The 278,963-nt window shown below is 38.3% G+C and overlaps 19 protein-coding genes, 4 non-coding genes and 2 pseudogenes across 29 annotated transcripts; 10 read left to right on the forward strand and 15 right to left on the reverse strand.

Moving 5' to 3' along the window:
• Positions 1-13,596: 13,596 nt before the first annotated feature.
• LOC143849817 (auxin response factor 19-like) lies at positions 13,597-25,333 on the forward strand. The gene is made up of 14 exons (XM_077359021.1): positions 13,597-14,552; positions 14,811-14,923; positions 16,853-16,951; positions 17,122-17,178; positions 18,416-18,571; positions 18,667-18,751; positions 19,157-19,247; positions 19,418-19,582; positions 19,728-19,850; positions 20,430-20,505; positions 20,602-20,740; positions 21,774-23,557; positions 24,185-24,375; positions 24,622-25,333. The coding sequence occupies exons 1-14, from the start codon at positions 14,510-14,512 to the stop codon at positions 24,815-24,817; spliced, it is 3,318 nt and encodes a 1,105-aa protein (XP_077215136.1). The 5' UTR covers positions 13,597-14,509; the 3' UTR covers positions 24,818-25,333.
• Positions 25,334-26,639: 1,306 nt separating this feature from the next.
• LOC143849818 (AIG2-like protein D) lies at positions 26,640-32,529 on the reverse strand (annotated as a pseudogene). Its single transcript, XR_013235881.1, has 5 exons — positions 32,335-32,529; positions 31,467-31,539; positions 29,363-29,455; positions 28,354-28,437; positions 26,640-26,868 (listed from the first exon to the last, which is right to left on the reverse strand). The product of XR_013235881.1 is annotated as an AIG2-like protein D (transcript).
• A 2,103-nt stretch (positions 32,530-34,632) lies between these two features.
• Positions 34,633-48,207, reverse strand: PBA1 (N-terminal nucleophile aminohydrolases (Ntn hydrolases) superfamily protein). The gene is made up of 8 exons (XM_077360051.1): positions 47,970-48,207; positions 47,500-47,576; positions 43,350-43,405; positions 41,158-41,230; positions 40,280-40,391; positions 40,109-40,182; positions 35,414-35,488; positions 34,633-35,024 (listed from the first exon to the last, which is right to left on the reverse strand). The coding sequence occupies exons 1-8, from the start codon at positions 48,070-48,072 to the stop codon at positions 34,902-34,904; spliced, it is 693 nt and encodes a 230-aa protein (XP_077216166.1). The 5' UTR covers positions 48,073-48,207; the 3' UTR covers positions 34,633-34,901.
• Positions 44,808-44,906, reverse strand: LOC143852103 (small nucleolar RNA snoR103). Its single transcript, XR_013236682.1, has one exon. It is a non-coding gene; the product is annotated as a small nucleolar RNA snoR103 (small nucleolar RNA).
• LOC143852101 (small nucleolar RNA snoR103) lies at positions 45,584-45,686 on the reverse strand. The gene has a single exon (XR_013236680.1). It is a non-coding gene; the product is annotated as a small nucleolar RNA snoR103 (small nucleolar RNA).
• Positions 46,186-46,288, reverse strand: LOC143852102 (small nucleolar RNA snoR103). The gene has a single exon (XR_013236681.1). It is a non-coding gene; the product is annotated as a small nucleolar RNA snoR103 (small nucleolar RNA).
• On the reverse strand, positions 46,537-46,639 carry LOC143852100 (small nucleolar RNA snoR103). Its single transcript, XR_013236679.1, has one exon. It is a non-coding gene; the product is annotated as a small nucleolar RNA snoR103 (small nucleolar RNA).
• A 2,099-nt stretch (positions 48,208-50,306) lies between the features above and the next one.
• On the forward strand, positions 50,307-67,476 carry LOC143849730 (DExH-box ATP-dependent RNA helicase DExH10-like). Its single transcript, XM_077358895.1, has 17 exons — positions 50,307-51,631; positions 54,771-55,085; positions 55,213-55,317; positions 55,426-55,494; positions 60,078-60,245; positions 60,342-60,413; positions 60,490-60,606; positions 60,857-61,081; positions 61,231-61,389; positions 61,918-62,007; positions 62,116-62,211; positions 62,690-62,843; positions 62,921-63,069; positions 63,170-63,265; positions 65,412-65,504; positions 66,347-66,503; positions 67,126-67,476. Exons 1-16 carry the CDS (start codon positions 50,651-50,653, stop codon positions 66,455-66,457), a joined length of 3,000 nt encoding a protein of 999 aa, XP_077215010.1. The 5' UTR covers positions 50,307-50,650; the 3' UTR covers positions 66,458-66,503; positions 67,126-67,476.
• A 2,034-nt stretch (positions 67,477-69,510) lies between these two features.
• Positions 69,511-80,814, forward strand: LOC143851470 (biotin carboxylase 2, chloroplastic-like). 2 transcript variants are annotated; one of them, XM_077360923.1, is made up of 18 exons: positions 69,511-69,722; positions 69,839-69,895; positions 70,794-71,113; positions 71,978-72,119; positions 73,611-73,709; positions 73,816-73,872; positions 74,014-74,085; positions 75,526-75,615; positions 75,836-75,895; positions 77,404-77,589; positions 77,682-77,774; positions 77,866-77,947; positions 78,452-78,558; positions 78,732-78,807; positions 79,470-79,516; positions 79,810-79,872; positions 80,544-80,649; positions 80,774-80,814. In XM_077360923.1, exons 2-17 carry the CDS (start codon positions 69,854-69,856, stop codon positions 80,598-80,600), a joined length of 1,593 nt encoding a protein of 530 aa, XP_077217038.1. In that variant the 5' UTR covers positions 69,511-69,722; positions 69,839-69,853; the 3' UTR covers positions 80,601-80,649; positions 80,774-80,814. The 2 variants fall into 2 exon arrangements, with proteins under 2 accessions (XP_077217038.1, XP_077217037.1); XM_077360922.1 differs by having other exon boundaries at positions 69,512-69,722; positions 80,544-80,814.
• Positions 80,815-83,086: 2,272 nt separating this feature from the next.
• On the forward strand, positions 83,087-93,588 carry LOC143850004 (oligouridylate-binding protein 1-like). The gene is made up of 12 exons (XM_077359343.1): positions 83,087-83,672; positions 85,471-85,532; positions 85,885-85,987; positions 87,891-87,967; positions 88,088-88,149; positions 88,283-88,370; positions 88,624-88,699; positions 88,832-88,862; positions 88,984-89,103; positions 92,086-92,171; positions 92,301-92,474; positions 92,980-93,588. Exons 1-12 carry the CDS (start codon positions 83,562-83,564, stop codon positions 93,292-93,294), a joined length of 1,305 nt encoding a protein of 434 aa, XP_077215458.1. The 5' UTR covers positions 83,087-83,561; the 3' UTR covers positions 93,295-93,588.
• A 2,153-nt stretch (positions 93,589-95,741) lies between these two features.
• On the reverse strand, positions 95,742-100,876 carry LOC143849482 (FCS-Like Zinc finger 14-like). The gene is made up of 2 exons (XM_077358501.1): positions 100,168-100,876; positions 95,742-96,158 (listed from the first exon to the last, which is right to left on the reverse strand). Exons 1-2 carry the CDS (start codon positions 100,734-100,736, stop codon positions 95,999-96,001), a joined length of 729 nt encoding a protein of 242 aa, XP_077214616.1. The 5' UTR covers positions 100,737-100,876; the 3' UTR covers positions 95,742-95,998.
• Positions 100,877-118,089: 17,213 nt separating this feature from the next.
• Positions 118,090-124,425, forward strand: LOC143851432 (Pentatricopeptide repeat (PPR) superfamily protein). Its single transcript, XM_077360860.1, has 2 exons — positions 118,090-118,329; positions 122,457-124,425. The coding sequence occupies exons 1-2, from the start codon at positions 118,099-118,101 to the stop codon at positions 123,612-123,614; spliced, it is 1,389 nt and encodes a 462-aa protein (XP_077216975.1). The 5' UTR covers positions 118,090-118,098; the 3' UTR covers positions 123,615-124,425.
• Positions 124,426-125,746: 1,321 nt separating this feature from the next.
• On the reverse strand, positions 125,747-130,312 carry LOC143850734 (putative nucleoredoxin 3). Its single transcript, XM_077359968.1, has 3 exons — positions 129,836-130,312; positions 128,147-128,626; positions 125,747-126,773 (listed from the first exon to the last, which is right to left on the reverse strand). Exons 1-3 carry the CDS (start codon positions 129,938-129,940, stop codon positions 126,171-126,173), a joined length of 1,188 nt encoding a protein of 395 aa, XP_077216083.1. The 5' UTR covers positions 129,941-130,312; the 3' UTR covers positions 125,747-126,170.
• Positions 130,313-132,589: 2,277 nt separating this feature from the next.
• Positions 132,590-147,041, reverse strand: APEM9 (3-phosphoinositide-dependent protein kinase-1). The gene is made up of 6 exons (XM_077359240.1): positions 146,882-147,041; positions 138,174-138,338; positions 137,022-137,099; positions 136,590-136,878; positions 134,045-134,436; positions 132,590-133,146 (listed from the first exon to the last, which is right to left on the reverse strand). Exons 1-6 carry the CDS (start codon positions 146,980-146,982, stop codon positions 133,017-133,019), a joined length of 1,155 nt encoding a protein of 384 aa, XP_077215355.1. The 5' UTR covers positions 146,983-147,041; the 3' UTR covers positions 132,590-133,016.
• A 1,472-nt stretch (positions 147,042-148,513) lies between these two features.
• LOC143851207 (26S proteasome regulatory subunit RPN13-like) lies at positions 148,514-155,752 on the forward strand. 2 transcript variants are annotated; one of them, XM_077360552.1, is made up of 14 exons: positions 148,514-148,583; positions 148,950-149,003; positions 150,135-150,227; positions 150,351-150,410; positions 150,935-150,973; positions 151,072-151,146; positions 151,247-151,313; positions 151,399-151,480; positions 151,557-151,675; positions 151,789-151,812; positions 151,895-151,989; positions 152,077-152,154; positions 152,239-152,293; positions 155,313-155,752. In XM_077360552.1, the coding sequence occupies exons 2-14, from the start codon at positions 148,965-148,967 to the stop codon at positions 155,453-155,455; spliced, it is 969 nt and encodes a 322-aa protein (XP_077216667.1). In that variant the 5' UTR covers positions 148,514-148,583; positions 148,950-148,964; the 3' UTR covers positions 155,456-155,752. The 2 variants fall into 2 exon arrangements, with proteins under 2 accessions (XP_077216667.1, XP_077216666.1); XM_077360551.1 differs by lacking the exon at positions 148,514-148,583 and having other exon boundaries at positions 150,123-150,227.
• A 2,234-nt stretch (positions 155,753-157,986) lies between these two features.
• On the reverse strand, positions 157,987-159,984 carry LOC143849581 (uncharacterized; annotated as a pseudogene).
• A 1,630-nt stretch (positions 159,985-161,614) lies between these two features.
• On the forward strand, positions 161,615-165,371 carry LOC143850846 (uncharacterized). The gene is made up of 2 exons (XM_077360114.1): positions 161,615-161,997; positions 165,044-165,371. Exons 1-2 carry the CDS (start codon positions 161,818-161,820, stop codon positions 165,215-165,217), a joined length of 354 nt encoding a protein of 117 aa, XP_077216229.1. The 5' UTR covers positions 161,615-161,817; the 3' UTR covers positions 165,218-165,371.
• Positions 165,372-166,640: 1,269 nt separating this feature from the next.
• Positions 166,641-176,145, reverse strand: LOC143849371 (putative serine/threonine-protein kinase PBL17). The gene is made up of 6 exons (XM_077358377.1): positions 175,896-176,145; positions 173,387-173,724; positions 172,808-172,943; positions 169,454-169,590; positions 168,922-169,045; positions 166,641-167,411 (listed from the first exon to the last, which is right to left on the reverse strand). Exons 1-6 carry the CDS (start codon positions 175,978-175,980, stop codon positions 166,789-166,791), a joined length of 1,443 nt encoding a protein of 480 aa, XP_077214492.1. The 5' UTR covers positions 175,981-176,145; the 3' UTR covers positions 166,641-166,788.
• A 1,726-nt stretch (positions 176,146-177,871) lies between these two features.
• Positions 177,872-188,867, reverse strand: LOC143851293 (aspartate--tRNA ligase 1, cytoplasmic-like). The gene is made up of 10 exons (XM_077360671.1): positions 188,060-188,867; positions 187,309-187,419; positions 186,935-187,048; positions 184,620-184,910; positions 184,435-184,545; positions 184,178-184,231; positions 181,682-181,761; positions 181,466-181,581; positions 179,795-179,909; positions 177,872-178,338 (listed from the first exon to the last, which is right to left on the reverse strand). The coding sequence occupies exons 1-10, from the start codon at positions 188,720-188,722 to the stop codon at positions 178,212-178,214; spliced, it is 1,782 nt and encodes a 593-aa protein (XP_077216786.1). The 5' UTR covers positions 188,723-188,867; the 3' UTR covers positions 177,872-178,211.
• A 7,299-nt stretch (positions 188,868-196,166) lies between these two features.
• Positions 196,167-205,804, forward strand: LOC143849419 (serine/threonine-protein kinase STY13-like). Its single transcript, XM_077358423.1, has 4 exons — positions 196,167-196,356; positions 196,749-196,779; positions 196,880-197,950; positions 205,193-205,804. The coding sequence occupies exons 3-4, from the start codon at positions 197,049-197,051 to the stop codon at positions 205,530-205,532; spliced, it is 1,242 nt and encodes a 413-aa protein (XP_077214538.1). The 5' UTR covers positions 196,167-196,356; positions 196,749-196,779; positions 196,880-197,048; the 3' UTR covers positions 205,533-205,804.
• Positions 205,805-206,857: 1,053 nt separating this feature from the next.
• Positions 206,858-222,497, reverse strand: LOC143851075 (YTH domain-containing protein ECT4-like). Of its 2 annotated transcripts, none has more exons than XM_077360396.1 (8): positions 222,340-222,497; positions 215,085-215,164; positions 214,813-214,996; positions 214,441-214,517; positions 213,775-214,119; positions 213,039-213,560; positions 211,103-211,315; positions 206,858-207,484 (listed from the first exon to the last, which is right to left on the reverse strand). In XM_077360396.1, exons 1-8 carry the CDS (start codon positions 222,380-222,382, stop codon positions 207,158-207,160), a joined length of 1,791 nt encoding a protein of 596 aa, XP_077216511.1. In that variant the 5' UTR covers positions 222,383-222,497; the 3' UTR covers positions 206,858-207,157. The 2 variants fall into 2 exon arrangements, with proteins under 2 accessions (XP_077216511.1, XP_077216510.1); XM_077360395.1 differs by having other exon boundaries at positions 213,775-214,341.
• A 226-nt stretch (positions 222,498-222,723) lies between these two features.
• Positions 222,724-231,563, forward strand: LOC143851076 (ranBP2-type zinc finger protein At1g67325-like). Of its 2 annotated transcripts, none has more exons than XM_077360397.1 (10): positions 222,724-222,835; positions 225,725-225,770; positions 227,257-227,372; positions 228,573-228,846; positions 229,044-229,114; positions 229,338-229,389; positions 229,513-229,622; positions 230,657-230,687; positions 230,769-230,920; positions 231,150-231,563. In XM_077360397.1, the coding sequence occupies exons 1-10, from the start codon at positions 222,827-222,829 to the stop codon at positions 231,150-231,152; spliced, it is 864 nt and encodes a 287-aa protein (XP_077216512.1). In that variant the 5' UTR covers positions 222,724-222,826; the 3' UTR covers positions 231,153-231,563. The 2 variants fall into 2 exon arrangements, with proteins under 2 accessions (XP_077216512.1, XP_077216513.1); XM_077360398.1 differs by having other exon boundaries at positions 229,519-229,622.
• Positions 231,564-236,662: 5,099 nt separating this feature from the next.
• On the reverse strand, positions 236,663-247,058 carry LOC143849717 (squamosa promoter-binding-like protein 3). 2 transcript variants are annotated; one of them, XM_077358875.1, is made up of 6 exons: positions 247,012-247,058; positions 243,748-246,250; positions 243,287-243,423; positions 241,737-242,000; positions 239,394-239,791; positions 236,663-236,977 (listed from the first exon to the last, which is right to left on the reverse strand). In XM_077358875.1, exons 2-5 carry the CDS (start codon positions 244,413-244,415, stop codon positions 239,448-239,450), a joined length of 1,413 nt encoding a protein of 470 aa, XP_077214990.1. In that variant the 5' UTR covers positions 244,416-246,250; positions 247,012-247,058; the 3' UTR covers positions 236,663-236,977; positions 239,394-239,447. The 2 variants fall into 2 exon arrangements, with proteins under 2 accessions (XP_077214990.1, XP_077214991.1); XM_077358876.1 differs by lacking the exon at positions 247,012-247,058 and adding an exon at positions 246,391-246,514.
• Positions 247,059-251,320: 4,262 nt separating this feature from the next.
• LOC143851784 (uncharacterized) lies at positions 251,321-257,543 on the forward strand. Its single transcript, XM_077361264.1, has 2 exons — positions 251,321-251,650; positions 257,150-257,543. The coding sequence occupies exons 1-2, from the start codon at positions 251,489-251,491 to the stop codon at positions 257,312-257,314; spliced, it is 327 nt and encodes a 108-aa protein (XP_077217379.1). The 5' UTR covers positions 251,321-251,488; the 3' UTR covers positions 257,315-257,543.
• A 4,321-nt stretch (positions 257,544-261,864) lies between these two features.
• Positions 261,865-271,105, reverse strand: LOC143850014 (uncharacterized). Its single transcript, XM_077359352.1, has 4 exons — positions 269,908-271,105; positions 269,549-269,814; positions 262,422-262,547; positions 261,865-262,338 (listed from the first exon to the last, which is right to left on the reverse strand). Exons 1-4 carry the CDS (start codon positions 271,103-271,105, stop codon positions 261,865-261,867), a joined length of 2,064 nt encoding a protein of 687 aa, XP_077215467.1.
• Between the last annotated feature and the right edge of the window lie 7,858 nt (positions 271,106-278,963).

Here is a 278,963-nt window from a genome sequence, read left to right on the forward strand (position 1 = left end):
TATATCTAGGTGGGAGTCTGGACAATGAATTTTGTCACTTTGCATTTGCAAGGCGGGCAAGGCGCTAGACTATTTTTAACGCTCGTGAATTGTCTTCAGGCTGCTAAATCACGCATATATCCACCATGTGTGATGCTTCAACAAGTTGTTTATGCAGAATGTAAATTTTGAGTCCAATAATCAGCTTTGGACTCTCAATCGATTCTAAAAATCCAAAACGAATGGGGTCATAAATTTGAGTGCGATAATCAGTAGGGAGATGATATTTTCACCCCCTTTACAGTACGCGTTCGCCCCCCTTATAACGTGAACAGTGGTCAACTTTAACACTTTTTTTATTTGAGATGATAACACACACCCCCCCCCCCCCCCAATAACTTTTTCAAGAGAGAGAGGGCCGTGGGCAACATGGCCCTTTCTGACGTCAAATAACTTTAGAGAGAGAGAGAGAGAGGGAGGGGGGGTTGAATATCATCGCCCCAATTAGTATTGGACTCACAATTGGTTCTCCAACTAAAAAACAAACAGGCCCTTAATAGAAACAATGAAATTAATATTTATAGGGAGTAAATAGTGCCTTTTTTTTAATGGGGAAACGTTTTTTGCGTGATACCTCAGATAAGTTATCCGAACAAGAGCTCAAAAAATCATGTAGGCCCACATTGTTTGGATGATCCAAAGCATTCATTTGATAGGCCCTTACATAAATAGGGTGTGCCCAAAAAATCAACTCCATAGGATCATCCTAACCCTTCGATTTTTGGAGGTTAAAAATGGATAGATTTGTGGAGGTTTATACCCATCCACTTTAACCTCCACAAATCGAAAGGTTAGGATAATCCTGTGGAGCAGATTTTTTGTGCACACTCTATCTATCTTTGGACTATCCAAATGAATGCTTCGGATCATCCAAACATTGTGGACCCATATTATATTTTGAGCTCTTACTCAGATAACTTATCCGTGGTATCGAGCAAAAAACGTTTCCCCTTTTTTAATAAAGGACAAACCAAAGGGGGTCAAAATGCCATCAAAGGGAACAGAAATATCAACTCCCTCAATATAGTACTTTGTAATTGTTGGGCAATGCCTGAGGAATCTCTGTGTAAATATTTAAATATTAATTAAGCTATCTTCTTCAAAAATGGTATATCTAAAATCTTTTTTTTTTTCATCTTTTAAGTATTATCAAAATGATCACAGTCATGACAAATCATGAAAACACATTTTACAGGTAGAATGAGTTGGATTTCATTCAATGATGTAACATGAATTTAGGTAAGCAAGATTGTGACTCAGTAGCTGATGATTGTGGATCATGAGCCCTTAATGACTTGAGAGAGTGCCAATATCACTCTCTATTCTCCAATTCAACATACGACAGTAAGCAATCTCCATCAAAGAACAGCTATGTATCATCCACATTGCCACTCATAACAGATTATGTCATACAATAACCAAAGACTATATATAAGTTAAGAGGTCAACCACAAGCTTGGAGTTTTATACCGTGGCACCCCTTCGATCATCAGATTTGTCCTCCGCATGACTATGTACGGTCCGATCCAACATGATTTTGAACTTGAGACACGGATCTTAAATGTGATGGATCAAATTAAGTTCAGACCCTTTGGATCCATCGGACCATTTGGATCCATTGACGCGGATCCATTGACGCCCTTAAACACAAATGTCTCTTCTTATAGGATTGTAAAGTTTATTAAAAGTAAAGGAAAATAATATTATAGTTTTTCAATCTTCATGAGTAAAAAACCATGTAAAACTGCGTGTGCCCTATTCCCAAACAGCCGTCCCAATATCGTCTGTGTAGCTAAAAAGATTTTAAATTTCGGTTTCGGGTATAATTTTGGTCCTCACCGTAACCGAATTTTGGCAAAAGTGCTCGAAGTGTCGGTTTTTTGGTCCTAAATTTTGTTAATTTCAGCCGAAATTCTTTAGAGAAATAAAAAATTAATATTTTATCGAAAATTCCCCTGAAATTGACGAAATTTCTACTGGAATTTTGTTAATTTCGGCAATTTCAGTTCCGGTCCCGACGGAAATTTATCCAAAATTTCGGATTTAGGCCGAAATTTAAAACTATGTTAGCTGAGTGGGGAGTACTTGTCGTTTGTCATAGACACATGAACCGGAACAAATGAGACTATGTATGACTCGTTCAGATCATGAGCTGGAACAAATGAGACTACTTTTTCAGTGTCAATGACCAATACCAATTAGATGAAAAAACCATGCAAATCCAATCACCTCGATTTGGGATGAAAATCGATTCCACTTTGGTAGCAAATGGTTATCCATAATTACACTACTAGGTGTAAAAGTATTTAAAAAATTAAAAAGATTATGCTTCTTCTAGGTGTAAAAGACTAATCATAATTACACTAGAGGGGGCATTCTCAAATAAAAAAGGGGCTAATATATAAGTTCCCTTTTATCATGAAAATTGCCATAAATGATAAGTTTCCTTTTAGTGCCTGGTCAGGGATTTTGAATGTCGTGTGGTCTCTTGGGAAATGTGAATGACTGTTTAGAGACCTGGACTTTGTATGCATGGACAATTATAGTAAGATAATAGGGGCAGCTCTTAGAATGTTTGGATATGCGGATTTTAGAATTCGGGGATTCTTCAAATTTGTAGCTGAGAGAAGAGAAGAAGCGGACCAGCCGTCGTTTTTTACCCGTTTTTTTACTTCTCGCCCTTCTTTCCGTCAGCAAGAGAGTAACAGATTCTCCTATATTTTCAGGTTTGAAAAATTTTAAGAAACATGAGAGATTTTTAAAACCTGATTTTCTCACTTAAAATCCAAGAAACGATGCCAGAACAGTGGCAGCAGCTTGATCACGAACCATCTTTTAGACAGTATTCAAACTAAAAACCTGGATTCTAAACTCCCCGTGTCCAAACGGCCCGGATTTCATTTCTCATTTAAGAAAAGAAGGGGTAACATCGTAAAAGAAGAAACCTAGGCGGCAACAGTTGGCGGTTGGGTGTAACTCTGATCCCAAAAAAATTGAAACGTTGATAGCGATACGAGATAATGGAGGGCGTCAAATCACTCTTGGAAAACGTTAATTCCACGTGTCGCGATTTGACACCTTTACGTCGGAACTCGTAGCCCAGCCCGTCAAAAGACTAAAAGAGGCGGAACATTTGCTGCTGCTACTTTGACCCTCCGCCGCTTCAAATATTTTTAACCTGCAACCGCCCATTTTCAATGAAGGATTTTTCAAAAACAGTACTACACGGAATGCATCATAGGATGATCCAAACCATCCATATGAAGGAACCCAAAAATCATTTACATTTGATGATCATAGCCCTAAGATCTATAGAAGTTTTTATGATACGCAGTTCCCCTATGGATCCGAGGGTATGAATCGTCCTATAAAAATGAATTTATAGGCACAACCTATTTACGTTGTGGCCCATCATATGGACGGTTTGGATCATCCTACAGTGTGTTCCGTACAGTACTTTTTGAATAATAAGTGACTGTAAGAGCTTACACCATATAAAACCTCTAACAATCAACTAGAGAAATTAGAGGAGTAAAATGAACCAAAATACTAAAGACCTGTGAGCAAATCGATGGCGAAGAAGCAGATTTCAAGCTCACAGATTGTCTTTGGATCAAGGAGCCAAGTAGGCCCCGTTCTACATGGCTATAGTTAGCATCGAAAGCATTCCTTGTCTAGCATAAAGAGCTACGAAAATCAACGGTTAGATTTTTCTTGATTGAATCAATAATGGATTTATTGCATCAAGGACCTAGGATCATCTGATCGCGTTGTTCTCAACGGCATTAATGTTGAGTTATGGTTGCCATTCGGATCAACGGATCTGATCACCTATACGAAGCAGAAGTGGGGCCCAATAAGTCGCAGGTGGAATTTACCAAAACAAGGGGTGTGTGTCATCTACTCATCTTCCACTCCTCGTTTTAATCGGGGTTTCGGCGATCTGACCGAGAAACGCGTGGGAAACTAAATCATCGCTTGTATCGCCCGATACGGCACACGAATTCAGATAAGCCAAGCCGTTACCGGACTTCTTAACCACGGTTAACGAAATTCACATGGAATGGGCACGCGTGGTACTCACGAAGCACGAGACCCGTTAATCGAGGGCTAGTATTCTCTGACTCCAAGATCCTTCCCATCGGAACCGTAGAATTTCCCACGTCAGCAAGCATCTAGATCCAATGGCTTTAACCATGGTCAAACATGCGGGCCCCATCTCACAAACTTTCCTGGAAAGTGGAAACACGGCCCGGGCCCACAAGATCGTGCTTCTTAGAAAATATTATAATATAAAATAAAAGGCGATTGACAAAATAATTAGATAAGAAGGAGTCCCGTCAACATCAAATGGGTCCCACAGGAGCTGACATTGGAAGCTCCGTAAGCATGGAATTGTTAGATCCATAAACCGGATTTTATTAATCCTCTATTTAAATGGGAATTAGCGTATCCTGCCCTTTAAGTAGCCTATCCGTACCGCGTGCACGTGATGGTACCCGGTTTTCCGCCCCGATAAACGGGAGATTTATCGTTTGAAGCTTTCTTTAATGCTCTGGGCATTCGGTGAATCGGCAGCACAACAACTGCACTTTCGTCGTGACTAAAATACCCTTGCGTCAGTCGAGGGAAACGTATATTTTCTTGGGACTATGGAAAATCTCGTCTCAGTAAATACTAAGACGGGAAATTTTCCCAGGACAAAAAAACCACAGCCCACAACATGGCTCTCTACTCTCTACACATGATGCTCTTTCTAATTTTCTTCCCCGCAACCTCTTTTTACCTCATAAAAGTTGTTTACCAAACCTAGGAAAATTCGTTTTGCGTGGAAAAAAAATTCATTCTACGATGAGCCAATCGAAGGGCCAGCATTACTTTGGTGTGGGATCATCCTAGCCTCGTTTAGGGTTCTACAAACAATCGATTTTTATAATTAATCATTTATCTTACCCACATGGGATGAAGACCGTGTGAGTTGCCTCATGATGTTCTACAAGATTAAAGGTTTCAATTTTATGAACATGCCCAGCAGACATGGGACCCTCTCCATGTGCCACGGATGTCTCACAACTGGACCCACAGATACTCCATGGAAGAACAGTCGAGATTAATAAGTAAAAGTGATATAGTTGAAGCCAACCTTGTGTTTTGAGGCAACAGATATTGATTTGCTTAGGCCCATATCTTAAATATTATATCAGGTCAAGTGAAAAAACTAAACTATTTGTTTTAAGCTTTGCGAGAGAATGTCTCATTTAATTTACTTGCCCCGAATAAAGGGCTTTTACCCTCTTAATCCTAATTTCCAATCTATTCGTTAAATTATTTATAACTTGCACATACTAGAACGTTATATAAAACGTTAATTATATATAGGGAAGTGATATATTCACCCCTTTTTTACTTGGACAGCCCCCTCTAGTGTATTTATGACTACTCTTTTACACTAAAGGAGGCTGTACCGAGTATAAAATGGGGCAAACATATCATTTCCCTGTTTATACGACGTACGTACATTAATTGATAGTATTTTTTATTTACAGTATCATTAGTTGAGTTATTAGAATCAATTTGGTAGTGGAAGGGTGGACCCACAATCAATTGGCTAGTGGAAGGGCTGACCCACCTCCGCCCAAACTCTCTCACTCTCTCTCTCTCTCTCTCTCTCTCAATATGTATCTCAAGTATTCAGCCAAAATATTTTCAAAAACTGTTAAATACTATACCGGTTTTTTTTTATCCAGAATGCCCTTTGAAAAATCTAAAATCATGATTTCTTAAGAAGCGATAATATTTTCAACCCCCTGCAGTACGCATTCCCCGTTAACGTGATTTGACGTCAAAAAGGGTTAAAGTTGTCCACTGTTCACCAGGACGGAGGCACATATAGCATGAAGGGGCCATGACTTGCAAAACCCCTTTTATATTTGCATTGATTTACATGCATGCTTAGCTAGTTTAGTGGCCATGGCCCCCAATGACCAATGCAGCCAGGTGTAAATTAGTCCCGTCCCCCCACCCCCAAGTGTAAATTCCTAGCTCTGCCTCTGCTGTTCACGTTATAAGGGGGCGAATGCTTACTGCATGGGGTGAAAATATCATCGCCCTTTCTTAAGTGATATCTTTTATCTTAATATTTTCTCGTATTAAAAAACAATTGAAGTTTTCCTGTTTTGGGGGAGAAAGCAAATGGTACTTTCAGAGTCAGGTGTTATTTTTGTCCTAAAAAAGAGAAATGTTTAATATTCAATATGTATCCACATAAGTAGTATTTAAGGAATTGCTGGCAACTTTTCATAGAGAAAATAAGTTTTTAAATAAAGATAAATGACACGAAGAAGGGACGCTTATGGCAAGTTGGTCCAAACAAAAAAACTCATCACTAGTCTACCATGAGCGCCTCTGGTGTTTTTTTTATTTTTTTTTGGTACCTCTAGTGTATTTATGAGTGCCCTTAACACTACAAGGTGGTTGCCCAAGGAAGAAAAGGGGGTGAATATATCATTTTCTTTATTGAATATATAGGGCTCTTTTGTAGTAAAAAGTGGCATTACTAAAAACTAAGCTTATCTCAGTGGCACAATAAAGACTGGTGCTTGAAAGTGCCCTGTTCTCTTAAAAGTTCATGAGAGCTATTGGGAGTCCCCTAGAGCCCTCCCCTATACTGTCATTTTACGTGTTTTTATGACAAAAGGTACCCATATCTTATTTATGGAATGGAAAGATTGTTCCATCACCGGGGCGTCCTATGTCGTCCCCAGACTTTTAGAAAAAAAAAAAAACGAGAATATTTTATCGACTATTAATCTGTTCTGCTGTTTATTCATTTGAATCAGTCCTTTGTTTGTGACTAATTTATACTTTAAATAAGGAAAATAATAGCTGTAAATAAATGAATTAATCTAAGTCCATATAAGCACTGCCTAGGATTGAGAGAGAGAGAGAGCTGGAACAATTTTGGACTAGGGGTTCTTAGGCTAAATTTCGATGGTTCTAGCTTGGAAAATCCTGGTAATGCCTTTGTTGGTGTTCTTCATAATGTGCAAATTACAAGGCCTACTCAGATTCAATTAGTCATAAATTTCAAGATGTAAGCCATGTTCAACTGGATCATACTTGTTTATTGGAGTTTTTTAGATTCACTTATCGTTGAGAGAGATTCTTTCAATGTGATCATCTGGATCAGACATAACTTTCCTCATCCTGGGAGACTTTTTTTTTTTATTTTTATTTTTATGGGTAAATTGGGGTTTGTCTCATCGTTAGTTGCTTTTACTCCCTATTTAATTATCACCATTCAAAAAATTAAATAACTTATAGATGTAATTATTTTATGCCTACCAATAACTTACTTTTTAAAGTTGTTGATTTAATTTTAGCTCCAATTTAGTAATTAATGTAATTATGTTTCACATGAATAACTTTCGTATAGATTGAATTGTTCTTCAATTAATTCTAAATGCCTGATTTGTTTGCCCATTTTCCCCCTTTCTTAACACAGCTTTAATCACTTGCAACCTACGTAGGACTTTGGACGCTCCTATTCAAAATGGATTGTGATCTAGACTCATAAATTAAGATGCATAAAGCAATGGATTGTGATCTAGACTCATAAATTAAGTTGCATAAAGTACTCCAAAAAGGATCTGACCATGACATAGGTGTAACTGATCAGAAGTAGGGTTGGCAACGGCGCGGGTCGGGGCTGGATGTTGGGGTCCCCTACTCCTTCCCCTCTGCGGGGAATTTTCCCCCTCCCCTTCCCCTCCCCACTGCGGGGATGGTGGGGAATCCCCCTCCCCTCCCCACGGGGAATATCTAATCCCCTTCCTCGCCCCGCATCCTTCGGGGACAATCACTTTACTTTGTTAAATGTTAGGTTTAAAACTAAAGATTTGCTAGGGACAATCACTTCAGGCATGTTGCGGCTTGGCTGTTGCATCTGAGAGTAGCCACACAACCCACATAGCCTAATATTTTGTCTTATTCATTTTATTAACATGGGGACAAAGGTGGTTGCTCTCAGATTCATTTAATTGATCAATAGTCCCTAGCAGATCCCTAATTCCCAATCCCACTTGCCAAAAAGTACTGTACGTGCCACACCATAGGAAGATCCAAACCGTCCATTTGATGGGCACACCATACTACCATAGGCATAGGATGATCCAAATCTTCCACTTGATTGGCACATTGTAGGATAATCCAAACTGTCCATTTGATGGGCCACAACATAAATAGGTTGTGGCCCAAAAATCATTTCCATAGGATGATTGCAACCCTCCGATCTAGGGCTGCAACTCGGGTCGGGCGGGTCGGGTTTTGGAGAACCCAACCCTACCCGAGAAATATCTCGGGTCGGGTCGGGTCGGGTTTTTTCCCGGAAAACCCATGATTCCCAAACCCGGCCCTACCCATGATAAATCTCGGGTCGGTTCGGGTCGGGTCGGGTTTTTTCACGTTGACGCAAATTTTTAAGGAAAATTCTTGTTTGGCAAGGCAACTCAACTCATAGAAGCAGAAATTACACTCACATTACACTTGAATCAAACAATGATGTAATTACACTTGAATCAAACAATGCTGTAATCAAACAATGTTGTAATTACAATCAAACACTTGAATCAACTCAACTCATAGAAGCAGAAATTACACTCACATACAGTAACAGTGGGTGCGTGGGTTTTCACTTTTAACTTTGGGATAATTACATTTACACCCCCTCTAGTTTCTGACACATCCACTTCCACCCCTATAGTTTAAAACGTGACAAATACACCCCTGTAGTTTCAATTTGTTTAAGGTTTGCCCCCTCAGCTGAAGGTTCGACCATAGATTGAAGGGTTAGGATGATCCGATGGAGCTGATTTTTTGGGCACACCCTAACTATGTCAGGACCCATCAAATGAACGCTTTGGATCATCCAAATAATGTGGGCCCCTACCCGAATCCAAACACTACCAAAAAATCATCCAAATAATGTGGGCCCACATTTTTTGGATGATCCAAAGCGTTCATTTGATGGGTCCTGACATAGTTAGGGTGTGCCCAAAAAATCAGCTCCATCGGATCATCCTAACCCTTCAATCTATGGACGAACCTTCAGCTAAGGGGGCCTCCCTTAAACAAATTGAAACTACAAGGGTGTATTTGTCACGTTTTAAACTATAGGGGTGGAAGTGGATGTGTCAGAAACTAGAGGGGGTGTAAATGTAATTATCCCTTTAACTTTTAACTAACAATAGAAAAAAAATATACATACTATAACTTATGTAACTCGGGTCGGGTCGGGTCGGGCCCCTTCAAACCCGGCTCGACCCGAGATTCATGCGGGCTTTTGAATGCTGAACCCGGCTCGACCCGAAACCCATGAAACCTGAACCCGACCCAGGCTATTTTCGGGTCGGGTCGATGCGGGTCGGGTTTTACCCGGCTCGAGTTGCAGCCCTACTCCGATCTATAGAAGGTACCATAATATGCAATTCCTCTATACCATAATATCCCAACCCTGATCTATAGAGGAATTGCATATTATGGTACCTTCTATAGATCGGAGGGTTGCAATCATCCTATGGGAATGATTTTTGGGCCGCAATCTATTTACGTTGTGGCCCATCAAATGGACGGTTTAGATGATCTATGGTGTGGCCTGTAAAGTACTTTTAAATTGTAGCCTATCAAATGGACGGTTTGGATCATCCTATGGTGTAGCCCATACACTACTTTTTGAAAAATAATGGACTATACGAGCGCACACCATATAAAATCTCATCACTCATGAGAGAGATGTTACCTTTATTTGGGGGAGGGAGATTTTCAAAGAATTTAATGTTGCCTTACAGTGATGGTTCGATGGAGAGATTTTAGGGATTTCTAAGGGTAATATACTAATATAATGAGGGACAATGCCCAATGGATTATGAGTAAAAGAAAACATAAAAAGCTATTTCAGGGACAAAACTGTACTAATGGAAATTATGAAAATTTTGGGGGAATCTTGTAGATATGTTTTGATCCAACAGATTTCTAGTAGTTTTCCCAAAAAAAAGAAAACACTTAAAAAAATACAAGAAGAAAATGGCATTAATGCGGGGCGGGGCCAACTCCATCCCTCTCTCCTCCCCTTCCCCGCACCGGGGAATTTTTTAAATCCCCTTCCCCTTCCCCTTTCCCTTCCCCACTCAAATCGGGGAATCCCCTCCCCAAGCGGGGCGGGGCGGGGCGGATCCCCGCTTTTCCGGGTGAATTTGCCAGCCCTAATCAGAAGTGGATCCATTTACAGCCCTAGTTGATTGCTACAGCCTTCCTCCTCATGCAATCACCTTTCTATAGATTAAAACTCCTTAATCTTTTGATAAAATGACAAACATATCCTAACTTTTGCACGCAGGGGCGACGGCACTTGTAAGGGAAGGGGGGCAATTGCCCCCCTTAATTTTTTGGGAAAGAACAAATATACCTTTATTGGTGAATGTCACCGAATGCAGAAAACAGATGAAAGGGCGCCCCACTGGTGAATGTCACGGAATCCATTTATTGTTCTTTGACTTATACAAGTTATAAATGCACATTGGTCTCGTTCCACCAGTGGGGTTTGCAAGAGAATTTAACATTCCACTTTTTGACGAATGATAGACTGAAGGCGCCCTTGCAAAAACCAGCTCCAAGGGCGCCCCCATTGGTCCAATCTTAAGAAAGTGCTCCACTTTCTCACTTTCTTAAGATTGGACCAATGGAGACGCCCTTGTAGCTGGTTTTTGTATGCCGCACTTCATTCTATCATTCCTCACTTGACTATGTTTTGTTCTCCGGAACAAGATTGAAATATATAGCCAAGGTATAGAGGGTTTTTTTTGGAAACTATAATATTACTTTCATTTGTTTGGAGAAAAAAAATTACTATAATTTTTGCCCCCCTTGTGCAAAATTTCTGGCATCGCCCCTGTTTGCACGCATGAAAAACATCTAGAGGTTTGTTTGGGACAACCTTTTTATTTTGGGACAACCTCGACACAAGCATGTCTTCGTGTCTTTTACTAAACTTATTACTGGCTTATAAGTTACAAGTACAAATCAAATAATAGAATTTATGCTTCTTCATTTTTTATATGGTGTGCCCGTGAAGTCCAATTTTTTTCAAAAAATACAATTGGGCCCACTTCATAGGATGATCCAAACCTTTCATTTCTCAAGCCACAACATAAATAGGTCTCCATGAGATGATCTTGACCCTCCTATCTATTTTTTAAAAATACTAAAGGCTATTGATGTTGGCACTACTATTTTAGTATTTTTAATAATTGCACAAACTCAGCTTGTCTTCTTTTCTTTTTAAAATGACTAGTGAGAGTTTTGTTTTGTGTGGGGGGGGGGGGGGGGGAGTGTCACAACCTGTGACAGCTGCTTAAACAAGAAAAGACGAGTTTGTGCGATTATTAAAATATGCCTTGCTAAAATAGAATCGATTACATTATTTTCATTTAGAAGCATAATTTTGTGACTTTAGGTTAAATTAGAATCTTATACGCCCGATTGAGGCCCGTCTCATCGTTCTGTCTCGTCGAAAGAGTATATACGACAAAAGTGACCTCCCTTCTTCTCTGGCCAAAAGGCAAACCACCCTTTTTTTTTCTCATTGGTCAAACAAAAGAAAAGCAAAAATACTTTCTAAAGGATTCAGAGCTCTTTTCAAATATAAGCAGAAAGACAAAAGTGCCCTTTATCAAATGAATATGAATATGATAACGTGCAAGGGAAGCGAATTGGACTGTTTGTTACGTGGATAACTTCTTTCATTTAATTTTGACGATGAAATGTTTGTAATTTTTTTTTACCTTTTGATTGGATGTTAGTAGAGTAATATAAGGATTACTATATTTACTATGATTAATCTAGTGTTTGTTGATATCATGCGAGAGTATGGCCTACCATTTGGATTATCGATCTGAACCGTTCATTCCTGACTCCAAGATAGATGGGTCATGAACTCAAGATCCCCCCTGAAAGGAAAATTCTAGCTACTTAATTTAGCTAGACATGAAATTCTTAAAAGTCTTGTAGTAATAATTTTTATTGGCTTATCTTTCTTCATTTATCATAAATGCTTAGTATGTGAAGGTACAAAATGTTGGATATATAGTATAACCCTAATTATGTTCTAATATAAGCCCAATATGATAATGGACCGATGTAGTGGGTCTACATGGGCTAGAGTTCATTAACCAGTCAATAACCCTAGTGTATTTCTATATATAGGGGCTGGAGTCAGCAAACTAGGTATTCCAAACTAGATACCTGAGGTGTAATGCTTCAAGCAACCTTCCTTGATCTAACACAAAAGAGGATTATTGTTTAGTGCAGTTTAGTTTTTAACAAAATTCGGCCCCTTTCTTTTTTACTTGGGACAACCAACTACAGTATATCTATGACTGCAGAGGAGCTGATTGACTTCACCGGAGAAGGATTCAACGATCTTGATTGCAACATACACTGTAGATGGCTGTCCCATGTAATCCTTGTATTTTGTTTCTCATAGTGTAAGAGTGTGTTTTCACTCATAGACGTATGCATTTTAAAAAATTAATCGGAGAATATTTAAACTATGCCCTAATCGGCACCATAGTTAGCAAAATAATGTTTTAATAGGCTTTTTCTTTTGAAAAATATGTGTCTTATTGGTTTTCCGTTTAATACTCCGTTTAAAACTTTTACAGTGAAAAAAAAAAAAAACTCCATTTTTTGTGGAAAACATTTTAAAAATGTTTAAAACGCATTTTAGACTTACTATATGAGTATTTAGGCCAAATTTCCAACTTTGCCCCACTATATTTTGTAAATGAATTTTTTTTTGTAATTTTAAATGAGAATAGTGTTTCTGAGCTAGAGCTCGGATAGCTCAGAAAAGGCCATATCTTGGATAGGGTGTGCACCAAAAACTCATGTGTGCCCATTTTTTTGGGGGATCCAAAGCATTCATTTAAAAAGCCATATCTTGGACAGGGTGCGTACAAAAAATCAGGTCCATTGGATCATCCTAACCCTTCTATTTGTTGAGGGAAAAAAAAATCTTTCATAGGATGATCCAATGAAGCTGATTTTTTCTGGACACCTTATCTATAATAGGGGCCTTCCAAATGAATGCTTTGGATCTCCCAACATTGTGGGCCCACACCTGTTTCTGAGCTCTAGCTCAGGAACACTTTCCTCAATTCATTTTTTTGTGTTTCCATTTTTTACGATGTTTTTTTTTTTTTGAACCATTATCATATTAAACTCGAATTATTCCTGCCCGATATTTTTCAAAAAGAAAAAATTGAGAAGTTTAAAATAAAGTAAGAGAGCTGGCAATACCAAACCATGGAAGTGAGGATATCATTATCCTTTGGGAAATAAGTAGTCTTTCAAAAAGGAAAAGGGTATTTTGGAAATAAGAACAATTAAAAGATGGTTTATGATTTAGATTTTTTTTAGACGTTAAGGAGATTAGATTAACCATGGTTAAGTATTAACCCACGTTGGTTAAAATGGGGTGAACTTGATAAAAAAGAGAGGCAAATGTCTGATTGTAGCCTTGTAGGGCGAGTTTAGGGGGCAGAGCGAGGTTCTGGTCTGAGGCGAAGCTAACAGGCTCTTCTTTTTAGCCTCGCCGGTCTTTCCCTTGTCGGGCACCTTTTCCCGGCGAATTTTCCGGTACCTCGATCTCCGAAATATCGGCCGAAACGTATAGGCACCCGTCGCTACGAGCTCTCCGGCTACGGCTTAAGCCCGAAAATATCGTTTACCGGCACCGATTTTTGGATTCCGTTCGGAAAGTCGCCGGAAGTTACAGATGATGACCTTTTTCAAGTTTTTCTCAAAAATCTAGGTTACGCTGGCCTGTGTAGCTTATGAAGCTCGAATTCCGACTGAGAGCGATTTGATTTCTGTGGAAAATCTTACGTTCTCGTGCTCTTCTCAACATCGAGCTCTGTTTTAGGTTTTGTGATTTTTGGAAATCGACCGCAAATTTGACGCCCGATTTTTTCAAGCTCTCTGTTTTTTTTTTCTTCTCTCTCTCTCTCTCTCTCTCTCTCTCTCTCTCTCTCATCTACCGTGAGAGTTAGGGTTTCAGCTCTATTGAAGGACTAATTCGCGGTTTCTTGGCCGGAACCCGATCAATTTTTCGGCGAGTCGAGGCTCCGAACCTGCGCCGTGAATCTGACACGGAGTGACATTTTCCGATTTCTAGATCTCTATTTTCATTTCTTCTCTATCGTCTGCCGTGAGAGCTAGGGTTTAAGCTCTATTGAAGGACTAGTTCGAGGTTTCCTGGCCGGAATCCGATCCATTTTCCGGCGATTTGACTCTGCGAACCTGCACCGTGAATCTTACACGGTATCTCTGCTTATCTCGGCTGATAAACGGGCCATTGGACATTTTCCGATCGTTTTCCGGCGAATTCCGGCAGTGAAGTTGCCGGATCCGTACGATGAAGGTTCACGCGAACGGAGCGGCATCAAATCCCGGGGACGGTAAAAAAGAAAATTCCTAAAATCCATTTTTCTTTTCGGAAATTCATTTTCCTCGATTTTCCTTTGTTTTGCTCTTTTTTCTGCTGTATTTTTTAAAAAAAAATAAAAAATTCTGTGATGTTTCTGCTTTTCCCCGTTATTTTTAATATGTGCTTTTTTCGGTGTCTTTTTGTTGCCGGGAAGAAGAAAAAGCTAGAAAACTACATCGGTTATTTTTTTGGATAATTCTCCAATGACTTGTTGACACGTGTTTCTCAGGAGAGAGGAAGAGCATTAACCCGGAGCTATGGCACGCGTGTGCCGGACCACTTGTGACGTTACCGCCCGTTGGAACTTACGTTGTCTATTTTCCTCAAGGCCACAGCGAACAGGTAAATTAGGTTTTCTTGGAAAATTTTGTTATTGTGAAAATGACCAACGTACCCTTTGCCCAATAGCTGTAAATTATATATTGGAAAATTTTCCATAACCAGTAAAAGAAAATGCAATTAAGTTTTTGGTTTTTACTGTTGGTTATTTTACCAGAATTTGGTGTAGAGTTTTTTTCTAGGGAATTTGTTGTTTAGAATTAGCCTTTGTGGAAATTGTCACATAATTGAATTACGTTATGTTATTTATTTTTTTAAAGATTACGAGGTGTATTAAAAAGGTTGACATTATGTTAAGGTAAATGGAAAATTTTTAAGAATTATTGGGATTTTGATATTGTGCACCATAGTGGTGTCATAAAAAAAAATTAAATTACACTGTTGCCCTTCGCTCGAGGTTTTGTTGGATTTTCTTTGCATGTTATGAACCTAGGTTTGGATCTTTTCATTTTCGCTGTATTTTTAAAATATTTTACTCATTTTATTTTGTAATTAGGGGTATCTTTAGTCATTGGTAATTTTTTTGCCTTTCTCCTGTTTTTTGTTTTCTTTGTTGACTTTCTACCACATGGAAGGATCATCATTGCTTGTTTATTTAAAATTCTAGCTAATAATGGGTTGGGGCTCTGTTTTGCTTTTGCTACCCCCCCCCCCCCCCACCCTTTAACGGTTTCTGTGAGAATGGTTCACTGATGGAGGATAAATTCACCCTCTTTAACGATTTTCTTTACCTTTAAAACTTAACGAATAACATTTGTGCGCGGCGGGGGGGGGGGGGGGGTTAATTCCTCTTTCTTTTTAGTTAGTCAAATGTTGGTCTATCGGGTGCTCTTTTAATATTTTTACTCATTTAATTTTCTTTTGTTATTTCTTTTTATTACCTTTTGATTTTATACTCTTTCCTCCAAAATCATTTTTTTATTTTATTATTTCTTATTATATGTTGCAACGGCCGACCCCAACTAGTTTGGGACAAAGGCTTAGCTGAGTTGTATATGTTGGAACAAGAAGGAAAGAAAAGAGGATAGACATTGCCATTTTTTGCTGTTTTCCATTTTTAGGGTTGATTTATTGTCACAATGGTTTTAATCATCATGTCTGCTTCATCATATTTTTATCTGAGTTTGATTGTGTCGCTGCCATGATCAGTTAAAATGGATTAGGAATTGTTATGAATATCTTTGACCGGTCATCCAGCCTATGGAATTTTTTGTTGTGACCCATCCCAAAGGTGGGAGATGATTAGAAGGTTCATACCGATGAAAACAATTCAATTTGTTATGACTGTTCATTGCTTTGTATCTCTTAAGCATTTGATGCATCCCAATTTCAGCATCGAGACACTGCCCTTGTCATTTCTCTTCAATATATTTTGTTTTACATTTTTTTAGCTGCCATTTTTACTTGAAATGAGTTGGAAAGTTGGAATACTCAGAGCCTTACATTAAATTTCTAAATTATTAATTTATTATTATGCATCTGCATTTCTCATTCTCATAGAGATAATAAGAAGAAATAAATTCTTACTTTAAATTTAATAAATTTAGCATTTTTTTTTAAATTTTTGATTAAAAGGTTAATTTATTTTCACCATGATCTAGTAAATGGGTTTTGATCATCTTATTTTCTTCACCATATTTTGTTTTGAGTTTCATTTTTGCATTTATGAACAGTTTGAATGCATGTCTTTCATCTCATGATAGGAAAAGTTTTTCCATGGCTTGGGGTGCTAACTATTGTTTTTGGCAAAATTTTAATAAATTAAGATAAAAAATGTAGATACATATTAGCCAAATGAGCCATGAAATGTATCCCATCCTTTTCTTTTTCCCCCTCATGAGGTCTGATGAACAAGTAAATGGGTTGGTGACACCAGTTATTTATTTAATTCATATTACCTTTTTTACAATTGCTTTATGGGACTGTCCCCAGGTTGCAGCTTCTATGCAGAAGGATGCCGATGCACACATCCCGAGCTACCCCAATCTGAATTCAAAGTTGATTTGCCTCCTTCACAATGTCACACTGCATGTATAGCTCTGTTTTCTTTAGCTCTTTGTTTTCTTTGTAAACAAATATAATTTATATCGTGATGGAAATGGGTTTTTGTTGGTTCTACTTTTTTTGCCCAGCTAGGTGGGTGTTCGCTAATCAATAGTCTCATTATTATCTTATGTTATTTCATTGTATTTAATTTCTAGGCGGATGCGGAGACGGATGAAGTGTATGCTCAGATGACACTTCAACCAGTAAATACTGTAAGTATACATATAGATATTTTCATTTGTGTTCTTATTGTTGGCTGAATGGCTAACTGTCTATATCTTCTCCTGACACTTATAGAGCTAAACCATTTCCTGGAATTATAGAACTGACCTATTTTATTTGTGTGAATTTGTTCTTTTTTATGTGTTCTTTAAATGTTTGATCGCTGCAAAGGTGCAGTGCAGCATTTTTCCTGACCAGTGGTAGTGAATAAAACTATACAATTTAAGATCAATTGATGCACATTGTAGGCCCAATAAGAGTCATATTTGCCCATTAGGACTTTTAGGAACTTATTTCCATGTTATTTAGTTTCTAGGATTTTATTTCCATGTTTTTAGTTTTTAGGGCTTTTTATTTTCCATCACCAATACGGTAGAAAATGCAAAGGAGGGAGCTGTCCCAAGCAGAAAACAGAAAAAAATCGATAAACCATAAATGCAACAAAGTCCGTCCTAGCAGCTAGTCATAATTGAAAAGTATTGCGGATGATAAGCTCCGCTCTTTTTACTCCCCCTATTGAAAGCTCATCCACCTTGTTGTTTGCCGTTCTTGGCGTTTGCTGGACAGAAGGTGCAATCTTCCTTCATAAGACTAGCACTTCCAAGATAACAGCCACTAACCTCCTCCCTGGCCCCAGCAACTGCCAATATACGCATAAAATTATATTTCTTGAATCACACTCTTATATAGGTGTAGAGCTCAACTTCTAAACTCCATGTTTTTTCCTTCTCTATCTTTTATTTTTTCTAAAAAAATGTCACAGCCACTTGCCCTAGTTGTACTGGATTTGGAATGTAAACGTAGAGCTGAGGCAGCGCCTTGTAGTTTGACATTGAAGTTTTAATTCCTTGGTGTCCATGCCAGGGGCATTGAGAGAAGCCTATGCATTTTCTGATTTCATTTATCAGTTTACTATAAAGACATTGTCCATTCTGTCAATGGCTGGCCTGGATAATCATAAAAAGCCTTCGAGGCAGGTGATTATTTGATCAAAATATTCCTTGGCCAACCAAAATTGTTATACCTAGTGGATAATGTCATTGCATGGACAATTTTGATCTGCTAAAGCTTTATAGCTCACAGAAGATTTGGTTGTCGCAGTACATACATGGGTTAGATTCATTTGATACAATCGCATTCACAAACATGAATGTACCACATATGTACCTTAATGCTCAACTTCTAATTAACATTTCTGGCTTTCTGAATTTACCATTTCCTATGTAGTACGACAAGGACGCATTACTGGCATCAGATCTTGCACTCAAGTCAAATAAGCCACAGACGGAGTTCTTCTGCAAAACATTGACAGCCAGTGATACAAGTACACATGGAGGTTTCTCTGTACCCCGCCGTGCAGCAGAGAAGATCTTCCCTCCTCTTGTAATTGAATTTTCCATACCCAAAAGTTTGTTTCGCTAATTACACAGCTCTATAACCATCAGTTGCTGATTTGTTTCCCTCGGCTGTTTATGTAGGATTTTTCATTGCAGCCACCCGCCCAAGAACTCGTGGCCAGAGACTTGCATGATAATGCATGGACCTTCCGCCATATCTATAGAGGTAAGCCAATTTAAGAGCCATTCAAATTGTCTAGGGTTTATAAATTCGATGCTTGACTAGGAGTTTTGATGTTGGGTTGATTCTAAATATACTTGAAACTCCGATGAGTGCTCAATCAAGTTGTCTGAGTTTAAACTATAATCAGAGTTTGACTTTTCAGGTAAGTGACTGTGTTTTTCAAAGTTACTGCCTTGACCTATGTCTTGATGAGTTGAGTCATCTCGGCATGTTTCTCCACCCAAACTAGTTATTAAACGCTGAAATGATATTCTGCTGAATATGTCATATAGATCGCTGCCTTTTTTTTCTTTTGTTTTTGAATAATTACTAGCTAATTTCTTTCACCCATATATAATATGGTGCCTCAAATATTGGAAGTCAATGCTATTCTTCTCATAACTGCAGGACAGCCAAAGCGGCATTTACTTACAACTGGTTGGAGCCTATTTGTTAGTGGAAAGAGGCTCTTTGCTGGTGATTCTGTCTTATTTATTAGGTATATTGTAATTACATTAAAATACAAATGGATCAAATGTCAGTCTTATTTCTCCTTGTATATATCCGCTGATTCATCTAACGGCATTGTTCCATCTTTCTATTAATCTCCATTTCAGGGTCTGCTAATTCTTTTGTGGTTTGATTTTCATTTCTTGTGTTTATGAACAGAGATGAGAAATCACAGCTTCTTCTAGGTATTAGGCGGGCTAACAGACAACCTGCAAATATATCATCATCGGTCCTGTCGAGCGATAGTATGCATATAGGGATTTTAGCAGCTGCTGCCCATGCTGCCGCAAACCACAGCCCCTTCACCATATATTACAACCCTAGGTCAGTTGCATCTCTTTTTTTTTCTTTAGTTTTTCACAATGTTTCACATGCTCTGAAATCTGTGTCAGTTCTGGAATCAATTGGATCCAGGTTTGTCTTCTTTGGGCTTTCACGGGCTATCTGAACAACCTTCTTGTTTCTGCAGGGCTAGTCCTTCAGAATTTGTTATTCCTTTGGCTAAGCATAACAAGGCAGTTTACAGCAACCAGATATCCCTGGGCATGCGGTTTAGGATGATGTTTGAAACTGAAGAATCCGGAACAAGAAGGTGCTTTTATTTGGTTTTCTATTATCTCAAAATTAGTTTGATTGTTGTGACAGTAGCTGTCCAAATGAATTTGGACAGCCAGCCACGGTGCACTCTACATGTGGCACACAGGTTTGAGGATGAGAATAGTTGATCCGATGGGTTACCATCAAGCAACATGATAGTCTAAGTCTCATTCTTAGCGAAGGTCCCATCCATTAGATGATGGGCTGAAAAAGTCAACGGTTAAACTCTTCTAGGAATGCCAGAAATGTCGCCATTAGATCAATGGGCTATGATCATCTGATCATGACAGGATTGGCATAACATATTTATATTGTTGGCCATCCACCTATATTGATGGTTTGTAAGGGACAACGGGAAGGTTTAAAAACTTGAAACTTGATTAGGCCCATGTCCAAGGGAACTTAAAACGTGGTGCTCACTTATCTTGCGGGGTGCTGTAGTTTGAGTTCTCATGTTTTTTCTTCAAGATTTATTATCTCAATTATATTCTTGATTGAGTCACGTTTGCAACTTTTTGTGTCCTTGGTTGAGTTACTAACCACTAAATGTTTATTGTATGTCCTTGTCCTACAGGTATATGGGTACAATTACAGGCATCAGTGATCTAGATCCTGTAAGGTGGAAAAATTCGCATTGGCGTAATCTTCAGGTAGAATTTATGGTCTATGCTTCACGTTTCCTGCAGTATTAAACTCTTCTTTTTTAATACTAATTCATGGTTCTGTCAACCTACGTTCTTAAACAGGTTGGTTGGGATGAGTCCACTGCAGGAGAAAGGCGTAACCGGGTTTCAATCTGGGAGATAGAACCCGTGGCAGCACCATTTTTCATCTGCCCCCCACCATTTTTCAGATCAAAGCGCCTTAGACAACCTGGAATGCCAGGTACCTACATGCACCAAATCCCAAGTTTCACTTGGCTCAGCTGATAAAGAATATCAGTTCAAAAATATAAACAACGAAAAAAGAAAGGTTCATCCTATGTTGCTTGAATTTAGATTTTTGATAGTGGATGTGTCTGTTTTTGTTAAGAGTTAGAGCTTTGTAAGCAAATCTGAGGGTCCAGTACAGTGTTTCACTGTCATGGTTTAGGGTTCAGAAGAATCATCGGTTCACCAAAAGAATAAGGATTCCTAGAACTGATGAGGATTAGACTAGGTTTGGAGGGAATAGTAAAAGAGATATGGAGAATGAAGTGATTTTTTGTTGCCTGGGTTTGGTAAAGGTATTTTTTGAAATGGAAAGGGATTCCGAAGGGACTCCCCTTGAAAAGAACATGGAAAACAAGGAAAGTCGCTAGGTTTCCACCTCATCTACTTAACTATAAAATTATTAAACCCATCTACTTAGCTATAAAATTATTAAACAAGTCTGCAAGTTTGTCGTCAACTTGGCTGACTCTTACAAACTACTGCCCCAATTTTTCAACACTCACTGCTCTGAAGTAACTGTTGATAATGAACACTTAAAAAATGGTACAAATTCTCAGTTAACTATTGGTACTGAAACTGAAAAAATGGTATATACAAATACACAGTTCTGATTTTTGAATCATTTGACAAGAAAGCTCAAGAAAATGAAAGCTTTTTCTTATGCTTTTTCTGATGAAAAAACGTATACTGTGAGGCTAGTTTAGTAACTTGAACCCTTTCTGGACCTTTAACCAATTCCAGTTTCATGGCAGCCGAGAATCAACCAAATCTTGAAAATACTCGAATCCAATTATTGAGTTCCAGTTTCTTTCTAGCTGAAAACCAACTGTAACTGATGTGCAAGGGCACAAAACTGATTATTTAAATAGGATCACAGTGGTCTATTTGAATCACAACTCTTCTCTGATAATTAAATTTCTGTAAACTGTACTTTACAGTTCCAATGGAGGAAGTACTAACTAACCATATTTAGGATCAAATTGCAGATGACGAGTCATCAGATATAGAGAACCTTTTCAAAAGGACAATGCCTTGGCTTGGCGAGGAAATATGCATAAAAGACCCTGAGTCTCAGAATGCTGTCATCCCTGGGCTGAGCTTAGTTCAGTGGATGAACATGCAGCAAAATCCTCCACTCACTAACTCAACAATCCAGCCTGATTACTTGCGGTCACTAACTGGACCTGTTCTACAAAATCTCGCCACAACAGATCTGTCCCGTCAGTTGAGTTTGCAGGCTCAGATCTTGCAACAAAACAACTTACAGTTCAATTCCCCAAGACCATCTCAGCAACCACAACAACAACTTGATCAGCTTCCAAAGCTACCTCCCACATTGAACCAGTTAGTTTCTGTTAATCGCACACAGCAGCAGCCGCTGGATGACATTAATCAGCAACAGCGACATCATTTGGTTAGTCAGACACTACCCCAGAACCAAAGTCAGAACCAATTCACACAGCCTCAGATTCTAGTCCAGACCCATCAAGCCAATCTCCCTCAAAATCAGCAACAACAAAATATTGTCTTAAATCAACAACAAAACCGAATGCCAGGTCAGCTGTCGCACCAATCAAATCATCAATTACAGATCTCTGAACATCAAATCCAGTTGCAACTATTACAGAAACTTCAGCAGCAACAGCAGTCGCTCTTGGCCCCACCGGGGCTGCAACAGCAGTCGCTCTTGGCCCCACCTGGGCTGCAACAGCATCAACTGGCCCAACTCCAAGAGCAGCAGAGACAACTCTTGGAAGTGTCACAACAGTTACCAAACCCTAACCTACTTTCTCAGCAGAATGTTCTACCACAGAATATGGCAAAGAATACTCAAATGAGTGTCCGGTTTTCTCAACCCATGCAGCATCCGCCACCGCAAAGGGTTCAGCAGCAATCGGCCATTCTGTCCGAGTTGCCCGGATCGGTGGTTCCTCCTCCTCCATCAACCAATATGCTCTCAACTCCTTCCAACTGTTTATTGGCAGCTGGAGGAGCACAGTCAGGGATTACTGACGATATGCCATGCTGTTCCACATCGCCTTCCACAAACAACTGTTCTGTCATTCCTCAATCGATTTTAAGTAAGACCCATCGTGGAATAGTTATGGCAGAGGAGATGTCTAAGTCGGCATCAACGATTTTAAGTCCTGGTACTTTGGAAGCGATGACTGTTACCCCAAATATGGCCAAGGAATTGCAGAAAACCAACAGCCATGGCAAGCCTTCATTGCCCATCTCAAAGACTCATAATCAAGGGGCTGCACCACAAACATACCTAAGCACCCCACAAATGGAATACTTAGACACATCGTCTTCAGGGACCTCTGTCTGCCTCTCTCAGACCGATGGGCCTTTGCAACAAAACCTTCCGCTATCATCTTTCAATCCATTGGCAATGTTGTTCGGAGACAGTGCGCAAGATGGTGAAGTTCAGGATGACCCTCGGAATAATGTTCTATTTGGAGTCAACATTGACGGGCCACTTGGCATACCATTGACTCCCGATCCTTTGCTGGCAAAGAACATTGGATCAGGCAAGGATTTCCAGAATCATCTCTCTTCGGGGAATATGCTGACCAACTATGGCAGCTCCAAAGAAGTTCAACAAGAATTATCATCCTCAATCGTTTCTCAATCATTTGGGGTCCCAGATATGACATTCAATCCCGGAGTCTCAATAGATTCTACCATAAATGATGGCAGCTTCTTGAACGGTGGTTCGTGGGCACCTCCACCATCTCAGCTTCCACGAATGCGGACGTTCACCAAGGTTAGATGTTTCAGTACTAAGCATTGTTCTTACTATGTAACTATGTTCTGCATTTTCAAAGAACTGCTGTGTTGGGTGTTTTAAACTCATGTTGAGCCTGTGTTGGACACACTCAAGACGCTCGGTGACATGGCAATTAAGACAAAGCTTATCTTTTCATTTTTCTGATTTATAGGTGTTATTATTTTAATATTTAAGTCCAAGCTATACTCAGTTTCTCGTCTTTGAGCAATAACAGTATTAAAAGAAAGAAAGATTATAAAATAATAAAATATGTACTCAGACCTCCAATGAGGAAAGAAGGGAATATCCAGAGAAAAAAATTGAAAATTCTAATATTGCTTCTAGATAATCAGTTCCTTTGGGAATCAAGGACTTAGTCCCGTAAAAGAAAGAAATAATAGTTGTTTGGTTTTGCTTAGTTTATGTCACCTTTTGCACATTTTCTTTAAATCCAAATACTTCTGAAATCTTCACTTCATCCGCTTAAAAAAGGCATTAGATATGAGAAAACTTCTTTTCTTTTTCTTTCTCTTCATTGGTGGTAAACTTAGACACTCTTGCAAGTACATGTTCTTCCTTTTCATTTGGAAGGAGTGGAACTGAATTATCCTCCCATGTATGAAGGTATACAAGCGTGGGGCCGTTGGCAGATCCGTAGATATAACCCGTTATTCGGGATATGACGAGCTCAAACAAGATCTTGCACGTAAATTTGGAATAGAGGGACAACTCGAGGATCGACAGAGGATAGGCTGGAAACTGGTCTATGTGGATCATGAGAACGATGACTTGCTTGTTGGCGACGACCCTTGGGAGTAAGTTGAACTATATCTTTCTCTTCAGTTCTTATTCAAGTATTATTTTCAACTCTTTATTGCATGCTACTAGATTTTATATGTTGAAGTGCTCAATATGCTGCATGAATTTTGGAGGAGCTGGTGTTCAGTCTCTAATTTTAGTGACCAAAAAACAGTTGGGATGTCTAAATTAGGCATAATTGTCCCTTTACTTATGTTGGTTAGATTCGATTATCATTTATGGGTTCCTTGTTAACTGCGCAGGGAGTTTGTCAGCTGTGTTCGCTGCATCAAGATATTGTCCCCTCAAGAGGTTGAGCAAATGAGTAGAGACGGCGATCTTGGGAATAATATCCTTCCAAATCAGGCATCTAGCAGTTCAGATGGGGGGAATGTATGGAGGGGTGGTCAGTTTGACCATAATTCTGGCAACCCTTCTGTTGGGTCATATGATCACTGAAAGAAATGGGCGAAAGATCCTTCTAGAATTTAGAGAACAGATCGATGTAGAACCGACGTTACTGGCCACGTGATTTTTTTGTTTGGGTACTTGTTGGATATTCATCTATTTGTCATATCTAGGCCTTGGTGATTTATGGCGATCCTTGAAAAACAAAGAGGAATATAAGCAGCCTCCATGGGTAGCCAGAGCTTGGTATTTAACTACATCAGATCTAAAGATCGATACCGAATTTATCAACACGGAAAGGAACAGAAAAGCTGAGATTCTGAAAGATGAAGACAACTTTTTGATCAATCGATTCGAGTTTGTGGAGAAAAACAGCTTGTGAATTTATGGCTTTTGGAGGGTGAAGGAATCCCAATTGGGAAGGGAGAAAGGTACCTTCATGATATTTAATACTATGCCTGTTGTAATATTTTTTCTTATTTTTCTCTTTACTCAACTGTCTTGTAGAAAGATAAGGCCATAATTTGTAAGGATGGTTTTAAATCTGTAAAGCTTCTTTTTTGCTTCTCTTGTTGTACTGTTTTGGTGAATTACAGGCTACTGAATTAGAAATAGCTGTAGGGCTTGTTTGGCTGTGCAAACAAAATGATTTGCAGTTTTGCACTTTCATATACCAAATTAAATAATTTTCTCAGTACTCTATTCTTCATTTTGGGTATTAATTTTTGTCTTTCTATGATCGATAATGGTAAGTTGGTAATTTTAGAAAAATGCTTGTGATCAGTTCTACGTGACTGCACAAGCCCCACCTATTGGTGTTGACCCCACCTTGATCGGATGATCAAGACCCCTGATCTATCAATCCTTGTTTAAGGTTCCACGAAGAAAAGCTAAACTGTTGATTTTTGTGGGCCTTAATCTTATGGACGGAATGTTTGTTCCCTGTGAGACTAAGACCACGTTGTTCCTCTTATGATGGCCTACAAGATCAATGGCCTTGATTACACACGTCCCGTCCGGGACCCAGAAGACCGTAAGATCATTTTAACTTCGTTAAGAAGCTGATACAGAACTTAAATGGGACACATAGATATCACCCAATTGATCAATTCCAGCTTCATAACACTCCAATTTTACACGAGAATTTTAAGTTTCAAGTACACCATGTAGAAGTATTTCAAGTTTTGAATACACTCCTTTGGCAATAACAAAGGAGGAAAAAAAACCCTTTGGTGAAAATCTTTGGCAGCTTCCAATAACTGTCGTATTGGGTTATTCGACAGTTGCTTAGATGGCTTTGCTTAAAAAGAAGATGAAGATTTAAGATATGAATCCTCCATTTTATAAAGACTTTCTCTTCTATTGACATCCCCCTTCCTTGATCTTCATGGAGGAAACTTCTTTTTTATGGGAAACTATAGCTTCTCCCCTTTTAGGACTATTGATGTACATAATTGGAAGTAACCAATTATGTTACAACGAAACCTAGAAATCGATCACTGATCAAATTTGAGTACCTCTACGGGATAGACCTCAATAGAGTACCTCTACGGGATAGACCTCAACAGAAAACTTGAAGAGTAATGGCAGCAAGTGATCGAGTTCAGTAGATCCTCATATAAAATTATTGACTCTAGAGACGTGATAATATGGAGAAGACAAAATTGTTTCAATCACGGACCGAACCGGAAGTGCCCCTCCTAAGATAAGCATAGTCTTCTCCAAAAAGAATTTAATCTCCGAAATCGGCTTCTCAATTTGTGTCTTTTGATCTTCAATTTGATTGATTCGTGTCGGTCATCACTCCCTTAATGTTCTATTTTTTCAAGTAATGAAAAATGAAATAATGGAAAATACGAGAAAATGATAGGGGTGGTGCAAGATGAATTTAATTAATCACTTGCCAAATAATGATATGGTGATATTTTAAAAGAAAATTATACAAACAAGAGAGTTCCCTAGTGGTATTTGAGATTTCTTAGTCCTGCTGATAGAAGGATTCATAGGTGGCCACCCCTTGGTTTAGATTCAGGCAGCTCAAGCTCAGCCACAAAACCCATGGTCATCTCAAGAAAATCTTTCATGTGCACTTGCTTCCATTCCTGAAAGAAGCAGAGACACAAGGAAGAAAATGGAAAGAAAAATGATCAAAGAGCAACAATTTCGAACAATATTTGAAAATATAATCGGGCTTTTGTTATGCGTTTTGACGTCAAATCACATTAAAAGGGGGGCGCATTATCCAATTATTCATTTTTCATCCAAATTCATTAATTCAAACAGAAACTACTATGATTAACATTCAATATTGTAATATGAATGGTTTGCTGACAAACTTGACACATACTAATCATCTAATTCTCATCCAAACCCATGCATCTTAGTTAATAATCTTTAAAAAAAGACACAAGATCATATCAATTCTCAAAGTCTCAAACATCAAATGACAAATATCAATCATAAAAGATGGGAATCAATGTTGTCCTTATGATGGTAGTCGACCTCGACTCCCACCTCGATGTGAGTAATGCCCTCAACAAATGCTTTGCGCTCTACTGGTTTGATTCGTTTGAAGTCCTACTCCTCTGTCTTCTTCCTTCTAATGAGAGGGATTTCAGAGGCTTCTTGTAATATAAAAAGGAAATGAGGTCTTTTGAAAGAAAGACACATTTTCTTTTTATACAGAAACTTTTTTTTTTTGAATGGTAATAGAAAGAACTTAATTTGGATAAATCGCATTAATCATACGATTTACGATCGAATCGTAAGATTCAATAAAAAATCGTAAGATTCATACAAATTAAGATTCAATCATGGGATTCAAATCGTTTTGCCTCAGAATCGTAAATCGAACCATAAATCGTAAGATTTTCAAAACAATGACTGTGGATTTAAATTTCGGTTTCGGTCCCATTTTCGGCCTCAGCCGAAATCCGGAAAAAGAAAAAAATAATTAATTAATCATTTCGGAAATATCGGCCAAAATTTGGAAAAAAAATATTAGTTTTTTTTCTCTTGCCTAAATTTCGTGAATCCGAAATCCGAATTTCGCGAATTTTGGACTAAATTTAAAACTATGGCTATGACAAGTGGTACATCCCACCCAACTGTAGAGTGAGTTAGAGACAGATCTAATGAATGTAAAGTGATTTAGGGTTGAACCCATTGAGCCACAGCAAAATAATAAGGCCTAGTGTCCTTGAGTTTGGCTCAAGACACCCATCACCGAAGAAACACATAGCAATGTTCCAATCATTGTTACCTGGTATGTGGATTAGTTCAATAAGATACAGTTTGCAGTTTGCTGCATTAGTGAATGGGTTAGTTAAATTAGGGTGGGCTGGCTGGGATGCATTTTCAATCAATCTCTGGCCGGAAAGACAGATGCGCTATTGGAGCGAGTTGTAAGGAGTCTTGCTCTCGAGTCGAAGGGCGTCATTTCATTTTTGCATTTGTGGAGGAATAAACTCGGGACTTCTTCTAGAATAAACTTGAACTTTTAACTGATTAAACGAAACTTAAATTTTGATTTCACACAACTATGATATGTACATTGAAAGAGAAGCGCAAAAGGAGAGAATGGTTACCTCAAAATCCCAATCTCCATACAAATTTGGATCATTTCTGTTTCCCCAGACGTAGGTGTAGGCATGTAATTTCTCAGAACTATCCTGAAACGCCACATCATTTCCTTTCAGTAACCATAGAAGACGCAAAAACCAAAGACATTGATAAGATTCCTCATAGTATTATTATGAATCAGAAGTCATAGCTGATTTATATTGAACAGCTTTTCTATTCTCATTTCTTATTACAAATCTATATATTTCTGACTGGATTTGGCCAGACACGGTCAGTGCTAGATGAATGGAGACAGGAATAACTCACTGTAAATGGTACATGTGCATGGTCAGTGGGACCCTTGATCTGATGGGCCTACAGGCCCATGTCACACACTGAATGGAAATATCATATGCAAGATCAAAGCATGCAAACTAGCAATGGATTGGTAAACCCCTAAAAAGAAACCTTTTTCATCACAGTTGATCAAGGGACTCGGATTATTTGATGGCAATGCAAGCACAATGGGCCAGACTCACGATGGTTGATAAGATTAACGGACCAGATAACCACACACACATGGCGATGGGCCATGTACATGAATGCCTGTCCAAATTAAACTAGAAGGTACTCATCATTTTATCATTTTTCATTCTGATATTGATACAAAACTCTCTTCAAACAAAAAAACCGTACATTCTTGCATCCATGAAAAAGTTGTTCCACCCAATTTACAAAGGACATTTAAAAAAAAAAATCCGTTGTGCCCCTACAAGACAGGAATTAGTAGCTACCCTTCTTCTCCGTGGACAAGTTTATCTACGATGAGATGACCATTCAAAGCAGGTCTTGAGCAATTTAGAAAAAATAGGGCCTTTCTAATCAATAGGAAGACTTCTAAAGGCTTTTGAATTTCCTCCTTACTCGTATTTTTGTGCACATCATGCCACAATCTGGAGATCTGTGGAGTATTACTTGTTGAGCAGTATAAGTAATAACATGCAGTTGATATAAGATCATGTTTCAAATACTTACAATCAAGGAAATCTCGACGGAATCCCTTGCATACTCAACATCCTCAAATGTATCTAAAACATCTAATTCAAGATCTGTAATACCCACAAGAACCTGTAGAAAAGGAAACATCAAGTGATGAATAAATGCCTCGTATTGAAAGGAATAAAAGGAAATATATAGAAATCATTATACCGATTAAACTGCAAGGTCAAAATGCGAACAAATGCAAGAATTGGAAGTAGTAAATTGAGAGAGGCACTATTGACAGACGAGAAAATGAGCACACAAAATCATTCAGGCCAGCTTTTTGAGATTGAAGATTGATAGCTGGAAATATACAAAGGTATCATGTGCTTCAAAGAGAAATCTGGCTGGAAACTAATCAGCTCTGAACTATACAAACATTTTATTTGTAAAAGTGACATTGGCATAAGCATCACAAAAAAAAGCTTGAGAATGTGTGATGGGAAGGGTTTGATTTTTGTTTCTGGGGTATTTTGGCCATGAAGTAATTGCACAATTATGGAGAACTTCCCCTGCCATTATTTTTTATAAATGAGTTTTGTTTGAATTCCTACAGAGTAATATTATTGAACAATTTTCCTGTAGGTGAGCCAACCCACTAAAGTTTAACCAAATTCATATCCCAGCTCAGCCCTTGCCCTTTTGGGGTCAACAAAATGATGATATCTTGCTCTATAGGACCAAGCATAGCATCATAGCCATAGCTGACTTAAAAGTTAAAACAACCATGTGCCACTGAAGATGTTATTCCACCTCCTTAGGCCCTGTTCGTTTGAGATTGTGACAACCGATTGTAAGCTCTAAACTGATTATTTGACTCAAAAATTCATTTAACTTTGAGTTCAATAATAGGTTTGGGTCTTACAATCAGTTGGCACGAGCTCAAACGAACAGGGCCTTACTGAAGGGTGTTGAAATAGAAAAAATCGCAGCTGGAAACTCCCTCTAACTCGCAATCACCCAGATTATAAAATACAAAGAGAAATACCAACAACAATAAAAAAAAATTACCTGAACCATCGGATCCATCTCATATTAAAGTGCTAGAAATTCTCGTGACAGGAAAATAATGAAACATAAGTACTACTCCTGAAGGAAAATTATGCTGAAAATAAAAAAGAACAACAGAAATTGTGGTAAAAACTTGAGAAGCTGAAGGGAAGTACAACCATCCCCAAGCCAGACTACGCTTTGCTTTGATAAAGATGATGTAAAGAATAATCATTGATTTTTTATGTTTCAGAAAATTTAGCTATTATAGCAAAAAAATCGTAAGATGGGCAGATTAAACCAAATCGTAAGATCAGATAATGAAGTTTTAAGTTCTTTTAATGTTAAAATTAGAAAAAATATAGATGGAAAATAAAAAATTTCTAAAGGATTCATTAGCCGACCCCAACTAGTTTGGGACAAAGGCTTAGTTGAGTTGAGTTGAGTATAGATGGAAAATAAAAAGATAGGGCCAAATCAACCATATTCTGACATCAGATCAAGTATTAATCAATTGCTCGTCTCACTTTTTATGTATTAATGATTGGATATAAAGCATCCAGACCAACAAGACAGTTGAGGGAAATCATAATATGCCCAATTACATCTCATCTCTTTCAATGAACAACATCAAATTAATTTTTAAAACATTAAAACATGAATCATAAGGTACTCCAATTTTTGAGTGAGTAGCGCATCATGTACTATGTAATATTCAAGTTGAATGGTGCATGGTTTCCTATGAGATTCAAATTGATCTAAACGACTAAAATAATAAGCATAGTATTTTAAGTTTTTAACAATACTTAGAAATGTTGAAGCACCATTCTCCAAAAATCATATCTGCTTTTTGAAAGCATTGTAAAAATAAATACAGATAAATCTCCTTATAGAAGTAATTGTTTCACAAAGAGCCATTAAAAACTCCAAGATTCACAAGTTTTCAAGGAAGAAACCGCGAACTATAAAAAGCTAAAACATGACTGCAATTATTCAGAAGGAAATAAATACAAATCTGTGCCATTTATTCTTATTGGTATAGGAAATGAGAGTATTACCAAAACAAACAGTTATTATGATTGGAAATGAGAGCATTGCCAAAACAAACCTTTCCAGTAACTTTCTTATCCTCTACAGGCAGAATTGCTGGATAAACGCGTCCTTTAATGCTAAATCTATGGCTGCAAAATGAAAATTCATGTAAATAAGATATATCACATTTATAAAACATTATCTAATCTATGCAAAAAAGCATTAACCACCAAAATATTGTAGGTAACAAACTAATAAGTTAATGTGGTATCAGAAATATTCTATAGTCTCTATGACTCCATAGTCCAGAGATCCCAAAAATACTCCTTTTCCTATGTTTTTAAGGATGTTCATCAACGCGGTCCGAGAATTTACACATTTGTATGGAATAATCAAGGGTGTACCTATCTCCGAGATCAAAAGTTCCCAATTTCATATACTCCATCCCAGACCAGACTCACAGATTTACATATATAGCTCCAGCAAGAAAATTCAACATGATTAAACACCAAGCATACAAGTTAAAATCTTCATGTATCTAAAGTTCTAAACCCATCAAACCCAATGTGACACCAACAGATAGAGCATAATTGTGGAAGGAAACTTTCAGTTTATAAAGGGCCCTCATTTTCCAACACCGAGGCCATGAATCAACAAAGTAAACAATGAACTGAATTGATGATTATATGAATATCACACACACAAATGACAGTAAAAAATCATACACAAGAAGTAATGCATGCATTTCCTTAACAAATGAAGATCAAAACTCCAACAATTCCATGGAATTCTAAATGAACTTCAAATAGTAGTACCATTCACAACACATGCTAATTAGTGGGTTGTGGAGAAATAAGGAAAAATAGAAAAGATGTAAGTTCCCAATTTCCAACTAAAAAAGTAACCCCCACAAAGTGATTTTTTGATGGGTCATGAAATCATACTAGGCGTTGAGGAGGGCGGGAGAAGAATCGGGGACACGCTTCAATAGCACGTGCACAACCTCATCGGCCAATAGGCTTCCGTACACAAATACGTTGTGGAGGGATTTGGAAGAAGCACTCTTCATCTTTTTGCACCTTCTCTCTCTCTCTCTCCTCCTCCTGACTCGGCCCACTCACTCGCCTTCTATTCTATGACGAGGTAAAACATAAATAGATTTTGTGGGGTGAGTGCGCGTTTGGTCCAGTATTTGCCAGAAAGTACTGTAGGGCCTATTATCTAAACCGTTTATTTGTTGCATAGGATAATCCTAGCCATACCATATTTACAAATTTCCATAATGCGGGCCCTACAGTACTTTCTGAAAAATACTAGACTTCACGTGTATAATCTGTGCATAGGATGATGCAGTCCCACTTCAGATAGGAGGGTTAGGAATTTAGGATCATCCTGTGAGCCTATTTACGTTGTGGTTGTGGCCAAACTAATGAAGAGATGAGCCTGTGAAGTGGGCCCGCAGTACTTTCTTAAAAACACTGACCATGTATATCAAACAAAGTCACTTTTACTCTTCTTCATAAAAGACACTAATTGGGGCCCGCTTCTGATTGGATTGCTTGATCAGATGATCCTAGACCTACTTGAACAACTATCATTTTGGGTTCTTCCAAGAAAATCTAAACCGTTGATTTTTTTAGTCCTTTATCAAATTTACGGAGGATGAAATCCATGTGGGTCCTCTCGCGATGTTCTACAAGATCAATGGTCTTAATCTCACAAACATGCATTGATGGTGAAAGTGGCTTTCTGCCTAAGTCCTCATACCAACAAATGCGAAATGCTAAGAAGAAAGTCACTTTTACGTGATCAGATCCGCTGATTCGAACAAAGAAAGAAAGTCCAGCGAAATGATCCTGGGCCCTTGATCTATCAAGCTCCATTTAATGAATCAAGAAAGCTCTCTCTCTCTCTCTACAATTTTTCACTTATGCCCTGTTTGTTTTGGATTTTGAGAACCCATGGTGAGACCAAAACTGATTATTGGACTCAAAAATATGATTAATTTCGGGTCCAATAATCGGTTTTTAACAGCTGTCAAAGATTTTCACCATTCCCAAAAAAGCTCTGGTTAAAAGAGAAAAGACAGAGCAGTTTTTCACTTATGCCCTGTTTGTTTTGGATTTTGAGAACCCATGGTGAGACCAAAACTGATTATTGGACTCAAAAATATGATTAATTTCGGGTCCAATAATCGGTTTTTAACAGCTGTCAAAGATTTTCACCATTCCCAAAAAAGGTCTGGTTAAAAGAGAAAAGACAGAGCAGAGGTAGTACAATTACCAAAACATGATAGCGCCAATATCAATATCCTTTTATATATGCAAATAGCCTGAATTGCTTATAATCTCGTATGCATAGTTTTGAATCTATTTTCGCTAATGCATTCCACACCGGCCTTAAAATCTCATTTGCAAATAAGATTAACTTTAAATAATCATATTTGTAAATAAGCACAGATTTTGTTGGGTATTCAAAGAGAGGCTTGGGCCATGTGCCAAGTGTAATGCTGTCTAGCTTTACCCCCGAGCAGTACAGCCCAAGCTGCATTGAGAGGTCGCTCATGATGTCGGTCTCCACTCAAACATTAGATCACTTATTCTAATCTAGATCATGGTCTATTAGAGGTAGAAAGCACTCTACGTATAAAAGTTACTCAAGGAATAATATGCCGATCTAACTCTTAAGAGTTTACACCGACAGAATGGTTCGTTTGGCACATCCATGTAGCTAACAAAAAGAAGTAGTAGCTCCAAGGACCAGGATGGTCCATAGATCCAACAAATCAAACACTAATAGATGGGATTTGGGGCACAATAACAGGATCTAAACCATCGTTTCGATCTAAAAATTATTTCAGATCGTGACCCAGATGTAGCCACAAATTCGAGGACACCAATGTTTTTTTTCCTCTATATTTTCATTCGTTTATGCCTAATCATAAGTTATATTTTTGTAACAATTTACAATTTCTCAATTTTGTTCAGATAACATTCTTCTCATCTAGAATTTCTTCCCTCTTCCCTCAGACAATGGACAGTCCAATTCGAAATGGATCATTACCCAAACACCAAAAGTAGGATCCCAAAAGCCCTCCAACAAGAATCCTACCGATAAGAGATTTGAACGGATTGTGTCCGAGACATAGTTGGATCCAATCCGAAATGGATCTGTTGACACCCTAGTAGCAATTGCACTATTAAATACTAATACATACATAAATATAAAGAAGCAAATAGGTATCTGTCACAACAGGGTAACATGAAATTCATGCAATTTCTGTACTACAACTAGATCACAAGTCCTCTGACTGGAAATACTGAAATATGAATGACCCCCAGATCATTTAAAATGAAAACATGAGAAACAATAATATACCGGTGTTTTTGGAGTGCCAGAGTTGTATATCGCGCATATGCCGATCCAATGGAGGGGTGCCGATATCACTTGAACAAAGGGATCATATTAATGTCAAATAAACCAGAAAGTGGCAAATACAATTTCCAGAAGTTCATGAGCTCATTGGCTCGGGACTGCTCATATCGAGCAATGAATTCACGGGCTCCAATTCTTCGTGCCACAGTGGAAGAGTATCTCCAGCGTAGAAGTTTCTTGTGACACCATCAGAGTTTATCTGCATTGGGGGAAGCACAAAACTGGTTGTAAGCAGCTAAAGCTAGTTTCAAAACAGCCAGAACTGGCAAATTCAAAGGCATTTAGTCCCTAATATGACCAAATTGGGATAGTGAATTTGTTGAACACCACCCCCGCTTGGTGGACAACCATTTACTTCCAAAAGTTGATCACAGGGGGCATGAGAGGTATATAATTTTTATTTTTATTTTTTTTATAGAAGTGGAGCAGTATATAGTGAGGCAAGAATATCAGCTCCCAAAGAATCCAAAAGAAAATTTCAAATTGCTGTCCATATTCAAACTGTGGGGCAGTTTCATTATGTTTTGCCAGAAAGGATGCAGGTTGAAATACTTGAATACTTAGTAAAGCCTGCAAAACAAGACTCACAATCACAGTTCGAACTACACCCCCGCTTGCACCATCTCGGGCAATGGCAAGAGAGACTGCTTTCACCACTAATTTCTGCATTACAAGAAGAAAGTTAGAGAACCTCAGACATGCTATTCCACAGGAGAAACAAAAAAACAGCAATTGAGATAATAACAGCAGCAGCAACAAGGAGAATAATTGTGAACAATAGGAATTGATAAAAAAAAAAACAGAAAAGATAAGGACAAGAATCGGTCAGCAAGTATTCAACATACGGCTGGGGACTTGTACAGCCAAGTTAATCGATTTGGCCGGAATCCCAGCATGAAGCCAAAAAACCACCATTATTTTCCGGGCTATCATTAGTTGTGCTAAGGTGGAGTCGAAAGCTCATTTTCAGTTTCTTGCTTCTTAACTTATTTCATTTAACTAGCTCCGCCCTTCTTCACCCCAGTTTCGCAAAATCCTAATTATGTCCCACCTCAAACAACCATTTTTTTCTTTTGGTTGGTACGTCTAATGATTCACCTGATTGTTCTTATAAATTTTTTCCCTTAACCTATTTTGTTTTGGTTTCGTATTTTCCTTATTTTTTTGTCAATGTTTTATAAAATAAATTTAGTTCTCAGAAGTCCGAATATCAATTTCCAAGTTTAATAAGTTAAACACCAAAACTAGCATGGCACAGAGACAGCTCTACTCTTCTGCGGGTTGAACTTCGTTAGCTCCTGGTTTATCCAGAAACCAGACTCAAAGTCTTTATAAGGTTCATCGCAAGGTCTGGTTCCTTTATTCAACTTCAAACATATGCATGCTTTTTGAAGTTGGTGAGTAAAAAATAAAAATTGGCCTTGAAGTCAATTTGAAGTGTCAGAAATTTAAAGGTGTGAAATAAAGATGTCAAGGGCCTTGCTAGATAATAAGTGAACAAATAAAGTTCGGCAAGCTGGAATACATGGGGGAGTTCCCACGCACTTGAAACAATAAGGCCACAACCTAATTTGTTATCTCGAGAAGTTCAAGGGAAAAGAACAAATTGATGATACTTTCAACACAAAGGCAAGGGTATAACATTGTTGATGAATATAGAAGAGAGGAAAGGGGATTAAGGGCTTTTTAGGGTTTAGGTGGAGGTGAGGTTGAAAAGAGGAAGATGGGGTTTTAAAGGGGGTTTGATTTTGATGGAGGCTTCAAAAGGTGGGTTTTGATAAAATAGTGACAAGGTTTGGGAAAGTAGGGAGAGATGGAGAAGGTGATGGTTTTACTGAGCCTAGTTCCTGACTAAGGCGAAGGTGAATACAAACTTAAGAAGCTCAGGTGTGCTTGATCAGCAGACCAAAAAAAAGCAGGAGAGTAGCATCTCTGTACAGACAAAGAGCCCCTTTTTCTTCTACGAAGCCAGGATTATTGTCACAGGAACCAGCTGACTCTTTGTTAACCCATCCATTCAAAATTCCCATGTAGCTGCAAAACTCGACCAGCAAAAATGGCCCACATCATCTACAGTTCCTTTCTCTGTTCTCGGCACTATGGCAAAAATGGCCTGCAACAGATAGAGACAAGACCCTCAGCACGTCAATCCAACCCCCATCACATCCAATCACCCCCACGGTACAATGCCCTCCGCGAAAGAAAATATCAGCTCTAGCATCGTCTTAAAAGACCAATCATTGCTTGCATGTGCATCATCTCTGCCGTTTACCTGTGCATCAGCAGCACAACCATCTGCGCGAACACACCGCCACCCCCATCCGGACACACCAAGTCGTCACGGCTCATCGACTGTTCAACATCTTCTGATGAAACCGACCTTAGTTTGTCTGCAGATCCACCACCCTGCAGCGAAAAATCCCCATTCATCTCTCTTTCTGTTTATTAACCCTAGTATTACTTATGGGGTGTAGCTGAGCAATCGGGGAATGAGAACAGGTTATACACTATACATCATCAGACTAGGTCTCACCAGTATCAACAAAAAAACGCTATAAATCATATCCGGTGGTGAATCAAAGGTAGGAAGTTCTCCAAGGAATTCCTATCAATTTGCAAAGGATTACGCATTTAATGTAGGCTGAGAAGAGAAATTGAAGAAGAAGAAAGAAGAATTAGAAAAAGAAGAGAAGAATTTAGAGAGGAGAAGAAGAAATTAGGGAGGAAGAAGCACTCAAAGCTTAACTCAATTCAATTAATCATCAAAGGTAATAATAAAAGCAAGCAAGGCCTATATATAGGCTTTTACAATCCCTAAAAGAAAGAAACTTGCTTAATTAAGAGTTTCTAAGGGTGCGTTTGAATCACCGGAATCAGGAATCGGTATCGGTATCATATTCCAATGCAATTCCAATTCCCCCCCGTAAACGGATAATGATTCCAATTCTAGTGTTTGTGTAAGCGCTGGAATTTATATAAGGAATCAATCGTGATTCCCATTCTAGCGTTTGGTACCGTCCAGACCAACGCTGGAATGGAATCAATTTTTCAATAATTACATCAATAAATAATACTTGTATCTTTCTAATAAAATCTTGATAATCTATCTACATATTTTACATCCTTCACTGTACAACATAATAAACATTTAATTTTTGTGATCCGGACAATTCCCTGGGAAATATTTAAACTTGCATGAAGAACCCAACAATAGCTATCTTTCTCCAGAGACAGATGCAAACTTTCAAGAAGTTTCTAGAGAGAGAGAGAGTAGGGCTTTGGGGGCTTTATTAACATGCCATATACTCATATGAGAGTTTACACAATTTGCCAATCGAATGAACGGTTTGGATCATCCTATGGTGTGATGTATACAGTACTTTTTTGAAAAACAATGGACTATCCGGTACAGATAAGCTCATGTCGACATAATAGTATCTCATCTTGGAAAAACAACAAACACAAAGACCAGTGGAGAGAGAGAGAGAGAGAGAGAGAGAGAGAGAGAGAGAGAGAGAGACCCTGTTCCTTGTTATTGTTTTGTAGAGTTGCAGAGAGAATATTGTTAATTTGCAGAGCCGAATGGAGAGGAAGAGGAGATGAGACGAGAGAGGTAACTTTAGTTTTTCATCAATATCTAATAATAGAAGCAAAAATCTAGCGAGATATGACGCCTATTTTTTCTCTTGATTCCGGGAATCACAATACCACCCCATTGGGCGGGTATCATAATGAGCTTAATATTCCCGTGTTTATTCCGCTGGGATTCAAAAATCGTTTCCAATTCCATTTGGCAAATGCAACCAAACGCGGGAATCGCCTAAACCGGTATCAAATACCAATACCAATTCCCAATTCCAGCGATCCAAACACACCATAAAAGACTAAAACAGCCTAAAGACTAAAATAACCCTATTCGTGATGCATCATCAGACGTTCTATGTCTTACTCTCATCTATTGAGTAAAAGAAAAAAACTAGTTTCCTTGAAAAAATGATGCCAAGAGTAACCGGCTGGGGCAATTACCATCACCCCAACCTGTAGGATTCTCATTAAAATACAAATAAGGTCATGCGCTTATTGTCTAGTGGGCATGGGAATATCAAGCCCGCCCGCCCGCCCGCCCGCCGTCACGCACACTGTGTGTGCATTGGTGGTGGGATGATGCTGGTATAGAGGTACTCAATATTAAGGATGCCACCCAATTCAGTTTGTCCCACATGTAGAAACGTCAAAGCAAATCAAACAAGACAAACTGACATGGTACGATTGCAAAACGAATAAATTATATGGTTGTGAACACCAATTCCGTATACACTGCACATGCATATACATATATAGAGAGAGTGAGAGAATTCAACATTTAATAGAGGTATTTGCAATGGGAATCATGTGTGAGTGGTATATTGTATTATTGTACAACAAGACAGTATCTTTAAGCACCTAGCTTATTTGGACAGATGTGGCAGTGCTGGGAACCACGAAGAGTAATAGAGATGGGCGAAAACATGACAAAAATACATACACAGTGGTGTGATAGAACTGAAGAAATACAAAGAAAAAGGGAAAGGAAGAAATAGAGATAAATATAGAACTGGAAATTCTTTTCCACATTACTTGTAAAAAATCTAACTTCCACAAAAAATTCACCTCACATCTCCAATACTATGTAGAACCACTGGCTTTATTATATAGAAGAATGGACTTCAAGCCAAATAATAGTGCCGTAATCGATGATTCGCCAAAAATAAAACCGTGAATCATCCAATATTATAATTATTACAACTAACAGAACACCGACCTCGTCACATCAGATAAATTAGTATCTACATAATGAAGCAAATGTAAAGAGAGAACATTTAAATTGTCATCAGTCCAAAAAGAACAGAATGAGAAGATTAATGAAATAAGCATGAAACGTAGGGACATCACCCTATCTTGTGCGTGCAGACTAAAAACGAGAAGACAACTGACAAACAAACCAAGGTTACTGCCTTTAAAAAAAATATTGCTTTATATAACAAAATCGCTAATAAAGTTAAGATGCAAAGAATGGATTCCATTTTGAATATTCAACCAAAAACTCATGATCTAAGCAATTATATTACCAACAAAAGGAGTTGAGCCAGATGTAGGCGCAGTGTTTGCCATCAATTTTCATGATTTGTGCTTAATGAAAATTTTAATAATTGCTTTGTGCAAATGTATAGTACACAATTCTAACAAATTGACAGAAGGATCTGAAACGAAATCAAATTAAATCCATAATGGAAATCTACATACCTCAGCTTCATCTTTGCTCATCCCTTTCTTCCATTCTTGATCAAAAAACCCATACAGGTAACTTGACCCAGACCCTTTAAAATGCAAATTGTACAAGTCAAGACATATACCTAGATACTTATACAAATCCAACATAAAATCCGGACACAGCTCCAATGTGCAGGGACATACCTCCAATCGCAAACGGTTGCTCCAAAAGTGTACCCCCAAGAGGCACAGAATATATCTGACCTCCTTCATACTTGTCCCAACCACCAACAATCATGCCAGTCTCTAGCATCCTCTGACAAGTTCAACAACTAATAAGAAACTAAGGTAGAATCAAATATAATGGAAGTATGGATGAACTCCAGTGAACTTTTTTAGGATGACAACTAGGAGCTTCTTTAACTTCTTTAAACTATTTTCGTTTACTCAAATATCGTGCTATGTGCTAAGGAGAAGGAAGTAAAATAGTAGGTCGAAACATTTTCATGGGATAACAAAAATACCGCTGCTTTAGGGGCTAATTTCCAACTAGGAGTTTCTTTAAACTATTTTCGTTTACTCAAATATAAAAATATGAAAATGCGTATGTACATCGTCTTTAAAGCAAAATTCATCCCAAATATAAGCTCTATATGATGATTTTCAGAATTTACAATCTATAATATAAGGGAAGCAAACAATATGTGAACACCCTATAACTCCTGCATTGTAAACTAGTTCAGAATTCAGGTGTATGTGTGTGGTGACTGTGAGTGACTGTTATGGATTAGAAAACCTACATAAAGAAAGTTTCTTGAAAAAAAACTACTTACAAAACTAATTCATTTTGAATTAGAGGAGAAAACCTACAAACTATCTTGTTTACCTAATCGGTAAGCTCATTCAATGATGAGGCACTATCAGCAAAGCAAAACATACACTAAAACTGGATTCTGTCAGAAGAAAATTACCTTTAAAAAGAACTTCAAAATTAATTTCACCAATCTTAAGTGTCAATGTCATTTTTTCAATAAGTCATGCTTAAATGTAAAAATTTCTGAGAATGGGCAGTTTGGGCATACCTTGTTATTATATGACAATAACCTAATCAAGTTGGAAGCAACTTTGACAGTTGCAGGCTGTCCAAGTTGGATTCTGCATTCAAAAGGGTGGACAGTGTATAAAATTATGTAATGTACTAAACAAAATCCTGCATGCATAGCTAACACCACAAAAGTTACAATAACAACTGAATTAAAAATAAATAAAGTACAACCTTCCTCAAACTAAACATCCAGAGATATGGTCATTAAAAAAATCCAGGGAAATATGTGGAAAAAAAGCAATACATTAGTAATGGGTAGCTCCACTATAAGGACATACACTAGCAATGAATGATTAAAGTACGCACGATATGTGAGAATTGAGAACCGTGCCCAAGCTTATGGAACAAGCCCTGAATAGTCTAATTGTGTTCATTACTAGTGCAGCATCTACATTTAGGATCCATTCAGAATCGATAAACCACAAAATTTGACACAGCGTCAACAGAGACAAAATATCATGTGGTATCCTCGTATATATCATTATCTACTCATTATCTCTACAGATGAATAGTAAAATGAAATGAGCATAGGATCTAGTTTTATTATAGATGAACAGTAAAATGAAACGAACACAATATCTAATTGTATTATAATGTGGTGACATTTTGGTGAGAACACGAAGATATTACATACATCTATTTAACTGGTTTCGTTTTTGCAATTTCTTGTCAAGCTGTATTATAATCTAGTGACATTTTGGTGAGAACACTTTGAAATTTAATCTGCAATTTCTTGTCAAGATATTACATACATCCATTTCACTTTTTGATAGGCAAGCATAATGATTGACTCGGACGCAACATTCATACGCTTGAAACTATCACCACAGGCGAAAAGGCCCAACATCTGCAATCCCACACCAATCTCACAAGCATTTTCTGAAAAATTTCAGGAAATCTGCTTCCTAAATTCTAAACCTCATTTCAGAGAACTAAGAAACCATTTTCTGAGAGTTTTCTTGTTTTTCTCTATATTTGTATTATCTCTTGTATTCTTTGGTGGGGTCCATCTCGGCCCTCTCCTTTCTTAATGAATTCAATTTGCCATTTAAAAAAAAAAATCATTTTCTGCTTTATAGAAAATCAGCATGGCTTTTAGATTCCAACACTCCATTCCATAATAATACACTATAGAATTAGTAAATGTTTTAAAACTTTCGTTTTTGTTATAAATTTCCATAACATCTTGATTCTTACATCTTAATTTAACCTTTCACAATAATATTTTACAGCCGAACATATTGGTTTTCCCCCCAAAGCTGACATCGAATATTAGAATATGGTATTAAGGATTTCAAAGTGTTTGTATCAGAAACTAACAGACTAAGAATTTATGACTAATCAAGAGGCCAAGAAGCCAAAGATACTAGATAGAGAACCAATAATAATACATGCAGAAATGTTCTTATGCATGTACTTTGTCATTTGATGAGTATTGTGCATGTAATTACGGCTTGTGGGGAGTTACATTTCTCATGAAAACATAAACAACCACAAATTGCTGATAAGAAGATTCTGCCTAATAACTTAAGAACCTAGAACAAGGTTGACAACTACAAAAACCAGTGGAAATCAGTTACATATTTTGAAAATCCAAAAACATTTAAACTGGTTTAAGTGTATAAAGTAATGCAATAATGACCCATAAGGAATTAAGCACACTTTGACAACAGTGCTTTTTTGCATTTTTTATTCAATTTTTCGTGTTGCTAGTTGTCACAAAGAGCACCATCTAATTCGGGGAGCTCAACTAATCTTTAAAAGCTCAATAGTGGCCCTACCAAGTCAATCAAAAATTCATTCAAACCGGTTGAGTCCATCAAAACTCACCGAGTCAACTAATGACTTGCCCAGGTAGACCCATCTTGCCTTGAGCAAGTTATTGACAGAGAATGAGTCTTTAAACATTGGTCTCGGTCCCAATTCAAGCCAGTTCACATTAATAGAAGCATATAAAAAAAGAGAGAAAGAAAAAAACATATAAAAATGTGCCATCCACATTGATCAAATTGGATAACCATAAATCATCAAATCGGTCAATCATAAAGTTATGGATAACACATAGTCACTTAATCAGTCAAAAGAAAAGATGTGATGACAAAAATAAACTAGGCAAACCACCAGGAACATGGTACACGGGGCCGTTAGAAGCAACATAAATTAACTCACGTATGCTGATGGAGGAAATAACGAACATAATCAGATACAACTTGGGAATCTGCAGCCTGCAAAAAAAAAGTTGCAACCATGTAAAGAAAACACAAAAACATAACAAAGGGAAAAAAGAAGACGACTGTTCATAACCAACACTGTAACTTACATGCTTAAAGGGAAAAGGGAAGAAGACTGTTCATAACCAACACTGTAACTTACATGCTTAAAGGGAAAAGTGAAAGAAATGGACGAAGTAACACAAATGAAAAAAGGATTTTGTTCAAAGTAAGTGTATAGGCAGTGACTTGATGATTACAGAACTGAAAGAAATGGAAAAAAAAAACACAAAAAGAAGTGGGAAAGTGACAACACTGGTTGTTTCTTGGCGTATCAAAACAGGTCAGAAATTGCGGCAGGTCTTCTATCCAGAGACACTAAAATGGCAAAGAAGTCACAAATCTTTGTCGATATAAATTCAAGTTGGCACACCAGTACTATTTTGTATCAAAATGTCACTTTCGATCACAAATGCTGAGGATAAAGTCGTGTTGCATTCTGTTCTTCAAGCTTCAAGCTTCTACTTATTTTTACTTTGTTTCCGTCAATAACAAATTGGAGCAAGACATTTAACATACCAAGAACTCAATATCATTATTTTATTTTTATTCTTTGAATGATAAGAACTCAATACCATTATAGGACCACGGCTGCTATTTGGAACAAACGAATCAAGTTAATCAACAAACCTAAATGCATCTAAATTATTAACAGACTGCATTGATGAGCTTTTCAAGTTGAATCTAGATAGGCTGTGACATAGACACACAACTAAAATCGACCAAGTTTCCTACAAACCATGCATCTGTGTGTGCATGCACATAAAGGTATGCAAGCGTGCATTCAACTAACAGACCCAATTTGGATTGGATCCAACAGCGTCAGTATCACAATCCATTTGAACCCTTCTCAGTAGGATCCACAGATCATAATTTCAGTGTCATGTGCTACAGTCCCATGAAGAATCAGAACATAATTCGGAGTGTCTAGGTCCTATCGTTTTACAAAGTACAATTTTTGTGCAAAGAAATTAAGTGTGTTTTCACTTTTCAATCTCCTACAAAGATAATATAGTGTGTGTGTGTGCGCGCGCACGCGGGCGCGCGTGTGGTGTGTGTGTGTGTGTGTGTGTGTGCGCGCGCGTGCGTGTGAATTTCATCTTTGGACCAAAAAAAAGCAAGAGGTGCGTGTGCGTGCACGCACGCGTGTGTTTTGAATGGCAATTTCATTAAAATCAAAAGAGACCGAGCAGGTCTCACAACAAAAGACTTAATAACCAAAGGAAATTCATGTCCACTATGGCCGTCTTATGGAAGGAATTCGAATGGTTATTAAGGCATTGAACCAGGTCATTGAAGCAAAAGAGGGAGAGGGGGAGGGGGAGCAGGACATTCCCAAGTTACCACTTTGTTTACATCATGTATGGTGGTCCTTTATGAGCATCCAATACTCAAAGAATGTCAACTTAAAGCCCTCGATCATTCTTTGTAATTACAGCAGGCACACATATTAAGTGCCCCACCAAGAATTAGGACATTTTTTCAGCTTCATCTAACTCCAATAAGCAGCAGCAATGTGTACCTCTTAGCCCTAATTCAATGTAACAGTTAGCTAGTCAAAATGTAGCTTTGCTCAAGGGGGTTTTTTGGATTTAGGCTAAAAGGTTCCACGGAAAAAAATCCAAGGTTGTGTGGGGGTTAAAATTTTCATGGAAAAAGAGGAAATTTTTATCATGTAAAAAATACCATGGAAATTAAGCTAATCAAGCGCTAAAAAAATCATTGTCCAACAAAAAAAATTTCTTGAAATTTTTTTTACCCAGGACTCAAGCAGCCCCCGAGTAACTAACAGGCCAGATCAATTACCAATATTTTGGTGACCTGACCCAAATTTCTCAAAGTACCTCAGTGAGAAAGAAAATAAAAAAGAAATTCCATGACCCACTAAGGCCATATTATGGAAGGATTCTCAATAGTTATAAGCCAAATGAGCCAGGTTATTGCAGTCGTAGGGAGTCAAGAAAGTAGGGCCAGGAGCAAAATGAAAACTCAACTCAACTCAACTAAGCCTTTGTCCCAAACTAGTTGGGATCGCAGGAGTAAAATGAATCAAAGAAAGAAAAAAGAGAGAGAAATAACATAGAACAAAATAAGCCTGAAGAATCCCTTCATTAGCTCCCCCTTTTGTTTACATTATGTACGGAAGTCCTTTATGAGCATCCAACAGTCACGGTATACCCACCTAAAGTCTCCAATCACTTTTTGTCCATATTTACAGCAGGTACGCATACTAAGCACCCCACCAAGAATTAGGACAGTTTTTCAACATTATCATAACTACAAAAACCAAACCCATTTGAAATCAGAACATGGGAAGAAAATTAATAATCAATTGTAAGAAAATACCAAAACTATACCGCTTAAAAACCATCAATCGAGATAATGATTTAACTAGCAAAATTTTAATCGCATTCACAGACCATAAACATCCAAAGAAGACCAAAATCATTTCATAATGGAAGTAGGCCAGATCAGTCACCAATATTTTGGTGCCCTGAGCCAAATTTCTTTAAGTACCTCAGTGAGAAAGAAGAAGAAAATCCATGACCCACTAAGGCCATATTATGGAAGGAATTCGAATAGTTATAAGCCCAACGAACCAGGTTATTGCAGTCGTAGGGAATCAAAAAAGTAAAGCTAGGATCAAAATGAATCAAAGAAAGAAAAGAAAAGTGAAAGAACTTAGAAAAAAGATGCCTGAAGAAGCCCTTCCTAAGATCCTCCTTTTGTTTACATTATGTAAGGAAGTCCTTTATGAGTATCCAACGCTCACGGTATGCCCACCTAAAGTCTCCTATCACTGTTTGTCCATATTTACAGCAGGTACGCATATTAAGCACCCCACCAAGAATTAGGACAGTTTTTCAAGACGAGCATAAGTGCATAACAACAAATAACAAATCCATTTGAAATCAGACCTTGGGATGAAAATTAAAAAGGAATTATAAGAAAATAGCAAACTGATACAGCTTAAACACCATCAATCAAGATAATGATTTAACTAGCAAAATTTTAATCACATTCACCAACCATAAACATCTAAAGAACAGATAAAACATTCGTACTGAGCTCCCTTTTTGTTCACATTATGTATGGAGGTCCTATATGAGTATCCAACACTCGTAGCATACCCGCCTAAAGCCCCCTATTGCTGTTTGTCCATATTTACAGCAGGCACGCATATTAAGCGCCCCACCAAGAATTAGGACACTTTTTAAACTGGATCATCAAAACCGCAAAAGGTAGGCACTTAAAAACATGCCCTAGGAAGGAAAATAAGAAAAACAATTTGCATGAGAATAATAAATCTATACAGCTTATGGGCCTTGAACACTGTCACTCAAAAAAAAAAAAAAATGATTTAACTGTAAAAATTCAATCGCAGTCACCAACCATAAACACGTAAAGAAAAGTAAAATCATTTGAAACTCCCATCTCTCATCTCCAGGCCAATGTGAGGAGAAAGAAATTTTCCCTTGTTTATGTCAAACTTTCTACAAACTAGTTCAAATGGCAAATAGTGATCAATGAACTTGCAGTGCTAATGCTTGAAACACGTATACATGATCTGTAAGGCCACGTTTGGATACCCACGAGATTTAGATTTGGATTTCTCACATTTGCAGTTGAGATTGGGAACTGGATCAGATCCTTAGATTTCCAAATCAGCTACAACTGTGGAAAAAAAATCCGATTTTCAAATCTGTTCTGCAAGACATTATTTGGAAATCAATATTTGTGGCAATTTCCTTCAACCTCGCTGCTCCTCGACCTTGCTGCAGCAAGCCCTCTCTCTCTCTCTCTCTCTCTCTCTCTCTCTCTCTCTCTCTCTCAACATGAGCATGACAGTGATTGATGCATTTTGTATCCAAAACTCAAATCCAAATCCAAATACAAAAACATGAGGTGTCCAAACGTGGCCTAAAGGAATGACGAATAAAATTCAGAAAAACAAAGCAATCGGCCTCCTTTCATGAGATTATATAAACTAATGGATACAAAACTGACAACAAAGAACAGTGAGTGGGGGGAAGGGAAAAAGTCATTACCGATCCGGAACGACAAAGGTAGACATTATCCGTCAGCTGTGTTATCTTGTCCGAAGCCCGATTAGCAACATACATTCCTGAAAGCATAAATCAAAAAGTGATCTTTCATGCTTCTATTGAAATTTCTCTTGCAAAGGGGAGAACAACTTTACACAGACCCTGTTTGGATTGCAAGAAAAACATTTCTGATGGAGGAATTTTTTTCCTTTCCATGATTTAGTGAGGAATGTTATTACTATGGTTAATTTAGATGGATATATCATAAATCAAACTTCCCTATACATAAAAATTAAATACGGTTGGTTCAAATTATCTTTTTTCATGCATGAAAAAATAGTAGGAGATTTCAGAACATGAAAAAAAAATCTCTACACAAGGAAACTTCAGAATCCAACTGTTCAAGGAAAAACGAAGAACTAAAATATAGGAAAAAAAAGAAAAAAAAAGATCCAGTGAAAGGATAAACTTACCAGTGCTTGTTCTTGAATCGGCACCGAGGACTACGCCACCATCGTAGGTTACTCCGATGATTGTAGTTCCCATGGAATGAGGAGCGTTGAGATCGAGATCCATTTTGTATACGAGAGAGGAAAAGAGAAAACTCGGAACCCTAGAAATAGAGTTTTTGCAGATGCTATGGAAGCAAAATGAGTTTTCTTACTCTGAATGCGATGTGGAGACTGATTGGGAGAACAAGGACGGATTTATAGGGAGGATTTGGAGGCCCCTTCCTCAAGCAATGTACATTTTTCTTTGCAAAGTACCGTAACACCATCTGTTTTTTAATAAATTGACGAATATGTCCGGGCCCGGAAAAAACTTGGTAGAAATAATGAGTAAAGACTCGAGCTAGCAACGTAACAGTGTCGTCAGAATTAGACTTAGTCAATTTGAGGCGGGTAGTCTCTTTCACCTTCTTCATGAAAGTTTCCTAAAGGATTCATTAAGCGACCTCACCTAGTTTGATAGAAAGGCTTAGTTGAGTTGAGTTGAGTTGAGTTGATGTTCGTGCCCAGTGGTAGAAACTCTGAGGTGATCTTTCATTCTTGAACGTAGATAACAATCTATGGATATCAAAACACGGTTGCGCTGATAGCATTTTAATAGGCCTCACTATATAGAAGGGGAAATCGCGAGACCAATATGTCCATCAATAATTTTCTCCTATAATTTGGTTATGGGCATAGATAAGCTTATCTATAGATTGTCTTATTTGTTGTTTTGTAAGTGACGAAGATACAAATATTATAACATGAAAATTTATATGCTAGACGGTTACCAGCCCAAAAATACAGTGGGGCCCACATTTGTTTGAGTGATCCAAACCATTCATTTGTTGCATTTTGATATGGATGTGCAAAAAGTCTTCTCAATAAGATATCTAACACTTAGAACCATGAAGGTTTCCACCTATTGAGACTCAAATATGACTCTCAGACTCAGGTGGGCCCCACCCTTGGTCTCGTCAGGTAGAAGCGTGGTCCAGCGAAGAGTAGTCGACTAGTCTTGTGTCCTACGCTCACAGACAGGACAAAGGTTAGGGATGTCCGGAATTGGAACTCCAGGAAAACCCTTTGACACACTAAGTCAAAGGAGGCAACGGAATAAGAATTGAATACGAAAGGATGAGAGGTTCTAGGGAATCTGAGACGAGTGTCGGGTGTGCATGCCTCAGTGGCATGGCACTGCCTTGTGAATGGAGTGGATGGTTCCCTTTTATAGATGATGGTTTCGAGTCTCACAGGTCAACAATGTGACGGCGGTGTGGCACCAGTATGATCGCTAACAGTAACGAACCGGTAGTTTGTGGCGAAGGGACGTTGTAGAGTCCCCTGGAGTGGTGAGGCGATGTACAATTGTTGAGGGCTCCTACTTGGCCGAGGGTATGGGACTTGAGTGCATCGACTCTGCGTCCCACTGTGTGGTGGCTCTCGGTCGTGACTTCCCAGGTATCAGTGAGTTGAGGACTCTACCCTCTGCTTGGGTCTTGGGGTCATCGGATCTTTGGCTCTGAGTAACATAGTGGTTCGCGGTTCTCAGCTCCCAACCGACCAAGGGGCCTTTGTCTCGGTAGGAGCCACGATGCACTCTTGCTTCTACATGTCTCCGTGGACCCCTTGTCACGTGTCCTCGAGTTAATGTTACCCTGATTTTGACCCAACACGGTCCATTTTAAACCTCCATAAATTGGAGAATCATATTATCACATGGAGAAGAATTTCTCGGTAAACCCTATCTACATTAGGGCCTAACAAATGAATGGATCCCACTGTATTTTTTGGCTGGATGTGCATTCTTCCTAGCCATGCTATCTCAACTACGGGTGCAACTTGGGTTGGGCTCAACCCGAAACCGATGGGTTCAACCCAGTTTGGCTCGGGTTGGGTTGGCATTTTCTCAGGCTGGGCTGGGCTGGGCTGGGGTTGGGAAAAGCCAACCCAATTTAATTTTGGGTTGGGTTAGGGTTGAGGCCCCGACCTCCATCCTCTAATTTTCTCATAATTTTTTTAGATTATATTGTTTTTCCTTGTATTTTTCTATTTGACCCTAGATGAACCCGAACCCGACCTGATTTGGAGGCGGGTTGGATTAGGGTTGACCATCCTCAACCCGAGACTTGGGTTGGGCTAGGGTTGAGAGAATGTTATCTTGGGTTGGGCTAAGCCTCAACCCTGACCCAACCCGACCCGAGTTTCTAGCCCTTTCTCACCCCTTGATAAACTTTCCATGGAAAGAAAATTCGGTTGCCAAACATGGCAAGTTTCAGGACATAACTGTAATAATGATAATTAAAAAACAAAAATGAAAATCTAGCCCCTCGGCGCCACCATTTCTCGTACGAGGCCTAGGGTTTATTTTCTGTCTCTCTTCCGCAAATCTCAGCAGTCTTCACCCGCCAACTTTTGCCATTTCAGGTAAGCAAAATCTTCAAAACCCTACAAATCGTCTCTCCCTTCACTCATCTTCATAAAAGCCCACCTGAAATCGCATAAAAAAAAAAAAAACCTAACATACTGTCGTAGTTGTTCCTCGTAAACGTTTTTTTAGCCGCTCAGAAACCCTAGCAGAGCTCAATACAATCGATTCCAAAAACTAGATCAAAGAAACTCCACCTGCATTCCTCCTTCACCCGTAAAATATCTCGTAAAAAATGGAAGAATCCCCAACCCTAGGAAAACGAAAATCCCCAGAACCAGAAACTCCAGAAATTAAACCCCAACCATCTGAAGAACCCCAGAAACCCGAATCATCGTCAAAACGACGAAGTCTTGCGCGTACATGTGTCCACGAAGTGGCAGTCCCCAAAGATTACACACCTTCAGAAGACGAATCAATCCATGGAACCCTGTCAAACCCTATTTACAATGGAGAAATGGCCAAAAAATATCCTTTCAAACTCGACCCATTTCAACAAATATCCATATCCTGCCTTGAACGCCACGAGTCGGTTTTGGTATCGGCACACACGTCGGCAGGCAAAACCGCCGTGGCCGAATACGCCATTGCTATGTCTTTTAGAGACAAGCAGAGGGTTATTTACACATCCCCTTTGAAAGCTTTGAGTAATCAGAAGTATAGAGAGCTTAGTCAGGAGTTTTCAGATGTTGGGTTAATGACGGGTGATGTTACTATATCGCCCAATGCAAGTTGTTTGGTTATGACTACTGAGATTCTTAGAGGAATGCTTTATAGAGGGTCTGAGGTTTTAAAAGAGGTTGCTTGGGTCATCTTTGATGAAATTCACTATATGAAGGATCGAGAACGCGGGGTCGTTTGGGAGGAAAGTATTATATTTTTGCCCCCAGAGATTAAAATGGTGTTTTTGTCGGCAACAATGGCGAATGCCACGGAATTTGCTGAATGGATATGTAATTTGCATAAACAGCCTTGTCATGTGGTGTACACGGATTTTCGTCCTACTCCACTCCAACATTATGTGTTCCCTATTGGTGGTTCAGGGATGTATCTTGTTGTGGATGAGAATGAGCAGTTTAAGGAGGATAATTTTATGAAGCTACAGGATACGTTTGCGAATCAGAAGAAGGAGAAGGATGCTAAAGCAAAAGCAAATGGGAGGATTGCAAATCGTGGGTCCGCTCCCCCGAGTTCTTATACTTTCAAGATTGTTAAGGTATCAAATCTTATTTTATGGATGTTTTCCATATTATTTCATTGACTGTATCTCTCAGAAGCAATTGCTTACTCTGAGCCATCCTATTATAGTTGGTGTTCTTCATTCTAACAGTTAAAGTATGAAAGATTAAATAACGCCTTGTCCAACAGCTTAAGCTTTTGGAGTAATTGGTTGTTTCACATGGTTTTAGAGCAAATTGCCTGGGCTCAAAACTCCTTGATGTTAAAAATCCACATCTAATGGCCAACCCAAAAGAGGGGCTACATGTGCCACATGTAGGCCAACCTTAAAAAGAGGGGCCACGTGTGAAACGCCTTTTCCAACAGCTTAAGCTTTTGGAATAATTGGTTGTTTCACACTAACCATCATTATTCCCATGGCTGTGCACTAAAATTGTGTTTAATCAATTGATTCAATGCTCATAGTTTTTGTCTTGCCATGCTTTCAATTTTGAAAAAGCAGGCAATACTTAAAGTGCCCTTATGGTTTTTTCTGGAACCACAGACTTGACTAACATGGGTAAATCCTGTTCTTCAGGCACAGACATACTTTTTTCCTCATCAATAGCACTAATTGATTTTTCACTTGTAATGGTTCCTTTCATGCATCTTGTCGTTGTTTGCTCCCATCATGTCATATGATAGGTAAATCATCAGTAGATTTTGGCGGCGATTGCTTGCACATAGACTGATGATATGTTCTGAAGTTACAACCTTGTAGCTTAATTCCTATTTTAATATGGATGTCTTTGTATCATATCACTTTGGAAAGCAAAAGCAAATCTTGTAATTTTAATTAATAACAGTGAGGTTTTTGTGACTGGTTGTGATTCTCTTGTTCCTTAAAAGTAAAATATGCTTTCAGAAATGTTTCTTGTAAAATTATGGATGAACTTGGTCTGGAGAAATATCAGAATGATCTGTTCCATTTTTCCTGAGGAGATTCGGTTTAATAGTGGGCAATGGGAAGCAAATAAGGTTTTGGAAGGATTAATAGTGTGGTGGCTATCCCTTGATTGTGTACTTCCCCGAGCTTTATAGGATGACCCCAGTTAAAGATGCCAGTGTGGCTGACTCCTTTAGGAGAATCAACAAGAGAGTAGAATGGATTGAGAGGTTTCAGAGGAATTTTTTCGATTGGGAGGTGGATTTGGTGGTTACTCTAATTATCAGAATTAATGCAGTCTATATAATAGTTTAAAAACTCCTCCATGTCATCGTAGACTCCCCCGAATCGACTCCCTTTTACTGCGGCTGCATTCTTTTCTTTTTTTTGATAGGTAGCGGCTGCATTCTTGTCCAAGTCCGCGTTATGTCCTACAAAATCAATCAAAACTCATGTTGACTCTCCTGAGTTATGACTGTGTCAACCGACTACTCGGCCGGTTTAACCGAGCCAGTCGACCATGTCATGCCAAGTCAACTAGGGTTTGCTTTGGCCGCGGTCTGACCGGCATCTGCGTTTTAAAACGCTGGTCAATATAAGAAGACTTTGTATGGATCAGAGAATTTGGAAAGAAGACCCATCTGGGATTTTCTCTGTTTGCTTTTTTTACAACCTTCTGATCAGTCATGCTAGCCCATCCCCCTCTAGGAAAGTTTGGAATTCCATGGCCCCTTCAAAATTTAATGCTTTTTTGTTCGATAGGTTGTCTTAAAATGATTCTTAACGTCGATCATCTCCATAATAGAAAGAAAATCACAGTTAATCACAATGCCCTGTGCACTGCTGATGTGAAGTTTGCTGGCCATCTTCTTATTCATTGTAGGTTCACTAGTGCGATTTGAAGCTTTGTTTTTAATCTTTTTGGGGCTGATTGAGTTTTTTTGGGTCAGACAATTCATTCTTTTGAGGCGTGATATTTCCCCCCAGCCATCTAGCGGTAAATACTCCGAAACCTCACTCTTGCTGCTGTAATCTGGTTCATCTGGAAGGAAAGGAATAAAGGAGTCTTTAAAGGAGTATCTAGTAGTAGGCACAATGTCCAAAGGCAAGTTCTTGCAGTAGTGGTCATTTGGGCCAATTGCCTCCCTTTGTTTAGACACTATCTGGTGACTTCCTTATATTGGGATGATATTTTGTTGAGCAGTGATGGGCAGGAGCGCCACTATCCAGGTGGGATCTCCTTCGGGATATCTTTAGTTGAACTTTGGCGGCTTGAGCCTTGGGAATTCGGGTCCAACTAGAGTCGAAGGTCTTCTAAGGTCCTCATCGAGAGTGAATAGGCGGGCCTTCTTGGGGCCCATCAACGAGATAGATTCCAACGAAGTGGATTTCAGCCCCTTCATTTGGGCATACGTCTTTTGAACCAGTTCTTGCTTGATCACCTCATCATCGAGGGCGATTCCCTCAATGTTGTTAGATGACTAAAAGCAGGATCCACTTACCTGTGGAGAGTTGCAGACGTGACCGAGGTGTATCCATGACTTGATCGAGGGTCATGACATTGAGGTCAGGCATGTCTGGCGATCCGCCAATAGCGATGTACAGAGGGGTGCTTGATCCTGAGTTGTCATGATATGATATCAACTTTTGGCTTCCACCCTTGTTTTTTTCTCATCCTTTTATTCTTGTTTACTTGTTCCTGTAATTGTTGTTGTGGCTTTATGTTGTATTGAGACTTTCTCTGTCCTCCTTTTTTATTTTAATACAATTGCCATTAAAAAAATTATGGATGACCTAACCTCAACGATCATTTATTATCTCGGCTATTGTTTTCCTGTTTATTTGCTTTGAGTATCAAACAATTAGTTTTTAAAGCAAAAAGTAAAAACATTTCTTTTCAAGCATTTTACATATCAGGTTCCTCAATGGGTTCTTTTTTTCAACCATTTTTCTACTTTTCCTGCTGGTTATTATATGCCCTTGTTCTTTCACACCTTTTATAATCTCACCTTGCATTCATTTTTTTATTCATCACTCTAATTATTGTTACCGATGAAGAAAAATAGCATATAATATTTTTTAATTTCCATATTTGCCAACTAGGATTTCTTGCCAGTAACTGACTGTATCATTTACATTATGTTTGGTCACTCTTCTTCTCATTCCGGGCTCCTGGCAATCTCGTAGTAAAAACATTTCTGTCGATTATTTTTGTTCAAGTGTTGATTTGTTAACATGTTTCGTATTTCAGATGATTATGGAACGGAAATTTCAACCGGTTATCATTTTCAGCTTCAGTAGAAGAGAGTGTGAACAGCATGCTATGTCCATGACCAAGCTCGACTTTAATACCAAAGACGAGAAGGATATTGTGGAACACGTTTTTAGGAATGCAATAGTATGCTTGAATGAAGAGGACAGAACTTTACCTGCTATTGAATTAATGCTGCCACTTCTAAAACGAGGCATTGCTGTGCATCATTCAGGCCTTCTGCCAATAATTAAGGAATTAGTGGAGCTTCTTTTCCAAGAAGGCCTCATAAAGGCCCTTTTTGCTACAGAAACAGTAAGATGATCATCAATTACCTGTCCGCTTTCAAGTGGTCAGCTTTGTTCTTTTCCCATATTATATTATTCAAAATCAAGTGACATATTCAATTTTGTTTTCTGTGCTCTTGTATGTAATGGGGAAGTTTGCTATGGGCTTAAATATGCCAGCAAAAACTGTTGTTTTTGCATCTGTTAAGAAATTTGATGGTGACAGTCATCGTTACATTAGCTCTGGAGAATATATCCAGGTAAGTGAAGATTTCTAGAACCGCACTAGGGTCAATATTTCTCATATCTTATTCTCATGCGTATTCCTTGGTTGCTAAAAGATGTTTTCCTAAATTTATTACGTGTAGATGAGTGGAAGAGCTGGGCGGCGTGGCAAAGATGAACGCGGCATTTGTATCATAATGATTGATGAGCAGGTACATTAGTGCTCGATACTTTGTATTAAAGAATTCCTAGTTGGGCATAAATAATGTAATTTATGAGCAGATAAACAGAAACGTATTTTTAAATAGAACTTGTTCATGCTTTCAGCTTTTATCATTTCATATTATCCTCACATTTTCTCTCAGTGGTATCTATTTATTTCAGCTAGTGTACAGTGTTTACAGAATTCCATATGAAGGTTAATCCATCACAGTGTTGGGTAACCAAAGCTCCTCTTTTCATGCTCCAAAACCAAAAAGCATGTTCCCAGTTCTTATTCTGGTTTGCTGTATCGCTATTGAAAGACTTGGGGACAGTTCCTTCCATAGTTGTAAATTCCGTTTCGGTCGCCATTTCGTTTTGGCCACCGAAACGGAATTTCGGTGGGATTTAGGTCATTTCGGTGCATTTCGGTCGAAACTTTTCGTTCACACAAAAAATATATTAAAAAATATGAGAAAAACAAAAAAATAAAAAATCAATAGAAAAAGATGAAAAACTAATAAATAGTCCAAAATATGTGTCCCAAAAGGCATATTCATTACTTAAACACATAAAGTCTTGCACAAGTCCAACTGATAGTCTGATACATAGAAAAACATAAAAAAAAAGATACATGAAAGTGAAACATAGACAATAGCTAGTAGCAACAACTCTCAGTCATCATAACCCGGATGATCATACTCAATGTCTTCTTCGTCGTCGCCGCTGTGATCACCACCTGGACCACCAGTAGGGACATCTTCTTCAAGAGGCATGAGAAAGTCGTCGTCGTCGTTCCCGGCCCCGACCACAGCAGTAGGTGCTTCAAGATTTTCCCACCCAATGTCTTCCGGCGTGAATATGACATCTTCTTCTTCTGCAACCCAATCCATCATGACATCCAGATGGCCTATGCTCAAAGGGTTACTAGTGGTAGATGATTTCCTCAACAAGTCCCTGAAAAGGAAAACATTAAGTTTAATGTCAAAGGTTAAACTTAAAAGCTTAAAGTGATGAAGTGAGAGTTGAAAACATTATATTACGTTGTATACCTTTTTAGAAACTTAAGATTGTAATGGACAAACACCAAGTCATCTAATATCTGGTGCTCCAACCTATTTCTCTTTGCAGAGTGAATGTGTTCGAAGGTGCTCCAATTCCTTTCACACCCAGTCGCACTGCAGGTCTGACTGAGGATTCTGATCGCAAAGGTCTGTAATTCTTCCACGTCACCTCCGAATTGATTCCACCATGCAACTGTAAAGTAACAAATAGTAAAGCATTATTTGTTGAGAAACTGAAAGTTAAAATGAATTATACTTAATTAAACAAAAAACTCAAATATATCTGGTCCCAACTTCGTTCGGTTGCGGATTGCAAGCTTCATTCCAAACATACCCTTAGCCTCTCGATAATCCTCAATCTGATTGGTGATGAGGTCTTGTGTACCTTCATCAGGTACCAGTCGAGTGATGCATGCCAACAAGCCTCTGGTTACTTCACTGTGCTTAGAGAAGGTAGGAGTGAAAAAGAGAGCAGGGTTAAGAAAATATCCTCCTGCATGGAGGGGACTGTGGAGTTGCCTATCCCATCTTTGGTCGATGATCCTCTAGATGGGATTGTAATATGATTTTTTCTTCAACCTCTCCTTGATGTTCTCTTTGGCCTTATCCATGGCCTCATATAGGTAACCCATCGCCGGTTTGTCCTGCTGATCTACCAAGTGCAACACTCTCACTAAAGGCTCGCTGATGTTTAGAATGTACTTGCATTGGTCCAAAAAAGATTTATCCAACACAGTACTAACTACCCCTTCACTCAGTGGGTGTTGGACAAACCTACTAGTACTATACTCATCAGATACAAACATCTGCTGAAGTGCTTTCCGATTCAACACCAGACTTTGTATGCTTATGAAATTTGTAGCAAATCTGGTTGCAGCAGGGCGGCACAACTCCTTCCCACCTGTGAACTTCTTCCTCATCAAATTCAAGAGGCTTCCATGGTTGTAGATAAACTTTGTAATCGTTCGAGCCCTCTCAATTGTGGTTGCTATGTGAGGAAATACAGTCGGTTTGCACAGATGCTCCAAGATGAGATCTAAGCAATGAGCTTCGCACGGAGTCCAGAAGGATGTACCAAACGCGGCTTCTAGTCTTTTCCCAGCAGCTTTGTAACTTGGCTCACTGTCAGTTACAAATTGCACCACATATTCCTGATTCACCTCTCCGACAATCTTTGCAAAGATATTGTATAATTCATCGGCATTCTTCACTATGCCAGATGCATCAACGGATTTGAGGAATATGACTCCTTTAGGACAGTACACCAAAAAATTGATTAGGGAACGTTGTTTGGTGTCTGTCCATCCATCTGCCATAATGCTACAGCCAGTGTATCTCCATGACATTTTAATCTCCTCCAAGTAGTTGTTTACCTCATCCACTGTATTCTTCAAAATGGGACCCCTTAAAGCATGATAAGTAGGTGCCTTATAACCCGAACCCACGTCATTCACAGCATCAAACATAGGTTGCCAGAAAGGTGAATTGGCAACTTTGAAAGGGAGATTGGCATCGTAGCAAAGCATGCCGACCGCCGTGTCTGCTCTATCCATTGTTTCTTTAGTAGCCAAAGCACTTTTAATGCTTGGCTGGGCTCCAGGGGTTGTTCGTGCTACAAAGAAATTCCTGATCCCTCCTGTGATTCCCTTCTTCCTTTTTGTACCACTCGGTTCTACAAGAACTTCCTTACCTCTTCGTTGAGGGACTTGAGGCAATTGTGTGCCAATATCTTCCTCATCCCGCTCTTCTTCTTCATCTGGTGTGCCATAAAAATCTCCAACCTCTGCTCTGGATAGGCTCATCCTAGCCCTTTCTTTTCTCTTTGCATCTAAAAGTTGTTCCATTCGATATTTTACATCTTCAGTCACTTTTTTGCATGATGCTACTTCACCAGGAACAGCCGCTAAATGTTCTTTCAAGCGGGTTATACCTCCACCCGATATGACTTTGCCACAGAATATGCAAGTTACTTTTTTTTTTTTTTTTGACCCGGAACCAATGTACCGTAAGCCCATGCCGGGTCATCCGATCTAGCGGGTGCCGAACCAATAGAGGATGCTCCTGCAGAAGGTCCCGAGCCCGACCCACTCATTCTGAAATGAAGTAGAAGAAGGGGAAAAATGAATTGGAAGAAAGAAAATTAGAAAATTGAAACAAATTACAAAAAAAATGAAGTAGAAGGGGACAAATGAAGTAAGAAATAAAAGAAAAGAAATGGAAATAAATAAAGAGAACCTTGAGGTTGAACTTGAGTTGAAGAGAAGAAGAAAAAATTAGCCTTCACTCACTTGAAATAAGCCTTTGGAAATAGTTCTTGACTTCTTGTAGTGGTAAGTTGAATGTAGGCCTTGATTGCCTTCCCTTTGCTCCAAAATAGACTTGGATTGAGATGAAGAAGAGGGTAGACTTGTAGGAAATTTAGTAGAATATATAATGTAACTTGTAAGTGAAAGTAGAGAAAGAAGGAGAGAAAGAAAGAAAATCACTTATGTGAAGGTGGAGGATAAGAAGATAGGGAAAAGGCTATTTATAGAGTTTTTAATTGATTGTGCATTTAAAAATGACTAAAATACCCTTCCCAACAGCTATAAACGGTCACATTTTGAGGTTAAAATGGTCAAAAACCAAAAAGAGCCGTTCCAGGGGCATTGTCGTAAATTCTGCAAAATCCAGTCAAACTAGCCGTTATTTTGAATTTCGGACGAAATTCAAAATTTCGTCCATTTCGTCCGAAATCTCGAATTTCGGTCAATTTCGAACGAAATGACCAAAATTGACCGAAATTTCGGACGAAACGAAATTTTGCAGATTTCGTTCCGAAAACGAAATGTTTCGTCCATTTCGGACGAAACGAAACGAAATTTATAACTATGGTACTTCCTTCTAATGGGGTTATAATAATCTTTTCCTGTAATTATTGTCCGAGTCACGGAAACAGCCTCTCTGCAAAGCAGGCGTAAGGCTGTGTACATCTAGCCCTCCCCAGACCCCGCAATGGCAGGGGGCTGGAGCCTCGTGCACTGGGTCGCCTTTTTTATTGTTTGTAGTCCAAATTTCTATGTTGACAGGAAGGATACAACTGTTATTTGTTTTGGGTTGCAGCAGGCTGGCATCAGAAAACACAATAACTTGGCTTGCTTATGAAAATCTCTTAATCTTGGGCTATGCTATATGTAATTATGTTTTAGGTGATAAGCTCATTTTCTTTTTTTCCAATCACTTGTTATTGCCTGCTTTCTTCATTGTCATATTACACTTCTTTTACTAGCTAGTAACCAGTAAAAAAAACATTTGATTTTTTTGGGGAATGGCTAAAACAAGCATTTAATACACTCTATTCTTCCATTATGTTATTCTTTTGCATGCCATCTTCACGTATCTTGAATTTTGTACTGAATTTTCCATGAAAATAATTGATGGCAACTTGCAGTTGATTTATCTGTATCTTCAAAGATTATCTTGCTCGTGGAATTGTTTGATTATGCATTTCTACATATAAACGAATGAATCCTCTTTTATTTTGCTTTCAGATGGAGATGAATACTCTCAAGGACATGGTTTTTGGTAAACCTGCTCCTTTAGTCAGTACTTTTAGATTGAGTTATTACACAATTTTGAATTTAATGAGCCGTGCTGAGGGTCAGTTTACTGCTGAACACGTCATCAGGAATTCTTTTCACCAGTTCCAGTATGAGAAGGTTTTTGTTTGACCCTTTTCTCGAATTGTTTGGTAGCAACTTCTCATCTACTATGGAATATTGGAAATTGACATTAACTTGTTTTACTCTGTTTAGGCATTACCGGACATTGGTAACAAGGTTTCTAAGCTTGAAAAGGAAGCCGCCATGCTTGATGCCTCAGGGGAGGTGAGTTTTGCCCCTTTGATCTTGCTGAATATTTAAATTGCATATTGAGCTTCTGTGTGTTTTGTTGTATACATAGGTTGAAGTTGCCGAATATCATAAACTGAGACTCGATATCGCCCAACTTGAGAAGCGGATGATGTCAGAAATTACCAGACCTGAAAGGGTTCTGTATTTTCTTCTACCCGGTAGGCTGGTATGTATAGTAGTCCTTTTGATATTCTATGATGTTATCAGCAAAAGTATAATTGTTGCTTTTCTTTTGGGAAGAGATAGTTTACCAAATCTAATATTCTCTGTATATTACTCTGCCTTTTAATGTTAGTTTTGTTCATGTTTGTATGCTACACTTATCTGAGCTTCTCGATTGCTTTCTTAAACTGGTGCTTCTGATCCTGTTGCTCTTTTCAGTTCTAAGTAAAAGTAATGCTTTCAAGTAATCACAGGTTAAGGTACGGGATGGCGGAACTGATTGGGGTTGGGGGGTGGTAGTTAATGTGGTGAAAAAGCCCTCAGCAGCATCGGGCACTTTGCCTTCTGCGTTGGCTTCTGTGCGCAGCAGTGGTTATATAGTGGACACCTTGCTTCATTGCTGTCCTGGTTTAAGTGAGAATGGTTCTCGCCCAAAGCCATGCCCACCCCGTCCAGGGGAAAAGGGTGAAATGCATGTGGTGAGTTGATGTTAATTGAAAACAACAAATTTAACAGGGTCAGTCCATATTTCTTATCAGAAAGGCAGTTCAAGTTCAAATATATAGTTTTAAGTACTATGGATCTATGGAGCGACTGATAGAAAATTCATGTTTTTGATCTGCCGTAGGTTCCTGTTCAGCTGCCTTTAATTTGTGCTCTTAGCACTATAAGAGTATCTATTCCTTCTGACCTCCGACCAGCAGAAGCACGGCAAAGCATACTCCTGGCTGTACAGGAGCTGGGAACACGTTTCCCCCAAGGTCTTCCAAAACTAAATCCTGTAAAGGTATCCTCTAGTTTTCTTTTGCAGATATGAAATAAGAGCCACCAATTATTATGTGTGAACAAGATTATGCATTTCATGCCGAAATCCATGTACATATTATGTATGAATTAATTGTCACCAATTCGTGGTTGCTTTTCAATTCGTGTATTGTTTTAGGTTACAGCAAATTTTGATTAAAAGCTTTTATATAAAGCGAAATGAATAATTTAAAGCCTCAAAATAATGAAATGAGCTTAGTACACAGAGAATAAGCTGAATCATTTATATTCCATTGGTCTCCACAATTTTTTTGTTAATTGTAGAGTATTCAATTATAGATTTGGTTTTCACCAACTAAAGAACACAAACATGACTTCTATGTTGCCCAGTTACTAGGACAGTCTTGTTAGACTTTAGTATTGTAGCACGATTGCATGAAGAAAAGATGCCTTTGTCTATTCCCATCCTCTATTGGAGTGAGGTGGTTGATAGAGTTAATTTAGAATATTCTAATTTAGAATTTTTCTTATAATTTCCCCTTTTTGACAGGATATGGGGATTGAAGACCCAGAGTTTGTTGAGTTGGTCAATCAAATTGAGGAACTTGAGCAGAAATTATTTGCTCATCCACTACATAAGGTTTGCATCATTTGTTATTCTTATATATCTCTCTAATTCATGATTTCTCAACATATTATATAAAAAATTGTGCACTTATTTTATGTATTCCATTTTACGTTGTTATAGTCCTTCCAAAATGAGCAACAATTCAAATGTTTCCAAAGGAAAGCGGAGCTGAATCATGAAATTCAACAGCTCAAATCAAAGATGCGGGACTCTCAGGTATTACGATTTTTGTTGAATGCTTAGCACGAAGCCTGTTACATTTTATATGACACACTTCACTACAAAGTACAATATTCAAATTCACTGGTCACGAATACACACACACACACACACACACACACACACACACACACACAAAAAAAAAAACACACAAAATGTCGGTTTTGACTTTACTTTCTGATATAGTCGTTGTCACTACTAACCGACATCTATTATGCCTTTTAGCTTCCCCATGGTTTTTTTTCCTGTAATTATGCTTGAGGTTTTTATCGTTACTGATTCTCTCTAGTTTTATTTTTTATTTATTTTATTTTATTAAAAGAGATTTGCATATAATACTGATTGGACTTCTTAAGATACAAATTAAGGTTTGTAGACACAGGCTACGTCGCTGATGCCATGTGATTTGGTAGAAATTACACTGTTAACTGTTTCCATACTTTTAGAGGTTTAATTGCTTATTTTATTTGTGCAGCTTCAAAAATTTCGTGATGAATTGAAAAATCGTGCACGTGTTTTAAAGAGGCTTGGCCATATTGATTCTGATGGTGTTGTCCAGTTAAAGGGAAGGGCTGCATGCTTCATAGACACTGGTGATGAACTCCTTGTTACTGAGCTGATGTTCAATGGTGATTTACTTTAAATGTCGAATGTTTTGTTTATTATCAACTGTGTTAAAACAAAATCTAATTAAGTGATTGATTAGGTACGTTTAATGATCTTGATCATCATCAAGTCACTGCTCTTGCAAGCTGCTTTGTTCCTGGAGATAAATCACATGAGCATATAAATTTGAGGCTTGAGCTTGCAAAACCATTACAACATCTTCAAGACACTGCGAGAAGAATTGCAGAGGTTAGCCAACTTTTTTCACGCGGCACTTTATTCATTTCTAATAATTTGCTTATGGAAAAAAAGTTCCAATTTGTAAATTGGTTCTACATGTGAAATGCAGATACAGCGTGAATGCAAGTTGGAGATAAATGTGGATGAGTATGTGGAAGAAACTGCTAAGCCATACTTGATGGATGTCATTTATTGTTGGTCAAGGGTTAGTGTAGCCTTTACCTTGCTCATTTCTCCAAACTTGGTTTTGACACGTTTATCCTAGAACTGTTCACATTTTTGTTGGCTACATTCATTTTATCTTAATTAGTTCAAGCTTTACTAATGAAATATATGCATCATGATATAATCATGTACATAAAGCAGGGTACATCTTAAATTTATATCATAGCATTGTTGCTCTGATTCATCTTTTTTGTCTTTTTCCTAAAAGGCAAAATAAAAATTTATTAAGAATGAGAAGGATGAACCATTAAAAAAAAAGGAATGAGAAGAATGTATAATAATTACAAAGGGGCAGAGATGGCCCCACAATAAGTGTATCTCTTTGAGTGCTGCTCTTAACTGGAGAATTGGCCAACAAATTTGCTCCATGGCTGTTGCCCTTGGATTTCAGGGTAAATTAGATACGTACAAGGACTGTTGGGTTCAAGGATGGGGTTTGGGATGATTTTCAGTCAAGGAGGATGGACTGTAAAAGGTTATAGGGTAGTAGAAAGGTTGCTAGTTTAAATAAAAAAGTTTCAAAAATTTATATTGGTTCGATAATGTGTTCTAATTGGCTAGAGGTGACTGGTTGCAGGGTTTAATGCCTGGACAGTTCGCAGAGATGGACTGCGCGGGTTTATGTTGTCACAGTTGGGGTAATGAATGGTATTCATGATGGGAAAGTGAGGTGCTCTGGGTTCAAGTTGGCTCTTGAACTTGAGAAAGTTCCCATTGGGAAAATTGTTTAGATTCAGGCTGTGAAACAGGCTTTAAGGTAAGGGGAAGGTGGCTGCATGGTTTCAGATGGGGGAACCGAGGATCATAGGTCTCAGATGTATGAAGAACTGGTTGTGGGTTAAGAGGGCAATAGGATTTAGATGGTTTCTTGGTTGTTCGATAGTAAGGACGGGATTTTTTGGGCAGTCCTAGGAGATGGGTTCTAATGGAACACTATGGCTGTGCGAAAGGGTAAAAGAACGTCAACAAGCGAAGGGGGCTGGTGGTGCTCGTAGGAATGGGGTGAGGGCTAAGTGCAGTTGAGAGGTTGAAGGAGAAGGTGATATTCGTAGGTAGCAGGTCGTAAGAACCAAAGAAACAAAAAAAGGAAAAAAAAAAAGATTGTTTGGGTGGTTGGGGGCAGAAAGTAGAGAAAAGATGGCTTACCTGGAATCACACCAGGTTTCCAAGCATCATACATGGAGTAGGGTTTCACACCCTACGGGGAAAGAGGCATCAACCCAATTAAAGCAATTGTAAAATTTTATTCCTTAATATCATATACATATTTATCATGAAAATTTTCTAAAGGATTCATTAGCCGACCCCAACTAGTTTGGGTCAATGGCTTAGTTGAGTCACCCATCAAAAAAAAAAAAGGCTTAGTTGAGTTGAGTTAAGTTGAGCAGAATATCATATACGTATTTATAACCATACCCACGAAAATCTAAAGGAGTAGCTTTATCCTCACAATGGATTTCCTATGGAGCCGTAGGATGATCATATTTATCATTGTGCCTTATTTCTCAAGGTGGGTGAGATCATCAACCACCTTTTCATTTATTTCATGCTGGCCAGTGCCATTTGAGCTTTCATGATGCACCGTACCTTGACACATGCATATCTCCGCGTGGGCCCCAAAAATTGATTGTTAACATTAATCTCGATGATGACTGTCTGCTCTGCTTAGTCGGTCTCCTTAACTAGAAACGTGTTGCATGTGTATGTGATTTTTTAAACATGAGACATACACCACCAAATAGCCTTGGTAGGTATCACATCATGCCTAAACATGTACTAGTTTGATCACGCCAAATTATACATCAGTGGAAGCAGTGGATTTTAATTTTATATATCTTTTTTGTCTTGGACAATTTTTCCTTCTACCCGTTTAATGTTATGTTTAATTTGATTATAGAAGTTGTTATGAGCCTCAAAACTTTATTAGGGAACAGATTATTTAGATATATGACATGGATGCATATGTCTGTCTTGCTCTGACTTTTACTGTTGGAACTTCATTGTCATTTGCATACATATGTCTGTCTTGCTCTGACTTTTACTGTTGGAACTTCATTGTCATTTGCATAAACAAAACTGTTCTTGATCTTAGTTTCCAGATTTACTAAGTAAAACCTTTTTCCCAGGGGGCAACTTTCGCGGAGGTTATTGAAATGACTGATATTTTTGAGGGGAGCGTTATACGTCTTGCAAGAAGGCTGGATGAATTTTTGAACCAGGTAATTATATAATAACAGTTAGGGGCTTAGAGCCACATTGTTTGGGTGATCCAAAGCATTCATTTGATGGGCCCTCACATAGATAGGGTGTGCCCAAAAAATCAGCTCGATATGATCATCCTAACCCTATGAATTGTGGAGGCAAAAATGGATGTATATAAACTTGCACAAATCTGTCCATTTTTTTGCCTCCACAGTTCATAAGGTTAGGATGATCCTATCTAGCTGATTTTTTGGGCACACCCTATCTATGCGAGGGCCCATCAAATTAATGCTTGGGATCACCCAAAAAATGTGGCCCCAACTGTTATTTTAAGATAGGGAGTAGATAAGTTATCTACTCCAGGGAGTACCTTCTCTCTTCTCTCTCTCTCTCTCTCTCTTCATTTCATATTCACAAGAGGTTCCTTTTTCTAGCTCCTATATGTAATAGATGTAATGAATAGCACCCAAGGGTATCTATTTCAAATAAGGGCATTTAATACTAAAGCCATTTTCCATCAACACGCGGTCTTCTATGGAACGCATAAACTCAGACTGCTGAGAAACATTTACACATGATAATAAACTAGATAAACAATGGGTTCCTAGCTGTTCTTAACTGTCAGATTTCCCACCCCCTTTGAGAGACTTGAAAACCCCTTCGATAGACTTTGAATTTTGAAACCCCCTTTAGAGAAAGTAACTTTGAGATTTTATTGTTGCACGCTGAATCTGTATTTCTCTGCCATTGTTTTCGTTAGTGATAAGAGTAGAAAAGAGACTGTAAAATGCATATATTTATGTATCTATATGTATGTAATTTATCTTGACATTTAACCTGGTCGCTATGGCTTTCCCAGTTGCGTGCTGCTGCTCATGCTGTGGGAGAGGTTGATTTGGAGAACAAGTTTGCTGCAGGTAGTGAGAGCCTCCGGCGAGGTATAATGTTTGCCAACTCCTTATACTTGTGAGACGGGTTGCAAGATTACTGGATTTTTGTACCGTGCTCAGCCATTGGTAAGTTTTTTTTTTAAAGGTTTAGGTGGAGTCCGATCTATTATTATTTTTTGTCTCGTTTCTCTTAATCTTGCCTTCGTAACATGCGTATTCAAGTTTATTGTTCAGGTAACAACTGGTAAGTATGAAAATGGATTTTTAGGAATCTAAAAGATATAGTTATATAGGAAACTTGGGTGGAGATTTTTGGGAATAAACGCTTAAATGACTCCATGAAAAATATATACATGCACTCTCAATTTCTCATCAATCTGCAGAGGTTCTCTCTTTTGCTCCATTTGGGCTTCAGAGTTGTAGATAAGATGGGGGTCGTCTCTATGGTTGATGGATTTATATATTTGTTTGGGATTTGAACTTACACCTTACAATGCTAAGGAACTCAACATCCCAAAACCAGAAACTCATTGTCCCAACCAGCAAATAATTTCTGAATACAGCAGTCTACGTTCTTAAAATCTCCAATCATTTTCTACCAACTAGATTCCTCAAGAGAAGAGTGTTAGTGCCAAAAGAAGGGGTGCCAGTCTTGCAGATATGAGCTTTCTTTGCAAATATAAAAAGAGGACAAAATATTGCAAATATATATATTCTCACATGTAATTGGTTACTGTGATTTTCCCAGCTGCATGCCACCAATGTTGGAGATATCGATTTGCAGAAGAAATTTGCGGCACTCGGTTTGAGCCTTCAATGAGGTATAATGTTTGCCAGCTCTCTGTACCGTTTCAGCTTTCACAATGCTTGGTAAATATCGAGTTTTTACTATGTACATGTATTTTAAGGAATGTAGTTTTACAGGGGAAACTGCTTCTGTAGTTCTCAGAAGCTATTTCATTTTGTTGCTGGTTGGAATGATGAGCTACTAGTTTTTGAGTTTTAAGTGCAATATTTCTTTACCCCATCTATCTAGAATTTTAATGCCTATCGAGGCAAGCTAAGCAGAGATTTCTCAATGGAAAGGTATTTATTAAAATAGGAGTGTCATTATTAGTGAGATCCATGCTAGTAGGACAGAATTAGGAGTTACATTAATCAGCCAGCCAGACGACCCCCAACCCCCTCTTGTGTTAGTATATCTTCCCTTCCCTTCACACTACAACCGGGTGGCCCGAGGAAGAAAAATGGGTGAATATATCATTTTCAAAATATAAGGTTGCATATATCATTTCCCAAAAAAGGGTGAATATTGTAAAAGTGAGATCATCTCCTTCCCAAATTTAACATTAACGTTCTTGAAAGATGAACTTTTAAATAGTTTGCTAGGGACCGCCGCAGAAGGCATTTCGCGGGCTGTCTATTGCATGTGAGCAGCCACCTCACGAATAAAGACAAAATCTGTTTAAAGAAGACCCGTGAAATGAATGATCCCTAGCAAATCCGTTGTTTTTAAAGTGGTGTAATCCAGACTCTTTATTTCTGGGTAAAATGGGTCCCGTAGAATTTGTTCACACTTTAGGGAAATAATAAATTTGCCCCCTCCCCCATTTTTACTTGGGACAGCCACCTCTACCTCTAGTGTATAAGAGTGGTCATAATACACTGGAAGGGGCTGTCCCAAGTAAAAAAGGGGCGAATATATCACCTCTCCCCCTTAAAAAGGATATAAAAGGGTATTTTCGAAATGAAAATGATATTGAAGTAGGGAAAAACGAGGATTAAAATATAGAATTCAGAACAAATCACAGAACAAAAAAGATGTTCATCGAGCTGACTAGATTTGCATGGTTGCTGTGATGGATGGAACGGGCACAGTAGATATTAAGGATTGAATGAATGGTGTGAATTTTGGGCCATAAGAGACCCAAAGCAAGGCCTTCACCTTCAAGTCGACCTTTCTTATCAATTATTATATTACAATGAACTCGAACTACTGAAGCATTCCCAATTTCCTATACTGGGTATATTCAGGGGAAATTCTAACTTCTAGTCTTTCCTAATCATTAAACCCTAGAATTTAAATTTGGAACTGCATCGGATCCTTCGATTTCCAAATCAACTACAACAGTGAAAAAAAAATAAAAAATCTGAGTTTCAAATCTTTCTGCGAGCCATTATTCGGAAATCCATATTTGTGGCAATTACCTTCAGTCTCGCTACTCCTTGACCTTGCTGGAGCAACAACAAGACGTCCCTCCTTCCGTCTTGTTGTACAACATGAGCATGAGGATGATTGATGTATTTTGTATCAAAAAACGTGAGGTATCCAAAAGGAACCGTAGTTTTTTGATACGGAGAAGCTTTGAATTGGGATGATTTGATCAACCAACTTCCTACCATTCCCTAGCAAGTCCTATATAATAAATTTCCACAATAAAGTGTGAGAACCTTATATAGGGTGAAATTATATGATGCACCCAACATAGGTGTCACTCTTGACATTTTATATGGTCGATAGATTTTGGATCCTACACGATTGCAAGATCCAAGCACCATATAACTTCCATGTGTACAGTTAATGGTTTTTACTGTTCCACATCCATGGTGGGCCCGGTAAGATGGGTTGTGCAGATGACCAACTTTGGTATTCCGAGGACTAATAACAGAAGGTCTCATTAAACAAACAAAACCAAGGAAATGATATATTCCCCCCTTTCATTCCCCCGCCCACCCCCTTGTAGTGGAAATGATATAAATTTACCCACCGAGGCATTGGCTCTTCGGCATAAAGTCACGGGTTTGATCCCTGTTGAAAAGGCGGATGCTTCAGTTCGAGAACTATAGCCAGTTCTAGTTGTGAAACCCGTCGATCCAGTTGGTTTCAGAAACAAGGGTAGCATCCCGGCCTCCTTGCAGCAGCGCATTCATTGATTAACTAGTCCAGTGTGCAGTCGGTGCAACAACCATTTCAGAGTGTTCGAATCCTGCCCCCGACTTACCTGATACACGTGGTGAGTGGGTCGTTGTGTGTATCCGTAGGGACTAGTCCTACTCTCGAAGGGCGTGCGGACATCCTATGTCATAAAAAAAATAGACCCATAATTCATAAATACATAGAAGGGGGTGGCCCAGGGAAGAAACAGGGGCGAATTATAACTTCCAATAGCAAAAAACACAAACTCCAGCTCAAAGCTTCTAATTCTCTCGGCGGAGCATTCAATCTGCAACTGTCCTCGATTACATCGACTCTCAATTTAATGTGCTTTTGCTCCTCTTCGAAACTCACAACTCCCTTTTCCCCAAAATTCTAAAAATCTCAACTTTCTCTCCTCTCATTTTTAGGTACTTATACATACATTTTCAGATCCGAGAAGTATTCTTATGTAGCTTCAATCACCCTTTCTGGTTTTCTGATTCTGGAATTGAAATGGGTCTCCTTTTTTGTCTTATGGATTTAGGGTTTCATTCCAAGCATGGAGACAATGTTTGTCTGCAAGTCTGTATGCATGCCTCCTGTAAGTAATTGCCCAATTCTGAGTTATTGTTATTTTGTGTTTTCCTGATTTTGTAGAATTGATGTTTACTTAAGTTCTATGGTTAGATGGATATAGTGGGTTACATTTTTGTCTAATCTGTTGTAGTAATGAAAAAGAACCTATTCTGTTTTTTTTTAATGGTAAAAAGAGCCTATTCTTACCAAAAAGAATTGGGTCTACTTTTATGAGCATTTTTTTAATATGGGTATTTTGCTAAAATTGATTACATGCAATTTGCTTCTTTATTTCCATTTTTTTCACTGTCAAGAGGCACTTTTGAAATTGATATGGAAATCTTTAAGAAGGTTTGGTATTGAATTTTCATGAGGAATTTTTATGAGTATTTTGCTAACTTGATTACATCCAAGATAATTCATTTGTCATTTTTATTTACTGTGAGGAGCATTGATCAAAGTTGATTTAGATATATTTAATAAGGCCGTTTTTAGATTTTATGAGGGTTTTGATATGGGTATCCTGCCACTTTGATTATGTGCAATTTGCTTCTTCTTTTAATTTTCATGAGGATTTGTTGTAGTTGGTCGTACTGGCAGTCTGTTTATTCTTTCGATTTTCAATAGTTAGATTCATTGTTCGAAATTTATTTAATCCCAATGTTGGGGGATACTACCATTTTTTGCTAGTTTTACTCTGCAGACGCTTTGTCTTTTGTTTTTCTTCTTTTTATTTATTTTTAATTGGAAGGTACATTGATTGAAATTGACTTAGATGTATTTAAGAAGGTACAATGTCTGATTCAGATGTATCTAAGCACTTAAATTGGTTCTGATGTTGCATTTGGTCTATTTCTTTTGTTTTTTGATCGGTATTTGGTCTATTTCTGATTTGCTTAAGTGTTGGTATTTCTGATTTCAAGGGTTTGTTTGTGGGACAAGCCAGAGGAATAAAGAGCTCGCAATGTAGCTTTGTTGTTGGAAATGGTGTGAATTTTCTTAGCCAAAAAACTGCTAATGTAAGCCAAAAGTCCAAGAAACTCGGAGGAGCGCTCACTGCGACATGCAAGGTTGAGAAGATTCTTGTCGCAAATAGAGGGGAAATTGCTGTACGCGTGATACGAACTGCCCATGAGATGGGAATACCGTGTGTTGCTGTTCACTCAACAATAGATCGGGATGCCCTTCATGTGCGGCTTGCAGATGAGGCTGTCTGTATCGGGGAAGCACCAAGTAATCAGTCGTAAGTGACCTCAGTTTCATTCTTTTTTCCAATTAGGTATTATCATTTTTTCAATCGTTATTCAAATAGTTGCATATGTCAAATGTCAGAGGTTCTAATCTTCTACTTTTGGGTTTCGTTGATGACGTGGCATGAACATATGCTCTTTACTGTTTTGATCTATTGTCGGCTCGGTAAGTTAGACTGTTCAATGAATTAATAGCTTATAATTAATGGACATAGCCTTTATAGTGATGTGGTAATGTGGTCCATTTGGCTGGAAAGGAACCGATTTATATTCGAAGATAAAGAAGAAATATGTAGCAGGATTATGCTTGGATTAGCTTATATTGCACATATGAAGTTGGTTGTGACATTGTTAGGAATTGATCTTTTAATTGATGGCCAAATAATAGGAAAAGATAAAGAACACACCGCAGTTTTTCTCATCACTTCCCAATTTCGTTTGCCTTGTGGAGATTTTCTTCAAAGAACATTGAAACTAGAGTAAAGTCTCAATTTGAAATATTGGCATAGGATGCAATCCCTCATGTGTGTCGAGATTCAAGAGCCATGGTCGTACAAATTTTTTTACTACTTGATCCAGTAAAACTGCAACATTCGTTCATTTATTATAATTATTCTTTTATTTTTGTTGCAGAAGTGCAAGAATCTCTTATAAAATTATAGACCATGAGAACTCTCATCCCTCTAGTTGTAAAAATGCGACTTTTGTTGCCTATATAGAAGGCACTTAATCAAGTTGCATACCCATCTTCTCTACTTTTTGTAGTTCATCTTCCCTATTAATATGGAATTGGTAATTATATCCGACTTTCTTCATCGATCATTTTTTGGGCTTGGACTGATTGCCTGTCTTGACAGGTATTTGTTCATTCGACATGTTCTACTTGCGGCTGTTAGCCATAAATGTACCATGTTGCATCCTGGATATGGTTTCCTTGCTGAGAATGCTACTTTTGTTGATATATGCCGAGACCATGGGATCAATTTTATTGGGCCCAATGTAAGTTCCCTACGTCAAAATATGAAATGATAATAAACCACTTGTATATTCATGATTAGGCCTTTCATTGGGAGAATGCATTTGAAGTGTCCACTTATTCTTTTGACTACTTCATCCAGGTTGTTAACAATGACACAAGTATTTTGGTTGTTACTAGTAATATTGCGTTGGCTATGAAATTTCCAATGATGATTATATTTGGACCCTTGGGTTTGATCACTATGATATGGTTTTGGTGGTGTAGAAATTCATTGGATTGATTATTTTCACTTAGCACTTTACATCTGGATAATGTTAGCATTGTTAGGTGCTTTGATTCCTAGATACTTCTAAATGATGCTGCATCCGTGTCTTACATGTTTCCTTTTCCTTGTTGGATAACCAAGTTGGTGCTCTACACAGTCTTCTACACTCAGAATTTTGACTATAGATTTTGAACGGAACTATAGATTCCATAATATCTAAAGCACGAAGAATTATTTGCTTTGACCTTGAATATTCTATCAATGAACTTGGCTCACAATCCTGTCCCTTCCATTGTGAAGCCCAAAATTCAATTTCAATTTAGCTGACAACCTTCTATTTTTTACTTTAGCAATTCTAATACTTTCCAATCATGCATTTCTAGTGGATTTCATAGCTTCCAATCTGTTGCCATTGTAAGGATGGGAGTGTTTAAAATATGCTTTATGTTTCCAAACATACGCATTCAGCACAAAGGCCTCTTCCCAGAGGTGCTCTTTAGGAGTTCAATCCTCAAATAGGTATTTTAGTATGGAGTCACTGATATTCAAATGCCACAGATTAGTTTTTTACCCCTTAACATATTGAGAAACTTCTTTCTAAAATCCCTTGTTAAGATGGTGATCTTTACCTATTTTTTTCCTGATATTCGAGCTAGTCAGCAAAAGAATCATTGTAAGATGGGCCCAACCTGAAGTCCCTCATTTAACCAAGAGATTATTTTCATATAGTTATTCTGTTGGAAGGATATGAAAGTACTCCTAAATTGGATGTGAATTCTATTTATGATTCTTGTGGTTACAGTGTTTAGAAACTCAACTGAGTCCTGGAAACAATCTTACCAGTGTAGCTCAAGTCAATCAAGATTTTAGCTGAGTTAAAGGGGTTAGCTTGGTCTCTTTAAAACTTGAAAAAATTGATTAGGTATTCAATAAATAAAGAAATCTGAGTCTATAGCATTAGCCTTTTAAAATGAAAAACTGGATCAATTGCTTAAAAGGATTGCAGGTTAACTTTGACCCAGTGTCTGATTGCATCATATCAAGTTTTAGATTTTTAGATCTTCTATGAAAAGTTGAACAAGATCAATTTTACACCTTTACTTGTTTGCAGCGGGAGTAAAAGCTGGTCTTCTTCCCTTTCAACACTCGTGACGAAGAATTCTTTAAGCTTCCTTTTTTTACCATGACTTATTGTGTCCATAAGTGGGTCCATTGATAGTTGCTACTTTTCTTTATGTTCTTGCAGCCAGACAGTATTCGCACCATGGGTGATAAAGCTACTGCGAGGGAAACAATGAAAAAAGCTGGTGTCCCGACTGTACCTGGAAGTGATGGATTGTTAGAGGTAATAGAGCTAATGCAATTTGTACAGTTGGTTTGAGAGCATATACTTCTTTATTCCCAAATTAGGAAAGGTTTTTTTTTATCTCTATCTTTGTTGAAATTTTCAGTCCACAGAAGAAGCTGTCAGGCTTGCTCATGAGATTGGTTTTCCTGTTATGATCAAGGTATACTATCTTTTTTCTCCTAACTTGAGTTGATTTAAACTATAAACTGTATCATCATGTTCCTTACTTTCCATACCATTTCTCAGTAGTTTTTTTTTTTACCATTTTTCAGTACTTAGATTACATTTTCATTTTTTTAAGGCAACTGCTGGTGGTGGAGGACGTGGGATGCGTCTAGCTAATGAACCTGATGAATTTGTGAAGCTGTTACAGGTACTTCATGGTTTAAAATTCTTTCATTTCTAAACGTTAAAGTTGCATACAAAATAGAATGTATGTCACGATTGTTCAATTTGAGATTTATGCTTGTCTTCATAACTTTGTTGTGTTATTGCAACTGCTTTACACCCCATATGCATTCATGTTATATATTGTACTTCACAGCTGTTGCTTATTGTTGCAAAACCTGAACTAGACTTGGAAATTGGCCTCCAATTTTCAAAGTTTGACTTGGTCAAGTCGTTGAAAAACTTGCTGAAATCTTAAATTATTGGCTGAATGGACCATCAACAAGCCATGCTTTATTAAACCAGAATTTGGAAGTGATATGTAGAGCTAAGTCCGTGCACCTAATCAATCAGCAAGTTTTTGAAGACGAGCATATTTAACTTGCACATTGACAGTGCATTTATAGAACTTATATAGATGAAAATAACCCTAGAGGAAAATAACCCGCATGTATTGTTCACAGCCTGTCCCAAGCCAGGATAAAGGAGGAGGGTTGGCATCAGGTTGGTAGCCGGCCGTAAACTTTGCCACTTTTCTATGAAATGAATCATATAGAAAATTCGTTGGGGTGTAACCCTCTTAGCGACGCGCTGCATCGGCGCCCAGATGTAGTGTTAAATGAGCAAGGGTCCTTGCACCTTCATGTGCAGTTGCGGGGGGGGGGGGGTTCACTCTCTTCATGAAAATTTTCTAAAGGATTCATTAGCCGACCTCAACTAGTTTGGGACAAAGGCTTAGTTAAGTTGAGTACATAGATGAAAATGGCCAGTTGATGTTCAGGTATCTGTTGTGATGAATTTGATGGTTGAATATATTTAGCAATTAGTTGGACCCTTTGAAATATGATAATGACAAACTTTACAATGTGGAAATGACCCTAAATTATTATTTAATTTTTTTTATGTTATTGTGACAAGTATGATGGATGAATATTCCATGCTTGGTATTTTTTCCTCAAATATCAGGAGATTAAGCATATTATATCTCCACAATTGGGTGCATTTTTTATATGGCACGTGCAAAGAAAATTCACTAGTTAATAGACTGAGAAACTATGGTGTGGATTGTATTACTTGGAATTTTATGCGTGAGTTACAATTTGTAAATTTCCAGAAATTTGTCATTAATGCTAGAAGTTTGGAAAGGAGAAATGATGCATATGGAATCTAATGCCGAATGAACCTAAGATAAGGCACTTTTCTAAGTGATTCATACTGTTTTTCTGGAATTTATTACAATGTCAGACTTTATTAAGCAACGGATCCTATTGATCCAATTTAATCGTCACTCCGATAGGCTCTGGTTGTGTTAAGTGTTAACTGTTAACAACTCACTGACCATGAATTTTATCTGATGAGTTCCAAGCTATGGGAACTTCACGTGTGTCTCAGTTATGTGCTGAATTAGATCTTTTCATTTTAACAGCAAGCAAAGAGTGAGGCTGCAGCTGCATTTGGAAATGATGGGGTTTATTTGGAAAAGTATGTAAAGAATCCAAGGCACATTGAGTTCCAGGTAAATATTCTGATTGGACTTTCGGGCATTTTTATTGCATCCAATATCTTTATATGCTTAGTCTTAATTTAGCATCTTTTTTAACTTGGCCAATTGTGCTAATGACTTAAACTGAATAGGATGGAGAGTTGCAATTTGCATATTTACAGTCAAAGAAGAATCATTGGATAATATTATGTAGGCATGTGATTCACCTATAAAATGCTACTTGTCTTAACAGGTTCTCGCAGATAAGTATGGAAACGTTGTTCACTTTGGAGAGCGTGATTGCAGCATTCAGGTACTTATGACAAACATCTCTCTCTCTCTCTCTCTCTCTCTACATATCTATCTATCTATCTATCTAAGGCTTCAATGGCTACCTGTCACAATGCAAATCCTGCAATGACACTTATATCTGTTTTGGATTTGGGCAGCTACTCATGAAGAAATGTATCTGACTTAGCACTATTAGTGTGTCTTGATTTAAATGGTTTGCTACACATAACTTGAATGGAAATGCTTGGTCAGTGTTGGGCATGTGTACGGATTTTCAGACCTGTCTGACTTTAGGACATCTGGTATAATGACACACAAAGTGTATTCCTTCATTCAAAACACATTCATTTCTATTTTCCCTTTCTCAAATCCTTCAGGGCTTTGTCCATCACCCCCTCATTCTCCTTTCTTCCTCTCTGTAACAAAGTGTATACAAAAAGCATTTGAGTTTCAAATGATGACATAATCAATCACTTAAGAGATTGCGGGCTCCACTGAAAGGGAGATGCAGTTGGAGTTAGGAGGGGAGTTGGGATCACCTTTTAGAATAAGTTTGACATCACAAAACTCCATCAAAAGGTACCCTTACCTCATGTTTCTTTTGCGACAAGGGGTTTCAAATTGACAAAGATGATGGTGACTAGGATTTTGGTCTCGGGATTTGCAGAGAAATAGGCTGATTTAGGTTATCTGTTTGGTCTCTGAATAGTAAAAGATTGAATGTGGCGGTAGAGTTTTGTGTTGCTGCAATGAGGGCTTCACTGAAAAAGATGGGTTTTGGTTATAAAAGGGTGGAAAATGATTGGACTTAAAAATTTTGGTGTTTACTTGCTAAAATCAACACTTAAGTTTCTCTTTTTTAGATGAGAAGAGGATATTCGAAGATTCTTAGAAGTTATTGTGTTTGCTTCTTTGAGTATTTCTCCTCTCTATCCCCTTCATCCAAGAGAGAATGAGAGAGGAGAATCATAACTGAATGGGTATTCTTGTCCTGAGCATTTAGTGTCACTTTTGATATTCTTGATAATCTAAGGTAAGAAGTTCAACTACAAGAAAACGACATCAATTATGACAGCTTTACCATTAAACAAAGCTAATCCAGGTCGAATGATTTTTTGCTCGCTTGTTAATGTGAGCTATGCTGCAAAACTATATAAAAAAGTCTAGAGGGGTGTCCCTGTGTTTTTATTAATCAACATGACTAAATGCCTAAAATTGTTACGCCCTAATTATGGTGGTAGCTTCTTCACCTTGTCCATATGGAATGGTTCTGACTGGCCCAATGCCATTTTGCCAGATGAAATTATTGATTTAGCTCTTGGATCGTTTATTTAAAATTTAGAAGACAAGAAACCCCATTGATTCTGATTTTCAGACAACAGTTACCACAAAGTTCTGTGATGCTCTTAATATCTGTCAATCTTTTTGACCCCTATTCTGAACTAAATTAAATTTAAGCATAATAATTTATTCCAGACACTGCTTAAATTTCTTGCGTAAAAACTATATTGACTCTGTTTTCTTTCACAGCGAAGGAATCAGAAGCTTCTAGAAGAAGCTCCTTCCCCTGCATTAACCCCAGAATTGCGAAAAGCTATGGGTGATGCAGCTGTTGCAGCAGCTGTGTCTATAGGTTACATCGGTGTTGGGACGGTTGAATTTCTTTTGGATGAAAGAGGTTCCTTCTACTTTATGGAAATGAATACTAGAATCCAGGCAAGGACAGCCTTACTAAAAGTTTTTAAAGTATCCATTTGTTTATCATAAATTTATGAGTGATAAATCATATTGTTTCTGATGAAACTCAGGTGGAGCATCCTGTGACGGAAATGATCTCTTCAACTGATTTGATTGAGGAACAAATTCGTGTGGCCCTTGGAGAGAGACTCCAGTTCAAGCAGGTAATGACTAATGATCAGTATTTTCAAGTTGCACTTTCTTAATTTCTTGAAGACTAGGATGATCAGATTCCATGGCTAATATCATCTGCAGGAAGATATTGTGCTCAGAGGACATTCAATTGAATGCCGTATTAATGCAGAAGATGCTTTCAAGGGATTTCGCCCGGGGCCTGGTATACCTTTCCTTACTTTTCTTTCTTATCTTTTAACCATTAATTGCATCAGCTATTTCCATTGTCTGACAATCATTTAAGTGTCTATATTTATCTACAAAATAGAAAACGTGCTGACATCTATGTTCATAACATGTTGTGTTTAGGTAATCTTCTGTTTTAGTTGCTCACTATTGCTTTCCCCATATACCAACCTCAGATTTTTATCCATCAGTTGCCAGTTTTTTTTTCCCTTGATCTGTTTCCCATTGAAAGATTACTGTGGACTTTTATTTTATTTAGTAAATTGATTGCTGTGTTGTTTCTTCCTATCATCTTTATGTAATCTTCATGCAGGCAAGGAATGCAATTGCTGTTTTTCCTATCATGGTTTTTTTGTCTTTTTTGTACCCATGTTTGTTGTTATTGTCTATTAGTTGAATTGTTGGACTAAAATTTTAAAATTATGATGCACAAGGATTATTTAATTAGATTTTTATAACTTAATTTACTTTTAAATGACAGGGAGGATAACAGAGTACGTACCATCCGGAGGTCCATTTGTGAGAATGGACAGTCATATTTATCCAGGTTACGTGGTTCCCCCCACCTATGACTCCCTACTAGGAAAGGTGCGCTTGTCTTTTGATGAATATGCATACATGAATGTATATACACATTTATGGTCTTATTTGCGCAGACATGTATTTGTGTTGAGTCCCCTTTTTCAGCGGGTTTTGCTGAATCACGTTATCACTGTCTTGGTTCGAGCTACAGTGCTAACTTTTATGCACCATCTTTCCAGCTAATTGTTTGGGCTCCAACCAGAGAGAAAGCAATTGAACGCATGAAGAGGGCTCTTAATGACACTGTCATCACAGGTTAGTAACTAATTCATTGATTACAACCATACTGAGGATTATATTTCACCGTCAACATCCCTTTAATGCCCACTTAAATGTTGGACATTTTGCTTCATCTAATATGAATGTCTCAATGGACTCATCCAGTAAAAGAGATATCCATGCTTCTGTGATCCATTTAATACTAATTTAGAAAGTTTCTCCCTTTTGTTTATTCTTGTTGTTCTTTATGTATATTTAGCAGTTTTACTGTATTACTACTTAACTGGATTCACATAAAGAAGTCGATCTTTGGAAACCTGACATACGGACAAGTTTCTCCCCTTCTTTCTTTTTTTTACTGTTTTAATTTTCTTGTTTCGGGGTTTCAAGATTTATGCAAATTTCTCCCTTTCTTTCCCTGGATCTTTAAACTAGAATGAAATGTACTTTGTAATACATATCTAACTTCTGATGCATCACTATTGGAAGGTAGCTTATGTAATACATACAAACTGTATTTTGAACTTTGGTGCTATAACAGTTGCAACCATAAATTCTCTACTAATGTAGATAGAGATGGCTTCAATGATTTACAATCGCAAGAAAGCAGTGAATGCAACCCACCCTTAAATTCTATTATTTATACTCCTTGTAAGGTATGTATCAGCTTAAATGACGCTAAATACTTATTTTGGCAGGAGTTCCTACAACCATTGAATACCATAAACTCATCCTTGATATCGAGGTGCGGAGATTCTCATCTTCATATGTTTCTGGACTTTCTTAACTCTGACTCACTAGACCTAAAATGGCTGGGAGAGTGCCCCTGGCAAGCCATTGCTATGCCAGATAGCTTTGCTAACTGAACCGTTTAGCCATCCAATTTCTGCGTGGGGTTTGGTCTTCCCTTAACAAGCCCTTGGGATGCTAATTATTCTCTCTTTAAATCAATAAATTTTGAGAATTATCAACCGTTAGACTCTTGAAGCTATCAATCTATTTAACCTTGCCATCTGGTTGTTCCCTATTGTATTGCAGGACTTCAAAAATGGCATAGTTGATACAGCATTCATACCAAAGCACGAAAAGGATTTAGTTGCGGTAAGAATCTTTAATAAGTCTGTGTGTGACATGCTTTTCATTGATCGGTTGCTATTGCTGCACGATATAATAATGACCCTCTATTTCTAAAAGTCGTTGTGTAAAACACATGTTAGGGGAAAACCTTTTCATTTTTATTTGTTGGTACCATTTACATACTATTTGCGTGGTTCGACAGTATTTCTTCGTTGTTCTTTCTTATACTCATATAAACTGCACAATGCAGCTACCTCTAATTAGCTCCTTTCAACAGGGCCCATGTGGGATCCATTCACATCATGTCAACTGTTTTGGTTTCTTGTGGGTGGACACCACTGCGGGGCCAATCAGACCACCACCCTTTTATTTTTCAAACACCATGTACCCCATTATCATCCCCCACAACTCCTACAATCATATATCTTCAGTATTTCCATATATAAGTTATAACTGTCCAGCCCAGAAACTTCTCTTCCTTTTTTTTTTTTTTTTTTCTGTAGATGTTTTTGTAAATCTGGATACTGGTTCCCACATCCCAAGTTCCATTTAAATTAAACTTACAGTGCCATACTTTAGAAATTGGGAAATTGTTACCAGATTCATATAGACCTAAGAACATAAGTGAATATGACTTGTGGTTCTGTTTTTATTTACAAGTGAACTGAATGTAACTGTTTGGTTTGTGTTTACAGCCTCAAAAACTGGTGCTATCGACAACCGCCAAAGAACTGGCTGGCGTGAGCACGTAGAAAGATCTCCTGTGTTGTTCTTCAACAGCAACCAAATCACTTTTTAAGGGTTGATCTTGTTTTCTAGCAACAATTTTTGACATGAGGACAATCCTTTATTTAGTTAATTTATCTTCAATTTTTCCATAATTATTTTAGCTAATAAAACAGTGACTTTTGTTGTAAAATTGTAGGAATCAAGATCTTTATTTATTCTGAGAAATGGATTGGAGGAGGTTTTAGATTTCTCATATAAGGAGAACTCCTGGATTAGTAGAAATATTTGTTATTGTTAGTCTTGGCCACGTTTGGCAACCATGAATATTTTTTTTATGGAATATTAGCTCACCAAGTGTGTTGAGATGTTTCCACCCTCCTTGCTTGTCTTCCGTGCCTTGATAAACCAATATTCCATGGAAAAAACTTTCACGTCTGCCAAACATGACAGCTTCATTGTTGTTTCCTGTTTTTTAGCCGCTTCACCCGCCCTACCCCTCTTTCACCACTTGGAGACACTAATTTATCATGAAAAAAAAATCAGGTAGCCAAACATGACCTTAATAATTGGCAAAAGCAATTTTTTTTTTTTCGATGGGTAAAAGCAAATTTTTTAACAAAATAAAAGAGGAAAAGAATAGGGCGATGATAGCCTCCCCGGAGGAAGCATTCGCCCCCCTTTTAACGTGATTTGACGTCAAAAAATGTTAAAGTTGCCCACTGTTCACGTTATAAGGGGGCATTCGGGGCGAATGCGTACTGAAGAGGGGGGTGAAAATATCATCTCCCAAAGAATATCTCTATGTTTTCAGGTATTCAGCAGTTCATTTTAGTTACTATGTCAGTGATTTTCCCATGCCCTAGTCAATGCTACCATTTTGATTGAAAATAGTTCTTGTCATTGTAGTTAGGGTTGCAACTGGGGTCGAGCGGTCGGGACTTGGGACACTACCCTGAGAACCCGAGAAACTATCTAGGGTCGGGTCGAGTTTAATTTTGAGAAACCCACACATTCTTAAACCCGGCTCCACTCGAGATAGTTTCTCGGGTAGGGTTGGGTCAGGTTTTTCAACACTGTCGCCTTAGCTACGTTTATTTTTTCTTTGGAATTAGCAAACCCTAAAATGGAATATTAAATCTGTCACAAGAACAACCAAACATTAGCCCTAGCTACACTCAATTCATATAATAAATTCTTATTTTTTTTATCACTAAGATAAATTAGAAAATAGACTGAGGTCATGTCCTTTTACAAACAGGGGAGATGATATTTTCACGCCCACTGCAGTACGCATGCGCCCTTATAACATGATTTGACGTGAGCAGTGGGCAACTTTAACGCTTTTTAGCGTCAAATCACGTTTGGGGGGGTTGAAAATATCATCGCCCATGTTAAAGTACGAAAATATTCTTCCGAATAACCCAAACAACAAAGTTGTAAATGTGCCCCAAAAAAGACACATTAGTCATCCAGTCAGTTACTTAGATCAACATTAGCAGTTGATGTTTATGTGAAACATTTACATGCCTCAAACTAATATAGAACATGAAATCAGTAGAAGCAGATTAATAATAAGTGGTTTATAAATTAGAACATCAACAGCACCTAGAGTCCAATAAACTAATAAACATCATCAAAATTTAATCACCCTATATTTTTATATTAGGCATCACTCCACTTATTAGGATTACAAAATCTAGAGTTGCAACTTGGGTCGGGCTTTCCAAAAACCTACCCTATCTCGGGTTGGGTCCGGTTATTTTTTAAAAACCAAACCCGGCCCATGTGTTTTTTCGGCTCGGGTTGAAGCGGGTCGCGTAAAACCTAATCCAAGTTGCAACCCCAATTGTATTGTGTTGCTACTGGAATTGTGCTTGTCAATGATACAATTTTCCCTTCCCTAGAAAGTGGTGGGCTGTCATGTACTGCCCATTCTAGTTTATTGGTTTCAAGGAGTAATAACATTTGGGTTTCCTCCCAAATCAAGAAAAAGTAAATAGTATTTTTAACTCGAATTTATTTTTACTTGAAAATTTGATATCATTTTACTTTCCTTCTACCTCTTACTTAAAGCTGCATCTTGAAGAAAACCAACTTGATATGGGCAAAAGGATCCTCTTAAATTAATTTTTCAGTTAAGGTCATGGGTGTGGCTCTTTGGCGTAAAGTCATGGGTTTGCTCCCAGTGACGAGCGTTCGAATCCCCCCTTGCTTACCCAATGCGCGTGGTTTCCGGGTGATTGCGTGCATCTGTAGGGAAATAGTCCTATCCCCCTCCCCCGAAGGGGGGTGGGGGACACCCTTCGTTACCCAAAAAAAAATAAAAATAGAGCATTTCGCGTGGCTTTCTCCTATTATATAGCCTCTCTATAATTCTGGTGTGTGGTCGTATAGTCCACCATACGAGTGCATCCTGAAATCGAATTTAGTCTCAAACCAACCACCGAATAAAAATACGTGTGCAGGTCACGTGCGATTCCTCGCCGCACTTGTTTTTTCTCACTCCTTTCGTTCTACTCTTTTTATGTCTTTGAGATACCTAAAAAATACGTCGATTTTAGGGTTTTTGCCCTAAAATTTCAGCATCTGGTGTCTTCTTCCTCTTTTTATGTATCTCGGTTGAGGAATTTCTTCCATTTCTCTGATCTTCATCGGATCTGTAGAAATCTCATTTTCCTTTTTTTATTCTTTTGTTCTAGGGTTTCCGTCCAAGATTACTTTTCTCTTCGTGCTTTGATCTTCAATCTTAAAGATAGAGTTGGAATCTTTTTTCATCAGCCATTCTACCTTTGTTTTTTTCGTTTTTTTTTCCTTTTTTCTTTTGTTCTAGGGTTTCTGCCCTAGATTACCTTTTGTACATCGATCTCTAAAATTGTGCTGGACTCTTGTTTTATCTTTTTTGCCCTACGTCTCCTTTGATCTTCATTCTCTGGAGAGGATTTTCCTCTCGGTTTATTGAAAAAAAGTTCTGAAAGGTTGAGAAGATGCAACAGAGAATGAAGCAACAGCAGCAGCAGGCCCTAATGCAGCAGGCTTTGCTCCAGCAGCAGCAACAGCAGCTGTACAATCCCGTTGTAGCGGCCGCAATGTCTCAGGTTCAATTCTCATAACTTTTCAGTTTCTTCAGTTTTTGAACACTGTTTGTTACATAAGATTTGGTTATTATTGTTGTTTTTGCTTCATTGTGTTGCTTACTTTTTATTTTTAATTACCTTAGGCTTTGATTATAATGTATTCATTTTCAGTTTCTTCAGTTTATAACACTGTTTGTTACATAAGATTTGGTTATTATTGTTGTTTTTGCTCCATTGTGTTGCTTACTTTTTATTTTTAATTACCATATGGTTTGATTATAGTGTATTCATTTTCAGTTTCTTCACTTCAGTTTTATAGCACTGTTTGTTACATAAGATTTGGTTGTTTTTGTTGTTTTTGATGGATTGTGTTAATTGTTATTTCTAATTATCATATGATTTGATAATAATATATTCATTTTCAGTTTCTTCAGTTGTAGAGTGCTGTTTGTTACCTAAGATTTGAGTATTGTTTTTTTTGTTTTTGTTTTTTGATGGATTGTGAAACTTAGTTTTTATTTTTAATTTGATTGTAACGTATTCGTTTTCAGTTTCTTCAGTTTTGGAGCACTCTTTGTTATGCGGGGTTTGATTACTGTTGTTGTTTCTCTTGGATTGTCTAACTTAGTATTTTTAATTACCATATGCTTTGATTGTAATGTATTCATTTTCAGTTTCTTCAGTAAAGAGCACTGTTTGTTTGGTAGGATTTGTTAATTATTGTTTTTTTTTGCTTGATTGTGTAATTAGATTTATTATTTTTAATTACCAAAGTAAACCTGAAAACGTCTTCAATGAGATACTTCTTTGTATTGTTATTTCTCTTTTAGATAAGATTACCACTGAAGATGACAATAGTTGGTTGGTTGGGGTTTTTTTTATCTCGAAGTGTTTCTGAAATTTTCCCTTTTAGTTTTTGTCCGAGTGTATTAAAATGCTCAAGTTTTGAACGTCGATCCTTCACTCCTATTAGTATCGGATTTGCAAAGAGGTTTATTCATAATTCTATTTGTTTTTCCATCTCTTCAGTACATAATCATAGCAACCTGTGTTTGGTTTTTAGATTTTCATTTATCCGATTCTTTTGCGTACTCATTTTTCTTGTTCTATAGTTAATTGTCGTAAAGTTTCTTTGTTTCTTTTTATTTTCAAATATTCTGGCCATCATATACTCCTATACGATTCCGTTGTGTTTGTTTTCTGGTTGAAATGGCATTATTGTTGTTAGAACTGTTTGTTTGATCTGATATTTGGTTTATCACTTTCCTCTCCAAATTTTATGCCTTGTACAAGGGAAAAGATATCCACACTCCCTTGTTCTAGTGCTGGTGACCCTCTATTCATTTTACTCTTTTCTAAGTAGCTGTTAGAGGCTGTTACAATTCCCAAAAAATATCGGCATCCATTAAAAAAATTAACTATTTGGAATGTCATATTAAAACAAGGCATACGAATATGATTTCCCTTTCTATTAGCTGTTTCATCTTGGTTAGTATTTTTTTTTTCTTTGAAACACATTTGCAACTTTCTATTAGCCCTTGCCATCTTGAGCTGTTCATAGAGTGGTGAATTTGGTCATTTCTTTTTTATACTTGGGAATGCGTTAGTTGTCTATTTTATTTAGCATTGATCAACATCTGGTCATTTTTTTATCTCTTTGTTATTTTATAGGGTAGGTTCGCTAGAATTTTATGTAGGTATTATTAGATTTTTTCTTTTCCTTTTGAATCCTTAAAATACCCAATTTTTAGGGAGGACTTCTAGATTCTTTAGGAACTATTTTCTTTATTTTCTTCCTTTTTACATTTATATTTTGCAGATGGAGCCGGTTCCAAGTGGAAATCTGCCTCCTGGGTTTGATTCATCTTCATGCCGCAGTGTGTGAGTTCTATTGTAACAGTTTTGTCTTTTTTCTTTCTTTTGTTTTTGCAATTTCTTTTCTTTTATTTATTTTTATGCGTTGTGGAATGTGTTCTGAACAGGTTATTATAAGTTATTCTCACTTGAGAATTTTTTTTGCGCTCCTCACTTTTAAGATTCCACGACTGGAACAAGATCACTTGTTTTGTGCAACAGTTGTCCCCTTTTCCTTTCTTTTCCTTTTGTGGCTCATTAAATTCTTTGATATTAATATGCAGCAATTGGAATTGGTCAATGATATAGCAAGCAATTGGTTTTTCCACTAGGTATTAGCTTTCTCTGGATTTCTTTGATGGTTTAATGCTTCATTCAGGTATGTCGGCAACATCCATGTCAATGTCACTGAGAGCCTTCTTGCCGAAGTTTTCCAAAGTACTGGGCCACTTGAAGGATGCAAACTCATTAGAAAGGAGAAGGTTTGATCCTGAAAACATATTTATTGCCATTCATCTATTAGGATGCATAATTAGCTTTGCTTCATTGGACATATTATCTAAATCATATTACATTGGATCGAGTTTTATATTTAGAGATTAGCTCATGACACTTTTTTTAAAGTAATATGGGTATCCTTCTACACTATGGGTTGTTTATGTTGTATTTTTCTTTTTGCAACTAGCTAGGCAGTAGTATTAGAAATAAACAGAAGTGTAGCATTGCTGGTTGTGATGGTTGCTTACCGGAAGACTCTTCTAGCAACAAATAGAACATTTATTTATGAGGAATGGTGTGATCTCATTGCCTGCCGGGCTGGGGGCTCGATGGATAAAACTGGTGTCGTGAAAAGTGAGCCAGAGAGATATTGAGAGATGGGAATCAAGGGACTAGCGACACCATAAATGACGCTAGAGCTTGTAAAGATGAGATCAGGCATATGGTCACAAGGGTAGGGACTTGCAACAATATGCCATTGAAGAGGGACTCAACTGAGGTTGTTTTCTTTGTTTCAATTTCGAAGAAATCATCCTCGGAATTTTTTTCCTAATCATTAATGTTCTGACATGTTGTCATGGGGGCTGACAAGGAGAGGTCACACTGTGAGCATGGAGCAAGGGGCGAGGAGGCAGAACCCATTGGACCGAGGTGGTCTCTTCTCTCTCAGATCTTTTCCCTCCACTGATCACCATATTTGAGCGCTAAACCCCAACTCCTCCCTTATCCACCTTTTCCTTGTTTCTTTCACTCTGTCATCTTTTTTATCGCTGTTTTTCATTTGATTTCTTTTTCGAAACAAATCCAAGTCATCTTCATCATTTATTAGACGATAGTTGCATTCTCATGCATTTTTCCCTCCTCATCACAAATATCTTCTTCCCACCCATGCTCTCAAAATTGAGTCCTGACAAGTAATAGTCAGGCCCCAGAATCCTCAAAGTGATTAACTAAATGATTACTTTGGTAGCCATCTTCCCCACTGTCTCTTCCTCTTTGCCCTGTAATCTCAACTTCAGCAACAACTCTAATTTGTATTTGTACTCTTTTGTGATGAAGTTTCATATTTGCCCCTTGCCTCTCCTTCCCCTTCCTCCACCACTTCTGGTTCTACAAATGCTTCATGACCATTCAAAAAAAAGGAAGAAAAAAAATGCTTCATGGCTTCCTATACTTATGGGATTTGGCTTCTCTTCGGAAGATTTAGCGCTTGTCTATAACTCATGTCTGGTTTTAAGCCTGCGTGGTAGCATACATAGTTTCAACACACTTGTTGTATCCTTGATTTGATCGGTGATCTACTCAAGCTGGACAGTAGGTGATTTGATGAGAAACTGTCTAAGCAACGGAATTTTACTGACCCCCTTAATCTCATTTACATACCACTGGAAGAAATTCTTGTATAACTAAAATCAAATTCTGGTGATTGTGAACGAGGAGAGAGGAGAGGGAGGAAGATAGATGAAAGAGAAAACATGTAGCCTATGTTCAGGATCTGTTAAACCTTCTTAATTCTCTTTCATCACTTTTGTGTCGAATTAGAAATCCATTCCACTACTGTGTGTTTGCTCATATCATTTTTGTGTTACATAGCTACTCATTGTCTGTCTTTAGTCTTGACCATTCAAGGCACATAAAAGATAGAGGTGCTTCTGAGTTTGAGTTCTGAAAACACCAGGCACTATTCTAGGATTGCCGGAACGGGGCGATAAATTTCGTAAAAGCAATGACTTATTTAGTGATTGCTGGGGCAATTGATTTCTTAAATTGAAGAAAATCAGCTCTCATTCAGTCCAAACATGAGTAGTCATTGAATCGATCTTCAGCTTGTTTACCTGTTAGTGCAAGTCGCCTGACAATCTTGTTATTCTTCTGTTACTTTTGCAGTCGTCTTTTGGTTTTGTGGACTATCATGACAGGCGGTCAGCGGCTCTTGCGATTATGACACTGCATGGACGGCAGCTGTAAGGAATCTCATTCTTAAAGCTATTCATGATATCATTTGAGTCTTGAGTTTGGCTGTCAGCTGGTGATATCAGTTTGTTTTGTCTTAAACAATTTTTTTGAATCAATTTTCTTTGCAGGTATGGTCAGGCAATTAAGGTGAATTGGGCATATGCCAGTGGACAGAGGGAGGATACTTCAGGTTACGGTTTGCTTTTGCATCTTACTTTCCTTTTCCTGCCTTTTTATTCATTAGTTGTACTCTTTTCTACTTGGTTTGTTACTATTATCTTTTTTTGAAAATGTTTTTTTACTATTATCTCTATGTTCTTCAGGTCACTTCAATATTTTTGTTGGGGACCTGAGCCCTGAGGTTACTGATGCAACTCTGTATGCATGCTTCTCGGTGTATCCCAGCTGTTCGTAAGTTCCCGCTCTTCTTTGTGAATTTATGCTATTGGTGTTTTTTTTTCAGCGAGGATACCTTGAGTCTTCATGTTTTGGCTCAATATGTATGGAATCTTCTCTTAGTGTAAAATGTGGTTATCAATGGAATCTTCTCTTCGTGTAAAATGTGGTTATCAATGCCGGTTTGCTCAAGTAAATGCTGTTTTGAGTGTATTTAATTCTGGCTTATCAGCTTCTATGAACATAATTAGCATTATAATATTTGCAGTGATGCAAGGGTCATGTGGGACCATAAAACTGGTCGCTCAAGAGGATTCGGCTTTGTTTCTTTCCGAAACCAGCAGGTTAGTTTTATCCTTCAAATATATTGGTGACTGAATTGGAATAATGTAGCTTTTAATTTTAATACTCTCAGGCCTAGTTAGAAACATTGTGTGAACCTTGATATATATAATTTTTGCTTGGATGTTTTGCAGGATGCTCAGAGTGCCATAAATGATTTGACCGGTAAGGCTTCCATTTTTTCATCTCCAATTTTTAGTTTTTGTCATTTCTAAAATGATGTCGCCTGGCTTTTGTACCTTTTTCCTTTTTGTATCCCTGAATTTAAAGATGGTTCTTCTTCCAGGAAAATGGCTTGGTAATCGACAAATAAGGTGCAATTGGGCAGCTAAGGGCGCTGGTTTTACCGAGGACAAGCAGAACTTTGACAACCAAAACATGGTCGTATTGACAAGCGGAACTTCAGGTATCTGCATCTTCTCTCAACTCAAAAATTGTGGCCAAAAATGTTTAAAAAGCTTGTTCTTTGAAGGACAACAGCATTTTTGTAAGGACTGTCCCAAATATTCACTCAAATTTTGCCGAGTGTACCAAAGTAGGGGTCTTTGTCATTATGTAAGAACCAAGGGCATTCTTTTTTTTGAATGGTGGCAAACTTGCAATTTCATTCATAAAAAAAAGGAGAAGACCGAAGTGGTCAACCCTAGATTACAAAGAAACAGAAAGTAAATACATAGCTTAATAAAAAAAACTATGATAATCACGGCGGGAGGAAGTCAAACATCTCCAATCCCTGCATTCCCACGCCTTGACGAGCTAGACCATCTACCGCACTATTGGCGGATCTCCGTACATGCATAAATGATATTGAGGAATCCCCTATCCTATTCTGAATCTCGTTGAACAAATGTGCAAATCTCCAAGGAGGGACCGTTGACCCTCTAAGCCAACGGATCACATTCATGGAGTCATCTTCCACGATTGTCTTTTCCATAGTGTCTTCATTTAGATGCTTAATACCTTGGTGTACTGCCCTTATTTAGATCCTAACAACCAAGGGCATTCTTGTCATAAAAACTGTTATTAGTGTGCTGTTTCCCTTGTGGTGCAATAGGGAGGGCTGTTAGGATCTCCCCAAAATGGTCATGTCCTCTTCGTAACACTCTTTTTTGAAAATTCAAATGTTTTCGTAATACAAGTCACACATGTGAATCAAATCCCACCCTTTGCGGTCCTTCACACCACCTACCTACATTTGTACTGTGTATACATCTAAATGTTTGTGGACAACAACGTGGTTTGTAGGTTCAAACCTCAAAACTATCATATGGTGCTTGGAGGCGGCACTGGAATTTTTAAGTTTTAAAATTTTGTTTTGGTATGTGTTTCAATCGCCATAGAAATGGGAACATGTGGGTTTCGGTTAGAAATCTTGGTGGAAATCAAGCACAAATACACATTTAGACACGATCACTTGAGACAGTCAAACGTTGAACTCCAGTGGGAGTTCAACGCTGTTGTGCATATCTGGATCGTAGGGTTCATTCTGAAATCAAGTGTGCACAATCATGTAAATGTACATGATGTAAGAACTACTTAATTTAGTAAATGTACATGATGTAAGAACTACTTAATTTATTAATTCTACAAAGAAAGTAGAATAAAATGCCTAGTGCATCATTAAGAAGGTATATGATGTAACCACCACCACCCCCCCCCCCCCCCCCCCGGGGCCCAACACACACCCACCGCCACTGCCTCCACCCAGGCCCTAATCCTATGCCAATACAACAGAGTCATGGTTTTAAATTTCCCTGAAATGACCGAAATGTTTCCGTTTCCATCCCCACCAACATGAAATCTACATGATTTCCTTTCATGTTTTATTTTCCCGAAATTCTCAAAATTGGCATTTTTGAAATTCGAAATAATATCCCGAAATTCATCTGAAATGGTCGAACGACAAAAAAATGGAAGTATGTTATTATTTTCATTTCATTAATGCAGAGAAATTTTTGGTAGGCAACATCATTAAACTGCACAGTAAAGTAACTATATATTATGCATGGGATGTTAGAATGGCATGAGACCAATAATACCTCGTTAACTCTATGTGGTATTAACATGGAGTTGGAGTCCTTAGAGGAGGGAACTGGTCATTGTACTCACTTATACTTCATTACATTGCACATCTTTATTGACTTTACTGTTTAAGAAATGTGCGACAACACATCACTAGGTGTTCAATGTGATTAAGTCATTATGGATTGCTATCTTGCTCATGTGATGGTTTCTAAGTATGTATTTGTGCTTATTCTAGAGTTTCCCAAAGTTTCATCTTAAAATTTCATCATTTGAATATGTTTTCTAAAGGATTAAAAAATTTCATCATTTGGATATGTTTCAATACGTCTCCATGATTTTACAAGATTTCCACCGAAAGTTCCTCCGAAACCAAAATGTTTTTGTCTCCGTGACGACTGAAACTGGAATTTAAAACCTTGGACGTATGCACAATGCCGAATCACGTAAATCTTGTGTTTTCTTGTGTGATTGTGTTAATCATTTCTTGACATTTGCTGCATATTGTGTTTGATCCTTGTTGTTGAGAAGATATTTCTAGGTTTCTACACGCACACTAAAATAACCTTCTGTTAGAACGTTAGTCCTTGAATATTTAGAGACTCCATCTCTTCCCTAGTCTATCTTTACAGCACCCTATAAGCAAGCTTTCAAAAATCCCTTCCTTTACTTTGCAAATTTTTCCCCTCTGCTACCACCGACTGGAGCTGGTTGTTTTTATAGTTCTGGCCAGCTCCTGTTTTGGGACACCCCTCTGTCTCTCGCTGTGGAATTCCTGTATTGCCTCATCTATCTCATTTCTTGTCCACAGAGGTTCTTTCCTCTCACAGGCCCTAAATCCATCCTATGCTATCGTGCCTCGGATGTTTGGGTTTTTTTCCCTTGGTTCCCAGCAGCATCTACATTTCCATTTCAGCTTGAAATTCTAATACGTGATACTGGGATACTGTATTGGCAGAGTACCTTTATCAATACGATACAACACGGTTATGGGATACAGCTCGTTGAATCTGTTTACTCATCCCTTCTATCTCCATATTTAAAATTCCAAAACCATAGTAAACGTTGAAGCTTTTTATATTTTCTAATGCAACTTTTACATCAAAGAAACTTCTTTTTATTAGTATTATAATATTCGTATCTGTGTCCTTGATTTACAAAAATGTCAAATCGCCATATCCATATCTGTGCCTGGATGTCATAGCTGCCAATAAGCATAGACCTTGCAGTACCAATAAGCACGGTATCATCATTCCCGTGCCCGCCTATTTGTGCCTGTCTGTAGTTTCGACTCTTGTCATGCACATGGTTTGCTTAACGAACATGTCTTATATCCTCTGATCATTGTTCATTTTCCCATTTGCAGATGGAGGTCAGGAGAATTTAAACGATGAGTCTCCTGAGAATAACCAAGCATATACTACAGTCTACGTTGGCAACCTTGCTCACGAGGTAGATACTGTTAAAATGTTGTGGGTATCATTTTCATTAGATTCTATGACCGAGAAAGTCTGAAATCCGTAACTCTGCTTGCTCTTTTGAAATTGTCTCTCCAACTCATCTTGTTTATGGTAATGTCAGGTTACTCAAGTTGAACTCCATCGTCAGTTTCATGCTCTTGGAGCGGGTATCATTGAAGAAGTGCGCATACAGAGAGACAAAGGATTTGGATTTGTAAGGTACCATTCTCATGATGAAGCGGCGCTAGCCATTCAATTGGCTAATGGGAGGATGGTCTTCGGCAAGTCTATGAAAGTAAGTGCTCCTTTTCTTTGTACAATATATTAAGAGAAATGATATCTACGCAACCTGTTTTAATAATTGCACAACTCGTCTTTTCTTTTCTAAGAGCTTTTTGCGAACTTTAATGACCTTGACAAGAAGAGTTACTGCAATTATTAAAACATGGTTGTGCTGATATCATCTCCCTATATTTATTCCCTTCCTCAAGCCGAACCATTAATGCATTAGCTTATGTTACAAACCCATATCAGTTCACAACATGATTGATCTTAGAGGGAAGATCAGCCTCTTGGCCTGCTTCGAGGGAAGTGCCATTACTTTGTGCGCAAAGACACTTCCTCTACACTCCTACCCAAGCCAATCTGGATAACCCGTATCTCTAAGACTCCTACCCATACCAAACAACTAGAGAGAAAATTCTAATGAAAAAACAAAATAATTTATTCTACCTTATGTGGGACCCATCTAGGCACGTAACAGTCTAAAGAAATAATTCCTATGGATTGTGTGGTTGCAGTGCTCATGGGGTAGCAAGCCGACACCTTCTGGAACAACATCAAACCCGCTGCCACCGCCTGTTCCTCCCTTCCAAATGCTCCCAACACATGGCCTGAATCAGGGTTACTCAGCACCAGATCTGTTGGCTTATCAGCGCCAGCTAGCCTTAAGCCATGCTGCGGGGTCCGCTCTCTCCGGCCAAGCTCTTCTTCAGATGGCCGGACAGCATGGCCAACCATCAGTTGGCCACCTCAACTCCGGCGGCTCCCAAGCTCTGTATGATGGTTATCCCAGCAACTCGTCTTCCCAGCAGCTGCCCATGTACTACCAGTGATGGGGAATCAGAGCTTTTTTTTTCTTCCTTTACCCAGGTTGATGACAATGGGCTTGGTGGTATATAGATTTCTGTATCCTCTTTTAAAAGAATTATTTTGCTTTTAGGGTTAGCTGTTTTTTTTGTTTTTTTATTCTCTAGTGGTTTAGATCCGTAGAATTCATGTGGATTTATGTTGTTTTTTCGGCTTTAAATGATACGTTGTATGCCCTTTCTGTGTTTGAATGGCTGGGTTATGTAATATGATCATTGGATAGTTATTATTAATATACATGTATGAGCTGTGTTGGAATTTGGTGGTGGGTTCTGCCATCCTATCTTTCACTATTGTTCTATCCACCCATTTGCTTAGTTTTACGGATGGTCCGAGATATTTAAGGCATGTTTGCAACCATAAAAAATAATAATTCATGCAATGTTTGTTTAAAAGTTAAGTGTAGGCTAGAGAAGGCTGGTGGGAGAGAGACTGGAGAGGGCCATAATAAGTGAGTAGAGCATGTGATGGGGTTAGTAAATAAAGAAGAAAAAAAACCCTTTTTTTAACATAGGATTTTTGGCTTCCATGTTTTACAATTCCTTGCCTAGCTTCCTCTGTCTCATACTAGTAAACGAATTTTCAGTGATTTATTTTTCATGGTTGCCAAACATGCCCTTAAGAGTAATATAAAATCTCCTTGGGCATTTCGTCTTTTTTTCGAAAGCATAGTTATGGGGTGGTATTCTGGTGAGTAAACTCTGTTCTGCGTATGGTTATGGACTATATCCCCTCCAGTTTGTGGCCGGAAATAAAAACTAAACATAGCTTCAAATTGGAGGGTTAGAATTGAATAGAGAGCAAAAAGTAATGGCTCCTTTCCAGGTAGTTACTTTGATGTGTTTAATTAACCTTTCACTCTCAAGAAAAGGGAGACAGTCTTAAGAAAGAAGAGAGGCAGTAGCAGCAGCTGCTGTGTCTCGGCCGGATTGACTAACCTTACAAGTATTACAATTAAGGAGTTGTTGGGTGCTTTGCTTTGGTCTGTTTGGTTGCACATTTTGACCCGTTTTGGGGATGCCATGTCATCAAAATCTAGTGTTATCAGAATCTTGTGTTTTATTGCATGTAGAGTTTCAAATTACTAGAAGACTATTCGGCTTGTCTCCTCCCTTTTTGCCAACGGGGCATACTGGGCTCTTCCTATCTTTCTGTTTTCTCTCTATATTGGTAATACATCCCCTATTGTCCCTTCTTTGAATAATGACACTCCACATCAGGAAACAACTTCAATTGACAACCAAACACTACTGCACTACTATGAGGTAACTACTGAGAGACTACTTGGCTCGTGTCCTCTGTGTTGATTAAAGTTCTAATTCATCACTACTCTACAAAGTAACTACGTGCAATTCTTTGATTGCACTATTTTTGTGATTTACTGGTATTTTGACCCGTTTTGAGGTGCCTCGTCATCTGCTAGTGGTGTTGGTTGCACGTTTTGATTCAAACTACCTCTCTCTGTATACACTCAAGGTTTTAAATTTTGGTTTCGGTACCGATTTCGGACCCCACAAAAATCCGAAATTTCAGGCTGAAATTAGGTATTTTGACTCGAAATTTTGTAACATTTTTTTTTAATAAAAAAAGGCAGTTGATCGAAATTTCGGCTTTCGGTCCCCACCAAAATCTGAAATTTCGGATTTCGGTCGAAATTTAAAACCATGTATACACTGGTAATGACCCCTACTGTCCATGTTTTGATAATGACACTGCACCAGAAAACTACTTTAGTCGACAACGAGACACGATCTACCACTACTCTACGAGAAGACTGCCTCGATATTACACCAGTTGATCACTTCAGCTCTAGTTCACTGCCACCCTACAAGGCAACTACATGCATCCAAACTTACTGTGATTAAGTTACAAATGGGAAATTTATTAAAAATAGAATCTCCACCACAAACGCAACTATCGAGACTTTGGACTATCGATACATATTTTGCAAAAGGTTTCATGCATGTGTTTGGACTATCTATACATATTTTGCAAAAGGTTTCATGCATGTGTTGTTGCCTGTGCAGAAACCGAGCCAGGGGAGAGGCTTATTCTAGTTTGATAGTTGACGGCCGTAGAATGCAGTCATGGTGAGGATAAAGAATGGATTTCCCAGTATATCTGTCAAAAACAATAGCCAACTTCAAATCCCCCCAAGCCTTCTTATTTCCTTCAAGAACCATAGCCAACCTTCTTTCTTTTTGTTTTCATCAAATATGCAAAATGCTATGAGGAACATTCCACTATTTGAATCTATCGAGGAAGCAACTAACAATGTTCTTAATTATTATTTTTTCTTAAAAAATGTATCTTCTGTGGAATTGCCCAGCAAATCCCTTAATATATGGTGTTTTAATCCAATTGCACTCCAAAACTGTTTCATCCTCGCGGAACAAAAAAGAGCCTGAAATCATATATAAAATGCTATTGATTATGATATTGAATATATGAAGAAAATTCAGATCATTTATGTTTCTCTGGTTCTGGGAGTGAACAAATTCCATCTTTACTTGATCTAAACTTAAAAGGGCCTTGGCTTGCAGGATGAGACATACAAGCAATTGCTCAACTCCTCTTAATTTCTCTCCACATTATATATATGCCGGAAATACAAAATTTATTTATTTATATGGGTACCTTTTTTCACTCATTCTATTTTGCTTTATAGATTTAAGCTGCTGCAACACCAGTTGAGAAGAGTCTTGGATCTGAACATGGAGAAACAGAGCAATCAAAAGGCTTTCGAGCTTCAGAACCACATTTCTCTTTGTATTCATCTCTCATAATTTGCTGGCATCTGCACTCCACACTACAGAAGGCCATATCTCCTCTGCAAGACAGAAACCAGAAAAAACTTTATCAATACCCAAGACAAGAAAAAAAGAATCCTCCATGATAAATCTCCTCTGCAAGACCCGTAAGGAATTTTCAAATTTTCCAGACTGAACATTATCGCAAAAGAATCATTAAATTTGGAGGCAATATGACCAAATTAGAAGAAATCAACTGTCACTATCCATATAATCACTAAAATCCGAGCAACACAGTCAAGAAAGGAATAAAAGGAAACTTTAATTTCAGAACCCCACAACTATCCTTAGTTGCAGAGGTCACTAAACCAAATCAAGGTGAAAAATGATAGTAGAAACAATCAAGACTTCAGTGATAGACCCGGAACTCAACGAACCCAACTCAGTTTGGCGAGTCTGGAACTCCAAGGTATAAAGAATTAGTCAAGTCAATGAACAAGTTTTTTCACTAACTTGGTGCTTCGAACTTCATAATGGAAAGACCAACCTCGACAATACGTCCAAGTTTTTGAACATTTATCAGTGCTTTAATCAATTTTTCCATTACGCATAAAGCCTAAGAAAAAAGGACATTAGTGGATAGCATTAGAAACAGTGCTTCAATAGCATACCAGAACATTACATCGACAGAGAGAGTGTGGCATCATGAATCTAGTTATAAAATAAGATATTGATACAAATGATCACAAAAAATAAAAATTCATTAAAAAGGGAGAAACAGAAGGATATTTATGTATCTGCACATACAACAAGGTATTAAATGCGTTACTCTGGCATGCTTGCCCATTTATAGACAATGATGAGAACCCAGATACGGGGAATTAAAGCAAATTATGCATTCAAAACTGTCCATGAAATGCCACCGATATGGAGATTCGAAACAGAAACAAACAAGAAAAAAACTTACTAAATCCAAAGTCACAAGAGAAGCCAGCACGATTACAATCCGAATTTAAAAATTTGCAACCCCAACGGACAGAAAGAAATGACAACAAGCTTGTCGCAACAAATCTACCATGAAGATCCCAATTACAGAGAGACAACCAATCCTCATGTCCAGAGGAAAATGAGGAGGCCAAACTATTTTACAAATCATTGTATTTTACGGCTGTGAATGCACATTCCGGACTAGAGCTGTGATAGCAGTGGTACCACAAATTAAATCTATCTAGAAATACATTTTAGAAGGGGTAAGAATGGAAAATAAGCATTTAAAGTTCAAAATCATAAAAGAATTTAGTAATTAAAGACTGCCTTTTTATTTTTGCAGCAACTAATTCCATTGTCAACCGAATAGAAGAGTATAATGCGAGCTATATTTATTTTCAGCTTCCTTTATATTTACAATAGAGACCCTTTTTTCCTTACCATCAAATGTTGGAATAGTAAAAGGATCGAATAACTGGAATCAACTATTTATCTTATTATGGTTGATATCCTATGTTAATTAGTCCATTGTAAACCCTTCTTCACATTGTAGATTTATATGAACTAGAATTGATGTAGGACCGGGAAGGGAAATGGACCTACAATCTGCATCAAGAATAAATAATAACAAGTCTTCAAGTATCATCACACAACCATTTGAATGAGCCACATATCAGGATTTCAAGGTTTCCATGTGTGATGCCTCGTATTTGTGTCTGACAACAACAATGGAGATGGACCGAAAGGCTGGGAGGATTCCCAGAAGTTTTACGGTTTTATCTGTAAAGCTCAATACTAATGGTGTCCAGATGATCATATCAGATCTATACTTAAAACATACAAGAAGTCATTAAGCTTGTCCGAATCCACTTGAATTCCAGGACAGGTTTTGGCTTTGAATTTTTGTTCAACTTATCAAAAAGAATCTTTGCAGCTTACATTAAAATTGGTGGACAGATTTAGAAATTAAAATCGATAAAATTATTCGAACATAGATTTTAACATGAGTTGTAAATTTGGCAGCAACCACAAATTCGACTGTAAGATTGTGACTATGTAGTTATCTGATTCAGTATTTAAGAAATTAAAAAGGGAAATGATATCAACACTGCAACGATTTTATAAGATGCGCGAAGCATCTTGTCGGGTAGTATTTAAAGGGTTTTTAAGAGCTTTTTGGAAAATGTAATATCCTACTGACAGCCCTTTAAATACTACACGACCAAATGCTTTCGCGCATCTGATTAAAGAGTTGGAGTGTTGATATCATTTCCCATTAAAAATGGCTGTTTATTAGAAATATCTGCTTCAGCAAAATACGATAAATGACACAAAAAACCAAATTCGATCAAAACAAGTCAATAAGTTCTGCCGATCCTTTAGAAGTATCTGCATCAGCAAATACAACCAATGACATCAAAACCAAATTAAATCCAAAAAAAGACAGACAAGTAAATAAGTTCTGCTGATCCTTTAAGAAACATTTGTAGAAAAATCTAATTAACAAATTGATCCTTCGGTTAACAGAAGAGTTCACTTGGGTGGAGTTCTTCGCTTGACATATTTCTTTTTTATATGATCAAAACATCAGATCCCATGTGAAAAGATTCCATATGTATGAGGAAGTTAAAAACCGGGCTACTTTTCTCTGAAAAGCTATTCATGTGTTTTGGATCACATTATTTCAGTTACACAAACTTGTAATGACATATCTTCAGCAAACTTGTAATGAAATATATATATATATATATATATAGGCTGAAAATCGAAATTGCAACTAAATCGCATGATCAGAAGTTCAGAACCCCAAGAACCCATATAATAGCAGGAAATAAGAAAAATGAGGAATCTAGTAACCCCATTCAAAATCCATGTTTGTTTAATAAAAGAACAGAGAGAAAATATCATCAGCTTCCTTTCATGAACATCCAAAGTAAAAAAGAAAAATAAAGATAATTTGAACATAACAGCCACAAAAATGAACCAAAACCTATCACCCAGTCAGACACATCCTTTGTTTAAAAAGAAAAACCAGATCAAAATCATAAGAAACTCTACATCCATTCACAAACTAATAAAGATAAGAAAATGAAGGAATAAAAAAATCAATTAATTGATCAGAAATCCCATCTGCATGAAATATATAAAAAATCTTCTATTAATTAATTCAATCATAGTCCACAAAAATAATAAACTAAATCAACAAAAGAATCTAGATCCATTAACCCTCAATCATGATTAAAAAACCCAAAAGGCAGCTAATTTATCCCAACCATCTACCCAAACTTTCAATCAACAACAAGGATGTCAAAAATATCAGGACCTAAAAATGAATCCAGGACTTCAATTCTCACAGTACCACAACAAAAAACACCATGATCAGATCTTAAGTGGGCTGCTAAATTGATCCCAAACGTAAAACCTAAAGATCCAAACTTCCAATCCCCAAACAACCCAAAAGTCAAAACAGCCCCACAAATGTAAAGGAAATATCACAATTTTAATTCTCCAAGGGCTGATACATTTATTAAAACTTCTAATTCTACCCAAACATTCAAATTTGCAGATTATTCACAAGTTCAAAAAAAAAATCTCAAAAATCCAAAAATAAAAAGAGCTGCCAAATTGATCAAAATCCCTAAATCTATCAAATAAATAAATTCATAAACAACCCAAAAACCAAAACAACAACAGAAACCCAAATAAGATAGAAGGGATGATGAATTAATCAAAAACCAACAAAAAAAATTCGAATTTCAAAGTGAAAACTACCCAGAAACTAAAAAAACTCTACAAACCTAAATACAACAATTCAATAAACTAATTCCTTATCAAAAAAGAGAGAGAGAGAGAGAGAGAGAGAGAGAGAGAGAGAGAGAGAGAGAGAGAGAGTATTTAACTAGAAGGGCTGCTGAATTAATAAAAAACCAACAAAACAAAATCGAATTTCAAAGCCAAAAGTACCGAGAAAAAAACTCTACAAAAATTTAAATACAAAAATTCAATAAATTAATTCATTACAAAAAAGATCACAGAGAGAGAGAGAGAGAGAGAGAGAGAGAGAGAGAGAGAGAGAGAGAGAGAGAGAGAGTATAAAATTACCTATACATGAAAATATCCAATCCATGAAGCTTCTTCCTACAAAGATAACAAAAATTCAAGAAATCCTCCGTCCTGAAAATCCAGCCAAAATCCGAATACTTAGGTGGCGATGCAAAAAACACCCCCGGATTTTCCCAATAATTACTATCATTGCCATCAGGTTTCTCAAAATACTCCCGTTTTCTGATCGATTCATTCCCAACGTGCGAAATCACACGTGTATAAGTCTCAGAGAGCTCAATCTCATCGTGATCACTCTCCAAAACCGATTCCCTCATTTTCACTCCCCCTTTTCCCAAAACAATCGGTATCGGATCCGATTTGGGCGATATCGGAGCTTTCACGGCCCGAGTCCGATCCGAGTCCGAATTGATATCGGTCATGGCGGCCACGATTCCGAGTCCGACTACATCTGGTTCGAAATTGCGTGGGGATTTTGAGAGATAGGGTTTGAAATCGAGTGGAGATTTTGGGGATTTTGAGGTTTCTGAGGGAGGAGGGTTTGAGTCTGTGAAATTGGTGAAGAGAGAGAGCTTGATTGAACGCTGCTTCTTGTTTGATTCCGACATTATTGAGGTTTTGCTGAGAATTTTTACTTCGAATGTTTAGATTTTAGGGATTTTTTTCTGAATTCGAAGTAGTTTGAGAGAGAGAGAGAGAGAGAGAGAGAGCAGAGGCCACTCTTTCTGCTCTTCTGAGGAGTCCTTGAGAGGGATGAAAGTTATATAAACACGTCTGAAAATGGTTTTCTTTTCAAGAAATAATAAAGGTGATTTATTCACCCCCCTTTAGGATTATGCGCCCTATTGGTAAATTGATTTGACATAAAAAAGCGTTAAAGTTAGCCCACTGTTCACGTCAAATCACGTCATCAGTGGGGCGCATGCGTACTGCAGGGGGGTGAAAATATCATCTCCCTTAACAAATTCGATTTTGCTCAATTTATTATTGCCTATTTAATATCTTAAATACGTGGGTAATTTCTGTGAAAGGATTAAATGAGCAAAAGTTCTCGTAGAGAGGATTTTGCTAGGCAATTTCGAGGAAGGTTATTTTGTGTTATTCATTTATTATTATTATTCTTGCCTTTTTCTTTCATTTTTTGGCTGATTTTTTACACTTGATTTAATTTATGTAGTTCCATTTTGACAAATTCAATTGTGTAAAACTTCACTTTCTTCTTCTTAGTTCTACAGGCTCTGTTCACTTCTTTCTCCTGGTACTGTTTTTCTTGGAAAACATCCTTTTTTTCCCTGACAAAATCTTGACAAGACAGAATTTCTGTGGGAAAATTTTTTATCATATGCGGAATTTTTTATTTAAAAGCTGAAAATGACGTGGAAATTGACTTTTTCTCTGTTACTCGAGATTTGGCTTCCGATTAAATATATCGGAAAGAGGCTTTCCAAGGAAAACGAATCATTTTCCTTGACACTTTCCCTTGATTCATTTTCCTTCTGCCACGTCACCTGGAAGGAAAAGGAAAATGAAATCCTTTCCTTTCCTTTCCGGGGAAAAGAAGTGAACAGAGCCATAGTTAGTCATTTGATCCAAGGTTAAGATCGTCCTCCTAGTGGCCTAGTCATGATGGGTCCAAGGGAAGGGATATACTAACACCCTTTCTTTTCTTGGCCACCCCGTTTAGTGAATTTATGACTACTCCTTTTACATTAGAAGGGGGTGGCCCATACAAGAAAAGGGCGGGCGAACATATCATTTCCCACATCTAGGTCACATACACTTGCCCCTAGCAGAGTGGTTAAGAGTAATAGATAGGGCCCAATATATTTATGTTTAGGTATCTACTCTTGGCTCCAAAAATTTTGGCCCTATCATCTCGATCGTATTCGTGCCCATTTTTTATTTTTTTAAATGGGGAGTCCCCTATAGTGTAAAAGAGCAGTCGTAGATACACTAGAAGGGGTTGTCCCAAGTGAAACAAAGGGGCAAATATATCACTTCCCATCATTTTTCATTTATGCAACTTGTTTCAATAATAACACTCCACTATTTATTCAAAATTTTTCTAATTATTTGCTACTAAAGGCTGTTACGATTCTCAAAAAGCCATATACTCTGTTTGGATGCTGGTAGATGTTGGGGGGATTTAGAGAAGAAGAAGTCAAAGGGAAATCAAAAGGAAATCAGTCAACGGGGAGATTGAGAGCAAATCTCCCAAACGTTGTTTGGTTGCATCCGGAGATGTGAAGGAGGTTTTTTTCCGTATTTTTTAAGATTTTTTTGGGAAAATGTTATCAGCACTACTGCTTTTCGATGAGGGCACTCCTCACTTTATTAAAAGTACGGTATGGCCCGCACCATAGGATGATCCAAACCGTCCATTAGATGGGCCATAGCCTAAATAGGTTATGCCCCAAAATTATTTCCATAGGTTGATTCTAACCCTTCGATCTATAGAGGGTTAGGATCAACCCTCTAACATTCAGATTGGAGGGTTAGGATCAGCCTAGGGAAATGATTTTTGGGGCATAACCTATTTAGGCTATGGCCCTTCTAATGGACGGTTTGGATCATCTCTAACATTCAGATTTGAGGGTTAGGATCAGCCCATGGAAATGATTTTTGGGGCATAACCTATTTAGGCTATGGCCCTTCTAATGGACGGTTTGGATCATCCTATGGTGTGGGCCATACTGTACTTTTAATAAAGTGAGAGTGCCCTCATCAAAAACAGTAGTGTTGATAATATTTTCCTTTTTTTTCTGTAAAGGAATTTGCTAGCCAACTTCTCCGAGGCCACTTTTCTTCTTGCGCCCCATCCTTTGTGCAAAGATGGCACATGGGCAATGGTTGCTAGCAAAAACATAAAAAATGAAAAATAGTAATAGTAAAATACCATAAGTCATAAGTCATAACTTATAAAGTTTTAAATGAAAAATTACGGAGAAATTATTACAAAGTTGGAAAATTACGAAAAAATACAATGAAAACTATAAAGTTATGACAATTACGGAAAAAAAGAATTTGCCTGAGAAATTCTCCCATTTTTTCTTCGATTCAGAGAAATTCATCGGGCGAATTTTGAGGGTTCCACGTCACCAACAAGCGCCTGACATCCTCGGTGGTAAAACTCCCCAATATCTTTAAATTCCCAACCAAACACCCTTCTGAGAATTAGTAGAATTACATTCCCTGTTATTTTTCTCAAAACAAGAGAACCAAACAGAGCAATACTGTTTGAATAAAGTTAGAAGTGTCATTATTATAAAATAAAGCGACTGATGATATCATTTTCCTTTATACTTGTATTTTAAACGTTGTAGAGTGCGGATATCATCTCTTTACTTATTGGCAAGTGGCAACTATGGAAAATTATATCCATTCTTGTTTTGGTAATGGCACCCATCTCTTTATTAAATACTCTTCTGATTAGCATTTAATACTGTTCTATAATTGTACTAGCATTTAACAACTAATTAAACATGTGTAAATAAAGAAGGGAGTGACATTACTAAGACAAGGGAGTGTCAATATCATTTCCCTTTTAGATTTGGATTAGGAATGGTAGAATGGAGGGTGCCATTGCAAAAACCAGCCACAAGGGCACATCATTGGTCCTTTTCGGCAAAGTCCATATTGGATGGCACAGAAAAATATTGAAATTGTTGGGACCCGAGTAGAACTCACCCCTAAAAGCTAGCCATCCGAGGGAGGGTGCCCATTTCCTTATTACCCATCCCCATCCACTTTTTTTTTAAAATAGGTCCCCATAGACTTCACTTATCCAATGTGGGACTATTTGCTTTTGCGTGGAACCCCAACAGTCTCCCCCTTCATGCGGAAACAACGTGGACAATCTCACCCCTCCATGTGGCGGCAACGTGAGAACCATGAGATATAATATTAGGATTTTCGAGATCTTCCCTGAGGGACATTCCCACCCTCGGAAGCAAACCGGGGTTACCACGCCCTGAGCTCTGATACCAATTGTAGTAGGAAAAACCCACTGCTAATAACATCCGCCAGTCTACCACCAGCGAACACAAGGAAATGCCCAAGATCTTGTGTCTCTTGCTCTCTTGTTTTCTTCCTTTATTTCACTACATGCTGTGATTTGTTGCACACACTTGTTTAGGCTAATCTTGTAGTTTTCGGTACTGAATTTCCGGCAGCGGGTTCTTGCCGCAACAGAAATGACTTTGCTATAAATGCGCTTTGTTGAAACTGACCAATAGGAATGCGCTTGTAGCTAGTGTCTGCAAGGGCACCCTTCAATTTATCATTTCTGATTTGGATACACCTCCTCTACAGTTTCAAGAGTTTTGAGACTTGGAATATGAAGTCTTTCTTCTTCGTTTTTCCAGAACAGTTATTATTTGATTAGTTCTATCTTCAATGGAAATTACAATATGCGAATTGATATGGGTACCTATAAAGTCATGGAGGAGGGTCTTTCCAATAACAAGTCATTGCAAAGTCCAAGACATTAATGGTTTAATTTACTAAATTGATGGGCCCCGCCTGTACGTTTTTCAAATATGCTCCTTAGAAAAAGCCGAATAAGTCCCAATCAAAATTATGGGCAATGCCGTTGCATTAGAGTTATTATTGGGGGCTTGGGCCCCTATAACAAATACAAGACACGTACGTGGGTCCCATCATTCTTAAAACATATACCTAACCCATTTCCATTAAAAAATTAAAACAAAAAATGAAAGGGACTTTGAGCAAGTTGATGTTATTCGTTTCAGTTACCAGACAAATGGGTGATTTGGTTACTTGAATAGGGTACTTTGGTCATTTCGGGGGTGACTCAGTGCAAATAACCAAGTTGGGAATCTTTAGTAATTACACCACCTTCTACCGGTTTCCCGGATTCCGACACGGGAGGTAGTCGATACTATCGGCAGCGTGTCAGATCCCGGCGAGGGTTTCACCATCGGAAACACACCTTCTAGCTTTTCCTGAATCCTGACAGAATATAGAAGCCGTTAGAAAGCCGGGCCATAACGCGGATCACGTGACTTTTGAACTATAAAGGCAACGAATGATACCATACGAAAAAACGTCGGTTTTACGGAGTTCCAAACACCCATACATATCGCGCCACGTTTCCAAAACAATCAATAACTGTTGCCCATGAAAAGAGTACTCCTACTACTTTGATAAAATGACAAACGTATCCTACTTTTTTGGTAGAAACATCATATGGGATAGGGATTCAAAGGTTAATGGAAAAATTTGAATGGAGGGTGTCAATGGACGAAAATGACTTTCATATTTTATGACTTAATCACTAATCATGAGGGGCATTTTCATAAAATCTGAAAGCCTTCTCTAAACTACTTTCATCACCTTCCCTCTTTTTCTTTCTCTATACGTAATTTTGGTGCAATAATGGATTTGGGGCCTCACCATCTGCTGTCACACTCTGAAACGAACAAGGCCTAAGTAAGACAGTCGGATTAAAAATTGTTTCTCAACCCAGGCTCAGGTCCGTTTGGATGCCAGAATTATTTTGGTTCTTGGGACTTTTGTGGAACAAAAAACTTCCCCTGGGAGATTGGTGGGAAAAAAAAACTCCCTGGATGTATCCCGGTCAAATAAAAATCCCATGTTTGGTTGACCGGACTATGGTGGGAAAAAAATAATCCCGGAAAAATAAAAATCCCGGCTTTGTTTGGTTGCTCGAACTGTTGAGAAGAAAAAAGTTCTTCTTTTGGTTATTTTGGTTCCTCGGATTTCGTGCAGGATTATTTTGGTTCCTGGGATTTTTTTCCAGCTTTGGGTTTCGTGCAGGGTTATTTTGGTTTGTAGGATTCTTTTTTGCCTACTATATAACTAGCAACCAAACGTGGGTTTCCTGCGGAAATTCCACAAAAGTCCCAAGAACCAAAAAATTATGGCGTCATCACCGTTTGGTTGCTGGGTTTTTTTTTTGTTAGGATTTATGTGGGAGAATATTTAGTGGTCACATCAGCTTTTTCTTGTTGACATCAGCAAAATCTTGTCTTGAAAATGGTGGTCTCTCTTTCTCTCTCTACCCTCTCCCTCCACTCATCATAATATCTTTCTCTAATTAATGCTTATCCCCTCTTTTGTCTCCTACCTTTACCCACATAAGTCCCAGGAAAAGAAAAAAACCCAGCAACCAAAAGGACTCTCAATTGATAAAAAAAGCCCTCGTAAGGGATCCGATTGATAAGAAAGTACGGTATGCAGACAAGACAAAAGCAGATCCAATTTGAAGTGGATTTATTGAATCTCCAACAGCTAAATTACCTCAACAAAAAACCACAATGTGTTTATAATCATTCAGTCTTCAGTCTTCTTGCCTAGTTGATCAACAGTCTATTTGGTTGCACAAAAGCTGTGATGGCTTAGGGGTTTCACTTAGCATTTGGGTGTCATCAATAAAAACCCTTGCTTGGTTGGCAATATACATTGAAATCCCTGGAGATTATCAGAGATGTCTCTTGGTTATTCATTGTTTGTCTGCTTAATTTGTTTCTCTTGTTTTCTCCCAGAGAAATTCAAGCCAAAACCACAAAAAAGGTTGGTTTTTTGCTTAGATTTTTTCTTAGCAATGATGTTTCTCTCTCTCTCTTTGCTGTCTATATTGGTCATGACACTCCCTACAACTACGAGTTTGACAACTTGTATTCTATGGGGGCTCCAACTAGGGTACACGCGTCCTTCTCTTTATTAGCGGTCCAGATCTAACGCTGAGCGTCGCGTCAAGTGGCAGATGTATTCCAAAACTGTCCGTTGATGATTATGGAGGTGGGGCCCACCACTAGAATGTCCCATCTGGGCACACCACTAAAATGTCCTCTTCGAGTCCCCACCACGTACAGTGTTTGATTTATTTGGTCCCTTTTATCTCCTTTATTCCAAAGAAAGAATGATACAAAAGAAACGAAGCTAAAAAGAAGGAAAGAGGAAGTGTCGCTTTCCCTCTTTTTTCCGGAATCTTTTATTACTCTTTAATTTTTCCCAGTTCTTTGTTATTATCCGTTGCTATTTTATTACTGCTTTATTGCATTTTCATTTAAGACCTGAGAGGGAGGAAACTAATGTGCGCCGGGGAACTATTGTCTGTCACAGAACTAATTGTATTGCAATATTGTTTCTCATTTATACATCATTTTCTCATCTATATATTGCCTGTCAAACGGTTTTTTTAGAATGGAATTTTATAGCCAGCTTTTGGTGTTTAAAATTTGGGATTCGCTAGGGACCATTGCAGACGGCATTTTGCGGAAGGGCTGTTGCATGAGAGCGCAGCCACCTCAGATGAATTTAATGCACAATATAATATCTGAGCATATGTGGCTGCACTCAATGCCTTCTGCGATGGTCCATGGCAAATCCCTTCAATTTTTTAAAGATAAAAATCATAATATTTTAATCACAGTGCACTTTTTTATTAATGACTTTTATGGAAAAGACCAACCAATTACAGAAAGACCCTTAATTTAATGATGGATGTTTCAACTCTATTGAACCATAGAGGGGCACTATACGGTCCAAAAGAACATTTTGCCATTTTCTCTTTATCTATTTTTTTTATGCCTTCCCATCTCTACCATATTTATTACACCCCAGCTTCATATGAAAAGAAGAGGAAGAGGAAGAAAATAAATGGTAAGAAGATGAGGGCAAAATAGTCTTTTGGACTACCATGGTTAATAGAGTTCACACTACCATCCATCCATACTTTCAGACTCTTTTTGTAACTACTCGGTCATGATCTTTTTCTCATGACATCCTTTATTGGATATGGAAAGCATATTGCTAATTATAAAGGCCTTTAAAGCAAATTACAAAAGACCTAGTTATTGATATGAGTGCCATTATTAAAACAATGTAGTGCAGATATAGATTTCTTTTATTTTATAGAAAATACTAGAGAAATAGAGAAATGATATTTGCCCTCCCTTGTATCAGGAAAAGTTAGGCCAGGTCGTGGAAAAGTGAGGTCTAATCATGGAAAAGTCGGGTTGTATTGGGAAAAATCAGGTCGAGTCACGGAAAAGTCGGGGGGAAGTTGAGGCTCACTTTTCAGCAGATTTTGTCTTCATTTACAAGGTGGCTGCTCTTACATGCAACACACTATTTACGAAATGCATTTTGTGATGGACACTAGCACCCATCTTGGAATATTGAATTCAAACGGAATTTTTTCAATAGGGAAGTGTATAGGGTTGCTTGAATTGGCTCGGAAATTAGTAGAAGAAGAAGTCATAGGGAAGAGCACAAGCATGGAAGATGAGGAGAAGAATAGTGGAAGGTTGGCAAGTAGTGTTTGGTTGCGTGACAATCTGTCAAGCCTTTCTACCTCTACCTTGCTTCGTGCTCTTCTCCTTCGTAGCTATATAAAGTTTAGCCCATTCCACCTTCTCCTCGAGTGCGGGCTTTTGGATGGTCCGCTTGCCGACATCGGATCTAGACCATAGATCACCTTCGTCATTATCGAATGCCTGCAATTGACCATTGTGACCTGTGTGTTGGGGCAAGGAAGATAGTAGACCATTTGTTTATTCACTATAGGAACGCTAGAGAAGTATGAGCCAAAGTTTTGGAATTGTTTGGGATTTCGTGGATTTTCTTGGCTCATGTCACGAAGCTCCTTCATGGTTGGTTCTTTGTGTCGTGGCCTAGCAAGAGAAGGATCATTTAGAAGCTTGTCCCGATGGGCTTTTATTTGAGTGCTTTGGAAAGAAAGAAATGCTCGAACGTTCAAAAATGTTGTCAGAAGGGCATCCTCTTCCTTTGCAAGGATCCTTACTTCAGCATATAATTTCCTGAGCTAAAGTCCTTCCTAGCTTCGGGGTTTTTTTTATGAGATCTTTGATTGTGTGGAGGGTCGTTCGGTCCATTTTACCCATGTTAGGAGATCAATGAATGGAGAGGCGTATAGACCAGGCTAGGCTGGCGTGTCTAGACCGGCTTTAGAGATTTTTGACTTCTCTCACCTTGAGATTCGTATTTTTAGTTTTGTTCATCCTCTCCTTCCCTTTGTAATCTTTGATGCCTCGATTATCTCAGTCGCGTGCTCTTTAATAAATCTTACAATTTCAAAAAAAAAAAAACTTCACACTACAAAACGATTCCCTAAGTTTTCTCTTAGAAACAACTATGAAAATAATTATCTGCTGCAAAAAAATTCCAGTGATAGTAATTATCTATTTCAGCATATAATTTCCTGAGCTAAAGTCCTTCCTAGCTTCGGGGTTTTTTTTATGAGATCTTTGATTGTGTGGAGGGTCGTTCGGTCCATTTTACCCATGTTAGGAGATGGAGAGGCGTATAGACCAGGCTAGGCTGGAGTGTCTAGATCGGCTTTAGAGATTTTTAACTTCTCCCACCTTGAGATGCGTATTTTTAGTTTTGTTCGTCCTCTCCTTCCCTTTGTAATCTTTGATGCTTCGATTATCTCGGTCGAGTGCTCTTTAATAAATCTTACCATTTCAAAAAAAAAAAAAAACTTCACACTACAAAACGATTCCTTGAGTTTTCACTTAGAAACAACTACGAAAATAATTATCTGCTGCAAAAAAATTCCAGTGATAATAATGAATGGGAGATGATATTTTCAACCCCCCCTCTCTTATAAGGTGAACAGTGGGCAACTTTAACGCGCTTTTTGAATTACAGCAAAAGATGGTTAAGTTTTCTTAAAAACACTTAGAAGTATTAAAGTACCTGTAAAGGAAACATAGGTCGAACCGATAAAATCTCAGGTCGAGCGGGCAAAGTTTGGTTCGAATCGGCAAAATCTCAAATCAAACAAGGAAAATTTGACAGGAGGAAGAAGATGCAAGGTTAAAAGGTAAAATAAGTAAGTATTCTTGTCTTTTACTTTGTACGAATCTCGAACGTGATATCAATCAAAGCTACCCGTTCTCCGGCATTTCTAATTTAGAAAGTAATAAATTCATCCATTTTCCAAAGAACCATAAGATAAAGAAAGGGGTGCCGATATCAACTATCAATAATATACTAACTATATGCAAAACAGTCTATTTATAAGATGTAGATGCCTAAGTACAGTGAATTGTAAATTTGTAATGTAGTCTAGGTAGATGCCTGAGAGCTCGGTGGGAATTGTAATAACTTTTCACAGCTGGTTAAATAATCAAAGACAGTGAATTCGTCCCGTATAACGTGAACAATGGGCAACTTTAACACTTTTTTACGTCAAATCACGTTAAAAGGGGGCGAATGCGTACTGCATAGGGGTGAAAATATCATCTCCCTTTCTCGTGTCAAGTCGCGACGTGTTAGCGTCAAATCAATCTTTTTCTTTGCTGACGCGCTTTGTCGGGTCAAAAATGAACGGCCTCAAGAACCCTTGGATTAATAGTTGTGTTGATGTCGAGAGAGAGGGATTTTTAGAACTTTACAGCCGTGTGTGAGAGCGATTTTAGGATTTTATTACTAACCTCAAACTTAGTATATTGATTTTAATTCGCTCCTATAAATAGTAGGGCTTAGCATTATAATATGGGATTTGCTAGGCAATTTCGCAGGAATGCTAATTAGCAGCTGACTTTTGCACCAGAGAACTGCCACACAGGCTCACTTTTCCGACGCGGCTATTCTCTCGTGCAAATGTCGGTTGCCAAATAGCTTTTTCACAGAATTGCCTAACAAAATAACAAATCCCTCAACAATTTTCTCGTTGATTTCTCATCTCATTTTATTACTATAGTTGAGAGCCGATTGTGAGCTCAAAACTGATTCTCGGACTCAAACTTACTCTGACCTGTCCGTTCAAGATTATGACAACCAATTGTTAGTCCAAAACCAATTATTGTACTCTAAAATTGAGTCCAATAATTAATTTTGGACTCCGACTGTGAGTCCAAAACGAATTATTGGACACATGTGAGTCGGTTAGAATAATCTCAAACGAACAGGACCTTAGTTTCTCAAATTACGTTTAATTTTGAGTCCAATAATCAGTTTTTGGACTCATAATTGATTCACAAAATCCAAAACAAACATAGCCTAATTATTGTGCCACAAATTTCTCTTAATTTTCTTGCTCATTTCTCATGAGAAGGGGTGTCAATATCATATCAGCTTCCCCACACGAAAAGGTTTTAGAGAAGAGGGAAATTCAAAGAAAAACATGAACTTGACCAGCATCTCCTTTTCAACTAAATTTCGAGGGGGTTCTTGATGCATTCTTGGAAAAGGGTTACTTTAGTATTGGGGTTTACTGATCATCAATTTGAAAATCTGTGTTTGGTGATGAAAGCTGTTGATTTAGTGGGCCACCACCACTTTCATTTCTCTCCAGCCCACTGAAAAAGTTATCACTGCTCCTCCTTTGGGGAAAAATTAAGTGTTTAAGGTGTTTGTATAAACCTTTTGACCATTGATTATTGAGCAGGTGATATCTCCATTAACTCAGGCCCACTAAATGGCATAATGGTGGTCCTCCTATTCAACGCTCCCTGTCAATTCTACTTTATAATGATTCCAATTGGAGTCTTTATGGAATCGGTATCTGATTCAGATTCGCCCAATTCCAGTGTTTGGTCCAAAAAATAACGGAATCAAGGGGGCAGAATTTAAGAGGCAAATTTCAGAATCTGCTTCCTGGTCCTGCCACCACGAGAGGTGGTATTCTGATTTCTCCTCGGATGGAAAGGAATTGTTATTAGAATTGTTATAAATTATTTTTTTTCTCATTCTGTTTAAGGGAGAATCGGAATTGGAATAATAATGTCAATTCGGTTTCGGGTACCAAGAAGAGGTTTCTTTATACCTTCTTGGAAAAGGGTTGCCTGATTGAGTCTTGAGGAGATGATTTCTTTTCGAACTCCCACACATATTATGTTACCCCAGAAGAACCCAAATTACAGAGTATTATTACCTAAGTGTTAGGGTTTAATGATCATCAATTTGAAACTCTGTGTTTGATGATAAAAGCTGTTGATTTAGTGGGCTACCATCACTTTCACGTGTCTTCGTAGTCCCACTGCACAAGTTATCATTGTCACTCTTACGGGGAAATTTAGGGAGACGATATTTTCACCCCCCCCCCCCCCCCCCCCCTTACGCATGCGTTCCCCTTATAACAGATTTGACGTGAAAAGTGGGCAACTTTAAGGCTTTTCTTTATGTCAAATCACGTGATAAGGGGGGCGCATGCGTAATGTAGGGGGGGTGAAAATATCATCGCCCATTTATGGCCTGATTGTTTTGGATTTCGAGAAATGATATTGAGCCTAAAACAGATTATTGGACTCAAAATTAAACACAATTTTAAGTCCAATGGGCGTTTAATAGTTAAAAGGAAATTTTACATTTATATTGTTTTCATCTAACCTTGGGTGCCACCCAAATTTTTCGTTATACATACTATATAGCTAATATGGTGCATGCTTTCCATTAAAAAAAGGGCAATGAGGATTATGCGCAACCCTTTTAACGTGATTTGACGTCAAAAAGCGATAAAGTCTGCCCACAATTCACGTTACAAGAGGGGCAAAAAAAGTAGGAAGAAGAAGAAGAGGGACAGACGGAGAGGGGAGCAAGCAAAAAAAAATTAGAAAACTCAGGTTCAGTTCGTTTTGAGTCCAAAAGCACATATTGGACGAAAAATGGGATGTAATTATGAGTCTAATAATCAATTTTGGAATCAATATCGATTCTTAAAATCCAAAACAAACAGGGGCTTGTATGTTTAAGGTGTTTGCATGAACCTTTTGACCGTTGATTATTTGTAAGGGCTTCAGGCCCACTAAACGGCATAGTAGTGGTCCTCCTATTCAACGGTCGAAATCAATTCTTCTTTAAAAATGATTCAACAATTCGAGAGCCTATAGGAAATTATTGAATTCCCAAGATCAACTCCAACTACGTTGACTGATAAGCAAAAAACCATACGAGCCAAGCTGATAAGCCATGAAAACAACAACTAACTTGATAAAAAAAAAAGAGAATTTATATGCGGTGTGCTCGTGAAGTTCATTATTTTTTAAAAAGTATAGTGGGGCCTACTTCATAGGACGATCTAAACCGTTCATTTGTTGGGCCACAACAAACAGGATGCATCCAGCAAATCAACTCCTTAGGATCGATGATCCTAACCCTCCGATCTGCAGAGGGACTGTACATTATAGAAACCTCTTCAGATTGGAGGGATAGGACCATCCTATAGAGATGATCTATGGGGTTCAGCCTATTTGATGTGGCCCAACAAATGAATGGTTTGGATCATCCTATGAAGTGGGCCCACTGTACCTTTATAAAATACTGGACTTCACGCCCACACACCATCTAAAAAAATAATTTTCAGGAGGAATGCCATAAACTTCATGTAAAGATCTCACTTTGCTTTCTCTCGGTAAGTCTTGGTTGAGAGAGGGAAAGGGTTGCGGAGTTGCGAGTTTTGTATGTTAATCCGTTGTAATTCTTGTTTATTGTTTTATCATAGTGAAGATTGTTAGTGATTTTGGATTTTCAAAATCTTATATTTTGCTTGTTTTAGTATTTTGGAAAATATTTTATCAAAAGCGTTTGGGAAAAAGAAAATATTTTCTTAGAAAGATTTACTTTTTACAAAAGGATGTAGAAGTGTAATTGATATTTTCTTGGAAAGATTTGCTTTTTACAAAAGGATGTAGAAATGTAGTCGAAAAGATAGTCCCGTACCGAATGAGAGAAAGGAAAGAGAAGGGCTTATAAAGCACTACACTTCTCTATTACTTGTTTGATTGCACTTGAACCCATGGTTGGACCCACGGGACGGTGCACTCGCACATGCACACGCGCACGCGCGGCGTGGGCAATGGGCTATAGGGTGCATAGTGTCGCTTTATTAGGCGCACTTTGCACTTTGATCAAATGGGTTGTGTCCCTTCCCCCAACTAGGGCTGGCAATTTCACCCGGAAAAGCGGGGATCCACCCCGCCCCGTCCTGCTTGGGGAGGGGATTCCCCGATTTGAGTGGGGAAGGGGAAGGGGAAGGGGAAGGGGATTTTAAAAATTCCTCGGTGCGGGGAAGGGGATGGAGTTGGCCCCGCCCCGCCCCGCATTAATGCCATTTTTTTCTTGTATTTTTTTAAGTGTTTTTTTTTTTTGAAAAACTACTAGAAACCCCTTGGATTAATAAATATCTACAAGATTCTCCCAAAATTTTCATAATTTCAATTAGTACAGTTTTGTCCCTGACATAGCTTTTATGTTTTCTTTTACCCATAATCCATTGGGCATTGTCCCTCATTATATTAGTATATTACCCTTAGAAAGTCCTAAAATCTCTCTCTCGAACCATCACTGTAAGGCAACATTAAATTCTTTGAAAATCTCCCTCCCCCAAATAAAGGCAACATCTCTCTGATGAGTGATGAGATTTTATATGGTGTGCGCTCGTATAGTCTATTATTTTTCAAAAAGTAATGTATGGGCTACGCCATAGGATGATCCAAACTGTCCATTTAATAGGCCACAATTTAAAAGTACTTTACAGGCCACACCATAGATCATCCAAACCGTCCATTTGATGGGCCACAACGTAAATAGATTGCTGCCCAAAAATCATTTCCATAGGATGATTGCAACCTTCTGATCTATAGAAAGTACCATAATATGCAATTCCTCTATAGATCAGAGGGTTGGGATTAACCTATGGAAATGATTTTTGGGCCACAACCTATTTACGTTGTGGCCCATCAAATGGACAGTTTGGATCATCCCACAATGTGCCCATCAAGTGGAAGGTTTGGATCATCCTATGCCTATGGTAGTATGGTGTGCCCATCAAATGGACGGTTTGGATCTTCCTATGGTGTAGCACGTACAGTACTTTTTGGCAAGTGGGATTGGGAATTAAGGATCTGCTAGGGACTAGTGATCAATTAAATGAATCTGAGAGCAACCACCTTTGTCCCCAGGTTAATAAAATGAATTAGACAAAATCTTAGCCTATGTGGGTTGTGTGGCTACTCTCACATGCAACAGCCAAGCCGCAACATGCCTGAAGTGATTGTCCCTAGCAAATCTTTAGTTTTAAACCTAACATTTAACAAAGTAAAGTGATTGTCCCCGAGGGATGCGGGACGGGGAAGGGGAGGGGATGGGGAATAGATATTCCCCGTGGGGAGGGGAGGGGGATTCCCCACCATCCCCGTAGTGGGGAGGGGGAAAATTCCCCGCAGAGGGGAATGAGTAGGGGACCCCAACATCCGGCCCCAACCCGCCCCTTTGCCAGCCCTACCCCCAACGGTCAAGAGCCAAGGGGGTGCGATCCGCACCATAGATAGTTGATCTAACGATGACGAGGTTGAAGAGAGGTTTTACTCAAACCAACAGTTACCTCTAAGATCGATCATGACCGCTCAATATTAAATTGGTGCGATCTAACGGTCAGATTTCAAACATTCTGGAAAGGTGCCCTGTAGAGGTGTTTTTCACACAGAAAAGACACCAGGTGGTCTATGAAATTTGTAGAATTAGGTCATTTCAATACAGAAAAACGAATTGGCAATTTTGTACAATTCTGACAAACTTTAAACACTCTTCTACATTCTTTCAAAATCCTCAAGGATTTCTTCTTACTGTTTTTCTTTTGTTTACTGTTCTAGATACTGTTCTTCTGCAGAAACAGTATCTGAAAATTTCTCTAAGGCTTGAAAGGGCATTTCAGGTTTGATTCTGCTAGTGCGAGGCATCATCAAACATTAGTAAGTCTTCCCTACTAGGCTTCATTGTATCTTGGAGGCAATTCGCGGATCCCCTTTACACACTACTGGTGGGGGCAAATCTTGTCTTAAGGAAAGTGATATCATGCCTTGAAGCAATAAGTTTCTGTTTTCTATCACCAACAATATCCTCAATTCTCCAACAATCGTGTTCTCACCCATGGATGTTGGCATCTTGGCCGAATTTTTGTTTTTTTTCATTCGCGAGATGATGCAAAACTTCAAATCATGTACCATCTCTCATATTTGGAGGGAGGCAAACAGGGCCGCGGATTTCATCTCTAAAGCAGATTGTATGGGGAGAGGGGTGAATATTCCCATCACCTCTCTCCCCTCTTCTCTGCTCTCTATTCTTGATGAAGATTCCTATGGCACCCTTTACCTTCGACTGTAGCTCTGCTATATGTAAATGTTCTAATCAAAAGGAACACTTTACAATGGATCTTGGGCGATTAGCTTTGAGAAAACACATGAAATTGTCATGGTTGAGTTTCAAATAAACCCAAAACACATACCTCTCTCCATAGCTTGTTATTTGGTATGCTCGCCGTTTGTTCACTGCTGCTACTCCTCCCATTGACGGTTCCGGAACACAAAGAAGAGCGTTACACCATTGGTCTTCTCCTCACTTCACGTCCTATATATGGCGATGGGGGGAGCACGGTCATTAATTGGCCGTGGATTACAAACACCAATTGCTCTTATACCTTATGGACGTGTATGAGCAGGGACCTGGGTTTTTCAAATATATAGCCCTTATAGGAGAAAGAGAAAGAGAAAGAGACTCCCATCATACTCAACTTCCCTTCTCCCCACAATCCCACTTGCCCACGTTTCTTTTTGGCAGTTAACAACTTTGGATTCTCATACGAAGAGCCTACTAATCCTGGCCGTTGATCTTTGCCCAGGCCACCTAAGCGTTGGGATTTATCCTAACACTATGAGAAAACGGTTTCTACACACAAGTGTTGATAACTTATCTACACACTAGCTTAAAATACAGTGGGGCCCACATTTTTTGGGTGATCCAAAGCATTCATTTGATGGGCCCTCACATAGATAGGGTGTCTCCAAAAAATCAGCTTCATAGGATCATTCTAATCCTTCTAACTTTGGAGGCAAAAAATAGACAGATTTGTGAAGGTTTATACACGTTCATTTTACCTCCAGAAATCGTAGAGTTGGGATGATCCTGTGGAGCTGATTTTTTGTGGACACCCTATGTATGTGAGAGCCAATCAAATGAATGGTTTGGATCACCCAAACAATTCCCTCCACCGTATTTTAAGCTAGTGTGTAGATAATTTATCTACACTAGTGTATAGAAACCGTTCTCTCTAACACTCTAGACAAATTAATAAATCAAGATACACATTTATGATTCACATTGAAATTAGATCATAGGATGCATGTCACTATACGCTATTTCTCTATTTCTTTTCCTTCTTGTTAGCCCCCAGCTTGTTGGAGGGTCCTCTCTAATGTTTTTTGTATATTTTTCAGATCTTTTGCAACATATCTGGTAGGGGTCTTGCCTAACCCCAAATTACCTATCCAAAAAAAAAAAAGTGTACTTGTTTTTACTTTTCTGTTTGTTTGTGTGCGATGGCATCAGATTTGCCCGAAGGATTTTCTCAACAAATCGGATGTCGCAACTGATTTTTCATCCGCATGTGGATTCCGGCCCTCAGCTATCCAAGCCCATATCACATAGCATTGTTTCTCTGGAACTTAGTAATAGGAGGTGCTTACGGATTTAGACACCCGGTTGAACAAATCAAGCACTCCACTCAAGGCTGAAGACAAACTCACTAGAGAGAGGTTCATTCTATCTGAGTAGTGGCCATTCACTTTAAAAACTAAAGGAAAACCACTTTGGAAGTAAATAGCCTCCTGTAATATTTGTTTATTCTTCATGTTTTTTTTTCTTACGGTAAATTGTTATATTTTTCGGATTTCAATGGAAGAACTGTAGAAGTTGTTTTGTTCTTTGTGTATCTCTTACTACATACGTGTCACATCATAGCATTTGCACGGAACCCTGAAATATTATTTTCAAAATGGGAACTGCCACATCAGATGAATAAAATCAATAAGACAAATGTTGCTAAAAGTAGAGCCTGTGTGGCCATCTCTCCTGCAAAATTGAGCCGCGAAATTGCTTTCCACGAAATTATTGCCTAGCAAATCCTTTTCAAAATATTATTTCCCATATTGGGACATGATTTTTTCGCCCCACTGTAAGATAATGCGCCCCACTGTTAACGCGTTTTTTCCCCCAATTTTTCCATTGATCCATCCAAACAGGCTCATCTCTCTCTCTCTCTCTCTCTCGGAAGAGCTTCCGATGGAAAGCTTAACTATTCTCTCTCCTCTATTTCTGAGCTCCCCTTCTTCGCTTATTGGAGGATTTAAACCGCCACGTTCTAGGGTTTTTCTTCAACAAACCGATTCAGAAGATCGTGTTTCAGCTCGAAAGGTGTGCCTTTTTCAAAACTCCGATTCCTTTATCTTCATTTATTATTCCTGTTTCTTCTTCACTTACATTCCAATTCTCTGTTTTTCAGTCTCATGGAATTGTATGATTGAATTTCATTCCTATTCTGGTTTTTTATCTTCACTTTCTTTCCTTTAGAGAAAGAGCCCTAATTCCTTCTTTAGAATAAAATCTACCAACTGAAGATAAAAAGCTCTCTTTAGTTAACTTATAAAAAACACATTCCAAGAATGCCCTTCACTAAGGAGTTAATTCCAAGTGATTTTGTATCACTAATCCAATAGAAATATGGGCTATACTGCCGTGCCTACAAGTCTTTTGAACTCTCATTTTCTCATTTGCATTGATTATTTTGTTCAGTTAAGAAGATTCTTGGAACTTCAATGCCTATGAATCTGATAGTCAATTGATAAATAAATGTTGTTATGATGAATTGGAATTGAAATTCCTCCACATTGCATCATGTTTGTAAATTTCTTGGTAGTGTAACTGCAATCTTGACCCCTCAAGAAGAGATTTTGTTGCATTTTGATAAGAATTAAGTGATGGGTAATGGAGATTGGTCTGGTGTTTATGGTTCTATTGCATTGTTGTTTCTATATCAAGTCTAAAATTTGCTATAAATAGAACCCTCTCTTCAGCTCAAGCTGCAAATCTATCCTGGCATGTCACTAGGGAAGAAATTGAAGAGAACATTCGTTGCACAGAAGGCAGCAAGGCCCCTGGGCCTGATGGTTTTAACGGAAATTTTTACAAGACTTTCTGGTACCTGATAGGAGACGAAGTTTCTGATGCTATCTCTTATTTCTTCCGAAGTGGGAAAATGCCGTATGGTCTGAATTCAACGTTCATCTCCTTAATTCCAAAGTCCCATGAAGCGTCCTCCCCAGATATGTTTCGCCCGATATCCCTCTGCAACTACCTTTACAAAATTATCACAAAGATTCTTGCTTCTAGGCTCAAAGGAGTAATGGATGACATAATTAGCCCCCATCCATCCGCTTTTATAAAGAACCGATCCATTCAAGACAATATCCTCCTGGCTCAGGACCTGGTTCACAATTTTCATCTAAAATCAAAAAACCCGGTCATGTGCCTTAAAATGGATATCAAAAAAGCTTTTGATAATGTCAATCACCAAACTCTTATTCTGTTCATGAGAAAGATAGGTTTCAATCAAACGTGGTGCAAGTGGATCGAGCAATGCATTGAAACTGCTTCTTTTTCGGTTCTTCTAAATGGATCTCCATGTGGGTATTTTAATTCTACAAACGGCATCAGGCAAGGGGACCCCTTATCTCCTCTTTTATTTTGCGTTTGTATGGAAATGCTATCGGTCATTATTGATGAAGCTGCCTCCTTGAATAAGATTATCACTCCCTTCTCTAAAGGAAGTTTATCCATCACCCATCTGCTTTTTTTAGATGATGTGCTTTTATTTGCTGAAGCTTCTGTTCTCTCGGCAAAGGGTATCAATGATTGTTTCATCCTGTTTATGCAGTGGTCGGGTCTAGAAGTAAATTTAAACAATAGTGAGGTTTTCTTCTCTGAAGGTGATTCCAGATGTAAGGGGCCATCAAAGACACTCTTAACATTCCTCAAGGAAGCCTTCCCATAAAATATTTGGGTCTCCCTCTCATAACATCAAGGCTCTCAGCAGCAGACTGTGCTCCACTCATAAGCAAGATCCACAAGAGAATTGCATCTTGGTCCAACATGCTACTGTCTAGGGCTGGAAGGGTGGAACTCACCAAGTCATCGGGCGGCTTCTTTTCACCTTCCAGCTGGCATTTTGGACAAAATAGAAAAAATATTCAGGGATTTCATTTGGGCAGGCCCCTCTCTTCAGAAATCCTATCATCCTATTGCTTGGGATACAATTTGCACCCCAAAGGCCGAAGGAGGTCTAGGTTTACGAAAGCTAAAGGACCTGAACAAGGCAGCCGACATGAAACAGATTTGGAGCATTATCAAGAAGAAGAACTCCCTCTGGGTCTCCTGGTTTCATCACAAATATGTAAGGAAGAGGAACTTCTGGATCATAAAAAATCCTAGCAAAATGTCGTGGGGAGCAAGAACAATTTTTAATTGTCGAGAAGAAGTTAAGAAATCCATATGCTATATCCTTGGAGAAGGAAAAGATATTGATTTCTGGACTCAGCCTTGGCACCCGAATAGGCCTATTGTAGAACAATATCCTCCTGATGGAGAATATCTAAATGCAATTCGTCCTAAAATTTCTGTCCATCAAGTCCTCCGGGAAGGAATCTGGGACCCGATCATGCTACAAAGGCTTCCCTCCATTAACCTGATACTTGAGAAGGCTTTGGTTATCTCAAGTGCTGAAGATGAAGCAATATGGAAAGATACTATTGATGGGTCTTTTTCACTGAAAAGCACTTGGAACGGCATTAGAGAGCATCATTCAAAAATAGCTTGGGCTTCCTCTGTATGGTTCAAAGGTCACATACCCAAAATGAGCTTTACGGCTTGGTTAGCCCTTCACCAAAAACTCAGCACTAAGGACAGGCTGATTTTTCTAGGCCAAAATAGGGAGATCAGATGCCCATTATGCTCAGCTGCATCTGAAAGTATTGATCATTTATTCTTTCAGTGTTCGTATTCGGCCTGGATCTGGAGATCTGTTCTATGACGATTCAATATTAGAAGGAAACAAAAAAGAAAGCTTATGGAGGAAGAAGAATGGATGAGAACTACTTTTCCTGGTTCAAATCAACAGCCCGCCGCTATCCGTATAGCATTTACATCCTCAATTTATCTCATCTGGCAGGAAAGAAATAATAGGTTACACGGAGCAGACAAGTCTCACAAGCAAGTGATCCTGAGAAATATCCTCCACACTATCAGAAGCAGATGTATATTTCTTAGATTAGATAGCCAAACCGGTAGCAGAGATCTGGCTTTTTCGAAGGCCTTCGATTTACCCATGTTTAGGTCTCAGAAACCCACCAAAAGCTGTAAATGGGTCTGTCCAGAACCTGGATGTGTCAAGCTAAACTGTGATGCGTCTTTGGCAAGCTCATCAGCCTCCATTGGGGGTCTTTTGCGTACCAATGATAGTTCAGTTCTAGCCATGTATTCCCAGGACAAGATTCAAATGAGCATCCAGGAATTGGAGCTTGAAGCGATTTGTCATGGAGCCTCCCTGGCCTCCTCCCTTGATATTGATCGCCTTTGGATTGAGTCGGACTCTTTATTGGCAGTGAATGTAATCGAAGGTTCTGTCCCATGCCCGTGGAAGAAAAGACTATCATTAGCTCACCTGAAGAACACTCTCTTAAAATTCGCTTCTTGGAAGGTGTCTCACATCTGGAAGGAAGCAAATCGACCTGCTGATTTTCTGTCAAAAGCTGATTGCCCTTTAAAAGGTTCTTGTATTCAAGGGGTGTCCCTCCCTCATCCTCTTTATGACTATGTCAAAGAGGATGATGAAGGAACCCTCTATTATAGATTGTAATATCTTTTTCTTTTCTTTTTTCTGTTCTCTGGTCTTGCGGTCTGCCTATCCCCGATTACTAATCAAAAAAAAAACGCTCACCAATCTTCTTGGAATTCAGCTGATTGGTTAGGTTCTCTGTATTTATTTTGGACTAAAAATTTATGAGATAATGGATTGGCGAACTTTTCAAAAACTCCACAAAGATTTTATTGACTCAGTCAATTCATACCCAAAGTTAAAAGGCTTCTTTCTGAGGCAAGTGTGAGTTTTTGAATGTGGGATAGAAAAAGACATTGTTGAGTATCAATGATACGAACTTCAATAATTCTATTTGCAACACTTTGATACACGTTATGCAATCCGAATATTTATCCAGTATGCTAATGATTTTGTGAATTATTGACTAATCTTGGTTGCATGGCCACATCATTCTGGATTTACATGAGAGTTTCCTGAATGTTTGAGCATCACTGAAAGGCCATGGCCATTGTTGCACGTTGTTGACTGCATATTGCTACCGCACTAAATATTCATGTAATGAGCCGGAATGTATGATGATTTGTCAAACTAATCCATAGTAGTTGCCTTTCCATCGAGGATATACTCAAACATGGTGATGATTTTTTTTATCTTTTCACATTGAAAACAGATTTTCCGGCATTGGAACCAGTTCGATAGTGGCAAGGGAAAGCATATGGATGTGGACTATGCTCCATTAATACGCATGTTAGGTAAAAATAAGATGCCTGACACCGCTCTGCAACTCTTCCTTGAGATTAAATCTGAAGGTTTTGTACCTAGTTGTGCTACCTTGTCAGCTTTGATGTTATGTTATGCGGATAATGGCCTTTTCTCAAAAGCCCAGGCCATTTGGTATGAGATTATAAATAGCTCATTTGTGCCTGATATTGGGGTAGTTTCAGATCTAATGGATGCATATGGGAAGATGGGACACTTTGATGAGGTGACAAGAATCCTGCATGAGGTGACTTCCAGGGATTTCAACTTGGGCCATGAGGTTTATTCGTTGGCTATCTCATGCTTTGGAAAGGGAGGGCAGCTTGAGATGATGGAAACTGCCATGAAGGAAATGGCTTCAAGTGGTTTCAAAGTTGATTCTGTTACTGGGAATGAATTTGTCAGATATTATAGTATTTTTGGCTCTCTAACAGAGATGGAAAGTGCCTATGGTCGCCTGAAAAGATCCAGAATCCTTGTAGAGAGAGAAGCAATCAGGGCAATGGCATTTGCATATATAAGCAAAAGGAAGTTTTATAAATTAGGTGAATTTTTAAGAGATGTAGGTCTTGGTAGGCGTAATACAGGAAATCTTTTGTGGAACCTCCTTTTGCTCTCCTATGCTGCCAACTTCAAAATGAAAAGTCTGCAGAGAGAATTTTTGAACATGTTGGAGGCTGGATTTTCACCTGATCTTACGACATTCAATATTCGAGCTTTGGCTTTTTCAAGAATGTGCATGTTCTGGGATCTCCATTTAAGCATTGAACACATGAGACACGAGAAAGTCATCCCTGACCTTGTGACATATGGTTGTATCATTGATGCATACTTGAACAGAAGGCTTGGGAGAAACTTATCTTTTGTTTTAAAGAACACGAACATAGATAGTTTCCCACAGATTTTGACAGATCCAATAGTTTTTGAGGTTTTGGGGAAAGGAGATTTCCATTCGTCTTCAGAGGCACTTTTAGAGTCTAAGAGGAATAAGGATTGGACATACTCAAAGCTAATCCGTGTATATCTCAAGAAACAATACAGGTCTAACCAAATATTTTGGAATTACTGAAAAGTCACATGACGAAGCGACATTTTGGCTTTTAGTTAACTGCTGGTATGATTACATTAGAAGACAGCAACGACACATGCAAAGTGGCATCAAAGTTGTCTTGAATACTCCCACAGGAAGAATATAAAAATATCAACTCAACATTTTGGTTGCGAAGGCTTTGTCTGGTGAAGAAGCTGAGCTTGCATTGTAAAGCATTTGCGGAAAAATTGAGTGCCTTTTTATGAAGAAGAAAAATTAAGTTAATGAATACTAACTAGATTTCATACTTGGGCAAGGCATTATGTTCAGTTTGTAGAACTTGGTATCAAACATCTGCAACTCGATCATAGGATTCAAGTACCATGCCTTTACATCCTTGGAAAGGCTAAGGAAATGCTAAGGTTTCTGTAATTGAAGTGTGTTCTGCTGCGTGGCTGTATTTTTTCTTTGGAGTGCAGCACTATTCATCTTGATGGAAGGATATAGAAACAAAGCCATTTGAGATATTGACCTCATGTGACTATCCATTTGCTGGAAGGAACAGGAAGTCCCTGATAAGGTTAAGTGACAACTACTTGTTCAGTTACTGAATTAGATTTACTACTGGAACTTTTGAGATGTTATGAAAATGCCCTTTTTTTCAGAAATGAAGAAACACATAAGATGTACTTGATATCCTTAAAATGTGTTCCTTAATAAAAACAGTGAATATCTTTTCTTGTTTTTTGAAAGCAGCACTGTTGCTGAGAAGCACTGTTTCTCAAGATGAATACTAATGTGATGCTGGATTATAATATTGTGTAATTGAAGTGGGCCTCTTTTATTCTAATTCAGTTAAGTGACATAAGTGAAACTTAAGTGAAATACCTATTATACTGCTATGACTTAAAACTATCTAAAATATGTATTTAGAACCATATAACTAAAATAATTCACTTTATTATTGAGTATGGACCCCATCTGCGTCGAAACTTGTCTCGCGAATAGGAGCTTTTTCCTTATCCTTTTGCTCATGTCCTGGGTCACAAGCAATCCCCGCCTTAGCTCCCCTTGCATGGTTCTTAATGACCTTTGGATGCTTCATTCTTCGCACATGCTGATTCACTTCATCTGCCAACTCAACATGAGGTTGTCCTACGTTACATTGGCAAGGCAGCTTGGTAGAAGAAAAAGGGTTCAGCTTCAACACCTAGTCATGTGGATCGAGTAAGGCAGAGGAGTTCTTTAATAAAGAATGCAAAATCAGGTTCTAATTTTCTTTGGATCGGATTGGTATGGAAGCTTGTTGGAAACACATTGCATTTTGAAGTGCCTTGAGAATGTGAAAGACGATGCACAATTCAATGTTCAGAACGTAGGTGAAGCACTAGAGAAAATTCAGAGAATAAGATCGGGTGGAATTCAGTTAACAGAAAACTTTCTGAGATCGAAATGGAGATGACAAGTTCGAGAAAGCATTATGTGCAGAAACCGAACTCAGTGACAAAGCTCAGAAATTTTCTATTTGAAAAAACGGTTCCAGCTGAGTCTCGGTTAATAGGAAGGTCTGGAATTAATGTGAACTTCAAGCTGTATAGTTTTCATAAAAGAAAACACAACAGTGCCAACCTATTCAAGTATTCAGTACAGGAAACAAGGATGAGATAAGTGGTTAACACAGTAACCTTTCTGCCACACTCAATTATTCCATGCAGATTTGAAACATGAATTGAGCTTAAACTCAGATTTGTTAGATTTTGATTTTCAAAATCTTATTTTTTGGTCAAAAGATAGTGTTTTAAAAATATTTTCTAAGTGTGTTTTGGAAAAGGAAAAACTTTTATTTAGAAAGAGTTGCTTTTTGCATGAGAAAGAGAAGAGTGCAAAAGTAGTGTGAAAAGATAGTTCCGTACCGACTCATAAGAAAGAAAGAGTTGGGCTTTTAAAGCTTTACTCTTTTTTTGAGCGCATAGTGACGCTTTATTGGCGCTTTTTTAGGCGCACTTTGTACTTGATCTGAGCCGTAGAGTCGCGATTAAACACGATCTAATGGTCAGAATTCAAACCCGCTGAAAGGGTGTCCAGAAAGGGTGTTTTCCAACGAGAAAAGCCAGCAGAAGCTCTATAAAAAGAGTAGAAAATACTCATTCTATACAGAATTCGGATTTCTACTTTGGCATACCCAAAATTGCTATTTCCAGCACAATTCTCTCTCTCTAAACCCTATAAAGTTACTGTATTTTACAATTTAGAAATACTATCAAGTATTCTGTTTTCTGTAGAAACAGAACACTTGGGTCTCAAATACTTACAAAATTCAAAGGTGATTCAGGCTTGTTTCCGTTCAGTGTAGAACGTCATCAAACAATCGGTTTGGAACAAGGTTTCATTGTATCTTGGAGGTGAGTTCGTGGTCCGCTGTGCACACTACTGGTGGGGGCGAATATCGTCTTAAAGAAAGCATTTACACGCCTTGAAGCATCTTCCTATCTTCTTATCTTTTCTTAGATTGAACCAGTACACAAATTTTTCTCCAACAAGATCTGTATTTCCAACTCACCGAACTTAAGTAAAGGGTTAAAATTACATTAAAGATTATAAATCTATATCCAAATCCCCTTGAGCGTCTTCAACACACGTTGGGTGAAGATCAAAATTGCATTCGTTGCATGAGAAGACCCAAAATCTACCTCCCCTTTGACAAGAATCACATATATAAGCTTTAGCCGTCTCCAACTTAAGTACATGATTGTGTTTCAAATCATGCACTTGGCGGGGAAGGCCTTCCCCTTCTTTATGTAAGGACACCTCCAACTCGGTGAGTCTCGACTCAGTGAAGGGGAAGGCCTTAGAACCATAGGAGGATATGGTGGCCCTACCATTAGTGGTTAGAATTTTTCCGTCTGGTCCAAGAATTACTAATGCCGGAATTCCCTTAATGGTGAAGATTCGACTGAGTTCATGGCGAGTCCGGTCACGGTAAGGAATCGCTAACCATGGCATGCCGCTAAAATTTCGGTAGAATTCTTCTTCATCTCTATCCATTGATATAAAAATGACTTGGAAGGTTTCATTTACAGTGATCTTGAGTTCATTGTAAGCTTCTGTGAGTTGGAGGGTGAAGGCGCGGCATGGGGGACACCAAAGGCCTCCAAAGTAGAGGCCAATAGTTTTTCCGGTGAGATCGGAGATGGGTACCTGTAGAATAAGAGAAGGGTCTAAAATTGTAGTTAAATGTAGAACAAAACAAGATTAACAAGTCCAAGGATAGAGAATGGAAATGGTTTTAAATTTTGTGTAAGGCCTCTTTGATGCCCTCTAAAAATTATTTGCATTTAAGGTTGTTAATCACTATTTGCAAATGAGATTAGTTCTCGGATGAGAGATTATCTCATTTACAAATAGTAGTTATAATGGCTTTCTATGAAAAATGCTAAAAATACACCTTTAAAAGGCACTTATTGGGATTCATTCCTGCCTCATTTACGTGATCAGATCCATTGATCCGAATGGAAACCATAAGGCTAGCTAAAATGCCTCTGAGAACACCTTGATCGGATGATCCTAGACATTTGATTCCTCAAGTCTGGTTTAGGGTCCCATCAAGAAAAGTTAAAAACTGTTAATTTTTGTAGACCTATTATGTCCATTCTAAATGGGATCAAGATCATGAGAGTTGCCTCGTGACGTTTTACAACATCAAAGGTCTTCCCATCATATGAATTTGGATTTTCGGAATCAAGCACTGAAATCAACATCCTATTCTGACTCCGGCATTTGGTTCAAAAAAATGAGCGGATTCAAGGGTACCCCAAGAGGTGGTATTCTGATTCGTCTTGGTTGGAATGAAATTTGGAAAATTCGCCAATGGGGAACATCAAAATCCGACAGGGGACACTTTTGAAAAATTGTTAGGGAGGGACGAAATGGGGGTTATCAAGTCTCTAAAAGGGGGTTATCAACCCTCTAAATGTGGTTATCAACCCTCTTTAACAATTTTTCAAAAAAGTGTGTCCCCTGTTGGGAATTCTTGTATTTTGGATGTTCCCCATTGGCAATTTTTCCATGAAATTTTTTTCCAGTCCATTTACAGGGTAAGTGGAATAAGAATCTGGGTAGGATGCCAATTCCGATTCCTGATTTCGGTAACCCAAACACGAGCAACTTTTGAGTATAATTAGCCGTGCAGTTTCAAAATAATAGCAATAGGCTACTGATATTGGCACTCCCATGTTTTGAAAATCAATGAGTTGCTAGTCGTAGATTATTATTCCCGTAGACTTGAACCTAACTAAAATAACAAAGTTTGTCTCTCCTCATTTAATTTGCATGTAATAACTTTCGACAACCGGTTAAATTATAAAACACAAGGTGAGTTTGCACAATTATCAAAACATGGTAGTGCCAATATCAGTGCCTAACAATAACAGTAACGAGGGATTTGCTAGGGCTGCTCTCTCATGCAACAGCCGCTCCGGGAAATGCCTTCTGCGATGGTCCCTAACAAATCCCCAGTAACAATAATAATTTTGGAAAAAAAAAGAAAAAAAGAAAATGGAAAATTAAATAACCTTTGTTCCAACTCGGGCAACGACGTAATCTCGGTCTCTAGACGCCAAAAGATCCTCTAATTTTCCCCCTCGCCGCTTAATGTCATCAATAATCTTCAGCTGCGCTCTTCTCTCACCAGTGAAGGGAAATGCTTCAATACCATAGTCATCAACCATAGGAATTGCATCTTCGCCGGCGGACATTCCGTCAGAGCATAGCGAAATGAAGAATGGAATGTGGTTGACGCGGTATAGATTGGACAATTGTCTCCTTAGGTCTACATCGAAAGGCGCCGCGAGCCATGGCATGCACTTAAAATGTTCTATAAAGCCATTTTCATCTCTGTCAAAGGAAATAAAAATTATTTCTATTTCCCTCCCTGTGCCTCTGAGGTTATTGTAGAGTTGCACTAGTTGAGGGGTAAAAATTTTACAGGGCCTGCACCAATTTGCTGAAAAGAAAAGGCAGGTGGTCTTTTGATCAAGGGATGATAAAGGTACCTGTTTTAATATACAAGAGAAGAGTTAGATTTTCTTTTGAATGCATAAAGAAATATTCATCCTTTTCTTCCCACTCTTTTAACTCATCCAGAATGTCTTAAAAATGATTTTTTTTTTTGGATTCTTAATTAATATTTTATTTTACTTTTCTTATTTTAAATTTTTTGTTTCCAAGGGAATTAGAATAAGAATCAGAATAAGATGCTGATTCTTATTCCTGATTCTGGTAATCCAAAAGCGACCAATAGGTAAGTCTTTCAATTTTCATATCAAGGGGGGTGTAGATTAGTCTCCACTAACACCATCTAAGATAATATTATCCTCTTCGGAGATATTTGTCAACCACCTTACGAGTAATCCATATTAAGCTGACTCATCAGCTGATGTGGATTGACATCCTCTCCCATTTGATAAAGACACATTTTTTAAAATAATTCTTAAATAAAATATTAATTTGAAATCCTCATGTAAGTTTTGTTTTGTAATGACTGCCGGTGACTATCATCTCATCATACTATATCTCAATCTAACATCTAGATCAACGAATCTGATCGCAAGGAGAGAGAGAGAGAGATGTTTTTATACATGTATTAGGCTACTGATATTCGCACTACCATGTTTTGATAATTGCACTTAACTCTCCTTGTCTTTTATTATTTAACCAGCCGTGAAAGGTTGAATAACTCAGAAAGAGAGTAGCTCCTAGCCGTTAAGAGCGTCTGTTGTCTTTGTAGAGGAAAGATACGATCTTGGACTGGCAAGGAGAGTTAAGTGCAATTAACAAAACATGGTAGTGCTAATAACAGTAGCCATTTTTTATTTTGTTATTGTATTGAATAGACCTACACTCTAACTCCTGGGTACTTCAAGTGGAACACGTAATTTCATATTATTTCCCAACCTCTATAGAGAACTGTATTTGTTCTTTTAAAATCATATACTTATATATAAATAGATAAATAAGTAAATCTATATTCAATTCATTCTTCCCATTCCCAGCCAATAGAAAAATTGGAGCCTCTTTCACAAATAGATAAAATTGGAAAAAAAAAAAGTAAGAAGAAAAGCAGAGACCCCACCATATAAATCAATCATGATTCAAGATAAATAATATCTTCAAAAAAAAAAAAAAAAATCAAACATGAAAAATGGAAAATAGAAAAGGCATATAGAAAACCCTGAGAAAATAGAGGTGAAGAGCTTATATACCTTTCCTTGAGGGGAGAGGAGGAAGTCAATTCCTTTTGAAACTAAGACTGATCTGAATGTGTTTTCGTCTTTAACATCTCTCTCTTTGGATTCAAATTCTGCCATTAAGAAGAGTAAACCAGATTTTTCTTCTTTTTTTTTACCAGCAAGGAGCAAGGAGAAAGGGGGGCTGAGATTTTCTTTTTCTTTTTCTTTTTCCTCCTCTTTCTATTGTTGGGTTTTTAAAGGACAGAGGTGGAATCTTATCGAGAGAGGAAATGAAATTATATAAGCATGTGGTTGTCAAGTTGGAGATGTTCTTATACCATATTCTCTCCTGCTCCGTTGCAAAAGACAGAATTATAGATAGAAGAACAAAGAACAAAACCTCAACCGTATTCTTTCCACTCTTTGGAGAATTCCAATTCCTTTGGACTTCGCTCTCTCTCACTCTCTCTCTACTCCTAAATACTATTTAAAACTTTTGTTGACAAAAACACCCTTCAAGTGCTACTATGATTGTTGGGTCCAGCCTCCGTCGGTTAAGGCTTGTTCTCGAACCTTCAGGTCAGACCCAGCTTACCTACCAAAAAACATCATAATAAATGATATTAACACAAGCGGAGCTACTTGTAGCATAAGGGTGCAGCTGCCCCTGTTGAGTTGGGCCAAACTCCTTAATTGGCCCAGCCCCCCTTATGTATAATGCCCACCTTAGGTATAACCTTCCCCCCTTCCCCCCTTATGTATTCCTGGCTCCCCCCACTGAACACCACCATGTTCTCATGTTCTAATAATTGTAGGGTCCTAGCTTATATCCTCTTTTTTAAATGGCTTAGATCTTTTTGGGAACTGTCAGCTCTTTAAATACTACAATACAAGATGCATTATTAGGGGGTGGTTGCGTGCATCCATAGGTAATAGTCCCGCCCTAAATGGGGTGGGGATACCCTAGGTCATCAAAAAAATATATATATATATATATATATATATATATATATATATAGAGGAAAGTGTTGGTGAGCTTAAGCTCACCAAACTTATGGTGAGCTTAAGCACCCTAATCACATGTGTCCCACATTTTCTGTGGTGATCCAAACCATTCATTTGCAAGGCCCTTACATAGATAGGGTGTGTACCAAAAATCAGCTCCATAGGATCATCCTAACCCCTCCATTTGTGGAGGACAAAATGGGCAGATTTGTGGAAAAATAATGTCTGTCCATTTTGACCTCCACAAATGGATGGGTTAGGATGATCCTATGGAGCTGATTTTTGGTACACACCCCATCTATGTAAGGGCCTTTCAAATGAATGCTTTGGATCATCCTAACAAAGTAGGCCCCAATGTGATTGGGCGCTTAAGCTCACCAACACTTTCCTCATATATATATATATATATATATATATATATATATATATATATATAGAGAGAGAGAGAGAGAGAGAGAGAGAGAGAGAGAGAGAGAGAGAGAGAGAGACGCATCAGTGCAAGTAACAAAAAATGGCTGTGCTGAAATGATTTTCCTTGTAATAAGACATTTTTTATGGAAAGTTTCGTAGAAATCTTGATTTTAATCATCGCCTTTTCTTTGACTCTTGCCCTTTCTTTACTTTATCTGGGAAATGTTCCCAAATGCACAGGTGTGGAAGCTATAATTGTAAACCACGATCCAATCCATGGAAGCATTGGTTTATAAATATTTTTCCTCCTCAAACTTAAAATAAATTTAAGCCTAGGCCCTGTTTGTTTTGGATTCCTAAAATAAATATTACTCAAATTTACCTTTACTTTTGAGTCCAATCATCAGTTTAGGACTCACACTCGGTTCTCAAAATCCAAAGAAAGTTTTCTCATATTTAAAATTGTTGCAGTTTCAAAGGGGTGCCAAAAGAAAAGATACTAAAACCATGTTATTACTGCTACTCGAAGGGCATTTTGGTCAAAATGTTTGGTTCTAATGTACTAGAAAACTGGCAAGAGATCATGCACGTGCGCCCAGAGAGAAAGAGAGAGAGAGAGAGTTAAATAGCTATTGCTCGAGGTTTTAAACAGTTAAAAGGTACATTTACTTCTATTAGGCCTTGAATATCCTAAGTATCCAAGTTTTCTAATTTTATAGATTATCCGGGACCTTAGATTGCTCCATTATGATCTGGTGGTCACAGGTTCGAGTCAGAAACAGCCTCTCTGTAAAGCAGGGGTAAGGCTGCGTACATCTAGCCTTCCCAGACCCCCCACAATGGTGAAAACCTCATGCACTGGGCTGTCCTTTTTTTATCCGAGACCTTAGATCGTTTGAATTGCCCCCCTTAAGGCCCTTTTTTTGTTTTGGATTTTGAGAATTAAGCTCGAGTCCAATATCACTTCTAGACTCAAAATCAATTCTCAAAATCCAAAACCAACAGACCTAAAAATAGGAGGGGGCTTTGCCTTATATCCAGTATAAGTGTAGATAGACTAGGGCCAAGTTAGATTAAGCAGTTTTACATGATGAACAAGAAATAATCATGATAATAACAATATTTTGCAGCAGCAGTAGTAGTAATAACGTAGTAGCAGTAGTAGTAGTAATAATAATAATCCTTTACTTTTACATTATTCAGTGCTAGGGCGCCCTTGCAAAAAATAGCCACAAGGGTGCCCTCATTGGAACCACGTCATTTATATTTTTGGTTTTTTAATAAATTAGGTTTTTTAGCTAATAAAAATTCAATAAACAATAAACATGCCATTCAAAAAAAATAAAATAAAAAAATTCAATAAACAGATCAACAGGAGAACTAGAACATTTTGATATAATGACAAACAGTACTGTAAATTAAAAGTGCTCAACATATGAGTAAAATTGAATAGCTTCTTTCTGTAATGACTGAAGTTCTCAAAAGGTGATATCACAGTCTCATATCTGTTTAACAAAACAAGAACCAACAGAAATTTTCTCACCAGATGCAAATACTTGGCATTTGAGCCAGTTATTATTCTAAAAAAGGGGTTATTTGGTGATTTGGAAGCCTTTTGAGTTACAACTTTCTTGCAAACTCAAAGATATTTACAACAGCTTATGGGAATTGCAAAATTTGCATAAATCATTAAGACGAAGATTTATGCATCTTTTTCCGCAATGAAAACTACTGTTGCGTGGCTACATTTATGAACAGTCAATAGGTAACATAAGAAGAAGCAAGACATGGCATAACATCACCTGGCTCCATGGGTGGCAACGGTTAGTGATTGGACAGCTGCCAAAGGGTTCACTTGAACGGAAAATGCAAGTTGCCACATGTCAATAAGAGCTTTCCTTATCAATAAAGCTTGTTTGGAAGCCGCTCTGAAAAAAGAAGACAAAAATTGAAAAAATTTCCATCCAAATCAAAATAAATCCATGACACCAATGTGAAAGAAATATGAAGAAGCTGGTCTTTCTTTCTCTATTATGTTCCTTTTCTTTTTTGTTATTTAAATAAAAGAGACAGAGTAGATGACAATGGTCGCTCATTGCTCGACTGTTCACTACTCATATTATGGCCAGATCGACAAGAATAACATTTACTTGTTTTATAAAGTGAATTAATAAAGAGAACACTCAGAGAAGATCTAAAACTGTCCCAGAAGGGATAAAATAAAAAATCATGAATATAATGCAATTCAGTTTCCCTAGAACTAAACTCCTATATATGTCAGATAATAAGATACTATTTTAAAAAGGGAATTGCTAGCGTCCATCGCAAAAGGCTTTTCGCGGCTGGTCTGTCGCATGTCAGACCAGCCACCTCTTGAATGGAGACAAAAAGCTGTTGTCTTCATTCACAAGGTGGCTGGTCTGACATGCGACAGACCAGCTGTGAAATGCCTTTTGCAATGAACCCTAGCAAATCCCTTTTAAAAATCACAAACTTCCTGCAGGTATTCAGTTTGCCATCATGCACATGTTTGTACACAACATAGAGCACATGGTTATTTTTGTGAGAAGGCAACCCACCTTTTTAAAAGCCTGTTTAAAAAAGAGGGAAGAAACTCAAACAAAAAAGAAAAAAACATTCCTTTCTTACTGAAACAGACATTGATAGCTTTTTTCTAAAAAGGCCTAAAAAGACATACTGATTCAACAAATAGAATATCAAGTGCTTCAACCATATATACAGTCTCTAGTCTTTCATCTCAATTTCTTTGTAATGCTTTAATATTGGAAAGGAAACAAATAGACTATCAAGAAGAGAAAATCTCACCGCTTTAAAGCAGTCCCTTTCCTTCGAAGAACGTAGTAACTCAAAAGGAACAATGAGCCCCAGAGCACAACCCTTCCTTGAGAAATGATAATTCGAGCACTGTCAATTTTCAAAGTGACAGTAGGGAACCACCATAACCATGAGCGTATCAGCTTAGAGAAACTCCCAAGAGATGGATGTGTGGACTTTAAAGCAGCTGGTTTTGTATCAACTCCTTGAAGTGGGCGTCTAGCATCAACAGCTTTCGAAAATCTTTCTACTTCAGATATAGCAGAATTAGTATAAAGATTTGCTTGGGCCCCACTTCTCTCCCATGGTTGTAATGTCCCAGGACCTAATGATGAGTTGGATTCTTTACTAGAATACAATGAGTGTAACTTCCTCAACATTTCCTGTTGAATCGAAGAAAACAATCAAATGTCATGGAATAATATATGGGAACAGAAGCAATTTAAATTCATCATCTTAAGGGTAAATTAGAGAAGAACCAAAACGTAAGCAATTTATGTTTGGAAGTAACATGTATATATATGTACCAAAGTTAAATAGTGGCATCCATTGTAGGGATATGCACTAGAAAAAGAAACAAAAGGTGAGCAGGGCATCCATGTGACTAATATGTAACTTATAGATAGACCAAAACAAAAAATTTAATGTAATGACTATCGCTGATCCTCTGTGTAACTTAAAAGCCCGCAAGAACAATAGATTTGAAATAGAAATTTGGCACTACAGCCTAATGAAGATGACCCTTCTCAATTCAGAAACTTGGTAAAAGAGGTAAACAAGAAAATAATGGAAAAGGATATCCAAGGGTGAACATCTGTGATCAATTTGTGATTTTTTTTTTCCTGCAGGTTTTTTTGTATTGCCATCAGAACCAAGAAAATTGTGCACATTCGTGGACAGTGTGTCTGTTTGAGTAGCTTGGGTTGTACAGGAAACACAGTAACTGCTGTCAACCCCCCACTTAATAAATTTCCAAATGTTTAGTTAAAACCCCACAATCTTATAAATTCAAGATATAAGAACTTACATTAAAGGCTGAGATGGATATCCATATGTTCTGAATAAGTCTTGTGCCATGTATGTGTGTGAATGTGATAAAGGAGATGACAGTTTTTTTTTTTTTTTGGTGGTTGGTAGGAGATGACACTTAAGAGCCCCAATTTTAGTATCTGTATACAGTTAAACCGAAGGATGTGGCATATGAGGGCAACACCACAAATCGGAATTGCAACGTCACAAATCGGAAGCTGAAGACACAAGGATTAATGAACACTTGAAAAAAGTAGAAATCTTATGAAAAAGATTTACAAATTTAAACTTGGGAACAAATTATTTTCACGAAGAAGTGATTGGTGCAGCACATTAATCAAGTGTGCATTGTGGGCCACACATATTAGTCCAAATCGATGAAGGAAGCATGGGAAACCGTAGCGTTGGAAATAAAAGTATTTAATAAGAAGGAATTTTCAAGGCATTGGAAAAGTAGGTTGGTGGGATCTAGTAAGTCATATACAAACATTTACAAATTGGTGGATTTGCAAGATTCTTGGAGTCCTTATGCAAACTCGAAAAGGCACGAGTGGTTTTCCGAAGTGGCATGTCAATTTAGGGTGGTAAATATAGTGCAAACATATGTAGTGCAAACAAAAATAGCACCACTAAGTTCACGGGCACTGTGCTATTTTATTTTTGTGCTTGGGTACTTCCAGTTATGCAAACGAAGAACTAGCAAGTCATACAAGTCTAGGAAGTAGCAAGCATGTTAGATGCCTGACACGGGATAATTGTGAGTCTCATGCAATATGTAAGGAACAGTACGCACGATGGCTACTTTCAAGTCAAGATCAAGGTACCCATCAAGAATTGAATGAAGAGGGCCTTCTTAAGCCACTGACTGTAAGATGACTCTAAAGGAGTGGTCCCCCCCCCCCCCCCCCCGGGAGCTTGGTTCAGTGAAGCTAAATTTTGATGGTTCAGGTATAGGAAATCCTGGCCGTCTGGCATGGGGGGTCTCCTTAGGGATGATCATGGTGCAATTATTTGGGCTTTTTCCTGACCAATTGGTTTTGCGGATTCCAATGAGAAGGAGTTGCGAGCAGTGCTACAAGGAATACGGAAGTTGGAATCACATAATCTAGATAAGGTCGTAGTGGAAGGCGATTCTCTAAACGTGGTCCATTGGTTAAAAAGATCCTCTAGACCTCCTTACAGATTTGCTCATTGGGTGGATGAGATTTTTGACCATATAGGAGAATCATCAATGACTTTTTTGCATGTGAGAAGATCCGACAATGGAGAGGCCAATAGGCTTGCCAGAGATGGAGTAGATAGGGCTGCTTTGGAGTTTTTATTTTCTCCCTCCCTGAGACATACTCTTAGTCTTTGTATCTTCTTTTGTTTCCTTTCTCTTTGTTTTGACCATCTCAGTCGTGGCGTTCGCCCCTTTTTATTAATATAATTTTTACCATTCAAAAAACAAAAAAAAAAAAAAAAAGATAAGCCCAAAAACAAACAAGATGCAAAATATAACTCTTACCTGACGCCTTTCTTCTGGCAATTCAGCTTTCTCTACCCAAGAAATAGCAAGGTCAGTATCCTTCATAACCATTCCAAGAAGCCTTACAGCATAAACCTCAGCAACCTCCATGTACCTTTCTATTCCCAAGAAAGAACATCTGGCACGTCCTTCGGACGATGAGCTCTCTGGATCCACATTTTCACAAACATAAAAGGACTTCCCATCTACATATTTCCACTTGCCAAGGAATTCCTCAAAGATTGACCGAAGACCAGATGGACGTCCTTCTGCTATCTGAAAGCAAGCCCTGCCAAAACATCCTTGAACATTAACATACTCTCCTCCTCATGTCTTTGGACTTTGTCCCTGCAATACCCTATCTAAATATGGAAAAAGAGACCTAAAATGGAAAGGTACTGCATGATCTATCCCACACAAAATTTACAATACCCAGTGAGAAGAACTTGAACAGGAATGGCAGTTGCTGAACCAAACAAAGCCTTGAGCTCATTCAATATTTCCGATGTCCTGCATGATTCACAAAAAAGGGAAAAATCGAACAATGGAATAAGCTTGTACATATTCATGACACCCACAAGTACATATAGATCCAAACAAGAATATCTATCTCATACTCACTCTTACGGCAACAAAAATCATGGTGTCTTTATTATATTTAAATACACATATGTGGTGATAAACGGTGATTAGTGCTTGAGATTTCACTAAATTAGACATGATTCCTGGCATGTGACATTTCTTTTCGGAAACTACATGGGACAAATATTACAAAACACATAACTTTCCAAAAAAATCTTCATCTCCCGAATTTTTCTTTGGAACCAATCACAATTTTTTCGATAATTTCTGAATCATTTGCAAACTATTGCTTGAAATTGATGTTAGTATGAATATATAATCTTTTATATTTTTCTTACATTTTCCTGCCTTTATATCTTTGTTCCTATTTTTAATCTTCCCAGTTCCCAAATTTCCCCCCTTTCCCCTGAATCACAAATGATGGTTTCATCCAACCTTTTTCTGAATCCAAACCTTATAAGTATATTACATGCCATAACCATTAGCGATGAGTTATCAAAATCTCATAAATATGGTCACCTATTTAGGCGTTATGAATAGCATAAAAGCAATAGCAAATATCTAATTATGTATCTATGAATCATATAATAAATCCATGGCGTCTGGGTTATTCAAAACAAAATGGGATCTGTTAATTTGCCACTAAACCCATGTATTATCAACCAAATGCATCTCAGCATTTTGATATTGAAATTACAAGTATGAGAAGCTGTCCCATTTTATCAATTGCCATTCAGCCATGTAGTATATCATGGCGATGGATTACCATTTTTTTCTATTGTTCGTGCCTTCGTGGTAACCTGGGATGGAACCCATGACTATGACGCAACATTGGGTCATTAAGTCATAGGTCGCTCACAAAGTGCTAGTGAGTGAGGCATGGCAAACGACAGGTGCTAGTGAGTTGCAACACGATCAAGCAATGACGAGAAAGATCCATCTGTCTTGGATAAAGAATTACGGAAAGCGTAAAGTAAAATCTAGAAGAGAAATATAAGATACCTTCCCAGTTCTTTTAAGGCCTGAACTAACACCATACCAGCAGATTCCATCATGTCATCCCATTGAACATCCTCATTTGGGTTAGTTGAACTAATTTTACATAGATGCCGCAGAATCGAAGAGGCCAGGGATGTGGCCTCCTCAAACATGCAACAGACTAGATAGCTGCACCAGAAAAATAAAAAAAAGGTTAATTACTAACAAATGAAATGACACTTTGGTGTATGATAAAATGAACAATGATCTGATATAGGAGGAAGACAATTTAAGAGAAAATGGTAATTTTTGCAGCATTTGATTTGGAGTTTGAATGGGAACAGTAATGAGGCTTTGTACAAGGGGGATTTTACATGACAGGCCACCAGTCAGATGGTTAGGGTCATCCATTTGGTCAGATTTCTGGATTTTGGCCAATCTATATTGGAGTTGGCCGGATGGTTCCAGTTACCAGCGCATGGGCAACATGTATGGCAAGATGCAGGTCACAATTTGGGTAGGTCAGATAGCTCACCTGTCCTTTATTCTTCAATGAGTTTAACAGTTATAAATTGTAAGGAATTATGAAAGGTAAACCACAGTTTAAGGACAAGGAACATAATTTAGCATGAGCTTACAGGGAAAAGAAAAAATCCGAAATTATAGGGGCATAATCTGTCGGAGAAAATCGTTGATGAGGTAGATGATGGATGATGGAAATTGAGATGCTTCAAGGCGCGTAGTCGCTTTCCTTAAGACGAAATTTGCCCCCACCAAATGTGTGCAAGGGAAACCACGAATTCGCCTCCAAGATACAATGAAGCCCGGTGAATTATTCGTCAAATGTTTGTCGACGTTTTGCACTAGAGACAAACCCTGAATTACTGTTGGCTTTAACAAGTACGCAATATACTAGTGAATGTTTCTCGAGAATAACAATACACTAGAGAGAAAACTTCGAAAAGAGGGAAAAATGAATTTTAGAAAGGCTTCAAGAGAGTGAAAATTGCTTTGGAATTTCTCAATCCAAAGTCCCCACATGTATTTTCAGATTCCTTGTCAAATGGTGAGTTTCTGGTCATTTTATAGACCCTTTGGTGCCTTCTCACATTGAATTGCACCCTTACCGGTGAGCTTTTTTCCAAGGGTCCGAGCTTTTATAAGATGAAAAAATGCTTTTTGGTGCGCTGTGCACTTCGCACGATGCATCGTCGCGAGAGATAGGGCTAAGCTTGGAGCTTGGACATGGAAGCCTTCTTTTGTTTCTCGAAGGTGAAAACAACTTGGGAAATGTTACAGGATTGTGTCTTCTGCTATGGAAAGGTGTGACTAACGTTCATCTTATAATACAATGCCCTTGGTCAGAACTTCTATTTTTTCTTCAGGTGAGTATAATGATGGTCATTCAATTAAGTATTTGTCTAGTTTCAAAACATTTGCTCACAGCCAGTTGGAGAGAGAGAGAGTGTTAGAGAAATAATTATGTATCTGTTGGAAAGAAAAAGCAGTAACCAGTTTGCTTCAAGGCGCGAAATCGCTTTCCTTAAGACAGATTTCGCCCCCACTAGAAGTATGCAAAGGGGATCCGCGAACTGCCTCCAAGATACAATGAAGCCAGTAGGAATGTCCTACTAATTTGACGACGCTATGCACACGCGGAGTCAAATCCGAAATGCCCTTAGAATCTTACAAGCCTGAGAGAATCAGTCTAATTTCTGTTACTGCAGTATAACAGTAATTAGATAAACAATAAGAAAATAGTTTAGTAAAACGAATTTTGGTGGGAGCAAGAAAGAGAGTATAATGCACTAGAAGTCTTAAGAATTTATCCAGAAATGGGTAAATTCGATTGTCCTTTGAAATGGTTGGGTTCTGCAACTTTTATAGAGCATCTGGTGTCTTTTCAGTGTGAAAAGCACCCCTGTATAGAGTCTTTCCAGATCGGTTTGAATTCTGGCCGTTAGATCGCGCCCATACGCGATTCAACGAACCAGATCAATCCTAGAGAGTCTGTTGGGATATTTAAATTCCCGTCCTCCCATCTAACCGTTAGATGCGCCTAAAAAAGCGCCAATAAAGCGCCACTATGCGCCCTATAGCCCATTGCCCACGCCGCGCGTGCGTGTGCGCGTGCGCGTGCGCGAACGGTGCGTTGCACCGTCCCGCAGGTCCAACCATGGGTTCAACCCAATGTGCAATCAAACAAGTAATAGAAAAGTGTAGTGCTTTATAAGCCCTTCTCTTTCTTTTCTCTCATCCGATTTGGGACTATCTTTTCAACTACATTACACTATTCTCTTTCTCTTGCAAAAAGCAACTATTTCCAAAGAAAAGTTTTTCTTTTTCCAAAACACACTTAAAGAAAATATTTTCCAAAAATTGTTTTGACCAAAAACACTTGATTTTGAAAAATCTTTAACAATCCTCCACCATTTTCAAAATCAAAAAAGATTTTCTCATCAGGCTTGGAATTTTTATGCATAAATAAAGGTATCTTTCGATTTGAACCTTTACTTAGTGAAAACACATCAAAGTTAACCAGAATTGCATAGTAGACATGTCTTTGAACTAGCGATTCTATTTGGTTAGCCGGACACATCTCACACATAAGAATTTATCTCTTTAGGCAATTTCTAAAAAACCGACACATGAATTGGCCTTGTGTCTATATCTTGGTTTCATGAGTGCTCTAGAAACTAGCCAGGTCTCATAGGAAGCGGCACCACTCCCACACTCACATAGGTAGACTTATCAAGAGTGCCCCTGTAACTATAACACTCCAACACTTTGTTATAAGTCTATTAAGAGCTCAAATGCTCAGCCTTTCCCTTTTATACATTACAGGTACCAAGCACTTTACCTTGGGATGGAAATATAATATATATTATAGTGCTTGCAATCACTCCATATGATGTACTTTGACTCATTGAACTCAAGACTTGATATTTATTCAAGTGTTGAGTCGAGGTTCCATCATTGGTGACTATTTGGTAATGGCTTTAACCCCATCCCTAATGATGTTTTACACACCATATCTCTCGCAAGAGCTTTAGTAAATGGATCAGCCAAATTTTGGCTTGATCTCACAAAATCAATAGTTACTACTCCATTAGTAAGTAACTCTCTCACAGTACTGTGTCTAAGTCCTATATGCCTGGACTTACCATTATAAACATGATTATATGCCCTTGATAGTGTGGCCTGACTATCACAGTGGACATAAATCGATGGCATAGGATTAGGCCATAACGGAATTTCCAATAACAAATTCCGAAGCCATTCCGCCTCTTTACAACATGCTGCCAGAGCTATAAACTCTGCTTCCATAGTGGATGTTGAAATGCATGTTTGTTTCTTAGAGGCCCAGGAGACTGCTCCCCCACCAAGGGTGAAAATCCACCCACTGGTTGATGTATGATCTATACGCTCAGTTATCCAACTAGCGTCAGTGTATCCTTCTATTACAGTTGGATACCCACCATAACATAAACCATAGTCTATAGTTTTCTTTAAATATTTTAATACTCTATAGACTGCATTCCAATGAGAGAAATTTGGATTACTGGTAAACCTACTAAGCTTACCCACAGCAAATGCTATGTCTGGCCTAGTACAGGTCATAGCATACATAAGGCTACCAATCACACTAGCATACCCTAGTTGAGAAATAGTCCTTCCAGAATAAGATATAACTTCCCACTAGGATCAAAAGGAGTTGAAGCAGGTGAACAATCAAAATGATTAAACTTTTTAAGAACTTTTTCAATATAATGTGACTGGGTTAGAATCAAATTACTGTTATGTCTTATGATTCTTATACCCAAGATCACATCTGCTTCACCCATATCTTTCATATCAAAGTTTTGAGATAAAAATAATTTAGTACTTTGAATACATTCAAAATCTGTACTAAATATTAACATATCATCAACATATAAACATATAATAACACCACTACCACCTTTAAAGTTACTATATACACATTTATCTGACTCATGAATTCTATAACCATTAGAGACTAACACCTTATCAAATCTTTCATGCCATTGCTTAGGAGCTTGCTTTAGGCCATATAAAGATTTGACTAATTTACAGACTTTATGCTCTTGACCAGGTAAAATGAAACCTTCAGGTTGTTCCATATACACTTCTTCATCAAGTTCACCATTTAAGAATGCTGTTTTAACATCCATTTGGTGAATGTGAAGTTTGTATATGGAAGCAAGAGCAATCAAGACTCTAATGGTAGAAATCCTAGCAACGGGTGCATAAGTATCAAAATAATCAATTCCGGGTTTTTGAGTAAACCCTTTGGCAACTAACCTAGCTTTAAACTTTTCTATAGTTCCATCTACTTTGATCTTCTTTTTGAAGATCCACTTACACCCAATAGGTTTAGATCCAGGTGGTAGATCAACTAAATACCAAGTCTTATTACCCATAATAGAATCCATTTCGTCATTAATTGCTTCTTTCCAAAAAGCGACATCCTGTGACTTTATGGCTTCCGTATAGGTTTGAGGGTCACTTTCTACATTTAAATCTAACATTATAGAAGATTTGAGTTTTTCTCTTGTCCCTTCTACTAGGTAAGTAACAAAGTCAGGACCAAAACTCTTTTCACTTCTATCTCTTTTACTTCTTCTTATTTCACTAGGTTCACCATCTTTTGTTTGTGGTTCTAAAGAAAGTTCCACAGTATTACTAGGCTGAACTTCTTTTGGAATTGAAGTGAACCTATTCTCATAGAAGAAGGCATCTCTAGATTCAATTATTGTATTAATTTGTAGAAAATCATTAGGTTCTATAACTAGAAACCTATATGCCTTACTATGGCTAGCATATCCTAAAAAAATACACTCTATACCCTTCTCACCTAATTTTCTTAATTTAGGTTTAGGAACTTTAACAATGGCTCTACAACCCCAAACTTTAAGATAATTCAAGTTTGGTTTTCTTTTCTTCCAAAGCTCATAAGGGGTTACATTATTCTTTTTACTTGGTACCCTATTCAATATGTAACAAGCAGTAAGTAATGCTTCACCCCAAAAACTTTTATTCAAACCAGAATTAACAAGCATAGCATTAACCATTTCAGTTAAAGTTCTATTTTTTCTTTCTGCTACACCATTTTGCTGTGGTGTATAAGGGGCAGAAGTTTCATGAACTATGCCCACTGATTCACAGAAAAGAGGGAAATGGTATTCACCACCCCTATCAGATCTAAGGCATTTAATGCATGTTTCACATTGGTTTTCTACTTCTGTTTTATAAACCTTAAACTTTTCCAACACTTCATCTTTATGACTAAGTAAATATACATAGCAAAATTTAGTAAAATCATCTATAAAAGTAACAAAATACTTTTTACCTCCCTTGGTAGGAACACTATGTATATCGCATACATCGCTATGTACAAGGTCTAACAAATTAGAAGTTCTATCTACTGAGGGAAATGGTTTAGTTATTAATTTAGTTTGCATACATATTTTGCATTTATCTACTAAATCAATTTCACATTTTGGAATTAAATCTAACTTAACCATATCATGCATTTTTCTAGTATTAACATGTCCTAAACGATTATGCCATAAAGATAAAGAGTCAACAACATAAGCAAAGACATTCACTTTATTGATATTGAGTTTAAACATCCCTTCATACATATATCCCTTTCCAACAAAGGTACCCCCCTTAGAAAGAATGAATTTGTCAGATTCAAATACGAGCTTGAAGCCATTCTTGTTAAGAATGCTTCCAGAAACTAAATTCTTTCGCACTTCAGGTACATGAAAGACATCGGTAAGAGTGAGGTGCTTGCCGGATGTAAATTCCAGTTCTACTTTGCCTCTTCCTTTGACTTCTGCCGTCGACGAATTGCCCATGTAAAGGACACTTCCATCTTCAACCGTTTCATAGGTCGAAAACAGATTCCTGTCTTTGCAGACATGCCTCGTCGCACCCGAGTCAATCCACCAATCATTGCCATCTTCAAGAATATTTGCTTCTGAAATCATGGCCACAAACTTGTTGTTGTCTGTTGGTGTTCCCGACTTCTTATCTTTAAGAAGTCGACATTCACTCTTGTAGTGGCCTGGTTTGCCACAATTGAAACAAGCACCCTTCCTTTTCTTATTCTTATTATTCTTCTTGTCAGGGTGTTTGTTTCTCTTCCGATTGCCTTTCCCTTGTTGGTTTGGTTTATTGACATTTTCCACCAAGTGTATCTTAGAGGAAGAATTCTCATGATCATCTTTATGATCTCTAATCCTTGACTCTTCCTCAATCCTGAGGCATAGAGCTAAGTCATCAAGAGAAATCTCCTCTTTCTTGTGTTTAAGACTTTTTCTAAATTCTTTCCAACTTGGAGTAAGTTTGTCAATAATCGACGGAATTATAAAGGAATCATCAAGTAAAATGCCTTGCAAATGAATTTGACTCACCATGTGTTGGATTTCATGCAGTTGATCAATAACAGGTCTATCATCTACCATGCGATAATTCAGGAAACGACTCACAGAGAATTTTTTGCTGCTAGCATCCTCCGCCATGTACTTCGCTTCGAGTGCGTTCCAAATCTCACTTGCCGATCCCATTCCCTGATATATGTCGAACAAAGTATCCGACATAGCATTGAGGATGTGCCCTTTGCAGATGTAATCATCTTGTTCCCATTTCATTCTTGCACGAGCCTGCGCTAATGTCTCATTTTCAACTGTTGTCGGCCTTGGGGATGTGAGAACTCGAACTACTTTGAGCGACGTAAGGATGAAGTGCAACTTCTTCTGCCATCGCTTGAAATTCCCTTTGTCAAATCGCTCAAGTTTGACAAAGTCTTGGGACATTTGACGGATTGAGTACAACGCCATTGAAGCAAAGATAAACTCTGTCTTAAGATTGTTAGAGAAATAATTATGTATCTGTTGGAAAGAAAAAGCAGTAACCAGTTTGCTTCAAGGCGCGAAATCGCTTTCCTTAAGACAGATTTCGCCCCCACTAGAAGTATGCAAAGGGGATCCGCGAACTGCCTCCAAGATACAATGAAGCCAGTAGGAATGTCCTACTAATTTGACGACGCTATGCACACGCGGAGTCAAATCCGAAATGCCCTTAGAATCTTACAAGCCTGAGAGAATCAGTCTAATTTCTGTTACTGCAGTATAACAGTAATTAGATAAACAATAAGAAAATAGTTTAGTAAAACGAATTTTGGTGGGAGCAAGAAAGAGAGTATAATGCACTAGAAGTCTTAAGAATTTATCCAGAAATGGGTAAATTCGATTGTCCTTTGAAATGGTTGGGTTCTGCAACTTTTATAGAGCATCTGGTGTCTTTTCAGTGTGAAAAGCACCCCTGTATAGAGTCTTTCCAGATCGGTTTGAATTCTGGCCGTTAGATCGCGCCCATACGCGATTCAACGAACCAGATCAATCTTAGAGAGTCTGTTGGGATATTTAAATTCCCGTCCTCCCATCTAACCGTTAGATGCGCCTAAAAAAGCGCCAATAAAGCGCCACTATGCGCCCTATAGCCCATTGCCCACGCCGCGCGTGCGTGTGCGCGTGCGCGTGCGCGAACGGTGCGTTGCACCGTCCCGCAGGTCCAACCATGGGTTCAACCCAATGTGCAATCAAACAAGTAATAGAAAAGTGTAGTGCTTTATAAGCCCTTCTCTTTCTTTTCTCTCATCCGATTTGGGACTATCTTTTCAACTACATTACACTATTCTCTTTCTCTTGCAAAAAGCAACTATTTCCAAAGAAAAGTTTTTCTTTTTCCAAAACACACTTAAAGAAAATATTTTCCAAAAATTGTTTTGACCAAAAACACTTGATTTTGAAAAATCTTTAACAGAGAGAACACATAATGTCTCTTTGCAGAACATGTCCATTAAATCTGTCTAGTTTTCAGAACGTGTACTCGCGATCCAGTCGGGAGCAAGAGTGCGATCTCTCTTTGTATAACAGATTATGTCGCTTTGAAAAACAGCGATCTCTCTTTGTATAACAGATTATGTCGCTTTGAAAAACATGTTTCTGTTAGCTCATTATATAGTTTTCAGAACATGTGATATCTCTTTAACTTGATCAATATAATAAACCAACTCTTTTCCTTGAAAACATACAATTATTCTTTTCAACCGTTTCTGATAGCGTCTAGGGTGATCAAAATAAAACATTTTTTTTTTCAAATTATTGACAAGGGCTCACTACACAGAAACAGTAAAATAGGAAGAAAAAAAAAAGAACGGTAATATGTAAAAAAGAGGGAAAAAGATTAAATGGGTCTGTAAATAAAATTATTAGAAAGAGGGAAAAAGATTAAAAGGGTCTATAAATAAAATTATTAGAAATGGGAGCATAACGGAAAAAGATTAAAAGGGTCTATAAAATAGAATTATTAGAAATGCTGGGCATAACCTAAATAGATTAAAAGGGTCTATAAAATAAAATTATTAGAAACAGGAACCACTAAATCATTTTATGATTTATCATCTTATTCTTCTATCCTGAATCCTGACTGATGTGGGGATTAAAACAGACCCAAAAGATTAAAAGGTGTATAATCAACTTGACACATAATTAAGCAATAAAAGTACAATTAGCTGCAGAATTGTGAAACCTAACATTCATGATAGAGAGATAGTTGGAAAATCTGCTCGAATATGAAGAACTTTAAATGACGAAAATTGAAGGAGAAGATTAGAGGGTCTACTTTTTTTTAAATTGTACCTTTCGGAGAGTTCAATCTCTTCCCACGTTGTAGAGTTGGAGGGAGAAACACCCATCTTCTCATAGAGAGGTAGAACAGGGTTTGAGAGAGAAACAGCCATCTGAGACAGAGAGAGAGAGAGAGAGACCTTTGATCGAGAATTACAGAGAGTTATACCTTGGATCGAGAATTACGAAAATATGCCTGAGTTTTATTGAACTACAATGGACTCTCTTTTCTTTTACAATTGCCAAATTACCACAATTTCCTTCGGGTTTAACATGAAAACGGCCTTATGGGTAAATTTTTTATGTGAAATTATATATTCGCCCCTTTTTCCTCCCTAGGCCACCCGCTTGTAGTTTAAAAGCGTAGTCATAAATACACTAGGCGGGGATGGCCCGGGGAAGAAACGGGGGACGAATATATCTCTTTCAGTGGGTGAAAATAGAGCTAGGGCTCTAAAAAGTAGCTATAAAGAAAACAACATGTATGCTGAGTTATTTAATAGTTGTTTTAATAAGGTATTAAAAAAAACTTGGCGTGGGGAGGTCCAAAAATTCCCAACATGCGATAGTATAGACAAGAAAAGAGTCATGTATAGTATAGAAAATAATTTTGATGGGAATTTTGGTGGGGTGGGTCGGCCTAACCGCACCTTATCAACCAAAAAAAAAGTATAGAAAAGAACACGGTAATGCTAGGAAGACACATCTGGAATGACCCTTGCATGTTTGGTTTCACAAGAGTTTGGATGGATTGCAGTTCCTGGAGACTCCCGTAACTGTCTCCTGGTTAATCATTACATGTCTGTTGATGTCAATCTTATCTCTTTCCTATGAATTCAAGCCCAAAATTACAGAAGAAAAAAAAATGCGAAATTTTGATTGGATCTCTTCTCTCTCACCTCTATATTAGCAGTGACACCCTCTGCCACTGCTCTACGATACTGACAACCACACACTACTCACCATTATTCTCCGAGGTAAGTTCCAGGCAAATCCAATGCTTGTCTCATCATTGACTACTTATTCCACTACACTTCCAGTCTATGTCGTCTTTTCATGAATACATTCTCAGGATAAAAAAAATACCCATATCTTTTAATAAAATGACAAATATATTCTAACTCTAGTATATTTTTTTGTTGTAAAATGGGCGTAAACCATATCCATTTATCCACTTAAAAAAGTCTCACTCTGCATCTCCAAAAAACTAAAAAATGAGACCCTTAGATCAAGGGCTAAGATCATTTAATCACTGAGGGGATTTACCTCTATTATGTGCTACAGTATATTGTTCATTTTGGATTTTGAGAATAGATTTGAGTTTAAAACTGATTATCAGACTCCAAAATAAAACACACTTTCGAGTCCAATAATCAGTATTATTGGACACAAAAAAAAATCCAAATCGATCAGCAATCAATCGATTGATGTACATAATAAGTTACAGCTAAGTCATGGTAGGACCCACACCGGTCTTGATCAGCGTTTAGATGATAATGGTCCGTACATTACTTTTTGAAAAATAAGGGACCATAAGGGCTTACACCATATAAAATACTGAGGATATTTTAGTAATTACACATCGTTGTTTTTTGTCTTTTCCAACTCTATAAAACCCTCGAAGCTTCACCACTGGTCCAAAGACTCTCTCTCTCTCTCTGTGATTTTAGGATCTTAATCTTAAACGTTTCCGGTTTTCAGCTTCTCGGATAAGGTATTAATCACTGGTTATTGAATTTAATCGCTTTCGCGATCATTAAGATTCTTTATCGACCAGTATAAACTTTTAGGGTTTTGTCTTTTTATTTCTTTTGTTCTACTAGGGTTTATTCCTATTCGTTTTCTTCGATTGCGACTTATATGTATGTATGTTTCAGTATTATGTACGTATACGTTTCTTTAATTCACGTATTTATGTCTATAATTGCTTAGTTTAATACATGGTTAGACAGATAACTAGAAATTTTGTTGGGATAATTGTGAGTGTAATTTCATAATGGGTTATTTGATACTTTATCAATGGAATTCCACTCAAATCTGATGTTCTTTTGTTCTTTTGTTCTACTTCCGAATTCATAAGACCAAGTTCGTAGGTATGGGATCTTCCGCGACAGAAACCTTCCCCCCGATGCAGGTATTCTATTAAATTGATATGTATACTTGCATTGGAGAATGCTGTTTTTCATTGATTTTGTCATTTTAAAGTGCAATCTGTTGAATTGTTTGCTTGCTTTGAGCACTTGCAAGTTGAATAAAGTTATTTTATTATGTGGGCAACTCTTCTTTTTTGTGTATATGTTATTTAAGAAGCAATTGTATCATATGTATTTGCAACTATAAATCAGAATATCTAAATAGGTTCCTTTTTTCCTTCTATCTGATTTGATAATTTATTTCTTACTCAATTGGTAAGTACAAGGATGAACTTTACACATAAACAATGATTCACTACATGCATTTAAGTGGCATTAGAGACTCTGGGAAGCTTGACTCTAGGTGCTTGATACCTACCCTCATCATAAATGCTGTTCTCTCTCTCTCTCTCTTTGATAAGTTGGAAATTTATTTCAAATCAATAGGGTACAAAGATTGATAAAGTGAGCCCTTGCGATGGGCTTGTGTCTCACTTACAGAATTGGGGACCCTTGGTTCTTCAGCCCCTGAATTTCAGTCCTATCATCCTTTGATCCTTTAGAAGGATCAATGACTTTTGCAATGAGTTGGCTTCTCTTTTTTTTCTTTCAAAATTGTCATCATTATTGCCATCGTAATCATTATCATTGTTGCTGGTAAAACTAAGTGATGTACTGACATGGAGAAAAGATTAAATAAGTTGTGAAGGCATGCAAAAATAATTGAACAACATCATATACTCACAATGTCACATGCATGAGAACGACACGATTATAATGATTATACATCGAGTATTCCACGATTGTGTAGAGTCGGATATATTCCTGTCATAAATACTCCGGACATGAACCCACTATTCTAAAGTGTTAATTGCCTTAGCGGCACAAAACATGGATCTTGGCCAATAGTTTGGCAACACAAGTCGTTGAATTCCCCACTTTTGTGATCATAGTGTTGGGTATTGGATGGTCTGCATTTTTGGGTTTTGAGTGACAGTTGTGTATTGTCAGAAGAAATGTGGATATTATATTCTGGATGTTTTCCATTGTTTGAATATCACTATATCCAACTTGTCTTTTTCAACGTCCTGGACTTGTTCATCTTCTTTCTTATCTTACAGCTATGTCTGCAGGAAATTTTATTGGAGTTCCGTGCGGGTAAGATGTTCACCGAGGGAACACGGGTGATTCCAGATACCCGGAAAGGGTTATTTCGCATAGGAAGGGTATGAGACCTATGTGCAAGCTATAGCATGTTTTAGCTTGTCTTCAAGATTGTTGGTCTTTGTCTTCACTTAATAACCAAAGCTAAATCTTTTCTTTTCCCTCTTGAAACTTTTATCTATTAGGGTGAGGAGGGATTGGTTCATATTCAGTGGCTTGATCGGATTCAGAACGTAGTTGAAGATGTATCCTATGTTAGCCAATAGAAGATATTGTTTATTCTAATGCAATGTTTGGATACTTATGAGTTATGAATTTGGTTTCCTGATTCTTAATTTCTTTCTATACTCATGTTCAAGTATGATAATTCTGGTACCATCATAGCAGCCAAAGAACATAATAGCAGCCAAAGAACATATTGTTTCTCTTTAAAGGAGTTATTTTTCTTTTTCTTTTTCTTTTTCTTTTCACCTTTTCATTTTCAAAACATTGGAGAAAGTGTTTTATGGCATTAAACATGTTTTATATGATCTTTTGTTCTTTTATTTTGTTTCATATTTCAAGGAAAAAATGACCATTCATTTTTTCTATAATTATTTCTTCCTGTCCTTTTCTCTTACCCTTGTTGGTTCTGGAACATTGGCTATCTGGCCCTCTGTTGAACTTTTCGTACTGCCTTTTTGTCACCGCAATTGTTGCTCTTCACTTGTTATCAATTCTTATGCCAAAACTGTGAAATTATGATACCCCTTGACCCATGATATCACAGGATCAGATTGTCTTTCCTGAGGAGGCAGTTTTTGAGAAGGTATCATCGTGTTAAATTGTTGAACTTTTGTTTTGAGATCTGCGAATACTCATCCATTTTTATTTTTATTTTTCTTATTTTGGTTCTGGCTCATTCAGGTCGATCAATCAACTGGAAGAGTATATCTTCTGAAGTTCAACACTGACAGTAGGAGGCTTTTCTTTTGGATGCAGGTTAGCTGGTTTGTTGATTTTTCCATTCCGAAGAAATTCCGATCCGTTCATGATTTCTTTTTATGATTTTGACCTTTCTTTTCTGATGAATTGGATTCAGGAGCCAAAATCTGATGGTGACTCAGAAATATGCAGCTCAGTCAACTACCACATCAATCAGCCTTTAGGTATAGGAACTTTTTTGGGTGTCAATCTGCAACATGTAGTTCTTCATTGCACTAATATGGATATACTTCTCTTTAACAAAACTAGCGAGTGAAGAATTGGAGGCTTCGGTACCTCTACAGATGTCCGAAATGTCAGAAGACATGGCTGAGGATGACATCTCATCACGGTATGGCACCGTTTTGAATTCTTCGTAGCATCTGCTTGTAACTATTAATCTGTGCTTCTCCCTTCCTGCTATACAGAGCTGGTAACTTGGTTGTCCCAAACTTAGCTGCTGAATTAACTAGTGACGTTACCTCTTCATCCGGGCCTGTACAATTGGCAGATTTACAGAGAATATTGAGTAGCATTAACCCAACAGGTATCATTTATTGCGCTCTTTTGTGGAAAAGCCCTTATTTCCTGAGTGGCCTCTCCACTTGTGCATGCTCTAATCCACTGACTCATGCAATTGCCATCTGCTTGGTATTGCAGATGCATCCGGTGATCCAGACGAAGGTAAAACTAACCTTGACTGTAACATTTGACATAATTTCATGGACTTGCCTTGAACTTCTCATCCAAATCTTTTTTTCTCTAGGGTTGGGATTGGGTGATATTTTGAAACCTGATTTGGTCTTGCCACTGATTGAAACTTTGCCGTTAGAACAACGGTTGGGATCATACTTACCTGAGGTATCCAGTTGTCAGAATTTGTCTGAATCTGACTGATGAGTGATGATACTACATTGTTGCAGTTTGTTGATTTTTATGTGGTTGCAGGGTCCATGGATGACTCATGATTTTATGGAGTTACTGCAGAGCCCACCATTTCGCCAACAAGTAGAGGCATTTACTCATGTAAGAAGATCATTCTTTTGTTGCTATAGGACCTTCTTCTTAAGCTCTTACCTGTTTTAAGTTATGATACTGTCTGTTTTATAGGTGCTTCGATCGGGACAGATAGATTTAACTCAGTTTGGAATCGACCCAAGTAAATGTAAGTAGCCAGCCGTCTTTTAAACATGTTGTACCCATGAACAGGTCAAATTAGGGGTGCAACTCGGGTCGGGTTGGGTCGGGTTGAGGCCAACCGGACCCAACCCGAGGAACCCATTTTTTCAACCCGACCCGACCCAACCCGATTTCACCATTTGTTTTATTTCTCCATTTTATTCTTGTATTTCCATCTCATCCTAGTCATTAGATGTTCCCCAACAAGAGGGTTAATTAGGACAACTTTCACCAACTTTTTTATTTCTTTCTAAATTTGAGTTATATAATGACAAAACAAACATAGAAGTAAAAATTTTATACATATTGGAATTGGAAATTGGAAATCGGGTTTCGGGTCAGGTCGGGTTGCCCGACACCCCAACCCGACCCAACCCGATTTCCAATTCGGGTTGATTTTTCCCAACCCAACCCAACCCGATTTAAAAAAAAACCCAACCCAACCCAACCCAAATTCGGGTTGAACCCGATCCAAGTTGCACCCCTAGGTCAAATATCAAGTACGTATATTTTGGTTTAACTCTCTCTCTCTCTCTCTCTCTCTCTCTCTCTCTCTCTCTCTCATAGTTGTCAACCCGTGACTCGACTCGTGACTTGATGTCTTAATTTTATGACTCATGACTCGACTCGTGACTCGTTAGAGTTTTTGACAAGAACGAAATTTAGTTGAAAAAAAATATAGTTATATATATCAAAAGATGATGCATGTAAAAAAATAACCCAATAGCACATAGATAAAGCAATAAGCCAAAAATATAAATAACTATATGCTTATAACTTGCACGCACAAAAAGATAAATCCCAGGCCCAGCGACTCGCTCGACTCGTAAGAGTCTTGTTTTTTCGATTCGACTCACAACGATTTGTTCGAGTCACCAGACGACTCCTAAGAGTCTTCAACAGTGGCGAGCCACCCTTGCGACTCACCTCGAAAGCCCAATGACTCGATTCAACTCGGGAGTTGACTCATTTGAGTTGTAAGAGTTTGATAACTATGATCTAAATATGTTTTAAAGCTGTAACGTGCGAATGTATGCATGGCTGTCTACTGGCTCGACCATAGCTGCTTCAATGGTGCAGATTTGGCCCTTTGATAGTTTTTTTGTCTTATTGGTTAAACCTAGAGTTGAAGCCATTAAGCTTGGCAGTGCCCTTAACATCTGTCGCGGGGTTCCTCTCACGGCATTCATCAGCTAGTCCTATGCCATGGGGATTGTGCATCCAGATCAGTTGTTCTTGGGATGGTTTTTTATATGCCTAAGTTCAAATCGGGTACTCGTGCAGTCGTGCTCAAGAACTATGTTCTCTCTTTTTACACCATTAATGTAAAATAGGAATTTGATCCTTCCCAATTTTATCCCATGATGTGCTATAATATTTAAGGGCCCAAGTACCTTTTCCTTTTAGATTTCAAGGATTTAGGACCTTAGCAATTGTTGCTTAGGTTTAGGATCAGATACTGTTTTTATAAGGTTTAGTTAAATTTTGGTTTTATGGTCTGATTTGTGGTTCGTGTATAAATGCATATGCATATTTTAGTGTCCATTTACTCCAGGTTCTAGAAGACATGACTGGCAGCAATTTAAATTGCAGTGTAGCTCTCATAGCTGCATAATGTTGAACTTGGTTAGGTCTTCTATTTTACATTTATGAGAACTTTGTTTAAACATTTATGGATTTGCTAGAAAGTCGGTTGTTTTCCTTCCAAATATGTCACATGGGTTACAACTCCTTGGTCTTTTGTTGGCATTTTTGGTGTTCGACAAGACCAATGTTTCAAAACTCAGACGAGAACTCTGCCATGGTAAAAGGGTGTCGACTTGGGTGATTCAATAATTGATGCAATTGATTTTTCACTAACTCGAGTGAGTCAAAGGAGTTTTGATTGACTTGGAAGGGCAAAACTCAGACTCTTCTGATAAGAACTTGGCCAAGGTAAAAGGAAGTCACTCGAGCAGGTAGATGATTGACGCGAGTTGTTTTGAACAGTGAACAAGATTGTTGCACAGTGCTCGAAAGTTGGCTGTTTTCGTCCCAAATATGTCACATGATAGTTTTTAGAAGTGAGGGTCCTAATTAATGTTACTTGCTCACACTTAACCATACTATCTATGAAAAGTTGTTCCAGTTTGAAATCATGTTTTATGCCCGCACCCCAAGTTGTGCAAAAACCCATGCTTGAGAAGGGATTGCAATTTCTCCATACAGTGAAGGACAAACACCTCTAACCGGATGTATTGATTGTTTAAAGATGGGGGAAGAATCTTGTCACCTTAGCTAACCAGTGGTACTTAATGCATTTAGGGGCCATGATTGGGTTTGAGAATAGGCCTGAATGTGTGAGCTTAGCCACTTCGGTCCCATACAACTCTGATGAAATTCCCCCAATTTGAACACTGTCATAGAAACTTTCATTCATTCTTTTATCATTTATATTTGGATCATTTAATGCAGGGTAAATTCTTGTATACATGCCATATAAAGGGGGGGGGGGGGGGGAAGACTTGTTCTATTGTAACAAACTATAGGAGTGACATTGTTTAGCAGAAGATAGTAGTTGTTAGCTACTCAACTTAGGATGCAAGGCACCTCTTGTTTGGGCTTCTTTCTCATTATTGGTTAGTTTCTGGGGCTCTTGATCATGATGGTCAGTATCCAATGCTCAAAGGAAATCTTGCGGGCTAGTAATCTCCCTATGTGCAAGAATTTTGGTCATGATGGTTTCCTCTTGGATGTGTATAGAGTTTATTGGGGCTAGGTTGCCATGAATTTTAGAAACTGAATTTTGACTGAACTGATATAAGATTCAGTCAGAAGATGAATCCATCAAGGGTTTTGTGATTATGGGCAGTTACAAAGATCTTCTTTTTTCCTAGATTTTTCAACTCTTGAGTTTTCAGTTGTGTTTTTTCAGGTTTTCCATGTTTTCCGTCAATTTAGTTGAGTCGCTTCTTTGCCAAGTTGAGTTTGTGACTGCTTAAAATTTTTTCTTTTCCTATATGCAGATAAATTCACTGTTCTCTCATTCCTCGAGGCATTAGAAGACTCTGTCACGAAAGCATCAGCATCCAGTGATGTGGAATCAAAGCAAGATGAGAGCCAATCTCAAAGATGTAAGGGGAATGATGCAATGGATGAAGGCCAATAGCACAAAGTTATTGAGACTCAATTCATCTTTTTCCCCCTCGAAAGGGGAAAGCATAGTTGGGGGAGGTAAATTTCATACCCGTCTCCTGAATTTCTCTGTTTCTTGATCATCGTCAAAGAAAACGTAAGGAAAGAGAAAAAATAAAGTTTTTTTAGTCATAAATATTTGGTGCAATGATTAATACATTGACATTATTATTTATGTTTTTGTTTTTAGTTGTTAATATTTGGTGAGAATAAGATTTTTGTAACTTAATTTTATTTGCTAATAGGGGACATTAAGGCCTCTCTGGAGTCATTAACTGTATCTTTTTTAAAACTATTATAACCATTATTTGCAAATAATCAAATTTAACTTTAGAACCCTTTGCAGAGAAATTATACGGAGCCCCCCCGCCCCCGACCGTCAAGTCCTGTGTGGGCTGTACATCGAAAGTACCGCCCTTGATATTTGATCCAACAGCAGCCTCTTACAAACTCCCATTTGCATATGAGATTTTGGAAAACGCTTGGAAATAAAGACAATGTTATATAATGACTAAAAGGCCTCCTTAAAAGGACTGAGTTTTCATATTGGATTTTAAGTGAGAAATCTAGGTTTTAGAAATCTCACTCCCATCCCGAGATTTCTAAAAGCTGGAAGTATTGGATGATCTACTCTCTTGCTGATGGAAAGAAGGGAGGGAAATCAGAAAAAGACCTGTGTGGTCTTTTTCTCTCGTCTTCCGACTACGATTTTGAGGAAATCCAAGATTCTAAAATCCGCATATCCAAACATAAGCATGTTTGCCATCTACTAAAATCTGCTGCAATCTTGACTTCAATTCTTTAGTGTTCTTAATATTCCATTTTCAGGCCATAGACTGGAATGGTTAATCATCTAATTTAATTGGTACTTGGTGATGAATGGTTTAAGGTCTTCATGCGTGCTGATATCATGTTCGGTTGAACTTAAATTTCTATTCTTCATATCATCCAAGGTATAAACAAAATCTATGGAAAGAAAATAGCCAAAATCTAAGGCACTACTAGTGATTTGTAGAATTTCCAAACCCTTTTCACCTTTTTTCCGGCTCCAAAGCCCACACAGCCTTTCATAGAATGATCCTAATTCTTTGATATTGGAGGGTACGGGTCATCCAATAGAGAGATTTTTGGGCACAATCTTTTTACACCAAACAACCGGATGATCTGGATCTCGTAACAAGGTAAGCTATATTGGATGACCATTCAGATATAATGGGTGGACCCGATGTATATTATGGCGTCTCCAAATAGGGTGTGCATATATTTTAAAAATACACTACAGCTCACATTGTTTGAAACCATTCAGATATTGGGCCTCAATGTAAATAGACTGTGCCCAAAAAATCATCTCCTTATGATGATCCTAGCCGTCTAATATGTAGAAAAACCTACACCATATTGAAATCTCTATAGATCAGAAGCGTAGGATGATCTTATGGAGATGATTTTCACTGTACGTCCTGTAACAAGGTTAGTTAGGACCGACAACTGAATGGTTTAGATCTTTGAACAAGGTGGGCCTCACTCGATTTAAAAAAAAAACAAAAATAGGTGCAACTCCACAGGCACAATATAACACATTTATTAGACAATTAATTGAGGCCCAACATGTTCAAAGATCCAAACCATTCATTTGTTGGGCGACAACGTAAGTGGGGTTTCCCCCTAAAAGCATCTCCATTGGATGATCTAAATCTCTGATCTGTAGATCGGAGGGTTAGAATCATCCCATGGAGATGATTTTATGGGCTAAGTCTATTTGCGTTGAGGCCCAACAAATGAACAATTGATCAAAATCAATGTGCAGAAACCAAATGGCACAATAGATGGTACTTCTCTGATCAATAGATAGTATTTCTCTGTAATCCTTGGAAGAAAAGAAGCAACCGATTTTGGCATTCTTCCAAAGTACTAAAGCTCAAATGCTCATTAGCATTATTAATATTACTAAGGATCTGACGACATGTTTTGTGGGTCTTAGCAATGCAGATTTTCTCCTTCTGAGGCTATTGGCTTAATCAGGGCATGTCTTTACCTCGGAATTGGGATGTGTTCAAGTCAGGTCCAATTCATTTTTCAACAGAAGTTCAAAGAAAACCGATTAGAAAAATGAAAACAATTGCCCATGTAATAGACAAATAAACACAATGAAGTCAGTCTGATAAAAAGAAATGGAAATAGAACATATCAAATACCAAATCAGAAAAATGATACATTGTAAACGGTTTGATAATCAATCAAGAAACTACAAGGTTTCTTCACAAATATAATTTAAAATTTCAAAAATTATCTAACAATTGTAACACTCAATGAATGGAGAGAGAGATAGAGGGTAGGACAAGTGATCATGCAAACAGAGAGTAATACAAGACATCATGCACACAAATGGACCTTTTAATACTCATTCTCCTTTCTCAAGCAAAACTCTCCCAATGAAACAACATCAACATCTTAATCCCCATCTCAGTCTCCTGATTCTAATAGCACAATTATAGCTCATGGAAATCATTCATCGAGAAATCCAAGAAATCTATTTATGAGCTTCGCAACCGGTGTGGCATCTGCTGGCGGGTAAGGAATAATAGACTTCAAATCCATTGTCTTGATAGTCTAGTAAAACGTCTCTGGGCGAGCGCAAAGGAGATGATTTCTCTCGGCTAATTCTTCAGCTAACTCACTTTGGTGATTATTATTAGTATAAATTCATAAGGGCACAATGAAATAGAAAGATTTTGAACAACTCAAACGCAGACGAGTAAGCATTTGGAGGGTGGTTACGCCAGGTCAAACATATCTGGCTTCGATAAAACCAGTAAAAGGAGCAATTTCCAAGCCAAATCCAAGGTTTTGAACATTTTTCGTAAAGAGAGAAAATCAGAACTGAATCAAGATATTACCAGCATGACTAATTATAAGCGATGACGATCTCAAGTAGTTTGCGATGCTTGAGGAGAAAGTGAAGTATTCTACAGTCAAAGACCCATCTTCTCCTGATGACTGCATTGTGAGTAAGACTCTTAGAAGCTTCACTTGACAATAAGGGGGATTATTTGTTTCCTTATCATATTAGGAAACAAACAGCTCTTTGGTCGAGAAAGGTATATCTTAATGTGATTTAGAATAATGCAATGACTGTCAAAGATTACCCTTTCTAAATGACAAAAAATTCCTAACATTTTGTACCAATTTACTTAAATGATTGACGGCTCTTAGGGGAAGAAAGGCATATCTTCATGTCATTTAGAATAATCCGATGAATGTCAAAGATTACGCTTTCTAAATGACAAATAGTCCCTTAGGTTTTATACCAATTAACTCAAATGAGAGAGAGAGAGAGAGAGAGAGAGAGAGTCATATCCCACCATGGCTTCATCACACAACTTTCTCTCAATTAATCATATCATACTTGTGAGTTTTTCCATTTTCAAATCTAGATGTTCTAAGTTTCTACAAATTCAACCACTTCAAAACACCAAATATATTTCTATTTAGAGTTCCTTAATAATGTTTTACATTGCGTTCCCACTTCTCAAGTTTTTCTGAGAACCATTGTTTCTTATAGATCCCACTGGCAGGCTTCCTTCTTGCAACTATGGTAATTGTTCAAACAATGTGCATAGACTTAAATGCATACGTGAAAATCAGTGAAACTTGAATTTGAATCACAAACAATGAGGCAGTAAATCTAATTAAGGAAATTCTAACACCCAAAGACCACCATGGTAACAATAAACCAAACACTGATTTATCATCATTCCAAGGTTGCCATTCCAAAAAAAAAAAATCACCATTCCAAGGATGTTCAATTACGGGCCATGAGAATGTGAGGCACAGACAAAAGCTTTGATCCCCTACTCATGTTTACAATATTAGAAACCTACTTGATATTATTATTACCTGAACTGATTCAACGAACCACCCACACGAGAAAAGGTACTTAGCCTGAATTAACTAGAACTCAAACTCAAAGGTACTTTTTATGGGCTCACAGTAGGAACCTTATTATGACTGTTCTATTGAATTATCCATAATTACATTCCTTTTAATCTCAACCTTGCAAAATCACAATTGGTGTCAACTGTAAACACCATACAGACGAAATATGAACCATGTCAAATATGCCACCAGATATGCCACTAGCTTACTACCATTTCACAGGTATGAAGATATATTGCCCTTTATGAAAAGCTATGTCAGCAATGTGAAGTCTACCATTCTAGAAAAAATTGAAAAGAAAAGAACAATGCTAAGGTGTAATAAGAAAATGTGTGCGATGCTGCTAAAGAAAAGGACCAAGGAATTCAGAAGAAGTAGAATAGAGACCTTCGAAGGGATATATGCTCCACGACCCATTTGAATTCGAAGATCGGTGTAGCCTTTCCTTGCCAATTCTTCTTTTACTTGCTTGGAATCGACCGCGCTAACAAGAGCATCAAAACAAGTGGTACCTACAGTCATGAATACAGTTTTTTTCGATCTTCCGCCGTCGTCACCTTTCCCCATCGCTTGTTGACTATGTTATCCCAATTTGAAAACACTGGCAATGTTTTACATGTACCAACACAATCAAAAACCGATATTCAAATGAAGATAACCATGTATATCTAATTATCTATGGTACAGAAGAGAGAACTACCAAAAAAAAAAAAAAACTGTGAGTTTTATTGATCTTTTGCTTTGAATTCGATACCATATAGGCTCATCGTGCATATGGTAAATGTTTTAAGTAGTAAAATATCTTTAAAAAAAATAAAAATCGCTCGTAATGTCTTTCAAAATCGGAACAGTGAAACAAACGAAACACAGAAACATTCCATTCCAAGGAGCAAAACAAAATGCCCACCGGAATGAAATTAATAAGATTGCGATAGAAAGAAAACAAAGAAAGCGAAGACAAAACCATGGAAGTTACAATGGCCTAAGTTTATTTTTCAAAAAAAAAAAAGAAGGGGCTTAAATGTAATAAACCTGAAAGCTTTCCATTTCCATATTGAGTAGCTACAAAAGCCAATGATCCTTCATTAAAAAAATATGAAAACAAGCATATGAGAAACAATGTACATGAGCTATCAAGCATCCAATAACCAATGCTTCAAGGGGAAGCATCTCCACCAATTGAACTTGTACACTACAATTTTAATACCCCCTCCCCAGAAATCAACAACATAAACAAATATAAAAAATACATTCTTGGCCTCTTAAAAACATTCAAGTGATCTAAGGGACTGTTTGGATATGTGGATTTTAGAATCAAGCAGTGTAGAATTCTGGATTTTACAATCCATTATCCTCAATTTTAAGTAAGAAATCCAGGTTTTAGAAATCTCTCCCCCATCCTGAGATTTCTAAAACCTGGAAACATAGGAAGATCTCCTACTCTCTCTCTCTCTCTTTGTAAAAAGACTGATGGTCTCCTTCTTCTCTATTTTCCCATCCACGATTTTGAGGAAATCCAAGATTCTAAAATCCGCATATCCAAACAGCCCCTAAGTGGGTCAAGAACCATAAAATCACTATACATCCAAGGAAATATAACTAATGAAAAGAATTGGAACTTGGAGCAACAAACCAAAAAAATAATGTATGCGAGAAAAGTTAAATCTTGATTTTCATTAGGAGGCATCCTGTTTTATATCATCAAACCAAAGAAAAAAGAAAAAAGAAAAACAAAGCTCAAAGCTCGAAGCTAAGTAAAAACAAAAGAAAAGAGGAAACAATAAAAACATCCAGGACATAAAATTTCCCAAGCAACCTAAATTTAACAAACAAATAAAAAGGAGATAGAAGGAGAAGATTTTGTATAGACAAAATTAGCCCTTAAAACAAACAGAATGCCCTTGCTTTCCAAATGCCCAATAACCATAACAAATTGTGTTTTATTGAGTAAAGATTAAAGAGTTTATGAGGTCGGTCCCGTCAGTCTCCTTAAAGCTAAGGATGTTTTGGTAAATCATTCCCATAAGATGATCCCAACCCTCGCATCTATAGAGGAGAGGTTTCCATAATATGGAGGGCTAGGATCATCCTATGGAAACGATTTTTTTTTTTTTTGTGACGGTTTGGATCATCTAATCTAATGGTAATTTAACAGAAACATTAGGGCACTTTTATACTTCATTCCAAACTTTTCCCTCTTTTTCCAACAAAAACCAAAATCCCAATTCCTCTCTCTCTCTCCGAGGTACTTTCACTTGCAGAAAAACCCTAGCCGGTAAACATGGCGGTTCTCCAAATTTCTCATCGTAAATTACAGATCTGCAGCAATAAGAAAACGATCGGAATCGAAGCGTTGTATCGTGTAATCCGGTGATTTTATCTCCAATTTCTACTTGAGTGATGTCTCTAAGGATCAAATCCGTTGTAGATAAGTTCGTGAAAGAACTGAAGGAAGCTCTGGATGCAGATATTCAAGACAGGATCATGAAGGAGAGAGAGATGCAGAGTTACATAGAAGAGAGGGAGAGAGAGGTCGCAGAACGAGAGGCCGCTTGGAAGGCCGAGCTTTCTCGTCGCGAGGTAAAATTCATACACGAATCTGCTAATACGATTTATAAAAACTCAGATCTGATTCTTCTTTCGCTTCTATTTTGATTTGATATTCTTTAGTCTTGTGTTTGTTTATTTTATCTGTGTTTCTGATCTCATTATCTGCTAGATGTTTTACTAGGATTTTTATCCAACCTTCAAATTTAAATTTAAGTTCTCAGAAATTCAGATTTGATATTCTGAGATTTTATATGGTGTGTGGTCGTATAGTAATAGTACTGTATTTTTTTCATAAAGGAATGTATTTCTCACTCCATATGATGATCCAAACCATCCATTTGATGGATCACATCGTAAATAGGTTGTGCTCAAAAAATCATTTCAATTGGACCGATTTATCTGGATTGCTTTTCTCATTATCTGCTATCCACTTTATTTGGAATTTAATACAACCTCCAAATTTGAATTTAGCAATACATCATAGAAGTTCTGAGAAATTCGGATTTCATTTTCTTTCGCTTACATGTTAATATTCTTATTCGTCTTTTTCTTATTACATCTGGATTAATTATCTCATTATCTGCTAGGCTTTTTTTTTTTCCTTTTTTTTTTGGGAGGGGGGGGAGGAATTTAATGCAACCTCCAAATTTGAATTTAGTAATAAGTCATAGAAGTTCACAGAATTTCAGATGTGATTCTCTTTTGCTTTCATGTTGGTATTCTTCTTCTTCTTTTTTTTTTTTTTGAATGGTAATTTCGTGTTGGTATTCTAAGTCGCTTGTTTGTTTATTTTATCTGGATTGCTTATCTCAGTATCATGTAACAGCTCTGAACATACAGGCTAGAGGCTAGTGTGTAAATGTTGCAGTTCAATTGAGAGATTGTAGACAACAATGGCTTAGAATCAAAGAAACAATGAAACATATGGTGCTGGGTTATTTGTTCTACATTTTTACGCCATTTGTGTCGACAAGTATGTTCAATATATTTGTCAGGTCTTTGAGAAATCTAAAAGCACAGTAAATCTGTGGAGTTGTTTCTATACAGGGAAACTGTAATGCTCGTTTTAAATAATAAGTAATGTAAATGGATAGGTTAAGTATTCCCAAGGTAATGAATCACGAATAGGTCAAGTAATCCTAAGGCAATGTCATAGTAACGGGTTTGATTGTTAGTCAAGAAAGACTGAAGCTACATGAAGCCAGGTGAACTTGCACGGACAAAATAAAGTTAGATATTCTGTATTTTTAGAAATAATCCCAACTAAACATGCAGATGATTCCTCCGCTGTAATTGCTTCTAGTTTGGATAAACTTTTCTCCTTTGATCAGCAAGTGATTAAATATTTTAACAATGAATAAGACCTACTAAATAAGTGATGCTTCACTTCAGGAATGATGGGCTACTTTATTGCATGCGGTTGGTTGTTAATCTAATTAGGGTGATTGCTATCTTTTTTGAATGCACAGAGGTTTATCTTCCCTGACAGGGCTGTTACCTAGCTGATGTAAGCTTTCTATGAGTTAACTACTAATAATGGATATGTTACTCCGTAAATAAGTTTCTAGGTTTGTATCGTGAAGTTGTGTGAAAATCTAGTGTGATGTAGATGAGAGCTACATTGTGCTGTTGTGAAGCCCAATTGGATAATAATGTATTGGGTTCCTTTTGTCTATCATATAACAAGTATCAGTTCAGTAGTTCATAACTTCACCGAAGTGATTGGTTGATTTATTGACCTTTGTAAATTTCATTATCTTCAGATTAAATTACAACGTTAAAACTTTTGCCCCGATACTCTTACATATGTTTTTTGTTGTTTCTTATCATTCAATATATATTTTGTTTTTTTCGGCTAGAGCATGTACAACTGAGCTACCCTAGGATGCAGCTAGGAAGCTCATTCTCTTGCATGCCTATTATCATATGGGCATGCGTGTCTGTTGCAGGCAGTGATATGAGGTAAGACATGTCAACAATGAAAAGCCCAATATACCAACATGTTGATACAATTATTTTTAACAATGAAAAAACTAAGTTTGTTAGTGAAAGCATACTATATTGAGACTTGGAGATTAAAGAAACATAACTGAATGTAAAGCCTTTTTTAGAAATTACTGCATGAGATTCTACTGCAAAACTGTGTTTTTAAACAGTAGGGTGATATTGCATACGCAGATTGTAGAAATTCATAATTAGTTTCACATATTCTCTTGTTTTTATCCAGAAATTATTCTATGAGTGATATGTTGTTTTAATGGAAAAACCAAGGGTTTTTGCTACTCCTCGTCTTTACTTCTCTTTTTCTTTCCCATTTTTTAATTATATTGGGTACCTTTCTTAAGGTGCGTGCCTGGCATATTCTTGCCTATTGAGGCATTGGTCCATTAGTGACCCATTTTTAAAAAGATCAATATCCAAAACCAGTGTATGAAAACATGCTCATCGATGCTTGAATATCATCCGATCCCGTTGAGACCATGATATGTTAAGATCCATTGGCTTTTATAAGCCCTCTTCGCGACACATCAACAAGCAATGTCTTCTTCGGCAATCAGAAACAGCAATCGTCAGCTGACATTTGGCAACAACATCAAGGGATATTTATCGTCAAACTTTGACAGTGCTCTTCAAATCAAAAAATTCTATTTTCTTATGGGGAATTCTAGTGGAAAATTTTATTTTCATATTTGGGAATTCTATTGTAATATCAAACGTATGTTGATTGTTCAATCCACATACGTTTGAGTAGGCATGTTAGAATATGTGAGATCTCACATGATCTCATCGTTGGATAGTGTCAAGATCTCACCGTTGGATCCTCTAATTATACTAGCCAAGTTGGTTAGTAGAGGTAACCTAGATAGATTAGGAAAATAGGTTGGATTAGCATTTTCTCTTTCCATAATTATCTTGATTTCATTCTATGATAAATGTTTATCATGTTCTATATGAGCACGGATTGATTCTCTTTGTATTCACCCAAGATTAATAGAAATTCTCTCAATTTTATCAGTTTGAATGCACAATAATGATGTTGTGTCTGAATCTTTCCAATAATTTTTTTGTCTCGCAGGCTGAGATCTCCCGTCAAGAGATGAGGCTGAAGATTGAGAAGGAAAACCTTGAAAAAGAGAAGAGCGTTCTGATGGGCACTGCATCAAATCAAGACAACCAAGACGGTGCTCTCGAGATCACTGTCAGTTGCGAGAAGTATCGATGCCTAAGATTCGCCAAGGCAAAGAAATGAGATGTGTTCAGGAAAGAAAGAGCATTAATTTCAAAACTTTGTTAACTAAGGGAGGAATTCTGCAATTTGACCAGAGAAAAATGCATGTACAAGTGTAAGCTCATTGATCGTATAATTCTCATCTGTCCAATTATTTGTTGACAATTTTTTCTTCTTTCTGTTCCTCAAAAATGTCAATATGACTTGTATGATTAAAATTGGTTTTCTTAAGGGGACAAATTTATTAGAAAAGGGAACTAAGTCGGGAGACTGAGATGGTCAAAGACAAGCCAAAGCAAAAAAAAAAGAGAGAGAGAAGAAGATAACACAACAAAACCCTCAATCAATCAAATAAATCAAGTCTCCAAACTCAGCCTATCCACCCTTGAGTGGGAGAACCAGTTAGCCTCGCTATTAGTTGATCACCAAATATTGTGAAAGACACATTGTGTCCCTTGATATGATCCATGACATCCTCAATTGTGCCACCCGAATCACATTGAGCGTGTCACCTTGATTAAACTGTGGTGAATGAGTGGAATACTGTCAAGCATAACAAGAACTTAGGCATCTTGAGACAGGACCCGATTAAACCCGAGATTGTTTTGCTATTCATACTACGTAGAAGGCCCATGCCGTGTTGGATCTGTTTCTGAAGCAGATCAGAAGGTTTGGCATAAATATACTTTGAAGTTGTGTTTTGCTTAAATCAGTTGGTTTTTGGTGGGAATCAAGGCAACATTAATCTAATTGATTCAATAGCGCTTGCTCTTCTTTATCATGCATCTTCTTGTTTCAGATGCCAAAAAGGAGAGAAGATAATAAGAGGCAGGGGTACCTAAAATGAATTGTATATAGCACAGTACTAGTGAAATGATCTTCATGTGAACATATGAACATGCTCATCTTCACGTGGACACCAGAGACTTACTCAGTTAGTCAGTTTAGATGCCTTTGCATGGTTACAAAATTCTTTACAAAAAAATTGAATTTCTTCCTCATGTTTTAAACTTTAAAATGTTGAATAATTACAAAAAATCTCTTATTTTTTGAATTAATAGCAAAATTTTCAAATTAAATGCAAATTTATGAATAATTCATCTACAAATTTGGTGAAGCAACCAGCGAAATTGTTAGCACTTCTAGAAATGAGAGGAAAAGAGTAAACACCAAACAAACTCATATCTTTTAATCTAGGGACTAATGTATAGTTTGCATTCATAATCTACAGTGGAAAGGTGAGATTTTGAGAAACGGGCATCGTGGGTCGGGTTCGTCGAATCCATTCTTCCAGATTTTTATTTTTTTTTCCACCCAGAAAAATCCAGATAAGCCCTTCCGAGAATGGTTGCCAAAGCCGAACACAGCCATAATACTCTTACAACATCATTTTGCAACAGTATTATGGTTAATTGGAACAAAAAAAAGTCTGTCGAAACAAGTATGAGTAAAATCAGAGGTGCTATATGCATCCCAAATTCCCAGACCAAATCAGTTCTTAAAACCAATTGATTGCAGAGAATCACAATGCCACAGCTTATACAGATCAAATCTCATCTACAAATGGCATCTTCTTACCTCTCTATTGCCTGTCAAAGATGAACATTTTTATGCCAGGAATCATAATCAGGTAAAGAGCTATACAGATCAGAATTGAAAGCAGGCTCGCTTTTGCTCCTTCCAATTACTGGTTTACTTCTTCGCTGTTTACGAGCATTGTGTTCTCTTTTCTCCTCGTCCTTGCTCGGGGCTTTCTTCCCCTCAATAGAATTATTATGTTTTCTTTTGTCCTCGTCTGTCCTCGGGGACTTCTTCTCATAAGCACAATTATCTGTTGTACTTTTGGGAACCTCGTAAAGGGTCAGTCCACTGCCTCCGCTCTGGAGCAGCGTGCGTTCTTCATTCTCAGTCTGCATTTGAAAATTCTCCAAGATCTCAACCACCTGGCTCATGGTAGGCCTCCCTTTGGGATTTTGGCTAAGGCATTGGTATGCCAAATTGGCCACCTTTTGGGCAGCTTTGACTGTGTACTGACCTTCCATTCTTGGATCTAAGATCTTCAGAAGCTTTCTGTTATGGTTCAAAAGCGGGCGAGCCCACTCGACCAAGTTGTGTTCTCGACTTGGCCTGCTCTTGTCCATCGCTCTTCTTCCAATGAGCAACTCAAGGAGCACTACGCCGAAGCCATAGACATCACTTCGCGCTGTTAGATGACCTGGTCACATGAACTATTTGGGTTAGCTCAGTTTCGCTTCAAATCAGAACTCTCATAAGACATTAGGGGAATTAAACAAAACTCCCTCTTTTATTATCCCACAAATATCGATGTAACACTGAAAAGGATAAGCCATCATTCAAATAACCTCATATCAAACACTTGATTAAACATGATATGGAGATTTATGTGACTCATTCCATGGTATGTGAAGCTCAACATGTTGCTTTTGGGCTCCCAAGCATGCTTTAAAGCATGTCATTTGGCTCGGCCAATGTAACTTGGAGAATTTTGCCACAACTTGACGTGCTTCTGACATGACTGTAAAGTTATGGTCTCTTTGGGTGCCACTAAAAGTTATTTGCATATAATCTTACAAGTAGAGTGCATGTGGGATGCATGTAGAGCAAGATCTTAAAAATATATGGCATTCAATAGCTATAAAAAAAGGGGGGACGATATTTTCACAACCCCCTCCCCCCTTGCAGTACGCATGCCCCCCCCTTATAACGTGATTTGATGTGAACAGTGGGCAACTTTACTGCTTCTTGACGTCAAATCACGGCGCGACGCATGCGTACTGCCGGGGGGTGAAAATATTATCGACCTAAAAAAATTCACATGTGGATGTATTTAATAGACATAGAGAAATTTAAGTGCATAAAATATTTAATAGTTATAAAAAATTCCATTTATAAGGTATTTAATAGCATGTGGTCCCTATGAGCTGATGTACATAATCTTAGCCCCATGTCTCATGGACACCCCATCTATACAATCAATGCCTACAAAATATCAACAGCTTAGCTTTTCTTGGTAAGTCCTTAAAGACGCCTTATTGATCAAGGTTACAAGATCATCCAATCATGGTGGGACCAATTGCACTGTGTTGGACTTGTAGTTGCCCATCATATCAACGAATGCAATGTACACATGACATACATGGATCTAGAACCACGACCCCTTTTTTTATCATGTATTCAAATCACATTATGGTATGATTTGTATAATAGTATATAGATTTCCTCAGTTTACATGTTTGTTATGTAAGGTGTGTAATATCAATAGAGAAATTTACAAGTATAAGATTTAAATAACCTCTTTATATAGTTTTAAATAGCCTACGGGATTATTAAAGAGAGATTTACATATATGGGTTGTTTTAAATAGCCTGAGGACTTAACAGAGAGACATTTTACATGTATAGGGTTTTAGATAATCTTATTATTTGTTTAGAATCAGCTGATAATGGAAACAGATAGATAGAAAGTGTGCAGTGAGAGATCTTTATGGGTGACTCCCATGCCTTTCTTGGTCGGATCAACCCAGCGGAAAACTGATGCGCACAGCACACCACTATCACGTACTATAGCAGTAAGGGCATGATAGGGTGTGCATTTGCAAATAAGGACCAATGTTGGCAGCATGTTTTCAAGACATGCCACATAGCAAATTTTTCAGAAAAGGAACATCCGCATTACATGAGACTCTGTGCATTTAGGAAACTCACCAGTCATTACGTACTCTGGAGCTGCATATCCATAAGTACCCATCACTCGTGTGGAAACATGGGTCTGGTCTCCCATGGGCCCATCTTTTGCAAGCCCAAAGTCTGAAAGTTTTGAGTTATAATCCTGGAGGTTATGATGCAACATTAGTTGTATAATGATCCGATGATGGGTTTCCAATACTCCAATTCAAAAGAGGATTGTATAATAAAGAACTATCAAAACTTTTCGAAAAACAATTAAATTAAAAGGTAATTTCTTCATTGTGATTTTAAATATTTAATATCGTTTTGTTCCACTCATCTTCCCCAGAACAAGAGACTGACAATTGCTAATTATCTCAATTTCAGGAATGAATGGTCTTATATGGATTGATGAGATTGTTAGTTGGAAAAAAATTGTCACAAGGATTCATTTGATTCGTATCCCTATTGTGCTTCAATTTTCTGTTTCATAAAAACATGGAAACTTCCACTAAACTGTTAGAAATGAAATGTAGAAGTTGAAGGTATGAGATCTGGAACGGGAACTAACCGAATCCAGCAAGATGTTTGATGTCTTGAAGTCACGATAGATAATAGGCCTCTCTGCTCCATGAAGAAAGGCAAGCCCTTTTGCTGCACCTAATGCAATCTTCATTCTAGTAGGCCAAGGCATTGTAACACATAACCCTGTGAACACAGTAGAAATGGGATGAGTAATCAGAGCAACTGTCTTACTAAAACAGAACAAGGTTCCGTTTTGTTGACTTGTTTTTTCTTCTCGTAATTGCAAAATATTCTCGTTTTCCCATTACGAAACTTCCAGCTTCCAAAAATTTGATCCCATAGTTTTAAAACTCCCCCACGTCTGTGTTGACTCCCCTGAGTCGACTACCTTTTACCTTGGCCGCGTTCCGCATTGTGCAGCACCGGCATTCTGCGTTTTGCCTGAGTCAATAAAAACTACTTTGACTCCCCCGAATTATGACCGTGTCAACCAAGTACTCAGCCGCATCAACCTAATGGTTGAACCTTATCTTTTGTTTCTTCCTATCAATAAAAACTGGAAACTTACTTTAAAACATACAAAAAACAAAAAATTGTTTTATCTTCCTTGTCTCAAGCATGTGTACTTTACAATTTATCATAAACCAGAGTTCTTAACAAGTGTCACTTTTTTTAATCTAAACTAACAGATATCAGCTTTTTCTTAAGGATACAAATGGAGGAATATTTTAGCACATTAGCATTATTCGGTTTCAAACAAAGACATAATGAACTTCTGAAATACTGGGATCAATGAATGAGCAAACTGGTAAGGAGCTTAACTATTTCATAACCACCCTGGCACAACCCAAATACCAAGATCAAACAAAAACCAAGAAAGAACAAGTAACAAGAAGAACTCGTACAAAATCCCATGTATGCCGTGAAGATAAAATTTTATCCAATCTCAAAAACTCCCGCAACTCCAATCGTCCATCTCTTTTATTACATCTCTAAAAGATTTTCAAAAGATTTCCACAATCTAAAAAGTAGAAAAAATGATATTTGCATATCTATCTTAAATATTAAAGTTTCCTTAGCTAAAAACTAGCTACAAATAAGGAAAGCAACTAGAACCTATCAAATCTAGTAAATAGCTAATTTAGAAAATGATAACCTTTTAGGAAATACAATACCTAAGGGAATAGGAAATCATATTTTTCAAATCTTGAAACTTGCTAAATCTCAAAGCTTTTAATCTTGCAAGCTTTCCAAGAATGTAAGTTTCCCATATCTCAAAATTATGTAAGCTTAGCAAGTTTCCATTCCGCCAAAACACCTCCTTATTCATGAAAACTTTCCGTATTTTCCACTTGTGAAACTTCCGCTTATGAATCTTCCTAAAATAGCAATCCTTAAAATTTATTGCTAATTTTTGGATTGCATCAGTCACCCCCTGTTGAGAAGAATTCGCACTCGAATTCGATACACCGTCCTTCGACGAATCACCCTTGCTTCCTCGTTTCAACCATACAAGCTTGTAGGGCTTTGAATGGTTTGTTATGTGGATTTGCAACTTGGACGTGAGAGACTTTGATAGGATGCCCTCACAGCTCCCACTATCAACAACAAACGAACAAATTTTCCTGGACACCGTGCATCTAGAATGAAAAATATTGTTTATAAAATAGTCGACAAAATTGTCTTGAAGCGAAATCATTTCTTTTCGAATGACCGAGGCTCCCCCAACAACTCCTAGTTCTACTATTTCATCCTCTTTCTCGTCCTCGTACTCATCATAAATGGGTTGTAGTTCCACTATTTCTTCTTCATCCCCGTACTCATCATAGACGGGTTCATCTTGACCTTCCATGTCTATATCAATAAGCAACTGCTTGCCTTCTGATTCTGTAGAGTTCGATAAAGAAACTGAAGACATCTAGAAGGGAGGAAGGCTTCCTTCATTTTCTTCTTCATCTTTTCCCAAGTATTGATTTTGGATTCTCCACGACGAGATCGTGTCACTTCCAATTGTGTCCACCATGCCGAGGCTCCTCCCCTCAGCTTTAAAGCCACAAGTTGGACTTGCTTGTGGTTTGGAACCCCTTTGAACTCGAATATTCTTTCCACCGTGCGTAACCAATCCAAGAACTCTTCCGCGGACAATCCCCATGGAATTCGGGCATCTCTATTTTCAGTCTGGATTCCCAACTGCGGTTGTCTCTTTCGCGCGGGTTCACTGGAGCCTCCATTTGCACCCTGTCATGGAAAGGGTTCAGGAAAGTTTCATCTTCCTCTTCGGTTTCTTCGTTTTGGCAAGAAGTTTCCAAGTGAAGAATCCGGGCCGTCAAGTCTTCGACTTGTCTTCTAAGCATGGCTAGTTCGTCTCGTGTCTCAATCTCCGCCATCAGAAGGGTATGAGTGCATCTTCTTTTCAGTGGCATGATCAATCTGCCGCCAACCGCAGGAGCAAAGTAGCTGTGATACCAATCTGGCGCAACCCAAATACCAAGATCAAACAAAAACCAAGAAAGAACAAGTAACAAGAAGAACTCGTACAAATACCACGTATGCCGGGAAGATAAAATTTTATCCAATCTCAATAACTCCCCCAACTCCAATCGTCCATCTCTTTTATTACATCTCTAAAAGATTTTCAAAAGATTTCCACAATCTAAAAAGTAGCTAAAAATGATATTTGCATATCTATCTAAAATATTAAAGTTTCCTTAGCTAAAAACTAGCTACAAATAAGAAAAGCAACTAGAACCTATCAAATCTAGTAAATAGCTAATTTAGAAAATGATAACCTTTTAGGAAACACAATACTTAAGGGAATAGGAAATCATATTTTTCAAATCTTGAAACTTGCTAAATCTCAAAGCTTGAAATCTTGCAAGCTTTCCAAGAATGTAAGTTTCCCATATCTCAAAATTATGTAAGCTTAGCAAGTTTCCATTCCGCCAAAACACCTCCTTATTCATGAAAATTTTCCGCATTTTCCACTTATGAATCTTCCTAAAATAGCCATCCTCAAAATTTATTTCTAAGTTTTGGATTGCATCACACCCTTAATTATTAGGACTTGGATCTCCTTTTTTCTAATTCTTATTGTATTATTTCCACTACTCATTTATTTCTAAATTTTTGTATTTATAGGGTTGCATTTTCTATGATTTATCTGTACATAAATTAATATTTATTTATTAAAATATTTTTGAACGTTGCGCGCATAAGGTTTGACACGGATCCCATGTCCAAGGTAATGGGACTTTAAAAACTGAAACCACTAATACCTTGTGAGTATCAAGTGCCTTTACTTTTAAACATGTTAGGTGATACGCTTTTACTACTAGAATGAGGTTCCAACATTTAAACAAGTAAAGAAAAGCTCTCATTAAGATAAAGCATGGTCACTTACGCCGGAAAAGGTGCTTTTCGAGGCTTCCACAGGCCATGTATTCGTAAACCAACAACCTGTGCTCGTCCTCACAGCAGTAGCCAATTAGTTTAACAAGATGTGGGTGTCTAACCTGGCCAAGGTAGTTGACTTCTGCCTGTAGAAATCACAAGACAATAAATAGACAACATATAATCTCCATAACCACTATAATAAGCATGCCCAACTTATGAGAATCCATGCATTTCTGTTTAAGTGTACAGATCAGTGCTTTAAAAATCAAACTGAACAGGTATATCCAACATGTTTCGATCTGAACCATCCATGTACATGGTCCAGTTTGATTAAACCAGCTCCAATCAGCAAAAACTGAATGAAATGTTCGATTTGATATTTGAAACACTAGAACCAACCATTTGAACTGAACTGTTCTCTGCAAACTAGCAGCTCATTTATCTAACTAAATAAATATCTTAAATAGTCAATATTTGAAAACAGAAAATCTATGGCAATAGACACAGTTTCCTACTTTCCTTTATACAAGTAAAGATAAAATAGGATTAATTGATTGGGAAAATTGAAATCAGGTAGTAGAAATACCAGCCATTCTCTGTCACCCTGGAAACCTTCTCGATCGAGCTCTTTAACAGCCACTAGTGTGAACTCATAACCTGGTCTGACATTCTCATCTATAAGACCTTTATAGACAATTCCAAACCCGCCTTCACCGAGAATTTGATCCGGTCTGAAATTCTTGGTAGCCAGCCTCATCTCACTATATGTGAAATTGTCGACGTTGTGATATCCGCTATTTTGCCGAAATTCCTCGACATCTTTGGGAGTTGTTGGCACACTTGAGGAATTGCTGATCTCAGAAGCTATTGATTTGCTTGGTTTTGTAGGAGATAAAGACAGTTTGTGTTCTAACTCTAATTGAACTGCATTTTTTTCGGAAAAATAAACATTATGCTTTCAGTTTAAAAAAATCAAACTATATTTCTAGTTGTCATGATCACGAATCTATACTACATATAATTGAAAAAGTTGGGTGGCCCTGGAGTCATAAAATTTTATAAATCCAACGTTTTCTTTAACTAATAAATATCAGTGTAAATTTCTTGATAGCTGTTAACTATGTTATGGGTGTAAATTTCTCTACAGCTATTGAATACCTTATATGTGCAACTAAACTATCCATCTCTATCTATAATATTTACAATGGAAAAACATGCATGGCCCACAAGATTATTTAAAACCATATAAATGTGAAGTTTTCTTCAATTATTAAATGCATTATAAATGTAAATTTCTTTAAAGCTATTAAAAAGCTTGTATGTGTAAATTTCTCTATAGGAAGTAAATACCCTACAGATGTAAATTTCTATGTAGTTACTGAGTAGATTACATTTTAAGCTCTGGCTCTATTTTTTTATCACATAAAAATTTAGTCATAAAAGCATGGATTGTTTCCATGTATAATCTTTGCTATTTTAATTTGGATACTGATATCGGCACTACCATGTTTTAATAATTGTACAATCTTAGCTTGTCCTTTCTTTCTTTTTTAATTGGCTAGTAGGAGCTTTTGGGAACTTAATAACCTTTGACAGCTATTTAAATAGAGAATTTATATGATGGGTGGCCGTGAAAACACGTGAAGTCTAAAAGAGTAGGTACGGCCCACTTTTTTTTATGATCCAAACCGTTCATCTGTTTGGGCACAACGTAAATAGGTTGTGCCCAAAAAATCGTTTCCATAGGATGATCCTAACCCTCCGATCTGTAGATGATTCCATAAATGATTTTTGGAAATCTCCATATTCAGATCCGTTCAGATCGGAGGGTTAGGATCATCCTATGGAAATGATTTTTTGGGCACAACCTATTTACGTTGTGCCCAAACAGATGCGGTTTGGATCATCAAAAAAAGTGGGCCTTACCTGGTTTTTTTAGACTTCACATGTTTTCATGGCCACCCATCATATAAATTCTCATTTAGATAATACAAGACAAGATGACTTGCTGCAATTATCAAATCATGGTTGTGCTGATATCATTTTCCTTTATTTTTTATGAAAGGAATTGATTTTATTAATGAAAAGCACTGAGGTGGTCAGCTACACGCCAAACAAAAGGAAGATAAATATCTGTGCTGCCATATTTTGACAATGGCACTAGTCACTTTATTTTACACTTTTGTGATCGGATGTTTATAGCATCTTGAGGCTTAGGGCTGGCAATGGGGGCGGGGCCGGATGTTGCATTCCCCACCCCGCCGGAAGGAAAATTCCCCGTCCCCACTTCGGGGATGGAGGGGAATCCGCTTCCCTGCCCCGCAGGAATATCTAATCCCCATCCCCTACCCGTGCAAAAATCCCTGCCTCAAAAAAAAAAAAAATTTTTAACACCCATGAAGAAGCAAAGATAAGCCGTGTTTGTACACTTATCAAAATATGGTAGTGCCAATAGAAGTAGCCTAAATGAAATGTTCACTGTTAACGGAAACTAACACTAAAACAGCACTAAAATAAGAGGGTATCGATAATGGCTTGGATATTGAAACGGGGCAGGCGGGCCCGTCCCCGCCCAAATCGGGGAAATTGCCAGCGTATTGTAACACAGTTGTGAGAAGGTAATTAAAAAAAGTGAAAGAAAGTGAGTAGTGCCATTATCAAAATATTATAGTGAAGATCTGAGTCCCCTGCTAATCTGGTGAAAAAACAACAGTGAATTCGTGCTTTTAGAGTTACTCTAAGGGCATTTTTGTCAACAAAAAAAAAATGGAGTCTAATGAAATACAACATAAATAGCATTTAGCTAATCATGATTTTTAATCATGAAAAAACTAACCGCGTAGCAAACAGAACTTTGGGTCAGTGCCGACCTAGCGAAATGACCAACATGCCCCTACATTCCATGAATATTTGAAAACAACAGGGGGGCAAAACGGTAACAACATTATTAAATAAGTTTAGGAGTTGGTTAAGCATCAATCACCCAAAAAGCGCATTTTAGTAAAATGCATTTTCCAAAGAAATGCAGAGAAATGTATTTCTATATATATATTTTTGTAAAAATTAAATACAATTATGTGAAATAGAAAACTCACCTGGTTTCTTCCACTCATCCTTTATCTCATCCGTGGAGAAACAATTCCCCATTAATTTGATTCCCAAACGAGCTTTAAATCTCATCCTTCCATTCCAGATCGACGGGTAAAATCAGTCCAGAAGAGTTAAAGAGGGTTTTAGATCGGTTCTTTCTTTTCTTTTGGGGGAAAGTTTTAAGAGGATTTGAACTGAGCTTCTGCAAAAATAAAAAATCTTTGCTGGGATTTGGGTTTTGTGAGGGCTTTTGGTTTCTTCTACGTTTATAATGAGTTTTGTTTGGACTTTGGAGAGTAGCGGCTGAAAACGCCAAACCAGTAGACCCTGAAAGTTGGATTAAATTACGAAGATTGACCTCCACGTCGTTGTCCCGTTTTAGCCTGTCTGGAGTGACAGCAGTGGAGATAAAACGTAGATTTTCTCCGCTCTGAGCCAGTCAGAAAATAACCGAGGTTAATGGGAGGGTATGTTTGGAATTTTGCTTTTCCCCTGTTAGTGAGGGTATTTTAGTAATTCCGTGCTTTACGTGTTTTAGTTATTTGTGTTGTTTTTCCACGGTCTGGTTATTGCTAAGTTTCTAGACGTGTCAAAGACGATAGAGAGTTCTTGGTGAGTTGGTGCGATGCAATTACCTAAATGCCCTTTTATGTCCTCTCTTGTGAATCTTGGGTCTAACAAATGAATGGCTTGGATCATTGATTAATGTGGGCCCCACTGGATTTGGTAAGCAATTTCGCAGTTCACGGCTGATTGGCCAAAGAGTAAGTGGGAGTGGGGCCAGAATAGACCATCTCGATTTGTGGTGAAATTCTGTCCTTCGGATGATCCTAACCCTTCATTTTGTGGCTTTGTAAATGGATGGTTAAAATTTTAGAAACCCAACTGCTAATCAGAGGGCTAGGATCGTGTTGACGTGTGTGGCTTTTTTACATGGCCCCACCAGATGAACGGTTTCCTTCTTTGCCGTCCAATATAATTGGGGAAGCAATATTCACCCTTTTTTGTATTAGGATTTTAACGGAAATGATACCAGCACAGCCATATTTTGATATTCTCACAAACCATCTTGTCTTTTAGTATTTAAAGAGCTGTCAAAAGATTATTACATTTCTCAAAAAGCTCTCACCAGCGAATTAAAGAATAAGAGACAGATTGGTTTGTGCAAATATGAAAATATGGTTGTGCTGCAGAGCTGATATCCCAACTGCGATTTTTTATAATGGGACGAACAACTTTATTTTTTATTGGAAGCCAAATAATGAAGTGTCAAACAAGGTAACTTCGTCTATTTATCAAAATGGTGTCTCTGTCTCTGTCTCGGATCTCCCAACTCATTGACTCGTTGAAAGGTCTGTTTTGTGTTTCAGTGTGAACGCCTTTCCATTTCGTTTGAACATCTGACTCAGTACAGTCAACTTTCAACGTCGGATGAAACGCGTATTGGTTGGTTTTCGTCTTTGTCTTTATTTCCTCCTAATTTGATTCCCTTCTACTTTTTTCTTTTTCTTTCTTTTATGTCATCTGTCATTCCTTCTAGAAACATTTTTTTTATTTTAAGATTTAATTGGTATTAATGGAGTGATTTTATTTTATTTTATGGGTAAGCTGAGGTTAGGCATGGACCCCTACCAGATTAATAAAAATAGAAATTAAACTTTGGTATAGCAATAGAGAACATTGAATTGAATATAATCCAATGATACTGCGGTTGGAGTCGCGGAGGATCCCCCCAGTTCTAGCGTTGGCCTCGGGTCAGGGACGCATCTCTGTTCAATTTAACTCTTATCTTCAGCTTTTCCCCAGTAGCAAGTTCTTGGATTCTGTTTCATACAGAAGTGATTAACAGTAACACTGCATGGATTTTTTTTATCCGGGAATGTAAAATCTGGATTTTACAATCCTTAAAAGCATATAATCCAGGTTTTGGCTAATAAAATCTTGGTTTTAGCTAATCAGTTGGGGACTCCACAACCGCTCATCATAATCTAAAACAAATGGGGTAAATTTGACTCCAATAATCAGTTTAGCACTCACAATAACCGGGCCCGAGATTTTACAAGCCTGGATTATAAAATCCTCGGATATGCTTTCCATACTATTATCACTCTAAATTATTGTTTCAGTTGCTCCTCGGGAGCTTTCCAACTCGGGCAAAAGAAAAACATGGGAATCAGATTTTCTTCTTCAGATAAGAAAATCCCAATTAGACAAAAGTTTACCAGAAATCCTATATTTCTTCTTCAATTCCTTTGAGGGAAAGGCTTAAAATGCTATCTCAACTAAACAAAAAATTAATGGTCTGAAAAAACCCCCCAAAGTTATGGAGCGAGCCTGGTCGGATCGCGGGGGAAGAGAGACGTCAAGCGAATGTTGTTGAGGGCACAAAAGAGCATCACCACACGCTCCAAGCCAACACCAAATCCGCCATGAGGAGGTGCACCATACCTGTAAAAAATGTGCAGTCATAGACGTTAAAATAAAGGCAACACTAAGGCCCTGTTTGTTTTAGATTTTGAGAAACGATTAATAGTCCAAAACTGATTATTGAAATCAAATTTGGGGAAACTGACGGAAGACGAACGATTTGGAGGCTGGCTAGACATCCCACAATCATGTAATGAGAAGCGTTCTTTCGATATAATGTTTTTTCCTTTTTTTTTTCTTTGGTTGCATAAATCAATTAGGAAGACCGAAACCTGACAACAGTGACTAGAGTAACACAAAAATCGCCAATGATTCACATTCAATGAGCAAAAATGTACCGAAAAAACGGTTATGCAATGTCCAATAGAAGCAATTTTTGGGCCGACCTCTTGAACGGGTCAACTAACTATACACCTCCAGGGCTTTGGTGAGCCATAATTTTGGGTGGTCTTACATACCAACAAAGCAGTCCTCAATTATATTGTATGGTGATATCAAATATCAACTCAACTAAGCCTTTGTCCCAAACTAGTTGGGGTCAGCATAGTGATACCAAATATCAAATAAAAAAAAAGTGGGGAAAAGGACAACTGCCCTTCAGTGCAATACTAAAGCTCGCCAGCCAAAACTTAAGATGCTAGTTTCTACAATCCCCTTGTTATGAACTTACAAGAAGCTTTCCCAAAGCACCATTTAGATTTTACGACACCACCCAACTATTCCAGCCAAACCCCAAGACCACTCACACTCAAAATAGCTTCGAATTATTATTAGGGTACTATTTCTAAAATAACTCAACCTCAAGAATTTCAAAAAAAGTGGACTTTGGAATTTATCTAGATTTATGATGCAGAGTTCATCTTCTCCAAATTTAATTGAACAGGAGTCAATGGTAATTCTACAAGAACTTGGTATCACATGCCAGACATGTAAACGATGCAGGGCTTCCCCTTAGTAGACTTGTCTTTGTAAATTTTCAGATTTATTCATATATTATGATGATACAATCAAGGTAGCTAGAGAGGGAAGTTTTGACTTTTGACCATGGTTTCAAATTTCGGTTTCGGAATGCGTTTCATTCCTCACCGAAACTGAAATTTCAGCCGAAATTACAAAATTTCGGATGAAATCTAACGAAATCAAATAAAAGAATATTTTATCCCGTACAGAATTTCGACCAAAATTTCGGGAAGATATTAAATAATTAATAAATATCGAGATTTTTGGGTGAAATCCCTTAAATTTCGGGATAAGCGAAATTTCGACCGAAAAATTTTGGTCGAAATAAATCACATTTTGGGTATGTGTGATTTCAGTTTCGGTCCTCCACTGAAACCCGAAATTTCGGATTTCGGTCGAAATTTAAAACCATGCTTTTGACAATGGCAATGAGAAATCTAACTTGAGGTTCAAAGAAAAAAGAAAGAAAAGAAAGACAGAAAGAAAGAAAGAGAAAGGAAGGAAAAAAAAAACATACCTGAACGAATCAATGTATGTAGATATTGTCTTCACATCAATACCACATGCCTCTGCACGAGCAGCTAAAAACTCGGGAATGTGAATGCGTTGAGCTCCTGAGATAATCTCCTCACCTTCAAGATATAACCAAAACAAGTCACAACAGTTGACAAAGAAGAGAATATGCAGAATCCGAGAAAACATTAAAAAACCATTTCATTTCCTGTTAAACAATTTGATGGATATTTCACATCATGAAAAGTAAAGAACAAAGTGTGGCCCCTCTTTTTAGGTTTGGCCTACACGTGGCACATGTGGCCCCTCTTTTTTGGGCTGGCCATTTCATGTGGACATTTTAATAACAGGGAGATGTGAGATTTGAACCCAGGACATGGGCTCTGACACCATGTGAAACAACCAGTTACTTCAAAAGCTAAGCTGTTGGAGAAGGCGTTGTTTAATCTTTTATACTTCAACAGGTGGATTGGGCACTTTCAAGGAAAACCCCAGGGGATTGAGAACTCGAGACTTTTTTTGGTGTTGGAAGGAAATCATAGAAATGTGAAGTGTGAAGGAGAGGAAGATGACGAGATGGAAACCATCTCCAAAGCAAGTTATAAAGCTTAAATTCTGGTCGATGCTGAACCCCAGGTCAGTCAAGCGGGTATCCGTGGAGTTTCTAGGGACAATCGTCGTGGGTTTCTTTGAGAGTTTTCTGGTCCAATTAGCATTGCTGGTTTCAATGAAGCAAAGATTAGAGCCCTGCTTGTGGCGCTAGTTGTTTATTCGAGGAGTTTAGGAGGCATGAGGGCTTCTTTGCGTGGAGAAGGATTTTAATAATGCAATAGGCTGGGCTACATGGAGGCGTAGTAGTCCGTGGAGGTTTAGCCATGCCATAATTTAGATTGCTGATAATGAGGGCTGGGTGTCTTTTTCACACCTTTATAGTAACTAATGACTCAGCCAATTCCCCCTGCAAAACAAGGGGCCGGCAGTGAAGTAATGTTTGTGAGGCAAGCTTTGCCCTATTGTTTGTTCTCTCCTTCGAATGATTCTGTTAGTGTTTCAAGAAGAAAAAGGAAACTGCGAGAAAGAAGCTTTCGAGCAGAGAGTAGGGTACACAAATGTATGTGTTTGTGACCGTGTGTGTGGAAACTCGAGACTAGGGGGGTGTCTAGCCGATTTTGCAAAACCCATTCCGCACACCACTTTTTTGGAAGAGAAGTGCCACCTATGCAACAATATAAGGGTATTAAATGAAAAAAGTCAACACATTGGTGGCATTTCTGTCCTGAAAAAGGACAATTAAATGGGTTTTGTGAAATTGGCTATATATATAATGCTTACCACTCTAAGTACTAAAAAGAATCAATTTGATTAAATTATAAAACTGTATGGACATGTTGGCATGCCAGGTATGCAAGTCACAACTTAGGTTTCTCTGACACCAACAAATAGCCTTGTCCAAGTCGCATAGTGAGAATTACCATAAGTGCATCCGTAATAGTATGCAATCCTATCTACAATTTGAAATGAGGCCCCAAAAGATATTTATACTATATGCAAAAATTAACTAAATGAAAACACGACAGGGATCCATTCAAAAAAAAAAAAAAACAACAGGGAAACAGGAATTTGTGTTCGATCTATCTGTAGGGATTATGTATCTGCATAGAAATCCTTCTCTTACCTCGAATGAAGACATCAAAAGAATTACTGTAAGCCCGATCGTCATAACACGGCATGGTGTAGAATGGTCTAACAGCCATTGGATAGCGATGAAGTATATAGAACTCGGTGTCGTACCTAAGTTAGCAAGTAAACATCAGCTACCCAGTCTGAAGATAAATTAAGGCCCAAAATAGAAAAATAGAAACAAACAGGTAGGGAGGGGAAAAAAGATTACTTCTCCAAAACAAGTTGACCCAACTTTCTCTCTGTTTCTGTATTTAGATCTCCCAAAGGATCAACTTCTATACCAGCTTCCTATACAAACACAATTCCAGCATCAATACCGTATAGAAAGAGATGCTGGCCAGGAACTCAAAGATGTAATAAGAGCATATGCTGCATGCTGAAAAATAATAAATAAAAAAAATCCAGATATCTGTTGGATATGTGTCAAAAACTTGTTAATTGTACATTGTTATCTTTCAACATGGTTGCCATCATGATAGGTCTTCTCATATATATATATACACTGATACACATATAAATACACCATTTCGGGAAAAAAGAACATGATTTATACATACACACACAATATTTGCATATGATATGGTCCCGAATCTAATTGGACCCAGCTTCACCAGATCTGATTCAAATATTCAGATCCAGAGATGGAAGGCTGAGTATCAAAATTAAACATGCTGTGAAATCACAGATACATAACAGTAAAACAGGAATATCATGCGAAAAGAACAAGATGACATATAACAAAACTGCAATTCAGAATTAGAACAGAAACACAACTTGCAATTGATCTCCAAGAAGAAAGATTACAAACAAGAAAGAAAATGGAAATTAAATGAGGCTTTCACTGTGAAGAAGACTCCAAAACCTTTCCATTGAGGGGAACTCAACCTCATTGAGCCTAAAATTTCAAGACAACTCTCAAGTTCTTACAAAATCATGGAAGGGTCTAGAAGATGACCAGCTAGCTGCCCACCATGTGTCTGTTGTATTTATAGTTGGTTTCCACTAATATAAGGCTGAGTGCAAGAATGATAGCCATAGCCAGCTGTCAAGGCTGTGGTGGCAAGAATGTGGTTTTTACATGCTTGTGGCTGTTACATGTTTTCACGCCATCTAAGCACTTGCACTTTCTTCTCTTTGCACAACCTAGCCTTCCACATTCATTGTCGTCCAACCCCTTTGCAAAATGCAACACACACTCACATCCCTTTAACTCTTACAACACCTTCACTCACCCATTACAACACACACACGCACGCACGCACACACATTATGACACAGACCCCATATTTCATGAGAAGAAAAATAAATCCAATACTACTTATGCCCACACTCTTAGGCCATGCTCCCCACTTCTACGTCACAATGGCACCGCCACCAATGGTAGATGCAGACGGGGCAGCAACACCAGACTCTCGCAGATGTGAGCAAATCTCCATGGGGAAGCGTGAGATCCACAAAGCCACCCGGGTGACTTTAAGGGAGTCTACCTCCACTATCACCCTATCCATTAAATCTTTTGCCAAGCATTTGATCCCCTTATGGACAGCTCGGGCCTCTGCCTTGCTTACATCTGAGATCCCAATAGGCCCTGCAGAAGCCCAAAGGATAGCTCCTCTAGAATCCCGTAGAACACCGCCAATTCCCGCTGGATCTGGATAATCAAAACTAGATCCGTCAAAATTAAGTTTTAGAAAACCTTGGGTCGGAGGCTCCCAAGCTTGCGCAATGACGGGGCGGTGCTCTACGTTATAACAATTCTCTTTCCATCCCTCCCACGGGTCGAAAGCAAAAACAAACCTAAAGATGGGGAGAATCCTCACCTAAGAAATAGTCAAAGCAATGACCTTCTCGAATAGGAATGAAGGAGATTTTCTTACTCCTTCAAATACTCTAGCATCCCTCAAACCAATGAAAAATTCTAAGTCATACATTTTGCATGGAAACTCGGAAGATACTCTCATGGCTTCATTTCACCCTTTTAGTGGTGACTGTTTTGCCACCATGAGACTCCTATAGTTCCATAAAATTGTTTAATATCAGCAGCCAAATATTTATCGCTTTAACATATTTGTTATCATCTTAGTAATTTTATTATTATTTTATTTGTCTTTAAGATAGAGGACGAGCCTTGGCGCAACGGTAAGGTTGCTCCATTGTGATCTGGTGGTCACGGGTTCGAGCCACGGAAACAGCCTCTCTGCAAAGCAAAGGTAAGGCTGCGTACATCTAGCCCTCCCCAAACCCCGCAATGGCGGTAGCCTCGTGCACTGGGCCGCCCTTTTTAATCTGTCTCGATGATGCTAACTGATGTAAAAAGGACAAGAACCTTTTTAATTTTCCTATATATACTAGCAAATGCAAGACAAAGACATGTATCAACACAATGGTACACACACACACACATATTCCTTTATTCCTTATTATTTGTTATTTACAATTTGACTATTTTATATTTTTGATATGCTAATCAAAATGTAATCATTTCAGAATATAAGTCATCCAGCATTAGGAATTCCCTTTGTCCGAAAGCTATACATGTGCCCATGTCCAAATTACATAGATACTAACTTAGCAGGATCCGAGAAAGATAAGGTAAATGATATCAAGCCAAAGAACGGTAGTGCAGTGAACAAGGCAAGAAATGTATACACAAGCCATGCAACGATTAAGCAAGAGATTTGAGAACCAACCAAAAGATACACACCTTGAGCATTTGAACCCCTTCTTTGAAAGTGAGTCGCAAAGTCTTCTTCAAAAACTGTGGCACCCAATAAAATATTAATAACAGGAACCACATAGAACAAAGATATGAACAAGTTATAGTACTCCACTGATAAAAGCACAGAATACTACCAACAATAATATTTATAGAAAATAGCAGAGGGAAACAGACAATGCCCACCATAGGCAATGGCAGTACCAGCAAAATTAAAATTTTGAGAAACAAACGAAAATTCTAACCTTCAATGGTTTAAATGGGTACTGCCTTCCAATGGCATCAAGTTCCATTTTGCATTTTTCATTCAAAGTTTCAAACATTGAGACAAATAAGCGGTCCACAACGTCCAATACCTGCATAAAACAGTCAAGGCGTCAACAACAAATGGATAGTTTACGTTCACTAATGCCCGAAGACCGATAGTTACCTCAAAATAGTGCTCCTTAATCTCCATTTCAACATCAAGGCCTGTGAATTCACACAAATGCCTGTGTGTGTAGGAATCTTCAGCTCTAAAAACAGGACCAATTTCAAAAACACGTACAAAATCACCACAAATTGCCATTTGCTTGTGAAGCTGAGGTGACTGCGCTAAGCAGGCAGGCTGCCCTTTGTACTCCAGTTTAAAGACGGCTGATCCACCTTCACTAGATCCAGCTATTAACTTTGGAGTATGGATCTCAACAAATCCTTCATTTAATAAGAATTGTCTGAATATCTGTGAAGAAAAGGTATACAGGTTTATAAACAAACTTTCAAACTATCACCCAATCTATATATTTAAGCAAAGAAAAGGGGGTTTTGGTCATACGGCCTACTGGTGGATGCATTAGTCTAATTAAACCAACTTCTGTAACCAGTTCTATGTGCATGTTGTGGATACCCCGTACAGGATATTGTGACTCCATGAATTCTAATAAAAAAAATACTGCATTTCACAGAAACATTTCATTTGAAACATCTCCTAGTGACAGAATGAGAATTGCTGCTATCCATGATTGGGATCGAAGTGTTGGAAACAACGCAATGCTACTAAAAGAATTCTTTGGAATCTGTAACGCATATGTAAACAAAAGCCCTACAAATTGAATATTCTCTACAGCTAAAAATGGGCACTTCATCCATGACGACCTTTTTACAAAATGGGTCTGCAAGAGAAATATTTACTAAACAAATATCCATTTATGTCTTACTTAAGATAGGGATCCTCTTGATGGATAATTAGATATATTTTCTCTCTTCAAGAAATGTAATTAATGGCTGTTAAATTCAGAAGTGTACGTCCTCACAAATTAATAAAACCTCTTCTCACAAGAGGAAAATTTGATCTCAATGTGTTTTATGCGGGTGATCTTAATTTTATGCATGTAAAATTTGTTGAGAACAGTGCCAAGTTCTGGGATGCTCTTATTTCTCCAAGAGCAAAAGACCTAATTGATAAAACCCGCATAAATAAACCTTCAAGGTAGGGAGATTTGGCTTAGGAATCTGTGTTTCATATTCAAGAAGTAGATCGATCATCTCTCTCAAAATGCTAGACGATCCAACATGTTTCGTACTTCTTGATCTATATGGCATGAAATGGGTCTTTACTAACATATTCTATTTGAAGGATGGATCGTACGGTTGTATCTAAGGAAGCAAATCCTATAAAGTACCACCTTATGCCATCTAGTGAAGGGGCATCTAATGAAAGGAATGATACATTCCTAGAGATAAAAAATGTTTCCATGTCAAAATTACTAGAGACGATAAGGATCTTCATATTATTCATTGTACTTTGCCAAGAATTTTGAGTATATCACGGAACAGGACTTAAAACCATAAATGGATGCAAGAACGAAGGCACACACAGAGTGGAAGATATACAGACATGATCAATAGGCTCAGTTAAGCTCAATTTTGATGGGAACTTGATTAGGCAGCATTACACAGATTCTAAGAAAGAATTGCAGGGCTTATTGGGGTCTCAGAGGCGAGTGAGGCGGAGGCCCGAGCAGTCCATCAGGGGATTAAATGCTTGGATAGGGTGATTGTGGAAGGAGATTCCCTCAACATCATACGATGGCCTAGTGGTTCTCTCATCCCCCCATGGAGGGGCGGTTCGCTCACTTTTTCGAAGAGATCCAAGACCGAGTGGAAGGGTAGTCGATTATATTCAAGCACACAAGAAGGTCCGCCAATAGTGTGGCAGATAGACTTGCAAGGGCAGGAGTATACAAGGTGGGGTTGGAAATGTTCGACTTCCTCCCCCCTTGAGTGTATCATCCCATTCTTCTTTTTGTTTTGACCGCCTTTTGTTTTTGGTTTCTCTTTGTACTTTTCAGTTTGACCATCTTGGCCTCTCCTCTGGTTTTAATGAAATTTGCTACCATTCAAAAAAAAAAAAGTAAATAATTAGCGGAATGCTAGACTCACAGTCACACGAGCCCTTGTAAAAAAAGGGGAAAAGGGCTCCCCCATTGGTCAAATTCCATTTAAGATGGCACAGAAAATTGATATCATAACAGCCTTAAATGGAATTTGACCAATAGGGGAGCCCCTTTCCCCTTTTTTTGCAAGGGCTCTTGTGAGTCTAGCATTCCTCAAATAATTATATAAAAAATTGCAGTAGTAGTAACGGTAGTAGTTGTAGTAGCTCTAAGTTTGTGAACATGCAATGATACTATAACAATGCTATACGTATGCTAAAGATCTATAGCTATAAACCACTAGAAGTTTCAAAGAACAATACACACTTACGTTTCCAACTTGAGATTGAATGCTAAATATCCCTTGATTAGCAGGTGTGCGTGTGTCAAGAAATCTGTAGTTTAAGCGTGTATCCCGATTAACACCAGCAAGAACTACTCCATCCTGCAGCCTTCAAAATACTATTAGTAAAAGGGTGGATGATTGGTAAGAAGACAAAATGATAAAAATTAAAGAAAATGTTAAAAGAAGATCTTGTCTTAATTGTGGATCTTTGAATTGGAGTTTCTTTAAACAGCAAATACAAAAACCACCATTTCCTATCAAAACATTGCTGCTAACTAACTAATCAGATTTAGAAACACGAAAAACATTACTTTCTCCAGGATTAAGAAGACAACAAATGCTCACATTTAAAAGTATACCTTCTTAGCTTCCTCAATCTCTTTTTCACTTCGAGTAGCATCCTCGATATTGATGGGTAAATTGGGCACTGCTTTGCTGATGCAGTAAAGTTTTCTTACTTGTACTTCCACCTAAATAAAAGATGAGAAATATATGGATTAGCCAACATTATTAGAGACTTGAGACAGACGCATATCGCATATCGGAAAACTCTCAAATTTAAACGTAATTTTGAGTCCAATAATCGGTTTGGCACTCACAATCGGTTGCCATAATCTTAAATGAACAGGGCTTTGTTGACGTAGGATCGAAGTAGAAAAAGATAAGGCTCCTGAATACATAAAGATGCCTTCCTCTCGTTTTCCACCCAGTTATCACAAGTGTTCGACAGAATGGGAAAAGGGGGAGGATTTATGCTGAGGTAAAGACCATCTTGGCAGTCTAGGCTATGCAACTATCTAGATTTCTAAGCAATGACCTAGTTCATCGCTTCATACCAAGCCGGCCAAGAACCACCTACCACCAACAAAAGGGTAGAAAATTAATTTTTACCTGCCTAAGGAAATTGGATATAGAGACCATTGCTGTAAAATTCTCCCTATTTTCATTAAAATACAACTCTTTAAATCACAAAAGATTACCACATCACTACCTTATTAACCCACTTATATGACGCATAAGCAATAACTAACACCCACAATCCTACAACAAATTCTCACAAAATATACATTACAACTACCCCATAAACGCCATAATTTATTATCAAATTACCTGTTGAGAGGTGCCCGTGATCGCAACCTCTGGAACGGAAACTATCCCTTCCACATCTATAATCGATTCTCTGCTCAATCCAGCAGCAAATTTCACCATTTGTCTACTAACAAGATCTTGAGCCACAGTCAAAACACATTGAACTGTAGAACCCTTCTCTCTCAACACCAAAAAAGCCATATTCTTCCCAACAGTTCGGCTTGTATGAACCCGTCCGCGGATCAACACCTCCTTCCCTTTCAATTCCCCCTTCAAAACCCTAATTTCCGTCCAAATCCGGCCAGTAACCTCCTTCGATTGAAGATCATTGAGCGGGACTTCACCGTAATTTCCAGAAAGAGGATCGATTTCAATGGAAGATAATGCTGCCGTGGCCGCAGCTGCCGCGACTTCATGTTGCCGTTTAGCTTTCTCTTGTTTTAATGCTTCCTTTTTGGCAGCTTTCTTGCTTAGGGTTTTCCCTTCTTCCTCTGCGACTGCTAGGGTTTCAGAAGGGTTTTCAGATTTTGTTGCCATTTTTAGGTGGTAAAAACCCTGGAAATGTTGCTGTGAAGTAGAACTTGGGAAATAGAAAGATGGACGGGCCACAAACCCTAACCCTAGACGAAATTTCTGTGCAGTTGAAAGAACCCTAGAGAAAGCGGCCCAAGCCTTCAGAAGCATACGAGTGAAACCCTAGAAAACATTTTCGAAGTAGACGAGAACCCCAGTGAGGGAAAAATGGCCGTACGATTTTACGTCCGCGCTCTGTTCTACGCACAAACCTTATTTGAGATTTTATTTTCACCCCCACCCCCGCTGCATTATAAGGGAGCGTGCACGTAAGAGTGAAAATATCATTTCCCACGAAAAGTGATATATTTATATGGGTACTGAAATTGGCATTACGATGTTTTGATGATTGCACAAACTCTGGTTGTCTTCTTATTACTGAAACAGCAGCCAAAGGTTATTACAGCCCCAAACGCTCCCAATCCAATACCAATAGCTATTCTAGTTATTTTACCTCTGTGGGGGTATTTTCATCATTTCTATGTCATAAGTGTATTTTAGACACTTTTCACGAGTTAGGGGTATTTTGGTCATTCTGAACCTATATAGGGGTATTTCTGTTATTTTCAGGATGCAGAGTATTCTGTATTTTGATTCAATGGAGCGTTTGGATTACCAGAATCGGGAATTAGAATGGGAAATGATTTCAACACAAACATGTTTTGATAACATGCGCTCATGTATCTTGTCTTTTAGTATTTAAAGAGCTGTAAAAGAGTTATTAGGGTTCCCAAAAAGCACCTAAGAGACAATTAAATACTACAAGACAAGATACATGAGCGCATGTATCAAAATGTAGTTGTGTTGAAATCATTTCCTATTAGAATTGGTGTCCGATTCCGACGTTTGCCTTGTTTTTGAAAACGGAATGAAGGGCTGCACTTATTCCGGGGTGGAAATAAACTGGATTTTTTGGGGCTTTTTGTTACCAGCTGCAGGAGGTGGTATTCTGATTCTTGGAATAAAAAAGATAAAGATAAAATGACCTCACGACGCTTTCGTTAGAGCTATTCCCCTTGCTCTCACCTACCCAATCTTCGACCCACTCACTCTCTCTCTCTCTCTCTCTCTCTCTCTCTCTCTCTCTTGATCTCGACTAGACCCTAGGTACCCCCCTCTCTCTTGTTTTGTTTGTCCATGTATCTTCATGAACCCTAAAATTTCATACATGTTTGAAAAACTTTTAAGCGGAGATAAAAACCCACGGCATCACAAATCACATTTCGGAACGAATCCTTTGTTGAGCCCCAATTCGATGGCTAGATGTACCGCACCACCATCAAAGAGAAAATAATGATGGTTTACTTAGGACTTCTGTTTGTGAAATTTCTTTTGTCTTTTTTGTCTCAGATTGAAGTATGGTACATTAGAACTTCAAAGACTTCTTCTTCGGTGGATCATATGATGGTGGTGGCAATCTCAGAGAACTTTAGGGATTACTTTGATTGCTTATTTGGGACCTTTGGCTCGAAGGGTCTAAGCAAAATACAATGAAGAAGTCTCTGGATACTTTGATTAAGAGGCTCAAAGATGCGGCATGTGCCAACTTTGTGCCAATTTGTGGAGCTGTGAGAGACCTCGTTTTCTTGTTTTGTCCTGGTTGATTTCTAGGGTTTAGGTGGTCGTGTGATTTTTGACTAATAAGTCCCATCAAGTAGAAAAAAAACTATATCCCAGTGAAGTGTGTAATGTTTGGAAATATGTCGCTCTTGTATCTCATACATGTGAATCTGTTTATATGGTTTGTTATTTTAGAAGAATAAAACCATTTCTTATTGATTGGGTTAATATGTGAATTTGATTCCATTCCGATGATGGTCCCGACGATACTGAATGCTAGAATTAGAATCATCACTGATTCACCTGTTGAAATCCAATGCTTACCCAAACACTTGAATTGGAATAGGATTGGAATGTGATATCCATACTGATTCTTGATTCCGGCACAAGTGCCTTTGGGAGGATACAAATAGCGTCAAATATTCCCTTGTTTTTTCCAGTCTGTATTTTTGTTTCATATCTCATTTTTGCAAACGAAACCAAACGCTGAATCATTTTTGCAAACAAAACCAAACCTTGAATCACTTAAATTGGAATAGATATGACCCCAAAATAACAGGGGTCAAGGTCAACTAGTGAGACAATGAGGGATAAGCTTCATCTTCGAGAGGGAAACAACCGAGATCACCGGTTAAGGGCCCTAAATGACCGCTCAGTGAATTGGGATTTCCCTATTGGGCCGGTCATTTAGGGGCAAGCGGATCATTTATCATAAAGAGGATGAGTTTCAAGAGAATGAATCAGATACCGATACCGATTTCCAATTCCGACAATCCAAACACACACTAATGGGCCACCATGGGAAACATGGCAAGTCATGTATAAGGAAATTGATGCTTCATAATATGATATGAAGCCCACTTCCACTTATTAAGCTAGCTTGGCCCCTTCCCTTCTTCTGCTCCCTCTCGCCCTTTCATGCATCATGGCTAAGTGGAAGATGAAGTTCTATTTTCCATTGATTTCGAGGCTATGACAGCATCAAGGCCCTGTATGTTTAAGATTATGACAGCCGATTGTGAGTGCCAAACCGAATATTGGACTCAGATTTAAATGTTGTTTTGAGTCCGATAATAGGTTTGGCACTCACAATCGATTGTTGTGATCTTAAACGAACAAGGTCTAAGTCATAAAAGGAGAAAATAAGCGGAGCCAACAACCCACAAAACAAACTAAATCATCAATAACTACATCCATCATCGACAAACAAAGGGGGTGTGAGTGAGCTGCCCGGTTGAATGATTCATATGAAGTGCTAATGTATTCGAGGAGAAGTATGATGAATTAGGAGATGATAACAAGGGCCCATTTATATAACAAATTTGTTATTTTGACTCTATTTTTCAAATTCCAACTATAGTTTTTCAGATAAATTATATGGTGTTTGACCGTCAAGTCCTGTGTGGGTGGTACGTCAAAAGTACCGCCCTTGGTGTCTGCTCCAATAGCAGCCTCTTAAAAAGTGGGCTGCTATTGGATCAAACATATATCAAGGGCGGTACCACCCGCACAAGACTTGATGGTCGGGCACCATATAAAACCTCAATTTTTTCAAGTAAATAAATGATTTTCTTGATGAACCTAGGGAGGTTAGCCGTATAAATTGAATATGCGATGAAGAACACAGTGTGATCGCAAAAATGAGATTTGGGCGAGGCAAGGCTTCGAGTCACTTCCAATAAGTGGTCAATGGGGGATACAGTGGCAGAGAGATTCTCCTCCTCCTCGTATCAGGGGATTCTTTTACTTATGATGTTTTCGGTATATAGCAGATGAGGCAAGGGACTGTTCTTATAGAGCAGCTACAATGCACAGGCGTTTTACCTCATAATCACATTCTACCATTTTATTTCCAACGGCCAAAATACTATTTAACACCTTTAACGACAAAAGCCATTTCACAACATTTATCGATCAAGTGTCTTGACACCAATGGCTGGAGACGTGCTAAATATAGTATTCGACTTTCAACACGAGTCGTCGTCATCGATAACATCAGTCATCATTATCAAGAGATCTTCGCCCACCGTACGCATTGAATCTAGAGGATTTTAGTTATAATTTTAATTTCGGTAATTCTATTGTTTTGGGAAATTCTATTGTAATCAAACATATGATGATCTTCAATCCATATACGTTTGAGGATATGTGAGATATAGCATGTGTTAGAATATGTGAGACCCCACCATTGGATTAGGTTGAGATCTCACTGTTGGATCGTTGTGGTGGTAGATTAGGCATGTAGATAAGGGTAGATATCTGATCATAGATCTGATTGGGTGGTAGATTGAGGTAGGTAAGCTTGATTAGGCAACTAATTAGATTGAGAATATCTATCTCATTTATTATCTTTAACCCTTTCTATGTTTATCCATTAAGTGCTCTATATAGGCACCGATAAGGATCTTATGTAATCAATAAAAAGAATAATGGAAATTTCATTCCTTTTCACCTTGTGTGGTAATTGTTGGAGATTTAGATAAAAACTTGAGTGTTGTATATCATAGCTCTTTGGGCTTTGTTTATTTTAGACCTTATCGCATGTACGGTAAAAAATTCAAATGAGATAGATTAAAACTTCAATTTGGTTCTAATTATGCACTGATAATAGTAAATAAATAACGAAAATACATGAAACTTTCAAAATCTATGAGTGCATTAGCACGTGACGTTGCACTCTAATGCTTGTGCCAATGTTACGTTTTTTGGAGTGTGACAGTGATTCGTTATATCTTTTCTCATTTCTCGAATTTTGAGTTCTTTTTTGGGTTGCTGTAAAAAATCCAAGAATTTTTGAGTTTTTTGGTCAGCTGCTGGATTAGAAATCCAAGAATTTGATCCGATCCAAATTACAATGCAAAAAGGGCTGCAAATGTGAGAAATCCAAATCAAAATCTTCTCGGCATCCAAACGGGCCCTAATGGAAATTTATCCAATTGCATATTATGGCAGGATGGTTCGAAGTCATCCTTGGCCTCGAGGAGTGGCAAGCAGGTCGAAACCTAAATCAATCGGATGGCTTAGCATAGGGGTCTCCATTGTTTGACATCCATTAACAAAATTCTTTTACTTAAAAATAAATGGAATAAAATGAGAAGCTTTTTACATTACGCTTCAATAGGATGAATTTGGTAGAAAAGAAAGAAATCTGTTTTCACTCTAAGGAGTTGTTTGTCAAGAGGGAAGAAGAGCAAGCATTAGTATTCCTAGATTTTGGGGACATTGATATGAAGCACAAGTACGACCCATGCATCGTTTTTCTTCTCCAAAATGACCAGTCAATTGATTTAATACAGGCACCACTTTTCCTTTGTCCTTCCCCCAAATTTAGCCCCATCCCTAGTGGTTACACCTGATCCAAAGCACCCCCTTTTCCTTTCATAGAGAGATTCAATCATCAAAATCAATAAAAAACCCACTGCGGACGAAGATCCAATCATATCTCATAGAATGAGAGCCTCTTTTCTGTGCTAATTCTCTGCCACCTTCTTTTGAATCAGGGCTTTACAAGGGGAGCCACTTTCTATGTCTCGGACCTCTCGATGCAGATCCAAGTAGACAAGCCCTCATGTATGTCTCTTTGCTAGGGTTGATGGTCTCGTTGAAGTATAAATGATTAAATAACACCAACTCTAGCAACTTAAGGTTTTGGAGTAATTGGTTGTATAACCTGTAAACCTGGTAACAGAGCTATTGCCTCACTGTCGGGTCATGGTTTCAAAAACCAACAACTCCTTGATATTAAAAGCGCCCCCCCCCTCCCCCCTGGGAGTATGGCCAACTCTAACAGCTTACACATTTGGAGTAATTGGTTGTTTCAGTTTCACAAGTCTCTAGTAGCTGCATCAAGCTCTTATGTCCATAAGTCCAATAAAAATAGTCAGTATTAAATAATCGACATGTCAGTAGACCATAGGATTTTTTGTTTTGGCTCATTATCAGAATCATATGTGATCACAGGAACCATGAGAAAACCACTGGAAAACGACGATAAGATTGTACACATGAAACCAAACTACAGCTTTGCAAACACAATCAACACAACTGAGTTTTCCGTATGTTCGGGTATGATGAAAGAACTCAGGAAAATTGGAGGAGGAGCTGCTCAAATATGCTTCTCTCTCTCTCTGATTGGCTCAAGAAGAGTTAACAAAGCCATTAAAGGCAATTTGGTCATTTAAGAAAAATATCGTCTATACAAAGAAAAAGGACAACAAATTCTAGGAACTCTTTAACACTTTGCTCAAGATGCTGCCCCTAATCCCCTACCAAATAGAGGCAATTCTCACAATTACAAATGAGAGGGAAGTATTCATATACCCCACAAAGATTTGGGTTACAATAACGGGAAATGACATATTTGCCCCTTTTTCAGTTGGGACCATGGATTAAATTTCGGTTTCGGTACCGGTTTCGGACCCTGAAATTTCGTTCGAAATCCGGTACCACAAAAAAATGGTATTTTATTCAATTTCAGCCGAAATTTCGGTAAAATATTAAAATAATAATAAAAAAAGGTTTTTTAATTTAAATTTCGGCCGAAACAAATGACCGTTTCGATTTTGGGTGATTTCGGTGTTGGTCTCCACCGAAATCTGAAATTTCGAATTTCGGTCGAAATTTAAAACCATGGTTGGGACAACCCCCTCTAGATTAAAAGAGTAGTCATAAATACACTAGAGGGGTGCGGTTCCTAGTAAAAAAGGGGTGAATATATCATTTACCTATAAAAATCATATATATATTCTTCTTTGACCTGATCCAACTCATCATCCTTTGAACACCAAACACTTGTAGAAAGAATGCCTGTGCCTCATGTGAACACCAGTCAACAAAGCTTTTCAAAGCTCACAATAAAGATAATACAAAAGAATAAGGGGACAGTAATAAGACAAGAAGAGGGAAGACTCAGAAACAAATGAAAACTACTCATAAGACCATGTTAGGAAAACGAGATCGAGTCTAGAATCCGAGATCGGGGAAAATATCCATCACGAGATGTCTTGGAAATTTCACACAACCAATCAAAGGCCAACACGTGGCCGTGAAAATGGCTTTTGCCCCCCTTTTTCTTTTCTGGCCTTTTTCCCCTAGTTATTGAAGCAGCTTGAATATCCCCCAAACTGGGTACGAATCAGCTCTTGACTTGACAAAAATACCCTCTTTTCTTTTCGGAAATAGCGTTAAAAAGGGTATGTTGGTAATTTCGAAGAATGTTTATAGTGCACTGTTTAGACGAATGGGAAAATTGTGAAGTTGACCAGAGTGCCCTTAGAAGTTTCTTAAATGCTCTTGAGTATATAATATGCACCAAGCTATAAATTCGACTTTTGTTAAGGGTATTATGGTCATTTGGCAGCTGATGTAGTGCTGTTCAAGCTCAGACCACATTGCCTGAAATCTACCAAACGACCCCAAATTCCATGAGGGGAAGTAATAAAGTGAGGCGCATAAGAAGCTTCAGCCGGGCCCACCTAATGATTAACAAGATCGAACGGTTAGGATTTAAGGCTATGTCATCCATTTGGTTGGGCTCTCAAGATGAAGGGTCTAGCTCATGCCGACATCATACAGGTGGACCCGGATGAAGTTTCTCATGATATCTGCTTTCGTGAGAAACATGTCTGGGACCGTTGTTCTTATTCCTTAAACTACCCAAAAAGCCCTTCAATGATACACAAAACAAAACTGAGTGGTCACGGTAGTATTACTATTTACAAGGGTATTATTGTCAATCAAAGAAAATATCAAACGATATCACGAGAAATCATCGATGCTGTCTAAATAGTCTCTTAACAACCGGCACGTAATTATAATATCCGAGATATTTTCGAGTTTTGTCTTCTCAAAATATCGCGATAAAAACGTTGCGTACGCTGAGACATGAGACAGCTTAGAAAAATGAGGTCATGTCTCGCGAGGAAAAAATAATAATGATATAAAAATCCAAAATAAAGGAATAAATACAAAAAAGAAAAGAAAGGAAGTAATAAATGAAAACGAGGAGTAAAGGATGACTTACTCGTCTTCTTCTACTGGTCCTTTCCGTTTTTAACGGGGCCTAATCTCTCCTTAAAAACTCCGTTTCTCTCCATCTTTCTTTAAATCGATCTCTGTTCTTCTTTCTCCGTTTACATTTCCAGCTCTGGTTTAATGAATCTCCTTCGAAATCTCTCTTGATCGAGGTACGTATCGTGAAAATCGGTGATTTGAGGGTTCAGATCATAAGTTTTGCGAAATTTTAGGGTTTCGAGTTGTTTTTTTTTGTTTACTTTTTTTGGTGACTGTCTAGAGTAGAATAATCTGGTTCAGTTGCTATGGAAATTTTTTTATTGATACTGAAAAAAATCTCGGATTTTGGATTGATAGTTCTAAGGTTTTTGTTTTGGAGTGATTTTTGTTGTATTCGTTTTTGGTGACTGTCTAGAGTAGAAAAATCTGGTGCAGTTGCTTTGGAAATTTATTTTACTGATACTGGAAAAAAAAAAGGTTCAGATTTTGGATTGATAGTTGTAATGTTTTTGCTCTCTTTTTTAAGGATTTTATTTATTTATTTGGTTTGGTGATCTTTGGTCAGGTGTTAGATTGTGAGGCTGAGGCTGAAGAAGGTGAGAGAAAAAGAAAAAGAATCTTTGGTTAAGATAGGATTGGAAATTTAGGGTTTGATTCTTAGGATTTATCTCGTTTTTTGTTTTATGGTTCGTTTAGGTTTTGATCTGGAGAAGTAGATGCTGAGGATATTATTGCATGCAATACTGAGAGAAGCATCTGGTCAGAAGTGATTGGAGCTCTCTTTAGGGTTTTGTTAGGGTTTCAGCTTGGAAACATATGTTGAAAAAATAATTAGGTTTTGAGATTGTAATTCGTGCTAGTGAAGATGGTGGAGGGTCCGAAATTCAGTGGAATTATTGGTAATAACAATGAAAACAATTTCTACGAGTTAACACAAGGGTTTTATGAGAAACTCGGTGAGGGTTCCAACATGTCGATCGACAGTGTTGGGAGCTTGCAGACGACCAATGGTGGCGGGTCGCTCTCTATGTCTGTGGATAACAGTAGTGTTGGTTCGAATGATTCGCACACCCTTATGCTAAACCACAGGGGAATTAGGACTGTAACTACCAACTACTCAGTTGGGCACAGCGTTTTTCACCCTGGGAAGGTGTCCCATGCTCTTAATGATGACTTGTTGGCCCAAGCTTTAATGGATGATAGATACCCCACGGAGGGACTCAATAATTATGATGAATGGACTATTGATCTGAGGAAGCTTAACATGGGAATGGCTTTCGCGCAGGGGGCATTTGGTAAGCTTTATAAGGGTACCTATAACGGGGAGGATGTTGCGATTAAGATACTAGAAAGGCCGGAGAACAACCCGGAGAGGGGGCAATTTATGGAGCAACAGTTTACGCAGGAAGTCATGATGCTTGCAACGCTAAAGCATTCGAATGTGGTTCGTTTCATTGGGGCATGCAGGAAGCCCATGGTTTGGTGTATTGTGACTGAGTATGCGAAGGGTGGGTCAGTTCGACAGTTCTTGATGAGGCGGCAGAATAGGTCTGTGCCATTGAAATTGGCGGTCAAGCAAGCTTTAGATGTTGCGAGGGGGATGGCTTACGTGCATGGCTTGGGGTTTATTCACAGGGATCTCAAGTCCGACAATTTATTAATTTTTGCGGACAAATCGATCAAGATCGCAGATTTTGGTGTAGCGCGGATTGAGGTGCAAACAGAAGGGATGACACCAGAGACAGGAACATACCGTTGGATGGCTCCGTAAGTATATGGATTTTGTTTTTCCTTTTATGATAGTTCCTTTTTCTGCTGCTATCAATAAATTTCTATATTTATATTCTGCGATCTCCTTAATGAGCGATTGCTATAGGTTTAATGCTATGATTTGTGGACACAGACACGAGTGTCACCCGTCGACATGGATACTGAGTGTCGGGCACGCAAACCCCCAAAATTTTGATACGGGGGCACATCTAAAATAGAAAGTATTAAGTATACATAATCATGATTTGTGGATACAGATTTGTGTGCTTAGTTTCGACACGGATACAGGGTGGTCTTCAACCCTTAAAAATCTAGAAATAGTGGCACGCCACGTACATACATATAGAGTTATATATAGTTCTAGCGGTACATTTAAAAGATGCAGATTTGTATGCCGAGTTTCGACATGGATACAGGTTGTCTGACATGGCAATCCCTAAAAATCTAGAAATAGTGGCACGCCCATACACGCACATACATACAAAGTTATCTATACTTCTAGAAGTACATTTAAAAGTATTGAAAGGAGTGTCGACACACACGTGTGTCATGTCGGACACGACACGACATGTGTGTCAATAATATATTCAAAGTGTCGGCTAAATCATAGGTTTAATATAGGAATGAGCTAAAGATATCACAGTCAATGGGGTGCATTTTAATTCACCAGAGATGATTTAGACACATGTCTTAATTTTTTATTTCATGTTTTACATTTTTGTTCTACGTAATCTTCACAGTGAAGTCAGTCACAAGGTTGCCAATATATCATGATATATAGTTAAATGATTCTAATCCGATTAAAAGTCAATTTATCGGCTCATGTACAGTATTCCCTATGCATCACAAGATTTTGTTGTTTTTAAGGCTTTTTGTCAAGACATATTATCAACTTCATGTAAGATTTCATTTTACTACCATTCTCATTATTTTAAATAATTTGTATATTAAGTTATTATTTATTATTTTGGTTTTTCTTTACCAATGTATTATTTATAAAACCATTCAAAAAAAGTATTACTTATAAAAATCCTATATATGGTTGATTAATCAATTTATAGCAATATATCATGTTTCCAATAAGTACCCAATAAACTTTTTTGTGATTGGTGAAATGGACTTCTTTGATTGACATCTATAAAATATTTGTGGTCTTATCTTAGTGAGAGGAATCTTCTACTCAAGTATTCACTTCTTTGGAATTTCAACCTTGTTTACTTTCTTGCCTCTCCTGCGTAACCTTTGACCACCGGCTACCGCTACCATGACCCATCCAATCCATCCTTAGTTACTAGAAGTCGTAAGAAGGAGGGCGTGATATGCCCTAAACTGTTGAATATAGTTATTTTATCAACTTAGTGTTTAAGAATCATGAGACTCCAAAGTAGGAGTCACGTCGTAAGTAAAGGATATGCGCAATTACAAATTCACCTTAATGGCACCGATTCATTATTATTTATAATTTGGGAAGGTATCTTTTTAGCCTCCTTGGTATTAGTGAATTGATTCTCTAATGTGGTTCACGTGCTATTGTGCATGTAATCCATAATGTTAAGCTGGCTGGCCTCATTGTAGATGGCCCATAGCAGAAAATCACATTTGTTTGACGATCCTCAGTTCCTAACTATCAATGCTTAACCATTGATGTGGACTGTTGGGCTTCTTTTTCTTCTTCTTCTTTCTATGTTAGCTGTTCGTTTGCACTGTTCAGAAGTCCTCCAAGTCAGATGATTAGGGTGTGGCCCATTGATGATGGGGGGGTCACGATGCACACCATCATCGGGACTTGAGGTAGAGCTTCTCGGTGTGGAGCGATATACCCTGTATTGCTTCTGTCTTTGGTTTTATCATCGAGATTGGCTTGGTGTCGCCTGCCAGTGGTTTCCTTGTGTGACCTTTCAATTTGTCACTATGAATGTTTGCAAGGCACCTATCTAAACGTCAATCTTTCTTCTCTTTTTTCTACCTATTAGATTCGCTTGAGTTCGGGCACGTAAAGTTCAAAAACTTATTGGATGGATCGTTGACCCACCTGAGTCGACCTAGTTTTGGTTCTACTGGGTCCACCAAAAGTTCATTCTAGTTGGCTGAGGCAGCAAAAGCTAACCGGGCAAAATCTCTTGCTATTCAAAAAAGTAAATAAATAAGGCTCCCGGGTCATTGACTTGATTTAGTTGATGTAGTTTTGGCTTGGCCGGGTTCTTAACCAAATACGAGTTTTTAAACACTGCATACACTTTTTTCCCATATACTGGATCATGGACATCAATATCACAAAGAAAAACGTGTCAAACACTGGAACCTTCCATCCTAATTTCTTTTCTTTTCAGAGTCTCATTATTGTTTAAACTCCTTGTTTTTTTGTTTCCAGTTCCTCAATGTTGTTCCAACTATTAGTGTACTGTGTATTAATATAATATAAGAAATAAGTTTTTATTATGCCGTTAAAAGTAGAGGAATGCAGCTGAAAAGGCGCCCCAATTGGTTGCCCATCACCAATGTGCTTTTAATACTCTTTGACTTGCAGCCATTATAAATTCACTTTGGTGACGTGCAGCCAATGGGGGCACCCTTTCTTCTGTTTTTTGCAAGGGTGCCCTTGAGTTTAGCACACCTATTTAATGTAAACATAAATTTAAAATTCTATTGTTATTTTATATTGGCAAATCTTCACTGCTTGTGCTTCTTTATTTTTCTATGAGAGCTCTATGTTGTGTGTTTCTAAATGTGTAACTAAGGCCTTGATTGCTGTATCGACTTTTGATTTTTAATGTGCGATGCCTAGTAGTATTATACCCATGTATGATATTCCATGTCCGTAAACCTTGTATCTATGATGTACTTGTCCAGTACATACTTTTATTTAATATTTCATACTACTCTAAGGCTCTTATATGTTGCACACACAAGCGAATGGCCTTAAGCATGGAGGATGCCCATGTGGAGGGTCCCTATTCAATGAGATGTTTCAGAGAAAGGATGAGAGTTTGTGGCTCTTCCATGGCTATGTAATCTAATGAGCAGAATGTAAAGATACATCCAATGATTGAAAATATCATGAATCCTATCCAACAGCTAATGGCTAATCCATAGTAGCCGGAAACTCCTTGGGCAGGTGGGAGACTTGGGAAACTCGTTTCCGAAATGCATGAGAAACATATAAGAAACTTATATGAAACACGTGAGAAATGTATACAAAACCTGTAAAAAAAATATGTGAAAAATGTGGGAAATATGTGTGAAACTTACGGAAATCATTTTTAAAAAACGCACAAAAAAATTGTGGAATAGATATTAAAAAGGAAAACAATAGCGTATACCGTTATAAAAACTAAAAGTTAGAAATATCCAAATAGAAATTTGACTCTCAAATCCAAATAGAAATTTGAACTTAACAAAATTTAAATCTACAAAACCATATATTTCATGTTTTCCTTGTGTTTTACATGCGTTTTCATTAACGTTTCTCTATCGTTTCTAAAACGTTTCTAATGTGTTTCCTAAGATGTTTCTCGTACGATTTTTTATTGTTTTCCCGTTTCTCGTTTTCCCTCTATTTTTTTCTTGCATTTTCCGTTTCTATTTCCTGTTTTGCTTCCTGAATCCGTTTCCCAGCCTGCCAACTATGGGCTAATCTCTATTGGACCGTTGTCTCATTTCTTGACAAACTAATTAAATTAGATCTATCCCGCTATTGGACGAAACTGGACAAGGAATATGAAATTTTGAAGCTGCTCAACAATGCATAGCACGTAGCTTTGTTAGCCTTTGATTTCGAGACTTGAAAAAGTCTGCCTTTGCTTCACCTCTCTTTTTATTAAATTGGTCTTTGATTTTATTAGTCCATAGGATCCTCGTTAATTGTTATTAGTTGGTATGCCATTATAATTTAATTCAAGTACCAACAAAGCTACGTCTCAACTTTCAATTTCAATTTTGGTCACCCCAAAAACGGAAACGTTTTGGTTTCGATTGAAAATTTTAGCAGAAATCCAGTGAAAATCATGGAAACATATGAAAACATATGCAAATGATAGAATTTTAAGATGAAACTTCAGGAAATGCTTGACTAAGCAAAAATACACACTTCTAAATTATCACATAAGCAAGACAACCATCCGTAATGTTTTAAAAAAATCCAACACCTATTGCACTTAGAAACTATCACATAAGCCAGACATTTATGGGGTCTCTCTTCTATGTTTTTTCCCATGCGAATTTCCTTCCACCTAATGTTATTCTGGTAAGAATAACCCCTAACTTCCTCTCTAACCGAAGCCCAATTAATCAGGGAAAGCTTGATGTTCAACGCAACCCCAACAAGAGAAGAAGCTTTATCCTCAACGTTCTAATGTTGTTCTCAATCCATATAGACACCACTCACAGGCTTTTGTGAAAGATCTCATTGCCTATAAATTCCAATCATTGTCAGGACAACCCACTTGAATGAAGGATCTCTGAAGTCTAAATCTCACTAACAGAAGCACAATCAAGATAAGACATGGATCTTATCAGTTGCCACAGTTCCATGAAAACCCAACTCTCTAGGATTTGCAGGAGGGACCTGCTCCCTACTACACAAACCTGACATCCGCGTGCATCTGTCAAAACCCGATATATCGTAGGACCTGACTGATGTAATATGCCCTTACACTTCTATCTGCATCTTCATATCTACCGAACTATGGGGACGTGGGCTGACATGATAGGCATTGGCATCACCCATGTGCCCCTGGCCACAGCTCCACGCGGCTTATGTTATGCTAAAAGCACATTTTGCGTTATGGTTGCTCTAGTGCACGTGTTAGTGTGGCTGCAGTCGAGTTGGTTCTCCACCATCTGCTTTTGCAGCACAGCTAGTTGGCACTGCAGTAAGCATTTCCTAGACAAACTAGAATTAGGGGAATGTGTGTCTTGTCTTCTTTTACAATCAGACTGCCTTTGTTGTAAGTATTTTTCTTTTACTCCCGCACTTAAAATAAGTTCACATCTCATATCTTTGGTAGGAGTTTCATAGCACAACTCATACATAAAAATGTCTTTCCATTTTATTGTGGCCAATATCTAATTTGGCTATTGCTAAGCTTCAGGCATCGGCCATGTTTATGCAATTGTTTGATTGTATTTTATGCTTCTAGATAAGTCACCAGCCTGATAACCTTATAGAGCCGCCATTATGTTAATCAAAACTTACGCATGCACACACTAAGTGTTAATTTTCATGGGATGGCGTCACCTAGTTATGATTCTGCAGACATGCTCAATTCACTCAAGGACATTTGTTGTAGAATACTCAACCAAACCATGAAACTGAACTGACTACCAACCCATTGGTATTTAATAATCCCTGTCAAAGTAACCAGAATTCTATCCCCGTCAAAATAATCAGAATGCCTAAAATAGCCTTCGCATGTGAACATGCGATTACCTCATAAATAAGGAGGGAGAAATTTGACAAAAAAGAACAATACAGGGCAAAGAAAAATGCGGAACTAGTTTCATGTAACAAATTCTAGTATGGGAGTTACAGAACTAATTAATTGAAAATATACAAAGTGACTAAATATCATAAAACCATTGGAAATCTAACGTCATACCTCCCTCAAAAGTCTTACACCACTAACAACCTAAAACATTGTTATCACAAATCCTTTTTTTTTTCTAATTGATATGTAATTCTGTAATGCAAAGTAAACGTTGTCCCCTCTCTCTCTCTTGTGGTGGATTATCATTGTCATCCTGAGTGTTATTTCTGCCTTTGGTCATGGGCAGTTGCCTGGGCTCTGATTACTGCTTAGGTGACTTAGTGATTTGGCAGTCAGTACCTGGAAACTTGGGCGTTTGCTTTGTATTGTAATAGCCTATATGGCTTTAACCTCGGCAATTGATCCAGTTCTGGTTGCATGGGTGATCATCCATGACAGTAGTGGTGTGCCTGTTTTTACATGTATCAGTCACAGTCTCCTCTAGAGTGTAATATGGATAAGCCTTTAATTTTTGTTAGTTAAGCAAACACTTCTAGTTAATTTCATTTTTGCAAGTGCTGTATTGGATATGTGATTTGCTTTGTTTTGCTTTTAACTTAATTACAATTCACAAGTTCCCTATCCCTAAGTGGTTTGGAATGCTTTCTGAATGAGGCTCTCGAACATTTTTCATTATAAATATTTGACAGTAATATGTGTACTGATGAATGCTAATATTCTGCCAATAAGCTTTAAAGTTCCACTTCCCTTTTCTCTAGTTCTTTAAAATCATTTTATTTTCATGTAGAATTTAACATAGAGAAATATGATATTCTAAATTGCTAACTTCTTTTGATCTCTTATTAAGTTCATTTGAGTTTAGAATCTCCTAAATTGACCAATCTGCTGTCTCATGTTATCTCGAATATGATTTTGCACTGAGATTAGTCAACTCAAGACTCCACATTTCTGTAGTTTTTAAAATCAATTTATTCTTATGCAGCTTTTAATATCAAGAAATGTGTTATTGTAACTTCTTTTGATCTCTTTCAAGTTCATTTGAGTATATAGAAGCTCCTGGCTTTTGACCAATCTGCTGACTCATGGTATCTTGATTATGATTTTGCGGTTTAGAGATAAGACAACTCAGGAATTCTGTAGCATTCCTTAAGATGTAGACCAGTCATCTGAGCTGCCTTTTGATCAAACTCCTCCTAGCATTTCAAACACTACTCTTGATACATGCTGGTCAAGTCATGGCAACCTGGGGAAGGGGCTTTCTTTTTCAGGACTTGACATAGTACACAGGACCAAGCCCCTCTCCCTCTTGCTTTGATTCTCCTTTTTCCAAGGGAATCAGTCTTTCTCGGAAAAAAAATAATACTAGAACTGGAGCTCAATATCAATGATTTTTCTTTATCAAAAGTGAAATGATGATAAAGACAATTGTCTCTTTCTCATTGTCACCTTTCTTCTCTTGTTCTCATCCCTTTGATTTCAAATCTGTTACTACTGTCAAGCAGTACTCTTGTCAAATCCCTTTGTATCAGTTTTTTGGTGAATTTTCATCACTGCTAGTGTAATGTTAACAGTCTACTTTTTTTTCTTCTGCCGCTTTCTTATACAAGGGCCCAGAACAAGAAAAAGAAAAGTTTTTCTTTCCTCTCTATCCGTCTTCGCGATTTATGTGGATGTGGTTTTGGGTTTTGGTTTTTGTTATTTCTCTTCTCCTCTGCCAAATGGGGCACTTGACTGCATCTCTCATTGTTGGCAGAGAAATGATCCAGCACAGGCCCTACAACCAAAAAGTTGACGTGTACAGCTTTGGTATCGTGCTGTGGGAACTCATAACAGGTATGCTTCCATTCCAGAACATGACTGCCGTTCAGGCAGCATTTGCAGTGGTAAACAAGGGTGTCCGTCCAATCATTCCCTCCGATTGCCTCCCTGTGCTCGGCGAGATAATGACCCGCTGTTGGGATGCCAACCCAGAGGTGCGCCCACCCTTTACCGAGGTTGTCACTATGCTCGAGAATGCAGAGATGGAGATCATGACCAATGTTCGAAAGGCACGCTTCCGTTGTTGCATGACACAACCCATGACTGCGGACTGAAACAAAGGCGATTCACTCAACATCCCCTTGCCCCAATGTATCTACCATAAATAGGAAAAGGGAAAAGGTTACAAGGACTCTTGCTGGTTTCTGGTATTTACTTTCCTCTGCTATCTACTGGATTCTGGTCTCTGCTCTTACTGGTCCGTCGCTGAAAATATAGATTTGAATGTGTAGTTGCTTTGTTTAGCAGAAAGGCTTTTATCAATACCCTTGGTATCTCTTCTTTGTTGTTGGATACTTTATTGTATTAAGTTATAGCTTATTTAATCTTTCTCCTGAACAAGAACTTTTTTTCTATCAAAGATATATAAATTTCTCAAAAAATCGGTGCTCTTGTTTGTTTAGTAGCAGTATGATTTATTTGTTTAAAGTAGCATATAGGGTTTGAAAGAGAAGATCCCCATGGAAGGATCTTATATGGTTTCGGTGTTTTTCCAGATTACATACAGCACAGGAGAGGTTTTGGTAGCTTCTATATAGAGGCGCTGAAGTTGTGAGGATAAGAAAGATGTCAGATGTAACGAATCCCACGCCAAATAGTGATGCAAATATATAGGGTTGAGAAATTCAGACGTACCAAAGATGATCGGGTGAGGACACACTACGGCATTGGGTCCCAACTCTCTGATAAACTTTATAGATCAGAGGGCTGAGGTCATCATCATATGGAGATGATTTCGGAGGCATGGCGTACTTATGTTGGGGCCCAACAGATGAATGGTTTGGATCATCGAATAATGCAGCCCCCACTGTACAAGAGAACACTGCTTCTCTGCTTATGTTGAAGAAAAGACGATTGGCACAAACAGTGGGGCTCACCTTCCTTGGGGTTTTGAACACTCAGTTTTTATATGGTGTAAGCCCTTAGAGTTCCTTCTTTTTCAAAATGTAATGTACTGACCACACTGTAGGATGATCCAAACCGTCCATGTGATGGGCCACAATGTAAATAGGTTGTGCCCAAAAACTCATTTCTATAGGATGATCCCCACCCACTCACCGATCCATAAAGAACTGCATGTGATGGAAACCTCTGTAGATCGGAGGGCTAAGATCATCCTATGGAAATGATTTTTGGGTAACAACCTATCTATATTGTGTTCCATCAGATGGACGGTTTGGATCGTCCTATAATTTGGTAGGTACAGTACTTTCTGACGGGACTATAAGGGCCTACACCATATAAAGCCTCTTTATCTACTTAAAAAAACACATCTCCAAAAAACATCCCAGTTCTTGATGAAATTTTACCAGGTCCCAACAAAAAAATAAAAAAAACAAAAACAGAGAAGAAGAAACGGTCCATTTCAAAAAAAAAAAGAAAGAAACGGAATTCCTGCATTCTTATTAAAATCTGCCTCCTGAACTATGAATTTTACAAAGGCTGCTTCCAATAACTGCTCACCCCTAAAGAGCAAAGCACACTAGCAAAAACAGAGTGATGTCTAAGATTACAACCGAAAGCCGGCACCGGAGGATGCTCGGCAATACATCTGAATCGGAAAATGCCACAACACTCCTCCCCATCTGACCCACATAATAACAACTCCCATCAGATTCGATAATGAGAGGTGATACACAATGTGGGCCAGATTTCCCAGTATAACCCCACCGAGATATGCCTAACCGCTCTGGAATGTAACACTCTTCTTTGAGAGATCTCCGGACTTGGCTCCGGTCTCTTCTTTACTGCTCTCTTCCAACCTAACAGCCTCAGCAAAGCTCTTTGACATCTGCTTAATAGCGTCGCCAGATAATGCCATCACTGGATTCTGGTGCTCGCTGCCTCCGGCTGCTGGGACTGTCACCGGGCTTGATTGCTGCCTGGCCTTCCTCTCTTGCATGGCTTTCTGCCTAGCTTCATAGAAGTTGAAGTCATCGAGGATTGACGTATCTGACTCATAGTTCTTGAAAATGTTTAGGATCTCGAGACCTTGTTCCAGTCCAGCCTGCAAGTAATATCAAGGCAGAAACCAGGTTGATGACAAAGAAAATTAAGTCTCATCCAAGAATAGCAGTTAAAAAAAAAAATTGTACGCAAATAGAGGATCCGTAACAAATTATGAAGATTAAAATTCCTCAAGTCAATCACCAACCTACTTGGTTTCATCCAAGTACGAATTTTTCCCTACCAAGCCAATCAAAAACTTCTTTGACTCATCAAAGTTAATATAAAGTTGACAGCGCCAATCGTTGACTCTCTCAAGTCGACTCCTTTTTACCTTGGCCGAATTCTCATCCAAGTCCCGAGTTTTTAAGCATTGATTTAGGTCCTCTTTGGATGCCACCAAAAAGTATCTGCATATAATCTTATACGCAAATTGTTTCAAAGTTAAATGTGATAAGTGTAATGTCCCATCTGAATTATATAGTTCATGGCTTCCAAGAAGGCCTTAATTCTTAATGTCCCATCTGCAAATAAGATTAACTTTAGAAGAACTTTATTCGCAAATAAGGACCCATTTTGGTGGCGTCCAAAGAGGCCTTTAAGCTTCATGGACACAAGCATGTCATTAGATTGCCAACACCAACAGCTTTAAGGCATCTGATCAGTTTTGGAAGTAGCAAATCATCTGTGCTTGCATAATGCAATATTAATTAATTCTCTTTTTGGAAGTAGCAAATAAACAACTACCAACAGCTTTAAGGCATCTGATCAGTTTGTGTATAATTGTCAATCAAAACAAGGTAAAAAGCTTCTAAGATATAATCTCGACTAGATAGAAATTCATGTGGGTCAGGTGCGAACTCCATTTTTGTAGACCTTGAGAAAACATACAATCAGTTGTTTCAGGCCGAACAATAGCAAGTGTCAAACCAAAAAGGGCTCAATCAAGTACCTAAGTATTAGCTTTCTAAAATTGACAACCTGATGCACTTCTCTGAGTTTGGAGTTCAAGAACTTGCTATAGTTCAAGGAGCTTTAAAAATTTAGATCCCAGTTTGAGTTACAAGCAAAAGCTGACATTGAATACCCTTTAAACATCCCATAACACCAAATGCCTCCAAGTGGACCCACAAATTATCCCGAATTTGGAAGTTCAGTCTTAGAGAACTGTACAAGCCTACGTCACAAGATCGCATTACTTGAAAATATATGATGTTCATGACGCGAAAAGTTGTTTTCTCCTACACACAATATCAAACACATAGCATACCTAGGTAATAAAAAAATGATATGCCAAGAAGCGGCAGGAAGGAGAAGACAGAGATACACATTTAGAAACTTAATTGAATACCATGTTCTGTCAATAGTGATGCAGACTGGTGCACACGTTTAGGATTTGACAGAGATGAGCTTATGACGTTTGATTACCTTCCCCGTGAGGATTGTGGTTTTTATTTGTTTATTTATTTATTTATTATTATTTTTTTGCTTCATCTGGTTTCTGCTTGCTTTTTTCCTCTGGTTCTTTCTTGCTCGTGGTGTTTTTAATTGGGCTGAGATCTTCTCGGCCTATTAATTCCCTTCTCTCTTTTATGTGATTTTACTGCCCCTCAGACAACAACAACAAGAACAAGGAAGAAAAAAGAAGAAAAAAACTCAATTGAAATGCCAGACAACAACATTTCTGAAGTTTAAAAAACTCATTCGAATACCCATGCATTGTAAACTACTACTACTACTAGGAATCACCGAATAATCAAACCTCTTTAAGACAATTAGAAACACCAACAAAGCAAAAAAATGCAGCACACAATCAATAGAAAGATCCATAAGGCCCGTATTTAGGAAGGTTGGGAAGCCTGTTTCATTCGATTAATATGCCCCGGGATTTGGATCAACAACCTCAAAATTGCCATTGAATTGAGCTATGGTCCAAACCCCAAGAACTTCCACTTCATGTATAATTAGAGATCAAAAAGAAAAAATCCTACATCTAAAAGAGAAGGTGGGCTGGGAATAGGGAAGTTAAGACTGCGCAATAAATCTTTGCTAGGAAAATGGCTCCGGCGATATGGACCATATGGTAATGAAAAGAAGGCTCTATGGTGTACTGTGGTCGACTCTAAATATGGTATGAGAAGGGGAGACTGGACCATAAAAAATCCGACTACTGGAAGGGATCGGGCTCTTGGAGGTCTATCTGCTCGGTCAAGGATGATTTTGATCAGAGAATTAGATACAAAGTGGGAAACGGAAAAGAGGTCAGATTCTGGAAAGACCTTTGGTGCGACAAAGTGTGTCTCTCGGTTGACTATCCAAGGCTATATCGGATTGCAGTTAACCAAGAAGCTACAGTGACGGACTATCTCAGACGAGAAGGAGATTTCGGGAAAGGTTTTTGGGACATTCGTTTACGAAGGAATCTTTAAGATGAGGAAATACAGGACCTTGAGCGGCTTCTCTTACAGCTACAATTGGTGTATTGTTCCAAATCAGTAGATGATTCTATGGGCACCGGAGTTGAATGGTATGTTTACGGTCAAATCATTTTTTGCAGAACTGAGTGCGAGATAAAAGTCGGACAAGAGGCGCATCTGGAACTCTTTGGCTCCACCAAGAGTAGTTGCTTTCGGGTGGACTCTGGTACACCGGAAGATAAACACCTGTGACAGCCTGAAAAAAAGACATTTCAGCCTTGCAAGCATCTGTGTTCTCTGCCATCAACATGAAGAAACATTAGATCACTTGATGTTGCACTGTCCTTTTTCATATCAAATTTGAATGCGAGCAATAGGCGCCTTTGGAATGTGCTGGGTTTGCCCAAAGTCTATTAGCTCGCTTCTCATCTATTGGAGGGGAGGCCCCTTTGGAGAGATAGGTAAACTTCTGTAGGCCACCTTCCCCTATGCTATCATATGAAACATTTGGAAGGAGCGGAATAGGCGTATCTTTGATGATCAAAGTAGAACCTTGGGGCATTTGACAACTGATATTAAGGTAGAACGTATTACATGGGCTAAGAACAAAAAGAAATTATCTTATGGTGTGGGGGACTTGATAAGGAACTGGTGGGCAATCATCTGGGATAGATCGATCCGAATTAAACATAAATCTAAGTGGATGGCCCCGCCAAGTGGGTGGCTCAAATTTAATTTTGATAGAAGTTCGGTTGGAAATCCGGGGAGGGCCGGGATTGGCGGTCTAATCAGGGATGATAAACAATCGGCCATTATGTCTTTCTTGGGTCCAGCAGGAATTTGTGATGCGAATGAGGCCAAAGTCAAGGCTCTTCTTTTTGGACTACGATGGGCTTATGAGAACACTTGGGATCTTTAATGGTGGAAGGGGACTCGACTAATGTAGTGGGTTGGGCTTCGGGTACTTCAAAAGGGCCTTGGCGCCTTCAGGATGTGATAGCGGAAGTCCTAGATCTCATAAGGGTGTTGCACCTTAGAATTGAGAACCGGAGAAGATCGGCAAATGAAGAGGCAGATGTTTTAGCCAAAGCAGGAGTCCTAAAGGAGGAAACTATAGTTCTTACATCTTTGCAATCCTTTAAAGAATTGTACTTGGACGTGGATCCATCTTTGTAATACGGCGGGGACAACTTGACCAAGCCACTATTCAATAAAATGTCAATTTTCAAACAAAAACAAAAAAACAAAAAAAAAATTCTTACCTCCTGTGTGTCTCTGCTGTTAGTCACAGGTTTATTGTCATTATTTTCGATGATAATGTGACGAAACTGACTGTTAGGAACATCTTTTATAATATGCCACTTGACTGGGAACTGGCCACTCCACTTGTCTTGTTGCCAATAATCCACACTTTTATCAAAATCTACAGGTCCCGTCATCTCAGCTACTCCGCAGAACTGTGCACTAGCATTTACCTGCACATAGTCATCATCAGAACTGTCAAGATCTTATGACTTACAATTCAAATCCTATGATTCAAAACGAGTCCCAAATGAGCCGTAACCAACAGGAATGAAATTTGACTAAAAGCACACAAAAAGTGAATAAACATTCACACAGAAACTGAATTGTTATTGCTCCACCAAAAGTTGGTTTTACCTTATGTATTTTTATTTATTTTTTGGTTATTTTAGAATGTTAAGTTATCTTATGGTGTTTTTTTTAATTGCAGTAAGTTATCTTATGGTTTGAATGTAGAAACGGGAAATTGAAAATAACAGTAACAGCAAATTGGAAACTGAAGTAGTTGATGTGGAAGTTACAGGAAAGTGGATTTGGCTACATCATATCACTCTAGATTATGAGTTCTCTTGTATATGATTATGTAGTAAACAGAAAAATAAGAAAAGAAAATATCTGGCAACTCATTCCATTTCAGCCCTTTAATGATTTAATTCACTATCTGCAACAGTCGTCACAATATTAGATGTCAATCCCGTTCTGGAGACTATTCCATTTTTCTCCTAGATTGGAACATTCCAGTGTTCTGTTTTGGAAAAATGCTCTTGTGTGTGGAATAGTGTGGTAGAAGAAAAGTTTAAGAGGAAGCACAAAAAATTACCAAAAAAGATCGTCTTCAACCTCGATTTAGGATCTGGGAAACAAAAGAAACCCTAAATGTGACACATAAACAGGGTTGTTTTTTTAAGGATAACCTTCCCAATCGATTGAGAGGGGTGAAATACCTTAAAGCCCTCATTTCCATAGAAAAATCTAACAAAAGTGGGCAAAATATGAAAAAAATAAAAAATTATGCTGTGACTGAAAATTTCAGTGTTTTTTGCTCGATTCAGGACGAAACAGGGAGTTCCGGATGGAGTTTTCAGAACAAGCTGTTCCGGTAGGAATTTCCGGATTGTTGATATTGGGATTTCTGTTCTCAATTCCATTCCGGGACAAAATATTCCAGAAATTCTGACCACAATGGAATGGAACTGACAACTAAGGTCACAGTACAGGCAGTTGAATTAAGAAGGCAGAGAAGAACAAAAATAAAAACCAATCTCCGGCCAAGAATGGAAAATGAGACATGAAAAACAGCAAAATTTGTTTGATATATAAAATATTCTCATAATTAATATAAAAAGGTACTGCAATGCTCAGTGTTTCATTACTTCTCTCTCTTTTTTGTAAGGGTGTGTTTCGTTACTTCTCTTAGATGTGGCATTATATCGATATAAGTAACCAATGTACGAAAGGACACGGAGAAAGACTCAGGAATCATTGACACAAGTGTAAATTCATGCAAAATAATCTTTATTGTTTTTCTTTCAAAATTTCAGTATTTTTCCATTTTTTTCATTGTTTGCCATGCCCCGGCCGAGTCCCAAGTTTCTCATCAACAAGGCCAAGTTGCAATAGGGAATCCAAAGTCTTTACTGGCCAATTTTCCTTTTCATAAAACTCTCTACAAAAAAGGAAACCACGAGATGAAGACAAAAAAAAAGGACCAGTTGTTGACAAGTCCGAACAACAACAACAATAATGATAATAGTAATAATACTAATAATAATAAAAGGGCGATGATATTTTCACGCCCCCTGCATTACGCATGCAGGGGGAATGAAAATATCATCTCCCTAATAATAATAATAATAATAATAATAATAATAAGTTTGGTGGTAGGTAATGACTTACCGAGAACAAAAGAAAGACCGGGCAGGTGCTTTCTTTCTCTTTCGCTTCATGATAAGCAGAATCTAACTTTTTGTTCCCGTTGGGTGTGCTTGCCCAAATGCTGTACTTGATACTCTTGTGGACATTATCTTCACTGTATGATTTTATTATGAAAAACTTAGCATCCTTGTAATCAGTCACAAAGTCAGGCCGATTATATAACTCGCTGTTGGCCTCGGGAGTAGATGTGCCATTTTTCCTGTCAACAGAGGAATTGCGCTCCGACTTTGGTCTCAAGGCCCTTGGACCTCTGTTTTGCTCACAGAGGACATCAAGTGTACCATCGTAACTGTACAGAGAACCACTGCCCCTTCCTCGTCGTCTGCCCTTATCAAATGCTATCCAGCTCCGTTCGTTTATTCCCAAACCAGAAATAGACCCACCAAAACTCGCACCTTGATAAATTCCACCTTGTGAATAGCCTCTGTCATAGGAGCTTGTTGTGGAGCCAAATCCATATAATGGTCTCTGCTGCTGAGAAGCCTGAAAATGATTAAAAATAGCCTTAAAACTCACTATGAAACCAACTGCAACATGAACAAAAGAAGAGATAAAACCAACATAACTTGGTGCCCTTGTCAGTTACATTAAAAGAATGTGGCCAATGTTCACCTTTAAGGCAATACCTTAAGAAATTTATGGCACAAAATGATTTGTGTGTGTGTGGAACATTTATTTGCCCAGATAACAAACATACCATTCGGGCAGCAAAAGGTGCGGCATTGTGGGGAAATGAACCAAATGAGCCAATCGGTTGAGGTGAAGCCAGCGATGAGGACAATGGCGTCAAAGATCGCTGCCCATCAGAGTATTTCGACCAATCTGACCAAGGCCCACCGGATCCGAACCCATCAAACCCTTGCCGTGAATCATAGAACTGAGGACTACCAGATCCCCCGGTGAAGCTACCCCTACCAAAAGAACCATATTGGAGATGGTAACCAGGTCCTGGCTCAAACAGCATTCCATTTGAATTGGGACTATGACTATCGGCAAGATAAGCACCTTGTTGATCAATGCCAGTTGGTATCGACACCTCACCCTGCGACACAGGAGTTGGCGAAGTTATATAAGGCATGCTAGGAGGAACCGGTTGCTGATAATAAGGACCTGTGAATGGGAATTGCTGCATGGAATACAGCTGGCCATCTCCCCTTACAGAAGGCAGAGGTGTTGTAACTGGAGAGTAAGGCCCATACGGCATCTGAGGACTATATCCATAACTGGTATGGAACATGAGAGATGGATTTTCATGGTAGGTGCCCTTCAATAGAACAGGAAAAAGAAGAAAAAAAAGATGCTTGGTGAAATATCAATTGTGAAATGGGTGAAGCTACCCCTACCAAAAAAGGAATGTACTTACATGAGACCCAAGTTCCATGCCTTCAGCATTTAGATACTGAGGATATTCATCCCATCCACCAGCAGTATTCTCATAACCTGAAGTAACATCATAAAAGAGAAAATGGTCTTTAATGGACTTGCCAGCCGATAATTGACTGGATTTAAATTTTGTAATAGTGGATAATAGGTATAAAACCCAGAGCCCAACCAAACAAAATAAACTCAGCCTACTTCCAAGTCAATCAGCGAGTTTTCAACATTGGTTTTCCTTGTGAATTTGCACCAAGTGCAATAAAAGTTAACTGCACCTAGCTATAACTACATAAAGGAAAATAAAAAGATTATTATTTTCCCATAAACAGATAATTTACCCCCTGGATACGAAACTAACCTCCTCCATAGTAAAATGTATGTGCCTGAGGAGAATTGACATTGGGCGGTGGATAAGCGGCACTACGATCTCCACCTGCCTCCAATGGTCCCGGATTTCCCGTCACATCCCTTGAAGAGCCCATGGCGGTCGGATTGTGCAAAGTGTTGAGAGGGACCATTCTATCATCTTTGGTGGCAAGAGGCTGAAAAATAAGAAAAAGCAATCCTATGATCAACATAGCCCCAAATTCAGAAGCAATGGAAATAAGGTAATGGACAGATCGACAGTACCTGCTCCTTCAAATTATCTGCACCAGCCGTTTTTTCTTCATTATCTAGTGACAAGATGTTGTTAACTGACTCTGTAGAGTCTGAAAAACACAACCACACAAATTATGGATCACTAGGATACAAATTCAAGAATACTTAAAACATGAAATAAAAATGACGGAATGAATCATTTGGCAATCGGTCTAGAAGCTTTCCACCCAAAGTAAGCACCATTTGATAAAAAGTAGTCTTTTGAAAATAATAAAAGAATTTAACAACTGTTGCAGATAAAAAATTTCCTGCAATATAAAATCACAAAATATAAGCACGTACCCCTTCTCAGTCATTGGACTCTTTACCCTTTCTTTTAATAAAATTATCACTATTCAAAAAAAAAGAGAGCAGCAAATACCCCTTTTATATGAGGTTTTAAGTCAAAAGATCTATGTAAAATTTCAGCAGAAAATGCCCACAAAAATAAGAAAAAGAATTTCCTATTCAAAGCTGAAGTGGGTAACAGCCAAGAATGCTTAGAACCAGATCTTGAGTATCAAACGATCTCACTCAGTATAAAAAAGAACCCAAAATACATCAAGGAACAATATTGTACATATATATAGGCCACTGATATCAGCACGACCATGTTTTGATAATGGGATGACTCAATTTATTTTATACTTCTCTGATTGGCTGAGAGCATTTTGGGAATTGTAACAACCTTAGAAGACCTTAAGACTTAAATTTCTGATTCCCTAATCAAAACATGTGCAATGTGCAATTGATAAGGCCCACGGATAATTCACAAAATGGCCCCTCAAGCCTTTTCACTTACTATTACTTTTTTCTTTAAATGTGGATAAGGATGATTGATGCAGGAGAAGCTCCAGTATCAAAGACTCCCAATTGGAGGAAACGCAGCCCCAAGTCTGTACTTGAACTCCATACATCATGAAACATTGCATGATACCTTCCGGTACCTCAAATAGAGAGATGTAGTGAATTTCACAAGCATCCAATTTGCCATCTTTAAAATCCTCATGTCATGAATTCTTTCACTCGAGTTTGTTTCTCAGGTGCTAGTACCTCAAAGACAACTACGGAATATGGACTCAGGTAGTTCTACTCCATCCATGTATTTATTATTATGGCATCCTCAAATCATTAAATTTCGTCTTTGGGCTCGAGCATCTCACATTTTTGGAAACCTTCTTTTTAATAGGAGTAACGATCGCTAATCATCTCTTGCCTCACTGTGCATCAGATTTTTAGATTTCTTCTCCACACAAGCAATCTTAGATCATAAACTGAATTGAAATTTTAGTCTCATCTCCTTTGTTCATCATATATACTTTCCATTAATATGTTGTAAACCCTCAATCAATCTGTTTTGCTCCCCAATCTGTGCATGATTTCTTCCCCAATCTTCAACATTTGTTCCATTCAACCCAAAGATTGCATCATTACGCATCAGTCAACTTCAAGATCAAGTTTAACTGCCCAAGCTCTCCCTTCCAACGAATAAGAACTTTCTTTGCTGTCAGATTGAAGCAAATAAAAGAAATCCAGCAACACTATTCTGACCACCACTAAGGAAGAGTTAACGGAGGATTGGCTACGTACTGCCATCTTCCACACTTTCGTCAAAAGCGAAGATAAGTACTGCAAGCATATTATTGATGGAGGCAATCATGGATGTTATATCCAAGGTTTTAAATTTCGACCGAAATCTGCAATTTCAGGTTTCGGTGGAGACTGAAACCGAAATTGGGTAAAGTCGAAACGTTACAAATTTCGACGAAATTTTGTTTCCCCCGAAATTTAAGGAATATCTCCAAAAAATCAGTTTTTTATTCATTATTTAATATTATCCCGAAATTTTCCAAAATTTGTTACGGGATAAAATATTACTTTATTGAGTTTCGATCGATTTCATCCGAAATTTTGGCTGAAATTTTGGTTTCGGTGAGGACCAAAACGCATTTTGAAACCGAAATTTAAAACCTTGGTTATATCACATGCTATTGTTGATACACCGCAAAAAATCAGTTTTTTATTCATTATTTAATATTATCCCGAAATTTTCCAAAATTTGTTACGGGATAAAATATTACTTTATTGAGTTTCGATCGATTTCGTCCGAAATTTTGGCTGAAATTTGGGTGAGGACCGAAACGCATTCTGAAACCGAAATTTAAAACCTTGGTAATATCACATGCTATTGTTGATACACTGCCACTCACGGTCCACCCACATCCTAGGCCATACAAGATTGCACTCCCCGGTAAATAAGCATGCTTTAGTAAGGGAAATGATGAATGCGCTCCTTTTTATCACTTGGGACACCCAGCTGCATTGTATGTGGCAATCAGGTCCGTTCACTCCTTCAAATGTGAAGTACATCAGCCCCTTCGCAGTCATAGATACCAAAGTAATGAAAAGGGGCGCATTTATCATTCCCCTTTAGTAACTATTACTTGCAATTTTATAAGGTGTCCATCTGGTATGATATTGTGCCAATGAATGTGACTCATATACTCATGGGACGTACTTGGATGTACAACCAAAACGTATATTATATCACCCGAGAAAACACGTATATCTTCATGCATAAGGAAAAGCGTATCCTTCTGACTCCCATGTCCCTTGAGACTCATAAGAGCAGTGCTAGAGTAAAGGCCAAGACTTCATCCAAGAGGGCTTTGCATTTGCTCATCAAGAAGCAGTTCGCGGTATTGTCTACACCATTGATTTCTGAGGAGCTCCAAGACAATTTACCTCTAATCTGGTACATCCAACATGCTATTGACCTTGTTTCAGGGTCACAGCTACCCAATTTACCAGCCTATCGAATGAACCTGGATGTCATAACTGATAACATGCAGAATTAAAGCGCCAAGTTGATGAGCTCTTAAGGGCTTTATACGTGAGTCCAAGTCCATGCACCGTCCCAACACTGCTTACTCTCAAGAAAGACGGGAGCTCGATTATGCGCATCGACAGCCAAGCAATCAACAAGATAACGATCAAGAACCAATTCCCCATCCCATGGCGTGATGATATGCTCGACATGATGGCGGGATTGACCATCTTCACAAAGATCGATCAGAAGCGACTACCACCAAATCTGGGTTAGACCCGGCAATTAATGGAAAACGGCATCCAGCATGAAGGACGGATTCTTCAACTGATTAGTAATGCCCTTTGGCCTTTTTGGCCTTTCTAATGCCCCGGGAACTTTTATGAGGGTTATGACTCACGTATTCTAGCCTTACATTGGCAAGTTTCATGTTGTTTATTTTCACGCCCTAATAATTTATCGCAAGAGTAAGAAAGAGCATCTTTTGCATCTTCTGCAAGTATTAAGGCTTCTTCACCAGGAGAAACTTTATGCTAAAGGGAAGAAGTGCTTTTTCATGGCGTCCAATGTAATATTTTTGGGTTTTGTTATATCTACTAAGGGTGTGAAAGTTAATCCTAAAAAGGGAAAGGCCATCTTAAATTGGCCTATACCTACTAACCTTCAAGACGTGTGAAGTTTCCATCGCTTGGCTACCTTTTACGGGAGGTTTGTGAGGAATTCCAGTATCATCATGGCTCCTATCATTGACACCATGAAGAAAGGTCAATTCACGTGGTCAAAGGTAGCAACTAAACCTTTCAAGAGCATCAAACAAAAGATGATGAAGACTTCAGCGCTACAACTTCTAGACTTTGATAAGGACTTCGAGGTTTGTTGTGATACATAGAAAGTCGGGCTCGGAGGAGTCCTTATGCAAGAAGGTTACCCTATTGCCTACCACAGCGAGAAGCATAATGAGGCCAAAAAGATGATAAGAAACTATATGTAGTTGTTCAAACACTACACCACTGGAGGCATTACTTGATTTCGAAGGAATCTGTGCTCTACCCAGATCACCAAGCGCTCTACTACCTCAACTCTCAAAAGAAACTTAGCCATCGGCATGGCAAGTGGGTAGAGTTTTTCAAGAATGTTACTTTGTTATCAAACACCAAGCTGCAGCAGAGAACAAGGCTGTTGATGCCTTAAGCCGAGTCATCTGCATACTACACTCTATGACTGAACATGTTGCTGGCTTTGAGCAACTAAAAAAACGTTACTTAACTTGCAAAGATTTTGGCACTATTTATGATGATCTTAATACCGGAAAGAGTGACGATGCCACGAACTATTCTATACATGATGGGTCTCTCTTCAAAGATACTTATCTTTGCAAGCCTGACACATCTCTTAGAGATCAAGTCATGTGGGAGTTGCACTCAGAAGGCGTTTCCATATACTTTGGACGAGATAAAACTATTGCAATGATCGAAGATTGTTTCTATTGGCCCAATTTGAAGAATGATGCTAGAGTCATCAACCAATGCCGCACTTTCCAGCTAGTGAAAGGACAAAAACATAATATGGGGTTATACACACCACTACCCATTCCACACGAGCCTTGGTAGGACTTGAATAAAGACATTGTCCCTAGCTTGCCTAAGACTATCAGAGGCCATGATTCCAAATACGTGGTGGTGGGCCATTTTTCTAAGATGGATCACTTCAAACCGTGCAATAAAACTTCAGACATAGTGCACGTAGCCCAGTAGTTTACTAGCTATTTTTAGCACACATTATGGAAGTGCTCAACACAAAGTTACAATTTTCACCAGCCTTCCATCCCGAGACAGATGGGCAAACTGAAGTTACAATTTTTAGCACACACCACTAGTCGGTGATCATGTGACGATATGGGATTTGATCCCTCCAATGGCGGGATTTGCGTACAAGAGTTCTGTTAATAGATCAACAAGGCAAATTCCTTTTGAAATCTTCACAGGAGTACAACCAAGGTGTCTCATAGATCTAATTCCCTTGCCTCCAGAAGCACAAACAAGTTTGGAGACCGAACACTTTGTTAGTCACATGTGTCAACTTCATGAATCATTCTAAGCAATGAAGCATATAAGACAAGGCCAGACATGCACCGACACTTCGGTGAATTTCAATGAGACTTAGTTATGGTGTGAATATGACCAGAGAGATTCCCTAAAGGAACTAATAAGAGGTTGAATTCAAGAAGCAAAAGGTCATTTAAAATTCTAAAGGAAATTAGTTCTAATTCATATTTTTTAGAACTTCCAGATGATTTGAGTATCTCTCCCATTTTCAATGTGGAGGACCTCACAGCATATCATGGTCATCATGTTGATACTAAGGTCATGTCACCTACCCCATGTCTACTGCCAATTCCAAAGATTCAGAATATCAATTGAGGACGTGCTAGATGAGCAAATCATTTCAACAACACATGGAAAATTTTAGAAATTCTTAGAAAAATGGAATGGTAGACCATTATCAGATTCTATATAGATCTCAGCCGAAAAATTTCATTGTCTCCATCCAAATCTCAATGATGATTGCCATGCTATTAACTCGACAGAACCAAGCTCTTCTCAGCCGAGGAGAGATGATAGTAATCAAAAGCCACTCAATACTTAACCAACGGCGGTCTAAAGGAGCTGAAGGATCGAGTTCTAAAAAGATCGTGTGTTTGGCATGACGATGAAGGCGAAGAAATGTTTTGTTGAAAGACGGTTGCCAATATCAAATTAAGGGGATCATTAAAAAACATTGGGTGTCATTATAAAAAATGGACCGAGTATTTTAAATACCCAAGAATTAAGCCACTTAAGTGCACATGGGCCCACTATCTACTTCATTGGAGATTTTGTAGCGAATCCTAATTAAGTTGTGATTAGTGTTCAGAATCTTTTCAAAATCCGAACTGACACTGTGTTCATATTCTTACCAGGCCCCTCTCTTGACTCATCCACATCTCTATGTTCCCGTACGAATTTTAATTAACCTAGTTTCTACCTATTTCATATCCTACACCTTCAAGAACATCACTTCAGTGGTCATCCTACCCCAACAGGCTAAGAGACCGACACTTTCATTTAGCGAATATTAGTTATCTTTGCGCGCCGGATGAGGAATACATATCATATTTCTTCATCCATAGCAAAGTAGGTTCTTACAGTTGGGATCAGGTTCTCAGTTGGCATGAGGTTAGTTGGGTGATGGGTCTTCCCTAAAACGATCCAAGAGTTATTGTGGAGTCGAAAAATAACAAGTATTGGCTCTTTTGGTCTATCAATATGGCACGTCACACCTTTTGTCGTCATTTACAACATTTGGAATGAGAGGAATCATTGTATATTTGAAGGTAAAGGCTCCACCATCAATTGATTGGTTTGGAATCGCTATATTTTGGAATCCGAAAGTATTGGAAGCAGATAAAATCGCTATATTTTGAAAATTATTGGAGATATTTGTGACATAGGTCCAAAAGGCGTAAAATTGAGTTCCATGGAAACATGTTTCACATAAAATATTTACTTGTTCCTAGTGCCGCTAAAACCATACTTGTCCCTATTAAAGTCTCACAATTCAAATTGAATCTCATGGAAAGTGGTTTATAATTCAAGACAAATCATGTCACAAACATAAAAATGAGTCAAAATTTATACTTGGTGGTTATAATATCGGCTCGAACTTATGGATTAGATGATGATGAAATGGATTAGAATGTCATGCACTATATCTTATTTCAAAAGTCTAATTAGCCTAGTAGCATTATGATTATAAAACTGTGAGAAATTGAGATAGATAGAGAGTTGGTTTCACTCAACAAAAGAAAATGCACTTAATATTGAATCCCAGCAAGCACCATTCCAGAGCTTCTAAAATTCGAGCAAACGCGAAATGAGTTTTTAAATTTCCAAATAAAATAGTGACTTTTTAAATTTCCACATAAAATAGTGACATACTATGCCCTGTTTGGATGGCAAGAATTTCCTGGTAAAGTTTGGGAAGGAAAAATATTACCAAAATTTCCTACATTTTTTTTACATAACTAAAAGATAATTGGAACCAACTATATTCAAATTTTATTTAGAGGGTCATACAATTTATGATAATATTCATCCAAATTAACCAGACCCATATAATTTCCCTCTAAATTGTGGAAAGAAAATAAAATTCCCAATAAATTTTTTTCCATCAGAAATGTTTTTCTTGCAGTCCAAACTATATAGCAAGCAGATTTCTTTCAAACAAACGAACAAAACAACAGTGCTCTGATTCTATAATACATGAATCCATGAAAGACCCATTTCTAAACCACTAAACCAAACCAAATAACGAACTAGCTAGGGCTTATAAAGAGAAAAAATTGAAATTGAGAAAGAAAAATATAGGGTTTTTTCATACCGGTGGAGACAATACGATCTGGTCCGTGTTGGGTTGCAGCCATCAATCAGAGATCTTGAAGAACGACTCAATAATCTAAAAGGATTTATCTTTATGTCCGAGTATTTTCCCCTTGCAAAAACCAATCGAACGGTTCTTTAACGAGGGTTTTAGGTTATATGGGCAGCTGCACTGACGAGGGTGATATAGTCATTTGATAGAGTTTTAGGTTATGATTACTCTTTTAACCCACCTCGGTTGAAACAGAACTCAGTCGAGAAGGGCATTTTTGTCAATGTAAAAGATTAGGGGTATTTTTGGATGTCATACAACTCAATCCCAGCCGTTGATTTTTCGAGTCTGTTTGGAATGTCCGATCTGAAACCCTAGATCGATAAAAACCCTACCTTTTCATGCATCACGTTCTCTCTCTCTTTCGTTTTAGGGCAAAAGCGGTGCTCTACCTTCTCCCCAAAGATCTCTCGCTGATCTGCGCTTCTCGATCGCCATGTCTCAGGTATTCATATTTTTCGTTGAATATCTCCATTTTCTTAGCACTCGAAGGTTTTTGATCTGTTTGTTCATCTACTAAACTAGTCTTTCGTGTTATTATTGATGTTCCGATCATCGATTGATGGTTATTTTACACGATTTTTCTCTTACAAATCTCTGCACAACATTCAGCATGCTAGGGTTTCCTTTTTTTATGGTTTTTTTTAATTATCTGTTCATCTCTGTTGCTGTATATGCCGTTTTTGTGTTTTTGACGATGTTGTTAAATCTCATGCTCGCATTTCTCAGAGTTCGTGTTTGTTAGGGTTTGAGCTTATTTTTTTCAATTTTTTCTGTTCTTTTGCTTTTCCTCGTACCATTCGTCGAATGATATATAAAATTATTATTATTTTTCAGATCAATAGTTTCACAAATAGGGAACTTTTTTTTTTTTTTATCTGCATAGTTACTGGATCTCATTCTACGCATCAAGATTTTGATAAGAAATCAGTACCTTGAGATTTTTGTGGAACCATGGATCTCATCATGTGAGCATTTTTGTATCCTGTTGTCTGTGAAATTTTAGTGTTTTTATGAATTTTAATCACACAAAGGGATTTTCTTTTCCTTTATTGATCAACACGACAAAGAGGACTAAACTGAGTGAGATATGTCTTTTCGCTACTCATTAGCTCCTGGAAAAGTTAGTTTCTGTACAAATTTCAACAGGTTTGCGGTTTTACTCATTATTGATTAATGATGGCATGTTTGGTTATAAATATCGCAACATTTCCTATTTTTCTATCATTTGTCCATCATTGCATCATGAGCTTGTTGAAAATATAGGTTATTTCAAGCAATTTGTGCGTTGTATACGCTTTTCTATAACATTATTTTTCTAATTCTGCGAGTACTTTTGTTATTAAAGGTAATTAAAGGTACTTTAAGTCATTCAATGTTGTTGGTCAGGTTTGCAGTTTTTTGTCTCTCCGTCATGTATTCATTTCATCTTTATCATTTTCCATGTTTTCTTTCACACAAACTGTGTGTCCATCAATGTTGCAAGGTCAAGGGCACACATTTCATCCTTGCCCATCCATCAGTTTTAAGGTTTCCTTCTTTTGACTGCTCATAATAAAGTTTAATTTGACATGCGGATCCCATTCGAATTTGGTACCGCAACTTGGTCGAAATGGGGTTCTACCAGGAAATAGTGGGTTTTGAGTTTTCATTAATTGTTACTGCTTGAGCCCCCTGGAATGGAATGAGATAGGAATCTTTGGAGATCTTTCCTCTCCGCTTACTTGTAACGGGATTTCCCTTAGTAGTAGACTTCTTATGAACGGCATAATTGTCCTATTTCGTCCTCTATTTTTGAAGAAATTTACTTAAGAGGCCGAGAACCGAGGAAAACCTAGTTTTTCGCTGTCCTTGATGTTTCTTCTAATCCTAATAACCCAAATCATGACCCCCATCACTCGAAGTAATCACACACTCTTGCTCCTCTATCGGTTGCTGGAAGAAACGAGTTCGAATGCATCGCACAAGCGGGGCTCCCCTATCCATAGACCTACCTAAAATCTTGTCATATCCCCTCTCCCTTTTGGATAAGGCTAAAGAACGTAGTGTTCATTTCCTTACCCAACCTTCCTCTATTGTGGAATTTTGTCATGAAGGCCAAGACATCCCCTTTGATTTTATTTTTTTTAATGGTAACACATTTCATTAAAAAAGACCGAGATGGTCAGTACAAAACCAGCAAGAAAGATAGAAAGATACAAAGAGGATATAAAGAAACAAAACAAAAACTCAAGAGGGAAGGAAATTGAACAATGCAAGATTTTCTTTGGAAACACCTTTCCTAGCAAGACGATCGGCCACTTCATTGGCTGCTTTGCGAACATCCCTGAAAGAAGTGGAGGAGGAGGCCAATCAGTCAAAAATCTCGTCAAAGAAAACATCAAACCTCCGCGGTTGCTTTTGGGAACCTTTAAGCCATCTAAGAACATTTAGGGAATCCCCTTCTACTACCATCGAGTCCAGAAGGTCTTTGTCCAAAAGCTTAAACCCTTGATAAACCATACAAACCTCCGCCTCCACCGCGTTGGCAATTCCGATGGGCCCCACAAAAGCCCAAATCACCTCACCTCTCACTTTCTTCATGACCCGACCAATACCCGAGGGACCTGGGTTCCCAAGACTAGAACCATCAAAATTAAACATCAAAAAACGGGGAGGAAGAGGTCCCACGCTTGAGACATCATCTTTGATTATCTCCCAATACTTTGTGTAGAATGCCATTACGAACCTATCTGGACCTGGCGCTTTATCTTTCTTCATCTCCAAGACTGTTTCTCTGACTACTACTTTCTGGAATTCCTTCTCCAACCACTTCCATTGATCTTCCATGACAAGCTTTACTTAAAGCTAAGCCCTCCAAGCTCCGGTCTCCAAACATACTCCGAAGCCATTTTGGTAGAATGCTTGAAGTACTGTTTCCACAAATTATTGTACTTTTTTAGCCATACATTCGTTTTTTATTCTTATCATATTTTGTCCTTTTCACTTTTGCAGTAATTGATTCTGTGGCGATTTGTGTTATTCTTCAATTTTGTAACTTTTTCCAATTTCCAGTGACTATTCATTGTGATTTTACACCAATCAATTATTTTACACTACTCTAATCTCCTACTTCAATGGTTTTACAGTACTCTGCATCGTAGATGGTTGCGCCCCCCCCCCCCCCCCCCCCTCTCACCCAAACTATTAATTTCTTCTGCCGTCTTTTCTTTTAATTGTTTGATGATTCCTCTACTGCGTTGCTGCTGTATTTCACTCCTTATGTTTATCGTGGAAAGATTGCTTAGCTTTAACGTGTTATGTTGGAGGAATGATTGATTTCTCTTCTGTGCAGGTGGATAACCGAAACTCTTCAACGGCCAAACGTGCTCGAACTGATGGTGCACCCCTTTCTTCATTTTATCAAATGCTCTTTGTTACACCTTGTGATTATTTCCCATGTGTTGCCTGCTGTTTTCTCTTTTCGCTATTATTCGGGGTCATTGGTCAAAAACAATATGTACATTGTAACATGAAGCTGAAATGACTAAGTTTAAAAACGGCTGTTAGAGGAGTGAACTCATGAAATACTAATAAGAGGTTTCAAGAGAAGGAAAATGACCTTACTGAAACATAACGATCCCTGAAAAAATCGGTGGGCAGGAACTTAATGAAGAGGATAAAATGAAATAAACTTAAATGAGAAAGACTTTGGTTAGCTTTGCCTCAATATGGTTCTTTCTTAGAATGAATTTTACATTTTAGCCTTCTAATTTTGCATTCCAAGTTTTAAATTCTCAATAAGTAGAAAGGATTTTTTTCCATCTTGGGTAACTAGCTGCTTTTCTAACTGTATTTTCCAAAATATTAGCAAATTATATATTTTTCCTAGTCATTTCTTTCTTTGTTCTTTTAAGGAGCAAAAGACTTTACTTTTTTTTGGCATTTATATCACAGGGTAATAAACAAAGTGCTCATTGGCCTGAATGAATTGACAAATGCCGCCTACATAACTTGTTTTGAATTGAGTGAAGCACCACTTCAAATAGCCTTATTTTATGTACTTAATGCCTCATTGTATGCCATATTTGTACTTAATGCGCAGTCTAAAGGATGTGGGCACATGATGTTTATGTTACTCAGAAGTGCTTTGGCTTGTACGGTTTCATCAGCCATATCCTATTGCTATCTGTCCTAGTATCTGGTCCTCCACGTCATCGTGGACCCCCCCCCCCCCCCCCCAAACCCAACCCACGCGGAGTTGAGTCCCTTTTGCCTTGGCTGTGTTCTGCGTTTTGCCCTACAAATTCAATAAAAACTCCTTCGACTCTCCCGAATTATGACAGCGCTTGTATGTTTTCATCAGACATATCTATCTGTCCTAGTATCTGGTTGCTGTATTCATAGTTTTAAAACTCCTCTGCATCACCCCCCCGTGTTCCGCGTTTTGCCCTACAAATTCAAGAGAAACCCCTTTGACTGTCGAATTATAACCACGTCGACCGCATTACACGTTGCATCCGTGTTTTTAAACACTGGCTATATTCATCACTTCCGAGCTTACAGCTGCTTCAGCATTATCTAGTTATTGAATATTAGGTGGATATTTTTTGTAGGGACTGGTATAAACACTCTTAAAATGAGGCATGGAAAACAATGTCAATTTGTCCTATATGTAAAAACTTAAAAGCAAATCAGTTTGGCATCAATGCCAGTTTTTTTTAATATTAAAATGTATGAAATGGTGATTTTTTTTAATGGTGTTTGACATGGTGATGTATAAAGAGATCTAGGTTTCTCTTATAGTTTTTCTTCGTGTTGGTAGATTTCTTACTTATTGGCCTCCATTCATTTCTTAAGGTTTTCATATGCTTTTGTTTATTATAGGTAGTCGTCGTGAAGATGATTGGACATGCCCTAGCTGTGGCAATGTCAATTTCTCATTCAGAACAACCTGCAATATGCGTAATTGTACCCAGTCCAGACCAGCTGATCATTTCTCTGTAAGTTGTTTATTGATTTGTATTGACTGAGTAAGCATATCCAGATCATATTAAGGTCCACCATCCCATTTATACTGCACAGAAATTTTACCAATGAGTCATCTGGCTACCTCTGTTTTTATTTTCTGATCCCATTTTAGAATCTCTTGTTATCTGATATGGAATAAATATTTGATTCATATGCCCAGGGTGTTGATTGACACTGCTATTTGTATCAGTAGCAAGAACTAGATTGGGATGAAGCTATGTTGTGGTTACTATACTTTGACTGGCGAGTTGCCTGCTTTGTTTGGTGCTAGTTAGCTGTTTTGTTTTTCCTTTTTGCTTTTTTTTTTCTTCTGAAAATGATGCTAGTTAGCTGTCTCACAGATTTTAAATTAAGAACTAAGAACTTCTATAGAACCATTAAAAAAAAAAAAAAAACTTAGAACTTTTATAGAAAATTCATGAGTAGGGCAGCATATTCCGGACTTGGGTTTAATTGATGTTACATGCATCCTGTTCTGATGTTTGTTGTTTGGCCACAATGATTACTGTTATTGGAACATTTTACTCATTTATTTTGATAGTATGTTTTTAGTTTTTCAGCCTTTTTTTAATTCTTTTTACAACTCACTGCTTATGGTTATAGGGGGGATTTATGCAAAAGCAAATTGGAATTATACAAAAACTTGTGGATCATACACAACGATTGATGTTTTGTTTGAGGGTGGTGTGATGTAGATTTTCATATTGGAGCATGCATATCATCGGGTGGTCTTCTTTTCATTACGATTTGGGGGATCTGGAAGGATATGTTTGATGGGGTATTTTAAATGGCATATTTTAATGGTTTTGGGTACAATTGAATGATAAGTGATCTGTTGTGTGGATTACTGTAAAACCTTGTTCAGGTAACTCAAGGTTCTGTGGCATGATATGCGCAAGTTGTAAGTTTGGGACCCACGCTGTAGTTTCTTTCTTTCTTTTTTTTCTTCTTTTTTTTGGGAAATGGACCCACGCTGTAGTTGTGTTTCAGCTTCTTGCACGTGTACGCCATCATGATGCTTATATAAGTTTTATATAAAGGGTTTGTTATTTTCTATTTCCAATCTGTTCCTTGATTTATAAATTTCCGAGTGTTGTTACTATTTTTAGCATAATGCTAGGTTGTTTTGCATATTCCCCTTCCCCTGATTTTTATTTATTTGCTCTTTCCAGAAATCTGCTGCAAAGCCTCAAGTTCCTCAGAGTTACTCTTCATCAGCTGCTTATTTGGGTTCTGGTACTCCCTCTTCCATGTACCTTAGCGCCCCACCATACGGCTCTTCTCTCTTTAATAGATCGCCATTGCCGCCACCCTATGATCTCCCATTTTCCGGAGGCACGGGATATCATTACGACTATGGCAGCCGGCTTTCTGTAGGCAGCCCTTACGGTCCGCTCCATATGTCTGGACCATCACCTTATTCCAGTGGATCTATGTTGGGAGCCGGTATTTTTTTTTTTAATTGCTTTCCTGCTATGCCAACTGAACATTTGTACATATGCCTCATTAAAAAAAAAATTGTACACATCGCTTTTTTTCATCAAATAGTTTATTTGTACTAGAGCTGTGGAATTATAGGATGATGCTAGTTGTGCTGCTGTTATTAGTTTGGTACTTTATGCTAACTAATGAACGGTCTCCAGGTGGGATGTACGGCATACCCCCTCTAATGGACAGATATGGCTTGGGACTGCCCATGGGTCAAGCTGCCATGGTATGTGATAGAGTGCATTTGACTTGTAATGAGTGAAATTATGCTCTCTTTTTTCTCCTTTTTTTTTTGTGCTTTTGCTATAGTACCTCTATGTTGAAAATAAAAAATTCCTGTGAATGCTTGGGGCTTTTCTGTCATGCGGATACCATGTTTAAATCCTTTCAATTAATCATTCTGTTTTTTTTTGTCAACACAAAACTCATGGTTAAAAACTATGTTGTAGGGAGCACGACCTGGAGTTTTTATGGATGAAAACCATCAAAAAAAGGCTGCAGGTATACTTGGACTGATTTTTTTGTGAACTATGCTTCTGTCTATACCCCTTTATACAGTGTAGCGTTATTTAGACACTAAATTTGGTGACTTTGTTATATTTCTTTGCATATTTACCTTTTTAGATGCAGGGCGTGATAGTGACTGGACCTGCCCCAATTGTGGGAATCTGAACTTTTCATTTAGAACAGTGTGTAACATGAGGAAGTGCAATACACCAAAGCCTGGAACCCAGGTTTGAGCTTCTTAGTGTGTTATTTAGTTTATTGATGGTACGATGATAATTTTAATCTATTTCTTTTGACTGGTGTTGATTATTGTTTCAATGAAGGGCTCTAGTTTGATTCGACTTGAAACTCTTCCCTACTATTCAATTGAGTTTTTCCTATAAAATAGAATGTATGTCAGTTTAAAGATTTAGATCTAAATATCCACACACAATTGAGCGCAGTCACTGAATGTCACATAACCTGCAAATTGGCAATTAAGGTCTTGGAATGGTGTTAGATTTGAGATTGAATCGCCCAATCCTTTAAATACTTAAAAAAACTGATTGAACAAGAATTAACTTTTTGGTTGCTTGTCTTTTTATGGGGGGAGAAAAGGCAAAAACTGATTAAGTCAAATGGTAATGTACTCGATCTAATTTTCCTTGTGTTTTTTAAAAAAGAAGATATATCAAGTACAATTGACTTGTTTGGTGTTTTGAAATTTTGATCTGAGTTTCTAAGTGATATTTTTCGTGTCATGACAGCTTCGTAATTGGTATGAAGTTTCCGTGTTCTTTAGGTTAGAATTATTCTGTATTGGCAGACAGTGACTGTTAGGATCAATCCCACCAAAAAAAATTCTGTCGTACATGGGGACCTGCATGTGAATTCAAGACAGTTGATCATGTAGACCATGAGGCAATCCACATGTTTCTGGCCCCATGCCGAACAGAGATCCCATCCATAATTATAAAGGCCTACAAATAAATGGTTTATCTTGTATTGGTGGAACCTTAAATGAGGCTTGATGGATCAAGTGTTTAGGATCATTCAATCATGGTGGGGTCAGCTGAAGGCGGCCAAACTTGTGGCTGGTTGGATCAATGGACCGATCACATCCACTTGAGGCACTGTTGGGGCCAAAAAGTGGTTGTACGAAAGAGAATAACAGACCGTCACTTTATCAATTTTTCTTAGAATTATTACTCTATTACGATTTGTCATAACTTACATTCTGTATTCTATTTGTTCTTATGAGAAATTTTTGTTCATTGGACAGGCACCAAAATCTGAGAATTCGAAAGGATCCAGTAAGTTCCATTCTTTGAGATGCAGTTTTTATGTTGGTTGGATATCACAAGTTTGATCTGTTACTCCGGTTGTGTTTGCAGAACCAAAAATGCCGGAAGGGAGCTGGAAGTGCGAGCAGTGTAATAACATAAACTATCCATTCCGAACCAAGTGCAACCGGCAGAACTGCGGTGCAGAGAAACCTTCAGAGGCGAACAACTCCCCAGGGCCAGCAACTGATGAGGATGATCAGGTTTGTTCCCAGGAATATTTTGTTTATTCATCCTTCTACCCGAAAGTACCATTTTATGTTCCATCTCCTTGTATGCTTGACAAGCTCAATAAAAATATGTACCCACATGTTTTTTCCCTTACTCCTACTTTCTTGCAAGATTTGTCCTTTTTAGTTCTGTATAGTGAATTAATATTTTCTATACATTGTAGTGCATCCATTGATTTTCCGTCATTGTCTAATGTTCCAGTGAGTACTAGAACTCTTTTGAGGGTTGAGAAGGTCCAGAGTCATCGTCGGCGTCGCACACATATGGGTGTCTGAAAAAGTCAGTCGTGTGTGGTCATGTTGCGGCCGTTGTCCAGTTACTACTCTGCGTTCTCTCGATCAGTGTCAAGTCCTCATATTAGCAGCAACCCTATTATGCCTGTTTGCTACTGGGATATTCGGCATTTATGGTCTTTATGGATTTTTTTTGTTGGAACTGGTTGTGTGTCGGCCAGTCTGATTCGACAATATTTTACAGGGTGGTTCTCTTGGATTTCTTTAAGGTGGGCTTTTTTTGCCTTCTGGATTTAAATCCTGTCTATTTTAGTAGGTATGTTACTTAGACCCATTGATATGAGCATTCCTGGTTAATGGTTATAGACAGAGCTTGTGGGGACACCGAATCTTCTAGCCTGGACTCTTCTGGTTTTCATTTAGTTAGACTTCCCTCTTGTTTCAGTTCCAAAAAAGTATGTTTTTTAAATGTTCTGGTGGATTCGAGCTAGGATATCTGGGAGTTCAATATTTCAACTTCATTATTGGGTTTTCGTCTGGTTGAACTCATTAGAATAGAAAGAAAGTCTGGTTTAATATTTTACGTGGTTGGCATTTAGTATGATATTTGAAGTTAAATGTTCTTTGCAGTTGTCAGTTTAGTGGCAAACGAATGTTGGTTTTTGCTTTGAAGTGTATACATTTTTTGACAAGGCTTGTCATTGTTCAGTTCTGGTTGTGTAATCTGAAGCCAAATCTTATGATCTCTGCCAAGACAGTTGACTTTGGGTTTCTTCTTATGTTGCAGCTTAAACTCCATATCATTAATCTTTTGAAATCAGATGTCTAATTCTAATGCGTGGAGTCTAAACCCTGTACTTTCAACCCTAAAGTGTTAAGTTCCTTACCTCTGAAACATTCTTCTCTAATACTTTTACCTGCCGAAACCCTAATGTTTTAACCTAGTGCCATGATTTTTTCTTTAAAACTTCAGCTCTTAACCATATTGCAGTCTAAGTTAATCCATTTGAGACAGCATCTGCCTTCAGTTTCTGATGTGTGATGATTCTGTTTTACATTCCCCCATAATTCGAGGTAATATCTATAAGTTTTAATCTTGATCTGTGGAGAGATATTGTCATCTTTTTGAAGAACACACTATTTGAGGTGCAGTGTCCCATGATCACGTCGAGGTGAAAGATGATACCGAGTTACCAACCAACTTGAAGCAACGAATCATTTTTGTCTACCTTTTTCTCTTTTTTTCTATACAAATTAGGGTTAAATCATCCTTTCTGGGCTTAGACCTGAGGGTCTGATGAAAATCCAAGTGATTCTGTTCATATCCTCCTTGGAAATTCGTGAATCAACCAGAAATTTCGTGCTGCTGTCTCAGGAAGTTTTCCTTATTCCCCTGTTATTTAAATGCAACTCCTAAATGGCCATTAAAATATAAGAATATCAACCATGGCCAATTGTTTTCTGATAACGTTTCCTATATGGGTCCGTTTGGATGGCGGAGGATGGTCAGAAATGGAAAGTAAATGTGGTGGCTGACAGGGAAAGAATAGGAATTGGAAATTAAGTGGAATCGAAAAATCGGGGAAAACAGCCGATTCCAAGGACTCTTTGGCATACAAGGAAAGCAGGTGAGAGTCCTGACCAAATGGGAAAGAAATCTCAGTTCATAAAACGGGAAAGGAACCCAAAACGCTGAGATTTGGGGCCATGATTATGGTTTTTCGACCAAGTTGGCAAAATAAATTGGAAAGAAACCCTGAAATCTCTGTTGCAAATCGAGCAAGCTATTAACAGCTCTGGTTGCACAGTTGCCGCCAACATTTCTGGGGACATGGTTGCAGATAGTTTTGAGGACAGAGGAGGCAATGGCATAGGTAGAAGAGGAGGAAGTTGTCTGGCAAGTGGCCGAATATTATCTGGCGAGATGCTCCTGGAGGAATGATGTACATTAGCTGGTGATGGGAATGCTCCCAAAGACATGATGCGCATTAGCCGGTGATGGGCTTATTTGGGTGATGGTCACAAGGGTAAAATGAGAGGCTAGAGAGAGAGAGAGAGAGAGAGAGAGAGAGAGAGAGAGAGAGAGAGAGAGAGTCCCACCTTTTCCTCTCAGAATGAGGAACAAATTTTTCCGAAAGGGCAACCACGTCAGCCGACAAGAGAGAGACAGGGAACTTTGCCTTCATTGAAAAAACACTCTCCTTGGCATCCAAACAACCACGGAAACTTGCCAACGGTCATATTACGGACAGAAACAAGCTATTTTCCAACTACTTCTCTGCTCTTAGTGGTATCCAAACAGACCCATTGGGTGGGATTCATAGCAATTGTAGCTTTGGTCTTTCACAGACTTAGCTCGAATAAAGTAATGCGACTGTAAGATAAATAGATATTTTGTAACCCAAAGCAGCTGTGATTAATTAGATCTGGAGTGGAATTGGCTTCACAATTGTTAATTTTTGGCAAGATGGGGATTCTTGTTTTCTATTAAAAAAAAGTAGAGGGGGGAATGTTGTCAGTTTCATTTGTTGTCGTCAAGTGTTTGGCCAGAGATGGCTCCCTGTGGGGCTGTATCTCTAATTCTCTGCTTCCTGTTCAGCTGGAAAATTGCTTGGATTTGTTTTTCCTTTATGCAGAGATGATGCATCAGTCCAACTCTTGTTTTCTGGGGTCATCTATGGTGTTGTTGGTGTGATGAACTGATTTGCAGTTAAGCGGTGTGTGTTTGTGTGTTCTGCTTCATAGTTTTGAAGTAATAATCTGCAGTCAGGGTAAGGAGTATATGTTGTCACGAGGATCGCCTTTATTGACTCCATATGTGCTAGTTATGTTTCTGATTTTGGAAGATTTTCCCAGATCGAGTTTTTTTTTTTCTAATGCATGTCCTAGGTTTGCTTGTTATAAAAGTTCTATTCATGAATCTCGTAGTAGCTACTTTTTTAATACTGCCAAAGACCTGAATACTTGATACCAAAAATGTCTTTTGCTTGTTCGCCCTTGGATGGAGCCCTTGATCGGAGTTGCTCCCTCGCTTTCTTTTCTCTTCATTCAAATTTGATTTGGTTTTGCTCGATAAATGAAGAGAAGGGATGGGGAAGAGGAGATGAAGAAGGAATTGGAGAAGAGGTAGTAGGGAGAGGGGGAGAATGCTTATATTCAGGAAACTTAGTATGGTCAAAGACGATGCCTCTGGTATCTTGGTTAAGTTTCTTTACAAAACATCTCTCGTTCAAAAAGCATGTCTCCTTTCTTGGGCTTTGCAGGGGAAGCTATCGAGAGAGAAAGACAGGAATCAGAGACATACGTTGTCTAAGAGAGGTTTTGCATAATATAGTCTTGGTTATAGGGTAAAAAGGACTGGCGAAAAGCCTTCAAATGCTTATGAAAACTTGGGAAATTTTGGTTTTCCGTTCTCAAATTCTCTGGTTTTTTCATTTGCTCGTTGAGCCATTAGCAGCTAAAATATTGAAGCTTATGTGGTGCTTGCATTTACCTTTTTTTTTTCCTCGCCAGAATGATTCTAGCATTTACCTATTTGGAAAAATGTGAAAATGTTAAACCCGTTTTTTTCTTTTTCTATCAACATTGACTAACTTTGTGGTATGCACCCATTAATGTTCTTCAAAATTTTAAACCACTTCTTTGAGATTTTCAGAAAAGATCTTCATTTCAATAAATATTGGGTCTTCACTTTGGGTTTTGTTACCCGCACTCGTTAAGGTGCATTGAAAATGTAAATCTACAATAAATTTACATAGGGATTAAGAGTTTTACATGGTTTTTGAGTCTTTTTTTCTCAAATAATGTGTAGATTTACATTTCCAATGCACCTTAAGGAGTACCTCGGGGCACTTGTTAACAAGGGAAATTATATGATGCCCGACCCTTGATTTGCGATGCAGCAAAAAGTCAAAAAAGACGGGTTTTGCTTGAATGCAAGACGGGTTTTGCTTGAATGCAAATCAAGGGTGAAGGGGTTCTCTCTCTCTCTCTCTCTCTCTCTCTCTCTCTCTCTCTCTCTCTGCCGTTGTTGTTTTGATGGTCGAGCACTATAGAAGTTCTTTGTTAACAAAACCCTTAAATATTTTCAAATTTTCTTTTTGTTTCAAGTGTTTATATTTCTGTTTAATACAGGAATCAGGTGGCCCAATAAATTCTTCCATATAATCTGTATTAGTTTTAATTCTGCCCCATCTGCTTATTTAAACCAAATGCCTGAATAGGCATTGAATGCCGATTCTGATTCCTGATTTTAGAACTGAAGACCCTGTTTGGAAAAAAAATTCTTGTGCAGATATTGTCTTTCCATGATTTATGGGGAATGGATATGATTAGGGTCACTTTTTAGGATATTTGTCATAAATTGGATGCCCCTCGTAAGTAAAAAATCAACAGGATTGGTTCACGTAATAATTTTTAGAAGTAGGCACATTTAGAAATTAGGGATTTGCTAGCGTCCATCGCAGAAGGCATTAAATGAAGACAAAAGCTACTGAAAAGTGAGTAGCTGCTGTTCTTGTTGCATCAATCTTCAAGATGTAGCCTTATCTTGCATTGATGTATTGCGAAGATTAGGGCGGATGTTAGCTTGGGGAGGGGTGTCACCTTGATCAACTAAAAATCAAGTTTTTAAATGCAAAATAAGCCTTTATTTGGTTTAAATAATGGGTAATTTGGTCATTTGACAAGGATAAATTTTGGCCGTTGGATAAAGACGTATTTAGGGCCATTGGATGAAATAATGAGTTAGCTGATGTCACCAAGATTTGTATACATAAAAAAACTTCCAACTGTTTCTGCATCAATCTTCCCATAGAATTGATTCCACATGGAAACAATCCGTGTCCATTCGGAAACGATGGAATCAATGGCTGGAATTGCAATTCTAAAGCTTTTGGACACCAAAATTGATCCATCTCAGTCCCCTCCTTATACTATCCAAGCCAAATTTCTCAAAAAAGGAGGAATTTGGCTTGGAAAACTCTGCCTTCTCTCTCTCTCTCTCTCTCTCTCTCTCTCCCCTCATTCTCATTCTTTATTGGTAATGACACCCCCCCCCATCCCACCGCTCTAGGAGGTTGGCAACCAAACACTACTGAGGTTAATCAAATGTTCGTCTCATCCCTATTGACTACTTATACCACTAATCTACAAGGACTTCCTGCATCGAAACAGAGATTGGTGTGGATTATTCTACAAGTGGAGTCCTACCTGTTAATTCATTTTCTCATCTCTTGCTGCTTCTATTTCCTGAAGGGAGATGATAAATTTGCACCCTGTAGGATAATTCGCAACCCCTTATAACGTGAATTGTGGCACTTTCAACGCTTTTTGATGTCAAATGACGTTAAAAGGGGTGTGAATTTATCATCAACCTTTCCAGAAATGTAAACATAGATTCCCATCTTGACTCTCTTTTTACAGTGATGGCAGAGCTTTTAACCATGCATTTGCAGTTCTTAATCTCTTCAGACTTGAAAAGAAGCAAACCTTCTGTCTTACACTGCGGAAAAGTAAGACTGAGCAGTCTTCTTTCCATTGAAAAAACCATACTTATTGTACAAAAAACTTTCAAGCCTACTTGAGATACGGCTAAAGGTTTTCATTCAGCATAATGTCTGAATCCTCAAAAAACCATGATTTAAAAGAGGTATACCACAATTCACAGTATCATTTGCAAGAAAAAAAAGGGAGAAAAAACCCATGGAATCAGCCTTCGCAGTCCACTGGTTTCGACCGGAAACGAGAACTTCACTCCGGCAGTTTGCAAATTTGGCGAATCCTGCCGAGATATACCTGAAAAGTGGCGCTACCATTTCTCAGGTTGTAAGTTGATTTTGAAGAAATTAATACTAGAACAAAATGCCAGATACAATCACAAAAAATATATGGAGTAGGACGAAATTTTGTGCAAGTGAGTATCAATGTATGAGTCATGGTGCAAAAAAGTATGCCTTCTAACAAAATCTCACATTGATTGGGCACTTTGGATGAAAATAGTCTAGAAGGTTAAAAATATGTTTGGTTCAGTAAGGGATTTCTGTATTCACTGCTTTCTATTTCCGTAGTCAAAATCTCTGGTTCAGTAATTAGAGACAGGGACATATCCTATGTCCAGTGGAAGAAAAGAAGCAAGTACCAACGCATAAGGGTACCCCTATAATTATATAGCTCTGCTTATTCTACAGAAACTTCAGGTACAATCTCCTCCCATAGTAAATCTTTAGCTCAATCCGCTCAGGACCTCTCATCCGAAAAAGGTGAAGGGGAAGCAACCAACTGCTGTCCCTCAGTCATTTTCAACCTGATTCAAACGAATTACTAGAGGACTTTATATTGCTTTGCTCTTTGGCCTTCTCAGAAGCCGAGTCCAAAATCACATTTTTTTCTAAGCGATGTGGTGTCTATAAATTCTGTGGTTGTTAATGATTGTGCATCAAAACTGAAATAAGTGGTTCCTAAAAATAGCCCTAGCGTAATGTAATATCTATTGTTAGTGCCATTGTGAAAATCTTCTAAGCCTACGAGAAGTCTGAGGGAACTAGTCGATTTCGTCTTCTCCATCAACGATTCTAGGCACTGTTCAATTGAACCATAACACTTTCTCATGGTGGTTCTGTTGTGTCCGCCCCTTGTGATAACTATGAATGAGAAGGCTTGTGGTCCAAGTTGTCCAACTAAGGTCCTTGTTTGGTGGACCTTTATGTATTGCAGGAGATTTCAATGTTGTTAGGTGATGAGAAGAGATGTCTAGTGTTTCCAGCCTCTCTCCTGTGATGTCCAGGTTTTTAGGGTTTAGATCACGGCCTACACGACCTTCCACTTCAGGCTGAGTAATTTACTTGGTCAAGTCGTAAATCAGTTCCTGTCCTTTGCCGCATCTATAGGCTCCTTGTACGCCTAGAATGGGAAGAGATGTTCCCCTACTCCTCCAAAAGTATCCTTCCTCATCCAGTCTCCAGACTGCACCTGTACTCTACCATCCAACACTGAAGATGATCCGTGGTTGCCTACTCACTTCATATTTAAACAAATCTGGTTCACACAGTCTGAATACAGGCCTTCCGATGGAACTGGTGGAACTTTATTCACGTCAATGGTAATCCTAGCATAAACTGAAAATCTCACAGCTTCACTTTGAAAATGGAATAAGGACCACTAAGGCCTCGGTGATAGAAAACGACAAACTAAGAGAAACTGAGCAGTTTGAAAGGAGAGAGGAAGCAGCTTCTCTTTCAGAGCTAGATTGGGTTTCCTGGAATAAGCTAACGTCTGGGTTAAAATTAATGATCATGAAGGAATATTTTGGAGGCTATTGGCTTGAGATCATAACTGATGTTTCTTTCATCGTACTGCTACCTTCAAAGGCTAAAGGATAGTCCTTTTTTTTTTTTGAAAGATAACAATTTATTAATAGTTGCAATCGAATTACAACAACGGGGACATGACGTCCCACTAATGCAATACTAAACAGGAAAACAGGAAAAGACAGGTTAGAAAATTAGAAGTTAATGGGCCGACTGGACATGGATCTACGATGACTTGCCTCATATCTCTGTGAGTGATTTTTTTCTAATGCCAAAGCAACTCAGTTCAAAAAAGCATAAAAACAAGCAGCAGCTCACGACCTGAGATTCTCAACAACAAGATACATGACAAAAGCAAGAAAGAATTACACATCCTTGAGGCTAAAACTTATGTGAATGGTGTAAACCTCATTCTAGGAAATGAAGATTAACTAGAACACCCTTCTTTTTAAAACTGATAGGGTTCCTCATTTGTGAATATCAATCAAAGGGAGATGCAGGTGTTGCACCTTCCTCTCTCAGGTTTAGAAATGTGTCAGTGAAATGAATTCACAATCCAAGACCCTTTTCGGCAAATAAAGGCAGTTCTTCCATGGAATATAAAGGCAGACGACTGTCCGGGCATACTGTGCTCACTAGCCTTCAGATGGAAGGTTCGATCATCTGTTTCAAATACCAAAAAGGAACTCTTCCCCGTGTCAAGTAAGTATAGATGTATCTAAACCCAACTATGCCTAAATTTTTCAACTTGGTATCCTCCTAAACAGCACTATCGATGTCGGAAAAATGTATTGATTTATTCTCCATTATCAGAGAAGGCAGGTTTACATCATTCTTTCAGTCCTAAACATCATCTTACCAAAGCGAGCAATAAAAAAAGAAGAAAAGGAAGAGAACCCACTGACCTCGGCAATCACCACTTCCAGGCAGGAAAAAAAAAGATGATTAACCTCCAGCAATCAGTGCATATTATGGTTGGCAAAAAAAGCAGATTCATACGGTGTTTTAAATAGCTGAAACCCTTGAAACTGGCTTCCACTGCTCTGTAAGGCCAATGGTGCCACCCGTGATTCATATGGGTGCTGTTCGGCCTGCCAATACTCCGTACTAGCAAGTGGCAAGCCTTGATGCACCGAATGTATTGCAGTCTGAGCTGCACTCGTGTGGGTCACATGCACAAGCTGGTCAAGAGATGCAGATGCAGGGTTAGATGAACCCCAGGAATTAGTTGACAGAAGAGAGAGAGCACGCCGAACATCCGTTGATGCATCCAAGTTAGAAGCGTGCATAGATGCTTCCAGACCTGCAGCCGGCGATTGCATTATAATAGTAGCATAACATAAAGCAACTTAGAATGTAATAATTGCAGGAAATAAACAATATATATATATATATATATATATATATATATATATATATATATATATATATATATGAGAAAACGGTTCCTACACACATGTGTGGATAAGTTATCTACACACTAGCTTAAAATACAGTGGGGGCCACATTATTTGGGTGATCCAAACCATTAAATTTTTAAGGCCCTCACATAGATAGGGTGTCCACAAAAAATCAGATCCATAGGATCATCCTAACCATTCGAACTGTGGAGGCAAAAATTGGACATAATTTGTGAAGGTTTAAAGACACCCATTTTACCTCTACAAATCGTAGGGTTGGGATGATCCTATGGATCTGATTTTTTGTAGACACCCTATCTATGTGAGGGCCTTTAAAATGGATGGCTTGGATCACCCAAACAATGTAGGCCCCCACTGTATTTTAAGCTAGTGTGTAGAGAACTATCTACACATATGTGTAGGAACCGTTCTCTCATATATATATATATATATATATATATATATATATATATATATATATATATATATATGTGTGTGTGTGTGTGTGTGTGTGTGTGTAGGAACCGTTCTCTCATATATATATATATATATATATATATATATATATAGAGAGAGAGAGAGAGAGAGAGAGAATAGAGTTCCTGCGCTCGAGCACAGAAACGGCCGGGGGGGATCCTAACCATTCATTTGGAAGGCCCCATCATGGATGGGGGCCCTACCAAAAATCAGCTCCATTTGATCACCAATGGGTGTCCATTTGTGGGGCCAAAAATGGACAGATACTGTCTGTCCACAAATCTGTCCATTTTTTGCCCCACAAATGGACACCCTAAGGTGATCCAATGGAGCTGATTTTTAGTGGACACCCTACCCATGAAAGGGCCCATCAAATGAATGCTTTGGATCCCACCCAAAATGTGGCCCCACCCTGTTTCTGTGCTCGAGCGCAGGTAAGCCTATCTGCGCTCGAGCGCAGGAACTCTATTCTCATATATATATATATATATATATATATATATATATATATATATATATATATATATTCAAAGTACTTATGCATTTGATAGTTTCCAACAATAACAACGAGCCTTCTCCATTACGAGATATAACCTAGCCTAATACATCTTTGCAATTCTAATATTCTTGGCCCAATTAAAGGGCAATTACTAACCAAAACAAAAGGGATTGTTACCCTTTCCTGCACCCATTTTTAGCCGATGATAAATACACGTAAGATTCAAATTTCAAATAGTGCATTAATCTTCTCCTTATATACCCTAGATGCCATGATTTAAATTCATAAATTTCGAATGACAGATGATGGTGCTTCTTATTTATGTCTGTCCATGACAAAAAAGACCAAAATTTTTGAAATAAAATCAGATGATAAAAAAAGTTAACAATCTGTTGGCATTAACGAAAAAGTATGCCGGGCACAAGGCCAGAGGAAATGTGGCCATTTCTCAAATGTATACATAGCCTTTCTTTCATTTCAAAGATTTGAGAAAGTTGTCAACTTGGAAGCCTCATGGATATTGATGACCTAATTTTCTTTTCTGCTTTTTATGAAAGAAATGAGAAAAGTTTATCAAGTACTAGAAAAACTTGGACATGAAGCCGGAAAATCGCAATTAAGTGGTCAAGAAACTTAACTGGGTCCTTGACAAGCTTGAAAAATCTAGTTATAATTTATGCTTTTAAAACCCAAAGCCTCAACCGAGTATGTCTCAGTTTTGAGCCTGATTTGGACTCATGTGCAATTTGAGCCCAGTACAAGTTTCCTCATGAGTGTAAAATGCAGATACAGGAAGCAATGTTACCATATTTGAAAACTTCTTGAGGATCGAAGTTAAAATCATCCTGAAAAAAATGGGGGCTAAAACAGACCTTGATTGAGGGCATTGGCAGTGGTGCCCTTGAACGGAAAGAGCCTGTTGAAGTCATGATGAAGGGTAGGGATGGCGTTCGGCAGATCAACACTAGGCAAACGCAGCTGCCCATCAATGCCACCTGTTTTTGCAGTTCTTATCCAAGGCCCTTTTGGTTGTGCGAGCTTGAAGTTGCATGAGTCTTCCCAAGTAGGACTTGCAATAGGTCTCGCATGAACAACTGGGGCCCTGTTCAATGCAAGGTTCATCTGTTGCCTACCATCTGTGCAGGGAGAAATAATTGCAACAAAACAAATACAAGAAAACAGTTAAGGAGCTTATCCTAAACCACATGAAATTATATGCTATGGTCTGTAAGAAATATAATTTGTTGATGAATAAAGCTTCTATTTAGAGTTATGGAAGGAAATGGTCTTAAGTCACAAGAAACAAGTTTTGTGAAGTTTTTGGGATAATTTTTATTTTAAGTGGTTTTAATTCTAAGAATCCATGAATTAAAAAGGGTTCGGGACATGCTTGTACTTGAATTTCTGAAAACAGGCTTCGAAGTGTGTTCCAAGTCTCTCGGATATAAAAGGTCAGGGATTAAGATAAGCCTATGGCCTAAGTTAGGGTTATAAAGAGGTACACATACTGTAATAGTCTTTTAATATGTTGAATGAGATTTCTTCTTCTTTCATGTGATGCCTGAGATTTACAATATGGAAAGGTTATACAAGACACATTTGGTGTGATGCTACTAAATCAGTGAGTTTGGCCATGATGCTTTCTGAATGATATTAGGCTCGCAGCTGGACTGAACAAATTATTGCTGGAACTTTAAGATCATTCTTCTGATTTGATTATTATTTTAACTTATGAAACAGTTTCCTGCATCAATATGGGTGCTTCTGGAATTATTTGTTTATGCATTAGCAAATAAGGGATCAGAGTGTGTGGTGCACTCCAATTATCATGGACGCCTGATGAGATGAAATGTTGAAATTTTATAAACGAAGATAATACCAAAGAAGGTTCAAGTTAGATGTCAACTTAGCAGTATCCTTGCGTACTAGTGACAATCAAGTAACACAGAAATGCAGACTATCCAATCTGGTGCCTGTGCTCATCCATGCTCTTGCATGTAATGTTGTACATTGAAATCTCTTTGGAGCCATTGGGAATTAAAGAAACCTATCATAAGGCATGATGGTCAAGTTGCCCAAAAACAAAGCCTCCCTTGAGGTTTTGGAGGTACTGCAATGTCAAATACAGCCCTTCATGCTACTCCAATTTGAATCTACATGAATGGCCCATATTGGTTATATCATGGCAAAGACTTAAGGCAAAACTTCGCCTCATTTCAGTTACACCTTAAACTTGGACCAAATTTTGATTCTTTGATCGTTTTGGCAGAATTTAGACAGGTACTACCATACCAGTTGCTGACCACAAACAGAAAAGTACACATGCAGAGTTGATGAGCGGTGCAACTTCTGCTCATCTAGTAAAACTCAGTACTCTGAGGAAAAAAGAAGAAAACGAAAATTTCAGAAATGAAAACAATACCATAAAATGATGAAGAAAGCCTTGCAGTATTGAATGGCGTAGATTTTGGCGGCGGCTTGCGGCGACGTGCATTATGATCAGATAGACGTTTGCGACAGCTTCGCTTTTTCTCATCAAAGTCCGACAAATCATGGAACCTTCAAAATGGTCAAGCGTGTGTTACATTGATATCCTTGAAACAAAATAGAAATAATCTAGTCATAAGTTGAAAGACAAATGATATATTTTACTTGACAGGTCTTGTGACTAAGATGGGCTGTGTCAGTAAAACAAATCCTAAAACAACCGCTAACAAGATGCATCACTCAGCCACCAGATCATAATACATGTAAAAGAGGAAAAGGAATAAGAAAGGGATGAACTTCACATGGTAAACCAGAGCAAGTAAGAAACTAAATAGAGAAAATCAGTTTGATCATAAAGCTTTCTATAAACATTCATGACTATTGAAGAAGATTTACCTGCTACATTGTTGGCAAAACCGGCGTTCCTGACCGGCAACAACCACCTTTGGACATTTGGAATGGCTTCCACAGACTCTGTGCTTACGATGGTATTCTTTAGCTGTAGAGAGGTCGACATTACAACCTTCAACTTGGCAGCGTGGGGTCTGCATGCTCTGATATGATGCTCTAGACTTCTTTGCAGAATTAGTGGATGTCATAGGAATCACTGAGGTCTTAATGGTGTTCCCAGCACAAACATCTTCAAAGTATGTTCTCTTACCAAGCTTCAAACCAATCAGCGGTTCCCCGGGTCTAACCGATGCCATCGGCTCAGAAGAAGGTCCTGTGTCTTCCACCCTGACCAATTCTTTATTTTTGTGATGATCTTTAGGAAAGCCTTCGATTGCCTGAAATTTAAACTCGGACGCTTTGATTGCAGCCTTTGATGAAGAATCTACAGAGGCTGAGATTGAGCTCTTGGAGGAAGAGCCATTACCCAAATCAGACCCAGAAGCACCACCACCACCACCAGATGAATAAACAGACCCATTATCGATCCAACCTTCTCCCTCAATTCCCCAGTCCATTGGTTGAACCTGCTTGGAAGTCTCACTAACTTTCCCATTGAACACCAACAGATTCTCCCAATCCCAAAGTGAGGTAGTCTTTGCATTACACTCCATCACAGAAAAGACCCTCACATACGTAATTCACATGCTGTACTTCTACATAACAAGCGGATATACCAGTCTCCACGGTACAGTGCTAGATTCCGCAATCATAAACTTGGAAAAGAGGAGGAAACAGTTTCAACCTAGCAGGGATTCAAGAGGGAAATCCCATAGACAGAGAAATTCAGGAACTAAACAACAGATTCGTAGCTATAACCTAAGGATCTCTTCTTCTTTTTTTTGCAATGGTATCCTAAGGAACTCCTCTCCACTTCAATTCTAGACAGATCAAATACAAAGGTATAACAAGAGATGATGCAAGGACTTCGGATTGACAAATAAATGTAAAATCAAGATCCTACCTCAGAAGATAGAACATAAATAAAAAGACACACCTAAACATTGGTATCAATAACAGGGGCCAATTAAGCTTACCTCCAAAATCATATCATGAAAATGCAAGGTTCGTCCAATTCAGCAGCAAGACGGGCAGCAAATCCTTCTGATGACCCCCCCAAAAAAAAAAATTAGATCCCCTTGTTCCGTAAGCCTTCTATGAATACAAACATTAAACAGTTAAACCAAACTCCGTGGTTCAAATGATGCAGACAGACGAAGAATGAAAAACGACTGAGAAGAAAATCTGAACATAAAAAGCATCCCTTTCAACCCATCGACCCTTCTCCCGATTTCAACCTCTCCCTCTCTCCTCCAAAGTGAAATCACCTAACAGAGAGTAACATCCAAGTCCTAAGATACCCACATCTCAATTTTGTCGCACTGCCAATTTAGCCGAAACATCAACACAAAGCACATGAATCCAAAAGATCACCCATCTTGATTCCTATCTATGAATCTCTCCTGTGAGCCCCTGAGATAGTGACCAAAGGCTTATCGTTACCAGGAACGATTATACTAGTCCTAGTAATCTGCAGCTTTAAAATCCAATCCAAACATGCCAAGCTCTTCCTACTTTAAAAAAAAAAAAAACCTAGAGAGCTAATGAAAAGCTTCTTCAATGCTCCAAAATAATCATTTCCCCTTGTTTGACCCCTTTAATTTTTACGAATAGTTACAAACATACAACTACCTTTTTGTCCACAGAACTACTTTCTAGAATCAAAAACCCACTTTCACTCTTTCTAATGGGACCACCACCATTGATCACTGTTTCACTGTAGAAATTCACTTTCTCCAATTTTTAATCTTCTGCTTTTATAAACTTGTTTGGAAAAACCCTAGCAATAATCTCCAAGTATTAGAGATTTCCACGGATCAACCGACCTCCATGGCATTAAACTCTACAGCAAAACCCCATCTCCGATCCCTAAATACCTGAAAACTCTCGCCTTTTACCTCGAACAATTTGGTAGGCTTTTCTTGAGTCAGAATATTCAATCAAAACCATCTATTACTTGCAAAAGCATCCTTGTTCCCTGAAAGAAGACAATGATTTTCAACCTAAGAGGCTAAGACTATGGCGTCTCAACCTAATCCTATATTATACCAAGATTTTGTTTTTTTCCCCCTCAATAAAGACACAGATCGTTAACCTAAACCATCCAAAAAGAGGGGAAATCGATTTTTGGCCACTTTATGCACCTAATCCATCAATTAATCGCCATTAACTTGTTTCCGCGGGAGAAAAAAAACAAAATTTTTGCCCTAAAAAGCACCAAATCGCTTTCACACTCTCCACCTAATACATCAACAAATCATCAAAATTTTCTGCAAGAAACTGAAAATCTCCCGTTCTTTTATTTTTACAGAAGCTTTCACTTCATTGTCCAATGACCGAACGCCACGTTTTTTACCGTATTCTGAACTTCTGATCGCCTTCCTTGGTTCTGCACCAACAACAGAAAAGGTTGAAAAAGAAAAAGAAAAAGAGATTTTACCGCATCAGTAGTTTTCCTAAAAAAATCTCATTTTTCTTTTGTTTCTTTAGTTTTTTTCTAGGTTTTCTAAAATAAAAAGTGTATTTTACCTTATTTGAAGCTTTAAAACGATTTTTCAGGGGGTTTCAGCTAGACAAATCCGGATTTTTCTTCCCGCATTCGATCGAAATCCTGCGTATTTGCAGGGATTTCAGCTGAGAAAAAGGTCGAAAGGATAGAAAATTTTTACCGTATTTGAAGAGTTCGGAACGCATATCTAGGGATTTTCGGATTGCTGAAATTTTTTACCGCATTTGGAGTCTTTGGACGCCCTAGTAAATATTCTGGATTTTTATTAAGGAGATGATATTTTCACCCCCCTGCATTACGTGCACACCCCATTTACCACCTGATTTGAATTGAAAAGTAGGCAACTTCATGTCAAATCACGTTACATAGAGGGTGTGCAAGTGCTGCAGGGGTGAAAATATCATCTTTTTATTATCCTCTTTTAGAACTTGCAACAGGGTTAAAACAGAGTAAAAAAGGAGATGATTTTTTCACCCTCCGTAGGATTATGAGCCCCACTTGTAACGCGAGTTGACGTCAAAAAGCGTTAAAGTATGCCACATTCACATTAAATGGGGCGCATAATTCTACAGGGGGTGAAAAAAGTAAAAATCAGGAAAAACACCGAACTTATTAGAGAGAGAGAGAGAGAGAGATTTTACCTTTTAAAGGAGGGAGCAGTAGCCAAAGCGTGGAACGAGTGGAGAAGAGTGGAGGGAGAAAAAGGATCGGATGTTTGATATTTATAGAGGAGGATGAAAAAGGAAATGCCACTCCAGCAAATGCATCATTTTTCTCTGATATTTACGAAAATACCTATAGCAGCACTTTGCCTTTTTGCTCCACTTTTATTGCTTTTCAATCATTCGTCGCCAGATATGCACGTTGCCGAGTGGGGTATGAATACGATCCCACTTTCATTATCACATCGTATGAACGGTCAGGATCATCTTTTAACTCCACTCCTGGGTTATTCTTTGCAGATTAGATTATTTTTTTAGTTTATCTTATTCGCAATTGGGAGATTATGGCTACTTTGGAATCCATTAACCAAGGCTTTGTTTTTTCTTAAGCTTCATTGATCCATCTTTTAGTCATAAAATATCATCTTAGCCTTTGTTTGTTTTGGATTTTGATAAGAGATTGCCGGAGACCCAACCTGGACTCAAAATTAAGGCCCTGTTTGTTTTGGATATTGAGAACAGATTGTGAGTCCGAAGATGAATAATTTGCTAGGGAGATCATTTATGGGTACAGCCTATTTACGTTACGGCCCAACAAAATTAACTGTTTTGGATCATCCGATGCGGTGGCCCCACTGTACTTTTTGAAAAATACTGGATTTCATGCACATAAACATCCTATTTCTCCTTAAAGAAAACTCCACAAAAAAAAAAAAAAAAAATTGTTAGAGAAAGTTATCTTCTCATGTTTTTTTGTGCCCGTATAGACTCAGAGAGTACTCAGCGATCAACAGGGAGGAACACAAGCATTGGACTTACCTGGAATTTGCCTATGAGAATAGTGGTAAATGGCATTTGGTTGTCGCAACGTAGTCTACGTAGCGTAGGTGGTAGGGGTGTCATTACCAGTGTAATGTAGAGAGAAGAGAGCGAGGGGTCATAGGGGTGTCATTACCAATATAGGGAGGGGACAAGAGTGACAAATCACCCCACATGCAATTATTAGTTAGAGGCATCCCTGGGAAACCACAAGCATCACTACTAAGGGAAGTGATATATTTACCCCCTTTTTTTTACCTGGGAGACTGGGACAGTCCATCGAGTGTATTTTATGACTACTTTTTTACACTAGAGAGGGTTGTCCCGAGTAAAAAGTGGGTGAATATATCATTTTCCGTCACTAAATGTGGAAAGGAGCCTAGCGCCTTTTATTTATTTTGTCGCTTGACGGATAGCTACCACACTAATTTATGGATTAAAGGGAGTGAGCCTTTGAGGTGTGGTAGATGTGGGATTTTTGCCCTTGAAAGGAGAGAATTTTTAAGAGAGAGAGGGAGATTAAACCAAAAGGGCAAGCCTTGACGCAACGGTAAGGTTGCTCCATTGTAACCGGGTGGTCACGGATTCGAGTCACAGAAACAGCCATTTGCAAAGCAGAGGTAAGGCTGCGTACATCTAGCCCTCCCCAAACCCCGCAATGACTGGGAGTCTGGGAGCTTCACTTGGCCGCCCTTTTTGAGAGAGAGAGAGATTAAACCATTTGGAAAAGAAATACCCCTTTGGCCATGTTTGGGAACCATGAAATATTAGCTTACCAAATGTTGAGAGACTAAGAGAGGTAAGAGAATTGAGAGAGCACGAGCGAGGAGATGGTGCTGAGTGGCTAAAAATTCAGAAAACAAAAGCCCTATCTATTTTGAGTAGAGTTTTTCTTTTATCAGTTTTTCAGCCACTTCTCACCGTCTCCTCGCTCGGGTCCTGTAAACTCTCTTCCTCTCCCACTACTTGTAGACTAATTTTTTATGAAAAAACAAACTTTTATGCCTGACTGCCAAACATGTCCTACACTTTGAATTAATTGATGAAGAAAGGAATTTACTTAATTGATGAAGAAAGGTATGTGACTAACTGCATCACCGATAATCAGCCATACACTTTTTTTTTTGAACACCTGAGATTAAAAAACAACATGATTTTCCGGCAACACGCAGTCCCCTGAGCAAAATGAAAGGCTGATTTTCATGTGACACACTTAGTCGTGAGGAAGGTGAAATTGACTACTAAAAAAAAAAAGGAATGCACATTTGAAAGTTGGGCCAAACTTTACTTTAGTTAGGGCATACGAGTAAAGCCCATGTCATGTGGATTTTAACCCAAGCCATGCAAAATATATAAAAAAACCATCGGCTACCCGACCCAGCCCACTAAATTAACATATGTCAAGTACTAGCCCCAGCCCACTAAATTAACATATGTCAAGTACTAGGGCTAAACCCATTCGGGTACCATATTTTGCTCATTTAGATACTCATATTTAGCACATTTGCACATTTGAGTAGCCACATGCCATTCAAAATAAAAGTATGAACAATGTTGCAAATTAGTATTCAAAATTCAATGTAGATCAAAATAGGCTATCATTCTTTTTACCGAGTTTTGATATGGTGAGTGTTCGTGAAGTCCCGTATTTTCCAAAAAGTACAGTAGGGTCCATTTCAGGAGAATTTATATGATGGATGGCCGTGAAAATACATGAAGTCTGAAAAAAGTAGGTACGGCCCACTTTTTTCGATGATCCAAACTGTTCATCTGTTTGGGCACAACGTAAATAGGTTGTGCCCCAAAAATCATTTCCATAGGAAGATCCTAACCCTCCGATCTGTAGAAGATTCAGGATCGGAGGGTTAGGATCATCCTATGGAAATAACAATTGGGACATACCCTATTTACGTTGTGCCCAAACAGATGAACGGTTTAGATCATAAAAAAAGGCGGGCCGTACGTACTTTTTTAGGCTTCACGTGTTTTTACGGCCACCCATCATATAAATTCTCCCATTTCAGAGGATGATGTAATTGTGCCATAACGTTAATAGGCCGTACACCATATATCATCTCCATAGGATGATCCAAACCCTCCGATCATTACTGAGAGGAAGTGAGTAACTATTTTATAAATTATTATTTTTATGTGTCTCTTAATATAGAATTGATTAATTTAAGCAGCTGATATTGGCACAACCGAGTTTAAATAATTGCACAATCTCAGATTGTCTTTTCATTTTTAATGGTCTTCCAAAAACTTTTTGGTAACGGTAATAAAATTTGACAGCGGTTTAAAAAAAAGAAAAGACGGGTTTCTGACTTTCTGCAGTTACTAGTGCCAACACCAGTAGTCTAGATTTAACTCATATAAAGGCTACTGATGTTTGCACTACCATGTTTTCATATAGATCCAAACTCAACTTGTCTTTTCCTATTTAAATGGGTGCTGAGAGTTTTTTGGGAATGTAATTGCTTTTGACAGCTGATTAAATAAAATAAGACAACGTGAGTTTTCATTGTCAAAACATCGTAGGGCAAATATCAGTCACCTACATAAATTCGTCACGTGAGGCGGGCAGGGTTTTATGGCGAGTAACTAGTAAGTAACAAGGTCTACTCCAAGGCCCAAGTGGGCCCAATTTTAACACAGGCTCTGAGAAATAGGTCCAAGCCCAATCCAAGTAAATTTGAGGTACAAGCTAAACCCGTCCCAAGCTGACTTACTCGAGCTTTAGGACCAGCCTAGCTCGGCCCAACTTTCACCCCTAGGTATAATATAGATTTTACATGCTATATGGGCTACAAGGATATATCCAATGTAGGCCTTTAGATGCTCTAATGAGAAAAAATGACTCATGCCAAGAGGAAAGACTTAAAGCTAGGAACATAACAGAGAACACGGTCTTCAATAGGAGAGAACAGAAGAAAATGATTCATATAGACAAACCCAACTAGTGTCATGATTAGACTTAGTCAATTTGAGCTGGGTAAATCCTTTTACCTTCTTCATAAAATTTTTCTAAAAGATTCATTAGCTGACCCAGCTAATTTGGGACAAAGCCTTAGTTGAGTTGAATTGAGTATGGGCTACAAGGGCATGCATTTTCTTTCAGGATTTGCTAAGGTCCATTGCAAAAAGGATTTTTGAGGCTGGTCTGTCGCACGTCAAACCAGTCACTTCGTGAATGGAGACAAAAGCTGTCGTCTTCATTCACAAGGTGGCCGGTCCGAAGTGCGAAAGACCAGCCGCGGAATGCCCTTTGTGATGGACGCTAGCAATTTCCCTTTCTTAAAAAGCCACGTGGAAAAATAAATAGTAAGGGCCACCTTTTTGGATGATCTAAACCATTCATTCGTTGGTTTTCTTCATAAATGGTTCAGATCAACCAAATAGGGGGCAACCCTGAAGTGATATATTAGCCCTTTTTTTTTTACTTGGGACAACCTCCTCTAGTGTAACGGAGGTTGTTAAAAAAAAAAAAAGCGCAAATATATCATTTCCATTTACATGAAAATATGAAATACACACCCAGAGACAGAAGCAAGAGTGGGGTTGTTCTGCATCTCTAGGGTTTATCTTAAATCCCTAATTCCGAAAATATATATTGTGAGAAACCCTAGATCGAGAGGCAATGAAGCCAGTGGTGGGGATGGTGGTTTCAAACAAGATGCAGAAATCAGTGGTAGTGGCTGTGGATCGTCTCTTTCATCACAAGGTCTACAATCGCTATGTCAAAAGAACCAGCAAATTCATGGCTCATGATGAGAATAACGAATGCAATATCGGCGATCGAGTAATATTTCTCTCTCTCTCTCTCTCTCTCTCTCTCTCTCTCTCTCTATACAGATGTTTTTGCCTGTTCCTGTTTGAAATTATCTGCAAGTTCTTTTATATACTTCTCTGTGAAAGATAATGAAAACTGTAGAAAAGTGGGGAGAAAACCCTATACATCTGGGATGACTTTGCACTGTATTTATAGAGAATTTTACAAATGATTTTCATGAAACATGAAAAACACTTGCATAACCTAAACCCTAAACTCTAAACCATTTTCACTGTATTTATGGAGAATTTTACAAGTGATTTTTATCAACACATGAAAAACATGTGCATACAAAACCCTAAATTTATGACCATAAACCCTACACCCCAAATCCTAAAGGGAAATGATAAATGCGCCCTTTTTTCATTACTTGGGACACCCAGCTGCTGTGTACATGGCCATCAGGTCGGTTGAATCCTTCCCATGTGAAGTACATCAGCCCCTCTGCAGTAATAGATACACTGCAGTTGGGTGTCCCAAGTAATGAATGGGGGCGCATTTATCACTTCCCATCCTAAGCCCTAAACCCTAAACTCTAAACCCTTTGCACTGTATTTATAGAAAAATTTACGAGTGATTTTCATGATACACGTGAAAAACATGTGCATAATTACCTAAATTACTTGTTTTTTAATTTCAAAATACATGAGTGATAATAATTAAAAACTAACCATTAAGTAGCCTGATTTACCACACTAATGATTCAATGATCAGATCTAGAAAGATCTGATCTAATACATTCTAACACTCTTACAAGGATTAGGAAGTCTTTGGTAACTGTGTCAGTCAATTATCTATTTGAGCAATAATGGAGCTTGTCATTGGCCCAGAAAATTTTTTAAAATTTTTATGCTACTTTCTATCTATGTTTCCCCTGCATGAGTTGAGAATTTTTTACATTGTTGTTTCTCGCAACGGTGTCTGTAAAATTGGAAGAAGCGGCATCTGATCTCACCTGAGATTCAGTCTGCGTTCTCTTTCCTGTAAATAGTTTCTGATTTTTGAGAATAATAAAATTATTCGATACATCAGCCACATGAATTCTCATCATGATTACCAAATTGTTGGAAAAACTTGGTGCTGAAATTACTGTTACGGAGGAGAGAAAACTCTGAAGTATGACAAAAGACAGAGATGATCATGTTATAAGAAAAACTTAGTTAGAAACTATATTAATTAGTGAGAAGTTTCACATCTTATTTCATCTATTCCTTTTAATAGGCAATATAATGTAATCAAGTATTTGTTGAGAAAATCTGCTGGACAAATCTGGTCTGATCGTGCACAAGTAAACGGAAAAGTAAAAAGAAAAGCAAGCCACGAGATGAACACCGAGATCTTATGTTGTTCGGCCAAGATGCCTACGTCCACGAGCGAGAACACGATCTTCACTATGAGAAACCAAAATTACAAGGATTACAATGGATTAATCCAAATCCACAAACTAGCAACCCTTTCACTCTCAACCAACACTGTACACATAAGAAAGTTGTTAGTGATTTTGGATTTTCAAAATCTTATATTTTGCTATGTTTTAGTGTTTTTGGAAAATGTTTTCTCAATAGCGTCAGGGAAAAAAAAAATGTTTTCTTGCAAAGATTTGCTTTTTACAAAAGGATGTAGAAGTATAGTTGAAAAGATAGTCCCGTACCGAATGAGAGAAAGGAAAGAGAAGAGCTTATAAAGCAATATACTTTTCTACTACTTGTTTGGTTGCACATTGGGTTGAACCCATGGTTGGACCCGCGGGACGGTGCGTTCCGTTCGCGCGCGCGCGGCGTGGGCAATGGGCTATAGGGCGCATAGTGGCGCTTTTTTAGGCGCACTTCGCACGTACGCAACGTCGCGGGAGCGATTGGAGCCTTTAATTTTTTCAGATTTGATCTGGACTGCTGGATCAAGATGAAGGTGGACCGGTCGGATGGATGGGCCAAATGGTTCGTAAGCCCATCAAGCCCAATGCCGAATGGTTCGGTTGGGTTAGGCTTCGACTCGGGCCTAACGGTCGGCCCAACGGGCCCAGAACTCCAACGGTCAAGGAGTGTGATCAAATGGGTTGTGTCCCTTCCCCCAACGGTCAAGAGCCAAGGAGGTGCGAGCCGCACCATAGACAATTGATCTAACGATGACAGGGTTGGAGAGAGGTTTTACTCAAACCAACAGTCACCTCTAAGATCGATCAGGACCGTTCAATATCAAATGGGTGCGATCTAACGGTCAGATTTCAATCATTCTGGAAAGGTGCCCTGTAGAGGTGTTTTACACACTAAAAAGACACCTGGTGGTCTGTAAAATGTGCAGAATTCGGTCATTTCATTACAGAATCGAATTACCAATTTCCTTCTACTATTCTGACAGATTCTAAACACACTTCTACATTCTTTCAAATTCCCCAAGTATTTCTACATACTGTTTTCTTTTGTTTTATTATTCTAGGTAATGTTCTTCTGCAGAAACAGTATCTGGAAATTTCTCTAAGGCTTGAAATTTTTGAAGGGCATTTCGGGTTTGATTCCGCTAATGCGAGGCGTCATCAAACGTTAGTAGGGTTTCCCTACTAGGCTTCATTGTATCTTGGAGGCAATTCGCGGATCCCCTTTGCACACTACTGGTGGGGGCGAATCTTGTCTTAAGGAAAGTGATATCACGCCTTGAAGCAACAGTCTTTAGTTTCTGTTTTCAATCACAAACAGTACCCTCCAATTCTCCAACAATCAATTCTCCAACAATGACCCGAGAAGAAGACCCAAGAAGAAACCCTTTTCTTCTTTCTCCTTCTCTAACTCTTTCTCTCTCCTCCTCTCTCTCTCGCTTCTTTCTCTTTTTCGCTCAAGCCCACCACACGAAGACTCACACCCAAGCCTACTCTTGCCGCCACACATCACTTGTCTGAGGCAAAGTTTTTATATCTAGTTTTTCATAAAACTTAAACACGCGCGCGCGCGCGCACAGAGAGAGAGAGAGAGAGAGAGAGAGAGAGAGAGAGAGAGAGAGAGAGAGAGAGAGAGAGAGAGAGAGAGAGAGAGAGAGAGAGAGAGAGAGAGAGAGAGAGAGAGAGAGAGAGAGAGAGAGAGAGAGAGAGAAGCTAAGCTTCTTGATCTTGGAATCGCTGATTTGTTCTCTAAACACGAAGTTCTTGGGGGTGGCTGTCCATTCCAAGGTAAGATTCCAGCTCCAATGACTTTGCTTCAGCAGTCCATCTGTGACCTGGTTTGCTTCTGGGTGTCCCATTTCTGGTTATTTATCATCGGGACATATATTGTCAATTAGAATTGGTGATTACCAAATTAGACACAAAGATTTCTGGTGTTAATTTTAGCTGTAGACACCCTTAGTTTACTCGGATGAATTTGATGTACACTCCCAACTCTTGAACATTTGCTCTCATGCATTACTAACTTGCCTAGATTCCCAACTATTTGGTGTTTACGATGACAATCCTTTAGAAAACAACAAAGTTTGTTGCGAGGAGTCGTCTTTCGCTGTTTATTCTTTTTTAAACTACTTTTTTCTTTCTAGAATCGCTGGCAGAAAACAACTTAACGTATTTCTTGTGACCATACTGAGTAATCGTCACATTTGCCATAGAGGTGTATCTGTGAGGTGGAAGAGAACGCCCATGGGATGATCATTAAATTCTAGGGCTTTCGAAGCATCGTCAATCCAATTCTCCTTGGAGGAACAGGACAATTAAAACTCAAAGGAGCAAACAACAAATATTTTGGCAATAAGTATGGTCGTAGAATATTATAGTGATGGAACAGGAGGAGGACGTCCCTCCTGTTAGTGACCAAAACCCTAAGGGACCAGATTAACCATTTAATGGAAGAACCTTAAATAGGAAATGATGAGAGAAAACCCATCAATGTGGTACATATCAGTTGAAGCTTCGGGCAATAAAGCTTTAGTGGACCTTTCGGTCATGGTGCGCCATGGAAACCTCATCACCCAGTATCAGCCCATTAAGAGATGGCTGTTGCATGTCCCCCTGAAGCACCAAATATTGGCGGTCTCGTTTAAGAAAGAGAATGGTTGAGGAGTTGTCAAACTTGGTTGAACCTTCACGGTGATGATATGAGATGGCAACCATGATCCCAGTGACTGAAGAGAGGAATTACTAGTTTGATTGTTTAACCTTTCTTTTTTTTTGATAACCTATTATTTGAAACCATTATGAATCCTCAATATTCATTGCCGTATTCATTTCATTCTTCTTTGTAATGGTAATCATCTGCGTCAAAATTAAATCCCTTGGAGATTACTATGTTAAAAAAGATAGAGATGACTTGTTTCTTGATAATTGCAGATATTACAAAACATTTACAAATGTCTCCAAAATTTTATGTTTAACTAGCATAAATCTAGTTGATGTTATGTTACTTAGCTGCTTTCGAGCATAAGTTTAGTTGTTGTCATGGTATTCTGTTGTTTTCTTTATTTTTCTTAATTAATTTGTTTTATGAATAAATTGATTAATTAATGGGTCCCCCTTTCTTCCTGTGCATTTTCCATGTTTTGCCCTTTTTGAATAAACGATTAAAATCATGGGTCCCCCTTTCTTCCTGTGTTTTTTCCATATTTTGCCTTTTTGAATCTCACGCTTCTCCAACAGGATTCTTACTTCTAAATAGGTGTCAATGGGCCAGACTAGCAGCCTAACCCAATACAAAATCCAACTTTGGGTTGGGTTTATGAAAAGATCAACCCAAACCCATGAAGTTGAGATTTTTACGACACTTAGAAATTTGGTTGGGTTTGTCTATTCAAAAAACCTATCTAGTCTGCACCTGTATATATGTCTGGTGAAACTATGAGGCACTTGCATTGATAATAGGAACATGGTGCTTGTCATTGTTAATTGAATTGGTAATAACACAGTGCTCTTCATCCCGACACTTACTGGTCAGGTTGGGTGTGTCAATTGTCAGGTTGTCTTAGGTTGATGCATCTTTGGGTTGGCTTGGATTGGGTCTAGTCCCTTAGCCCTTAGGTCTTATTTTGGGTTTGGACAAACCAAACGGTCCAAACCTGACCCACTTGCTTCTCTTGACAGAACTAATCATGACTTCTGCCCCCCCCCCCCCCCCCCCCCCCCCCCCACCCCCCCCAGGTTGATCACAAGGTAAACTATGTTTTGGGCCCACTTACATCTTACTTCAAAAGTAAAAAAAAAAAGTGAACAGTTCATTACTGTTATAGAATTACCTTTCTGTTCTCGTTTTTAGTGTTCTATCTTGAGAATTGAATGTGAAGTGGGTTTGAGTCTGTAACAGTGACATCCTCTTTCTAAAATATTGTTAGGCACACAGATTGGACTTTGGGCATATTGTTTTTTTTAATGGTTTTGGGCATATTGTTATTCGGACAAAACCTCGTTGTTTTATTTATCCTGTTCTTCTTTAGTAGTGCTTAAAAAATAATTATTAACTTACTCTCACATGCTTTAAATTGTGGGAATCACTGTTTCAGGTGAGGTTGGATTCTTCTAGGCCCTTGAGCAAACGAAAGCATTGGATTGTTGCTGAAATTCTGAAAAAGGCTCGGATCTATGTGCCACCAGCAGCAGAAGCTTCTTCTGCAAGTTCAGCTAGCCAATTGGGAGCAACTGTTTCTTCATCCTCAGGTTCAAAATGATTTCCTCTGGGTAAACTATTACTTGCATTTTCCTAGCATTGAAGCTTGGATCAGATAGTATTTGATGTAGTACTGTATAGGCTCAGAACTAAATTCAGAAATTAAAGGATTTAGTGAAGGGTTGTATTTCTAGATAGTACTGTTGCAAGATAAGAGTCTAATTTTTTAGTTGTCCTGTATCAGCTTCAATTTATTTTTCACTTGGAAAAACTTCATTTTTGTGTTGCCATATCTCTATGCCAATGTTTAAAAACTCTTCTGTCAAGTACCATTTCTAGTCAAAATCGGTTCGACTCGGGCTAGGCAATGATTGACCCAGGAAAAATTGTCAATGGGGGACATCAAAATACGAGAATTGCGAACAGGTGACACACTTTTGAAAAATTGTTAGAGAGGGACAAAATGGGGGTTATCAACCCTGTTTAACAAATTTTCAAAAGTGTGTACCCCCCCCCCCCTTTGACAATTCTCGTATTTTGATGTCCCCCATTGGCAATTTTTCCTATACATTATTTACGGACTTCAGGGAGTTGGCATTATTAGTCCAGTTAGACCACAGTCACACATATCTCCAATATTTTGCAATTTTTTGATAAAACGACATAATCCCGAATTTTCCCCAAGATTTTGAAAAATCAATGTGGTATCTTCATACATTAATTTTAGGGCAGTGATAAATCGACCATATATCTTAAATCGACCCCCATACAGGGGCAGTGCTGAGGGAGGGAGGATTTAGGACATTAGGGGGTCGATTTATCAGTGCCCTATTTTTACCGTGAAATTTCAATAACATCAAAAGGGTTGTACAGGGCAATGTTTATACCAAAAATTTTAATTTTGAAAGAAAGGAGATTAAATGGCACAAATGCAAAGCAACTCATGGCCCTGGAGTGTGATATTATTAAGTTGGACTAATAACGTGGCACTGCTCACATGGCTTTTTGAAATGTGGATCGAAGCTCAAGGACACTCATAAATTCGCACCTTGTAACGTGAATTGACGTTGAAAGCGTTAAAGTCTGCCACATGCAGGGGTGCGAATTATCCTTCAGAGGGTGCGAATTTATCTGGTCATGTTCTTTAGTTAATTTTTTTTTATTTACATTAAACGAATTATTAAAGCTCTTGTTCACAAGGCAATCGAACTCACAATCGTTTGATCGGATGTTTCAAACGAATTATTAGCTCTCTCTCTCTCTCTCTCTCTCTCTCTCTCTCTCTCTCTCTGCTTGAATACGGTTGAATCTTAACTCCCAGTGTGAATCACATATCATTAGAAGATGATCCTAATCATCCAATGAGTGGCCCCACCATAAATCACATGTTAAGAGTGGATCTTAACCATCGGTGAGCTTGCCCAATCATAAATCATTTGTCCCAAGATGATCCTAACCATCCAGTGAATGAAACCCACCATGAATTGTTGTCCTGATTATATGATCCTAGCCATTCCATGAGCGGGCCCCACCATGAATCATCTATCTATAATAGATTTTAACCACCCAATGAGTGTGCTCCACTATGAATAACATGTCATGTTTAGATGATTGTAACTTTCGAATGAGTGGGACCCACCATGAATCGGGGAAGGTCTCCTATTGAAATGATTTTTGGGGAACAACCTATTTACCATGACCCGACAGATTAACGCTTTGGATCATCCTATGAAGTGGGCCTACTGTACAATTTTTTTAAAATACTGAACTACAAACCTCTCATGACACGTCTATTTTTTTTGGTAGGTAAGCTGGGGTTAATCGGACCCCGACCAGATATATTAATAGAAAATAAGAAGATTACAATATTTCATAAATAGTTCCCGAAGCATCGGAAACAATTACAACATTTAGAGAAGGGGATCTAAAATTAGGAAGGATTGAAACACCCTGACATGGTAATCACATTTAGACAAAATGTCAACAGCCATGTTTGCCTCCCTCCACACATGCGAAATTTTCAGGAATCAAATTTCTGAAGGGTGGTTCTGATGGAACATAGAGTACCAATCTTTCTCCAAGGGCATTTCTGAAAACCCTTGATTACCTGGACCGCATTTGAAGAATCAGATTCAATCCATAAATGCTTGGCGTTGAGTTGAACTGCAAGGAAGATACCATGAAGAATAGCTTCCAATTCCAGTTCATGGATAGAAGCTGGGATCGCAACAAGAGAGTAACAGCCGAGGGATTCTCCAAACTGATTTCGGATAATTCCTCCCATGGAGGCTTCTTCGACAGAGAGCGAAGCATCAGAATTAAGCTTGAGGAAATGAGGGTCAGGAGGGATCCATCGGCAAAATTTGGGAACTCTTTCGATGTTGAAAACTGGGAGGTTGAAGTTTTCTGCTATTTTAGCACAAGAAGGGGAGGAATTATTTAGCAGGTTGAGATGCAGGACACGGCTTCGAATGGTATGAAGGATGATGCGGAGGGTATCTTGCTTATGTGAATTCTTCCCTTCAAAAAGCCTTTGATTTCTTTCCAGCCATATATGGTAAATGGACACTCCAAAAGCTATTTTTGCAGTGATATCAGCTTGATGATTTCCTTTGAAGTTGTTTCTGATCCAGCTCTCCTCCTCCATCAGCGATCTCAGTTGCTTTCTTCTGTTGGAAATCCGCCATAGAATGGATCTCCAGATCCACGCAGAGAAGGAACATGAGAAAAACAGATGATCCCTGGATTCTTGTTCCGAACGGCATAAAGCACATCTCAAATCACTTGCAGAGTTCAGAAAAGGGAGCCTATCTTTTGTGAAGAGCTTGTTTTGAATTGCTTGCCACACGATAAAGCTATGCCGAGGGATGTTACCATGAAACCAAATTGAAGATTCCCAGTCAACTTGTTGATGCTGAATCCTCAGAGCATTCCAGGCGCTTTTTATACTGAAAAGCCCATCATTTGTGGGTTTCCAAATGACAAAGTCTTTGTTGTCGGTTGAGAAAATGGCAGACGACACAATTTCCTTCAGCTCTTTAAGATGAGGATCTCTGAAAATTGATTCCCAATGCCCATCATGGACCACATCCTTGACGGAAGCATTTAAAGGAATAAAATTAATAACCGATTTAAAAGATGAGAGGTTTAGGATTCCATTTGGCACCAAAGGCTGATGCCAGAAATTAACCTTAGAACCATCTCCAATGGAATAGCAGATGTTCTGCTTGACTTGGTCCCGGGCTTTGAAAAAGCTTCTCGCAGCCCAAGAGGGCTTAGATGGCATTTTTATCAGCCAGAAATTTCTGTTTCGCACATATTTCGCATTGAACCAAGCATTCCAAGGAGTATTCGCGCCATGGGCGATATTCCAGACATGCTTACAGTGAAAGGCCCTGTTTATATCTGATAATCTGCGAATTCCAATCCCCCCTTCTTTTTTTGGCTTACACAAAATGTTCCAGGCCACCGGATGATACTTTTGCTGCAGGTCACAGCCAGACCAGATGAAATCTCTGAATAATTTTTCAATAGAGTTAAGCGTTTCAGCAGGAATGTGGAAGGAGGCGGACCAGTAAAGCTGAAATGAGTTTAGCACTGATTTTACAAGCTCAATCCTTCCTGCACGGGAGAGGAATTTATTTGACCAAGAGTTTGTTCTTTTCCTGACTTTCTCTATGAGAGGAATGCAATCCATTGAGGTAAGCCGAGTGGTTACCAATGGGAGGCTAAGATACCAGATTGGGAGGATACCTTCTGTCATGTTGAGAATAGAGCAGATGTCTTCCTTTGTAGAATCGTCAATGCCTGTGAAGAATATCTCAGATTTTGCAAGACTGACTTCTGGCCCAGAGTATATCCTGAAGTGATTTATACAGGAAAGAATTCCATGGGCTGATAAAGAAGAGGCTTCTGCGAAGATCATAACATCATCTGCAAAATATAGGTGAGTGATAGAAATATTGGCTCTGGAGAAGGGAGTGGAAATATGGCCGAGGTTCGCAGCTGAATATATGGTGCAGGAAAACATCTCCATCGCAATACAGAATAAAAGAGGAGATAGAGGGTCTCCTTGCCTGAGGCCATTAGTGGATCGAAAATAACCTTCAGGGGTACCATTCAGTAGGACAGAAAAAGAGGGGGAGGAGATACATTGATGGATCCAGCGGTACCAAATATCATTGAATCCAATGCGGCTCAAAAACAGGAGCAATGAGTCATGCTTCACACTATCAAAAGCTTTTTTAGGTCCATTTTAATGCACATGGCTTTCATGGGACTTTTTCTGTGGAAATTATGACAAAGGTCATGGGTAAGAAGAATATTGTCTTGAATCGTCCTGCCTTGAACAAAAGCTGATTGAAAGGGGTCAATAATTTTTCCCATGAGAGGTTTTAACCGGTTTGCAATAAGCTTTGTAATTGATTTATACCGGAAGTTGCAGAGGGAAATGGGTCTGAATTTATCGGGGCTAGAAGCTTCAGGGCATTTTGGGATCAAAGAGATGAAGGTTGCATTGAGCTCAGGAAGAAGCTTCCCAGATTTGAAAAAGTGAAGGATGGCTTTAGAAGTATCATCTCCTACTAAGTACAAGAAATGTTTAAAAAATTCTCAATTAAACCCATCAGGCCCAGGGACTTTGTTCCCATTTTGACTGAAGATAACGCTTTTTATGTCCTCTTGGGTGAAAGGCTTGGATAAAAGGAAAGCTTCCTCCGAAGATATCTTCCTCAAAGGGAAAGGGACAGAGGCTATGGGGGTGGAGTTGGGAGGGTGCTGATTGAGAAGAGAATGGAAATGAGAAACCAACATTGCAGAAATTTGATTTTGATCAGTTGTAACATCCCTAGAGGGACCACACAAACCATGAATCGAGTTTTGGTTCCTTCGGGCCTTGAGAGCCGAGTGGAAAAACTTTGAATTTGAGTCTCCCAGATTTAGCCATTGAACTCTAGACTTTTGTCTTTGAAGAGATTCTTCCATTTTAGCAACAGAGGCATAGGCCGATTGGGCTTGGTTGACTTCTACCCTGAGACCGGGATCTGCAGGGTTAGACTTCAGGTTTGATTGGGCTACATCTAAAGCCTGACGAAGAATTGGAGCTTCAATATCAATATGACCAAATTCTAGATCTTAATTTCTCCTTTAACCTCTTTGAGCTTTCGTACCAATCTGTACATCGGATTCCCACTAATTGGAGTAGACCAAGCTCTCTCAACAACTTCAACAAGGGAGACATCATCTAGCCAAGCATTTAGAAATTTGAAAGGCTTCTTCCCATTACCAGAGGTGGGCTGAATTTTGATAATTATGGGAGAGTGGTCAGAGAGCCAAGGGGCTCTATAATCAGCAATAAACATAGGGAAATCACAGAGCCATTCAATATTTACCAGGGCTCTATCAAGTCTTCTTAGTTTGAGGTCCACATTTTGGGGACTATTGTTCCAAGAGAGGACATGCCCCATGGATCGAAGGTCAGTGTGGACCCCGATCCGAGAGAGGCGGGGGGACGTGCCCCCAGACGAGTCTCAGGATCATCCACGTGAAGGAGAGCTCCACCAAGGAACTCTCGAAAGAGTGCCCCTCACAGCATGAGTGGCGATGTAAAGTGAGATACCTCTCGATTCGGGGACCAGCCCGGATTCGAGGCGCACCTTAAACAAAGAAAGAGTCGTCATCCAAGGAAGTGGGCCATGGATCCCATGTTGTGCTCTGTTGCAACAGATAACCAGAGATACAAAAGGTCCGTGCCTGATGACGAATGGGGAAGGGGTTAGGCGCCCCCAATTCGCCCAAGTGCAAGCACCTGGTCTCTAAAAATGCCATTTTAATTAATTTTGAAGAAATTTGGGTCAAAACCAAGTTAAATGAGAACTTTATCGTTAGAAATCCAGGGGCACCAAGTAGGTGCGTAAATAAAACGAGGGATTCACACGCTGCACATCATACATTGTCATATTCTTTATTTCTTTCATTATTTTCATTATTGGCCTCAGGGAATAGATATGACGTGTACCAGATGGGTAATTATGAGCTTGAGGGAACCGTTGTATCTATTTCCAAGCTATGCACCGGAGCTGCAGCCGTAGACACTGGGTGTGCTGGTGTTCTACAGCAGCCGACGAGCAATGAACATACTCTGTATAATGCTGGGTGTGCTGGCGTTATACATCAAGGGTATGGTCATAAGCATAGTACCCTGCAGAAATGCATGGGCCCTACTTTTATTTCATTATATTATGTATATATATTAGTTGCTCCCTTTAGAATCAAAATTAGGGAACCCTTGCTAGGACACTATATATATGTACTCATATAGAACGAACATGTGCGACTGGCATGTGTGAGCCTATGATAGAAGTCAACCTACCCATGTAGTGTAGAAGGGTAAGTCACACCGTGATTACCCGTCGGATCATCTAGTACACTCACAAACACTTTTGAGTCAAGATTTTCTTGGCTCCGCTAGATCAGGTTAGGGCTGGTGCCCCTGGTTAGGGTATGTATGTATATATGTACGTGCATGTATTATATCTATTCTTAGATTATGACCTATCTCCTAGATTAGGTTTCTGTATCTATCGCAGGGCATTCCTTCAGACCTGATCGATGACCCTTACTCTTGCTCGGTTGTCAGCTAGATCATGATTTATTCTGTGATCTCTTATCATTACTGCTGCAACTCGAGCCGGGTTTTACCCGACCCGCATCGACCCGACCCGAAAATACCCTGGGTTGGGTTCAGGTTTCATGGGTTTCGGGTCGAGCCGGGTTTAGCATTCAAAAGCCCGCATGAATCTTGGGTCGAGCCGGGTTTGAAGGGGCCCGACCCGACCCTACCCGAGTTACATAAGTTATAGTATGTACATTTTTTTCTATTGTTAGTTAAAAGTTAAAAGTGAAAACCCACGCACCCACTGTTACTGTATGTGAGTGTAATTTCTGCTTCTATGAGTTGGCTTGATTCAAGTGTTTGATTCAGCATTGTTTGATTGTAATTACAACATTGTTTGATTACAGCATTGTTTGATTCAAGTGTAATGTGAGTGTAATTACATCATTGTTTGATTCAAGTGTAATGTGAGTGTAATTTCTGCTTCTATGAGTTGAGTTGACTCGCCAAACAAGAATTTTCCTTAAAAAATTGCGTCAACGTGAAAAAACTCGACCCGACCCGAACCGACCCGAGATTTATCATGGGTAGGGCCGGGTTTGGGAATCGTGGGTTTTCCGAAAAAAAACCCGACCCGACCCGACCCGAGATATTTCTCGGGTAGGGTTGGGTTCTTCAAAACCCGACCCGCCCGACCCGAGTTGCAGCCCTACTTATCATATGGTCATGCCGGTGTCTTGGGTCCATGTTTGTGAGTTTTTCTAATCTATTATCATCAGGTGGAGTTTGTTCCTTCTTTCAGTTTTGGGTCTGGTTGACGGTTTTGTTCGCCAGCCTGTGGACCCCGATCCGAGAGAGGCCGGGGGACGAGCCCCCCAGAAAGTCTCTAGATCATCCACGTGAAGGAGAGCTCCACCAAGGTACTCTCAAAAGAGTGCCCCTCACAGCATGAGTGGCGATGTAAAGTGAGATACCTCTCGATTCGGGGACTAGCCCGGATTCGAGGCATACCTTAAACAAAGAAAGAGTCAACATCCAAGGAAGTAGGCCCTGGATCCCATGCTGTGCTCTATCGCAACAGATAACCAGAGATACAAAAGGTCCGTGCCTGATGACGAATGGGGAAGGGGTTAGGCGCCCCCAATTCGCCCAAGTGCAAGCACATGGTCTTTTATTGCATTTATTATTAACTTTGAAGAGTTTTGGGCGAAAATCATGCGAAATGGGAACGAATATCCCCGAGATACCGTCTAGCTAGTCATGCATGTCTCAGAGATGAATAAGAAGCACACACAAAAGAAAATGAAAGACATGCCACCTAAGAATAGTTAAGTTATGAGTGTCATGCCTAATTGGTGTCTAAGTTCCGATGGGCAAACACATGCACACTACAACTAAAGGTATAAGGTATGTACAGGAAAGTAAGAAAACACAGCAAAACATACAATATGACAAACCCTGGACTCTACTGCGATACTTGACTCAGACCAAGATGGCCATCCATCCTGGCTGCACTACGTATCCCGGCCTCGGGAAGAATCAGAGTCAACGTAGTTCGGCGACCTATGCTAAACTACAATGCCTAACCCTCTAGGACCGCTATCCTAGACTCGATCAACTAGACTTGACTAGTTTTTAAAGTTTCTTGCTATTATTTAAGTTCAAGTGAATTGTAATTTTTAGGACTCCCTATATGCTCTAACTAATGCAGGTGGACCCTACACCCTATGTGTGACTAGGCTGTGCGTCCTAAGGAAAACCATGGGCTATCTAAGTGCGTTCTAGTCTAGCCATCGGATCGACTAAGTGTCTAGCCGACCACGACTCGAGGCCTCCTAACTCTGAGGACACTCACACGACAAGACTCAGCATATCAACACAAACAGGATAGACTCCTAACTCTAAGACACCCCAAACGCCTAGGAAAGACTCCTAACTCTATGGGAAGATCTTTTGAAAATGGTTTGCAAGGTTATTTTGAAGAATTTTTTATTTTTGGGAAGATTTGAAAGGTTTTGAAGCTTATGGAAGTTTTTGAAATTGTGAAAGTTGTGACTGAACTCAGGATGCCAGCTGCACGCCTGAGCTGCCTACATACCCCTCAGCTAGGGATCAAGCCATCCGTAGTTCGGACCAGAATTTTCTAACTACACTCCTAATGACTCAAGATTTTTGAGATTTTTGGTTTTTCATATGTTTTTGATGTTTTTGACACAAGAGGACAGAATCCTATCATTATAAGGGTAGGATAGACTCCAGATATCTCGCAAAGGTTGAACAGCATCCTATACTTTGCTGGGGAAATGAACAGAATCACGACTCTGCAAGGGTTGGACAGCATCCTATACCTTGTAAGAGCGGATAAAAATCACATGACTTGATGAGAGGATGGACAGAATCCTAACCGCTATGATGATATGACAAACTCCTGAAAGATTGACTCTCAAAGATGGAAGGACGGAATCCTAAACTCTATGAAGGTCGGACAGAATCCTATATTCTATAGAGGTAGGACAGACTGATGAATTTTAAAAGGGTAGGACAGACTCCTAAACTTTAAAAGGGTAGGACAGACTCCTAAACTCTAGGGTGGTAGGACAGACTCCTAAACTCTCAATGACAGACTCTAAAGAGGAAGAAATTCCTTCACCTGCGAAAACTCTAAGGCAGGAAGGGAATGGGTTGGCTCAAGATACATTCCGTCATAGCCACAACCCGAGAAAAGCATTTGAAAATCGATGGAAAGATCATACGCTGTTAAACAAATCCTGGAACCGATATTATTATCCATTCAGCACACCATTCAAACAAGTTCAATGTGACAATAATGCAAGCGTGATGATTATTCTTATACCCATGTTTTAGCACAGAACTCACACAAGGTGGCATGTAAATATCAGGTGCAACACGAACATGTAAGATATGACCTCAGTCACGATCAAATAACAAAACGCATGGGTAAAATTGAGATCCATCAGGGACACTTCCAATGATTGACTTTATTATGCACACATCAATGTCACTATAAGTCCAATTTGACCAATGTTCCAACTATAGCATCAGCAACATCAACATAACATGACACTTTGATAATCGATTCCCATTTCCGAGAAAGCTTTATACTAAAATTTTCTAAAAACAGAAACCACAGTACCCGAGATGTCTATCCTCCTATACAAATTCCAACTTCAGCAAATCATATAATATTGGGGAAAATGGTAACTATTATCACAATGAACACATTCTGAGAAAAAATTTCCAACGTGATTTATCAGAAAATTCATTAACGACTTATTCCAAAAAACCCATTTTCAAAATGTAATAAAGTTGTTAAACCAATGAATCTGTTCATAAAACATTCTGGAAACAGAAATTCCAAACAAAGCAAGCCCATCACAAGAGATGAATATAATTGAATCATCCGCGTATTCCCTCGACATGGGGTAAAAATCGTTTAAACCAATTTAGCATAAAAATTCAATATAAGACCAAGACCAAAATTAAGATAATATCAAGTCTATGAGCAAACCAATATTTCATCAGAAGAAGAAACCAACAACAGCACAGGTTCTCTGTTCAGAAGAAAAGGAGAAAAGCATATATATACAGATATTTCAGCGATGCAAAGCAAAGTTAGAGATGATACCCCGAAGGAAATGACAAACATAGAATCTGATGCTATGACTGAAGAAAATCCGCTGCAGCTTGGGTGTAGTGGTTGTGATGAGATGATTGTCCTCGAACGGAAGGTATTCGGTGATGGAGACAAAAGGTGGCTGCAAAAATCCCCTTCTTCCTCTCTCTGCCTTTTCTGTCCTGCTGGTGAAGAGACTCCTCCTTCTTCTCCAAGTTTCCAAAACCCAAACCCTACGACCCAAAATAAAAGAAACCCAATAAACCCTCTTCTCTGCCTTTCTTATATTATATATTTTATTTTATTTTTTTTTGCTCTAAATCAGAGAAATGGGAAGATCGATGGTGTAAATGGAGGAAGAAGATGGGTTTTGGGGAAATGGCAGAGACGGTAGCGGAGAATAGGGTTCTTGGAGGTGACGGTGGTTGGTGGGTTGGATCGGAGATGGGGTGGGAAGATGGTCGGAGTTGGGGTGAAAAAACGAAATGAAGAAGGTTTGGATGGTTTGCAGATGTGATCGGAGATGGGGGTCGGAGCTTGGGAGTGGGTTTCAAGGGAGATAGGAGTAGAGAAGATGAAGTGGGAGATGGACAGAGGAGGTGGTGGTGGGTGGATTGGCAGGAGTTGGGAGAGGCGGCCGGAGGTTTTTTAAAAAAAAAGGGTTTCACAGATGTGAGTTTTAAAATGGGTTTTGGGTAGAGATGGGGGTGGAGAGGGGTTTGGAGGTAAAAAATAGAGGGGATAGAATGGGGGAGATGGTGGCTCGGATTCCGGTGGGCTGCCGGCCGGAGAAGGAGGCCGGAGCTTCTTCTTCTTCTTTTTTTCGTTTTCTCTCTTCTGCTCTCTCTCGATCTTTTTTTTTTAAATGGGTTTTGTGTTGGCTGATGCGTGGAGATTAGTGGTGGTGAAGGTATGGGGGTGGAGAAAATCTGCATAGGTGGTGGTCTGTGGTGGTGGAGGGTTGGAGAAGATGGTGGCTTGCCGGAGGAGTGGACGGAGGTGGAAGAAGGTGGGCGGCTGTGTAGTTGCAGAGATGAGTTTTTAGTAGGGTTTTGATGGCTAGGTGAAGAAGAACGTGGAAATGGGTGGAGCTTGGGCTCCCTTTCTCTCCCTCTCGGTTTTCTCTTGGAAAAAATGAGGCCTCCTCCCCTTCGAGAAACCCTAGCTCGACACATATAGAGGGAAATGAAGATTTTCCCCCCCTTTACTTCCTGGACACCCCCCCCCCACAGTGATTTACGACTACTCTTTTTAATTTATAAAGGGGTGGTCCAGGTAGAAAATGGGGTAAAAAACTTCTTTTCTCCTCAAATGATCCTAACCCTCTAATTTGATCCAATGGTTGCCAAGGGATGCTTACACCTTAAGTAATACCAGATTTCCAAAATGACCCTCTAAAGATGGCAAATCACCATCTTACCCAACAAAAATATCTTGCCTTTTATGAAAAAAGGAGGGCGATATCTACACAACCAAGCTTTGATAATTCACACCCTAACCCAGTTTTGATTATTGAACAAACTTCGCCTATCTTTCTTACATTTTTCCCCCGATTGCCATGAAATTTTGCAGGGATATCCTTGAGAACACTAACAATCTCTTGGGGAATTTGTACCCACAAATGCGTACAACAAGATGCCCAAAACCCGAGCCTTCTTCTCATTTTGGGCCCAGTCCCTCATGAATTTTTGAGATTAATTTTCAAATAATTTGGGACTCGGAATTTGAGAATTTTATTGGATTTTTGAAGTTCTTATTTGAGTTTGGGGATTTTAGGGTCCGGTCAAAATGGGGTGTCTACAGTCATCTAGGCCACAATTATCAATACAGCAATTGAAATCGACAAGATTTGCAAAAATGGGATCAGCTCCACCAAATCTTTCCTCAGAGTACCGGATAGTATTAAAATCTCCTAGGACAATCCAAGGGCAATCAATTTGCTGGGAGATGATGTTAAGATCATCCCAAAGAGAGTGCCTTTCATTTCCCCCGTTTCTAGCATAAACAGCAGTTAGAAAAAAATGAGTTTGAGTTTGAGTGTAAAGAACCTCCGCATGAATAAACTGAGTAGAATCAGCAATAATGTTCACTTGCGCTATTTGAGGATCCCATATAATCCAAATACGACCTCTAGAAGTGTGGTTGTAGTTTGCATGGTAATTCCAAGTATCGCTAATATCTCGAATACAATTTTCCATCATGGGGTGAAAAACTTTAGTTTCAAGGAGACAGAACAGGGGGAGGGAGTGGTCATGGATGAGTTTTTTTATGTATCCCCTTTTTGTGCGGGATCCTGTCCCTCTAATGTTCCAGGCTGCAAGGGATGACATGGGAAACATCAGGAGTTGGTGGAGGGGCAGATGGGGGGGGGGGGGGGGGGTAACTGCATTTTCAGAGGAAGGGTCACCTTCAAGGGCTTCCAAAATTGAGTAAGGATTGGAGATTTCAAGTGAATTGTGATTAATTTCATTGACGGGAAAGCCAGAAGAGGGTTCAATGAGAGAATTACTTTGCCAGGAATCAACATTCCTCTTCCTAGATTTTGCCTTTCTTTGATCCTCCCCATATTCAGAATAGAAATTTTCCGAAACTGGGGAATTGGAGGAATCCAAAGGAATTTGCAGTTGGGAAATCGAAGGAGTTTGCTGATGAGACTCAGGGGGACTCGAGGGATTCAGATGAACTTGCTGATGAGGAGACGGAGGAGAATGCTGATGAGACTCAGGGGGTTGGGCACTTTTGATGGATTCCTCATCTTCATTTGCAACAGGGGAAGGAGGTTTTGGTTTCCACTCCTTTTTTTGCACTTTTCTGGTAAGAGGGGGCTTATTTTTTGGGCAAGAGGAATCAAAATGATTGAAAGTATTGCATTCCTTGCAGGAAGGAGGCCTCCATTCATACTCCACCCTCTGGTAAGTAGTCCCAAGAGAGGTTTTAATTTCAATCTGGTCTGGGAGGCTGCTTCCTGCTTCAACTTCAATACAGACTCGAGCATAGCTGAGACGAATTGCTTCCGTTGTATGAGAATCCATGTATAAAGGGAATCCAATCTTACTCGCTAGTTTACTGAGGCAATGGGCAAACCAGAATCGAAGGTTAAGACCGGGGAATCTGATCCAAATTGGAATGGTGGAGAGAGAAAGTTTCTCCAGGGCCATTTCCGGGGACCACCTTCGCAAGACCAGGGGCCTCCCACCAAAACTGTAATTTCCTCCATCTAAAATTTTTTCACAATCTTCTGAAGAATTGAAGTGAAACAGAAAGAAGCCGTTGTGGAGATTGTACATTTGGAAGGAACCTTTTACCTTCCATATTCTATTTAAGTGCTCTTTCAAAGCTACAAAATAAGGGCGTCTCCCCAGTAGGTAGCCGACTACAGAGTTTTGCCATTTTTTATCGTTGTCCTCCAGTTCTTCGTCCTCAAAATCGAGACCCGAATGTCCAGTTGCTTCAGTTTGATTGAAGAATTTGAGCTTTGATGAGGTCTGTACATCCTTGGATTCAAAAAGAGAAGTCCAAGCATCAGGTCTTTTTTTTGTGGGATTTTTCGGCTTTTGAACGAAATTTAAATTTTCAGAGGGGTTTAGCTTTTCTGTGGGGCCCATCGGGGTAGGATTGATTGAATCAACAAAAAACCTTTTGCTGACCACAACCAATTCTACTCATAGATTCAAATTTTCCCGCCTCAATTAGGCGAGAATTTAGAAAGGGGGACGGGATGCAAGGGCTAAGATTTTCTTAACCTTTGGGGGATTTCACAGCAGTTAAAACAGGGAAGTCTGACAAGACAGGGGATTCAGAAGCTGATGGGTCAGTTCCTTGGTGCGTAGGTGAGCGGGTATTGCCCAGGGAGTAAAACTGATTCTCCTTTTCGGGCAGGGGGTTGCAGGGAGGTGAAGAAATGGTACCAGAAAAGGTAAACGGCTTCGAGGTCTCGCCTTCCACCAATTTTTCCGATGGGAAGGGAGAGAGAGTCAAGAAACTACTCAGAATAGGAGATGGTGGGGGTTTAAACTTCTTAATAGTTGCAGGATCAAAGGGGATAGGAGGTTTATCCAAATTTTTTCTGGGAGTAGGGGGGATAAATTTTTCTTTTTGGTTTTTCTAGGGAGAGGGACAAAACAAGGAGGTTTAGAAAGGATTTTATGGAGTCTAGTACCTCTTTTGACATGAGTGGATGAATCAAAAACTTGGTCGAGATCAGCTCCACTATTTAGCTGAGAAGCAAGAGATTTGGATTTTGGGGTATCAGGTAGAGAACTAGAGGATGGAGGTCCAGATTTAATGAGGTCAATATGGTGGAAAAAACCAGGCTCTGGGTCAGCAAGTATCGGCCAGCCTTCATCATCGAGCTCTCCTTGATGCTCAGCAGCAGGGAGGATAAATGCTGATTTTGAAGACCCCAGCTTGTCTTCTCTGCAAATATGACAAGAATGCCTCGGATGGGGTTTCGTCTGCCTCAAGCTTGCTTCAAAGGCTTCGGAAGAACTAAAATCTAAAATGTTGTGACCTCCAGGGTCCGGAGGATTGGAGGCCATAATCAAACTTCTCTTTCCAGGCCGTTACCTCTTCTTACTCAGTGAGGTGCAGAGGAGGTGTGATGGCCACTCTAATTTTTTTCTTCAGGTTCTGTTCTCATGACACGTCTACTAACATGAAAAGAGCACAACAATATTTCGCTACTTAAAAGTTAAGACCGGCCAACAGAGAGAGTAAAACACTCTTTTATAGAAGAACTCAACCTAAATAATTGAGCACTGCTAGGAAAAAAGGGGCATTATTTATTGGAGCCACGTCGCTCAAATCCCCATAAAGGAATTAAATACACATTAAAACGGTCCAATCAACCGTCATTTCATTCCCTTTTTATTTTCCAAACGGTCCCGTTTTCAAAGTGTTTTCCTAAATAAAATTTTATTCATGACCAAAATCCGGTTTCGATCTTCACCAAAATCCGAAATTTAAAACCTTGCTCTTAACATGTGATTTATGGTGGGGCCACTCATTGGATGATTAGTATCTACTAATATTATGTGTGTCACACCGGGACCTAAGAATCAACTGTATTTAACGAGAAAGAGCGAGCGGGGGAAGAGAGACTTAACGTTAAAGTCGGGTCCAAAGGGGGAATTTATCACCGCCCCTTTTTTTTAATACGTTCATGTATTTGCGGACCCCATATTATGAGAACCAAACCTGACGTGTTCTGCATGCCTTGAGCATGGGTTCCACGGGATCTACTACTTAGATGCCCTTCTTCACTGTCCCAAGACAGACATGACAATCACGCCTGTGTTGAGTTGAGAGAGAGAGTCAATCACGCCTGTGTTGAGTTGAGAGAGAGAGAGAAAGAGAGAGAGAGATTTAACTCAAACAAAAAACAAGGGACCCCCTCTTATGAATACTCTTTTCCAATAGGGAGGGGCTGTCCCAAGTAATAAAAAAACAAAGGGGCGAACATATAGAATTCAATGGTCGAAGTCCCGCGTGTTCAAGGTCAATATTAGGACTCACTCAGTTCTCGTTAAACACAAGTGAGTAGAAGTCAAAAGATATGCTACAAGCCTACAACAGAGGTCTCAAAACGAGAATTACCAAAAGGCAAATGCATATATAAATCACCTCTCACCCCTCCTTTCATCATCACAGCTCAAAATTCTCAGACTCCCCTAACAAAAAAAACTAACTCCAAAACTTCTCTTTTTTCTTCCAAAGAGATGGCTTCATATGGAAGAAAAAATCTCCTCCCACTTGTCATATCCGCCATTATCATCATCTTGCTTTCAAATTTCCAATCCGTTGATCCGGCAAGGCCTCTGGACGAACGGTGGGGATCAAAGGCAGGGATTCTCATTTATGGGTCTCTTAGAGGAGGCCCAGAGCCACCTTCTGCGCCTTCAAGTTGCACCAATGTGCCCAACAATGGTGGTGGTAACTGCCCACGTACTAAACAGAATTTCACCGCCCATTCCACTGTTAACGTGCTTGGTTTTCACAGTAGTGGGAAAGTATAGTGTTACCATTGAGAACCAAACTCATCATCAAGATCAAATCTCTTGAAGACTTGAACTCTGTCTGTTATTGGGAAGTTTGGTTCAATATATCAGTAACACTAGAAAATGCTGTATTTTTAGTTTGACTTGTTTTTATTTTTCTTGCATGGGAACAACGTCCCTCTGAAGTTGTTCAATGGTTGTGACTTGTGAACCCATTTGAAGATAATAATTCAGTGCTAATGTTTGTTAACTTTGCATGCCAATATACTGGGATTTATAAATTCTTGCCGTTTTAAGAATATAGATGATCGATAAATTAGTACATGTGGAAAAATTTGGGACATTATGAGTTTGATTTATTCTATTTTATGCTGAACATAGGAGCCCCTTGCAAAAATGAGGTGGCACCACCAACATCTTTTACTTTTCTTTAGTCTTATGCACGGTTAGATCTACCAAAACGACGTAAACCTGATTCATAGTCTCACTTTTCAGCAGATTTTGTCTTATTGGTTTTATTCATAGGTTTCAATAGATTTTGACTTATTCATTTAATTCATCAGGTGGCTGCTACACTCTCACTTTTCAGCAGATTTTGTCTTATTCGTTTAATTCATAGGTTTCATTAGATTTTGACTTATTCATTTAATTCATCAGGTGCTGCTCTCTCATGCAACAGCCAGCGGCAAAATGCCTTTATGCGAAAGTCCCTTGCAAATCCCTATATTATATTAAACTAGTAAAAATGCACGTGCGAGCAATTTAGATTGTCCTTTAGTATTTAAAGGGCTTGTTAGAGCTTTTTGGGAACTGTAATACCTTTTGACAGCCATTTAAATAGTAAATACTAAAAGACAAGAAGCTTTCGCGGAATATCAAAAGATTGCAGCAATGATTTCATTTCCGTATAAATATATCAAGTTTGAGGAATGGTACGTCAATTGGTTGTGAGCCTCTTCAAAACAGTCAGAATTCTATTGGATAATGTGTTTTTTAAAAAACAATATATTCACTGCTTCAGGTGTTCAACGAAAAAAGAGTTGATTAAGGCAACCCACTGAATTTTATTGGACAATGTGTTTTTTTTTTAATTTCTTATTTCCACTGCAAAGAAATCTGATTTTTTCACTATCAGATCTGAATTAGAAATGTGAGAAATCCAAATTACAATGCAAAAAGGGCTGCAAATTTGAGAAATCCAAATCAAAATCTTCTCGGCATCCAAACGGGCCCTAATAGGATTTAATTTTTTTCAAGGAGAACTGAAGATTTATTACAGAATCTTTATATTGGTTTGAAATTGGTCTGAGAATCACCCATCTCCATTATTGCGAGTTTTTACTACTCATGAAGCATCATTGTCTATCGTCAAAGCTTCTAATTTCTGCAATGTCATTGATGAAATAAGCCCATCGAGAAAACTGAAGATTTATTACAGAATCTTTCTATTGGTTTGAAATTGGTCTGAGAATCACCCATCTCCATTATTGCGAGTTTTTACTACTCATGAAGCATCCTTGTCTGTCATCAAAGCTTCTAATTTCTGCAATGTCATTGATGAAATAAGCCCATCGAGAAAACTGCACTTAAAACCCTTTGGGAGAAGCTTCTGCTTGACGCTAGCATTCATCTTTGATCTTTTCCGGATAAGTGAAATAAAGCTTACTTTGAGAACAAACAAAACAAACATAAGGCAGTGCTATTAAACCCTGCATCTAAAATATGTGCATTCAAAAAATAAGCGAGAGTAAAATGTAAGCTAAGTTTAGGTGATGAAATATTTTAAGAACAAAAATAGGTCCTCATGTAAAAGAAATTGACAGAGTAATTAGTCACAAAAAAGACAAGTTTATGCAACGACGACGTTATTGAATATTTTATTATTTCTCACATCTCTTTTGGCTCAGAACGGCAACGTTATTGAATATTTTATTATTTCTCACGTCTCTTTTGGCTGAGAACGCTGTCGGAATATCAAGTACTCTGTCGAATTTTCTGTGTTCAAACATGTGTTCCAAATGTATTGAGTACGCCACCGGAATATCAAGTACGTTGTCGGATGTTCTGGGTTCAAACATGTGTTCCAAACGTATCGAGTAAGCCGACGAAATATCGAGAACGACGCCGGAATATCAAGTACACTGTTGGATTTTTTATGTTCAAATATGTGTTCCAAACATATCGAGTATGCCGCTGAATTCTGGAGTATGCTGTCGGAATCTTAAGTACATAAAAATACTTTTACTTGTCAAGGATCTAACAGTCTCTGCTTATTGCAGACGACAACAATTAAAATGAACCCAACGCTTTTTTGGGTTCAAACATATGTTCAAACGAACGAAAACGACTATAGCTAAGATCAAATGCATTAAATCTAACTTTAAGATAATGATTGACGTTACTGTCATCATGTCAGAAGAGTATTCGGGTCTTTTTCCCACCCATTTTTTGAAGAATCACCTTTGTTAAAAAGATTTTGGGTGTGTACGGCAACACTTGTCATCCTCCCCTATAGAATCGGGTAGAAATGGATCTATGATAATCGAAGTAAGCGACTTCTAGTAGTGCCTCAGATTCTCATCATTTTTTTGAAAAAAATGGCTTGAATGTCATCCTTTATACATGTTAAACGTAGAGTTTGAAAAATGGGCTTGGCGGGTCTAGTTTGCAGATTGCAGAACTACCTTTTTTGGCTTTTATTGCATTGCATTCGAGCACCTACAAAATGGGCAGAAGTCATTTAAATTATGGTTGCGAACACGCCCTTTACTTATTGAAAATTATTTCCAGTAAGTTAATTTAAAGATGCTACTACGAAAGCATAAGGTACAATCAAAGAAAATGATAAACATATCATTTAAGTACTCTATAAAATAATAAATTTTGTTCAAACACTTAGTTTTCATATCGAAACTTTAAACTAATTTTGATGTGAGACGCATTAATATTGAATTTCATAAGAGAAGAAAACATAGCATTAAATCCATTGTCTAACGGATATGATCAGTTCGGCCAAGCATATCAGCATGCATGCATAATGTTCAGCGGTTGGTCAATCTTAGAGAATTTTGGCCCTATTTGGATTACAAGAAAGACATTGTCGACGGGAATTTCTTTTTTTTTTTAGAACTTTTTTCTTCCCACAAGTTTTTAGGAAAACGATATGATTATAGTTTATCTAGAGGAAATCATCACACATTGAAACTCTTTCTAATTAAAAATTAGGATCGGTTCGAGTTATCTTTTTTGTGCATACAAAGAAGTCATAACTTTTATAAATATTTTTGATTTCCAAAAAATTTCCAATAATCCAAAAGCCCTAACAATGAGCTTTCGTGAAAATCAACCTGTGGATTCGGTGTATAACCTGAAATCATCGATGTCCAAGTGTTTGCATTCCAATGAGGGATTTCATAAAATACTGAGAGGCATCCGATGAGGGATTTCATAAAACACTAACTCACATTACCTTGAAATGGGTTTGGGAAGGAGATGAAGGGTTGCAGTAAGTTTTTTTAGGTTTTGCTTGGTGACAACTGGCAGGGCATAACGAAGAAATTGATGAAAGACTCTAGAGATGTATTTAAATAAAAGACCCTGTTTGGGAAAACTGAAGAAAAGAACATCTAGAACCAAAATTTGTGATAGGAAAATGCCAAAAAGAACCGAAAAATTGTTTTAGAAGAGAAAATCGCACAATCAAAATCCTCCTACAAAAAAAGAATTAATAATCTCAGTTTGAAGAAATCCCCTAAAATTTGGTCATCCTAAAAATCAAAACAAAACTCAGGATCCCTAATTAAAATCCATCCATTTAAAGAGAAAAAATAGAAAACAAAAAGAAGCAAGAAAACTCATCTTTGGTTCGTTTGCCGGAGAGAGAATAGCCCGGTTCGGAATTCATATATAGTTCTTACCAGTCTCCTTCATTAATGAATGGAAAATAAAAATAAAATAAATTTATGTTCAAAGAGAAAACGATACCCATAGCAGGACATAGAAGAGAAGCAAAAACAAAAGCATGTGACGAGACTTTGAGAGGAGAGGCGGTGAGAAGGAGGAGGTTGAGAGCAGTGGAGTTTTCAGGAAGGGAATCCAGCGAATGTCAAACGGGCAGATAATAGGGTTTCGTTTGGAGTTTTTGGACGGACATGTAAGGGTTATTGGCATTGGAATTGACAAAAATAGCCATCAGAAATTGGATACATAGGGAACTTTTCCTAAAATACAATGGGATGTAGAAAGAATTTAAGCAAAAGTTGGGAACGAAAGCGATAACTTTTGGATGTTCTCCAGGGGCAAAGTAAGTGACCGAGACGACAAATATACCCCTACAAAATTGAGCAGGGCGGAGACAAATGTATGGTATGGCTCGTACCATAGGATGATCCAAACCGTCCATTAGATGGGCCACCGCCCATGATTTGAAATTTCGGTGGAGACCGACACCAAAACCACCAAAACCCGAAACGGTCATTTATTTCGGTCGAAATTTCGGTTTTTCTTAAATTTGACCCAAAAAATCTGTTTGTTTTTTAATTAATTTAATATTTCACAGAAATTTCGACCGAAATTTAATATTGAATAAAATATTAGTTTCCATTTTTGTACTAGATTTCGACCGAAATTTTGAAATATCAAGGTCCGAAACCGGTACCGAAACCGAAATTTTAAACCTTACCACTGCCTACATAGGTTGTGCCCCAAAAATAATTTTCATAGGTTGATCCGAACCCTCCGATCTATAGAGGGTTATATGTTGATCCAAACCGTCCATGTGATGGAATCATGGTTTTAAATTTCGGCGATTAAATGCCATTATTTATTTAAAAAATAGTGTTACAAAAATTCGGAATTCGGAATTTTGGTTTGGTCCAAAATTTCAAAAATTCGGTCCAGAATTTCAAACCAAATTACCAAATTTCGAATAGAAATTTCGGTTTTTGGTGGAGTCTGAAACGGTTACCGAAACCAAAATTTTAAACCATGGATGGAACACAACATCAATCGGTTGTGCCCGTAAAATCATTTCCATAGGTTGATCGTAGCCCTCCAATCGATATAGGCTAATCCTAGCCCTCCAAAAGATAGAGGTTTCCATAATTGTTGTTCCTCTTCAGGTGCCCAGAATCCATCAATATTTTGCAAGTGTCTTTTATGAATAATAAAATGTAGTTCTTTCGTCATTGTCATATGACTTTACCTCTACTTGGTAGTTTTTGCCGTAATTGTCATAGACAGGTACCATGTATCGGTACTTTTCATATGTAGATTACGATTTTACCCTCAAATAATTTTCCCCGCACCATGTATCAGCAAAGGGTTAATGGTAAAAGAAAAAGTTTAGGCCATTATTTTTGGACGTTTGCGGCTAGGGTATTTATTGCCCAACATGAATGCCGAGAATACCACTAAAGAAAATCAGAAATGTGTGTTGGGCTATGGGACATGAACGGAAATAACGAAA

Source organism: Tasmannia lanceolata, unplaced genomic scaffold (genome assembly GCF_043159265.1).
Source record: "Tasmannia lanceolata isolate RefF3 unplaced genomic scaffold, GAP_Taslan_0.1 ptg000018l, whole genome shotgun sequence".
Lineage (NCBI taxonomy): Eukaryota > Viridiplantae > Streptophyta > Magnoliopsida > Canellales > Winteraceae > Tasmannia > Tasmannia lanceolata.

Bases quoted from the DNA above. Each gene is read 5' to 3' on its own strand.
- LOC143851293 (XM_077360671.1), bottom strand. From the start codon at position 188,722: ATGCTTCTGAAGGCTTGGGCCGCTTTCTCTAGGGTTCTTTCAACTGCA. The intron at 184,911-186,934 runs GTAAGTGTGTAT...TTTTCTTCACAG, and splicing joins TTCAATCTCAAGTTGGAAAC to ATATTCAGACAATTCTTATT. The intron at 181,582-181,681 runs GTAATCTTTTTT...TTGCTAACTTAG, and splicing joins GGTCAACTTGTTTTGGAGAA to GTACGACACCGAGTTCTATA.
- LOC143849419 (XM_077358423.1), top strand. From the start codon at position 197,049: ATGGTGGAGGGTCCGAAATTCAGTGGAATTATTGGTAATAACAATGAA. The intron at 197,951-205,192 runs GTAAGTATATGG...CATTGTTGGCAG, and splicing joins ACATACCGTTGGATGGCTCC to AGAAATGATCCAGCACAGGC.
- LOC143851075 (XM_077360395.1), bottom strand. From the start codon at position 222,382: ATGGCTGCAACCCAACACGGACCAGATCGTATTGTCTCCACCG. The intron at 214,518-214,812 runs GTTAGTTTCGTA...ATGTTACTTCAG, and splicing joins TACATTTTACTATGGAGGAG to GTTATGAGAATACTGCTGGT. The intron at 213,561-213,774 runs GTATGTTTGTTA...AATCATTTTCAG, and splicing joins CACCTTTTGCTGCCCGAATG to GCTTCTCAGCAGCAGAGACC.
- LOC143849730 (XM_077358895.1), top strand. From the start codon at position 50,651: ATGGAAGAATCCCCAACCCTAGGAAAACGAAAATCCCCAGAACCAGAA. The intron at 60,246-60,341 runs GTTTTTGTTTGA...TACTCTGTTTAG, and splicing joins ACCAGTTCCAGTATGAGAAG to GCATTACCGGACATTGGTAA. The intron at 60,607-60,856 runs GTATGTATAGTA...AAGTAATCACAG, and splicing joins TTCTTCTACCCGGTAGGCTG to GTTAAGGTACGGGATGGCGG.
- LOC143850734 (XM_077359968.1), bottom strand. From the start codon at position 129,940: ATGGCAGAATTTGAATCCAAAGAGAGAGATGTTAAAGACGAAAACACA. The intron at 128,627-129,835 runs GTATATAAGCTC...ATATTAAAACAG, and splicing joins TCCTCTCCCCTCAAGGAAAG to GTACCTTTATCATCCCTTGA. The intron at 126,774-128,146 runs GTTATTTAATTT...CTTATTCTACAG, and splicing joins TTGCCCGAGTTGGAACAAAG to GTACCCATCTCCGATCTCAC.
- LOC143850014 (XM_077359352.1), bottom strand. From the start codon at position 271,105: ATGGGCCCCACAGAAAAGCTAAACCCCTCTGAAAATTTAAATTTCGTT. The intron at 269,815-269,907 runs GTGACCCTTCCT...CATCCCTTGCAG, and splicing joins AATTTTGGAAGCCCTTGAAG to CCTGGAACATTAGAGGGACA. The intron at 262,548-269,548 runs GTTCTTTACACT...ATCAAAATTCAG, and splicing joins CTCAGTTTATTCATGCGGAG to CCCACCTCTGGTAATGGGAA.
- LOC143849817 (XM_077359021.1), top strand. From the start codon at position 14,510: ATGAAGGTTCACGCGAACGGAGCGGCATCAAATCCCGGGGACG. The intron at 19,583-19,727 runs GTCAGTTGCATC...TTGTTTCTGCAG, and splicing joins ACCATATATTACAACCCTAG to GGCTAGTCCTTCAGAATTTG. The intron at 24,376-24,621 runs GTAAGTTGAACT...TTAACTGCGCAG, and splicing joins GTTGGCGACGACCCTTGGGA to GGAGTTTGTCAGCTGTGTTC.
- LOC143851470 (XM_077360923.1), top strand. From the start codon at position 69,854: ATGGAGACAATGTTTGTCTGCAAGTCTGTATGCATGCCTCCT. The intron at 72,120-73,610 runs GTAAGTTCCCTA...ATGTTCTTGCAG, and splicing joins TCAATTTTATTGGGCCCAAT to CCAGACAGTATTCGCACCAT. The intron at 78,559-78,731 runs GTGCGCTTGTCT...CCATCTTTCCAG, and splicing joins ATGACTCCCTACTAGGAAAG to CTAATTGTTTGGGCTCCAAC.
- LOC143849482 (XM_077358501.1), bottom strand. From the start codon at position 100,736: ATGTCGGAATCAAACAAGAAGCAGCGTTCAATCAAGCTCTCTCTCTTC. The intron at 96,159-100,167 runs GTAATTTTATAC...TCTGTCTTGCAG, and splicing joins TTGGATATTTTCATGTATAG to AGGAGATATGGCCTTCTGTA.
- LOC143850846 (XM_077360114.1), top strand. From the start codon at position 161,818: ATGTCTCTAAGGATCAAATCCGTTGTAGATAAGTTCGTGAAAGAACTG. The intron at 161,998-165,043 runs GTAAAATTCATA...TTTGTCTCGCAG, and splicing joins CCGAGCTTTCTCGTCGCGAG to GCTGAGATCTCCCGTCAAGA.
- APEM9 (XM_077359240.1), bottom strand. From the start codon at position 146,982: ATGGCTGTTTCTCTCTCAAACCCTGTTCTACCTCTCTATGAGAAGATG. The intron at 138,339-146,881 runs GTACAATTTAAA...TTTCTGGTGCAG, and splicing joins GAGATTGAACTCTCCGAAAG to CTATCTAGTCTGTTGCATGT. The intron at 133,147-134,044 runs GTGAGATTTTCT...TTCTTTTTTCAG, and splicing joins AAAGGGACTGCTTTAAAGCG to AGCGGCTTCCAAACAAGCTT.
- PBA1 (XM_077360051.1), bottom strand. From the start codon at position 48,072: ATGGATCTCGATCTCAACGCTCCTCATTCCATGGGAACTACAATCATC. The intron at 40,392-41,157 runs GTATGCCCAAAC...TGAACTTGTCAG, and splicing joins TATTGTCATATAATAACAAG to AGGATGCTAGAGACTGGCAT. The intron at 35,025-35,413 runs GTGAGTCTTGTT...CCCCCAATGCAG, and splicing joins GTGTAGTTCGAACTGTGATT to ATAAACTCTGATGGTGTCAC.
- LOC143851784 (XM_077361264.1), top strand. From the start codon at position 251,489: ATGAAGCCAGTGGTGGGGATGGTGGTTTCAAACAAGATGCAGAAATCA. The intron at 251,651-257,149 runs GTAATATTTCTC...TCACTGTTTCAG, and splicing joins AATGCAATATCGGCGATCGA to GTGAGGTTGGATTCTTCTAG.
- LOC143850004 (XM_077359343.1), top strand. From the start codon at position 83,562: ATGCAACAGAGAATGAAGCAACAGCAGCAGCAGGCCCTAATGCAGCAG. The intron at 88,150-88,282 runs GTTACGGTTTGC...TATGTTCTTCAG, and splicing joins ACAGAGGGAGGATACTTCAG to GTCACTTCAATATTTTTGTT. The intron at 88,371-88,623 runs GTAAGTTCCCGC...TAATATTTGCAG, and splicing joins TCGGTGTATCCCAGCTGTTC to TGATGCAAGGGTCATGTGGG.
- LOC143851432 (XM_077360860.1), top strand. From the start codon at position 118,099: ATGCGCCCCACTGTTAACGCGTTTTTTCCCCCAATTTTTCCATTGATC. The intron at 118,330-122,456 runs GTGTGCCTTTTT...CATTGAAAACAG, and splicing joins ATCGTGTTTCAGCTCGAAAG to ATTTTCCGGCATTGGAACCA.
- LOC143851076 (XM_077360397.1), top strand. The intron at 225,771-227,256 runs GTGCACCCCTTT...TGTTTATTATAG, and splicing joins CAAACGTGCTCGAACTGATG to GTAGTCGTCGTGAAGATGAT. The intron at 229,115-229,337 runs GTATGTGATAGA...ACTATGTTGTAG, and splicing joins CCATGGGTCAAGCTGCCATG to GGAGCACGACCTGGAGTTTT.
- LOC143851207 (XM_077360551.1), top strand. From the start codon at position 148,965: ATGGGATCTTCCGCGACAGAAACCTTCCCCCCGATGCAG. The intron at 151,147-151,246 runs GTTAGCTGGTTT...AATTGGATTCAG, and splicing joins GGCTTTTCTTTTGGATGCAG to GAGCCAAAATCTGATGGTGA. The intron at 151,813-151,894 runs GTAAAACTAACC...TTTTTTCTCTAG, and splicing joins ATCCGGTGATCCAGACGAAG to GGTTGGGATTGGGTGATATT.
- LOC143849371 (XM_077358377.1), bottom strand. From the start codon at position 175,980: ATGAGATTTAAAGCTCGTTTGGGAATCAAATTAATGGGGAATTGTTTC. The intron at 169,591-172,807 runs GTAAGTGACCAT...CTGTGTTCACAG, and splicing joins CGAAAAGCACCTTTTCCGGC to GGTTATGTGTTACAATGCCT. The intron at 169,046-169,453 runs GTTAGTTCCCGT...CATAACCTCCAG, and splicing joins CAAACATCTTGCTGGATTCG to GATTATAACTCAAAACTTTC.
- LOC143849717 (XM_077358875.1), bottom strand. From the start codon at position 244,415: ATGGAGTGTAATGCAAAGACTACCTCACTTTGGGATTGGGAGAATCTG. The intron at 243,424-243,747 runs GTAAATCTTCTT...ACCATTTTGAAG, and splicing joins TTTTGCCAACAATGTAGCAG to GTTCCATGATTTGTCGGACT. The intron at 239,792-241,736 runs GTCTGTTTTAGC...CGCCGGCTGCAG, and splicing joins TGCCAATGCCCTCAATCAAG to GTCTGGAAGCATCTATGCAC.